This window comes from Macaca thibetana, chromosome 1 (genome assembly GCF_024542745.1).
Source record: "Macaca thibetana thibetana isolate TM-01 chromosome 1, ASM2454274v1, whole genome shotgun sequence".
Taxonomy (NCBI): Eukaryota; Metazoa; Chordata; class Mammalia; order Primates; family Cercopithecidae; genus Macaca; species Macaca thibetana.
This window is the reverse complement of record NC_065578.1, coordinates 121,683,972-121,972,329: the sequence shown is the minus strand read 5'-3', so window position 1 is coordinate 121,972,329 and position 288,358 is coordinate 121,683,972. Positions and strand designations below refer to the sequence as shown.

The 288,358-nt window shown below is 44.8% G+C and overlaps 3 protein-coding genes, 13 non-coding genes and 3 pseudogenes across 16 annotated transcripts; 13 read left to right on the top strand and 6 right to left on the bottom strand.

Moving 5' to 3' along the window:
* The first annotated feature begins 11,680 nt into the window (after nucleotides 1-11,680).
* On the top strand, nucleotides 11,681-11,752 carry TRNAH-GUG (transfer RNA histidin (anticodon GUG)). The gene has a single exon. It is a non-coding gene; the product is annotated as a tRNA-His (tRNA).
* A 3,802-nt stretch (nucleotides 11,753-15,554) lies between these two features.
* On the bottom strand, nucleotides 15,555-20,218 carry LOC126952346 (myomegalin-like). Its single transcript, XM_050786830.1, has 3 exons — nucleotides 20,093-20,218; nucleotides 16,615-17,064; nucleotides 15,555-15,773 (listed from the first exon to the last, which is right to left on the bottom strand). Exons 1-3 carry the CDS (start codon nucleotides 20,216-20,218, stop codon nucleotides 15,573-15,575), a joined length of 777 nt encoding a protein of 258 aa, XP_050642787.1. The 3' UTR covers nucleotides 15,555-15,572.
* A 1,965-nt stretch (nucleotides 20,219-22,183) lies between these two features.
* TRNAE-UUC (transfer RNA glutamic acid (anticodon UUC)) lies at nucleotides 22,184-22,255 on the top strand. The gene has a single exon. It is a non-coding gene; the product is annotated as a tRNA-Glu (tRNA).
* A 23,341-nt stretch (nucleotides 22,256-45,596) lies between these two features.
* Nucleotides 45,597-48,142, bottom strand: LOC126931511 (protein FAM91A1-like; annotated as a pseudogene).
* A 6,364-nt stretch (nucleotides 48,143-54,506) lies between these two features.
* On the bottom strand, nucleotides 54,507-196,737 carry LOC126952281 (neuroblastoma breakpoint family member 6-like protein). Its single transcript, XM_050786727.1, has 10 exons — nucleotides 196,594-196,737; nucleotides 196,168-196,377; nucleotides 193,864-193,938; nucleotides 191,662-191,701; nucleotides 190,996-191,231; nucleotides 58,331-58,382; nucleotides 57,467-57,541; nucleotides 57,307-57,407; nucleotides 55,019-55,126; nucleotides 54,507-54,550 (listed from the first exon to the last, which is right to left on the bottom strand). The coding sequence occupies exons 2-10, from the start codon at nucleotides 196,343-196,345 to the stop codon at nucleotides 54,507-54,509; spliced, it is 909 nt and encodes a 302-aa protein (XP_050642684.1). The 5' UTR covers nucleotides 196,346-196,377; nucleotides 196,594-196,737.
* On the top strand, nucleotides 81,390-81,463 carry TRNAN-GUU (transfer RNA asparagine (anticodon GUU)). Its single transcript has one exon. It is a non-coding gene; the product is annotated as a tRNA-Asn (tRNA).
* LOC126944177 (U1 spliceosomal RNA) lies at nucleotides 87,348-87,511 on the top strand. The gene has a single exon (XR_007721969.1). It is a non-coding gene; the product is annotated as a U1 spliceosomal RNA (small nuclear RNA).
* LOC126944203 (U1 spliceosomal RNA) lies at nucleotides 100,710-100,873 on the top strand. Its single transcript, XR_007721975.1, has one exon. It is a non-coding gene; the product is annotated as a U1 spliceosomal RNA (small nuclear RNA).
* Nucleotides 108,607-108,678, bottom strand: TRNAQ-CUG (transfer RNA glutamine (anticodon CUG)). Its single transcript has one exon. It is a non-coding gene; the product is annotated as a tRNA-Gln (tRNA).
* TRNAE-UUC (transfer RNA glutamic acid (anticodon UUC)) lies at nucleotides 128,530-128,601 on the top strand. Its single transcript has one exon. It is a non-coding gene; the product is annotated as a tRNA-Glu (tRNA).
* On the top strand, nucleotides 134,793-134,864 carry TRNAH-GUG (transfer RNA histidin (anticodon GUG)). The gene has a single exon. It is a non-coding gene; the product is annotated as a tRNA-His (tRNA).
* Nucleotides 196,738-209,328: 12,591 nt separating the features above from the next.
* On the top strand, nucleotides 209,329-209,402 carry TRNAN-GUU (transfer RNA asparagine (anticodon GUU)). Its single transcript has one exon. It is a non-coding gene; the product is annotated as a tRNA-Asn (tRNA).
* Nucleotides 209,403-221,638: 12,236 nt separating this feature from the next.
* Nucleotides 221,639-221,802, bottom strand: LOC126944213 (U1 spliceosomal RNA). The gene has a single exon (XR_007721977.1). It is a non-coding gene; the product is annotated as a U1 spliceosomal RNA (small nuclear RNA).
* A 2,310-nt stretch (nucleotides 221,803-224,112) lies between these two features.
* On the bottom strand, nucleotides 224,113-224,276 carry LOC126944189 (U1 spliceosomal RNA). The gene has a single exon (XR_007721972.1). It is a non-coding gene; the product is annotated as a U1 spliceosomal RNA (small nuclear RNA).
* A 12,697-nt stretch (nucleotides 224,277-236,973) lies between these two features.
* On the top strand, nucleotides 236,974-237,473 carry LOC126932729 (NADH dehydrogenase [ubiquinone] 1 alpha subcomplex subunit 11-like). Its single transcript, XM_050751827.1, has one exon. It carries the CDS (start codon nucleotides 236,988-236,990, stop codon nucleotides 237,330-237,332), a length of 345 nt encoding a protein of 114 aa, XP_050607784.1. The 5' UTR covers nucleotides 236,974-236,987; the 3' UTR covers nucleotides 237,333-237,473.
* Nucleotides 237,474-238,185: 712 nt separating this feature from the next.
* On the top strand, nucleotides 238,186-238,349 carry LOC126944169 (U1 spliceosomal RNA). The gene has a single exon (XR_007721967.1). It is a non-coding gene; the product is annotated as a U1 spliceosomal RNA (small nuclear RNA).
* A 15,087-nt stretch (nucleotides 238,350-253,436) lies between these two features.
* Nucleotides 253,437-254,107, top strand: LOC126952192 (uncharacterized; annotated as a pseudogene).
* A 5,552-nt stretch (nucleotides 254,108-259,659) lies between these two features.
* LOC126944163 (U1 spliceosomal RNA) lies at nucleotides 259,660-259,823 on the top strand. The gene has a single exon (XR_007721966.1). It is a non-coding gene; the product is annotated as a U1 spliceosomal RNA (small nuclear RNA).
* Nucleotides 259,824-284,307: 24,484 nt separating this feature from the next.
* The window catches only part of LOC126952119 (transcriptional coactivator YAP1-like), a 9,696-nt pseudogene continuing 5,645 nt past the window's right edge, over nucleotides 284,308-288,358 (top strand).

Genomic DNA, 288,358 nt, shown 5'->3' with positions numbered 1-288,358 from the left:
ATTGACATTATGTATAAGGAAGCCATGGCAAAATGACAATCCACAAGTGGCAATGGTAGGTACGAGTAGGGAGAGACTCCATAGGTCAAAATTATCCTCACGTTAAATGAAACTCCTACATGTTGCTACAGTAAGGGAACGGAAGCCAATGTTATGCTGGAATATATTAATTGTCATGGGATAAACAGGCAGGACATGATGCTACATTTGTTAATCACGTCTATTGAGAGTATTTGTGAAAGTTAATTTTTGTGTCAATTTGACTGGGCCAGGGAGTGCCCAGATATTTGGTTAGACGTGATTTCTCACTGTGTCTCTGAGGGTGTTTCTGGAACAGATTGACATTTGAATCAGTAAACTGATTGAAGCAGATTGCCCTCCTGAGTGTGAGTGGGCCTCATCCAACCCATGGACGGCTTGAATAGGATGAAGGGTTAAGAAAGAAGTTTTTCTGCTCCACTGTGTTTGAGCTGGGACGTCAGTCTTCTGCCTTAAGCCTTGGACTTGGTCTTGAACTATATTTGACTCTCCTAGGTCTAGAGCTTACTCAGAGTAGAACTTGGGCTTCTCTGCTTCTCTGTGTGTGTGTGTGTGTGTGTGCGTGCGTGTGTGTGTATCCTACTCATTTTCTTTCTCTGGAGAACTAAGACTAATATAGTATTATAGGCCAGTTCCCAGTTTTTGTCTTTATTCTTTTGAAAGGTGTAAAATAAATAAATAAAATAAAACCCTGGAGGGTTCTCAAAGAAGAACAGTAAGGATTACTAGAAGTTTTAAATTTTTAGGAAAAGCACTAAGAACAGCTTTTGTTAAAACTGTCTTCAAGAAAATTATGGGTATTGGGAAAAATATTTTTGCCTTAATGTTTTAAAGCAAAGGCATGATTAGTCAAGGAGAAATATACTTAGGTTTTTAAAGGTAATTGTTATGTTTTAATAATTCACATACAATCTTAGCAACTCAGGAGAAAAAGAGAGGTCCCTTGTACCCTTTACTCAGTTTCCTCCAATGGTAACGTCTTGGTAATATTTCCAAAATGGTAATATTTGCAAATATAGCAGATGTATTGCAAATGCCACAGTACCAGGAAGTTGACATTGATACAAACAAGGTACAGAACATTTCCATCAACACCAGGATTCATCATGTTGCCTTTTTATAGCCGTGACCCTGTCTCTTCAGTGCTGCTCCTCCTTCCCTCCTTAACCCCTGGCAACTTCTAATCTATTCCCCATTCATATAATTTATTCTTTTCAAGAATGTTGCATAAATGGAATCCTACATGTCACCTTTGGGATTACCCTTTGTCCACTCAACAGAATTCTGTGGAGATTCATCCAGGTTATTGTGGGTGTCAATAGCTTGTTGTTTTTAAAAAAATTATTGTGGACTATTCAATGCTATGGATATATACCAGTTTGTTCAGCCATTCTCCTCATGAAACTCGTCTATACATTTTTTTCCCCAGTTTTGGCTATTAAAAACAAGGCTGCTATAAACTTTAAGTACATGGATTTTGTGTGAACATAAGTTTCTATTTCTCTGTGATAAACACAGGGAATGCAATTCCTAGGTGGTATGGTAGTTGCATATATAGTTTTAAAAGTAAAAACTATACAGACATTCTCCAGAGTGGAGAATGTAACCTTTTACATTTCCATCAGCAATGTATGAGTGATCCAGCTTTCTCTGAATCCTTGACAGAACTTGATTTGGTTACGCTTTTCTTTTGGCCATTCTGACAGGTATGTAGCAATGTCTCATTGTGATTTTAATTAGTATATCACTAGTTGCTACTAATGTTCTGATTTCAACATATGAATTTGGGGGCCTAGGCACAATGCATCCCATAACAATGTGCATTCTGGTGTAGTTGGGTGTTCTAAAATTGTCAATTTAAGCCCCGCTGGTTGATCATGCTGTTGGATTCTTCTATATTCCTGTTGATCTTCTATCTGGTTGTTGTATAAATTGTTAAGAAAGGGGGATGTTGAAGCATATAGCTATATTTATGAATTTGTCTAGTTCTCTGTTCAGTATTTTCAGTTGTTGCATAGACATTTATGACTTTTGGGGGAGGAGTTGGTGGATTGGTTGTTTCCTCCTTATATAATGTTCCTCTCTGTCTCTGATTAGTTTCTTTGTTCTGAAATATACAATATCTGGCATTAATGTAGCCAGCCTTGCTTTCCTTTGTCTAAGGTTTGCATGATATATCTTTTTCCATCCTTTTGATTTCAACTTTCCTGTATCATCATATTTGAAGGTAGTCTCTGTGTAGCCAGGATATAGTTGGGTCATGTCCATTAACCTACTCTGCCAATCTGTGTCTTATAATTGGTGTACTTAGGCCATTGATATTTAATATGATGATTGATATGGTAGGCCTTAAGTCTGCCATTATATTTTTTTCTTTTCTGTTTGTTCTCTCTGGTGTCTTCTTCTGGATATGCTTTCTTTTTCTTACCTTCCTGTGGTGACTTGAACATCTTTGAGAATGGTGTTTTACCTTATCTATAGTGTTTTTGAGTATATCTGTTTGCATAGCCCTCTTGGTTTTCCCAGATATTCATATGTCTGTGCATCTATATCTTACCACACAGTATACTGGTGTCATTGTTTTACCAGTTTGAGTGAATGATAGATGAGTTACCTCCCTTGCAGGTCTCTTTACCCTCCCAGTTTATTGTTGTTTCAAACATTTTCTTTATGGAGAGTTAGAACCACATTGAATGATGCTATGATTTTTTTCTGAAGCTGTCAATCATAGTTTAGAAAACTCAAGGAAGAAGGACAGCCTATTTTGCTTACTTTTTGTTTTGTTTTGTTTTGTTTAATTTTCTTTCTGATGTCCCAAGGTTCCTTCTTTAATCATTTCCTTTCTGTCTAGAGAACTCCCTTTAGCCTTTCTTTTAAGGTAGAACTGCTGGTCAGAGATTCCCTTAGCTTTTCTTAATCTGAAACTGTTTTGATCTTCCCCTTAATCCCTGAAAGATGTTTCTGCTGGAGAGAGGAGTCTGGGCTGACTATTGTTTTCTTTCACGGCTTGAAAAGCACTGGGCAACTTCTTTCTGCCTCTATGGTTTCTGATGAGAAATCCATCATCACCAGAATTGTTTTTCCTTTCTAGGTAAAGTGTCACCTTTCTCTGTTGCTTTCAAGATATTTTCTTTGTCTTTCATTTCCTACATTTTATTTTTTCACATGTCTTGCCATAGACTTCTTTCGGTTTTTTATCTTATTTCGGGTTCTCACAGTTTCTTGAACCTGTAGGTTAATGTCTCTTGCCAACTCTGGGAAGCTTTCAGCCATTTACTTCTTTATGTTTTCAGCCTTGTCCTCTTCCTCTTCCCCTTCCAGACATAGATAACAACATGAAAGTGAGACCATTCAAGGTAGTTTCACAGGTCCCTGAGGTTCAGTTCACTTTCTCACCCAGTCTATTTTTCCCTTGTTAAAATTGTGTAATTTCTAATTTTTCATCTGCAGTGGATGGATTTCTTTGCTCTGCACCATCCATTCTGCTGTTGAGCCTATGTGCTGGACTTTTTATTTTGGTTTTTGTATTTTCCACTTCTAAAACTTCCATTTGGGCCGGGCGCGGTGGCTCACGCCTGTAATCCCAGCACTTTGGGAGGCCGAGGCAGGCGGATCACAAGGTCAGGAGATTGAGACCACGGTGAAACCCCGCCTCTACTAAAAATACAAAAAATTAGCCGGGCGCGGTGGCGGGTGCCTGTAGTCCCAGCTACTTGGGAGGCTGAGGCAGGAGAATGGCAGGAACCCGGGAGGCGGAGCTTGCAGTGAGCCGAGATCATGCCACTGCACTCCAGCCAGGGGGAGAGAGCGAGACTCCGTCTCAAAAACAAACAAACAAACAAACAAAAAACCTTCCATTTGTTCCTCCTTTAAGTCTTGTATTTATTTGCTAAGGCTTTCTATTTGTCCATTTGTTTCAAATGTGCTCATAACTATGAAATCATTGTCATCAGGTTTGCTTGCTTTAAAATCTTTGTCAGACAATCCCAACACCTCTCTCATCTTATTGCCAGTGTGTATTTGCTGTCTATTTTCATTCAGAATAAAATTTTCCTGGTTCTTGGTGTGATTAATGATTTTCAATTGAAACTTGGACTTTTGGACATTATGTTATCAGACTCTCGATTTTATCGAAACCTTCCGTTTTAACTACCTTTTTCTGAGTCTGCTTCTGTAGGGGAAGGGGAGTGGCGCCATCTCATTGTAGCCAGGTGTGTGTAGAAATCCAGGTTTCTCACCTGACCTACCTCTGTTGACACCCTGAGTGGGGGGCCCGCGAGGAAAGAGCACGGGGATGAGGCCCCTGAGCTTGGATGAAGGGCAGGCAGCGAGGGTCCTATGGTTCCTGGGAGGACCAGAAAGGTCGGTACCCTTTCAACGCCAAGAGCCCTGACAGCAGGCGCCAGGGCTAAGGCCCCAAGGCGGGGTCCACAGCCCTGGAGGGGTGGCGTCCACACTCCTGCGCGCCCGGGACTCCGACGCTCAAAACCCGCCGCTGCCGCAGCTTCCGGGAGAAGCAGTCGGGCGAATCCCGCATACCAGCGCTTAGTTCTGGAACTGGATACCCCGCGGAAAGAATCCGGATACCGGAGCCCGGTTATAGGTCTCCAGGGTCTTCATTTCGGGAGCAGGCGGGGAACCCTCAGCCCGGCGGTATCGCAATCTGCAGTTTTCTTGCCTGAGGGATCGCAGGTGCTTCCCTTTTGCCAGCAATTTGCTGGAGGCGCGGAAATGTGGAGATGCAGTCGAATTTCATCTGTCATAGGCAGCAATATGCAGTTACTCAAAGCGACGCCCAAGATTTTCGTAGATGTGTCCTCAAGGGGCGGTGCTCGGCTGGTTTACTTAGAGTAGGGACAGCGAGTTCGCCTCGCACATGAAAGGTGGTTTTCAAAATGTCCGTCCCTCCCTCCCTCCCTCCCTCCCTCCCTCCCTTCCTTCCTTTCCTTCCTTCCTTCCTTCCTTCCAGAGGGGAGTGGAGCTGAGGGGTGGGATGGGGGAACTTAGCTGCATCTTTGATCAGAAGAAGCACGGGAGGAGTTCCATTACTACCTGAAACCCCGCTGAGCACTAGGAACCAGGCCCGGTTTGCCCGCTGTGAGTTGGATCCGAGGCGAGGGCGCCGGATCAGGTGGAGGTCATGTTAGCTTTAGATCCAGAAATTTCCAGTCTTCTCATCTATCGCTGAAATCTTTCTGAACATTTCAAGCTGACAGCTACAATGTCTCTGAAACCAAGGAGCTCTTTCCTGTGAAGCCCACTTGGCTTCCTCGCGCCCCGACCTCAGTTGCGGAACCGGTTGAATTGCGTGGCTGAACAAAATAAAACGAACCTAAATCTGCACCTGGAGCTCGAGCCAAAGACCGCTCAATTCAGTTTCATGCTCTACTAATAGAGCTAGTTGGGGGCAAAAGGGGACCCCTACACATGTCTTTATGGGTAGAGCCCCTTGAGCCAGTTCAGAGATCAGGAACCAGAAGGACTCCGCGCATCACCCGCTGAGAGCCAAGCCCGCACTTGGGTGGCAAGGAAACTGAGGCTCAGAAAGACAGCAAGTGCTTGGCTCTGCCTCACACCGTGCTACAGCTAGGCTAGAATGGAACACCGCTCAGTTTCCTTGTGGCCTGGCCTCAATACAGCCCAACGCAGCGGCCAGGCTGTCAGAGGTGGGAGGTATTGAGCAGCTGGGCAGTGACTGCTTGGGGCCCTGCGGGCCTGCAGCCCCCTTGGGTCACAAAGAGCTGCTTTCAGTTGGGCTTTCCTCCTCTTAGAAAGTTAATCCTTACCTTCTCTTGTTTCCTCTGACAAGGAGAGTGTTGTGTCTGTTCTTTTCCCTGGTGGTCTAGTGGCTAGGATTTGGCGCTCTCACCGCTGGGGCCCGGGTTCAATTCCCAGTCAGGGAACATGTTTTGCAACATCCCCAAATTGTGTGTGAAGATTTGATAGAGAAACCCACAGGTGATGATTAAAATGCAGAAATATGTTCCCAGCAGCAATATTTGTAATAATAAATGTTCGTCACTTAGGAAATGTTATATGTTGTAATCCCTCCATACCATAAAAAGATATGCAATTATTTCAAAGATGGATGTAGATAATGATAATAGCCACCATGAGGCCACCGATGATAATGATAGTAATAATGGCTGATGCTCTTGGAGTATTTACTATGCATTTGGGCAGGGGTTCAATGTTTTACTGCCGTGTCTTATTTAAACTTGGAACAACCCATTCGGAAACACATTCCTATTGGGCCCATTTTACAATGCGGAAATGGAGGCATAGAAAACCTGAGTGACTTCAGAGTCACACCGCCACGGAATGAGGCTATCTGCTCGCGTCTACGGCTTCATGGAGAGAAGAGTCCAAGGTTCTCTTGTTCTTCTGCTAGGGATTGTCATCTTCTCAGAGATGTGGAGCCTGAAGAATCAGCTAAGGCAGGTGTGAGGAGGAGGGAGGGAGAGAAAGGAGGTGTGTATTGGGCTTGGGATAAGCAGGTTCTGGAGCTCCAGAACTGAGCTTTTGCCTAAGATGCACCTTTTGTAAATAGCATTTATTTTCCCAACAAACCCTTAAGCCTTCAGGCAGGATTTTCATCATCTAACTTGAAGCAGATGGGCAACAAAGACCGCATATATCTGGACGTGGAAGAATGAAGGTCCAAAAAGAACAGTTACAAGGTTAACTACGTCTCTGTGTGGAACAGGATGAGTCTTTAGTTTTTTTGCCGATGACTGCCCTGATTGCTCCACAAAGAGACATGTGGTGCCTGGAAATCTGAGGACATTTGCCTCAGACACCTGTCTATTATTAAATGCCCCCATCCCCAGGCTGCGTATCCTCACTTCTTTGTGCCATTGCACAGGTTTTAGATGCCTGAGGGCGTGGTGACAAAGAGGGCAGAAGTCGTGTGTTTGGGTACATTTCCGAGTTGACACCAGGTCGTGTGAGTGGAGGCAAGATGCAGGAATGCCGGATCCACGACATTCTCCCCGGCCCACACTGCCTCTTGCGCTTCCCCCTATCAGAAGCGACCCCACTGCACCTGACCACTGTAGCCTACTGGTCTGAAGTCAGCCACTTCCTCATCCTTCACTATGCTTTATTTGTCATGCTCACCGCTTGCATTCCCTGTGCCCAAAAGGAGAAATGCTTGTGGGGAGGACACCAGCCGGTTGTGTTCCCACTGCCCGGTCCCTTCTTGATGCCTCCAGATGTGGGCTCGGTGGGGCAGGACTTGCTCACCATGCAGCTACTCACCTAGAGCAAGGCTTCACACCTCGTGAGCACCCAATGCTCGGTGAATGAAGGCGTTCCAATGCAGGTTTCTGAGCGACATCAAGAATTCTACTGGACTTCCCACTTTTAGTCCTTTGAATAATTCAGGTAATGGGAAGATAGAAAAAGCTTTTCAAACCTGGGTGTTCTTTGTAAGGTTTATTCCAAGTCTAGAGGCACCTTCTGGAATAAGCTCCCCTCTCTGTAAGGGGACACTCCCCCAGCCTGTGGGACTCTGTAGGCAGAGAGGAAGGTAAACCCTGAACATTGAAGAGGAGGAGAAGAAAGTGGGTAATACTGGCGGCAGCCTGGCGTATGAGAGACAGACAGACAGACACAGGCGCACAGACACAGATGGAGAGGTTGGAAAGGCAGGGCCGGGTCAAGGAGGAGTCAGGAAGCAAAAGGACCTATACGTCCAAGAGCCAGATTTAGGGTGTAAATGTCAGAGTTCAGTTTCGCTGAAGAGAGTCAACAAAAGAAACAAGGCAAAGGGAGCCAATAACTCTAAGGATCCAGGTCTGCATAAGAAGCATGGTCAGGTGCAGGATCCTATGGCTCCAGAGATTTGTCTCCAGTGAGATGAGTTTTACAGAAAAACAAAACAAAACAAAACAAACACCACCAAGGAAGGAATAACACAGAGGTAGTTATTAATGTGCTAATTCACCTTTGTCTAGGAGGGAGAACAGTCTGTAGATCGTTTGCATTCAACAAAAGCAGAATGCAATTCATAAAGAAAAGAGAAGAGGAACAAATGTCTAGAAGGAGCCATTCTTTCCTCTCCTATTTGATAAGCCTCTTGACAGGAAGCAGTTCAGGGTCCCTCCAGCCAGTTTTCTCTGGACTCAGTTAGGTAGATCATCAGAGAAAACAATTATTGGAAGACTTTCTAAACATCTTGGAGGTTTAGCTGTGGAACATGTGCCAGAGATTATCTCTGGGCAGTCAGTGTCCACCATGTCTTTCTGCTGCGTCTACTGCTTAGGTAAGTCAGGCGGGCACCACCCCCTCACTGGTACATCAGACTGATGTATGGAAACTTTGCTGTGCTGGCAAGAGCACGAAGGAAAAGGCTCTCTCACTGAGTTGGAAAAATATATTGGAAGATAAATTGGCACACCTCCTGTTGAAGTCAAACTAAGAACACGTAAAGAGATGCCTTCGGCTCCTGGCAATGTTGGAGTAACAGCTTCCCGATTTACTCTCCTGCCTGAAATCTGCCCACTGCTCCTCTCTGCAAACAAACAGGTGCCTGTAATCCCAGCAGTTTGGGAGGCCGAGGTGGGCTGATCCCTTGAGTGCAGGAGTTTCAGACCAGACTGGGCAACATGACGAAACCTCATCTCTACCAAAAAAATTCAAATAATTATCCAGGCATGGTGGTGTGTGCCTGTAGTCCCAGCTACTCAGGAGGTTGCAGTGGGGGGATCGTTTGAGCCTGGGAGGCAGAGGTTGCAGTGAGCCAAGATTACACCACTTAAGTCCAGCTTGGGCTACAGGGTGAGACCCTGTCTCATGAAAGCAAGGAGGGAAGGAAGGAAGGAAGGAAGGGAGGAAGAGAGGGAGGGAGGGAGGGTGGGGGAGGGAGGGAGGGAGGGGCCGGATGCGGTGGCTCATGACTGTAATCCCAGCAATTTGGGAGTCTGAGTCAGGTGGATCACAAAGTCAGGAGATGAAGACGATCCTGGCTAACACCGTGAAACCCCCGTCTCTACTCAAAATACAAAAAATTAGCTGGGTGTGGTAGCACATGCCTGCAGGTCCAGCTACTTGTGAGGCTGAAGCAGGAGAATCACTTGAACCTGGGAGGCGGAGGTTGCAGTGAGCCGATATCACGCCACAACCACAATATTAGAGATGATAAATTTGCTGGATGGGATTAACAGCAGATCAGACGTTGCAGAAGAAATGATCAGGGAACATAGGACCATGAATAATTGGAAATATGCAAAATGAAACTCACAGACAAAAGATAATTTTTTTTAAATGAAATGATTATCAGTGAACTGTAGGGCAGACTTAACAGGTCTAAATTATGAGCCACCCCCCTCCCTCCCTCCCTCCTTCCTTCCTTCCTTCCTTCCATGAGAGACAGGGTCTCACCCTATAGCCCAAGTTGGACTTCAGTGGTGTAATCTTGGCTCACTGCAACCTGAGCCAGGAGTCCCTGAGAAGGAGCAGGGAGGAAAGGAAACATTTATTTTCTTTCTTTGTTATTTTTATTAGGAATGGGGTCTCAGTACATTGCCCAGGCTGGTCTTGAATTTCAGGCCTCACTCAACACTTCCTGACTTGGCCTCCAGAAGGTGTGAGCCACTGTGCCCGGCCAATGTCTGAAGAAACAATAGCTGAAAACTTCTCAATCATAACAAAAATTACAAATCCAGTGACCCAAGGAGCTGAGGAAACCGAAGCACAAGAAACATGAAGAAAACCACTCCCGGATCCATCAAAATAACATTGCTCAAATCCGGCCAGAAGAAAAAGACATTGTACATACACAGGAACAAAGATGAGGATTGCGTCAGTTTCCTTTCTGCTCCTGCCGGCCTCTACCAGAAGCAGCAATGCACGCGAGGAGACAGAGAAGCAACATCTTTAAGGTACTGGGGGCAGGGGAAGTTAGCCTAGAATACTATGCCAGAAAAAATAAATTCTCAAAACTGGAAGTGAAATAAGGACATTTAGAGATGTACAAAAGCTGACCAAATTCACTACCAGCCCGCCCACACTACAAGAAACGTCAAAGGAGTCCTCCAGGCAGAAGGAATCCAATACCAAATGAAAATCCAGATCTACACGAGGAAATGAAGAACACCAGAAATGGGTAACTGTCCTAGGTATTTTTTTTCATTTTGTAAATTTCTTTTGTAAAAATTTGACCATTTAAACAAAAGCACTAACAATGGGCTGTGGGGTTTATAATATGCATAAAAGCAAAGTGCATGTCAGTAGTAGCGTCAAGGCCAGAAGGTGCGGTTTAATATCACTTGAAGGTTGACTGTGATCAGTTAAAAAGGTTTGCTCTAAGTCCTAAGGCAATTACTAAAATAACAAAAGAAAGAGTTATAGCTAATAAGCCAACAGAGGAGAGAGAATGGAATGATATAAAAACCGTGTGAACACTATGATAGAGTAATTGCTCTTCCTATATCTTCACCTCTATCTATAGAAATACTTACACCAGTGGCTGAAAATGCCGGTACAAGAATGACTAGAGCATTATATGTAATAGTAAAATCACAGAACCAATTTAACCTCAAAAGCGTATGGAAAGGGCTAAATGGATGACAGTTATGGAAAGCGTATGGAAAGGGCTAAATGGATGGGGGAGAGGGAGAGAGAGAGAGAGAGAGAGAGAGAGAGAGAGAGAGAGAGAGAGAGAAAGAGAGAAGAGAGCAAGCGAGAGAGAGAGATCCCAGAATCCTAGCGGACCTTGATTTACGTCCTCATGTACGCGAGACACGGAGGAGAGGAGGGTAAAGTTGGTCTCGCTCTGCCTTTCCATGAGAGCACGTGCTGGACAGAAGAAAGTTGCCAGCGGTTTAAGCATTTTTAAAATGCAAGAAATGTTCCATACAACGGGCTCGAACCACCCACCTCCAGACTTGGAAGCAAGTACACTACCCGACTGCGACACAGGAACAGTCAACTGTCGCTCTCGTATCACCACGCAGAGCAAGCGCCCATCCAACGTTAGGTGGAGCCATCGCCTTTTGTAGTACAATTGTGCAGCTCCAAAGCCTCGCAAAACCGGAGAGGCGCATCTTGCCGGCTACGGTTGAAACCTGTGCACCGGGTGATTCTGAAGCTGGAAGGGCAGCGGAATGGCCTTCGCCCCGTCCTGCCCCTTGCAGGCGTCAGACCCGGCATCCCAGCAAACGCCCGGCTCGGCGACTCCCTGGGCCTGAGCCGCGTGGGTCCCAAGGGAAGCAAGCAGAACGCCCCGTGGGCTCTAGTGATGGCTCTTCCCTTTCTTGGCTCCGCCTTCACCTGACTCTCTACACTGCTTGCGCTCCCCTCTCTCACCTCGGCTTCCGTCGGTGGGGCGGGAGAGAGGAAGGGTGAAAAGTAGAAATACGGAGAGGCGGGAGAGAAGCAGAGGAGGTGCGGACGAGAACAGAGAGAGCCCCCGAAAGAGGCTGGTGCAGGGAGGCCCAGGCTGGAGTGAAGGAGATGAGAATTGTTCTCATCACGTATGAGAATTGGGAGGAAGGGAGGGAAAAGCAGAGCTGGCAAGAAAGAAAGAAAAGCGCGAGCCCCCTGTGGCTGTCTGGGGAGAAATCCGCCTAATAATCGAAATCTATTGACCTCAAAATTACTAGAGCAAGTTCAGACATCGCCGGTTGGCCTGTGGCTCGCCGTGATCGTATAGTGGTTAGTACTCTGCGTTGTGGCCGCAGCAACCTCGGTTCGAATCCGAGTCACGGCAGCGTCGTTTGTCCAGGCCGTCAGTTGTACCTTTTTGCTCCCCGGAGCAACCAGGTGCGTCAGGGGAAGGAAAAGAGATCTCACAGCTCACTAACCTGGCGAGGAATCCAAGGGAAGCCCTGGACGTGCTCTGTCCTGTTTCTGAGACTCACACAGCAAATAACCCAGTCAGTCCTGTTGGTGGCTTACACGGAGGCAATGGTGTGCTCAGAACCATTTTTCTGGTCACTAGGGGCAGGTCAGGGGAAGGAGAAGAGACCTCACAGCTCACTAACCTGGGGAGGAGTCCAAGGGAAACCCTGGACATGCACCCTCCTGTCTCTGAGCCTCACAGAGCAAATAACCCAGTCAGCCGTGTTGGTCATGGCTTACACGAAGGCAATGGTGTGATCAGAACCTGTTTTCCAGTCACTGGGGCTGTTACACATGAAACAACAACAAGCTTTTTAATGACTTTAAACTCGAAACTGTTTGTTGTGGCCTACAGTGGCTTGTCTCTGAGCCTGTGGCCAAGTTTGTATGCCAACAGGAAAGTGTGGGGAAAGACAATCTCTTGCAGGGGTCTTTCTACCTCCACTCTGCTGGGTAGAAATGGGCCTTGGGCCTGGAGCACTTCCTTCCCAAGAGACAAGGAGTCCTCACAGCCTGTGCTGGACTCACCTCCTTGTGTGGGAGTATCTTTCCCCAGATCTGACTTAGTGTGTACCCCTTTGTTCCACTTAAACATGTGCATCAACTGGCACCTGGCCAGCTGCTGTATCTGCCCCCCTCTGAGGGCAGGGGGCGAGGCCCTTTCTGCTTCTCAAGAGGCTGTGTGTGCAGGCCAAACGGGGGAACCTGCTGGCCATGGGGGACCAACGCCCACAACTGAAGCGGAGCCCATACCTGCTCTGTCTCCTCTCTGTGTGAATAATGTGTTGTTTTTCCGTCAAGTGCTTGACTGCGTTGCGTTTTCCTTGGCGACTCTGATACAAGAGGCTGTGGCCAGAAGTGTTTAAATTCATTTAAACCTAATATCCACCCTTTGAGATGGGTTCTCTTATCATCCTCATTTAATAGGTAAGGACTAAGGCTCAGAAAGGTTAAGAAGGTTGCATGGGTAGTAAGCATCAGAGCTAGGCAGTCTGATTCCGGTATTACTACTAAACTATACCTTATATACTATTACTTTACTAATATATCCCTAAGACGAAACCCCTGAGACCTGTTATCTGCCAGATACTGGGACATCATCCTATGCCCTCCTGGTTGCCTACCTGTCTTTTCCGCAGACCTATATCTGCCATTTAAATCAGTGTCCTTGTGAATACCCAGACATGTTCTTTCTTCCAACTTCCTCAGCTACCCTACACCAAGCACGAACTTACACATTTTCAATCCAGAAAGTGCCCAGTGTCCTCCTTACCCAGGCCATGAGGCTGATCTCAGCTCCTCAGCCAGCTTCCCTTCTAGTCCATTTATTGGGAGCTGGGCCTCCAGCTAGGATACTCTCTGGATGAGACTCTCCAGGTCCTTTTTGGCTGGAGCCCTGGAAAGTAGAAAATCGCAGTGCCATCAGACAGCCACCCCTCATCCTCATCAGGGACACTGTGAGGTGAAGACCCCTCCAGGGTGCCAACAGCTCTCAGCTTCCGGGGTCTTTCCAGACTAGACAAATAATCACTTGTAACCGAGAGGAGGGACCGGACCTGGCTCTTGAGGTTTTGAGTGACCTTGTTGGCATTCTGCAGCTGGGCCTTCAGATCTTTGATGTCCTTTCGTAGGACCAAGATGTTTTCTGACTTTCCATATACCCAGAACTCTTCCTGCTTCCCTAGCTGGTTCTCCAAGGGCTTCCTCTTGGAGGAACCAGCCAGCGTTGAGCCCCAGCGCACCTGCTCAGAGCACAGCCCCTCCATCAGGACCATCTCCTTGAGGCTGTTGTGCTCCTCACACTCTGAAAAAGGACAAAGATGTCTTCCTGAATAACAGTTGGATGTGCTGTTGTGGTCACTGCCTTTGAGAGGAGGCAGGTTTGGTCATGAGTACAATAATTACTAGGGGAAAAGTTGAAGAAGTACTTTATTCAACCCCAACACTGTACTAGGCATTCAAATACAATATTTCTTATCCTCCTTATACCTGCAAGTTAGGTATCATCACTTTCTATTTTACTGACTGGGGAAACCAAAACTTAAAGAGAGGTGGTAAACTAGCTTGTTCCAGATCACTCAAACTAGCACATGGCAGAACCAGAATTCAAATCCTCCAATGTCCTGTGTTCGTTCCACAAACACTGATGTTTCTTAAGACATTAACATGGCCTTATCTATTTAGGATGGCCACAAGAATGTAGGACAAGCTATTCCTGCATGCTGAAAGTTAAATGCTCTCTAAATTTTCCTATAATTTAAAAGTTTATTGGGTTACAACTGTGTGAAAAATAGGTATAAGAAAATAAGACTTTGAATAAATATATCAGCATGTTAACGTCAGTGTATTAAGGCAGTGGTAGTCAGAATGAAAACTAAACCATGGCATTTTACCAGATGTCAGGCACTGTTCTAAAGCATTTTATAAGAATTTACTCATTTAATTGACATTGGTACCTGATGGGGTAGGTAGTTCCTTTATTACTATTTTAACATATGAAGAAACTGGGACACAGGAAAGTTTACAAATTGGGATTTGAACCAACCAGTCTGGCCCCAGGATCTTTTCTCTTAACTGCCACACTACACTGCCTCAAGAATAAGAGAGATTGTGTTTTTCTTCTCTTCTGGTTTTCAATGTGGTGGGTGGGCCTATAGTTGTAGCCCTTTTATAATGCAAAACAAAATTATTTTTAACTTAGGGTTTGCATGTTTCCAAAACCTCATCTGGTGTCTAAGCAGGCCTTGGTATTTCTATAATAATCAGTTGGATAGAACTTTTTATTATTATTATTATTATTATTATTATTATTATTATCAGCATGCCAAAAACTAATTGTAGAAATTCAAACTTATACTCAGCCTCATTTTGGGTAAGAGTTCTCCTATTAACCTCCTGTCCTCCTCTTCCCCACTACTTGTCAGATGTGGAACTGGCCAACAGCACCCAAATGTGACAGCTGACTCCAAGGAGGGAAAGTGAGCCCCACACCCTGTGCTCTTACTGGGACTGGTGGTTTCCTCCTGTTCAGCCTCATTCTTGCTTCGGCCACAAGTCCCATAGCCCAGGTCCAGGAGGTCCACCTGGACCTGCTTGCTGAACTGCTTCACCAAGGACTCACCTGCTTGGGAAGAGACAGCAGGTGTTACAGAATGTCTGAATTTCCCACATATGCCCTCAGCCTCAATGGCACATACCCTAACCTTTTGGGGCAGGGAGGTCAGATCCACAGTGGGAGAGAAGCTTCTTTCAACTGGTGGGAGAAGAGACCACCAGCTCCAGGAAGCAGAATTTCTTTCCACAGGAGGAGCCTGCATTTGCCATTGATATACTCCCCTTCAGATAACCTAGGTGTTAGTTGGGACCAGATATCCTTAAGTCAGGGATTGTATACTATCATCTCTAGCAGCCCCATTGAAGCTGGCAAGTGCTTTATCCACAGGGGTTCAATAAATGTGGAATGGAGCTGAACTAATTTAGAGTCCCAAGACACCTAGACCTGTACTGTCCAATAAGAGAGTTAGTAGCCACATATGGCCACTTTATACTAAATTAACTAAAATTAAATAAAACCAAATGTTCAAGTTGCACTAGCCACACTTCATGTGCTCAATAACCACGTTATGTCGGTATAGAACACACAGAAGTTATAAGACATACAGGCTACTTACGTTACTAGTAAGTCACAGTTACTTACTAAGTATAACTCTGTATTTCTCCAGCTCATTAGCCTGAGCAAAGACAGTGGCTTCTGATAGCAGCAGCTTCTCCTGGAGATCTTGATAGCGTTGTTTGCATTGTGACAGCTGGGAGCGCAGGTGCTGGGTGGACCCTAGTAGGCTAAACGCTGACTGAGGCCCAGGGTCACGAGGCTGGGACTGGTTATCCAACTGTGAAAGGGTCCAATACAGGGATCAGGACAGTCTGAGGTCACCCCCATGCAGTGATGACCACCGCCCCTTCTGAACCCTTTGGACTTTACTCAAGTCTGTCACAGCACTTCTCATGCCATTTGGCAGTGACTTGCTTTCCAGATGGAGCTCCTGGAGCACTGCGATAACGTTTTCCTCATATCTATATCTATAGCACATAGCACAGCACCCATCAAGTCTCCAGAGGAGCTCTCAGGAAATATTTTCTCAGTGATCCAAAAGAAAAGGGGTGTAACCCTCCACTCATCTCCCCTCGCATTCTGTCCCATTGATTCTCTCAGAATCCCTGTATTCTCCATTTTACTGAATCTTTGGCATGCTTACTTCCCTAAAGAGGATCCCAATAACGCATCTGAGGCCCAGGAACAGACACCTGTGATGGGCTGTGACAAAAAAATGGCAGTGATAAGGAAGGGATGTCATTACATACTACTTGTCTGGGCTGCCTCCTAACTGATGCATCCCTGTGTTACAGCAGTTACCACATCCTGTTAAAATTACCTGTTTGTGTGCCATCTTTCCTTACCATATTAGGTATCTCAAGGGCAGCCATTGGTTATATTGCCCCATGCCAATGCCTAGTGTGTTATCTGAAAAATTAAGTGCTCAAGAAATATTTATATTGTAAAAACCTTTCTAAAGGCTGAATGTAGGCAGAATATTATTACTATTGCCTGTGGTACGCAGAGACCCTTCTCTTGGTACCTCCTGATTCACATGGGAGAATGTTTTAAGGTAAACACTGTCATCTCGAGCACTTCGCCAATTGTTTTTCATTCCATCTAAGCCCCACACTTACTTGGTGGGCATCCACTGTGAAGGTAGCCCCAAGGTCAAGTCTCTGGGGTCTGGGGCAAGTCCTCACATTCACATTCCCCTCCTCTTGGTGTTGGTGCTTCCCAGGAGAACCAACCAGTTCTGTGTTTATTCTGTCCATGGTGCTGGTCAGATGCACAAGGAGCTCTGTAGTAAGTTTACTATTCCCTTCCTTGCTACTCAGCACAAGTTGTTCTTTGAGGAGGTTGATGATATTGTGGGCATTCTTCAGCTTTCCTTGGAGCTTTCTGAACTCAGCCCGAAGGCTACTCTCACTCAGACCCTCCTTGGTTATCACAGTCTCAACCATCACCTCGCCCTTCTCCTTGTCTTCCTTGACCTCCCATCCATCAGACATTGCTTCTTCCTTCTGCTCTTTCAGCTCTGCATTCTCAAGGCAAAGGCTCAGCATGGTGTGAGGCTTTGGCAAAGGCTGCAGGAAACACACATAATTGAAGGCTAGGTCTGGACCTGACAGCAGTTCCTATTAGTACCTCTTACCCACATCTCAGCCCACAATAAACTCAGACATACCCCAGAGCATGAAGCAACCTGAGACCTATAACAGCTCCCTAATTTTATATACAAGAAAGTCAAGGCTCAGGAAGAGTAAGAGACTTGCCCAAACTTCCACAGCTTCTTGGTGGCAGCACCATCACTAGAAACCTTGGACTCAAGGCATGCAGGCTAGTTTTCTTTACTTGTGCCATGCAGCCTCATATGTTCTAATTTTTAGTAGCCTCTGGAATAAAAAAGAGTACTTACCACTGTTAAAAAAATAAGACCTTTTCTGTAACAAATTTATTGTTATAAATTCTGCAGTTCTGTTATTTATCATCAGTCAGTTTCAAACCATTGGGACTTAGGAATACAGAATAAATAAATAACACTAATCAGAACTATTATTACAATGAAAATGTACTTAGATAATTGTTTGCTTTATATCTGGCTCACATGATAGAGATAACCTTCTTGAGAGCAGGACTGTGTCTGTCCTATTCATTCCATATCCCAAGTGCCTACAAAAGTGCCTGCCACATAAATCATTTGTATTTGTTGAAGAAATAAAGTGGACCAAACAGCTAATTTTCACCAAGACATTTCAGATAAATTCTTTCCACAACAACAGACTCATACCAGGGTTGAGTGGAAGGAAACATGGCTGTAACAAGTTTATTCACTTAACTTCTTTGAGCTTCAGTTTCCTTTTACATAAAATAAGGATGATAACACTTATGTAGTGGAGTTAGCAGATGCTTAAATGAAATTGCATATACGGTATGGCTGGCTCAGGGTCTAACAGGGAAGTCATTCAATCCCTGCTGTACTAGCTGCAGACCTGAGAAATACCAACAGCAGAATCCCATAAGGTGCTTGTTAAAAAAGCTGTAGAGCTAAGGCCTATGAATCCACATTTTAAGTTCCATAGGTGATTTTTTTTTTTTTTTTTTTTTTTTTTTTTTTGTAGTTTTAGTAGAGACGGGTTTCACACATCTACTGAGTCAGGATGGTCTCAATCTTCTGACCTTGTGATCTGCTTGCCTCATCCTCCCAAAGTGCTGGGATTACAGGCGTGAGCCACTGCGCCTGGCTGGGAGTCCAGTTTTTGGTCTGCTTATGTTAATGGACACAAGATCTGACAGATGAAAAGTGTGATAATAAAGTGGCAGTAAGCTTGTGGAGTATCCAATAAACTGAAACACTATTTTTTGAATTGAACTGAAATTTTTGTGTTGTGAAAACGAGAGAGTTTATCCAAAGAAAGATCTGGCTTGGCAAATAGGATGGATGGTGGTCCTCACCGGTTAGATGAGGTCATGACCATGGGATCTCCATGATGAGATCAGTGTCATTATAGAAAATGGAATAAAGACCAAAGTGCTCTCTCTCTCTCTCTCTCCACCATGCGAGGACAGAAGGAGAAGGTAGTAGTCTGCAAGCCTAAGTGTGCTAGGCAGGAGTAGAAACAGGTTTTAGTGATCGTTGAAACACCCAGGACAGTGCACTACTCTTTGGGAGATGCTGTGCTTGGGTCTGATCATTGGGTTTTGAGATAGAGGGTGGTACATGATGCTGACAGGGAACTCACTGGTGTGTTGAGTTTTAGCATCTGTGACTCTGAGATGCATATGAGGTCTTTATAAATTTAGAAAGTGAGAGTAGAAAGTACAGGTTTGTATTTTAGAAGGAGATTTGGGAATACATGTAGCTCTGGTTGATACAGATAATATGTTAAGTTTGTTGGCCAGAGCTGATGTGTGTCTTGGGTGTTGGGCAAAGAACAGAGAACAGCCAAAGCTCTTTGAGGTCAAGGTGAAGGGTGATTTCCTTGTTGGACTCAAGTTTATGACTCAGCCTGGACCTAGCTTGGCTTCTCAGCTAGAGAAGAAGCATGATTCCATGTCACACACAGCTCCTGTCTTTGAAAAAGTCATAATGACTCCCAGACCCAACATGTGGGACAAACCCTGGATTTTTCTCTTCAGTTTAATCTCTCCAGGGAAAATTGAGGAAAGAAATCTCTCTACTATTTGAACTTCATCAAAAGACTAATATGTTAATATTTTGACCGTCAATATTTCCTTAATCTAGTCTACTTCTTAAATAGCTAATACATCAAAGCATGTTAACTTAGGAAATTGGAATCTCCCTAATAATATTGACTGCAAGCATTATTAATCTTTTTATATCACATTTCCTTCAAGTGCTTTATACATCTTCAAGCAGACAAATAATAGTATTATAATGATTATACGACCAATCATTACTCTTTTGCCAAAAAAAAAAAAAAAAAGCAACAAAAGACTAACTCAGTATACCAACCTTTGTTTCTTCATTATCTCTACCTTGATTCTGTCCTTTCATTTCCTCTTTCTTCTAATTCTACTTCTGCTTCTTTTTTCCTCCCTGGATTTGAACTTTACTTACCTAAGCTATCAGTTAGGTTACCTTCTCAGACACTAAGGCAGCAGTTTGAGGTTGAGAATTGAAGATTTAGGATTAGAGAAAAGAAACATGAATGAATTTCTGATGTTTTATTATAGGGGTTTGTAATGCAGGTAGAAAGACCTTTTTCAGAGTTAAGAGTTTGATCCGACAAATGAGCTATTTTGATATTTATAACTTTGTCTAGTAAAAGTTTCCTATAAAAACATTTGGTTTGGATGTCTTTGTTAGCTTTTAGTCAACACTTGAAAAAGCCACTTGCAAGTTTCTAAGTCTTTCTGGATACTCTTTTCAGTTATCCTCCGGGCAGTTGGTAGGGAGAGGCATTGGTAGTTCAGTGGTAGACTTCCTGCCTCCCATGTGGGAGACCTGGGTTCATAATCCTGGACAATGCAATAGGTGTTTTTAACTTCACTGTGACTTTTTACCCATCTTCCCAGAAAAATTATACTGCATAACCTAATAGTGCATTTAGGGGCTTGGCCACCACAAGGTAAAATGACGACAACACTCACCAAAGTAGTGGCAAAGACATTCAGGAGACTAACCCAGGACCCATGCAGCTGAGCTGTTGGACTCAACAAACCACTTAGCAAAGTGGCAAGCACGGAGTGTTTCTTGTGAGTCACTGCAGTTTTCATAGTGGTACCTGTTACTTTCATCTATTCTCTGGGCAGATCCCTGCAAACCCAAAGAACCATCAGGTTTCTGATTCGCGTGCTGGACCTTGGCCTTACCGCTGAGCCACTATGGAGAGGATCGAGAAATGAAACTCCAGGAAGGAGAGAAGCTGCAGGCAGGCAGTCACCTCAGAGGTCCAAGAGGCCTCAGTGGCCCAAAGAAAGGTGTGTGGGGAGCAGCGGAGACTGGTCCTTGCACAGAGGTAGCCAGTGGACCCTCGGGGCTCTACCCCAGACACCGTGAACTGAATTTGCTAACATCGTCAGCCACCTTGGCCTCCACGTGTTTTGTGGGCCCATTGATGTTCTGCGAGGGATTCCGTGTGTCTGGCAATGTGTGTCAACACGTGTTTGCCTGAAATTTGGCCGGGCACAGTGGCTCACGCCTGTAATCCCAGCAGTTTGTAAGGCCTAGGCGGAAGGATCACTTGAGTTCAAGAGTTCAAGACCAACCTGGCTAATATGGTGAAATCCCGTCTCTACAAAAAATACAAAAATTAGCTGCATGTGTTGGCATGCACCTGCTATTCCAGCTACTTGGAAGGCTGAGGCAGGAGAATCGCTTGAACCGGGGAGGCAGAGGTTGCAGTGAGCCAAGATCGCGCTACTGCACTCCAGCCTGAGCGACAGAGCGAGACTCCGTCAAAACAAACAAACAAACAAACAAACCAAAAAAACACGGAGCGGAAGAAGGCAGAGGTGCTGATGGGACAACCAGAGCTCCCAGGAGGCTTGCTGTAGAGGCAGTGGCCAGATCCTGAGAAATGAGATTTTTTAAAATTATGTAGCAGAATGGGGAGAGAGAAACGGAGAAGCACATGAAAGAGAGAAAAGCACGATAATTTGCAGACATCAAAGAATAAAGCATAGGAAATAGTATGAGTGTTTTTACATTTAAAAAATATAAGAAGTACAATGGTTGTCAGCAGGCCTTGTGGTCGTGTAGTGGTTAATACTTGTAGTTGTGGTTCCCACAACCTGGGTTCTAATCTGAGTCACAGCAGTGTTTTCTATCCTGTGATTGTGGCTAATAGACCTGTCCTTTCCTTCGCCTTTAATCCTAGCATCCTCCAGAGAGCAGAGTAAACTGCTGGCCTGGAAGGGCGCCAGCTTCTGAAGTTTAGCCCACAGTGCATAAACTAGGGGGTGGCCTGGCCAAAAGGAAAGCTTGGACATGCCCTTTGTCTCACAATTGAGCAGAAAAAATTCTCATAGGTGAAGATGCCGCCTCTTAAGGGTCTTTTGTCTGTAGCTTTCACTGATGAAATAATGCGATTATAGTCTTTTCTAGTAGAGAAAACGGCTGTATCAGTGGAATTTTTTTAAAACACAAAATGAGAATGGGCATTTAATGAGTTTACAATAAAATCTAAACTATTTGTCATGGTCTACACCAGCTTGCCTCCATTCCCCATCAGCTGATTTTTATGAGAACAGTAAATTATTTCTATTATTATGATTTTTGAGATGTAGTCTTGTTCTATCACCCAGGTTTGAGTGCCATGGCTCAATCTCGGCTCTCTGCAACCTCCGTCTCCCAGGTTCAAGCAATGAGAACAGTAAATAAACTACAGTTCACATAAAGTGCACAAATCTTTAGTGCAATTCGTTTAATTTTGATAAATGTAATCACCACCCAGCTCAAGTTATAGAAAATTGCCATCATTTGAGAAAGGCCTGTTAGAGCCCCTTTTCAGGCAATTCCCACCCTGCGTCCTCTTAATCACTATTCTGATGTCTATTCCCATAGGTTACAATCGCCTGTTCTTAAAGTTCAAATGAGTGAATGTACATACCTTTTGTAGAAAGGTCTTGTGAGATGACTCCAGGAGCAAAGAGCGACCCTCACAAGGCCCAAGTCCTCCCAGAGCACAGGGAAAGTCTATCCTCAGACCGAAGAAGGGAGAGAAAGCACATTTTTATGTCTCCCTGGTGGTCTAGTGGCTAGGATTCGGCGCTTTCACCGCCGCGGCCCGGGTTCGATTCCCGGTCAGGGAACTGTTTTGCACTGGCAGCCCTCCCGCAGGAATCTCTTTACTAGGCTGTCAGCCGGCCTGCTCCAAGGGCCAGATGCAGAATAGTCTCCGCAGCGAGGGGCAATCCCGGGCGAAGGGGGGCAGGTCCTGGTGTACCACCTCTCACGTTTATCTCCTTGTCTGTCATCCGCAGAAGCGGCTTTAGGAGAGCGACTGAGCGTCTCGCTCGGGTGTACACAGCCGTGCAGAGGTGCCAGCCCCCGTGGAGCTGCACCCAATAAGCCCATCCTCTTTGCCGTCGCCGTCCCGGAGGCGCCTATCGGGCTGAGCTGCAAATAACTAAGAGAGAGGCCAAACCAAGTCATGGCGTTTGTGCGTGCCCTGGACATGGGCACCGGCCAGTCAGCGCAGCCTCCTCACCTCCCTTAGCAGCTAAAGTGCTCGTTAGGCCGTCGGAAGAGGTGACTGGAGGCGATGCCCGCGAAGTTGGGAGTTGGGTGAGCGGCAGGTGAGGTCCTCGAGGGCGGTCCCGTTTGCTGTTTGAGCGGCAGAGGGAGGCCGCGTTCGCTGAGCCAACGAAGACAGCAGGTGGAGTAGGCACAAATGGAAAACTGTTGCCGGTGCCCTAAGCGGAATGCAGGTGTAAAAATCAGCACTAGGACGTCGAAGCGATGGTACCATAGTCAAATCCCACAGTGTCTACACTCTAACAAGCACTTACGCACGCTCCCCATTTTCCATTCAGTACTCCCAAGAGGGGTTCAGAAGAACCCCGCGTCCACCTTAAGCTCAGGGGAGAGCGGGAGCCAGGGAGGTGAAGTGCACAGACTGGGGCAGAGGCGTCGGGCAGAACCGCGGGGATGAGAGGGCGCGGTGGTTGCGGGGCGGGAGCCGCTGCTGAAAGGCGGCCTGGGTTGTGGTGTGGGGTGACTGTTGGTGGAATCTTTGGCGGAGAGTGGTTTGGAAGAATGGCGAGGGGCGGCAGTGGGGAGGGTGACCCTGAGCGTTCGGCCAGGGCGAGGAGGCTGTGCTGTCCCTGCAGGGCATGCGCTCAATCCCACTTACCTGGCAGGGTAGAGACCGCGGTCACGAAGGGGGTTCTCCCAGAATGAAGGTTCTTCATCGCACTCTGGAGTTGTTGATCCCTGTGATTTCCTCAATGTGGGAAACTGTTTGTACTAGAAGAGGGCTGCGCTCTTTACTTAACATAATGGAGTTCAAGACTGACATCGCCTCACGCCCACCCAAAAACATTTACATGGCTTCCTCACGCCCACCCGAAAACATTTACGTGGCTTCCTTGTCACTTTTTTTTCTGTCCTAAAGTCGCCTTATCCTCACACCCCCTCATTTTTTTCTTCCGTACTCAAGAGTGTCTCTCTCTCTCATTAAAAGCTCCACCAAATATTTGAAGTATCTCAAGCAGAAAGACTCCAATAAATAAATTATTTCATTCGTGGAAGCTACAGACCAGCTAGGTTGAGAGTTGCTTGATATTTTCTGCTAAACGGTGAGACATAGAGAACTTGGAAGATTTCTCTTTGGGCCGTTGTTTGTGTACTATTATTGGGTTTCCTTCTTTTCCCCAGACAGTATGGCGCTGTGGGGCCAGCGGTAAACCCTGCTTTCTGGCTTTCTGGCTGCAGATAAAGGCCGCAGCTGGTGCAGGAATTAAAGCAAACAAAAAGACACGTGGGTTCGCCCCAGTGGGTCCAAGATAGAGTCTGACTGTACCAGGATTCGGATTAGAACAGAGGTTGCTGCAGGCACAAGGCAGGGTACTAACCACTATAGAATCCCAATGCGCCCCACACCTCCTGCCCGTCGTTTTCCTTCCCCACCCCTCTTTTATTTATTTGTGTATTTTTTTGAGAGACAGAATTTTGCTTTGTCGCCCAGGCTGGAGGGCACTGGCGCGATCTCGGCTCACTGCTACCTCCGCCTCTCAGGTTCAAGCGATTCTCCCGCCTCAGCCTCCCGAGTAGCTGGGACTACAAGCGTGCGCACCACTCCCAGCTAACTTTTGTATTTTTAGTAGAGACGGACTTTCACCATGTTGGCCCGGCTGGTCTCAAACTCCTGACTTCAAGTGAGTGATCCGCCCACCTAGGCCTCCCAAAGTGTTGGGATTACAGGCTTGAGCCACCGCGCCCTGTCCCCCGATTTTTTTTTTTTAATGTAAAAACATTTATGCGATTTTTACTTCTTTATTCCTGGGCAGCTACAGGTTCTTGTGATTTTCTCTCACGTCTTCTCCTCTCCATTCTGATACATCTCCCATCTTCTCTGCATCCAGCCGGCGCCCTCTGCACGGGCAGCCTGGGCTGTCCCATTGTCTCGTCCTGGTCTCCCCTGCTTCTCCCTCCTCCTTTTCACGTTTTCCTTTTTGACTCGCCTGCCTCTTTCCAGCTCCCGCCCCACGCACTCCGTCTACTGGAGCCGAGTTGAGTGAGGGGAGAAGCGGAGCAAAGGATTGCCTGAAGGCGGCGCAAAAAACCAGAAAGAGCTACCAGGAGAGCCGTCGGGTCGGTCAGCTTTCCTTGGGCCTTACTAGGCTCAGGTTGGGGTCGCAGATCCAGGCATTTCCAGAGGCCCTGGCTTCTGAAGCAGGAGAGGGTCAACGCAGGGTGAAGGACATTCGACCGCCCTCTGGTTTCAGAGTCACGCAATGCACACGTTTCCAACGTGCAGCAACACGATTAGTCGACTCGGCCTCAGCCTCTCCGGTTTTCCGAAGCTTTGTAGTCTGCACACTTTTCCTGCAGAAAGCGAATGGCAACCCCTAGAGTTTAGTGATTGCTTAATTTATGTTGAGACGAAGACGACCAAGCGAGATTGTCTCTGTGGTGCAATCGGTTAGCGCATTCGACTGTTAACCGGGAAATTGGTGGTTCGAGCTCACCCAGGGATGTGCTTTTAAATGTTGGTAGTTGTGGTTAGGCGCGGTGGCTTCCGTAGATTAATCCCAACACTTTCAGAAGCCTACGTAGGGGAAGCCTCACCTGAGGTCAGAAGTTCAAGACCAGTGAGAATCTCCTCTCATTTAAAAGATGAAAAAAGAAAAAAGTTGCAGGCCTATGACCGTATTTGAAAGTGAGAGACTGTTCCCTTGTGTCTTGTGCATCCCATGAGGACACAAAGCAGAAGGTCCCCCTCCAAACCTCCTGGAAAAAAAGATCCCTCCAGAACAAACTAGGTTGTATGTATGGGAACCTGAAAGTATATGAAGAAAGAAACTTCAAAAATTCTGCCTTGCTTTCCACAAAAATTAACCCATCATAGTCTGCCTTCAAGTGGTGTCGTACCTCTTCACATTACTCCTCTCTGCATTTATGCTATTGTCATGCATTTTACTTTACACGTGTTATAAACCTTACAATCCATCTTTATTACTTTTGTTTAAAGAGTCTGATGTGTTTTCATTTGTTTGTTTTTGTTGTTTTTAAGACTAGTCTCGCTCTATCGGACAGGCTGGAGTGCAGTGGCACAATCTTGGCACACTGCAACCTCTGCTTCCTGGGTTCAAGCAATTCTTCCGACTCAGTCTCCTAAGTAGCAGAGATTACAGGCGTGAGCCACCACACCCGACTAATTTTTGTATTTTTAGTAGAGAGGGGGGTTCACCATATTGGCCAAGCTGGTCTCAAACTCCTGACCTCAAGTGATCCGCCTGCCTCCGCCTCCCGAAGTGCTGGGATTACAGGCATGAACCACCATGCCTGGCTAAAAGTCAGATGTTAAAATTATGTATTTGCCTACGTAGATGTCATTTCTAGTGGTGTTTCTTTTTTTTCTTTTCCATCCTGATTTTCATCCGATGTCAGTTTCATTCTGCCTGGAGGACTCATTTAACTTTTTGTTTTCTTTTATTTCTTTTTTTTTTTTTTTTTTTTTTTGTAGACGGAGTCATGGTAGTGAATCTTTGCAGCTTTTCCCGTAGCCATTTCACATTGACTTTTTCCCCCGCAGTGCTTTTTAGTAGATGTTAGCCAGGATGGTCCACTGCTTTCATGATCCGCCCGTCTTGATTACAGGCTTGAGCCACCGCGCCCGGCCAGTAGTGTAGGCTCATGGTAGTGAATTTTCAGCTTTTGTAGAATTTCACATTGACTTTTTCCCCTCAGTGCTTTTAAGATGTTGTTCCACTGCTTTCTCACTTGAATCCTAGCCACTAGGCCACCAGGGAAGTGCCAGCAAGCGTTTTTCATTCCTGTTGCCTTCCGAAGGTTTCTCCAAAAGGTGAACCTGCCCGCAGTGCTCACGAAGGCTGCCAAATGCACAAGTCAAAACTGATCTAGATGCTCTGAAGTCCGCTGTGCTCCCTGAGGAGTGCGGAGCCACTAGAATCGCAAGCAGCTTCAGACAGGAGCCAATGAGGCCATTAAAACCCTCAACAGAGGCATCTGTGAGTTCACTGTGGTGGCTGCAGACACCACGTTGCTAGAGAACATTCTGCACCTCCCACTGCTGTGTGAAGACGAGAATGTGCTGGGTCTGCCTGGAATGTTTGTGCACTCCAGGCAGGCCCTGGGGCGGGCCTGTGGGGTCTCCAGTCCTGTCATCACCTGTTCTGTCACCATCAAAGAAGGCTGATTCAGTCCATTCAGCACTCCATTGAAAGGCTCCTAGTCTAAACCTGTGGCGTCTAAACCTGTGGCGTCTAAACCTGTGGCCTCTGCTGCACAATCTCTGCTGACTCCTCCCCCTGAGGTTATTTTCAGCTGCTTTCTATTGTTATAAAATATTATAGTACTAAATCTGGTTTCTGGGGTTTTGTACAGTTTTTGTTCTGTTTTACAGGGTTGTTTTCCCACTTCTCCCTGCCCACCCTCTCTCTGCCATCCTTCTCCTCTTATCCTCTCCATTGAAAAATGAAGAAATGTTCAGAACAGAAGAAGTACAGTGGTGGCACCATCAAAGGCAAGAAGGGCCAGGAGACCCTGATGGGAGCAGGGATACAGACCTGGTTCTAGCTTCCAGTCACTAACTTTCGACTGTGTGCAGGGTACAGTGGAAGTAAACACCACCCACTATATACCCCTGTGCCTGGCATACAGAATCATTCATATGTGAAAATGATCGAGGGGTTTCCTTTGCTTCTAGGGGACTATGGATCATATTGGGAGGAAGCATGTCTTCTGTGAGGTTGTTTCATTTATGTCCAAGTGTCATTTACTAATGTCGCCCTGTTGTTTGCTTTTGTAAGATGTTGTATGTTCTTCCTCCACCTGACAATTGTGCCCCTGATGGCGGCCGGGCAGCAGCATACCAAACAGATGTGATGCAGGATTTCAGAGGCGGGTGAGTGAGACATGGGTCAGTGGACTCAGGTCTTGAAAGAGTCCGGAGTGGCAAGGGCAAAGAACATGAACTGGTGCTGGAATGAAGGATTCTGGGAAGATTGTGGAAACCTGGCTGGTAGCTACAGCAGAGATGATGGAATCCAAGGAAACATATTCTCTCTGGTGAACTGAGATTTCTTCAGTAGTCCCAGCTCTGATAGCCCTTACCCCTGTTTCCTGCCACAGTGTGGGTCATGTGTATTCTTTATCACATGAGGGGAGTGCTGATTCATGTGTCATTTATTTTGTGAGCATCCTAATAAATATATTCATATTCCAATTTAATGAAAAAAACTGATCTAGAGATGCCCCATTTCGAGGTGACAGCATGGCTGTGGAGAGATGGCCACAGGAGCCATGGGAGTGGACCAGGTAGCTGGGAGAAGGCAAAAGAGGAGGCATCCAAGCTGGGAAGGGGCTAAGCGCTCAGCCCCTGGGACCACCAACAGCAGGCCTGAGAGACATGCAGGAAACCGGACAGCCTGGATGAAATTTCTTTCAAGTATGGCCCGTGGTCCCTGACAGAACACCATAGGTTTCCCCTAAAACCTTTCGCATCTGCACTGTTTCCATCTTAGTTGGAACTCTTTGTTCTCATCCTTGCAATACACAGAGAAAAAAAAAATCATAGACTTTGTTTGTTTTAAGATAGGGTCTTGCTCTGTCACCCAGGCTGGAGTACATAGCGTGATCATGGCTCACTGCTGCCTCAAACACCCGGGCTCAAGTAATTCTCCCACCTCAGCCTCTGGACTGGCTAGGACCACAGGGGCACCACCACAGAGACAGGGTTTTACCATTTTGCCCAGAATGGCCTCAAACTCCTGAGCTCAAGGGATCAGCCTGCCTAGGCTTCCCAAAGTGCTGGGACTACAGCATAAGCCACCTTGCCCAGCCAACCAGAGTTCTTTTTGATTCCGATATTTTGCTCAGACTCCACATCAAGGTAGGAATTCGTGTTTTCAAGTAGAGATGTTGCTCTACACAATCCTCTCCTTTCTGATCACTGAATTAGAGCAAATGACTGTCCTGAAGAAGGTACCCTTGGGAGAGTGGGTTGGCCTGTCTTTCCACCCTTTCTTGGCTCTGCCCTCACCTTCAAGCCTCTTTCTGGCCTCTGCTCAAGGTCCAGAGACATGCTAAGACCTCTCTGTGTGGCTCCTCTGGAAGAGTCAGGAACCCCACACTTCCTGTTCAGTCCGCAGAGAAGCTTCAAGCCGCACGCTTTTGGGTATGACAGGATCCCACAGGGCACAGATACTCAGTGGCCCACGAAGTGAGTTTGTGGGTCTCCAGATACCTGCAGCCCTTTCTGCTCCTGTAGGGTAAAGGGCAATTGCCCTTTTTTTTCTGTCCAGGAAGGACCCCAAAGTGTTCTGAGTCAGAAAGACAGTGAATCCTCTCTTCCGGGTCAGTGGAGAGGGAGAGAAAGAGATTTCAGAGGGAAGAAAGCAGAAAAAGATGCCACAAAATTGCCTAATCAAAAGTTCCCATGATGCCTGCCTCATCTGGAACTGGGCTCCCAGTCTCTAGTGAGGGAGACACAGTCCAGTCCAGTCTCAGTCTCCAGGCTGAGCCAAAGCAGAACAAAGCTGGACACTGCAGCCTGGCATCCAGCGAACATTCAGTCACTTTCCCCAGCGTGGGAGCATTCGAACTTCGGATGTGAAGGAAACATGGTAACCGCTGCAGTAAGAAAAGCAACTGCTGGAGAAAATGGCACTTTCTTCCCTAAATTTGTTTCTACACTCATGTCTAAAGAACACCTTAGGAACAACATTAACATCTTTCAGCAAAAGGAAATTCTGCCTGTTGACCTTTTGCTGTGAAACAAACTTGAAAACTTCACAGACACTGCCTTTCTCTGAAAACTGCCCTTACCTCTTTGTTACAATTCACTTCAAGACCTGTTGAGCAGGAATATTAAAAAGGCAAATAAAATGTTTCAAGTGTTATGAAAGAATGCAATAAAACTGCCCTTAAAAAAAAAATCTCAGGATGGAGGTGGAGATCCTGTGATCATGAAATCTGAATAGGCTGCTCCTATGTCCTTCACTGGTGATGGCTCTGAAACCCTTGTGTTTTATAAAACTCGTGGCCTGCTCTTCCAACCAATTCAATACAGGCCAAGAAGCACAGTTTGGCCTGGGCTGGATGTTCTATATTTTCAAACAGTCAAATGCCTTGAGACACAGGCTTTCCTACAGTACCTGCTAAAACTTCAACGTGTGAATAAATATAGCTTAAATGGAGTCATATAGACTAAGCGAGAGTGGCAGTGAAGGATGCCTTTTGGAAGATTCAAGGTGTTGAGGCCAAAGGGCTGGAAAGGAAAGAACGTGTGGGTCAGGCCCCTCGGCCTGGGGAAAGGGCAGGCAGGGAGGGTCCTATGGTTCCTGGCAGGACCTGAAGCATAATCTCCTGAGCCAAGAGCCCTGATGGCCAGCACCAGCGAAAAAGCCCCCGAGGCGCAGTCAGCAGCCCTGCAGGGGCGGGTCCACACTCCTGTGTGGCGTGGAGCACTCAGGGCTCCAACACTCAAAACCCACCAGCTCCTGAAGCTTCTGGGAGCCAGAGATTGTCAGCTGGGAAATTTCCCAAACACGGGCACTCAGTTCCTGGAAACCCTGCATGAGATGCGGCATGCCGAAGCCAGATTGGGGGTCCCTAGGGTCTTGGCTTCGGGGCTAGGCACGGAACTATAAATGAAGGTTCAGCCTGTCTGCCTGAGGGATTGTGTTTCCTGGTGTCTTTTTCATTCAAATTTTGAAAAGCAGTTGAATTTTTTATATTGGAAACTCTAGTAGTTAAAAACAGCAAATGGTAACATTTTCAGGAATGTGTCTTGTGCCAGGAGCTGGGAGGGGTTTGTGTAGTGGAGTGATGACATGTTCGCCTCACATGTGAAAGGTCCCCGGTTTGAAATCGGGGGGCAACACCCTTGCTTTCCTGAAGGTTGGAAATACGTAGGTGATTCTAAAGAAATATGAAAGGAATGCCATTGCTAATCAACAAACCTGCTCAAAGCGAACCTCATTCCTTGTCCTGCTAGTCAGAGTGGTGAGGAGGGAAGAGCACATTTGCCACCCGGCAGTCATTTCAGCAAGGGAGGTTGAGGGCGACACAACAATGTGAAGTTTTAGATCAGGAAATCTCACAAAGTTCTCTTTATTCTCTTCCAATGCCGGAATTTCTCCATGGGCTGACAATGTGATTACATCTCTGAAAGCTCAGGAGTTATTTCATGGGGGTCCTGCTTGGCTGCCTTCCATCTCGGAGCACAGATGTGGAACAGGTTGATTTGTGTGAGAAAACCAATCAGAAGCTGCATCTGGATCTCAAGCCAAGGATATGGAGTCAATATTCCATATTCACACCAAATAAGAACAGATAGATAGATAGATAGATAGATAGATAATGTTTTTTCTTTTGTTCTTGTTGTTTTTTGTTGTTGTTGGGTTTTTTTTTTTTTTTTTTTTTTTGAGATGGAATCTCGCTGTTGCCCAAGCTACAGTGCAGTGGCGTCATCTCGACTCACTGCATTCTCCACCTCCCCGGTTGAAGTGATTCTCCTGCCTCAGCCTCCCAAGTAGCTGGGATTACAGGTGTGCACAACACGCTCAGCTAATTTTTGTATTTTTACGAGAGACGGGGGTTTCACCATGTTGATCAGTCTGGTCTTGAACTCCATACCTCCGGTGATCCACCCACTTCAGCCTCACAAACACTGGGATTACAAACGTGAGCCACTGTGCCCCACAAAAGTAATATTTTTAGACTGGGCTCTGCAGCTCACACCTGTAATCACAGCATTTTGGGAGGTGGAGGTGGGCGGATCGTCTGAGGTCAAGAGTTTGACACCACCCTGGATAACATGGTGAAACGCCATCTTTACTAAAACTACAAAAATTAGCCTGGCCTGGTGGCATGTGCCTGTAATCCCAGCTACTCCAGAGGCTGAGGCAGGAGAATCGCTTAAACCCAGGAGGGAGAGGTTGCAGTGAAGAAACGTTCCAGGCAGACCCAGCACATTCTTGTCTTCACACAGCAGTGGGAGGTGCAGAATGTTCTCTAGCAGCGTGGTGTCTGCAGCCACCACAGTGAACTCACAGATGCCTCTGTTGAGGGTTTTGATGGCCTCATTGGCTCCTGTCTGAAGCTGCTTGCGGTTCCAGTGGCTCCGCACTCCTCAGGGAGCACAGCAGACTTCAGAGCCTCTAGATCAGTTTTGACTTGTGCATCTGCCAGGCATCGTGAGCATTGCAGGCAGGTTCACCTTTTGGAGAAACTTTGGAAGGCAAGAGGAATGAAAAATGCTTGCTGGCACTTTCCTGGTGATCTAGTGGCTAGGATTCAGCTTAGCGCCGCAGCCCAGGTTCGATTCCCAGTCAGGGAATATGTGTTTTGTAAGGTCTCCAAAAGCAGGCGGTCTTCCCCCTTCTTACTGGAACTTGCAATGTGCCCCAAGGCCCAGATGCAGAAGAGTCTTTGTAGTCTTGGGTTACAGAAAACTCTGGTGAAGAAGGGGAGTTAATGGCGACCCTCTGCCTGTTTCTCATGCTCCCAACCAAAAACCTTGTTACCTATCATTTCTCCCTTGGGCACCCTAGCACTCCTGTTCTTTTCATATCTCCATTGCTCACACATCAGTACTGACGTCAGAGGTCGACTAAGCAGCTTGCTGAAGGTTATACAGCCATGCGTTGATCCATATCTGGGTGGGGCTCCTGCCTTATTTGCTGAGCTACCATTACTGACAGAATGAGTTCTGCGTCTGGCAATGGCTGCTTGCTGCTTTCAGAGTAACTCTCCCACAGATAACACTATAAATTAGAAACATATATTTTATATATATATATATATTTGAAAGTGCTGGAAGACTGAACAAAAGCAGGCAGACATGTGGAAGAACGGCATGTAGTGAGTTTCCCATTTTGCAAACTTTCGGCAGAGAGCTGTTAACCGAAAAACCACACAATTTGTGAGGTTACAGAGGAGAATTTATTTCTTTTAAAGAGTTACAGCGTGTAAGGTGGTCCTCCTGACAGGCTGGGAAACGCAGGAAGCCCAGAAGCAGGCACTTTGAGGGAGGGAGGGGCAAGACAGGAATTTAAGTTGAATGGGTTGGCCTAACATACATATTCAACAAATTATATGAGGATTCATGAATATTTGTGAAGGGGTTCCTAATGCATGCTTATTGAACAAACATTCAGGTGACATACAACCTTGTTCACCTTGTTATGGATACTTAGCATTTTAATGCATTACAGTTAGGCCCTATACACAAAGGTCTTTTCAGGACACAAAGGCACTCATAGGCAGAGATACTGTAAAACTGACAGAACCAGTCCATGGTTGCTGGTCTTCTCATCAGAAGAAAGTTACTGAAATCAGTCTCTTGTCAGTCAAGGCTGTAGTTATGGCTTGTGGAACAGCGGGGTTCAGTATCTGGTGAGGGGTGAGCAGCAAGTGCTTCAACACTCCCTATTTTCAAGGCCAGTGCTTGTTTAGCTGCTAGAAAAAAAACCTTGTGGCAGTTAGAACATAGTTTATTCTTTGCATGTAGGGGGTGTGTGAGTTAACCCTTGCCTGGCATGGTGTCTTATTTATAATTTGGTGTCTTATTGCCATAAAGAGTCCGTTCTGTCAGCGTTATGATCTCTGTGATAACATTAATATCGGTCAGTTTTGTCTAAACTGCAAAAGGCTGGGAATATAATGAGGCTTGTATGGCCTCCTGTTCCTTCTTGGCCTGGGACTCAGTTTTTAAGGTTTTCCTAGGGTCCCGTTGGCCAACAGGGGCTCCATTTAGTCAGTTGGGGGACTTAGGGTTTTATTTTTAGTTTATAGAACAAACTTTGCTCCACCTTACTTGGGTTAGCTAAATTACAATACAAAACCTAGGTTAAAGGAACAGAGGAGAAAGTTTAGACAACCACAGCAGTTGGAACATCAAGGGGTTAGGTGGAGTCTCAGAAAAGAAACAGCACAGTAGGGTGACTACAGCTAACAACAGTATATTGTACATTTCAAAGGAGCTGAGAAGAGAGAATTTGAAATGTTTCCAACACAGAGAAATGATAAAATGTTTGAGATGATGGATATCCTGAATATCCTGATTTGATCATTACACATTTTAGGCATGTATCAAAATATTGTATGTACTCCCATAAATACGTATAAATTATTTTGTATTAATTAGAATATAAAAAATAGTAATAATAAGCAAAGAGGGCAGGAGAGAACTTTTGGAGGTGGCAAATCTTTTTTTTTTTTTTAGATGGAGTCCCCCTTTGTTGCCCAGCTTGGAGTGCAGTGGTGCAATCTCAGCTCACTGCAACCTCTGTCTCCCAGGTTCAAGTGATTCTCATGTCTCAGTCTCCAGAGTAGTTGAAATTACTGGTGCGTGCCACCGTGCTGACCAATTTTTGCATTTTTGGTAGAGATGGTGTTTCACCATGTTGGGCAGGCTGGTATCAAACTCCTGACCTCAAGTGATCCACCAGCCTTGGCCTCCCAAAGTGCTGGGATTATAGGTGTGAGCGACCGCACCCAGCTGAATAGTTTTATTGTATACATTGTGGTGGTGATTTAATGGGTCTTTAATTATTTTTCAAACTCAGCAAGTTGTGCTTATTACATATGTACAGCTTTTAGTATATCAAGCATACATCAATAAATTGTTTCAAGAAAAAAGTAAAGGGCCAGGCATGGTGGCTCACGCCTGTAATCCCAGCACTCTGGCAGGCCGAAGTGGGCAGATCACAAGGTCATGAGATCAAAACCATCCTGACTAACACAGTGAAACCCAGTCTCTACTAAAAATACAAAAAATTTGCCAGGCGTGGTGGCAGGTGCATGCAGTCCCAGCTACCGGGAAGCTGAGGCAGGAGAATTGCTTGATCCGGGAGGCAGAGGTTGCAGTGAGCCAAGATCGTGCCACTGCACTCCAGCCTGGGTGAGAGAGCAAGACTCCTGTAGAAAGAAAGAAAGAAGGAAGAAAGGAAGGAAGGAAACATTTTTTCCAAAAATGTTTAGTTTGATCAGAATGCAGGATATTGAGCAAGATAACTAGCATATCCACTTCAAAAACTTAGCAACAAGAACAAAGAAATGGAGGGACAGTTCTAGGTAACTAAAGTGCAATTGAGGAACTTTACTTGGAACCTGGGGAAGCAACATTAGTACCACAAGTCAATTCTCTCTCTCTCTCTTAAGTAAATATATACACACATACATATATATATTACACATGTATATAATGTATATAATACACACACACACACACACACACAGTTTATGCAAAGAAGAATTCCTGAATCAGAAAGCTCCAGAACCAGAATAGGTTCAGAGAGGCTCCAGTGCTACCATGTGGTGGAAGATTTACGGATAGAAAAGGGAAAGTGACTTACAGAAAACAGAAGTGAGGTACAAAAATAATCGGATTGGTTACAGCTCTGAGTTTGTCTTATTTGAACCCACTTTGAACAGTTGGCCATCTTTAATTGACTAAAACTCAGTCATTGGCACAAGAGTAGGTTACAGGTTGTTTATACATCCAGTTAGGTTACAGTTCACTACATATGGAGAAACCTTTAAAATATGGATACAGGCATCTTCCTGCTAACGATATGTAACATATTTATGTATATACATATCATTAAATTAAGACACTTATGCATATGTAATGTGCATGTGTGTTATGTAAATACAACATACACACATGCACACACACTATGCATAAATATCTATATACATGCACACATATGTGTATAGATATGACATTTTCTAAACAATTAGAAAATTTTTATCTGGACTATATATTAGAATACTATTGAATTAATGTTAATATCCTTAGGTTTGATAATTGAATTGTATTATAATTATATAGGATAAGATCCTTAATCTCATGAAATAGATGCTGAACTATTTAGGGATGAAGTGGAGTTTTTTTCGTCTGCATTTACTATGAAATATGAATGTGTGTGTAGGTGTGTGTAGACAGAGCAAAAAGGTAAAGGAATGCTAATTGTTGAACTTGGGTGAACAGTGCACAGGTGTTCTTATTTTTTTCCAATTTTTCTGTAGGTTTGAAATCTTTCAAGGTAAATAATTGTGGAGGAAAATGTAAAACATGGGAGACTGTGAAGAGCTGGCTGAGTTCTAGGCTAAACTTTGGCTCTCTGTGAGTCTTTGCGTTGCAGGAGGGAGTGGCAGATCTCAGTACCTCTCACTGCTAGAAGAAAGTGTAGGTTACCAGTCTGGTGTACAAACCTATCTAAAGGATCCCCTCCTGTTACCCAGGATATGGGTGAAATGTCTTCTTAGTCTTTCTTATATGAATCAGCCTTCTAGCCTGGAAGTCTAGTAGTTAAGATTGAGGCTAATTTGTATGTTTCAAAGCTTCTGAAGAAGATGTCCCACTTTTACAATGGATTGCAAAAGACAAGTCAATGTGTATGAAGAGTTTATTTTCAGAAAAGGAAATCCAAAGGAGAGTAAGTTATATGAAACCTAACAGTCCCATTGGGGTAATTGTTTTTACCTGTTGGTCATTCAGAAATCTCAAGGGTGGGAATTTGGCATGTACAGGAAGATTTTTCCAGATCATGAGTAAACAGCAAACTTTCAAGATCATTCTTTGGCAGAGATTCTACTGAGGTAGGAAAGTGGCAGGATTATTTTCCGGTTGTGGCCCTGTTGATCAGAGCAGGATCTCGTCCAAACAGGGTGCAGTGAAGAAGCTGACCAAAACCAGCAGATGGAGACAAAAGCTACCTCTAGTTGCCCTCACTGCTCATTAGCATAAAGACAATCCCACCAGTGCCATGACAGTTTATAAATGCCATGTCAACATGCCATGGCAATGGCCAGGAAGTTACCTTATATGGTTCTGGAAACTACTCATCCCTTTTCCAGAAAGTTCTGAATAACCCACGTCCTAATTAGCATCTAATTAAAAGTGGGTATAAATACAGCTAGCTAGCAACCCACATACTGCCCATGGGTTAGCCCTGCTCCACAAGAAGCAGTACCAGTTTAACAAAAGTTGCTTTCTTTCACCACTTGGTTGCCCTTGAATTCTCACCTGGGCAAAGCCAAGAATTCTCCTGGGCTAAGCCCCAATTTTGGGATTGTCCTGTCTTGCATCATCTGGTGACCACCAAGACAAGACAAGATGGGATGGGACATGACACGATACAGGACAGGACAGAGTCAAGAACTGTTTAAAGCAGGACACTTGGTTGTGAAAAGCCCCTTAGTGTGTTGACCCTGAGATGCCAGAGTCATATTGTTCGGTGGCCCCCAATTTGGCCTTTGGGGTTCACCATTGGCTACCCCCTGGAGCTTCAGCATTTGGTGTGGGGACCCTCATTGGCTGATACTTGGGTACTCTGGGTTTTTGGCATTTTGTTGTGGGTGAGAGTTCCACTGTCACTGTTGGCCTCCCCCTGGATGCTCTGGGGTTTTCGGCATTGACATTCCCTATAGGATTGTGGATTAGAGCCCCTCCCCTGGGGAAGTGTTGATGTCATCTTCTCTGCCCTTAAATTAAAAGATTACAGTTTTCCATAACAGCCAGTTGTGAGCCCCTTCCTATGTGACGTTGCTCAAGCCCATATTGAACTCTTGGTCACAGGGACCAGGGGTTCCTGGACCCCTGACCCAAGTGACAACTACCCATAGTGGCAGACAAGCAGCAGCCACTCAAACATTTTGTCCAAATATTTTTCCTCAGTGTCTGTGACTGCTGGATAGATTCTCTGGCAGCTCAGCAGACAACATTGTTCATGCCTTCCCTTCCTCCCTTTCATGATCGCCTTGTTTCTTTTAATCCCTCTTTCCCCAACCTAAAACGTTTTCTTCACTCTCTGTGGAATTCAGACCCGTCATTTTACTGCCCATTCCTATTTCATAATCTACTTTCATAATGCTTTGCTACCTGTACTTACATCTTCTCTGCAGGAGGTGGGAATTTGAAAGGAAAAGTAACTGGGGTTTTGCTAGATTTAGAAAAACTTCTGGGTGTAGTAGAGATCCTTGTTAGACATGAGGACAACAGCGAGCATCCCAAAGGACTCCCCACTAGCGTGTCTTTAAGGCAATTGGAGCAAATTCAAATCAGATGACTCAAAGAAAAAGAAGCAGATTTTCCTGGGAGAACAAGAAATTTGGCCTGAAACTGGTTCTTTACATTATAATACTATTTTACAATTGGACTTATTCAGTGAAAAGGATGGAAAGTGGGGAGAAGTTCCTTATGTACAGGCTTTTATGGCCCCTACCAGGATTCTGACTTAAGAGTCAACTGCAGGATGTGTCTGGCTCATGTTACTTCCATTCACCAAGAAACTGCAGGGATATCCTCGATGCTCCTTCCTAGCGGCTCCCCCTGGAAGGCCAGTTCTGAGAGAGATGCTGCCAGTTCTCCAGTGTGGGGTTCCACCCCAGTGTCCTCAGGAACCCCTCCCTTTTATTCAGCTAGCTCCAGCCTATATCCCCCACTGCCCAAGGAAGTAAGCCCGACCAGTACCACCAGGAGTGGAGCTCTATATCAGTGCCTGAATAGAATCTGTGTCCATTGCGGGAGGTAGCTAGCAGAGCTAGGGGAACAATCAGAATATGTGTGCCATTTCCTATGTCCGAATTGGCTTTATTCAAGGAGAAATTTGGCTGGTTTTTGAAGGATCCAAGGAAGTTTATAGAGGAGTTTGTTAGGTTGATCGTTTCCTTTGATTTAACTTGGCACAACTTGCAAATATTATTTTCCACTTGTTGTACTATAGAGGAGAAGCGAGGATTCTAGGTACTGGCCTGTGAATATGCAGATAGAGCAGCTGCTCATATCCAGGGCCATGCCATTTATGTAGGGGGGAGATGCAGGTCCACGTAGAGACCCTCAGTGGGATTACCAGAAGGGTTCCCAAGAACTTGAATATAGAAATCACACACTAACTTGTTTAATAGAAAGTATGAAAGGTGTATGATTGAGCCAGTTAATTATGACAAGGATAGAGAAGTAACTCAGTGGATGGATGAAAATCCCATTCTGTTTTAGGGCTGCTTGGTTGAGGCACTCAGGAAATATACTAATGTAGATCCAGACACCTCAGAAGGGCCGGCTGTTCTGGGCATGCATTTTAGTACTCAATCTACCCTTGACATTAGGAGGAAGTTACAAAAGGCAGGAATGGGACCCCAAACTCCATGAGCCAACTCTTAAACATGGCCTTTGGAGTTTACAACAATAGAGACAGGGCAAAGGAAGAGGAGAAAACCAAGAGAAATAGGCAAAAAGTGCAATTGTTAGCAGCTGCTTTCAGCCTCCTACTGCTTTTGAACTGCCCATCTTGAGAAAGTGTTGTAAGAGTGGCTTTGGGATGCCCAGACAAAAGCCAGCTTGCCAGCCCCTGGGCCAGAATCAGTGTACCTTCTGGAAGCAAGAGGGCCACTGGAGGAAAGACTGCCTCAGGCTCTAAAGGGAGTCTGAGTTCCCACGACCCCTAATGGGTAAGAAAACAGAGGACTGACAGGGTCCAGGGTTCCCTGCAGCTTCCACCAGACACCTTACCATCTCTACAGAAGACCGTCAGGTAACTCTTGACATGGCGGGTAAAAATATTGAGTTATTGGATATGGGAGCCACCTTCTCAGTTCTGATCTAGTCCTTGGGGCTGCTGTCTTCGCACTCTTGTACTGTAGTGAGGATCGATGTCTAGCTAAAAGCTAGGAGATTCACCCATTCCTTTAGTCCCACTGTGGGGAACCGTATGTTTTCCCACAGATTTTTGCTTATTCTTGAGTGCCTTATTCCTTTACTAGGAAGAGACTTACTTTCCCAATAACAGGCTGCAGTTCAATTTGGAGCACCTGAAGAGAAGGCCACAGGCTGGGAAGGGACACTTCTCCTAGCTCTAAGTTCATGTCTCAACACAGATAAAGTAAAGACGTTCCTTGCACCACATATTACTCCGTAAGTAGACCCGTCTGCTTGTGACATGGGAGGTCCTGGAAGAACTGTAAGTGTACTCCCAGTCCAGGATATTTTGAAATCCAATGTTAATTATCTATGGGAAAAACAATATCCTTTTAGGTGTGGTGGCTCATGCCTGTAATCTCAGCACTTTGGGAGGCCAAGGTGGGCATATCACTTGAAGCCAGGAGTTTGAGACCAGCCTGGCCAACAAGGCAAAACCCCACCTCTACTAAAAACACAAAAATTAGCTAGGTGTGGTGGCACACATCTGTAATCCCGACTACTCAGAAGGCTGTGGCAGGAGAATTGCTTGAACCTGGAAGGCAGAGGTTGCAGTGAGCCTCGCGTCACTGCACTCCAGCCTGGATGACAGAGCAAGTCTCTGTCTCAAAAAAAAAAAAAAAAATCCTTTTAGACCTTAGGCTCTGAGGGACATCCATTCCCTGATAATGAAGTATGGATTATTATAATCCTGTTATTCCCAATGTTACACCCCCATTTTCCCTGTTAATAAGCCAAATGGGGAATATAGATTTGTTCAGGATCTTAGGGCAGTTAATGAGGCAGTAGTTCCAGTCACCCAATAGTTCCTAATCCTTACCCAATAATAACTCAAGTCCCTGAAGATGCTCATTGGTTCATAGTATTCAATTTAAAAGATGTTTTCTTTTACATACCTTTACACCTAGACACCAAATTCATTACTGCATTTAAATGGACTAATCCAGACACTCATGCTATATCTCAGCTTACCTGGACTGTCCTGTCCCCAAGGTTTTAGGACAGTCCCCATCTGTTTGCAAAGAGGTAAGGGAACTGCAGTTAATGAATGGATCCCTCTTACCATATGTGTATGACCTATTAATTTCCAGCCCTACTCGGGGAGGACTCTGATAAAACTAAAATTCAAGTCTTTAATTTTGAAACAAAACAAGGGTATCAGGTGTCTCCCAAAGACCCAAATTTCTGTCCAAAGGGTCACATATTTGGGACACATGCTCACTCCTGGGACCAGGATGTTGGCCCAGGGATGAAAAGAGATCATCCTGGCACTCCAGGTCCCTCAAATTAAGAATCCTTTTTGAGAACAGCTGGATTCTGCTGGGTTTGGATTCCCAGGTTTGGGCTCATAGCAAAACCACTCTATGAACCTCCAAAAGGGAGTGGTCACAAGCCTTTGAAGTGGAGTGGAACCTGTCAACAGGCATTCTTAGCCTTAAAAGGAAAGCCAGGGACAGCCCCTGCTTCAGGACTCTCAAACTTAGAAAAACATTTCACCCTCTATGTGGATGAATAACAAGTTACAGCTTTAGATGCCCTAACTCAAAGGCTCAGGAATTACCTTGGACCAGTGGCTTATTTCTCTAAACAGCTAGACCAGGTGGCAGCTGGGCAACCAGGAAGCTGGAGATCTGTAGCTACCATCACTCTATTGGTAGAAGAAGCCAGTAAGTTTACCTTGGGACAACAATTAGATGCTATACCAACCCCCGCCTCACACCACCCCATGAAGTACAGTACAGAGGGTCCTAGAGGCCAAAGTACACCATGGCTACCAGGGGGCCAGTTACTTAAATATCAGGCCCTTCTGCTTGACACCCCTGATGTTACCCTTAAAGTATGCTGATTTTTAAACCCTGCTACTCTGTTGCTGGACCTCATGTCCCAAGAAACAGATCCTCAACTCATCGACACCTGTGTGGAAACCATGGAAGAGATCTACTCTAGAAGGCCCAACCTTGAAGACAAGCCCTTGTCTAACCCCAATGTTGAGAGGTTTAGAGATGGAAACAGCTTCATTCATGAAGAAGTAAGATAGGAAGATTAGCCAACAAGAAGTCATTGAGGCCAAGTGTTTACCTTCTCAGACTTCTGCTCAAAAAGCAGAATTAGCTGCTCTAATTAGGGCCTTCCAACTATGAAAAGACTTAAGGCTTGTCGCGGTGGCTCATGCCTATAATCCCAGCACTTTGGCAGGCCGAGATGGGTGGATCACCTGAGGTTGGGAGTTCGAGAACAGCCTGGCCAACATGGCGAAACCCCATCTCTACTAAAAATACAAAAATTATCCAGGTGAGGTGGTGGGTGCCTGTGATCCCAGCTACATGGGAGGCTGGGGCATGAGAATCACTTGAACCTGAGAGGCAGAGTTTGCAGTGAGCCGAGATCATGCCACTGCACTCCAGCCTGGGCGACAGAGCAAGACTCCATTTCAAAAAAAGGGGGAGGAAACAAAAACCTCAAGAATCAAAGTGTTTACTGACTCTAAATATGGGTTCCTGGTGCTTCATGCTCTTGCAGCCATAGGGAAGGAAAGGGGACTATCAAGAGCCAAGGGATCCCCCATACAACTTTACTCAGATCTTGGAACTTTTAGATGCCGTCCAATTCCCAAAGAACAAGTATTCACAGCAGGGGACACCAGAAGGGAGACACTTTTATGATTAGAGGAAAGTCCCTGGTGGAAAGAGCAGCTAAGGCCACAGCTAAGGAAACCCTGGTATTTCAGGCTGCTGCGCTACTACCAGGTACTCCATCCATGTCAGTGGCACCATACTATACCCCTAAGGACATTAAAGGAACTGAGTAAAAGGCTTCCAGTGAGACCTCTCTGGATGGCTGCTAGAAAATAACAAACTCTATTCCTGAGGCTGACAAATGGGACATAATTAAACATTTTCATGATTCCTCACATTTGGGACTGGATTTTCCATTCAAATTAGTTTCCTAAATATTCTTGGGGAAGGGACTGTTCCAAACTATAAAAAGGGTTACCACTCAGGAATCCACCCCATACCCTGATTCCTGCTTAAACCTGTACAACACCAAGGAACATACCATGGTGAAGACTGGCAGACAGATTTAACCCAGATGCCACCTTACAGGGGACGACAATATTTGCTAGTATTTATAGACACTTTCACCAGGTGGATAGAAGCTTTCCCCACAAGGACAGGAAAAGTACTGGAAGTGTCTAAATCCTTACTTAAAGAAATCATCCCAAGATTTGGATTACCAAAAGGTTTGCAAGGTGATAACTGACCTCCCTTCCCAGCTAAGATGACCCAGTGAGGTAATGCCTCAGCCTTAGGCATTACCTATCTTCACTCCTCATGGAGATCTCAATCTTCAGATAACATAGAAAGCCAATCATGACGTTAGCAAAACTCTTTCAGGGGACCTCAGAGGCCTGAGTTTTTCCCCTACTCATAGCCGTTTTGCATATGAGGATGGTTCCAAAGGGAACTTTAAAGCTTAGTCCACTTGAAATGACTTATGGAAGCCCCCGCTTTTTTTTAACTTGATCAACACCACAGTTTATTTGTAAACATGTTGTATGTGTCAATAATCAAACTGACAACACTTTATAGATTTCATTGTATAATATTAACATCCTAACAGAAAACGATCCACTGTACTCATTTACAGTTTGGTATTTTAAAATCCTTGAATACAAATTGTATTGGAAACACTGAACACGAAAAAGAAACATGAATGGCAGAGACAACTGAAAACATCAAGTAAAATTAACCAATATTCCGCTTCCCCCCCAAAAATATAAAATCATCTGATTACATAATTTAAAAAAGTAGTAAGGGAAATCAGATGATCATACTTTGTAATGATATAAAGTTGCGTTTCTTCAAACCCATTTTAGACATGAAATTGTACCATATAAAATTCTATGTCTTTTTTGATATTTGTTCTTTTTTTCCTCTTGGTTTCTAAAAAATGTTTGCCAGTGTTTAAATTACACTAAGGAAGTGGGGAAAGAAAGGAAGGAATGTGGTAAAATGCCAAACGAAATTAACTATTTGGAAAATAATTGGATATAAATTTTTCATGAATCTTCTTTGGCAAATAACAAAAGCTGCATTTTAAATTTACCTTTTTGTTGAAATGGATCAATACTTGTAAGATTTAAGAGATTACATGACTTGATGTATAAGTAAAATGAAGCCAAATTCACAAAGCAAAGCACAAACATCAGCTTTTCACATTTTGCTAAAACCTTTAAAAATGCACTCTCCCTCCTTAAGAGTACAAGAGGTCTTCCGCTTGGAATCAGATGGTTACTCTCGCCTCATTCAACACAAGAAACCAGAAGGGGACCCCATGCTTTTCAGTACTTTCCCTAAAATTCATGATCACTATTAGGTTCTGTTTCTTCATCCTCTATCTCTCAAAAGAAATATAGCAGCAAATCACTCCCATATTTTAAGCTTTAAATTCACCAACAACTGGGCTCACTGCCAACAACTACAAATGTTCAATTCTTTATTAGTGTACATGTCATTACAGTTGGTTTAGATGGTTAATACAGGAATAAATAAAATAACTACAGTTCATTCAAACAAAGGAAATTAAAATGAGATTAAAGAGCCCTGATCAAAAAAAAATTACAACTTTCACTGAAAACTGTAAAAGTTACATACATACATACTTAATGGCACTAGGAATATACAATATCAATTATTAGAAAAATAAGTGAGTGACTCACAGTCATAAGAAATTATTTAATATTAGTATTTTTTCTTTTAGAGACAAACATAACATACACATGGTTTTTACCTTCTATAAGACAAAGTGGAAAACTAACTGTTACTGCATTTACCTGAAACACAGCACTGACTGTGCCACAGATAACATGGTCCAAAATATTCAGCTGTACAGATGTACAATACAGCCATGGTATTGGATGTATGGTTAAGTTTTAGGAAAGGCATATATTTCCAGAAGTACGTTAAATACACTAATATCTATAAATAACAAAAGTTATCAGCAAAAACGCTTAGGTTATAACATTCCCAAACTTTCTACCATTTTAAGTGTTTTAGATATATGTTGTCTGACCAGTTCATTTGGTTACAGTTTTAAGCTAGTAAACCATTACCCTATAAGAGGAGCTAAACTAACCTACAGCACTGCACAAACTTCCCAAGGAAGGTAACTTGAAAAGTCTAAAAAGTGATTCCAATTATTCTAATTAACACTTGAGATGCTAAAAGAATCAATGACTCAAGAAACACTTTGAAGTAATTCCATTTTTCTTTATCATTTTCTAAAAAAGTGTTCACATAAATTTAAGATCCAGATTGCTTAAGAGTAGGTCTTCAAAGTAAGTTTATCACTAAAGCATTCTGATCCAAAGACATAGTCTTAATGCTTCTAATATGTAATTCTAACCTAAAATCACAATCCTTGGTTTGAAAACTTTAAAGCTAAGAAACAAGAAAATAAATCAGGGTGAAAATGTGCAGCAGCTATAGCTATAAGAGTGGAAAAGATATTCTATTTTTTCCGTAAAGACTCTATGAAAATATAAAGCCCAAAGTCAGTGACGACAGAAGTCCACATATAAATGGTGTTTAAAAATAGAAAGTTTTCTAAAGCTTCTCATGAGATGTCAGTGAATAGTCATAATCTGAGTTAAGACCTTATACATCAAGGTTAAGTTATACATACCTATGCTGATTTACATACCTTCTACAATGTCCAACTGACATAGATAATTTAGACACCCATAGGAATTCATAATGTCCTATCATATCATCTCTCAATACTGGATGTTTATAGTTTTATAGTTTTACTAGTTTAAGTACCAAGAAGCCCTTTTAGAGGAAGAGTTCCATCTCTTCCCTTGATCCCCCAAAGTATAGGTAACAAAATATAAAATTAAACAAGATTTATGTTTGATGAACTAACGTATAAAATTATCATTGGAATTTTCATAGTGATTGCTTATAAACATAACAGTCATCATAGAGCCTATAAAGTACATACTTAGTTTTATAAAATAAATGTGGATCGTCTCAAGGTAAAAAATACAGTGCTGGCTGCTAAAAAGACACTTTGTTGCAATAAGATGTGCAATAATGAGCAAAACTTCAGAAAACATGAATATGTTCCCCAAACTTTTAATATTAGTTAAGCAAGAATTGTTCTGCAGCAGCAGGATGCTTTTTAGTGGCTGACACTATAAAGCTAACGTTAAGAAAGAAAAAAGGCAGAAAGTGTGAGCAACAAATGGTGTAATCAAGTTATTGCAAATGGAGATTAGCAATAAGAAGTGAGGAAGGTGACTGTCCACTCCCTTCTGATAAGACACCATCTTTAAATATGAAGTTTTTTGCAGGAAGTGGAACACCCATGTCAGCATATGATGACTGTGAAAGCAAACTTGAAAATCTGGGCTCTGCGTGAATATCCAATGTTGAAGCACCTTCCTGGAAAGAGTGAACAAAGTTAAGGACTGCAGAGAGAGTTTTCTACTGGAATCTAAGAGGTTTTGAAGGCTCTGTTTTCTGCAGAGGCCATGTGTATCAATTTTCCTACAAATTTTCTGGTTTAATTCGGAACTGAACAGTAGAATTCCAAAGCACAGCTTAGGAGGAACCCAATCTGCTTCTGTTGTGGCACCAGAGGTTTGCTTTGTTGCTGAATCTATAGTTGCTTCCTCAATGACCATTTCAAATGACTCTGTCCTCCCATTTACATCTGAGCCAGAAGCCAAATCAGGTTCTCCTCTCTCATCAGAAGCATCACTGAGTTTTCCATTTGCAAGTTGGCTGGAAGCATTCAACATGGCGACATATCCATAGAGATGCTCTGTTCCTTAGTATCTGCAATGCTTTATGTACACCCATAATGACCTGAGTGAACTCTCCTTGTAGTTCTGTTTCATCAAATGGAAATGGAACATGGACTGTTTCCCCTATCCCATGCAGACCATGTCCCTGAATTAAAACTGCAGAATGTGTTAAAGCATCATTCAACATCTTGAGCACATTTGAGGTAGGAACTACTTCAGGATCATGATCCCAAGATGTTATTAGCAATTGATCGTACCTCTGAAATATATCTGGCAGTTTTCGAAGTCTTGTACCTTTGGACAATAAAACGGATGGTGGTCCTTGTCCAGCGATATGATAAATATACAGTTTAAACCAGACAGAGGTGACTTCTGGGATAGCTGGTCCAATATGCTGAGGGGTGCAGCTGCTGACAGGCCAGGTTTCATTGGTGAGGGGAGCCATGGAAACAAGCAGTGTGTAATTTTTGTTTACAACTCTGCTGCAAGTTGCAGGGTCCAGATCAAGAAGGCTTTCACAGCGTAAGAGATCCAGAGGAAAACCATAATTGGATTGGTCTGGCTGTGCAGTTTGCGCAACTAGATTTTTGTTATGATGCAGAAACAGTATTGTGTTTCTCAGAGTAAGTGCATGATCAAAATATCTCTGTGCTTCTCCTTCACCAGTGCTCTGAACTGGTGAAAGATTTCCCATCATTAAGAAGGCGGTAAGAGTGGAGTCAAACAAGAATGCGATGCGCTTCGTGTGTCCTGTAGACAGACTCAGGCTGTTTACACTGGTTGTGTCAGCTGGATCTTCTTGACTATTTGTATCAGTGTCAGTTGCTGATGAAGCTTCTTGTAATAGGACTCCTACCTTCCCCTCCATCCCATGACAAGAGCTTCTTCTGTGGATCTAAGGTACCCTTTAATCTGTTTATGGATGGAACATTTTTCCATGATGAATGAAGTTGATCTAAATTTATTACTTGGCCCTTCTTATGGGCAAAGCCCAATCGGCAATACACTGAAACAGCATTCTTAACCAGGCATAAGTCAATCTCAAGGACATTTGCAAGCTCTGCAGCATTTGTGTGCTCATCTATTGAAACAAGTATCTTATAGAGTAGAGTTTCAAAATGATCACCTTGCACTTGATTCATTACAAAACCTTCAAGAGGTGGAACTGCTGTATAACTGTCATCAGATATTGGTACCTCGAGATAAATACTTTGTTATACAAACTATGTACTACATTGTAATCTAGTGATCCAGAGAGTTGAGGGCCTGAATCGGTGATCTTATCAATAGCACATTTCTCAGGCAAAGTGCGTATCTTGATGTCATCTTCTGTGATATATCCAGCCTGCACCACCCACCACACCTCTATGGTAATTTCCACTGGCTTTATTGGTAGAAGATCACGGGCTGTTTTCTTTCTGAAGAATTGTTTTGATGATCTACACTGATTCATATGATCAATATACAGGTTTCTTCCTATACCAAGAAACCTTAGACAGTCAGCAGCAGTAAAATTGGGCAATGAATCATAAGTTTTCTCACTGTTCATAACATCCTCCGTAATCCCAGTATAATATGAAAATGATGTTATCCTCAAGCCCTTCACCGTAATATCCGATAGATGGTAAGGGTACAGCATGAGATGATCTCAGCTGTTCTTTAGCAGTTCCTCATAGTATCTGCGTTCATCTTTCTTGACATGTTTAACTAAGTTATTTCTGTATCGCAACTGATTGCAGTTACCGTACAGGACAACCTGCTTTTCATATTCTCTCCGTGAATTTCCAACGACGACTGGGATTTTCTTCCTCCTCTGCCACCCTGAACAGCAAGACCAATACTTCCTGTATTTCCTCCTCCTCAGCCTACTTGATGTGAAAACAAGGATGAAGACCTCCATGATGAGCCATCTCCACTTAATGACTGTCTCACGTTGGCCGGCAACTTGTTCCAGGAGTAGTTGTGCCAGATGTGCAACTCCACGTCTATGTTCATGATGCCGCGGCCAGGGCCAGCGGCGGGCGCCACGACCGCGACCCACACTAAGCCTCCCGCCTGCCCGCCCATAGTCTGTCGGCAGAGTGCCGCGGGAGGCCCGGCACCTTACACTGCAGAAGGCAGGGGCTGCCCTATGGCCTGGGCTCCCGACAGTTCAGCGCCCGGCCCGGCCAACCGAGCTCAAGAGCAGCAGCAATGGGAGGCTGGATCGCTTGAGCAGCTTGGAAGACCCTTTTGAATGTTAGACCTTCTGTTTGATGAAGAGACACACAGATTATCAACTTAGGCCAGGTTCAAAAGGCTCTTCAACCGTATGGAAAGGAAACGCAACCTCCTCCCACAAGGAAAAAGATTAACTCTCCCATTCAACTAGGAGACTTAATCTTACTAAAAACTTAGAAAGAAGGATTCCCCAAGAATCAATTACAACCAAAATGGAAAGAGCCCCTATCAGGCATTATTAAGCACCCCTACTGCTGTTAAACTTCAAAGTTAATTTATTTTCATTTTTATTTTGTAGATGAAGGCTTGCTCTGTCGCCCAGGCTGGAGTACAATGGCTCGATCTCGGCTCACTGCAACCTCCACTTTCTGGGTTCAAGCAATGCTCCTGCCTCAGCCTCCTGAGTAGCTGGGATTACAGACACGTGCCACCATGCTGGGCTAATGTGTTGGTTTTGTTTGTTTGTTTGTTTGTTTTTTGTATTTTTCGTAGAGATGAGGTTTCACCATGTTGGCCAGGCTGGTCTCGAACTCCTGACCTTGTGAAATGCCCGCCCCAGCCTCCCAAAGTGCTGGGATTACCGGCATGAGCCACCGTGCCCAGCCTCAGACATTCTTGAGTCCTCACAGATGAAAGATGAACGCAGACTCTATGAGGAACTGCTAAAGTACAGCCGAGATCATCTCATGCTGTACCCCATCATCTATCGGATATTACGGTGAAGGGCTTGAGGATAACACCATTTTCATATTATACTGGGATTATGGAGGACATTATGACCAGTGAGAAAAGTTATGATTCATTGCCCAGTTTTACTGCTGCTGACTGTCTAAGGCTTCTTGGCATAGGAAGAAACCAAGATTATTACTAATCTTTGGTCCTTGCTTGTTTAACCTCCTTGTAAAGTTTGTGTCTTCTAGATTACAATAATTCCATGTAAAGATGATGCTGGCACAAGGCTTTCAACCCATCCCCTCTTCTGACGCAGAAAATAAAGACATCCTGCCTTTGGGCCTTTTAGAACAGGTATCCAGAGAGTTTACTTCTCCACTGCTAGGCAGGGTTTATGCCCATAACATCAGCAGGAAGCAGTTACAGAAGATGAATCTCCACCCTTCTGCAAACCCCTTAAGATTAAGGAGGAGTATAGAATCTCTGATGGGGAAATGAGGTGGGAGACCAGTAGGACTTATTTTCCAGTCACAACCCCATTGAGCAGAGCAGGATCTGGTCAAAACAGGGTGCAGTGAAGAAGCCTCTGGAACCAGCAGATGATGATGAAAGTGACCTCTAGTTGCCCTCACTGCTTATGAGCATAAAGACACTACCACTGGGACATGGCCAGTTTACAAATGTCATGGCAACACACCTTGGCAATGACCTGAAAGTTACTTTATATGGTTCTGGAAACTCCCTGCCCCTTTTCCAGAAAGTTCTGAATAATCTACCTCTTAATTGGCATGTAATTAAAAGTGGGTCTAAATACAACTAACTAGCAGCCCACAGGCACCAACTCTGGGCAGACCGCCTGTGGATTAGCCCTGCTCTGCAAGAAGCAGCACCAGTTCAATAAAAGTTGCTTTCTCTCACCAGCAGCTTGCCCTTGAATTCTTTCCTTGGCAAAGCCACGGAAACTACAGTCTGGGAGAAATTTCCCAGGCTACAAACCAGTTTTGGGGCTCGCCTGCCCTGCGTCACTGTCATTGTTTCCTTGGGTTTCCCAGGAATGTACATGTGTGACACTGCTGCCCTGCTTATAGATCTGTTTTCTTGCAAGGAAACAGGAATATCTTGCCTGCGGCTTCCAGAGTTGGAGATACATGTAGTTTCACTACTGAGTGCTAACATTTACTTTTGGAATCAAGTGATGCATTCAGACTGGTTGCTATCATTTTGTGGTATACATGTAGTGAACACATTCATGATTGAGTTTCCTGCTTTTAGCTGGAGCAAGAAAGTTTTATAATTGTGATTTGTACAAAAAAATCATAGGCAAGAGAATGTGTGTAAAATAAACTTTGTTGTCAGAGGTTTCTAAACACTCATCCTTCAAGGAAAACGGACACACGCTGAAGAGCTGATAAACAGTCTACAGCAGTGTTATTCTAACTTAATCTTGATTCCAAGTCCTTGCCATTTTCCTCCCGCTGCTGTTGACTCCAGTTATATAAAGGTTGGGGAAAAGGGGATTATCTATGAATCTAGGCATCACTGTCTCTTGGGCAGTTATCGCATTTGCAGGCTGAAGGGATGAGATTTCTACAATCAAACTATCCATTTGGAGTACAAATCTGGAGTGGCTGTAAAATTTGGTTCTCAGAGATGGAGCTTTCAGATTTGGACTTTCAGTTGTTCTGTTGTTTCAGTTTCTCTCATCAACTGGGGAACTGTTTGCAACTAAGCTTTGTTAAAAGTAGAGAAGAACTTTTCATAGTTCCAAAATTGGTTGTTACCTGAGACAAACAAAAATGCACACACACACACAACGAAACAATAATCTTTGGTGAGGACTTGCTGATGCCTAACTGAGGCTGGAGTGAGAGCTAAGTGGTGATACAGGCCAGGTGCAAACTGAGTGCAGCTAAGTGGATAATCTCTGGTAGTGATGATAATCTCTGGCCTAGAAGAAGATAGTAATAATAGATTGAAAAGGAAGTCTCCTGAGATGAACTAGCTGGCGTAGGACACAGGACCTCAGCCACTTTATGATTCTAAAAGCCTTGCTCAAAGCCACTGCAGATGAGTTAGCTAGGTCTCTGCCACCTCCTCAGCATCAATTGACTCTCCATAATACTCCAGTGGAGAGAAATAAAGCTCTTTCCCACCTCCAGGAAGGGATTTGCTTAGCCTCAAATGTGCACATTCAGAAATAGCTTGTCATAAGAAAGAGAGGACAGTTTGCAGAGAAATAACCCTCGTAAGTCCACATCCTATTCCTTTTAATTAAGAGAGTGGTGCCAAGGGAAGAGCCCTAGAACATCAAAGCCAACAGGGTGCTCAGATACCACCCAAGTACAGTTCCATCTTTGGCCATAAGGAGACAATGGTGTCAAGAGGCTCAGGCCATATGATCTGTAGGTGAAAAACCTGGGATGAGAATCGAGGCCTCAAACCTTTTCCACGACATCACAGAGTTCAGGAGCAGTTAGAGGGAAGGATTCAATCTGGAGAACACTAACAGCCTCTAGAGATTGTTGGGTCATGGTTGCTGGGACAGAAATAAGGATTCACAGAAAGATGTTTATAGTAAATGTTCTTTTACAGTAAATGTTCTTTTGGGATTTTGCTTGATAAAAAGGCTGAAGAAAAGTGAACAATTTTTTCTTTTTTTCTTTCTTTTTCTTTTTTCATTTCTTTTCTTTCTTTCTTTTGTTTTTTGTTTGTTTGTTTGTTTTTCTTTTTTTAGACAGTTTCGCTCTTGTTGCCCAGGCTGGAGTGCAATGGTGCAATCTTGGCTCACCACAACCTCCACCCCTGGGGTTCAAGCAATTCTCCTGCCTCAGCCTCCCAAGTAGCTGTGATTTACAGGCATGCACCACCAGGCCCAGCCAATTTTTTTTTTTTTTTTTGGATTTTTATTAGAGATGGGGTTCCTCCTTGTTGGTCAGGCTGGTCTCAAATTCCCGAACTCAGGTGATCCTCTCAAAGTGCTGGGATTACAGGCACGAGCCACCACACCTGGCCAAAAGTAAAAATTTTCTAATTGCAGTTCATAACCGCTTATGGGTTGTGAAATCAATATAGTGGACTGCGTACTACTACAGGCTTTATTTAAATACTAGATAGGGTGGATTACACATAGCAAAAGATTTTTTTTTAAATGATTACAAAGAATTGGATATTTCTCACTGCACCTTGTGGTCAGAAAAGTTTGAGAAACTGCTCTACATAGGTAAATTATAGGTTCAATCTATCCATCTACCTCTTTTTCTCTCCTCTTTTTTCCATGCTATGCAAACAAGACCATGGAGAGAGGAAGGCAAATTCTATCAACGGGTAGTGTTAAGCTTTTTCTATGAGGTAGCTGCACATTTGGGACACCTTTTTGCTGGTGACTTGAGATTCTAGTAGATAGATGGTCCTATTCATCTCTAGCCACATGTTAAAATTACTTGGGAGCTTTTTAAGACTACTAGTGGCTTCCATCCACCTGGAAGCATTTAAATCAGAATGTCTATGTGTAGAGTCCAGGCACTTGGGTTAGTTAAAAGCTCACCAGGCTTTATAATATGACAGAATGGTTTAAAGCTACTGAGTAGACCCACCTATTTCCCACCATTGTCTTTGTTTCTCTTTCACCATAGGCTTCTTTCCCACGAGAAAGTAAAGATTTCAGTCTCTCTTTTCACAGTCTCAAGTAAATCACTATCTTTCTCAATTGGACTGCCAAGGCTAAGATTTCTTTCCATTTATCTATCTGGATTTTTACAAAGCTGGCCTCTGGATTCCCTTTTCTCAGAGCTAATTCACCAGAAAGACACCGTTCAAGTCAAGGAACTGGGCTTTCATACACCTGCACCTGTCAATCATGGATAAATACTTTGCAGGCGGGGTTGCTGGGTGCTGTGGGATTGACATAAACTCCCAGGTATTGCCAGCTCTGAGCCTCAAGCAAGTTTGTGACTAAGTGACCCCAGTAGTCTGAGGACAGTCCTAACTTAGAAGGGTCTTTGGAAGCAAAAGCAAACATAGGCATGAGAGGGTAAAAAAAAAAAAAAAATCTCATGTGATCTTGGCTTATACCTAATAGAACTTGTGCAAGAATGCATATTAAGGTGGGTATTGTACACAGCAGAGCTTAGTAAATACCAAGTGTGGAGTTTAAGGGATAGGCTGAAGAGATTTTGCAGGTTTGTAAACATGTTTGCAAGTTTGAACATACTTTTGTTTGCGTTTGTTTTTTCTCCTTAGTGGTAAAAGCTAGGCACAATAAGGTAGCTAGGATATTATGATTTGAATTAATAAATTTGTATTTTGTCAAGGACCAAAATGAATTATGATGATTTCAATTTTTTAGTACTTTATTTTCATCAGTTTGAAAATTAGGACTTTTGGTCCTTTTTTGGCTTATGGCACCTTTTTGGTTTTCACACTTTCTCAAAGACCAGTAACTTAGAATCTAAATTATGATTGCTTATTGTTTCAGTACTCTAGGGGAAAGTTGATTTAATCTTGACAAAATGTATTCAATTAAAATAATTGTTCTCTTAAATTTTTTTTCTTTCTTTCTTTCTTTTTTTTTTTTTTTTTTTTTGAGATGGAAGCTTGCTCTGTCACCCAGGCTAGGGTGCAGTGATGCAATCTTGGCTCACTGCAACCTCCGCCTCCCGGGTTCAAATGATTCTCCTGCCTCAGCCTCCTGAGTAGTCGGGACTACAGGTGCGTGCCACCACACCCAGCTAATTTTTGTATTGTAGTAGAGATGGGGTTTCACCATGTTGTTCTCTTAAATCTTTTCACCTTTTATGTTTGTCCTTCTCTTCTCCGATTTGCAATAATGGAGTGTGGCTTGCACCGAAATACTATATTTCTTAGAGCTACTTATTCCTGGAGCCTGGCAGTCTGGGGGCCTGGAGGGGGTGCATCTAGAAAGCAGCCCTCTCTAACTTAAGAGTAACTGTGAGAATTGTGGGTTATAAGGCTTTGAGCAGTTCTGGCCGCACTGTCCTCTTTTGTTTCTACAGTGGGGTGTGACAAGAGAAGGGACCCATCTGAGAGTGACTTCATATTGTGACCTTTTACCACTTACCTCTGGAAATTTGATTCAGGCAAGCCGGGGGAGTCTCCGGTATTCTTCTCTGAGAACTCTATTTTCATTATACAGCTGGACAACGGAATCTATGATCTGCCTGTAGAGGTTGGAGGTGCATCTTGTTCCAGGAAATAATTACAATTTAGGCAAGTCATACACGTTTGCTTAAGAGAATTCTTTCTGCACATTTCATGTTCTTCCTCTCTATCTTAGCCTAGGGAGAAAACCGTGGGAACTCAAGGCTGGAACTTTAGTGTGATGGGACAGAAGCTTAATCATGATTCTCAACCAATGCCAGCACGTCACATGTATTATCACGTCCAATGGCTGCAATATGAAGGAGGCTTTCCTGAAATAGTTGCTGCTTTGGTATGGGAAGGGACCTGGTTACTGTTCTTCTGGCCCAGCATGATGTTGTGAAATGATGGCCTCTGTGTGAGAGCAATCGAAGAGGAGGGGGTTGGAGAGAACCACCTTGGGGTGGTAGAATGAAGAGTAACCAAGACATAAGGGAAGCTGATGAGGATGGCAGCAGAGGAGACTCTCATTCTGCTACATGAGGTGCTCAGAAACCTGGGTTCTACTGAATGCCAATCACATAAGAAGCAGAGAGACAGCAGGCAGTGTACAGAAGCAGAGAGAAGACAGCAGACAGCCTGGGAATCACAAGAATGATTTTAGAGGTAGACACCTCTAAGATGGAGGCAATTCTTTAAGCCTATTTATTCACCTATAAATAGGAATGATAGTAGCTGCCCTACCTCTCTCGCTGGGACATTTGTAATGAATAAGTGAAGTAAAGTATGTCAAAGTGCTTGAAATCTATAAAACTCTGCCCCAGTCACATGCCTTTAGAACAATACATATTGCCAGAAGCAGATCACTTGGGCCTCTCCTACCATTTTCTTCATCAAAGCTGCTGAGATAACGTTCCAGCTTCTCTCGCAGGCAGTTGTTGATGAAAAGGGTTTCCTTCAGGTGCTGCCGCTGGCTCTGGATCTCATCTTCTGCAGCCGTTCCACCAGGACATGGAATGAGATGGGAAATGAAGAATGCCGATCACTGAAGGGGTAGTCAGGGGCCTCTCATCAAGATCCCTGGCCTTCACCATGCTTTTGCCAACTTCATCTTCTCATCAGGGAACATAAGGCAACTTTCTTTAATAGCTTTTAAGGTTTCAAACAAAGCATGGCCAAGTGCTAAGCAGACTCCACAGGGATGCCTCCCACAGGGAGATATGGGAAGTATAAGGCAGGTTGACAGGAGGTAGGAAAACACTGAAGGTCTCTGAGTAGGGCTTTTCTAGCACTAGGAAAGGTGTGACCACCTCCTTGAGATGACTTATAGGTACTAGGGAACATCTTCCTCTCTACAAAATATCTCTCCTGAATGTCTTTTGTTGTTGTTGTTGTTGTTGTTTGACAGAGTCTCTTTCTGTCACCCAGGCTGGAGTGCAGAGGCACCATCTTGGCTCACTGCAACCTCTGTCTCCCAGGTTCAAAGGTTTCTCATGCCTCAGCCTCCCAAGTGGCTGAGACTACAGGCATGCACCACTATGCTTGGCTATTTTGCATTTTTAGTAGAGACGGGGTTTCAGCATGTCGGCCGGACTGGTCTCAAACTCCTAACCTCAAGTGATCCACCCACCTAGGCCTCCCAAAGTGCGGGGTTTATAGGTGTGAACCACCATGCCCGACCCTGAACATCTTTAACAGATGGCAAAGACCTTCCTCTGCACCTTATTGTGAAATTGTAAAGAGAAATAAGGATACCTTTGTCAGAGGATGGTATGAGTAATAAAAGCCACATACTGGCTTATATACCCATCCCTGACAAAATGACAAGCCTAATGTGGTTTACATTACTATGAAAGCTCAATGAGTGAATTATTATAATCTCTTTCTATTTGTGTAAAAGAGTATATAAAGCACATAGTCCCCTAACAATCCAAACTTTTGCCCCCAAAGTAAAGTCACACATTCAAGTAAGGGAGAGGAGACATAGGTCAAGGTTTTAATCTATACACACAGCAGTGAGGCTACCAACTCAAAGGGCTCTTACATACCTAGAGAAGTTCCAATGGGTAGCGTGGAGTTATTCTGGGAAGAGGGCATGCTGGTGGCATTGCTGTTAGATTCAGCCTTTTCTCCAGCAGATAGCCTCGTTGTTTATTTAGATTGAATTACAACATTGAGACTAAACTAACAGAGATCGTAAAAATACCTTGGTGCTGCACAAAGATTGAGAATCCGGGCTATTCACCAAAGGGTTGCCAAGACCAAAGTCTTTTCTTTATGGAAGTCCCCTGATATTCTAGTAGTCAGATGGAACCTTATGGGAAAGCAAGCACCTGAGGGGAGATGGAGACTGGAGCTTGAAATTATAATTGCACCTCCAAACATATGGGCGAGCCTGCCAACATTCTTGGGATGGCTAGAACAGCTTGGGAAAACTGTTCAGGAACTATAATCATCAAGAATATTTCAGGAAGGCTGGGCACGGTGGCTCACGTCTATAATCCCAGCACTTTGGGAGGCAGGGGTGGCTGAATTGCTTGCGCTCAGGAGTTTGAGGCCAGCCTGGGCCACAAGGCAAGACCCTGTCTCTACCAAAAAGGCAAAAATATAGCCGGGAGTAGTGGCATCATCTGTGGTCTCAGCTACTCAGGAGGCTGAGGTGGGAGGGTCATTTGACCCCAGGTTGTAGGTTGTGGTGAGCGAGATCATGCCACTGCAATCCAGCATGGGTGACAGAACAAGAGACCCTGTCTCAAAATATATATATATATATTTCAGGAAAGATAAGATGTCCCGTTTTAAAGAAGGAGATCTGTTAAACGGATTTGTACATGTGCTGCAGTAGTGGCAGAGAGTCTGCCATAATCTCTTCACTCTCTCCATTCTGGCCTGCTTTGAGTATACCAGCTTGCAGATGCCAGTCCGGGCCAGAGGGACTGAGGTGAGAATAGGAACAGAGCAAATTACCTAACTCATCAGTGACCTGTAATTGAGACTTGATCCCAGAGCTGTGTTCAGCCTAATCACTTTTTTAGTGAATTAGTGGATCTTTAGGGCCTCCCTGCAGAGAATAACATCTCTCAGTTTAGACAGAGGTGTTGAGCATGTAGAATGTAGGAGTTACTGAGATATTGACAGAGCTTTATTTTTCTTATCAAAGGAGCACTCACTGGCTATATCCAGAGAAGAGGAGTCTTCTTGTACATCAAAGAGGAAGGCATTGCTGCTGGGAAGCTGGTGGGAGCCATGGTGGCTGGAATAAGTCAAATACTGTTCATCTAGTGAGTCCTCCAGGACTTCATCCACTGCCTCCTCGTAGACCTTCCTCCTGAGCCTGGTGGAGTAGGCAAGACAAGGGATTCAACCAAGGCAGCCTGGAACCACAGCTTCATAGCTAGTTCTGATCTGAAGCTCATGGAAGAGGCACCAAAACCAAAGGGACCATCATATCAAATAGGAAGTATATAATCTACTTTTGACTGGGAGTATAGTGTGCTGAGAGTTAGTATAGAAGTGAAAACAGCAAGTGATCAGTGCATTGACCTCATAACACACAGATAAGGCAGCAGACTCAACAACTACTCTAAAATACACTCAGGGCACACAGGACACAGAGACCCACACTATTGGCGTCAAAATGCTGTGTTCAAATTTTATTTCATATGATGTGGAGTGGTCCATTGAATACCAGCTCTTGAGACAACATAACATCCCAGGACTTTTGCAGATTTTAGACTCCTAGCTCTAAATACTTGCTATGGTTTCAGTTTATCTTTCAACGTAATTTTCTGGCTACAAAATATCTGCCAAGATAATTCAGGACAATCGTGCAGAAACCAGATAGGCATCTCACTTTGGTTTGTAACCATATAGGTTTTAAAGATACAGAAACCAGGGATCTCTGGTTAGTTTACTTTTCGGTAAGACTGACTAGTTAACTAAGTGTGAGAAATTACTAGGAAATAGGAACCAATACAAGAACTGCAAAGAGAACAGAGAACCATTTTTAAAAGGACACATTGTATAATCAGTCAACAAAAAAGGAACAATCAGCAGTTTCTGCTTTTTTCAGATCTGGGACCTTTAACCTCTTGAGCCCTTGCTTCTGGAATCCTCTAGATTTGAGCCCTTGCTTCTGGAATCCTCTCTAGATTTGGTCAGTCCATTATCAGCCCCTTCATCATTCAGAGTTACCTGGGAGCCAGTAGCTTTTGCCTGTCTTCATTTTTCTTACCATTGTGATTTTCTGCAAAACAAAATAAGAAAGAGCTGGTCAGAAATTAAGCAGGTCTCATTTCACACATTGCACACATGGGGCCTATATGATCAGGGACATAACACTTGACATGTGTGTTCAGAATGCTCTGCGAGAATTTTTGCAGGAGGCCTCAGGTTGTGTCTTTAGAGAAGTGGCCTGGCGGGCTTGCCTGGGCCCACTGGACAGGGTGTTCCTGATGTGGTGAATCAGCACCATGACATCAGCTGCCTGAAGCAGAGCAAAATGTTTAAAATGTTTTTTGTTCCCCAGCTCAAAGAATACTTGCCTGGCTGCCCTTTGGACTTCTCCAGCTATAACATTCCTTCCTACCACAGGCTGGTTGCCAGACCATGACTGTTCCCATTGCTACTCACACACAGAACCTGCTCCAGTCTCTGAGAGGACACATAGCCCTGTCCTACCCCTACTGCAAAACCAGAGGACTGCCCAGGTGCCTTCAAGTCTGTCCCTGTTGTGCTTCCTCAGATGTTCTTGGGAGTAATTCTCTCTTTTTTTTTTTTTCTTCTCAGTTTGTTAGTGAGAATTGAGGGTGATTCTATGAAAAATATTCCAGTGTAAATCAACTTTTCTAACACCAGCTTCTGCTATATTCAGTGCCTAAACTTACCCCAAAAGATTTGGACAGTTTATTGGGACCTGAAAATAAATAAATAACTAAATAACCCTGAAAGAGAAATACACTCATGAACATTAAGATACTACTTCAACCGATCTGTACAGCAGCCGTGGAATTATGATTTGACCCACTTTACAAATGAGGAAACAGAAATTCAAGAAGGATCAATCACTTGCACAAAGTTAGTAAATACAGCGCTGAGGCTAGAGCCTAGGTAATTCTGATTCTTAGCTCAGGGGTCTTCCCATTCTAACAGGCTGCCTTCTGTCATACTGTTCTTTCTGACCACAAAGATTGAACGGAGACTTCAGCTTCTGGCCAAGTTGGAGTAATGGGGACCAGATTTGTCCTCCACCTTAAGCAACTAAGAAACTGGAAAAGGTATTTTAAACTCTAGCTTCAACATTGGATATAGTGCAGTACAGGACAGTGATCCCTGAGAGAGAGAAAATAAAAGAGGTGAGCCCTGTGACTGCTCCAGTTTCCTGCCTGAGATTGTCAAGTGCAAAGCAGGGAGGGAGGACCCAGGCAGAGCCTGGTAGTAAGTTTGAAGAAGTCAGGGTGGGTAGACATCACAGGACAGACTAGAGAATAGATTGCTGCACAGACAGAATGCCTTGGATAGCTGTCTTCAGTCTTCAGCTAAGTACTCATTAGTACATGTATTTGAGGAAATTATGCAAAGCAGGGGAAAGAACTTCCCAAAAGGATTAATCTGTGTAGCTCACACAGAGCTTGCAACACTTGATGTTTCCATCAGCTACAGTGAAAATCCCTTTTAGTAGAGGGAGCATTGGTTAGAACAGGAGTTCCCAACCCCCAGCACTGGTTCTTGGCCTGTTAGGAACGGGGCCGCACAGCAGGAGGTGAGCAGCCAGCCAGAAAGCATTGTGGCCTGAGTTCTACCTCCTGTCAGATCAGCGCTGGCATTAGATTAGCATTGGAGCACAAGCCCTATTGTGAACTGTACGTGCCAGGGATCTAGGCTGCACGCTCCTTATGAGACTCTAACTAGTGCCTGATGATCTGAGGTGGAACAGTTTCCTACTGAAACCACCCAACTCCCAACCTCTACCATCCCACCCCCACCTTGTCTGTGGAAAAATTGTCTTTCATACAACCAGTCCCTGGTGCCAAATCTGTGGGAGATCACTGGCTTAGAACCTTCAAAAGAGTGTTGACCCCCAATGTGAACTGTGGAATTTGTTTGATAATGACATGTCAATGTAAGTTCATCAACTGTAACAAATGTACCATTCTGGAGAGAGATGTTGATAGTCTAGGAGGCTATGCATGTGTGCAGGCAGGGGGTATATGGGAACTTTTTGTACTTCCTGCTCAATTTTGCTGTGAATCTGAAACTATTCTAAAAAATAAGGTCTATTTTCTTAAAAGTCATATTGCCTCCATAGCGGGAAAAAGAATAGCCATTGACCAAAAGCTGCTCTTATCCTGCCTAAAAAAATTTAAAACGCAGCTTGAAAAGATGCAAATTGTTTTTTTTTTTTTTTTTTTTTTTTTTGAGACGGAGTCTCGCTCTGTCGCCCAAGCTGGAGTGCAGTGGCGCGATCCTGGCTCACTGCAAGCTCCGCCTCCTGGGTTCACGCCATTCTCCTGCCTCAGCCTCCCGAGTAGCTGGAACTACAGGCGCCCGCCACCGCGCCCGGCTCATTTTTTGTATTTTTTTAGTAGAGACGGGGTTTCACCATGGTCTCGATCTCCTGACCTTGTGATCCGCCCGCCTCGGCCTCCCAAAGTGCTGGGATTACAGGCGTGAGCCACCGCGCCCGGCCATGCAAATTGTTTTTAAGGAACTTTATTGTATACCAAAACAAAGCTAAAAGAACACAAAATGCAAGAAAATCCAGCACTCAATAAGTTACAATTCGCAATGTCTAACACCAAATCAAATAATGTTAGGAATGCAGAGAGACAGAAAACCATAACCCATGATAAGAAGGGGAAAAAAAAATCAGTCTACTTAAACTGACTTAGAAAGGACACATCAGGTGAGAATTAAAAGACAATAGAAAGGACACAGATGACAGAATCTGTAGACAAGGACATTGAAACAAATATAACTATATTCCTTGTATTAAAGAAGCTAGGCCAGTGTGGCAGCTCATACTTGTGGTACTTTGCGAGGCCAAGGTGGGTGGTTCACCTGAGGTCAGGAGTTCAAGACCAGCCTGGCCAATGTGGTGAAACCCCGTCTCCCTGAAAAATATGAAAATTAGCTGGGTGTGGAGACACATGCCTGTAATCCCTGCTACTCGGGAGGCTGAGGCACCAGAATCACTTGAACCCAGGAGGCGAAGGTTGCAGTGAGTTGAAATCTCACCACTGCACTTCAGCCTGGGCAACAGAGTGAGACTTTATCCCAAAAAATAGAATAAAATAAAATAAAATAAAAAAGCTGGGGGAAAATATGACATGATGAGGAGTTACATAGAAGACCTTAAAAAAGACATAAATTAAATTTACATGAAAAATACAGTCTGAGATGAAAATACACTGGATAGGATTAACAGCAGATTACATGCTGCTAAAGAAAGATTAATCAATTCCAAGACATGGGAATAGAAAGAAACAAAGAGAGGGAAAAAAAAAGATACAACAAAAATGAACAGACCATTAGTCAGCTGTGGTAAAATTTCAAAGCAGCTAATACAAATATAACTGGAGTCTTTGAAGGAGAGGCTAGAGAGAAAGAATAGAATATACATTATATATATTTGATATATGTATGCCAAATATAATATATTGTATATGCCATATATAAGATGTATATATGTCACTATTATTCAAATTTGATGAGAACTATAAACATGCAGATGCAAGAAACTAAATAAAGTAAAACAATATGTAAAAAATAAAACTATACAAGGTCTTATCTTAAACTGCTTCAAACCAATGATAAATAGAAAATCTCAAAAGCAGGGGGTGGAGCAAGATGGCCGAATAGGAACTGCTCCAGTCTCCAGCTCCCAGCGCGAGTGACACAGAAGACAGGTGATTTCTGCATTTTCAACTGAGGTACTGGGTTCATCTCACTAGGGAGTGCCAGACAATCGGTGCTGATCAGCAGTTGCAGCCCGACCAGCCAGAGCTCAAGCAGGGCGAGGCATCGCCTCACCTGGGAAGTGCAAGGGGGAAGGGAATTCCTTTTTCTAGCCAGGGGAACTGAGACACACAACACATGGAAAATCAGGTAACTCCCACCCCAATACTGCACTTTAAGCAAACGGGCACACCAGGAGATCATATCCCACACCTGGCCGGGAGGGTCCCACGCCCACGGAGCCTTCCTCATTGCTAGCACAGCAGTCTGCGATCTAAGGGCAAGGCAGCAGTGAGGCTGGGGGAGGGGCGCCTGCCATTGCTGAGGCTTAAGTAGATAAACAAAGCCCTGGGAAGATCGAACTGGGTGGAGCTCACAGCAGCTCAAGGAGGCCTGCCAGTCTCTGTAGACTCAACCTCTGGGGACAGGGCACAGCTAAACAACAACAACAACAACAACAAAAGCAGCAGAAACCTCTGCAGACGCAAACGACTCTGTCTGACAGCTTTGAAGAGCAATGGATCTCCCAACACGGAGGTTGAGATCTGAGAACGGACAGACTGCCTGCTCAAGTGGGTCCCTGACCCCTGAGTAGCCTAACTGGGAGACATCCTCCACTAGGGGCAGACCGACACCCCACACCTCACACGGTGGAGTACACCCCTGAGAGCAAGCTTCCAAAGCAAGAATCAGACAGGTACACTCGCTGTTCAGCAGTATTCTATCTTCTGCAGCCTCTGCTGCTGACACTCAGGCGAACAGGGTCTGGAGTGGACCTCAAGCAATCTCCAACAGACCTACAGCTGAGGGTCCTGACTGTTAGAAGGAAAACTAACAAACAGGAAGGACACCCACACCAAAACCCCATCAGTACGTCACCATCATCAACGACCAGAGGCAGATAAAACCACAAAGATGGGGAAAAAGCAGGGCAGAAAAGCTGGAAATTCAAAAAATAAGAGCACATCTCCCCCCTCCAAAGGAACACAGCTCATCGCCAGCAATGGATCAAAGCTGGATGGAGAATGACTTTGACGAGATGAGAGAAGAAGGCTTCAGACCATCAAACTTCTCAGAGCTAAAGCAGGAATTACGTACCCAGCGCAAAGAAACTAAAAATCTTGAAAAAAGAGTGGAAGAATTGATAACCAGAATAATTAATGCAGAGAAGGCCATAAACGAACTGACAGAGATGAAAACCATGACACGAGAAATACGTGACAAATGCACAAGCTTCAGTAACCGACTCGATCAACTGGAAGAAAGAGTATCAGTGATTGAGGATCAAATGAATGAAATGAAGTGAGAAGAGAAGTCTAAAGGAAAAAGAAGAAAAAGAAATGAACAAAGCCTGCAAGAAGTATGGGATTATGTAAAAAGACCAAATCTACGTCTGATTGGGGTGCCTGAAAGTGAGGGGGAAAATGGAACCAAGTTGGAAAACATGCTTCAGGATATCATCCAGGAGAACTTCCCCAACCTAGTAGGGAGGGCCAACATTCAAATTCAGGAAATACAGAGAACGCCACAAAGATACTTCTCTAGAAGAGCAACTCCAAGACACATAATTGCCAGATTCACCAAAGTTGAAATGAAGGAAAAAATCTTAAGGGCAGCCAGAGAGAAAGGTCGGGTTACCCACAAAGGGAAGCCCACCAGACTAATAGCAGATCTCTCGGCAGAAACTCTAGAAGCCAGAAGAGAGTGGGGACCAATATTCAACATTCTTAAAGAAAGAATTTTAAACCCAGAATTTCATATCCAGCCAAACTAAGTTTCATAAGTGAAGGAGAAATAAAATCCTTTACAGATAAGCAAATGCTTAGAGATTTTGTCACCACCAGGCTGCCTTACAAGAGACCCTGAAGGAAGCACTAAACACGGAAAGGAACAACCGGTACCAGCCACTGCAAAAACATGCCAAAATGTAAAGACCATCGAGGCTAGGAAGAAACTGCATCAACTAACGAGCAAAATAACCAGTTAATATCATAATGGCAGGATCAAGTTCACACATAACAATATTAACCTTAAATGTAAATGGACTAAATGCTCCAATTAAAAGACACAGACTGGCAAACTGGATAAAAAGTCAAGACCCATCAGTCTGCTGTATTCAGGAGAACCATCTCACATGCAGAGACATACACAAGCTCAAAATAAAGGGATGGAGGAAGATCTACCAAGCAAATGGAGAACAAAAAAAAAGCAGGGGTTGTAATACTAGTCTCTGATAAAACAGACTTTAAACCATCAAAGATCAAAAGAGACAAAGAAGGCCATTACATAATGGTAAAGGGATCAATTCAACAGGAAGAGCTAACTATCCTAAATATATATGCACCCAATACAGGAGCACCCGATTCATAAAGCAAGTCCTTAGAGACTTACAAAGAGACTTAGACTCCCATACAATAATAATGGGAGACTTCAACACCCCACTGTCAACATTAGACAGATCAATGAGACAGAAAGTTAACAAGGATATCTAGGAATTGAACTCATCTCTGCAGCAAGCAGACCTAATAGACATCTACAGAACTCTCCACCCCAAATCAACAGAATATACATTCTTCTCAGCACCACATCACACTTATTCCAAAATTGACCACATAATTGGAAGTAAAGCACTCCTCAGCAAATGTACAAGAACAGAAATTATAACAAACTGTCTCTCAGACCACAGTGCAATCAAACTAGAACTCAGGACTAAGAAACTCAATCAAAACCACTCAACTACATGGAAACTGAATAACCTGCTCCTGAATGACTACTGGGTACATAACGAAATGAAGGCAGAAATAAAGATGTTCTTTGAAACCAATGAGAACAAAGATACAACATACCAGAATCTCTGGGACACATTTAAAGCAGTGTGTAGGGAGAAATTTATGGCACTAAATGCCCACAAGAGAAAGCTGGAAAGATCTAAAATTGACACTCTAACATCACAATTAAAAGAACTAGAGAAGCAAGAGCAAACACATTCAAAAGCTAGCAGAAGGCAAGAAATAACTAAGATCAGAGCAGAACTGAAGGAGATAGAGACACAAAAAACCCTCCAAAAAATCAATGAATCCAGGAGTTGGTTTTTTGAAAAGATCAACAAAATTGATAGACCGCTAGCAAGACTAATAAAGAAGAAAAGAGAGAAGAATCAAATAGACGCAATAAAAAATGATAAAGGGGATATCACCACCGACCCCACAGAAATACAAACTACCATCAGAGAATACTATAAACACCTCTATGCAAATAAACTAAAAAATCTAGAAGAAATGGATAATTTCCTGGACACTTACACTCTCCCAAGACTAAACCAGGAAGAAGTTGAATCCCTGAATAGACCAATAGCAGGCTCTGAAATTGAGGCAATAATTAACAGCCTACCAACCAAAAAAAGTCCAGGACCAGATGGATTCACAGCTGAATTCTACCAGAGGTACAAGGAGGAGCTGGTACCATTCCTTCTGAAACTATTCCAATCAATAGATAAAGAGGGAATCCTCCCTAACTCATTTTATGAGGCCAACATCATCCTGATACCAAAGCCTGACAGAGACACAACAAAAAAAGAGAATTTTAGACCGATATCCCTGATGAACATCGATGCAAAAATCCTCAATAAAATACTGGCAAACCAGATCCAGCAGCACATCAAAAAGCTTATCCACCATGATCAAGTTGGCTTCATCCCTGGGATGCAAGGCTGGTTCAACATTCGCAAATCAATAAACGTAATCCAGAATATAAACAGAACCAAAGACAAAAACCACATGATTATCTCAATAGATGCAGAAAAGGCCTTTGACAAAATTCAACAGCCCTTCATGCTAAAAACTCTCAATAAATTCGGTATTGATGGAATGTATCTCAAAATAATAAGAGCTATTTATGACAAACCCACAGCCAATATCATACTGAATGGGCAAAAACTGGAAACATTCCCTTTGAAAACTGGCACAAGACAGGGATGCCCTCTCTCACCACTCCTATTCAACATAGTGTTGGAAGTTCTGGCTAGGGCAATCAAGCAAGAGAAAGAAATCAAGGGTATTCAGTTAGGAAAAGAAGAAGTCAAATTGTCCCTGTTTGCAGATGACATGATTATATATTTAGAAAACCCCATTGTCTCAGCCCAAAATCTCCTTAAGCTGATAAGCAACTTCAGCAAACTCTCAGGATACAAAATTAATGTGCAAAAATCACAAGCATTCTTATACACCAGTAACAGACAAACAGAGAGCCAAATCATGAATGAACTTCCATTCACAATTGCTTCAAAGAGAATAAAATACCTAGGAATCCAACTTACAAGGGATGTAAAGGACCTCTTCAAGGAGAACTACAAACCACTGCTCAGTGAAATAAAAGAGGACACAAATAAATGGAAGAACATACCATGCTCATGGATAGGAAGAATCAATATCATGAAAATGGTCATACTGCCCAAGGTTATTTATAGATTCAATGCCATCCCCATCAAGCTACCAATGAGTTTCTTCACAGAATTGGAAAAAACTGCTTTAAAGTTCATATGGAACCAAAAAAGAGCCCGCATTGCCAAGACAATCCTAAGTCAAAAGAACAAAGCTGGAGGCATCACGATACCTGACTTCAAACTATACTACAAGGCTACAGTAACCAAAACAGCATGGCACTGGTACCAAAACAGAGATATAGACCAATGGAACAGAACAGAGTCCTCAGAAATAATACCACACATCTACAGCCATCTGATCTTTGATAAACCTGAGAAAAACAAGAAATGGGGAAGGGATTCCCTATTTAATAAATGGTACTGGGAAAATTGGCTAGCCATAAGTAGAAAGCTGAAACTGGATCCTTTCCTTACTCCTTATACGAAAATTAATTCAAGATGGATTAGAGACTTAAATGTTAGACCTAATACCATAAAAACCCTAGAAGAAAACCTAGGTAATACCATTCAGGACATAGGCATGGGCAAGGACTTCATGTCTAAAACACCAAAAGCAACAGCAACAAAGGCCAAAATTGACAAATGGGATCTAATTAAACTAAAAAGCTTCTGCACAGCAAAAGACACTACCATCAGAGTGAACAGGCAACCTACAGAATGGGAGAAAATTTTTGCAATCTACTTATCAGACAAAGGGCTAATATCCAGAACCTACAAAGAACTCAAACAAATTTACAAGAAAAAACAAACAACCCCATCAAAAAGTGGGCAAAGGACATGAACAGACATTTCTCAAAAGAAGACATTCATACAGCCAACAGACACATGAAAAAATGCTCATCATCACTGGCCATCAGAGAAATGCAAATCAAAACCACAATGAGATACCATCTCACACCAGTTAGAATGGCAATCATTAAAAAGTCAGGAAACAACAGGTGCTGGAGAGGATGTGGAGAAATAGGAACACTTTTACACTGTTGGTGGGATTGTAAACTAGTTCAACCATTATTGGTGGGATTGTAAACTAGTTCAACCATTATGGAAAACAGTATGGCGATTCCTCAAGGATCTAGAACTAGAAGTACCATATGACCCAGCCATCCCATTACTGGGTATATACCCAAAGGATTATAAATCATGCTGCCATAAAGACACATGAACACGTATGTTTATTGCGGCACTATTCACAATAGCAAAGACTTGGAATCAACCCAAATGTCCATCAGTGACAGACTGGATTAAGAAAATGTGGCACATATACACCATGGAATACTATGCAGCCATAAAAAAGGATGAGTTTGTGTCCTTTGTAGGGACATGGATGCAGCTGGAAACCATCATTCTCACCAAACTATTGCAAGAACAGAAAAGCAAACACCGCATGTTCTCACTCATAGGTGGGAACTGAACAATGAGATCACTTGGACTCGGGAAGGGGAACATCACACACCGGGGCCTATCATGGGGAGTGGGGAGTGGGGAGGGATTGCATTGGGAGTTATACCTGATGTAAATGACGAGTTGATGGGTGCTGACGAGTTGATGGGTGCAGCACAGCAACATGGCACAAGTATACATATGTAACAAACCTGCACGTTATGCACATGTACCCAGAACTTGAAGTATAATAATAATAATTAAAAAAAGATGAGTTAAAAAAAAAAAAGAAAATCTCAAAAGCAGCCAGAGGAAAAATGACATATTATGTACAGAGGAAGAAAAATAAGAATTATGGCAGACTTCTTGTTGGAAACAAAGTAAGCCAGAAGACAGTGGAATATCACTTTTCAAACACTTTTTAAAAACAAAAACTGTCAACTAGAATCCTACAGCCGGTGAAAATATCTTCCAGAAATGAAAGTGAGTTCTTATACTTATCAAGATGAAATAATCCACTATACTCTATCTCTCTTACTCAGGCCAGGCACAGTGGCTCACATCTGTAATCCCAGCACTTTGGGAGGCTAAAGCAGGTGGATCACTTGAGCAGTTCACGACCAGCCTGGGCAGATAATAAATTCATTGCAATAATAAATTCATTATTATTGCAAATGCATAGAAAACATCAAGGAATCCATATTTCCCCAAGTTCTATCGTTGTCTTAAGGACTGTCATGAAGTCATTTTCTTCTTAATGAAAAATTTAACACTTTTTGATAGTCTTGACATTCTACTTTGGTTCTCCAGTTTTCCACATCATTTATATTATAAGAAAAAAAATCCTGAATATTCTGCTCAGTGTGTGAATAATTGATTTATATGGATTTAGAGGCCAGGTGCAGTGGTTCACACCTGTAATCCCACCACTTTGGGAGACCGAGATGGTTGGATCCCTTGAGCTCAGGAGTTTGAGACCAACCTGGGCAGCAGGGCGAACCCTGTCTCTACAAAAAATTTTTAAAAATTAGCCACGCATAGGGACGGGCGTGGTGGCTCATGCCTGTACTCCCAGCACTTTGGGAGGCCGAGGCAGGCGGATTATGAGGTCAGGAGATCGAGACCATCCTGCATGACACGGTGAAACCTCGTCTTTACTAAAAATCAAAAAAAGTAGCCGAGTGTGGTGGTAGGTGCCTGTAGTCCCAGCTACTTGGGAGGCTGAGGCAGGAGAACGGCGTGAACCCGGGAGGCAGAGCTTGCAGTGAGCAGAGATAGTGCTACTGAACTCTATCCTGGGCAACAGAGCGAGACTCTGTGTCAAAGAAAAAAAAAAAGTTAGCCGGGCATATGTTGCATGTCTGTAGTCCCAGCTATTCAGGAGACTGGTGTGGGAGGATCACTTGGGTCCAGGTGTTTTTTGCTGCAATGAACCAAGATCATGCCACTGCGCTCCATTCTGGATGACAAAGTGAGACCTTGTCTCAAAAAATAAAAGCAAAATAAATAATAAAAGGGTTTTGGTCAATGTCTTAATATACTTCTTGCTGCACACCAATGTTATACTGGCATCTTTTCCCTCACTGGGGAAGCATTTTTTTGTTTGTTTGTTTTTGATTTTAATGGACAGGGTCTAGCTCTGCTGCTCAACCTGGAGTGCAATGGCGTGATCACAGCTCACTGCAACCTCAAACTCCCAGGCTCAAGGGATCCTCCTGCCTCAGCCTCCTGAATAACTGGGACTACAGGCACATGTCACCACCCTCAGCTATTTTGTGTGTGTGTGTGTGTGTATGTGTGTGTATGGGGTCTCACTATGTTGCCCAGGCTGGTCTCAAACTCCTGGGCCCAAGTTATTCTCACACCTTGGCCTCCCAAAGTATTGGAATTACGGGCATAAGCCACCACACTTGGCCCATGTTGGCTTTTCACTTAACTTGAGGACAAGTTTGATATTCATAACTCCTTACCCCACTCTCCTCTTCTATGTGTGGGTTGCTTTGTGTTATAATCTCTATATACATATTTTGTGCTTGACACTTATGATTTTCATTCTAACTTCACAGGCTTCCTTTCCAATTTATCACAATCACTGAAATAATTTATGTATATCTCTTTAAATACATGTAGTGGCCACCTAATTTGGAATGACTTATAAACTGTAACTATATGTTTGAAGCAGTTTTTATGGAACACTAATGATTTGCATTGAGCCAAAGTCATTGGCCTGAGGATATAGTCTCAGACAGATCATGGTAAAAATCAAGGTCATGAGTCTGTGGTGGTTGGTGGTGATCAACAGCATTCCTGTGCAATGGGGTTTAGTGGGATAAAACTGAGGTTTTAAAGACAGGCATAGACAGAAGAGAAGTGATCCCCTGATGTACCTCTTCACTTCCTATGTATCAATTCCTCCCTGGTTTTGTGAGACTGAGATAGGGACACTCTTATGGAATATCTGTCCTTTCCCTTCAGCTGCCTGAATTTCCTGGGCTACTGGCCTACACATGTGTAACTATGGTCACCTCCACATTCATGACAAACAGAAGGAAGCAGGACCAACAAACTGCATACCCTACATGCAAACCTGAAACTATAGTGTGTGATAGTATTAATTTATAAGATATATCAGAAGCTATATGATTTCAATCCTTTGAAATTTATTAAGATTTATGTCAAGGGCTAGCATATGGTCTATTCATTAGAACGTCCCACGTGTACTTGAGAGGAATTATATTCTGTTTTTGTTGAGTGGAGTATTCTATAGATGTCTGGTAGGTTACGTTGTTTAAATCTTTTATTTCTTTATTGGTCTTCTGCGTAGTTGCTCTATCCATTATTGAAAGTTGTGGTATTAAAGTCTCCATCTACTATTGTTAAATTGTCTATTTCTCTCTTCAATACTGTCAGTTTTTGCTTCCTGTGTTTTGAGGTTCTGTTAGATGCATGTGTATTTATAACTGTACTCTCTTCCTGATGGATTAACCCTTTTATCATCACACAATATTCCTCATTGTCTTTGGTAACATTTTTTGCCTTACAATCTCTTGTTTATTTTGTCTGGTATTAGGATACTTGTTACTGAAACACCAGAAGTTTGATTTAAGTCTTGCTGCTCACTGCAGAGAAAGCCAATCACTGAGCCAACTAGTATTGCCAGGGAAGAAGGCTTTCATCAGGTATTGCAACTTAGGAGATGGGAGATCAGTCTCAAATCCATCTTCCTGATCAATGAAAATTCAGGGTTTAGATAGCAGGGAAGAAATGGAACTACATGTAGGAAAACAGGAATTACGGAGAGGTAAGAAAGAGGAATTGGTCAACAGGAAGCATGTGGTCACTTAGGCAATTATGATGGAATAAGGGGTCTGACATCTCATTGTCCAGATGTGGTACTCTGGTAAATTTCAGTTCTTTGATACTATCTGGAAGGCCAGATGGTTGGTTTCCTGAGAAAAGAACTCAGATAATACAAATGTAACTTTCTCAAATTTCAAGACTGAAAGGGTCAATTTCTATGTTTATTCAAAAGAAACCGTAAACATCAGTTCTATGGGACAATTGGGTTGGTTTAAAACTCATTTCAGCTTTCTTATAGTTGCTAATTACATAATTATGTTACACTGGCAAAGGGATTTTGCAGATACAATTAAATTAACCTTAAAATGGTGAGATTATAAAGGTTGACTAATGTAATGACATGGACCTTTAAAGTCTGGGTCTAGAGGTCAGAGGTCTGTGAACTAGGAAGTCAGAGAGATCCAAAACATGTTAGTGATTCAATGAGGAAGAGACCCTTCATTGCTGGCTTTGGAGATGGTGAGAGTCACAAATAAAGTCCTCAGTCCAACAACTTCATAATTAGTGCTAACTGCAAATATGAGCTAACAATATTTTTAAATGCATTTACAATATGTGGTGAACAGATTCACATTGTCTCTGACTACCCTTCTCTTTCGCTTTGTCCCTGCATGCTACTATGTCTGTCTAGATGGGGGGACACAAACACCAGGGCTTTGTGCAGCCTTCTGTCCTCTGCTGGAATGCTATTGCTCACTAGAGTCAGCTAGCACTGCTGAAGGTGGCTGAGTACAGGCAACTGATGGTGTTAGAAGCCATAGGTGCTTGATTAATCTAGGCTCTAACTTTCACCCATCTCAAAGTCCTAAAAGTTCTCCTTATAGCTTCCTATCAGATTTATACAGATTATTACCCACAAACCTTGCTCTTCCTTGGACCCCTAAGGCCAGGACTTCTAATATCTTCATCACTTTTGAGGTATCTAGTAACTCTTCTTTCTGGAGTTTCAGTTACTTCATCACCACTGCCAAGTGAAAAGTTACCAGATGACCAGCCCAAAGCCTCATATGCAAATCAGGGCTAAACACTGGCTGGATGATATTTTGTCTAGATCAGCCATGGGTGTTGTCAAATGTGACAAGAATATTATTTCTAAAAGTTCCACACTACAGAAACACACTAGAACTTACTTCCCAAGTTAAAAGACAACCTGGAGGAGTGGTTGTTACATCTCAGGCCAAGTATTATTCTTTCCAGGATTACAATTTGGCTCCCAAAGTTGCCAAGCTATTGCTTAGACAAATTATTTAACTTCTGTTATACCAAAATTATTCCCAGGTCCCTACAATTTTCACCTGGCTGCCATACCTCTATGAAGACTAGAATTACCTATGAGTAAGAGTCCAAAATAAGCTTTCTAAATCAATTCAGACCTGTCTTACATACTTTTTGGTTTACAATTGATAACCATGAAGGAATTATGAGTGGAAGTGCCCTGACCTTTGACAAATCTCCTATCGGTGCTTGGTACCAGCTTGAGCTATCTTTATTGCTCAAACCAATAGGACAATTTGCTGAGGCCTCAGAGATCCACCCCCTCCAGAGAACACCTGATTTCCCAAAATTTGGTTTATATCTAAGGTGTTTTTTTGTTGTTGTTGTTTGTTTTTTTGTTTTTGTTTTTTGTTTGTTTGTTTTTTGCCATACAACTCATTTTCTGGAGTTTTACTTGCTTCCAACAATGAAGACAAGTTGTTCTGCTTCCATGATGATGGAGAGCAGGCAATTACTTTCTGGAGTTTCAGTTCACTTCTAACAGGAAAGGAGAGTTTGATTTTTTCCTGCTTCTAGGATGGTACAGAGCAGCCTTCAGCCTGGGCCCCATTCCTAGGTAAGTAACTGAATCTGTGTTTTGTCTTGGGAATTCTCCCAAATGACTAAAGTTAAGATTAACAAGCAACTGGTCATAATTTCTTCTTACCATTACAGTGCTCAGCAATCATATAAGTTGTGTGATCATTACTTTTCTTAACTGTTTTTTTTTTGTTTGTCTCTGTTTTTGTTGTTGTTTACTTTTTCCCCATTGGGTTTGACCAGTTCTATCTGACTTGATCAAATCGAAAGGAAAGTTCCAAATTATGGGGAAAAGCCCTCTGAATTGGATAAATCCCTAGAGAAAATAAATAAATAAATAAATAAATAAACAGATAAATAAATTTAAAAAGAGGGAGAGTCGGGTAGGGAGGGGGAAAAGCAGCCATCAAGTAAATAAGTTTTGACTACCTGAGGGGCTTTATTTATATAACAAGGCCACCTTTGCTGGTCAGACCAAACTAAAAGAGCAATGGTTGTCACCTTACACCCAGGCTGCAGTTCAGTAGCTAAGGTTCTGCCCCCTTTTTCACCATGACAACCTGGATTCACTTCCTAAATCAATTTTTTCCAGTTTGATACTTGTGTTACTTTTGAACATTTTTTTCCAGGGAGCTTTCTTAGCAGGATCTTTGTTGGCTTCCTCCCCAACTGTTACAGAACAGCTTGACCGAATTCAAAATCCAGAAGGTCAGAGGGTATCCTGGGAAGATGGTGGAATGAGAAGCACCTGGAATCTAGACAACAACTGCACTGGCAAGATCTGTCTGATGTAAATATTTCAGAACTCTGGAGCCTACTGAAGGCTTGCAACTTCCAGAGGAAGGCCCAGATGGTAAACTGTAGGTAATTTCAGCCAATTTCAGCCCTTAGCACAATAGCAGCTACCCAACACTACCCCCAAAGCAGTCAGCTTGTGTTCCTACGGTAAGCTGCACACATCTTTCAGGATCAGAATTAGCAAAAAGGATGCTGTCTCCAAATATTGGGGGTCTGGGCTGGGTGCAATGGCTCATGCCTGTAATCCTAGCACTTTTGGAGACTGAGGTGGGTGGATTACCTGAGGTCAGGAGTTGAAGACCAGCCTGGCCAACATGGTAAAACTCTGTATCTACTAAAATTAGCCAGGTATGGTAGAAGGCACCTGTAACCCCAGTTACTCAGGAGGCTGGGGCAGAAGAATCACTTGACCCAGGAGGCGGAGGCTGCAGTGACCTGAGATCATGCCATTGTACTCCAGCCTGGGTGACAGAGCAAGACTTCATCTCAAAACACACACACACACGCACACACGCACATATGGGGTCTCTGTTCTCTAATGGCTGATTGCAGCACAGGACAAAGCATCTGGCAGCTACTGTTGTACCTCCCCCCAGTGTAGCAAACTCCTTACCCTAAGCTGAAGCAACTTCCAGAAACTTTAAAGGGGTGGTACCCTTTTTTAACCCTCCCTCAATTTTTCTCTTTTTCCCCTTTTTGCAGTCAGACATTAAAGGATAAAATATTCAAGAGTAGCTGCATATAGCTGCATATACAGGTAAAATTAGGGAATGACCACACACCCAGGGAAAGGTTCAGGCTCAGAAAACATCTGTGAATACCATAATTTTTTCACCTCAGGCTGATCCTTGATACAGAGACAACCTACAATAAAAAAAAATAATAATAATAACAAAAAATAGCAAACCCTGAGGAAGGAGAAGAATCTAAGTTCTAGAGTTAATCACACTAGTAGATTCAAATGTCCAGTTTTCAACAACAATAACAACAACAATAAAAATAAATAAAAGCAAAAAAAAAAAAAAAAAAAAAAAAAAAAAACAGAAACTCTTACTGAAAAATACCTCAGAGTCAAATTCAGCTTAGGCCATGGGGAAAAATGAAGAGAAAAATAATAAATAATGAAAGAGAAAAATAAAAATTCAAAAAGAAACCTGCTGGAACTTCTACTTGACAGACTTTAAAACAGCTGTCTTAAAGGTGCCCAAAGAGCTACAGGAAGATGTAGCAAAAGACAAGAAAATGATGCATGAACAAAAGGAAAATATAAATAAAGGATAGAAAATCAAAAAAGAAAGAAAAAGGAAGTACTGGATCTGAAAAGTAAAATAAGTGAAATAAAAAGTTAACTAGAGGGATTCAAAGTCACATTTAAAGAAAGTTGAGCAGGCAGAAGAAACTGAACCCGAAGATAAGGCAACAGAAATCATCCAGTTTGAGGAACAGAAATAAAGAAACAACTGAAGAAAAGTGAACAGAGCCTAAGTGACCATCAGGTGGACCAACATATGCATTGTGGAATTTCTTTGTTGTTGTTGTTGTTGGGGGCTCAGGGGATGGGGTTTCGCTCTTGCTGCCCAGACTGGAATGCAATGGTGCGATCTCGGCTCACCGCAACCTCTGCCTCCTGGGTTCAATTGATTCTCCCGCCTCCGCCTCCCAAGAAGTTGGGATTGCAGGCATGCACCACCATGCCTGGCTAATTTTGTATTTTTAGTAGAGACAGAGTTTCTCCATGTTGGTCAGGCTGGTCTCAAACTCCTGAACTCAGGTGATGCTCCTGCCTTGGCCTCCCAAAGTGCTGGGATTACAGGCACGAGCCACTGTGCCCGGTCTTGCATTGTGGAATTTCTAAAGAAGGAGAGAAGGGCAAGAGAGAATATTTGAAGAAATAATGGCTGAAAACTTCCCAAATTTGATGAAAGACATGAACACAAACACAGTAGCCTAATAAACTCCAAAGAAGATAAACTTAAAGAGACCTATACCAAAAAACATTATAATCAAACTTTCAAAAGTCAGAGAAAGAGAATCTTTAAATCAGTAAGAGAAAAGGAACAGGTCATATGCAAGAAATGTTTAATAAGATTATCAACAGATTTCTCATCAGAAACTTTGGAAGCTGCAAGGACAGGAAATCAAAAGCTGCCAACGGCCAGGAGTGGTGGCTCACGTCTATAATCCCAATACTTTGGGAAGCCGAGGCAAGAGGATCATTTGAGGTCAGGAGGTCAAGACCAACCTGGACAACATGGTAAAATCTTGTCTCTACTAAAAATACAAAAATTAGCCAGGCATGGTAGTGGGTGACTGTAATCCCAGCTACTTGAGAGACTGAGGTGGGAGAATCACTTGAACCTGGGAGGCGCAGGTTGCAGTGAGCTGAGATCGCGCTAGTGCACTCCAGCCTGGGTGATAGAGTGAGACTCCGTCTTAATAAACAAAAAAACAAACAAAGTTACCCATGAAAGGGAAGAGGATCAATAAATGGGTATTCCAAAAAGTCAAAAGCCACACAAATATCAAGCCAAAATAAACTGGTTCCCTGAATGCAAATTGAACCCAGGCTATGGCAGCAAAAGCACAAAACTTTAAGTACTGAACGGCAAAGTAGTGCAGACTTTATTGTGAATCCCGGAAGGGATCCAGAGCAGGCAGTTTGAGCTTATGAAGAATTTTACTTTGTTTTGGATCAAATTTTGCTCTTTAATTTAGTCAAGAGAATTTTTCCCCTACACAACACAGATAATATTGTCAAGAGAATTTTTAAGGGTAGCTCTATGACACTAGTATGTGCCTTTCTTTAAATTTGATCTTCCTATCAGCTGTTTAAAATCAGAGATCTCTAAATTTTTTTAAATTCAGGTGTCTAATTTAAGGGATCCATCTTCAGTCCAATGGCAACTAGAATATCCAATGGTGTAATTATTCCAATAGCAATTCAACCAAATAGCCTCTTTGTGGAAAGCCCAGGATGTCATTTTCCAGGTTAACTTCCTGGGAAGTTCATACAAGAGGCAATCCCAAAGATTCCCCTCCAAGAAAAAAGTTCAATGCAAGGAGTAGGCCACAGATGGTTAAGGATGATATTTGCCTCCAGATATCATCTGGACACATTTGTGGGGGCTTCCAGTCACAGACCTGTGAGTCTGTGATACCATGTAGACCCTCTTGGGATTGAGCTTTCCTAGGACTAATCAGGCAACAAGAGTTGAGACGACAAAAGCCTCGAAGGGATGGGATTTCTTAAGGCAAACCCCAAGAGCTTGACATAGTCAGAACAAAAAGTGTGCTCGGGTTCCCAACCATTTTCAGACAGGCCACCTAGTATGACCTGAAAATTACCACCTCTTACCAGATAGGTGAAACCAAGAGAAAGTGCTCCCACTTGGTCACAAGTCAAGCTCTCAAAGGAGATAAAATAAGATGAGAAGGAACCTCAACGAATACTCCCCTTTATGACAGAATAACACAAAAAGACAAAGACAAAGGAACAGACAATTTCTGGGAAGAAAGGGATTAAACAATTTGAATTGGTACCACAAAGTACCAAAAAGCACACCAGAGTCACTACACCCAAGACTAGTCACACAAATCCTTTTCTCCCATTAATCAAGATTTTGGAGAGGGAATAGAAACTGATTTTTACTATTCACTTGATCAGATTCCACAAAGAGAAGGAGGCCGGGAGCCTGGCTGGTAAAAAGTTCTTACCCTTATGACAGCTGATCAGATCCTGGGTTCTTCACTGCAGCTTCCAGAAGAGCAGAGCTTTGCTATCCTGCTTACAGCTCCAAAACTGTAAGGGCCAATGGAAACCCTCCCTCTAAACCCTCTGAAGTTTCACTCAAAAATCAAGTCACAAAAGGCAGATTAGTAGGTGAAAAGGCATGAAACGTACTGACATGTACATGGGGAGAGCCACAGAGTGATTACCCTACCCACAATGGGATGCAGAAGCTTATATACCATCTCGAGGTAACAGAATGAATGAGGGCTCAAAGCATGGCCAAAACCAGGCACCATCAGAGTCAGAGGTATATCCATTTATTGTGGACAAGACAGGTTATCGGAGGGAGAGAAGAGGAGGCTTGGCTAGCAAAGTTGGTCTTAATATGTAAATGAAAGCTTACAAGTAGCAGTGCTCAGAGAGAATAAACCCTAAAAGTTTCTTTCAGACCTTTACAGGTGTCAAACTCTCAGTTCATCTTTCCTAGATCTGGGCAAGGAGACTTGGCTGCATCAATGCAGACTCTCTACAGACGCAAATCTCTCCAACAAAAGGCAACTTTGCAGGGCTACTTCTGCAGCTGGCTTTCTGAACAGACATCTCAAAATATGTCAAAGAAATGTATTTTGGGGTAAAATACTTTTAATTCCTTGACGTCTACATCCTGATGCACCTGCCGTTTCAACGCACCATAGTTGGTGGCAACTCCATTCTTCCCTACACTCAAGCCAAAAACACAGACTCTCCTTGAGGCTAGTCTTTTTCTCACAGCACACACACAATTTGTCAGAAAAATTATGTTTCCTATTTGAGTTAATTACAGCCTTTGATCTGCCCAATCTTTCTCTTTCTTGGTCTCTGAATTTTGGCGAAGGAGTCTCCTGATACAGGCGGGATCGAGTCTAATGAGGGGAATGAGGAGGCTCAAAACCGTCAGACTTATTTAAGAGCCTTAATCTCTGGGTCGGGGTTTGGGCCGCCCTTGAACCTTTTCTTTGGGCCTACTCGTCAAAATCAGCCTGGCCAGGCCTGTCTTCAAGGCCCAGGGGCAAAGGCCAGGTCCTCCCGATGGTTCTTGAAGCTTCTCCCGCACCCTCCCCTTTCCTGTGACCTGCAGAGAAGCTTCAGGGGGCATTTATTCAATTTGCTAGGAGCCCAGGAGGCGCAGGTGCGCGTGACTCTGTGGTTCCCACCTCACCCGCCGCCCTCCTTTGTCCTCTCGCTGTCTGAGGCAGGTAGCAAAGTGCCGGGTGAACTTGGGCGCTAAAGACACCCCGCCAGAGAGGGACCGGTAGGAAAGGGCACCGGCCCTTAGTTCCTTCTCAGTAGGGATCCGAAAAAACTCTTGAAGAAATAGAACGGGAGAGTTGGAAGTAGATCAAAGGGAAAAAAGGAAATCCTAGGAGATTTCCTGTCTGAAGGCACCACGAAGAGAAAGTCCGCCTCCTCTGGGCCGGGTCCTCACTTCACTGGTGAACCGAGTTCCAGTCTCCGTTGGAGACCAAATCAGTTGACTTTGGCTTGACTCCTAGTGAAGAAGCCACTCTTTGTCCTCCCTTGTTTAGCTCTTGATCCTGAAGGACTTGATTGTCTCTCTCGGGCTTTCCATGGATCCCAGAGATGCAACTGAGAAGTTTGTATTTAATGCACTTACTTGAAGTAAGAATAGTTTAAAGTATTTTTGCAAATAAAAGGTTTCCTTTTGCACTGAAGACATTCAGATGTGAGGAAAATCACTCGGCTGGGGAAAGCAAATGCTGTTGAGAATGTCTCACAAACACAAATTACACGTCAGCAGGTAGGTTTGACTCTCAGGTTGGGCACATTTTAAGCGCACTGTTGGTGGAATTTAAGATGAATCTAGGACATTCGTGATTAATTTTTTTAGTTTTTTAATAAAATTTAATATTTTAAATTTAAATACACAATCCGAAAATTATATAACCAGCACGAGAAACTGGCTTTATGCCATTTTTACAAACACAGGAAAGAAAGATGATATTATAATGAAAATGCTTCATAAATCGCTACAATTTTTAAGTACCTAGAGAAAATAAGGTAACCTAGAATTCTATGCAAAAATAAAATTTCAAAACTGTGAGTGAAATAAGGATACTGAAAAACATACAAAAGCTAAAAGAATGTTCCAACCCATGCTACAAGAAATCTTAAGAGTCCTCCAGGCAGAAGCAAAAGGATACCAGATAAAAATGTGGGCCTATGCAAAGAAACGAATATTGGAAATGGCATTTAGAAAGCATGTACTACACGTTTTCTTATAATTTAACTTTTAAAAAATATTTGATGCAGTAAATAAAAGTAATAATAACGAATCACAAAGCTTACAATACATAAAGTGGAATTACATAACACTAGGATAAAGGCCAGAAAGGGAGGTATAATGACAATTGAAAGCAGACTGTGAGAAATTAAAGATGTATCCCAGAAACCCTAAAGCAGCCACTGAAATAAGAAAAGGATTATAGCTAATAAAGCAACAAAGGAAAGAAAATGGAATGAAATAAAAGCTGTGTAAACACTATCCTGGAACAACTGCTCTCCAGGCCTCCACCCTATAGAAATATACCAGTGGGCAATGAGAAGTGTACAAGAATGATGACTGTAGCATTATTTGTAATCATAATAGAACCAATGTAATTTTAAAGATATATGAAAAAGGTTTTGTTTATTTATTTAACAGACAATTGAACAAACGATGGAAGCAAGTCCTTTGCCAAAAGGAACACAGAGGGTCATGATGATGCTACTCCTCCAAGGATTTCAGGGTTCCCAGACTCCTAGTTTTCTGTCTAGTTCTGGATGATGTTATTCTTGGGGAGCAATAGGTCCTCGAGTTTGGGGCTCTTTCGGATTCTCTCTCCATTTCCCCATTCTGCTACAATAAATAAACAAATAAAAACAATTCTCACTTCCAGAAGATCCCGCCTGTGCCTCTGCACGAGCCTTTCAGGAGGTCTGGAGGTCTGGTCCGCCGCTCCCCGGCTTCTTTCCAGGCTTTTGCTTTTCCCTTCCCCTGCTCCTGCCCTAAGGCCCCAGGACACCCGACCACCGCCCAGCTGAGCCCCTGCGGCTCCACCGCGCAGAAGATGCACCGGAGGCCCTGCCAGTTGGCCGCCCCGCGGGGTGCCGAGAAATCAACGCTTTGTAAAAAGAAGTTCCCCATGGAAAATATCTCTTGATTTCCACTCTCAGGGTTCTTCAAAGGACTAAAAGCTAAAGGCGACGATGGATTCATTCGGCAAGTCCTAGTCCGGCGCCCTGGTGAGTGCCAGACCCTGCTCCCCGCAAGGGGACCCAGGAGCGACCCTCGCCACCATCCCTTCCCTGGTGGAGCCCCCGTGCGGGACACAGGATCCGAAGATGGCAGCGGCAGCTTCGCAGCGGCCCCGAAAGCGACTGGGCGGGGTGGGCACAGGCTCCCTCACTTGCTGAAGGCGGCACAAAGAACGGGAAGAACCATCCCGGGAGCCCGCCGGGCGTTCAGCTTCCCTTGGGACCCCTGGCGGCTCGGACTGGGTGGCCGACCGGGGAGCTTCTGGGGGCTTCTGAAGCAGGAGAGGGGCAGGGCAGGCGAAGGCCATTCGGCTCTCCGTCTGGCTCCAAAATCTCCTAACGCGCAGGTATTCAATGTGACCAGCGCAACTCATCGCTCTAATCTCTCTGGTTTTCCAAGGCCTTGCTCAGTCGTCCTGCCGGGCCCTGAGAATAAAAGGGACAGAGGAAGTTTAGTGAGTGCGCCCTTCCTATATCGCCTACCAGACTGGGTAGCTCTTGTCTCTGTGGCGCAATCGGTTAGCGCGTTCGGCTGTTAACCGAAAGGTTGGTGGTTCGAGTCCACCCAGGGACGCTTATTGCAACTTTTAAAGCATGCACGCATTGTCAATCACTACATAAATGGGGAAGATTTTATCCTGAAACGGAGTGCTAGGAACCCACTTCTGACGTGATAAAATTCTAATTCAGTCCGTTATACACTTAAACGAGTAATTTACATGCCTCCAGTTTTTCATATTTTAGTAATATGAAAAAGTAGTATCTCCAGGATGTGCCTGGATTTACTGATTGTTCTGTCAATAATGTGACCAGTGGAATCAGTCATCATCATAGTCATCCTCTCCATCATTTTTGAAAACAGTATTTTTCCCCAGTTTGTGCATGATTTATTTAACCCTTTTCAAAATGTTTTTGTTAACCAGGTGTGGTGGCATGTGCCTGTAATCCCAGCTACTCGGGAGGCTGAGGCAGGAGAATCATTTGAACTTGGGAGGTGGAGGCTGCAGTGAGCTGGGATGGTTACACTCCAGCCTGGGCAACAGAGTGTGACTCCATCTCAAAAATAAATAAATAAATAAATAAATAAACAAATAAATAAATAAATAAATGTTTTTGGGATGAGGTTGGTTTCATGGTTTTAGGATTACAAAGAATGCTGCAGTCAACATTCTTGTACACATATCTTTGGTCATTGTGGAAATGTCTACACTGCAGATATTTCTATAGTGTAGAGAACTGGATGAGCCATTGCTACATTATAGTGTTTATATAATGCTTCTAATTTGAGTACATTCTGCAAATGTATCTTTCACTGGAGCAATACCTAATAATATTCCAATATGAATATTTATAAGAGGAAAAATGGGAAGATATGCAATTGCGCTTTGTGCCTCTCCATGGGGCCCATGTTCATAAAATGGTGGCATTAGCTACCTGAGAGTGGAGTTTGTGGCCCTCTGACATCAAAAGCTGAAGCAGAGGACAGAGGACATGAAAACCCTCACTGCACATCCTCTGTAGTCTGGCCAGAATCATTCCTAGGTCGATGGTCTCTTATCAGGAGGGAATGCTGCTTGCTTGCTTTGTCAAAACCACAAAAGGCAGGGAAAGTGTCAGGCTGCTGGTTGATAACAGTAGTGAAGCAAGTCTTTCCAAAGAGTTGGTTTGTTAACCCTTAAGAAAAAAAATTCTAATTCTTACCAGATGGTGCTGTGCAGTTCCATGCTCTTGGTGTCCCAAACAAAGAACTGTGCATGACACACACAAAGCAGCAAAGCAAAGCAAAAGTTTATTAAGCACAGTAACACTCTCAGAGTGGGGAGAGTGGGCTGACCTCTGCGAGATGAGATCAGTATTAGTTTGGTGTACTTTGGGTCTGTTTCTGTATGGTTTTTTTCTTCTCTTCACGAGGATGCGTAATCTTTAGCCAGTGTTTGCCTTTAGACTCATAGGTGGGTTGCTTAGTTACTTTGGCCCTTGTGTGCTTGCACATTGCCTCCATCTCACAATTTTAAGTAAATGCATGATATGCAGTCCATATACCTGAGTTTTAATGAGCTGATTATCATATAGAGTTATGTTAAGGATACTTTTTTTCTCGAATGCACATTCTATCTCTGAGGGGCTGCCCCTTTACTGGTTTGGATCTTGACAGCAATGGGGTCCTTGCTTGCTTTTTTTTTTTTTTTTTTTTTTTTTTTTTTTTTGAGACAGAGGCTCTCTCTGTTGCCCAGTCTGGAGTGTAGTGGCGCAATCTCAGCTCACTGCAACCTCCCCCTCCCGGGTTCAAGCGATGCTCCTATCTCAGCCTCCTGAGTAGCCTGGAGTACAGGAGTGCACCACTACGCACAGCTAACTTTTTGTATTTTTAGTAGAGACAGGGTTTCGACAAGTTGGCAAGACTGATCTCAAACTCTTGACCTCAGGCGATCTGCCTGCCTTGGCCTCCCAAAATACTGGGATTACAGGAGTAAGCCACCGCACCCGGCCTTGCTTGCTTTTTTTTAATCTTACTTTTTGTTTTGGCTGCTCAACTTCTGCCTTTTTTCTTGCTTCTTGCTCTTCTGCCCCATCACCTTGCTTCTGTTTGTGCCTTTACTCATTGTGTCTTTTATCGAACTTCCAATTCCCTCTCCTGTTCTCCTGCCTCATAATGGCAGTTAGTGAGGGAGGGATTTTAAGGGGGCATGTCCGACCTCCTATTATGTCACAGCCAGAAACAGCTTTCAAGGTTTCTCTGCGGTCCTCTCAGCCAAGAAGGGGTCGGTTCAGTTGGTTGTAGGGCCTAGGGCTTATTTTTATTTCTCAATCCTGACAAGGGAAGGCTGGATTAATGCAGATTTTCTGCAGGTATAAATTTCCCCTACAAAAGACAGTTTTGCAGAGTTACTTCTGTTTGCTGGCTCTCTGACAGCCATCTTAAAATATGCCAAAGAAATATATTCTGGGGTAAAACATTTTTATTTTCTCCATCTATCTACAGCTTCATCATGCTGACAGCGTCCAGTCCAAGCATACCTGAAGCCTTTCTTTTTAAAAAGCTTTCCCACCCTTCTGACTGCCTTCAAGTCTCTGCCAAAACACAAGTAATAGTGGCTGATCCCCTGCTATAGCAAGCTCAGAATAAATAGCCTTTGCTTTTTTTCCCATTTGATTGGTCTTCGTTTATTTGCAGAAGCTTCAATGTAGAGTTGACAAGAACTCCATCTTTGACCAAACCTTAGTAGTTTCCTCTGAGCCCTTTTCTCTATTAGTTCTTTGCTTGCCAAGTCCAGTTTTAGAAAAGAGTACTGTTGAGTCTAGTTTAGCAAGAGTCCTCCCAACCACCTTTGATAGCTAATCAAGTTCCTCTTAGTAATTTTCCATCCACTGACTTTCTTACCTTGCCAACTGGCTATAATCTTCGACTCTTCCTGCTGTATTTGAGGTTGAGCTCAGTTCTCTGTTGGTCTCTCTTGCCTACTGTAGTACGTACAATAAGATCTGTCTGATGCTTTTAACAAGTGTCCAGTGTAGTCCCTCAGAAACTACCTTTGCAAAATTGTGACAATAAGAGAAAGCTGACATGGCTGACTCCATCTTGGTTCTAGCCTCACAGGCTGGCTGTCTTTGCTCATTCCTGTGCAATTTCTCCCAAGCACTCTTTGGGAAAACTTGTGTTTTTAGTTTAAATCAGAGATCCCCAACCCCCAGGGTCACAAGACAGGTACTGGTCCATGGCCTGTTAGGAACCCAACCAAACAGCAGGAGGTGAGCTGCAGGCTTTGGAGCATTACCGCCTGAGCTCTGCCTCCTGTCAGATAAACATCTGCATTAGATTCTCATCAGAGCTCGGACCCTATTGGGAACTGCGCATGTGAGGGATCCAGATTGCGCACTCCTTATGAGACTGTAACTAATGCCTGATGAACTGAGGTGGAACAGTTTCATCCAGAAACCATCCCCTTCTATGGAAAAATTGTCTTCCATGATACCAGTCCCTGGTGCCAAAAAGGTTGGGGACAGCCAAAAAGGTTGGTTTAAATGATAACCTTCCCCAAAACTAAATTACCCCTGTAAAACTAATGAAAGGCCACCAAGTTAGAAGGATGAAAGGGGCCTGAATTCTACTAAGATGTATGCCTTGTTAAATAATTATCAGCCGTTATTCCAGAGGTCGCAAGATTTGCAGCTTCCCCAATTACTGCTGTGAAGAACATCACTATTGTAGAACCTAAGATTGGCCTCTTGAGATGTCTTTTCAGGCTTTTGCATGTCTGACTACTGGATGGCACCATTTGGCCCGAAAATCAACCAGTCCCTTAGCCCCCACCCAGAAGCTGACTCAATGCGGGAGGGCCATTTTTCACACTCCTGTGATTTCATCCCCAACAATCAGCACTGCCCAAACCCTAGCCCCCTTCCCACCAAACTATCTTTGAAAAACCCCTTACCTCCAAGCCTTCAGTGAGATCGATTTGAGTAGTAACTCTGTCTCCCACAGGTTGTGGCTGGCCTGTGTCAATGAAACTCTTTACTGCAATGCCATGGTCTCCACGAATTGATTTTGTGTGTACAGTGGGCAGGAAGAACCCATCAGTCAGTTACATCTGCAGGATGGTGCCAGTTCTTTCCACAAAGGCTGGTCAGATACCCAGAAAGTATTTCTCCACTATTACGTGGACCGTGTGTCTCTCTGTCACTATCCAGGGAATGGGGCCTGGCTTTAGTATTTAGTATTCAGTAGTTACTATACTGTCACCTAATCCCTTGTTTTCAATATTTTTCCATAACTTCCAGTGGCCTGACTGGCCACCATGCCACAGAATCTTTACTTTATGAATCTTTACTTGATGGTCTCCAAGGAGAACTCCCCATTCGATATTTTGTGATTTGAGCAATGGAATAGAATGTGATACTGGTAGGCTGGGGGAGGTCCCCAGACAGGTGGGATCTCGACCCCAGCCGTGGTTGTCAGGCTCTTGATACCATCTCAAGAACGAAGTCAAGGATGAGTCCACAAACACTGAAAGAAGAGATTTATTGCAAAGCAAAAAGTACACACTCAAAAAAGGGGAGTTCATGCATACCCGAGAGAGAACAATGGGTTCTGGGGTTTCATCTTGATGGGTTACTTTAACAATGGAGTGGAATATTAATGAAAATTCCTGGGTAAAGGTGGAGATGTCTCGGAACTGTGGTGCCATCCATTTTTACATCAAACATTGGTCTCAGAACTGTCATGGCACTGGTGGGTGTGTGATTTAGTATGTTAATGAGCATATAGTGAGGGCCTAGGTAAAACCTACATTAAATCCAGCACCACATTGGGTCCAGTCAGTCTTACCCAGCTTGGTCCACACTGGTTTTTCAGCGTCTTATGAGCCCATAACCTTAAGTCAGGTAAATCTGCTGCCTAGAATTTGTTATCCTGTGACCACTCGGTATTATTTCTGTCTCAAATCTACTTGGAAATATTCAAATGGTCTTTGACTTGGGCATTCCAACTTTGCTTACTTCACAGTGTTTCTTGCGCCGTAATCCAATATAAGAAAAGATGATCCAGACATTTGTTAAACATCTCAAATAAGATGGATCCCAGGTATTTGTGTCAAATTTGGATTATTTTAGTTTTTGTCTTTGCAGAATATAAAATACTAACATGAAGTAAGCACTAAGGTCTGGAGATGGCTGTGCAAGAGATGACAAAGTCCAACACCACGTTTGAGAGTATCCAATAATCTCTTCTGGGGCAGCTTGTTTTTCTACAATACTGAATTTGGAAAAAAAAAAAAAAAAAAACTACGAGATTCATGAAACTGGACAACTGTCTTTATAACATTACCAGTGATAAAATCAGTAAGGAAGGCTGGTTTGCAGTCATCTGAGCAGCCTCTTTACTTTCATAAATATGGTTTCTCTCTGATATTAAACTGCTTCCAATTTCAAGCGGAATGCTACAACCCAAGGATAAGGATGTGAAGAGAACGGTTTCTTTTGTAATCCTAAACGTTCCAGTCTGCGAATTAAAAGCCATTATTTGAAGAAGCGTTCCCGGGCTCCATCTGGCCACGGAAAGCTTGCTACTCAACACAGGCCAACAACCAGCTTTTTTGGGAGACAACAGATGCGGGGGCAGGAGGGAAAAAAGAGAGGCAGACGTCACTTCCCCCTTGTGGGCTCCGGAGCGGGTTGGTCTGCTGAGTGACAGAAAGGCAGGGACTGGGAAAGGCACTGTCGGTGACATCACAGGGCGACTTCTATGTAGATGAGGCAGCGCAGGGGCTGCTGCTTCCCTACCTGCTGCTTCCCACGAAGGAGTCCCCGTGCTGTGGGAGCGGGTTCGGGACCGCTGGTCGGACCTGAGAGTCCCAGCTGTGTGCCAGGACTAGAAGGGCTCGGGAGTGCACTGGGCAAGTGACCTTGTGTGTAAAGGGTGAGACGTATGAGGCTGTGGCGGGGCGGAGGTGCCTGCGCTCATACTTACCTGGCAGGGGAGATACCATGATCACGAAGGTGGTTTTCCCAGGGCGAGGCTTATCCATTGCACTCCGGATGTGCTGACCCCTGCGATTTCCCCAAATGTGGGAAACTCGACTGCATAATTTGTGGTAGTGGGGGACTGCGTTCGCGCTTTCCCCTGAACTATTTAGTTAAAAGAATAGGTTGTGAACTAAAGTTTGTGTTGTGTGTGGCGTGTAAATGTCATTCTTACCGTGGAAGGTTGGAGAATGGTAAGTAACATATCGATTCTGTCAGAGAAGAAATAAGAAGCGTCAGCCTTTGCAACATAAGGTAACCACCGTGAATGCCGCACAGCTCTTCCCTTTCTATGCGGGGCTGCCTTCTGCAGAGATTGGTCCATAGTCTCCAGTGTCTTGGGTTCTCACGATCTGTAAAAATCTTCGTGTTTTTCCCTAGCCCCCAGTCACCTTTTATACAGCTTCTGCTTCTAACTCAGTAGCTGTGCTGGGGGGAATGCGTTCTCACTTCATAGAACCAGGTACAAACTACGCAGACCGGCGCTGTTCTTTGGGAAGAAAACAGGGCCTTTGGAGCTCTTAGTGTCCCCGCTGGGTTGTATACATAATATGCGTACTTTGTGTAGGGGAACGGCTCTCCCAGCGCCCAGGTCTCACATGTCTTGGCGGAAATGCGCTGCGATCCTCCCTGAAATGTAAGGCAGGAAGTTTTACGAGGAGCCGGGTCCAGTTTCCCTACTATTTCCTGCCGTTTACATATCTAGTCTTTCTTCAGACTTTATTCAAGTGACAGCTGCTTGTTTGATGTCTCGCTTCCACATCCTACATCCATTGCCAGGCAGCTTTCTAGGTAGCACTCCCACCCATCCTTCCCGCCCCCAAGCAGCCCTTTCCCATTTCTGGCGCCAGTGTCCTCCCCCTTCCTTCTTTCTTCAGGCTCTCGCTTATCACCTTCATGGACAGAAAATACTTAGCTCTCTCTCAACCTGCGGTTTACACCTGACATGCGTTAGTACTGTCTGGGTGAAGGGGAAAAGGACAAGATGGAGGAAGGTGAACAGAAAAGACGCACCCCTTACTACTTCCGGGTTCTTCATCATCCAATTTACCCGCGGGCCTGAAAATGCAGCCCCCAGGGAAAAAAGCAGACCAACTGAGCAGGCGCCATGTGACGTCAATTTGAGGAAACGGAAACTTACTACGGAGACGCCCCTGGCACGCCCTTATCCCACCCACTGCCCTCCCATTTCCAAGCCCAGGACATAAAAGTCGCCGCAGGCAGGCGCCAGCGCGAACTTCCCCGGCCCCATTGCTTGTGGACCTCGCCCAAGAGCCCTGACCCGTTGGTCAATAAAGTTATTTCTTTCCTACCACTTGCCTCCAGCGCCTAACTCTTTCCTGACTAAAAGAAATTAAATCAAGTGCCCTGGCAAATTCCTTAATACCCCTTCTCAAATGGCACTGTAAATTCATCTCTTTTTAACTCCCAGAAGTATCTAATTGGTTTGTCCCTGCACTACGTGAATACTAGTATCCACTACAGAAGAAAACCCCAGGCCTAGCGATGGCGGTTCTGGGCATTGTGCCAGCCTCTCCCAGGGTATGTTTTCTGACCTCACTTACTTCTGATCAACTGAGGTCAGGAGTTCGAGACCAGTCTGACCAACATGGCTAAAGTCCCTCTCTACTAAAAATACAAAAAAAAAAAAAAAAAAAAAAAAAAAGCCCGGCGTTGTGGTGTGTGTGAACCCGGGAGGCGGAGGTTGCAGTGAGCCAAGATCGTGCCGTTGCACCCCAGCCTGGGCGACAGAGCGAGACTCTGTCTCAAAAAAAAAAAAAAAAGAAAAGAAAAAGAAAAAGAAAAAATTAATCCATCTGAGACATATTATTGGAGACAGTAGAATCCTGCATCCAACAGGCACTTGGTGCAGATCTGAACCCATTAAGCTATTGGCTCATGTTCCCTATGTTCTATTAAGTATCGTGAGCAGAAATTGAGCTCTTTAGCTTTTACCCACTAAGTATGGCTATACGGCAGGTGTCTCTCTCTCTCTCTCTCATTTTTGCATCATTATTTTTTTGGCATCAGTGTGGGTTTTTGGTTTTGATGTTATGAAGTGAATTTCTGGGGACAATCTCTGTTGGGTCGTGTTGATAAGGATTCAGTCCCTGTCTGGACAGCTAATCTGGTCTGTGAGTCTTTTTTTATTGTCTATTCATTGTCCTGAGAATAATGGTATTTCCTGGTATTTGAGACTGCAGCAATGAGAAGTTGTTCATATCTTGTCTTTCCAATGTTTAGTAAAAATGTTATGGGCCCAATAGTAGTCAATATCGGCAAGAGTGGCATCACTGTTTCAAGAGTGATCTTACTACTCAATGTCCCCCCTCCCACCCAACTTCATTCCATAGGAGTTCTTGGCTTTAACAAATTTACTATATCTAAAAGACATCTCAGTCCAGGGAGAAAACTAAATCTGTAGCATGTAAGGAGAAGTTTTCTGTGATTGGTATATTTAGGTTTCTAACCAGCTGAAAAATTCAAATACATGTCCTTTAAAGGTTAAGTTTAAACCACACTACAGAAAGGAGAGAAAAGATTTATATGATCACATATAAGCAATGGAATCAGCAATATGAGCACTTTTCACATTTATACAAATCAAATGTAATAATCTCCAGAACATTAAGGAAGTTCATCCCTTAATGAAAATGAATGAAAAGAAATTATTCACCCACTGTTCTATGCCCTGGAAAGAGAATGTCCTGCCGGACTCAAAAGGGTATCACAATATCACTCAGATTTTCAGCGATGAAGGCCCTCCAAGGATCTAATGATGTTAATATTTTCAGTTTGTTTCCTTCACTGATAAACATTGTTAATAGATACCATTGCCTCTGTTTTCACCTTAAGTGATGATACTTAGCACAATTTGTTTCTTAAGAATGCCCCTTAGTTTGGTGGAAGGAATTTTCCTTCTTTATAAATATAGGATATTGTCTCATGAAACAAATTGGCATACTCTTTCAGTGAAGTGAATAGACATATTAGGTCTCTAAAATTTTAAAGGAGTCACTGCCCCAATTATCTTAGGAACAATGATAATCACTAATATAAAATTAAAATAAGAAAATTAAGCCAGGTATGGTGGCTCATATCTGCAATCCCAGCACTTTAGGAGGCTGAGGAGGGAGGATCAATTGAGGTTAGGAGTTGGAGACCAGCCTGGGCAACATAGTGAAACCCCTGTCTCTACAAATTTTTAAGTATTAGCTAATATTTTAAAGTTGGCCAGGCATGATAATGCATGACTGTAATCTCAGCTACTAGGGAGACTGAGGCAGGCTGCAGTGAACTATGATTGCACCACTGCCCTCCAGCCTGGGTGACAGAGTAAGACTCTCAACTCAAAAAAAATAAATAAAGAAATAAAGAAAAAGAAAGAAAGAAAGAAAATTAAGAATTTGTTGAAAATTGTTTTACTACAATGCTAGACTGCATGTCTTGTGCCTGTACTCCCAGAAACTCAACAGGCTGGGGCGGAAGCATTGCTTTACGCCAGCAGTTGGAGACCAGCCTGGGCAACAGGGCAAGACCTCGTCTCTAAAATAATACAAGGCAAGCTGAGCCAGGAGGATTGCCTCAGCCCAGAAGTTCCAAGTTGGTCAGCTATGATAGCCCCGCTGCACTTTAGCATGGATAACAGAGCAAGACACTGTGCCTTATTTTTTATTTTATTTTATTTTATTTTTACTACTTAATGCCTATTTATTTATTTATTTATTTATTTATTTATTTTTGAGAGAGAGTCTTGCTCTGTAGCCCAGGCTGGAGTGCAGTGGTGCGATCTCAGCTCACTGCAAGCTCCACCTCCCAGGTTGAAGCTATTTCCCTGCCTCAGCCTCCAGAGTAGCTGGGATTATGGGCGAACGCCAACACGCCCAGCTATTTTTTATAGTTTTAGTAGAGACAGGGTTTCACCATGTTTGCCAGGCTGGGCTCAACCTCCTGACCTCAAGTGATGCACCTGTCTCGGCCTCCTGAAGTGCTGGGATTACAGGTGTGAGCCACCTCGCCCAGCCTACTGATGCTTGAAATGTGAGGTTTCATTAGGGAAAAATTTTCTTGTTGAATTTCTAACATGAAAAAATAATAGATTTAGCTGTAGATTAAATTAATGGTCTTGATAGTTTGGTACAATGAAATAAATGAAATGAAGTTGATAACTGAGAAGAATCTTTGATGCTTTTGAACAATTTAAATAATGCAAATATTTAATATATAAAGACATGAAAAAGTTCATTACGTTATTATTTATTTATTTATTTATTTGAGACACAGTCTCACTCTGTTACCTAGGCTGAAGTGCAGTGGTGCAATCTCAGCTCACTGCAACCTCTGCCTCCTGGGTTCAAGCAATTCTCCTGCCTCAGCCTTCTGAGTAGCTGGGATTACAGGCACACACCACTACACCCGGCTAATTTTTGTATTTTTAGTAGACACAGGGTTTTACACCATGTTGTCTCAAAAAAAAAAAAAAAAAAAAAAACTATAAAAAATTAAAATTATATGTTCAAGTAAATTAAATATATAATAATGAAAAAGGAGGCCTAGCATGACTAACTGCATTTTACTCCTAACCCTTCCTACCCTGTGGTGATATCTTTCAGGCTAACTGCTTTTTCTCATTTCTGCACATAGGCCAAGCTATCTATGGGAGGGATTTAGCTTACAGTTTAACTTTAAAGCACAGATGACAATAATCACTTCCCCAAACTGACTCCTGAGAAGATAAAGAGGTTGTATGCACAAGTAACAGTGTTATGTTGAAGATTTATAAGAGCAGTGTGACCTGACAAAGAACAAAGAATTTTCACCATCCCCTTGGGCTCTCACTGCAGCCCATAAGTCTGTCATTGTCAGACCTCTTCACCTCAACCACCTCCTTCTTCCTCCCTTCCCTAACATACAAGGAGCCTGAAAATTGTATTAATTTAAGATGGTTCTTTAGGATATTAGTTCACCATCTTCAGTTTGGTGGCTCCCTGGATTAAAGTCACCTTCCCTGCCCCTCCCTATACCTTGTCCCTGGACTTACTGGCTGTCATGCAGCAAGCGGTGAGTGCAGTGAGCCGAGATCATACCACTGCACTCCAGTCTGGGTGACATAGTGAGACTCTGTCTAAAAAAAAAAAAAGAGAAGAGAGAGAGAGAGAAATTTCATTTTAGAACCAGACAAATTAAATGGGAGACTTACTTCCAATGAGACCTAGAAATTTCTAAATTTCTAAAATTTCTGTAAGAACAGAGAAAATTGCCTCCATTGAGGAAGTAAGCTGAAGGAGGTAAACTGACACGTTTTCTGAATTGAGAAATATTGAGGAGGCTTTGTCTCTTTCGCCTCCAACTGCTCCTTCTCCTCCTGCCCCTGTGCCTGCATAGTCTTTCTTACCTGAGTCCTCCTGTCCTGCCTTGCCTCTTCTTCCATCACCATCACCCGAGGAAAGTCCCCAGGGCTCTGGCCCCTTCCCTGAAACTTCTGTTCTGACAGCCCCTTTCAAGGTAAAACCCACAGGAAGAGGGGAGCCTACCATTGTGTATACCGCTTCACCAAAATGTGAATTAAGAATATTATAAAAGACTTCCATGGTCTAAATGTAAATACATTTCACTCTTCTGTTTCTAAAGCAGGCTCCAAGATTCTACAGGGTTTGACAGAAAATTTGACTTAACTGTTGAAACCTTTGAGCCCAAATATTCTGACCTTTATCAATTAATTCACATGCTGGTGAAGAAGGCAAGGTCAGTAACTGGTTGCATAAGGCAAATTGGAAGGATTTTCAAAAGAGACTGAAGCAGAACATGAAAGGTTCACATTTTAGCCAAATATCTCCATGTTGCCATTCCCCAGGTCCTTCCTAAAAACATAGATTGGAGGATAATTCAGCAATGTACTAAAAAGCCAGACAAATCTGTCTTTGCTTACCTAAAATGGTTTGAGAGCCAGGTATGGTAGCTCATGCCTGTAATCCCAGCACTTTGGGAGGCCGAGGTGGGTGGATCACTTGAGGTCAGGAGTTCGAGACCAGCCTGCCAACATAGTGAAACCCTGTCTCTACTAAAATACAAAAATTAGCCAGGTGGCTACTCAGGAGGCTGAAGCAAAAGAATCGCTTGAACCCGGGAGGCGGAGGTTGCAGTGAGCTGAGATCCTGCCACTGCAATACAGCCTGGGTGACACAGCAAGACTCCATCTCCAAAAGAAAAAAAAAAAAAAGAAAAAGAAAATTAGTAAGGTAGTAGAAATATAATGCACACGAGAATGATAATCATGAAGACAATCTCTATTCCAGAATAGTAAGGAAACCTATTCCATTAGGGAGCCAACTGAAAACATCAAATCCCAGTTCACACCCCAGGGTGTGGTGTCACCTGCCTGTAGTCCCAGCTACTTGGGAGGATTAGTAAGGAGGTTTGTTTGACTTCGTGAGGCCAAGGCAGAAGTAAACCCTGATCATGCCACCGCACTCCAGCCTGGGCGACAGTGAGACCTTGTCTCAAAAACAAACAAACAAACAACCCCACAAAACCAAACAACAACAACAACAACAAATTGTCACATCACTCTGAAATGACAGTGGCAAACATAACTTTGTTATTGGAAAATTAAAAGAAAAATACTCCCTCTTGCTATCAACCTGCCCTCTTGCTCTAACATGTCTGACCCATGGTTTAAAATGCCCAAAACTTGATGTACTCAAATTATAGTACACTTACCTGTTCTGCACCAGCATTTATCTTTCTCTGGAGGACATCACCATCCATGGTCCTATAATGTCTAACAGCATGGAATGATGAAGGGCAGTGTCTTTTAGGATATTTGGACACACACACACACACACACACACACACCTCTCTGAAGAAATCCAGCATTGGGCGAGTTCCCTCAAACTTTTCACTAGGCATGACCACTGCTCTATTTTAGACAGAGATTCTACGGGGCAAAACCTGAGAATTATCTGCCTGGCTATCAAGAAGATAGCTCCTTTCATTTTTGGGGGAGAACACTTTTGCTTCAAGGGACTGTTTCCTCCCAGGATTACAAATCTTTCTGTAACCTCAGGAAACATTGCTGATGAAAACCAGGCATGGTGGCTCTGGCCTGTAATCCGTAATCCCAGTGACCCAGGAGCTGAGGTGGGAGGATCACCTAAGCCCAGGAGTTCCAGGTTGCAGTGAGCTATGATGGCACCACTGCTCTCCAGCCTGGGCCACAGAGCCAGACACTGTCTCTGAAAGAAAAAGAAAAAGAAAGAAAAACATTGCTGATGAAACTGTGGCCTCTTTTGCGGCTCAATAAAAAGCTATTTATTCACTGGCTAAGGTTGTAGTAGATAATCACATCACTTTAGATGATATATTTAGCCGAGCAGGGAGATGTATGTGTGGTGGCAAATACCTTTTGTTATATATACATAAATATTTCCCATGCCGTAGAACCTTCTCTAGAAGAAATCAGAAAAGAAGCCACTTGGCTACAAGAAATCATTAAAGAAGAAATGGGATTTGAAGTTTTCCCTGATGTTTTCAGTTGGCTGCCTAATGAAATAGGTTCCCCTACTGTTCCAGGATACGGATTCTCTTTGTGATTACCATTCTTGTGTGCATTATATTTCTACTACTCAAATCAATGTTATGTATTTCTCATTGTTTTACTTCTTTTGAGAAACTGAATTCATGGTACCCTAAAGACTAGAGATGATTCAACAAGTGACAGCAACTATCGAATTGGCCGAGATGGTTCTCTCTCTCTCTCTCTCTCTCTCTCTCTCTCTCTCCCTCCCTTCTGTGATGCCACACCAATTCAGCTTTTGGGCACCGTTAAAAATTCCTCAGTAAGAGGGCTCCTTTCCTCCCCTGCCCCCAGTGTGTGGACAGGACTATCTGGGAATGAGCCTTTCTGGCAAGGAGGGACACAACTTTTGATCGACAATGCTTTCAAGAAAATCTTTTTATCTAAAGGGAGAATGAGAAAAGAAGACAATTTTTTTTTTTTTTTTTTTTTGAGACGGAGTCTGGCTCTGTTGCCTAGGCTGAAGTGCAGTGGCACAATCTCGGCTCACTGCAACCTCTGCCTCCCGGGTTCAAGTGATTCTCCTGCCTCAGCCTCCCAAGTAGCTGGGATTATTGGTGCCCACCCCTACACCCGGCTAATTTTTTATATTTTTTGTAGAGACGGGGTTTCACCATGTTAGTTAGGCCTTGAAATCCTGACCTCAGGGGATCCAACCGCCTCAGCCTCCCAAAGTGCTGGGATTACAGGCGTGAGCCACCGCGCCCAGCGAAGAAGAAAACTTTCATGAGAAGTGTGAGCCTTTTCAAATTCTCAGGCCCAGAGAGGCATTACATTGAGACAGCAACCACATTCCGCTTCCTTTTTGTACAATACTGTATTTGAAAAACAAAAAACCAAAACGGCAAGATTCATGAAATTGGACAACTTTCTTTAAAACACTACTACTGGTAAAACCAATAAGGATGGCTGGTTTCCAGTCATCTGAGCAGCCTCTCTAGTTTCATAGATATGATTTCTCCCTGATATTGAAGGGCTTCCAATTTTAAGTGGAATGCTACTTCACAAAGATAACCAGGTTTGAAAGGAACAAAACAGGTTTTCCTTGTAATCCTAAACGTTCCAGTCCGCGAATTAAAAGCCATTTTTTGAAGACGGGTGCACAGGCTTCCAGCTCTCCTCCAGAAGGGTCCACCGCAGGACACAGGTTAAGTAGTCCCTTCTCTGGGAGAGACTAGATGCGGGGTCTCGGCGCACCTCTGCAAAGGACAAGGCGGGAAGGAAAGGAGGGACAGGCAGACGTCACTTCCCTCGCCGGCTCCAGCAGCGGGTTGGTCGGCTGAGTGGCGGAGGGTGGGGCGGAAGAGCAGAAGGGGACTGGGAAAGGCACTGTTGGTGACATCACCGATAGGGCGTTCCTATGTAGATGAGGCAGTTCAGGGTTGCTGCTTCGCCACGGAGGAGTTCCCGTGCTGTAGGAGCAAGTCCAGGAGCTGGCTGGACATGAGAGTCCCAGCTGTGTGTTAGGGCTAGGAGGGCTCGGAATGGTTGGGGATTGGCGGGGGTGGCTCTCGGGGCAAGTGACCGTGTAAAGGGTAAGGCGTATGGAGCTGTGGCGGGCGGAGGTACGTAAAAGCCCTTTGCCCGGCAGGGGAAATGCCATGGTCAGCCAAGTGGTTCATCTTTAAGAGTGAGGCTCATCCATTGCACCCCAGATATGCTGTTCTCTGTTATTTCTCCTAATGTGTAAGCTCAGCTGCGTAACTTGCAGTAATGAAGCAGAAGTTAAGGGGAAAAAATAGGTTTTACCATACTTGACTGACTCCAAGGCCAGCAATAGATAGAGCCCTAGCAGATCCTTGGTAACACCGTCTGAAAAGCCAGAGCCCCAAGGAATGAGTTCCAGAGACGGTCTCTACACAGTCCGCCCCTAGCAAGGATAAGAAGAAATAACAACAAATGCCTTTACTACCTTCTCTTTCCCCCTTACCACTTCTCATTACTCAAGTTGTGTAAGTTCCTGATTTTCCTTCAGTGCAGCTGCAAGGTCACCAGCTATGCTTGCGTTGCAAGACCTGTCACAGTTGAATTAACTGCGTTCTTTCTGCTTCTGTAAGCCCTCTTGCCTGCCCCGCGAATTTCGCGCCATCCCGCGGCGCCATTCAAACTAGCCAACCCCATTGGGAAGAGTGTATAAAAGTCAAGCCCTGTCTTTGTTCCAGGCTCAAACTTTGGATGTTAATCTGCTGGGCCTGAGTGCACTCAAAATCCTCCTGTTCCACCCGTTGGCCTCTCCGGTCTCCTGATTTCCGCAACAATAGTGGGGGGACTGCGTTCGCACTTTCCCCTGGTCTTTCATGGTATGAATGATAGACAACATTTTTATTCTCTTATAGTCGCAGACTCAGTCTCAGTGATTCTATGGTGTGGTCAGCTGTTTTTGTTTTTGTGAGACCTTGTTTTCTTGTTTACTGTCCTGGGACAGATGTCTGTAGTCACTTGTTTCCTCAGGAGGCAAATTTCAGTCTCTGTGGGGGAGGTCTCTCACGTTAGCTGCGGGGGTACTTGGCAGGTGGAGCTCAGGGATCTAGGCTTCCCTGCTTTGTAGACTCCTCAATGGTTCCCAGGGCCTACTGGCTTTCAACACCACTTGAAAACCTCAGGGTTTTTCTGCTATCCCCAGAATCACCTCTTACACAGCCTCAAGCAATCCACCCATCTTGGCCTCCTGAAATTCTGGGATTACAGGTGTGAGCCACCGTGTCTGGTTATAATGCCCTTTCAACTGGACTTTTGAGTATTCTTAAAAATTCCTCAGTGAGGTGGCTCCTTTCCTCCCTGTCCCCTGCCTGAGATAGGACTATCTGGGAATGAGCCTTTCTGGCAAAGAGGGACACCTTGACTGAGCTTTTGATCATCAATGCTTTCAAGAAGAAAGATTTTTTAAAAACATTTTATCTGAGGAATGTGAGCCCTTTCAAATGATCAGGCCCAGAGAGATGTTAAATCGAGACAGCAACCACTTTCTGTTCCTTCCTTTTGAGCTATGTATTCATCTGTTGAAACTGCTTGCTATCACCTCAAGTAGCTATAAATTATCCTAATAATCCCACACCAAACGCTGTACCCCATACCCTATAACTTAACAACGTATAGCCAATCACCAATCAATGTAATTTCTGTAAACCAATGAGAATTCCTGACAGGCACCTTTCTATCAGCCCACTGTCTGTCCCTGCTTTTGACCTTTAAAATCCTGTTTGTGACACAGGCCAAAGGGAGCTCAGATCCAACGTTCTTTGGGTGTGAGTCTTCCAGGCAGCTGTCTTCATGTTGGCTCAAGTAAACTCTAAATTATATTTTGTGCCTCAGCCTCTTTCTTTTAGGTCAACATGTTCAACAACAGTCGAATGAATAAATAAGTTAATGTATATTCATACAAAGTAATACACACAGAAACAACCATATGAATCAGATGAAAACTTCATAGACATAAGACTGAGTGAAAGAAATCAAATCTATGCCTCTGCTTCTGAAACTGCCTTTGCAAAAATTATAACTGGGACAATTTTCATGGTGAAAGAGATCTGACCTGATTCCATCTTATTTCTAACGTCCAAGTTGTCCTTGCTCATTCCTGGGTTCAGACCGAAATAACTTTGGGAGGAACTTAGTTTACGGTTTATCTGTGAAACAAACATGATAATATCCCCCTTCCTGCCTGGGAACTAGACTGCCTTTGCAGGACTAACAAATTAGCCATGAGATTAGAAATTATGGTTTAGGAGTCATGTTAGCCTCTGGCTGCAAGATTCTAAACCTCCCCAAATTGTTCCTGGAGATCACGTCATTATTGGAAAACCTCAGATCAGTGCTTGAGGTATTTTGCTGACCCTGCACTCAGTGGATCAGGTGGCACCAGCTAGACTGATAACCTGGCTCATCTGATCTTGTGGCCCCCACGCGGGAAATAACCCAGCACAAGAGGACAGCTTCAGCTCCCTCTGATTTCATCTCCAACCTGACCAATCACAACTCCCAATTCACTGGCCCCCATCCACCAAATTATCCTTAAAAACTGGTCCCAGAATTCTTGAGGAGACTGATTTGAGTAAAAATAAAAGTCTGGTCTCCCACACAGCCAGCTCTGTTTAAATAAATCTTTATTGCAATTCCCCTGTGTCGAAAAATTGGCTCTGTCTAGGCAGCAGGCAAAGTGAACCTGTTGGGCAGTAACACTCCTGCCGCCAAAACCCACTACACACTGTATGACTCAGTTTATATGAAAGTAAAGGGCAGGAAAAACTTGCCTGATAAATTTGCAGAGACGGGGGTGAAAACCATTAATAAGTCTGTGGAGTATTGTCAGAGTTTGGTATTGTAGTCTACATATTAAAAGTAATCAGTTAAACACTTGAAATAAAATTTCCCCCAAATATGTTTGCCAAATTTGGATGACTTTGTTTCTGTCTTTGCAGAATATAAAGTGTTGACATGAGGTAAGCGCTAAGGTCTAGAGAAGGCAGTGGAAGAGATGACAAAACGACTCCAGCACCATGCCTGAGTCCAGTGTGCTCTGCTGGGGCTGCACATTTTTGTACACTGCTGTATTGTTATGCCCAGACCCTCTGTTCCCCAAAGAAGACCACCAGAGTCCAGAGTCAAAGCCAAGCGGCAAGGATCTTTACCACAAGTTCGAACTTGGTCCCTCCATTACACAGCATACAAGAGGGCCCCGAACAATGCGAGTGTTTGCTTTTTATAGCCTGAAAGTTACAGGGGAACAAAGGAATTCTTTTGGTTCCCGCGCTTTCAGTAAAACTTTGAACGGCTGCCTCCTTATCGGAGACTTTTCCAGGTGGTGTTTGTACTGGGCTCAGGAAGTTTGAGAGATATATGGCAATATGTGGTGGGATGGGAGGATGGGATGTGTTTGTACTGGGCTCAGGAAGTTTGAGAGATATATGGCGATATGTGGTGGGATGGGAGGATGGGATGTGTTTGTATTGGGCTTGTTTGTTTTGAGCCCGGGGCTGAGGAATGTGCCCGGCTCCTCTCAGTATTTGAAAAACCCTACAAGATTCATGAAACTGGACAACCGTCTTTATAACACTCCTAGAGATAAAACAAGTAAGGATGGCTGGTTTGCAGTCATCTGAGCAGCTTCTCTAGTTTCATAGATACGGTTTCTCTCTGATATTGAACGACTTCTAATTTCAAGCAGAAAGCTACATCACAAGGATAACCGTATGTGAAAAGAACCGGCTTTCTGTGTAATCCTAAACTTTCTAGTTTGCGCATTAAAAGCCATTATTTGAAGAAGAGCGCACAGGCTCCAGTTGGCCACCAAAGGGGTCCTTGGCATCACAGGCTAAGAACCTACTTCTTTGGGAGAGACCAGGGGCGGGGAAGGGAGGGGAAGGAGACAGAGGCAGGCGTCATTTCCTCCGCGGGCTCCAGCAGCCGCTTGGTCGGCTGAGTGGCGGAGGGTGGGGCAGAAGAGCAGAGGGGGACCGGGAAAGGCGCTGTCGGTGACATCACGGAGAGGGCGATTCCTATGTAGATGAGGCAGCTCAGGGGCCGCTGCTTCGCCACGAAGGATTTCTCCTGCTTTGGGAACAAGTCCAGGACCTCCGGTTGGACATGAGAGTCCCAGCTGTGTGTCAGGGCTAGGAGAGCTGGGAGTGGCATGGGGGGTGTGAGGGTTGGGGTGCGCGGGGCAAGTGACCGTGTGTGTAAAGGTTGAGGCATATGGAGCTGTGGCAGGGCGGAGACGTATGAACTCATACTTACCTGGCAGGGGAGATACCATGATCACGAAGGTGGTTTTCCCAGGGCGAGGCTTATCCATTGCACTCCGGATGTGCTGACTCCTGCGATTTCCCCAAATGTGGGAAACTCGACTGCATAATTTGTGGTAGTGGGGGACTGCGTTCGCGCTTTCCCCTGAATTTTGTAGTGCTAAAAGCAGGTTGGTTGCAAAGAAGGACGTATTTCTTGTTTTCATTGGCATGTAGGTTACGTGGTGTTGTGTTATTTCTGTATCCGGATGGCAGAAAAACAGGAAGTAATATGTCGCGGCCGTTCCAGTCGACCGCACGGCTTCTTTCTTTCTACTTGAAGCTAATTGTTGCAGAGATTGGTCCATGGTCTCCAGTTTCTTGGGGTCTCACGCTCTGCAAAAATCTTAGTATTTCTCACTAGTTCCCAGTCACCTTTTACACAGCCTCTGCTTCTAACCGCCGTCCCTACAGGAGTTTGTAGGATTTCTGTGCTAGCGGGGAATGTGTTCTCATAACACTCTTACTTTGTGGAGGGGAACAGGTCTGCCGGCCCCCAGGTGTCCTAACTCAATTCATCCCGAGGCTCGCTGGTCAGAACCGCAGTCTCACCTGTCTTGGCAAAATGCGCTGCGATCCTCCCTGAAATATAAGGCGGAAAACTTTATGCGGAGCCGTGTCCGCTGTCTCCTGCCGTTTACGTATCTAGGCTTTTTTCAGACCTCATTTAAGCGACAGCTTCTTGTTTGATGTCTCGCTTCCACATCCAATATCCATTGCCAGGCAACTTTCTAGATAGCATCCCGACCCATCCTTCCCACCTCCAAGCAGCCCTTTCCTATCTCTGGCGCCAGTGTCCTTCCCCGTCCCTCTTTTCTTCAGGCCCTCGCTTATCTCCTTCATGGGCAGAGAATACTTAGCTGTCTCTCAACCTGCGTTTTGCGCTTGACATGCATCAGTACCCTGGCAAATTCGGACGTTTCCTTAATACTCCTTCTCAAATGGCATTGTAAATTCATCTTTTTAACTCCCAGTCCCTGCACTACTTGAGCACGAGAATTGCACTACAGAAGAAAACCGCAGGCCTAGTGAAAAAAACCCAGGCTGGCGGTTCTGGGCATTTTGCCAGCCTCTCCCAGGTTATGTTTTCTGACCCCACCCACTTCTGATCTGTAATGTCCTGGTCAATAGAAACTACCTGGCTCAAACGTAAAAGGCAAGGCGAACCACGGCAGGAAGGCCTATGGCGTCCCCTGGTGGCTACCCTGGGGACGGCACTCGTAGATCCGCGCGTCCCGAGAAGCCTCTGCCATCCCGACCCGGGTGAGGTGCAGAAACCCGCGGCTGCAAAGAAAACCGGCTAGAACGCACAGGACGCCCAGCGAGTGTTCAAGACACTGCGAGTGGAAGCCGTACGTCCTACGGACTGATCTAGTTTGAGGAAGACGAGCCATTTATTTCTAACCCCAGCAGCGGACATTGCCTTGCTCAAATATATATGAACAAAGACTGAAAACAACTTTCATTGCGTTACTGACGAGCAAACGGGTTCTTAGAATGTTTAAGAAATGTCCTTTGTTTCGGGACCGTCATCACTAAGGTATGCTTGGGATTCCTAATTGAGGAGTTTCTGAGCAAAAGCAGCCGACCAATCCAGTGGCTGAGAACTGCTTCGATATTGGCTTCCAGGCACATCAGAAATACCGAGGTTCTGACAAAGACGTGAGCTTCTGTCTGCCTTTGGAAAGGCCTTCTTCCAGTCCTGGCGCTGCCACTTGCCTTCTGTTTGACCTTCGGCCAGCCAGGTCCTTCAATTTGCTAGGCCTCCAGTTGGAAAGTGTTACATGAAAATAATAATAATGTGCTATTAGAGTTATTGCACAGATTACAGAAGACAATCTAATAGTACAGCTAGCATCGTGTGTGGCTTACATTAAAGGTTTGCTGATAGGAAACAATATCCCAGATAAGGTTTTTCCCCCTTAATTATGAAATATAGTAAAGAAAATTGTGTGGACTTCTGCTTCAGGCCTCAACATTTTTCAAAACACATTTGCATGAATTTTGTACTTGTGAAGGTGACATCCTTCTACAAAATAAGCTAAAACTAAAGAATGACAAATGGAATTTACAGAATATATATTCACAAAAAGAACTTGTTCCTAGCAGCTTTGTTTACAATAGTCCCCAAACTGGAAACGGTTCATATGTATCAAGAGGTGAATGGACCTATTGTGATATATTCATCCAATGGAAGATGGGACAAGTCATGGAAACATGAAATAGCATGGGTGAATCTCAAAAACCTCATGCTGAGTGATGAAAAGAGTGCATTCTGTGCGGTGCCATGAAGCTGAATTTCTAGAACAGGTGAAACTAACCTGTATAGTGACAGAAACTACATCATTGATTGCTGGGGACAGGGAGTCGAGGGGACTGACTGCAAAGGGCACAAGAGGACCTTTTGGAGTAATAGACATGTCATCAAATTTGAAATGAATGCATTGTATCATATTCAACCAATGCCTTAATCAATTTGATTGTAAAAAGTAATAAGAAAACCACTACAGGTTGGGCGTGGTGGCTCACGCCTTTATCCTAGCACTCTGGGAGACTGAGGCAGGCAGATCACCTGAGGTCAGGAGTTTGAAGCCAGAGGGGTCAACATGGTGAAACCTCATCTCTACTAAAAATACAAAAAAAAGAAAAAAAAATTAGCTGGGCGTGGTTGTGGGCGCCTGTAATCCCAGCTACTCGGGAGGCTGAGGCAGCAGAATCTCTTGAACCTGGGAGGTGGAAGTTGCAGTGAGCCTAGCTCACACCACTACACTCCAGTCTGGGTGACAGAGTGTGTGATGCCACGCAAAAAAAAAAAAAAAAAAAAAAGATAAAAATAAAAGGCCAGATGCAGTGGCTCATGCCTGTAATCCCAGCACGTTGGGAGGCCTAGCTGGACAGATCACGAGGTCAAGAGATCGAAACCATCCTGGCCAGCATAAGGAAAGCCCATCTCTACTAAAAATACAAAAATTAGCTGGGTGTGGTGGCGAGAACCTGTAGTCGCAGCTACTTGGGAGGCTGAGGCAGGAGAATCGCTTGAACCTGGGAGGCGGAGGTCGCAGTAAGCCGAGATCATGCCACTGCACTTCAGCCTGGGTGACAGAGCAAGACTCCATCTCAAAAAACAAACACACAACAACAAAAACAAAACCACTGCAAATCATAATGCATTCTACTTAATTTCATGTGCGTTTAGCTTTAGAAGATTCTTTTAGAAAAGTGTCTCTTGAAATGTGATTGGGAGTTCAGGAATTCCTTCATTTGTGTTTCTATCTCTTTGTCTTCAGTTAAATTCATGCACTATTAAATGGAATATTTATAAAATGAAAATACGGTCTAAGCTCAATTTTACAAAAACATATATATATATAAAATACATATAACTCCCATATATATATATAGTTTTCTTTATTCTATTTTTTCTTTTGTGGGTGTGTGGGCGGGGGACAGTCTAGCTAAAATACACATTCTTCTCTCTATAGATATACCAGAAGAACATGACTCGATCAGTGTTGCCCTAATGTTAACAAAAGTTATTTTGAACTTAAGGTGATCAGAAATTTTACGTATCTGCACTTTTTCTGTATTGGTGGTATGGTCTATGCTAAGCATGTATAATTTTGTTTTAAAAAAATGAGAGTAACTTTAAAATTGTTTGGAAGACAAATATGTACATGTGAACAGTACTTAATTCCAGGTGATGGGAATATGGATGACTGGTTATCTTTTTCTTTCTGTATCTTCTATATTTTTAAATGGAAAACTCAATGACCTGGAAGTGAAAGAACAGATTAGATTTGGAAGGGGTGTGGGGCAGGTGAGAGGAAAATGTAAAGGGAAGGACAAACCCAGTTCTGGCAGGACCGTGTTTAAATTGAAGGTTTCTGGGGATCAGTTGTTGCCATAAGAAGGAAATGGGGAGGCAGGAAAATCATGAAAATATTTAGGACAGTGTATTGCCTGTCTCATCATTCCTCCTCCTTTTGTGTGTCTTCAAAAGAAATACACAGACTTACATTTCTTTTCAAGCTTGCTTACCATTTGTGTTTCTCTTTTATTAGTGTAACTGGCCTGTAGATTTATCTTGCTGGTTGCCCAGAAAAGCCAATGGAGCTGAGAACAGCAGGCTTTCTACAATAGAGAAAGAATTTAATAAAAGCAGAGGCAGCTGAGGGACCAGGACAGGGGTTTATTATTACTCCAATCTGCCTCCCCCCAAATTCAGAGACTAGGGTTTTGTTGTTGTTTTGTTTTTCGGATAGTCTGGCAGGCAGGGGGCTAGGGAATGGGCAAAGCTGATCGGTTGGTTTGGGGGATGAAATCACAGTGTCAGAGCTTGTTTACTACACTCAGTCAGTCCCTGGGTGAGGGCCACAGGACCAGATGAGCCAGTTTACCGGTCTGGGTGTGCCAGCGAGTCCATCATAAGGCAGGGTCTGAAAAATACCTTGAACACCCTGTCAAATCTTAGGTTTGATACCAATAATGTTACATAAAGGCACAGTTGGGGAGCTTAGGAATCACGTGGCTTCTGGCTACATGGCTCCTGAGCCATAATTTCCAATCTCGTGCCTAATTTGTTAGCTTTGCTAAGGAGGTCTGATCCCCAAGATAGGAAGGGGTTTGTCTGGGGAAGGGGTAATCATCTTTGCTTCAGACTTAGACTTGGAACTAAACTCCTCTTATAGTTAGCCTGGCCTATGCCCCGGAATGGACAAGGGCAGCTCAGAGGTTAGAAGTAAGATGCGGTCAGTTAGGTCAGATTTCTTTCACAGTCGTAGTTTTCCTATGCCAGGTTTTTCTCACTGTCATAATTTTTGCAAGAGTGGTTTTGTTAGGAGCAGTATAAACGCAGTGGTTCTGAGACTGTCCTCTGGAGCCAGGCTGCCTTCACTTCAAATTCCTGCTTTCAAATCCTCCTTTGCTGGCTGAGTGACCCTGGGCAGGTCACTTAATGTCTTTGTGCATCTCAGTTTTCTCATACGGAATATGAAGGTGATGGTGTGACCTCTGCCTGAGGTAAGGACTAAATGAGTAAACATATGCACTCATCAACTGTGTGTGACATGTGGCACTTTGTGTTTCAGGCACAGTTGATGATGTGCATATGTTACTCATGTGCATGTTAGCTCTTGTATTTTGCCTGCAACACTGCACAAAGAGCAGATGTGATGAAAACCGGTTGCACGGAAGTTATAGCCATGATACTTTCCAGTGACCCTGCACCCTCCCAGGGAGACTGCAGTAATCCTCTCACCAGCAGTAACCTCCTGGGCTGGGAGATCCCAGGAAGGCCCCTCAATCTCCAGCAGGTTTGACCCTCAAGGAGCTTCACAGAAGGAGCTAGAGAAGTATTTCTATCTGGGAGGAGCTGGGAGTTTATTAGCTCATCCAAAGGGGAATAATGATTCAAATTCTTGCTTCAAATCTGCCCCAATAAAATTTTTATAGTTTTACAGTGGAAGACATTTGTACATGTAGGGGAGGAAATATGACTCTTCCTCACCCAGCCTAGCTTCACTGCTGAGACCCTTACAGCAAAACACAGACCAACAAGAGAAGAGCATATGTATTTATTGAATGTAAGTTTTACATGACAGGAGTGCCTTCCAAAGGAAACAAAGGCCCATGGAAACAGCTAAACCTCAGGGTTTTTTGTTGTTGTTGTTTGTTTGTTTTTGGTTTGTTTTTTAACAGTAGTTTTATTGAAGAATGGATAGTCATGGAGAAGTATGATAAGACAATAAAAGTATGATCTAACAGTAACAAACTGAGGAAAACGTAGCCAGGCCTCTGTGTTCAGGCTCTTTGTGTCCCTGGGTCTTCACACTCCAGAATGCACCTTTCCTCTGAGTACAGAGAGGGCACCTCTCACATAAGGGTCTTACAATTGACTTCAGGGACGAAGGGCAGGGGGAGGGTGACAGTGACCTTCCTGCTTCTGTTGTTTACTCAAATTTCTTTAGCATAAAATATTCAATACCCTAAGATGTTATATTTTGGAGTAGCATGTCCTGAACCCCATCATGCTCATGCAACAAAACCCAGTCATTGAAGAGCGATGACTACAAAATATTTAAATTCAAAATACAAATGATGGCCAAGAGGGGTGGCTCATGCCTGTAATCCCAGCAGGGAGGTGCAGGGAGGCCCAGGCAGGGGGATCACTTGAGTTCTGGAGTTCCAGACCCGCCTGGCCAAAATGGCGAAACCCCTCTGTACCAAAAATACAAAAATTAGTCCAGCACGTGGTGCAAACCTGTTGTTCCAACTACTTTCAGGGGGTGGGGAACCAGTGGGCTGAGGATCAACGGGAATAATATCATATTTACAAGTTTTTTTTTTTTCCTATAAGGCTAGTCAATGAAGCAGTGGAAATGGAGAAGGAACAAAGAAACCTGTAACTGGTTGTGATCAATTCTTTGTAAACAGGAATGAATTCTTTATGCATTATACTCTGTTATCAAAGTTACATATGCTGCAAAGCTGGAGGTGAACAGCAGTGCCCAGGTCCCTTCCTACACTTATCTCTAGGGATAACAATTTTTAATGTGTGCAACCAACCTGTACATAAATATTGTTACTCTTCGACTGTCCAATTTTCCATCCCAGGCCCTGCAGTCCAGCCTGCAAGGGGAAACAGAGTTTGTGTTTCCTTACCTGCCAGTCCACTCTAAGGAGCCAAGAAGGCGTCATCTCACCCCCCACTCCCGGCTCGTCCTCCAAACTCGTCCTCAAAGACTGCGGTGTTTTTCAGTCCTTCGTAAGCGCTCTCAGCCGCAAAATATGAAAATCAGAGCTATGTTCTTGAGTGCCTGGAGTGACATCTTAGTTCCCAAGACCGACCCATCAGGAACCTCATCCCAAGTGCTCTGAAGAGCAGGAGAGAACATTTTAACTCTGGTAGCGTCCTAAGGCGTCTTCTCCTTGGGGCAGGGTTCTGACGGGACGAGGGGGAGCCCCACTGTCAGGGACTCGCCCCTCAGAGCTGCTCAGGCTCCTCTTCCCCGTGGTGCCGCGGGAGTTCGGCTGGGGCGGAGGAGGATCAGAACCCGCGCTCCCAGGCCGTGTGCTTGAAGAGGCCGCCGTGCGAATTTCTCTTTCCGGCTGAGATCTTGGGACGAAAGAATGAAATTTCCCGGAGTCAGGTCCCACAGCTTAGTGAAACAGCGACTTTTAGGGCCCGCAATGGAGACGTAGGAGCTAGAAATTCGGCATAAAAATCTGAATATGAAGAACAGAGTAAATTAACATTCAGAATCAGATGGACCATGTGAATAAAGCAGTGCTACTCCCAAGTTAGGTCTCCAACCATCGATCCTAAGCTGAGACACAATCTCCAATGACTGAGCTAACCCCATCAAAATTTCTCACGCCACCGTTTACTTACCAAAATGACAATGGGTGCCATTACGAGATTTCCTGGGTGAAAGGAATCTCCGGGTCTAGGATTGAGGGGCGACAGCCTTTTTAGTGAAGGAGACCTCTCACCCCGAGGCCCAGGGTCGCCCTGAGACGGGTGAGCACTTGCTGGGTCGTTGGATCCCTGGCGGGGGTGTCCGGGCCAACGGTTGCTGGGTGCCGGGAGGCTGGCCCTGGAAGGGGACCCTCCAGGCTCGGTGACCCCGACTGGATGATTGGGCGATTTCCCTGTGGTCCGGGTCACTGTGAGAACCCGGTTTCTGGGATCCCGAATGCGGAAGAGGGAGACGAAGAGAGGACAAGGCGCCGGGTACACAGCGAGGCTCAGACAGCGGGAGCAGAAGGGACACGGAAGCCCGCAGCTCGGAGTTTCTGAACGTCAGCAGTAAAACACGGCGTTACGGTCCTAATTAAACAGAAAGGTTCCACCGAGACTCGAACTCGGATCGCTGGATTCAGAGTCCAGAGTGCTCACCATTACACCATGGAACCTCACGGTGCAGAGTGGCCGGAGGTGTCTGAATTCCTAATAAGTAGCAATAGATTCCCCCCCACCCATGTCAAGGCATTTCTATTATGCCACAAGCAACACTCAAGGAGGAGCAGGAAGGAGCCATCCTTCTTGCTTTCTCTCTGCTCTCTCCTTTGATCGACTTCTATCATTTCATTTGCACCTCGGAAAATGAGGCAAAAATCCGCTCTGGGTTTAGAGCCAGAGAAGAGACCCTGAAGCCTTGTTCATAGAGTTTCCTGTGCCGAGGTGAAATTTCTTTCTTCCTTTCTTCGTTTCTTTCTCTTTCTTTCATTCTCTCTCACTTTTCTTCTTTCTTTCTTTCTTTTTCTTTCTTTCTTTCCTTCTTTCTTTCTTTCCTTCCTTCTTTCTTTTCTTTTCTTTCTTTCTTTCTTTCTCTCTCTCTCTCTTTCTTTTTCTTTCTTTCTTTCTCTCTCTCTCTCTCTCCTTTCCCTCCCTCCTTTCCTTTCCTTCTTTCCTTCCTTCCTTGCTTCCTTCCGCTTTCCTTCTCCCTCCCTTCCTCCCTTCTTTCCTTTTTCTTTTTCTTTCTTTCTTTCTTTCTTTTTCTTTTCTGTTCTTTTCTTTTCTTTCTTTCCATTGAGACAGCATCTCCTTCTGTTGTTCAGGCTGGAGTGCAGTGCAGTGGCAGTGGGCCATCTCCCCTCACTGCAACCTCCGTCTGCCGGGTTCAAGTGATTGTAATCCCCAGTAGCTGGGATTACAAGTGTGGGCCACCATGCCTGGTTAAAGGTTGTATATTTAGTAGAGATGAGGTTTTGCCATGTTGGCCAGGCTAGTCTTGAACTCTTGACCTCAAGTGATTTGCCCACCTTGGCCTCCCAAAGTGCTGGGATTACAGGTGTGAGCCACCACACCCAGAAAGGAGATGAAATTTCTGCAAAATTTCTGTTATTTTCTTTTTGCTTTCCCTCTTTTCTGTTTGCCCAAGGAGGCCAGATGGTTGTCAAAACAGGACATGGGACGTCCTGGGCGCCTTGCCTCCTTCCTCCCTGTAGTATATAACAGAAGACAGCAATCAAATGAGATTGGGAAGCAGGGAATCCTTCACTGTCCTGTTCATATACTTCTATGTTTGTTTGTTTGGTTGGTTTTAATAAAATTTTCTCACCAGAAATGGAAATTTTTTGGATTTAAAATAAATGCAGTCAGCCACATTTTACATTTCTATAAAACACTCAAACCAGGCCATACTCACCTGCTATGACTCAAAATCAACCATATACTGTCAAGGTCAGGAGGCAGGGCCCTCACATTTAAGCACAGTGTGTTTTCTCAGAATTGGCCAAGTTGATGCCATTCCAATTTCTCAATATCTCATGACCCATTAATTGTGGTCTTTAAAAGTGTACATGTATTGTTACTGAAAGGCCAAATGTTTGCTCTAGGCCCTGCTGCTCAGCTCACAGAAAGCCAATCATTCAGACGTTGAGTATTGCCAAGGAAGAAGGCTTTAATTGGGTGCTGCAGCTGAGGATATGGGAGATCAGTCTCAAATCAATCTTCCTGATCGACTAAAGTGAGGGGTTTATGTATCAGGGAAGAAACATAACTGTGTGTGGGAAAAGAGGAACTAGGGAAGGGTGAGGAAGCATTCATGATGAGTGAGGGGGCTGACATCTTATTGTCTAGAGGCTGTGATCTGCTGAGGTTCGGGTCTATGATGCTTTTTGAGAGGCCTGAGGGTCCTTTCCTAAGGAAGGAACTCAGATAAAACAATGTAACTTTCAAGCTTCAAGACTTGCAGGGTGCATTTCTACGTCTATCCAAAAACACTGTCTGTGGGACTATTGAAAATAGTGGGACTATTGAAAACTGAATTCTATTCAGTACCCATTTTCTATTTGTCAATTCCTCAATCATGGGGAATCTGGTCGTCCATCTTTCAGGCTGCATCATGTGGAGAAAGGGCATCCTGAGCAACTCCACACCATGGGTGACTGCATGGCCACCAAGGAATCAAACGTTCATCTAATACTGTAGTTTCTCCTGAAACACAATAGTCCTCTCTCCAGTTCCCCATTTCCACTAAAGACAAAACACAGCAGGACCAACCTACCTACAAAAGAAGCTTCAGTCCCATATACTTGGCCTGATTACCCACACAAAGTGCAGCAAGAATGTTCATATAGGCGCTCCTAAAGAGGCTTTGCTGGAACATTTCACAATGCCATTTCAGGTAAAGCCCTGGGAAAATTACCAATTCCTCCACCTGTGTCAGATTATAAAAGAAAACAGAATCATGTTGAACTTACGCAAACAAACATATTGTCATGAGTTAAGAATATTCAGTTTACAAATTCTGGAGAAATTCAGCAGAGAGAGAAAAATATGCCTCAAATTCTGTTTAGAAGACTATTGTACTCAATTGTTGCAGGCTATAAATAGCTCAAAAGAAAAAAAGTTCTCCAGACTCTGAAGAATAAACAACGTTTCAAACAAACAAACAAACAAAGGCCGTAAAAACTTACTTCAGTCCTCTATTAGTTTAATCCATGCAATCAACTCCTGCTCTGCTTCATACTGGGCTAGCAATCTCTATGAACACATCAGCCTTTCTATTAGTGCCTTGGAAATTTTCTCTTTAGTTCAATGGCATGATCTCCAAAGTTATCAGAAGCCTGCATCCAAGAGTCTTTTTCATGGACTTCCCCCAAAAAACAAGGCCTGGACTGTAACTGATTATAAGTCACTTTTTGAGAAGAATCAAAGCAAAACAACAATTGTGGATGACAAAACCTTAAGACAGCCATAGTCATAGACACAGTTGACAAGGGAATTTGGTTGCTTCTGTGGCACACAATATAACATAATAATCATAATTATTACTGACAGCATATCAGAACTCTAGGAATCTCACACAATCCTGGAACACACATTAACAACACATCTGTGTCAACAGAACCCAAAGGAAGTGAAACACCACTTCAGATTTGACAATGCTTCTTGCATAATTCTAGCATAACAAATAAGCCTAAGAAGCCTAATATATCTATCTTGGACTTCAAGAACCTAATATCCAAAAAGTTAATTTGAGGTCCAAAAGGCTTAATATGGAAATTTTACTCTTAGAAAGTTTGCCAAATATCCAAGTTTTGAGAGACTTGATATCACAAAATAGGATCACAGGTCACCTTAAAATAGTCAATCATTTAGCCAAAAGGTAAGCAAAAATTTTATATCTATTATTAATATTACACAAACATTTTGACCAAAAGAGAAAACTAAATTTTACCTTTGTGTGGTATATTAAAATGTTAAAGATAATTTTAATAAAACCTTATACACAAATTTAATTATAATCAGTTTAACCATAAGGTAAGTGTTTCATAAACTTTTCATGACCTTTTATACTTTTCTATGAAAAAGCAGATGAATGCTCTAGAAAATCCTGTTATTCCAATACATGGGCCCAGTTGCTGGCCTTGCATCAGTGTGCTTCTGAGTGTAACATCTAATTTGTAGAAAATCTCTGAATTTAAGAGGCCAGGGTGGGTGGGTTGCTTGAACTCAGGAATTTGAGACTAGCCTGGGCAATATGGTGAAACATTGTGTCTACCAAAAATGTAAAAAAGAAAAAACAAAAGAAATAAAGAAAGAAAAAAGGAAGGAAGGAAGGAAGGAAGAGAAAAGAGAAAACAAAAGAGAAAAGAGAATGACAAGAAAGTCTCTAAACTAAACGAATCCCTTAAACTCTGGCCTTAAAATTCTCATGTGCCCACCTCTTCTGTCTAGAAGAAGAGGGGGCATGAGGTAGAAAAGGGGGCAGGTGGGATTGTTGGGCCTAGAGGGATTAAATGGTTTCAATTTCTGGTTCCGTTTCTCATGAAAGCAGTTCATTTTGATTGTCATCTTCCCCAGGGTCTGAAGATGAGGCATTGATTGGTGTCAATATTCAAGATTTAGCAGGAGTAGGTGTCTTTTTCAGACCCAGGAGTCAAAGCCCTGTAAGCTAATAGCACAAAGATTAGGTAATAGGACATTTGTACTGCAGAAAGTTCTATTTCTCTCTAACATGTCACCAATAAAAACACTGTGATTTGGTGTCCAGTAGTTACTGCCTGCAGCACTTCAAACCACTGTATTAAAGTGGTTAGGATACTCCTTGCATGTAACTAGTTGCCAGCATTCTAATGACAGAACTGTGATTGAAAGCATCAAAAATGTGACAGAACCTATGCCAAACTTTTCAAAGTAAGACAATTAAATTTTCTCTCCATCATTTAACAAAATGTTAAATGCAAATATCACTTTTGGAAATTCCGTATGAGGATAAATAATCTTTTGTTTAAATACTATACAACAAAACAAGAACAAAGTGAGAATAAACAAACAGTCATTTCTTTTCAGCTATTTTATGTATTTATTTATTTTGAGACAGAATTTCCCTGTGTCATCCAGGTTGGGGTACAGTCGCAGGATCTCAGCTGACTGCAACCTTCACTTTCGAGTCCCATTTTCAAGGGATTCTCCTGCCTCAGCCTCCTGAGTAACTGGAATCATTTTGCCAAAAGGTAAGCAAAAATTTTATATCTATTAACATTACACAAACATTTTGACCAAAAGAGAAAACTAAATTTTACCTTTGTGTGGTGCATTAAAATGTTAAAGATAATTTTAATAAAACCTTATCCTCAAATTTAATTATAATCAGTTTTGGAATCAGTTCTGGAATTACAGGTGTGCACCACCACGCCCAGCTGATTTTTGTGTTTTCAATAAAGACAGGGTTTCATCATGTTGGCCAGGCTTCTGGCCTTGAACTCCTGGCCTTCACTGATCTGCCCACCTCGGCCTCTCAAAGTGTTGGTATTATAGGAATGAGCCAGAACACCCAGCCTTCTTTTCAGCTATTTTAAAAGAGCATAATCACATATTTCCAAGACTGGTTTCTAGGTAGAGTACTGATTACTGATTAGGTTGCTTTCACCATTAAAATCTTCAAACCAGTGCAACAATTGTACGTGTTTTGTTTTCAAGTATACATACATGAAGTTCCAACAGTGATACAAGGTTTGGGATCAAAAATCACTAGAAATTCTCACAACCTGTTTTTATTACCACGTCATCCAAGTGAAAGTCACTTAATTTTAATAATGGTAAACATAACTAAAGGAGGTTGAGAGAAATCCAATCAATATAATATCCTTAAGGTCAAGGCCAATTTTTCCTGAACATGGGAAATTTGTACCCACGTCACAGTTTTTCCTCATTAAAGGAAAGGGTCTGCAATCAACTCAAATGACTGATTGAAACAAACTCATATTACTGATTGCACTGAAAGTGTACCAAGTCTCAGGCCATGGATGCCTGAGTCCTAGTGTTCCTGTGACATCCCCTTGGGGTAGTGGAACTCTACCTTTCAATGATGGGGAGTCTTGGGCAAGAGCAAGTCTCCTCCCCTTGTCTAATATAGACAGCTTTTGTGTCTAACTCTACCTCAGCAGTTGGCTTATCACTGGGGCCAATGGTTGGACAGGTTCCTAGCTCCAACATCAGTGGTAGATGCCTTTTGGTTTATGTGAGAGAAGCAACCAGGTTTTGTGCCTGTACTCTGGTGGTGGTCGATCATACGATCATGACTTATATGCCTACGCCACTGTGGCAAGCTCAAGAAATTCTCTTTCCCTGCTACGTATGTCTTATCAGCACTAAGGATGTGGGAGGAAAGACCTAGCAAATGGGCAAAAACATGCTATGTGTCTGGGACTCTCAGAGATTCTAAGCTGTCACAATAGTTCACACTTGGCCTTTAAGAAATGATGAAAACTTCAGTGCTTTTTCTCCAACCAACATTTATGGCTGCTATCTTTTTCTTCTATTATCTGTCAAAGATGAACTGCTTCATGTATTTGTCCTTCTATAGGGGGGTATCTCATGCTTTGGACTTCAGCTGACTCAGGGGCCTTGCAACTTCAGCTCTCTGGTGGGATCAAAACACATATGACTTTGCAGACCATACAGCTTTTTCTTGTCATTAGAGTGGGAACAACTGTCTCTTGCAGCTTTCTACATCTTAAACAACTGTTGATTCACATGGCTGTTTTATAAAATTCTTATCTTTTCCTCTATTTCTGGACTAATTTTCCTTCAGGATACCACACAAATTCTTTTAGTCAATCACTTCTTTTGAGGCTATGAGGTAGACATAGTGAGCACCTTGACGATCCCTGCAAATGAGCCTTTCTTTAGGTGCTCGTGGGAAACCTGGGCCCAGACCAGTACTGAAACACGCAACTCTCACTCACAGCTCTAGCTGAATTTTTGTCATGAGGCTCTTTCTCCTCAATCAGTATACTAGTCTTAGAACAAATTTGAAATTGGGACTATCTTAAAATACACTTCCTGAGTGGTTACTAAGATTTGCTGGAGTTTCTCAGAGTAGTAGGTCTTTTGTATGGAACTCTTATGAGGAAAACAGGGAATAAACAGCCTGAGGAGTGGAAAGGGAAGGCTGTACCAGGAATCCTAGGAAAGCTGAGCCTGGGCTCTCAATGCAGAGAACATTCACCATCTGAGAAGTTCTACTCAGTTGCTATTGTTAGTTTAGAATCTCATCAATGAAAATGGTATAGAAGTTTGTTTTCTTCCTGGTTATATGTGCACCTACATAATATCCTTAATTGTGCCTCTTGGCTCACAAGCCTACAATACTTCCTATCTCCCTGGCCCTTTACAGAAAACGTTTGCTGAACTCTATAGACAACAATGCCCCACGCTTTACAGCAAAAGACACCCAGGAGTCTCTTTTACTAATTTTCATTTGTTGGACATTTTTCCTGGTCACCATAAGTTTCCTTTCTTGACTTGTAATGACTAGTCTCTCGTTGACTGTCATTTGCAATGACACAATATATACCGGGACCTCAAAGCAGAAAAAACGTAGAAGAAAACCTAGGAAATATTCTCAACATCAGCCGTGGCAAAGAATTTATGGCCAAGTCCACAAAAACAATTGTAGTAAAAACAAAAATTCACAAGTAGGACCTAATTCAATGAAAGAACTTCTGCACTGCAAAAGAAACCATCAACGGAGTCAATAAACCAGCTACAGAATGGGAGAAAATATTCACAAACTGTGAATCTGACAAAGGTCTAATGTCCAAAATCTATAAGGAACTTAAAAGAAATCAACAGGAAAAAAAATCCCATTAAAGAGTGGGCAAAAAGACATGAACAGACACTTCTTAAAAGAAGACATACAAGCAGTCAGCAAGCACAGGAATAAATGCTCGTCACCACTAATAATCAGAGAAATGCAAATCAAAGCTACAAGGAGATACCATCTCACATCACTCAGAATAGTCATTATTAAAAAGTCAAAAACCAACAGATGCTGATAAGGCTGTGGAGAGAAAGCTTATAAACCCTTGGAGTGAGTGTACATTAGTTCAGTCACTGTGGAAAGCAGTTTAGAGATTTCTCAAAGAACCTACAACAGAGCTGCTATTCAACCAGTAATCTGATTACTGGTTATATACACAAAGGAATGTAAATCTTTAAAAGAAAAAGACACGTGCACTCCTATGATTATCACCAGGCTATTCACAATAGCGAAGACATGGAATCAAACTAGGTGCCCATCAGTGGTGGATTAAATAAAGAAAATGTGATACATACACAACATGGAATACTACACACCCATAAAAAACAATGAAATTATGTCTTTTGCAATAACATGGATAGAGGAGGAGGCTATAATCTGGAGGAAACTAACACAGAATCAGAAAACGAAATACCGAATGTTCTCACTTAGGAGCAGGACCTAAATATTGAGCTCACAAGGACATAAACATGGGAACCTTAGACACTGTGGACTACCATGAGGTAAGGAAGGAGGGAGAGTGGGTTGAAAAACTGGCTATTGGGTACTATGCAAAGTACCTGGGTCCAATATACCCATGAAACAATCCTATACATGTACACTTGGTACATAATATAAAACTGAAATTTTAACAAGAACAAAATTATATTACACTAAAAAAATTACTGCACAGAAAGTAAAATAATAATGGATTCAATAAAATTAAATATTATAAATAAAGATCTAAAATCAATAATCCAAACTTACACTTTAGGAAACTCAAAGAAAACAAGAGCAAATCAAGTCCAAAGTGAGTGGAAGACAAGAAACAATAAACACTAGGGCAGAAATCAAGGAAATTGAAAACCAGAAATCAATAGAGAAAAAAGTCAACAAAACCTAAAGAGTGTTCTTTGAAAGGACCAATGAAATTGAAAAACCTTTAGCTGGTGAACCAAGAAACAATGAGAAAAGATACACATTACTAATATGAAAAAGAAAACAATGACCCTCACTACTGATTGCGTGGACATTAAAAGGATAGTAGAGGACCATTATGCACAATTCTCTGCTCACAAATTTGATAACTTCGATGAATTGGACCAAGTCCTTGAAAGATAGTTGACCAAAACTCATACAAGGAGAAATAGATAACCTAGATAGGTCTCTATCTATTAATGACATTGAAGCAACAATTAACAGCTTTCCAGAACAAAGCACCAGGTCTAGATGGTTTCACTACCAAACATTTAAGGAAGAGACTATACGAATTCTCTTTAGAAAACAGAAGCCAAGGGAACACCTCTTAACTCCGGTCTAGGAGGCAAGCTTCACCCTAGTAGCAAAACCAGACAAATGGTTTTGAACCAGGACGTTGAACTCGTCTGGACTGCTGACCAGCTCCTGAAACTCAACCCTAGAAGAACTGTAGAAGCGAGAAGAAAACATGGCTTATGGGAACTGTAAAAATTGGTAAACCTCCTGTAGAGACCGAGGCAGCATTGAACTGGTGTGTGTGGAAGGTTGATGTTCACCGATAGCAGAGAGAGAACAAGAGGGAGGAAAGTATTTTCGGTTCTGCTCTTGCGTCTCTTTCCATGGTTCTGGGCCAACTGCGCTTTTACCCCTTCGCGAAAGAGATTTTCAGCGGCTCTTAATCCACCAATGCAGCAGCTGTGATGTGACATCGGGACCCATACAAGCTTCGCTGAGGAAAAGAGTAGATGAAAACAGGGTGAAACTGGATAATCGCGGGGCTTTCCTCTTCAGAGTGTCCTCCCCAGGCCTCCAGAGCTAACGACTGCCATGGCCTCCCCACCACGCTGCTTCAAGAGAAGCATTAAAAAGAAACCCTTGGACAGAAGACTTGCCTGGTGGAGTGTAAAACAAACAGGGGTGATAGAAATGAGTTTTGGGGACATGCTGTTCTCCACTCGGGGCCCATCCTTCATTTTGCCGAGACCACCAAAGACTGGGCCTTCCTTGACAGGAAGGTCCGAGACCCCTCTCCGCAGGTCCCCTCATCTGCACTCGGGTTCCTCCCTACACGCCTCCCCTTTCCCTGGGTTCCAGTTCCCCATCACTGCGTGTGTCCGCCCAACCCCACTGCTTCTCTCCTTTCGGGAATGTCATTTCTTGAGCCGCACTCCGTCGCGAGATGTGCTCCAATGGTCTATCGAAGGTACAGGCAGAGAATCAGTGACCAGCTGACTCTTTGTACTGCAGGGATCCAGCAGCAGAGACGATAAAAGTCGCGCCAGTTTTAGGGCCAAATATGTAGAAACGCAGAGACCAACCAGACTCACTTGCAGCTTCAAAGAGAGTCTCTGCAAAGTCTCTGCTTAGATAAATTCCGCTCTGGGGCCAGCTCACGCCTGTAATCCCAGCACTTTGGGAGGCCAAGACTGGTGGATCATGTGAGGTCAGTAGTTCAACATCAGCCTAGCCAACATGGTGAAACCCCGTTTCTACTGAAAATACGAAAATTAGTAGGAAATGATGGCACGTGCCTCTAATCCCAGCTACTTGGGAGGCTGAGGCGTGAGAATCACTTGAGCTGGGAAGGTGGAGGTTGCAGTGAGCCTGGATGGTGCACTCCAATCTGGGTGACAGACTGAGACTGTCTCTAACAAACAAACAAAAATAAATAAATAAAAGAAAAATAAATTCTGCTACGGAAAGAACCGGAGGACTATACAGTGGTTCCCCCATCAACCCTCCCCTCCTTTTTTTTTTTCCTTTATTAGCACGGCACAGTAAGTAAATGTAAAAACCACAGGGCACAAAGACAGGACACTGCATTTGCCGGAAATGGAATCTAGGACTCCCATGTGGGAGGCGAGAATCCTACCACTGAACTGCCAATGCCTCCTGACCCCGAACTCTGCAGCCTTGGAAACAGTTAAGATACAGACTTGGGGAAAGGAGTCAAGATTTTCACCATGTTCTCTTTGGAAGATGTGACTAACAAAAAAGACACCCAGAGCAAAGGCTCACAGTGGAGATTTGCATTGGGCAACACCACAAGGTTATGGCTTCACATTAAAAGAGTTGACTTGAAAAAGCCCTATTCTGAGTAGACTCTGTGCAACTGGGTAACAAACCTCTGTAGGAAAACATCAGAAATTCACCCAGCTTTTTGTCTCTGGTCCTGTATCCAGTGTGAGCCTGTGGAAAGTTCTTGCCTTGCTTATTGATGTGTTCTCTTTGCCTCCCCATTGCTTGGTGCCTCTCAAGCCTCCCAACCTCGACATAAACATCAGTACTTTCCTCAAAAAAGACAGTCAGAACCCAGGAACTCGAGTTTGAAAAGCTGAACTCTTGGGACTCTGCCTGGGATACTCCAGAAGACCAGGGTGATAATTGAACTTCCCTCCTCCTACACCTCTTTTTGAGTTCCTGGAAAACGCCATGGATCAGATCTTCCTTTTAACTTCTTATGCCTTACAGAGACCTAAACAAGAGGGAAGAAATGGACATTTCATGCCAAGATTTCTTCCCTTCACCTCGCCCTGGTCAGCCACCCAAGGAGGCCAGTTCAGGGGAAAACAGTTCCATTTGACTCTAGGTAGATGCTAGGATATTATTCCTCTAGCTAGCATAAAGTGTTTTTTCGCTGTTTTCTTTTGTCAGATATTCATGTTTTCACTCTCATTCTTTTGTTTATAATGAGCATGGTACAGATTTGCACCACTCTTTTTGTTGTTGTTGTTGTTTGTTTTCTTGTCTTTAAAAAATTTTTTATTTCCAACTTTTACTAAGTTCAGGGGTACATATGCAAGATGTGCAGGTTTGTCTCATAGGTAAACCTGTGCCATGGTGGTTTGCTGCACAGATCATTCCATCACCCAGGTACTAAGCCCAGCATCCATTAGCTACTCTTCCTGATGCTCTCCCTCCTTTCAACCCCCACCCTCCAACAGGCTCCCGTGTGTGTTGTCCTTGCCTCCCAACCCCATGTATCCACGCGTGCTCATTTTCAGCCCACTTATAAGTGAGAACACACAGTGTTTGGTTTTCTGTTTCTGCGTTAGCTTGCTAAAGATAATGTGCACTGCTTGTGACCTGGTGTGGTGGTTCACATCTGTAATCTCAGCACTTTGGGAGGTCCAGGTGGGTGGATCACGAGGTCAGGAGTTCAAGACCAACCTGGCTCATATGAAACCCCGTCTCTACTAAAAATACAAAAATTAACTGGGCATGGTGGCACGTAACCTATAGTCCCAGCTACTTGGGAGGCTGAGGCAGAAGAATCCCTTGAACCTGGGAGGTAGAGGTTGCAGTGAGCCGAGATCGAGCCACTGCACTCCAGCCTGGCAACAGAGCAAGACTCCATCTCAAGATAATAATAACAATAATAATAATAATATGCACTACTTTGAATATTTAACCCTTTTCTGCCATTAAACCATGAGAGCCGGCATTTCCTTTTCTATCCAATCTGAGAGACTTGAATGCATTGTAATGAGCAGTAATTAGTGTTATGTTGGAGATGATGGGCATAGTTAGTCTCATTCCCACCACCTCATTGTATGATTTCTGTGTTTTTGCTTTATTTATAAAAGCTCTTCCTGCCTTTCTTAACTAGACTGTTCTGTTTGGGTAAGTTTTTTGTTTTCCTGTAGTGTTTTTGAAATTCCATATCCTTGAGTAGTCAATATATTCTGTTAGATCTCAGGTGCACAGGAAGAAGGTAATCATGTACCTTAGCTCAGGGCACATTATGGTGGCTGCTCTCAGCAAGGCCCTTACTGTCTTTCCTTCTTTTCTCTGTTCATCCCACTCCCATTCCCCTGTCCACTTCCAGACACACGTTCTGAGAAGTTTAGTATATGCTCTTTTATCCCACACTTTCTGTGCATATTTTAATAAAGGGATATCTTTGGAGAATATACATTTTTCTTTGGGGGTTAGGGGTGTTAAAATAACTTTAAAGTGTGAATTGGTTACTGAAAACCCATTCCATCCTCTTTACTCCATTCTGTGTACTATCTTTTCAACCTTTCTATTCTAATACAAAAGTTTGTGTATAGGCCAGGTGCGATGGCTCATGCCTGTAATCCCAGCACTTTGGTAGGCTGAGGTGGGCAGATCATGAGGTCAGGAGTTCAAGACCAGCCTAGCCAACATGGGGAAACCCTGTCTGTACCAAAAATACAAAAATTAGCCAGGCATGGTGGTGCATTCCTGTAATCCCAAATACTAAGGAGGCTGAGGCAGGAGAATTGCTTGAACCCAGAAGGCGGAGGTTGTAGTGAGTGGAGATCCTGCAATTGCACTCCAGCCTGGGTGACAAAGCGAGACTCTGTCTGAAAAAAAAAAAAAAAAAGAGAGAGAGAGAGAGACAGAGAGAGAGAGAATACAATAGTGCCACCATTCTAAAATACTGTCTGATAGTTTCTAATACAATTAAAAATACACCTACTTCATGACCCAGCCATTACATTACTATGTTTATACTCAACAGAAATGAAGGCACAGGTCCATAAAAAGGCCCATATTAGAATATTTGTAAACACCTTATTCACAATAGCCAAAACTAGAAATATCCCAATTGTCCATCAACTGTAGTATATTCACATGTTGAAATAACACTCATCAATAACACCAAAGAACTGAGATACATGCCATAAAATGGAAGCATCTCATACCATTGTTGCATTAAAAAAAAAAAAAAAAAAAAAAAAAAAAACAGTTAAAATCAGTATGGTCCTTTATGTGATTTCTACAAGAAGCACAAGTAAGTCACGGAGACAGAAGTCACAATGGTGGTTGCCTAAATGGAGATGGGGTGAGGATTGACTGGAAAGGGACTCTAATGACTTCTTGGTTTGTTGAAAATGTCCCATAACTTGACCTAGGTGATGGTTTCTTATGTCAAAATGCACTGGGCTGCACACTTAAGATTGGTGCACTTTGGCCTCTGTAGATTATACTTCAGTCATTTACTGATAGCAAAAATAAATAAATAAATAAAAACAAAATTAAAAATTGGGGTTGGAGAATGTCATTAACTTTAGATTTTATTGTACTCTTTAGGTTTTACTTAAAATACCCAGTTGGAGTGTGAACTTGTCTTCTCTTGTCCATTTCTGATTCGGCCTGAAAAGGCCCCACGGATTTTTGAAATATCTGAGCCAGAAAAATGGGTAAGGCCACATCATGTCAACAGTAGAAGATTCCAGTAAGGCTGACTGAGGGGCGGCACCTCTCCTTTTGGGTGTTGTACTTGCTCAGAGAGGGGGCAAAAATCTTTCAAGATAACCGGACCCTTAGGCGTGCAGGGTAGGGGTTCCTTGTATTTGCGACACTACGGAGAGTTCCAAAGTCACAGGGAAGTTGTGACCTCTCTAGCTGCAGGTCAAGGCGCAGCCTAGGCTCAGGTTGGAGGCGAAAGGGAAAGAAGAGCGCTACACCCTAGAATGGATGTTGCCATGACTCACATTGGAGCCCGGGCTGCTGCGGCCACAGCATAGAGCACTAACCACAATATGATCACGGCAAGCCACAGGAGCTGCTTCCGTTTTGGAGACCTAAGGGTCCGCGTAGATTTCGTTCTTTCTTGGTGTCTCTCCGTTTTTCCTCCCTTTCTTCCCCATTCTGCTACAATAAAACAAACAAACAAACAAACAACAACAACAAAAACACTTCTCATCTTTCCCCTGTGCAGTCCTTACCGCTGCACAAAGCTACTGGGAAGTTTCGTCTCCCTGGTCCAGGCCTCTACTGACTTCTTGCCCTCCTCCTCCCCATTCCCTGTTGGATTCACCCCTTGCTTGCCTCCGGCCTCCTGCCCCAGACACGCACCCAAAACAACACAACTGAGTCCGCGCAGCTCACTGGCTCAGAGTGGCAAGAGAGGCCACTGGAGGCCTAGCCCCTTGCGCGCCCCACAGAATGCCGAGAAACCAATCGGAATAAATGCTTTTTAAAAAGAACTTACTTCCCCTTCGTGACGAGCCTCGGTAACATGTCGAAATTTTGTCTCTACAAAAAATACAAAAATCAGCCGGGCGTGCTGGTGAGCCCCTGTCGTCTCAGCTACTTGGGGGCTCAGGCAAGATCATCAATTGGCCCCGGGAGGTCGAGGCTGCAGTGAGCCTTGTTTGCACCACGGCACTCCAGCCTGGGCGACCAAGTGAGACCCTGTCGCAAACAAACAAACAAACAAAAACTTCCCCATAGAAAAACAGTTCATGATTTACATTCTCAGGACTCTTCAAAGGACTAAAAGCTAAAGGCGACCATGCATTCACTAGACAAGTCCTAGTCGTGAGTCTTGGTGAGTGGCAGACCCTGCTCCCCGCGAGGGGACCACGAAAGACTCTCACCACCATCCCTGCCCTGGTGGAGCCCCGCTAGGGACACAGGATCCGAAGACGGCAGCGGAAGCTCGCAGCGGCCCCGAAAGTGACTGGGCAGGGTGGGCACAGGCTCCCTCACTGGGTGAAGGCGGCGCAAAGAACGGGAAGAGCCATCCTGGGAGCCCACCTGGCGTTCAGCTTCCCTTGGGCCCCCAGGCGGCTCAGGCCCTGGGAGTTTCCGGGGGCTTCTGAAACGGGGGAGGGGCAGGGCAGACGAAGGCCATTCAGCTGTCCTTCCCGCTCCAGAATCTCCAAACCCGCGGGTGTGCAACGTGATCAGCGCGACTCACCGCTCTAATCTCTCCGGTTTTCCGTCCTGCCGGGCAGGCCCTCAGGACAGAAGGGATGGGGAGAGTTTGGTGACTGTGCCCTGCATATAGTGCCAGGCAGAATCAGTAGTAGCGGTCTCTGAGGCACAATCAATTAGCGCGTTTGGCTGTTAACAGAAAGGCTGGTGGTCTGAGCCCAACCAGGGACTCCTGGCTTTGTTGTTGTTGTTTCTGTTGATGCACAATCAACTCCAGCCTAATCCGGAGACACACATGTCCTCTTCCCCACCTTCTTAGGTCTGAGGCTTGGCAAGGGCCATGGTGCCTTGTACCTGTCAAACTCAGGAATCCCAGAGACTTCAGACAGGAACTCACTTCTAGTGTGATAAAAATGTTCTTTGCTCCCATGGAAGACTTGGGGGAGTAAAATGCCTCGAGATTTTCTTGTTTAATAATAGGAGACCTATTACAGTACTATCCTATCCCCAGGATGTGCCTGGGTTTACTGATTGCTCTATCGATAATGTGACCAGTAGAATCGGTAGAATCTGCCTCATGGTGATCCTCACCACTGTTTGTGAAAACAGCGTTTCTTCTGTTTGTGCATGATTTAACCCTTTTCGAGATGTTTTTGAAATGAGGCGGGTTTCATGATTTTCATGCTGCAGTCTCCACTATTCTTGTACAAATATTTTTGGTCACTCCTGCAGATATTTCTTTTTTTTTTTTTTTTTTTTTTTTTTTGAGACGGAGTCTCACGCTGTTGCCCAGGCTGGAGTGCAGTGGCGCGATCTCGGCTCACTGCAAGCTCCGCCTCCCGGGTTCCCGCCATTCTCCTGCCTCAGCCTCCTGAGTAGCTGGGACTACAGGCGCCCGCCACCGCGCCCGGCTAATTTTTTGTATTTTTAGTAGAGACGGGGTTTCACTGTGGTCTCGATCTCCTGACCTTGTGATCCGCCCGCCTCGGCCTCCCAAAGTGCTGGGATTACAGGCTTGAGCCACCGCGCCCGGCCTCCTGCAGATATTTCTATAGTGTAGAGAACAGGATGTGCCAGTTTTACATTACAGCATTTATGTAATGCTTCTAATTTGAGTACATTCTGCAAATTTATCTTCCATGGGAGCAGTAGCAAATCATATTCCAATGTGTTTCCCAATTCTATCAATGTCCCTTCTGTCATTACTTGCCGGCACAACAAACTTTCTACACATCGATGTATGATATTCCACTGAGGGGAGAGGTGTCCTCCTGGCTCAACTGAGGGGGTGAACAACTGAAGGACATGGTGGACATTACACACAGATATTCTGTGGCATAGGATGAGCTGCTAAACTTCTAGGATGTTTTAAAGTCCTCCAACATCTGTAATTGTTTTCTGTGACCAAGTAACGTGGGTCTGGAGAAGATGGGCCACAGTGACCTCTTTGACAGCTTTCTGTCAAGTCGTTTATCCAAGGGGAGCAAAATCACAAAGCTTTTTTTCTTCTCCCCTTTCCTCTTTTCTTCATAAATCTTGGTTTTGCTTTTATTTGACCAAACCAATCTAATGCCTGTTCTCCCTCCTATACAATGGTAAATGAACACGCAAATCGCTATCCCTTTATTTTTCTTCAATAGATTTCTGCAGCGGTTATGTCCATAAAAATTAGCCCATTTGAGATACATCATTGGAGTCAACAGAACCCTGCACCCAACAGGCACCTTGTGCAGACCTGGACCCTTAGGGCTATTGGCTCATGTTCCTTTGGTTCTTCTATCAAATATCATTAGTAGAAACTGAACTCTTTGGCTTTTACCCACTATTATGGCTATAGTACATTTTCTCTCTCTCATCTCTCTCATTTTTATATCATGATTTTTTGCCATCAGTGGCACCAGTGTGGGTTCCTGGTTTTGATGTTATCGAGTGAACTTCTGGGATCGTTTGATGACTATATAGCAGTCAGTATTATATTCTTCTATTGGTGAAGATTTGTGTTGTTCCCAGTTTTTCCTTAGTATAAATATGAGATTAATAAGAACATTTTTGGTAGAAGCCTTGTTGGATGCATTGTTCATTTAATGTGAGTAATCAATACAAGTAAGTGTGCTTCCTTTTCAGGTAGGCTTAACTTAGTGAGAAACTGCCAATTATTAGAAAACGTGTTGTGCCAAATTGCAGTCCAACTAACATCACACAGCAATATCACACACACTCTGTATGAGGAAGTGATAGAGGCCATATCTTTCAAAATCAGTTTTTCTATGTTTCCTTTAATTTTCTTGTGAACCCTTAATGGCATCTTTGAAGGTGGCTGTGGTCACACCAAATGTCACCACCAGCCTATTCAAGTCTTGCCGCAGAGCCATGGAGTGATACGCCAGGGCAGACCAGCCCAGTCTCAGGCTCATAAACACCAAGCAGGAATAGATGCCTATGAAATGAGAAGGGTCAGATGATTCCTCGCTCTCCTGCCATGTTTGTGCCTCTCTTTGCAGGTGCCATGTCGCTAAAATCAATTGCTTGCATTTATTTTGTCAAAGATAAAGTCAGACATTAGTCAAAGCTGTGAAAACAGATTTTATTCTGTAACTACTGACCAAAGCAGAAGGGGCTGAGCTCCATCGCATTTGACGTGTTGCTACAGTAAGGGAACAGGGAACGGAAGCCAATGTTATGCTGGAATATATTAATTGTCATGGGATAAACAGGCAGGACATGATGCTACATTTGTTAATCACTTCTATTGAGAGTATTTGTGAAGGTTAATTTTTGTGCCAATTTGACTGGGCCAGGGAGTGCCCAGATATTTGGTTAGATGTGATTTCTCACCGTGTCTCTGAGGGTGTTTCTGGAGGAGATTGACATTTGAATCAGTAAACTGAGTGAAGCAGATTGCCCTCCCAAGTGTGAGTGGGCCTCATCCAACCCATGGACAGCTTGAACAGTATTAAGGGTTAAGAAAGAAGTTTTTCGGCTCCACTGTCTTTGAGCTGGGACATCAGTCTTCTGCCTTTAGCCTTGGACTTGGTCTATTTTCATTCAGAATAAAATTTTCCTGGTTTTTGGTGTAATGAATGATTTTCAATTGAAACTTGGACTTTTGGATATTATGTTATCAGACTCTTGATTTTATTGAAACCTGTTTTAACTACCTTTTTCTGAGTCTGCTTCTGTAGGGGAAGGGGAGTGGCGCCATGTCATTGTAGCCAGGTGTGTGTAGAAATCCAGGTTTCTCACCTGACCTACCTCTGTTGACACCCTGAGTGGGGGGCCCGCGAGGACTGAGCGCGGGGATGAGGCCCCTTGGCTCGGTTGAACGGTTGGCAGGGAGGGTCCTACGGCTCCTGGGAGGACCAGAAAGGTCGGTACCCTGTCAAAGCCGAGAGCCCTGACGGCCGGCGCCAGGGATGAGGCCCCGAGGCGGGGTCCACACTCCTGCGCGCCCGGGACTCGGAAGATCAAAACCTGCCGGCTGCTGCAGCTTCTGGGACCTGGAGAGGGTCAGCCTGGCGAATCCCGCACACCGGCGCTTAGTTCTGGACTGGATATCCCGTGGAAACAATCGGGATCCCTGAGCCTGGTTATAGGTCTCCAGGGTCTTCATTTCCGGAGCAGGCGGGGAACCCTCAGTCCGGCGCTATCGCAATCTGCAGTCTTCTTGCCTGAGGGATCGCAAGTGCTTCCCTTTTGCCAGTAATTTGCTGGAGGCGCGGAAATGTGGAGATGCAGTCGAATTTCATCTGTCATAGGCAGCAATATGCAGTTGCCCGAAGCGGCGCCCAAGATTTTCGTGGATGTATCCTCAAGGGGCGGTGCTCGGCTCGTTTAGCTAGAGTAGGGTCAGCAGGTTCGCCTCACACAGGAAAGGTGGCTTTCATAATGATTCTTTTCTTTTCTTTTCTTTTCTTTTCTTTTCTTTTCTTTTCTTTTCTTTTCTTTTCTTTTCTTTTCTTTTCTTTCTTTCTTTCTTTTCTTTCTTTCTTTTCTTTCTTTCCTTTCTTTCTTTCTCTTTTTCTTTTCTTTTCTTTTCTTTCGGAGGGGAGGGGAACGGAGGGGTGGGATGGGGGAACTTAGCTGCATCTTTGACCAGAAGCAGCACGGGAGGAGTTCCATTACTACTTGGAACCCTGCCGAGTACTAGGAAGCAGGCCCGGTTTGCCCGCCGTGAGCTGGATCGGAGAGGAGGGCGCCGAATCAGGTGGACGTCATGTTGGCTGTAGATCCAGAAAATTCCAGTCTTCTCATCTATCGCCGAAATCTTCTTTCTGAAGATTTCAAGGTGACAGCTACAATGTCTCTGAAACCAAGGAGGTCTTTCCTGTGAAGCCACTTGGCTTCCTCGCGCCCCGACCTGATGCGGAACCGGTTGAATTGCGTGGCGGAACAAAAGAAAACGAACCTAAATCTGCACCTGGAGCTCGAGCCAAAGACCGCTCAATTCAGTTTCATGCTCTACTAATAGAGCTAGTTGGGGGCAAAAGGGGACCCCTACACATGTCTTTATCGGTAGAGCCCCTTGAGCCAGCTCAGAGATCAGGAACCAGAAGGACTCGGCTCATCACTCACTGAGAGCCAAGTCTGCACTCTGGTGGCAAGGAAACTGAGGCTCAGAAAGAGAGCAAGTGCTTGGCTCTGCCTCACACCGTGCTACAGCTAGGCTAGAATGGAACACCGCTCAGTTTCCTTGTGGCCTGGCCTCAATACAGCCCAAGGCAGCGGCCAGGCTGGCAGAGGTGAAAGGTGTTGAGCAGCTGTGCAGTGGCTGCTTGGAGCCCTGCAGTCCTGCAGCCCGCTTGGGTCACAGACACTTTCAGTTGGGCTCTCCTCCTCTTAGAAAGTTAATCTTTACCTTCTCTTTTTTTCTCTGACATGGAGATCGGGTTGCCTGTCTTCTTCCCTGGTGGTCTAGTGGCTAGGATTCGGCGCTTTCACCGCCGCGGCCCGGGTTCAATTCCCGGTCAGGGAACACGTTTTGCAACATCCCCAAATTGTGTGGGAAGATTTGATAGAGGAATCACACAGGTGATGATTAAAATGCAGAAATATGTTCCTAGCAGCAATATTTGTAACAATAAATGTTCACCACTTAGGAAACGTTGTATGTTGCAATCCCTCCATACCCTAAAAGAATATGCAATTATTTCAAAGATGGATGTAGATAATGATAATAGCCACGATGAGGCCACCGGTGATGATGATAGTAATAATGGCTAATGCTCTTGGAGTGTTTACTATGCATCAGGGCAGGGGTTCAATGTTTTACTGCCGTGTCTTATTTAAACTTGGAACAACCCATTCAGAAACCCATTCCTATTGGGCCCATTTTACAATGCGGAAATGGAGGCACAGAAAACCTGAGTGACTTCAGAGTCACACCGCCACGGAATGAGGCTATCTGCTCGCGTCTACGGCTTCATGGAGAGAAGAGTCCAAGGTTCTCTTGTTCTTCTGCTAGGGATTTTCATCTTCTCAGAGATGTGCAGCCTGAAGAATGAGCTGAGGCAGGTGTGAGGAGGAGGGAGGGAGAGGAAGGAGGTGGGTATTGGGCTTGGGATAGGCAGGTTCTGGAGCTCCAGAACTGAGCTTTTGCCTAAAATGCACCTTTTGTAAACAGCATTTATTTTTCGAACAAATCCTTAAGCCTTCAGGCAGGATTTTCCTCATCTAACTTGAAGCAGATGGGCAACAAAGACCCCATATATCTGGACGTGGAAGAATGAAGGTCCGAAAAGAATAGTTACAAGGTTAACTAGGCCTCTGCATGGAACAGGATGAGTCTTTAGTTTTTTGCCGATGACTGCCCTGATTGCTCCACAAAGAGGTATGTAGCACCTGGAAATCTGAGGACATCTGCCTCAGACACCTATTATTAAATGCCCTCATCCCCAGGGTGCGCACCCTCACTTCTTTTTTTTTTTTTTTTTTTTTTTGAGACGGAGTCTCACTCTGTCGCCCAGGCTGGAGTGCAGTGGTCGGATCTCAGCTCACTGCAAGCTCCGCCTCCCGGGTTCACGCCTTTCTCCTGCCTCAGCCTCACAAGTAGCTGGGACTACAGGCGCCCGCCACCACGCCCGGCTAGTTTTTTGTATTTTTTAGTAGAGACGGGGTTGCACCGTGTTAGCCAGGATGGTCTCGATCCCCTGACCTCGTGATCCACCCGTCTCGGCCTCCCAAAGTGCTGGGATTACAGGCTTGAGCCACCGCGCCCGGCCGCACTCTCACTTCTTTGTGCCAATGCACAGGTTCTAGATGCCTGAGGGCATGATGACACGGAGGCCAGAAGTCGTGTGGTTGGGCACATTTCTGAGTTGACGTCAGGCTGCGAGAGTGGGGGCAAGATGCAGGAATGCCAGATTCTCGACATTCTCCCGGGCCCACACCTCCTTTTGCACTTCCCCTATCAGAAGCGGCCCCACTGCACGTGACCACCATAGCCTCCTGGTCTGAAGTCACCCACTTCCCCATTCTTCGCTACGCTTAATTTGTCATGCTCACCGCTTGCATTCCCTGTGTCCGAATGGGGAAACGCTCGTGAGGAGGACACCAGCCGGTTGTGTTCCCACTGCCCAGTCCCTTCTTGATGCCTCCAGATGTGGGCTCGGTGGGGCAGGACTTGCTCACCATGCAGCTACTCACCTAGAGCAAGGCTTCACACCTCGTGAGCACCCAATGCTCGGTGAATGAAGGCGTTCCAATGCAGGTTTCTGAGAGACATCAAGAATTCTACTGGACTTCCCACTTTTAGTCCTTTGAATAATTCGGGTAATGGGAAGATAGAAAAAGCTTTTCAAACCTGGGTGTTCTTTGTAAGGTTTATTCCAAGTCTAGAGGCACCTTCTGGAATGGGCTCCCCTCTCTGTAAGGGGACACCCCCTCAGCCTGTGGGACTCTGTAGGTAGAGAGGAAGGTAAACCCTGAACATTGAAGAGGAGGAGAAGAAAGTGGGTAATACTAGGGGCAGCCTGGAGTATGAGAGACAGACAGACAGACAGACACAGGCACACAGACACAGATGGACAGGTTGGAACAGCTGGACTGGGTCGAGGAGGAGTCAGGAAGCAAAAGCACCTATATGTCCAAGAGCCAGAATTAGGATGTAGAAGTCAGAGTTCAGTTTTGCTGAAGAGAGTCAACAAAAGAACCAAGGCAAAGGGAGCCAATAACTCCAAGGATCCAGGTCTGCATAAGAAGCATGGTCAGGTGCAGGATCCTATGGCTCCAGAGATTTGTCTCCAGTGAGATGAGTTTTACAGAAAAACAAAACAAAACAAAACAAACACCATCAAGGAAGGAATAACACAGAGGTAGTTATTAATGTGCTAATGCACCCTTGTCTAGGAGGGAGAACAGTCTGTAGATCGTTTGCATTTAACAAAAGCAGAATGCAATTCATAAAGAAAAGAGAAGAGGAACAAATGTCTAGAAGGAGCCATTCTTTCCTCTCCTATTTGATTAGCCTCTTGACAAGAAGCAGTTCAGGGTCCCTCCAGCCAGCTTTCTCTGGATTCAGTTAGGTAAATCACCAGAGAAAACAATTACAATTATTGGAAGACTTTCTAAACATCTTGGAGGTTTAGCTGTGGAATATGTGCCAGAGATTATCTCTGGGCAGTCAGTGTCCACCATGTCTTTCTGCTGCGTCTCCTGCTTAGGTAAGTCAGGCGGGCACCACCCCCTCACTGGTACATCAGACTGATGTATGGAAACTTTGCTGTGCTGGCAAGAGCACGAAGGAAAAGGCTCTCTCACTGAGTTGGAAAAATGTATTGGAAGATAAATTGGCACACCTGTTGGAGTCAAACTAAGAACGTGTAAAGTGATGCTTTTGGCTCCCGGCAAAATCGAGTAACAGATGCCCGAATTACTCTCCTGCATGAAGTCTGCCCACTACTCCTCTCTGCAAACAAACGTGCCTGTAATCCCAGCAGTTTGGGAGGTCTAGATGGGTTGATCTCTTGAGCTCAGGAGTTTCAGACAAGACTGGGCAACATGACGAAACCTCATCTTTACCAAAAAAATTCAAATTATTATCCAGACATGGTGGTGTGTGCCTGTAGTCCCAGCTACTCAGGAGGTTGCAGTGGGAAGATCGTTTGAACCTGGGAGGCAGAGATTGCAGTGAGCCAAGATTACACCACTGAAGTCCAGCTTGGGCTACAGGATGAGACCCTGTCTCATGAAAGAAAGGAAGGAAGGAAGGAAGGAAGGAAGGAAGGAAGGAAGGAAGGAAGGAAGGAAGGACGGAAGGAAGGAAGGAAGGACGGACGGAAGGAAGGAAGGAAGGAGTCAGGTGCGGTGGCTCACGACTGTAATCCCAGCAATTTGGGACCCTGAGTCAGGTGGATCACAAAGTCAGGAGATGAAGACGATCCTGGGTAACACGGTGAAACCCCCGTCTCTACTCAAAATACAAAAAATTAGCCGGGTATCATGGCACATGCCTGTAGTCCTAGGTACTTGGGAGGCTGAAGCAGGAGAATCACTTAAACCTGGGAGGTGGAGGTTGCAGTGAGCTGATATCATGCCAAAACCACGATATCAGAGATGATAAATTCGCTGGATAGGATTAACAGCAGATTAGACATTGCAGAAGAAGTGATCAGGGCACATGGAACCATGAATAATTGAAAATATGCAAAATGAAACTCACAGACAAAAGAGATTTTTTTTTTTAAATGAAATGATTATCAGTGAACTGTAGGGCAGACTTTAGAGGTCTAAATTATGAGTAATGGAAGTCCCTGAGAAGGAGCAGACAGGAAAGGAAACATTTATTTTCTTTCTTTGTTATTTTTATTAGGGATGGGGTCTCAATATGTTGACCAGGCTGGTCTTGAATTTCATTCCTCACTCAACACTTCACGACTTGGTCTCCCAAAGGTGTGAGCCACTGTGCCCGGCCAATGTCTGAAGAAACAATAGCTGAAAACTTCTCAATCATAACAAAAATTACAAATCCAGTGACCCAAGTTGCTGAGGAAACCGAAGCACAAGAAACATGAAGAAAAGCACTCCCGGATCCATCAAAATAACATTGCTCAAATCCGGCCAGAAGAAAAAGACATTGCACATACACAGGAACAAAGATGAGGATTGCGTCAGTTTCCTTTCTGCTCTTGCCGGCCTCTACCAGAAGCAGCAATGCACGCGAGCAGAGAACCAACATCTTTAAGGTACTGAGGGCAGGGGAAGTTAGCCTAGAATACTATGCCAGAAAAAATAAATTCCCAAAACTGGAAGTGAAATAAGGACATTTAGAGATGTACAAAAGCTGACCGAATTCACTACCAGCTGACCCACACTACAAGAAACGTCAAAGCAGTCCTCCAGGCAGAAGGAATCCAATACCAGATGAAAATCCAGATCTACACGAGGAAATGAAGAACACCAGAAATGGGTAACTGTCCTAGGTATTCTTTTATTTTGTAAATTTCTTTTGTAAAAATTTGACCATTTAAACAAAAGCAATAACAATGGATTGTGGGGTTTATAACATGCATAAAAGCAAAGTCCATGTCAGCAATAGCCTCAAGGCCAGCAGGTGAGGTTTAATATCACTTGAAGGTTGACTGTGATCAGTTAAAAAGGTTTGCTCTAAGCCCTAAGGCAATTACTAAAATACAAAAGAAAGAGTTATAGCTAATAAGCCAACAGACGAGAGAGAATGGAATGATATAAAAACCATGTGAACACTATGATAGATCAATTGCTCTTCCTATAGTAATTGCACCTCTATCTATAGAAATACTTACACCAGTGACTGAAAATGCCTGTACAAGAATGACTAGAGCATTATATGTAATAGTAAAATCACAGAACCAATTTAACTTCTAAAGTGTATGGAAAGGGCTAAATGACAGTAAGAGAGAGGGAGAGGGGAGAGAGAGAGAGAGAGAGAGAGAGAGCGCCAGGCGCAGTGGTTCACGCCTGTAATTCCAGCACTTTGGGAGGCAGAGGCGGGCGAATCACGAGGTCAGGAGATGGAGACCACCCTGGCCAACATGGTGAAGCCCGTCTCTACTTAAAATAGAAAAATTAGCTGGGCGTGGTGGCGCGTGCCTATAAGCCCAGCTACTTCCGAGGCTGAGGCAGGAGAATTGCTTGAACAAGAGAGTCAGAGCCGACATCTGGCAACTGCACTCCAGCCTGGAAACAGAGCGAGACTCCGTCGAGAGAGAGAGAGGGGGAGAGAGAGAGAGAGAGAGAGAGAGAGAGATCCCAGAATCCTAGCGGACCTTGATTTACGTCCTCATGTCGTACTCGAGACACAGAGGAGAGGAGGGTAAAGTTGGTCTCGCTCTGCCTTTCCATGAGATCATGTGCTGGATAGAAGAAAGTTGCCAGCGGTTTAAGCATTTTTAAAATGCAGGAAACGTTCCACAGAACAGGCTCGAACCACCCACCTCCAGACTTGGAAGCAAGTGCACCACCCGACTGCGACACAGGAACAGTTGGCTGTCGCTCTGGTATCACCACGCAGAGCAAGCGCCCATCCAATGTCAGGTGGAGCCATCGCCTTTTGTAGAAAATTGTGCAGGCTCCAAAGCCTCGGAAAGCCGGAGAGGCGCATCTTGCCGGCTACGGTTGAAACCCGTACATTGGGTGATTCTGAAACTGGAAGGGCAGCGGAATGGCCTTCGCCCCGTCCTGCCCCTCGCAGGCGTCAGACCCGGCATCCCAGCAAACGCCCGGCTTGGCGACTCCCTGGGCCTGAGCGCGTCGGTCCCAAGGGAAGCAAGCAGAACGCCCCGTGGGCTCTAGTGATGGCTCTTCCCGTTCTTGGCTCCGCGTTCACCTGACTCTCTACGCTGCTTGCGCTCCCCTCTCTCACCTCGGCTTCCCTCGGTGGGGCGGGAGAAAGGAAGGGTGAAAAGTAGAAATACGGAGAGGCGGGAGAGAAGCAGAGGAGGTGCGGACGAGGACAGAGAGACACCCCGAGAGAGGCTGGTGCAGGGAGGCCCAGGTTGGAGTGGAAGAGATGAGAATTGTTCTCATCACGTATGAGGATTGGGAGGAAGGGAGGGAAAAGCAGAGCGGCAAGAAAGAAAAGCGCGAGCCACCTGTGGCTGTCTGGGAAGAAATCTACCTAATAATCAAAATCTATTGACGTCAAAGATACTAGAGCAAAATCAGACATCACCACTTGGCCTGTGGCTCGCCATGATCGTATAGTGGTTAGTACTCTGCGTTGTGGCCGCAGCAACCTCGGTTCGAATCCGAGTCATGGCAGCGTTGTTTGGCCAGGTAGTCAGCTGTACCCTTTTGCTGGAAGCCCTGGACGTGCTCTGTCCTGTTTCTGAGACTCACACAGCAAATAACACACTCAGCCCTGTTGGTGGCTTACAAGGAGGCAATGGTGTGCTCAGAACTGTTTTTCCGGTTACTGGGAGCAGGTCAGGGGAAGGAAAAGAGACCTCACCTGACAGCTTCATCAACCTGGGGAGGAGTCCAAGGGAAACCCTGGACTTGCACCGTCCTGTCTCTGAGCCTCACAGAGCAAATAACCCAATCAGCCTTGTTGGTGGTGGCTTACATGAAGGTAATGGTGTGATCAGAACCTGTTTTCCAGTCACTGGGGCTGTTACACACGAAATGACAAGCTTTTAATGACTTTAAACTCGAAACTGTTTGTTGTGGCCTACAGTGGCTTGTCTCCGAGCCCATGGCCAAGTTTGTATGCCAACAGGAAAGTGTGGGGAAAGACAATCTCGTGCCAGGAGTCTTTCCACCTCCACTCTGCCTGGTGGAAATGGGCCTTGGGCCTGGAGCACTTCCTTCCCAAGAGACAAGGAGTCTTCACAGCCTGTGCTGGACTCACCTCCTTGTGTGGGAGTATCTTTCCTGGATCAGACTTAGTGTGTACCCCTTTGTTCCACTTAAACATGTGCATCAACTGGCACCTGGTCAGCTGTTGTATCTGCTCCCACCCCTCCGCCCCCCGCTGAGGGGAGGGGGCAGGACCCTTTCTTCTGCTTCTCAAGAGGCTGTGTGTGCAGGCCAAATGGAGGGACCTGCTGGCCATGGGGAACCAACGCCCACGACTGAAGCGGAGCCCATACCCCGCTCTGTCTCCTCTCTGTGTGAATAATGCGTTGTTCTTCCGTCAAGTGCTTGATTACATTGTATTTTCCTTGGTGACTCTGATACCAAAAGACTGTGACCAGAAGTGTTCCAACTTCTACTCCTGCTGATAAGAAACACATTCCACTTGCTGGACAAGATGAACGAAGATTCTTCTTGCATGAGTCTTTTTGTGGACACATGCGTTCATTTCCCTTGAGGAATACCAAGTACTGGAATTGTTGGGTCATAGGGTAGGTGTAATGTTTACTTTATTAGAAATGGCCAAATGGTTTCTTCCAGAATGGTTTCTCACCAGCAAGGAGAGTTCCACTGGCTGCACACCCTTGACAGCATGTGGTGTTTACTGTCTTTTAAATACACCCGTTCTGGTGGATGTAAAATGGTACCACGTCGTGGCTTCAGTTTGTGTTTCCTTTAATGAGTAATGCTGTTGAGCAAATTTACTAATGCCTTTCACCATTTAGCAATCCTTCTTTGCAAAGAGAGGCTATCGAAGCAATTTCCCTAATTCAATTGGGTTGGCTTTTTATTACTGATTTCTAAAAAGTACTCTCTACATTCAAGATTTGAGGTTTTTTTTGTTTTGTTTTGTTTTGTTTTTCAGGTAAACATAGTGCAATTATCTTCTCCCAGTCTCTGGCTCACCTTCTCACTTTCTCATGGTGATTCTTGATGAGCAGAGGTTGATAACTTTGGTGAAATTCTACTTTGCTTTATTTTTTCCTGTTGTCTCTTAAGGCAGAAATGTATTCTGCTACATTCTCTTCCAATAACTTTCTGGTTTTGTTTTAATTTCTAAATCTATGGCATATCAAATTCATCTCCTGACCACAGCAAGCTTAGCATCTGCTAATGTCCTGATCACCAGAAAACTTCTTAATATTGTAAATACACTATTTCCTTTGCCCCATTGAATGGCTTGTATTGAAAACCAGTGACCAGTCATGGTGGCTCATGTCTATAATCCCAGCACTGTGAGAGACTGAGGCCAGTGGATCTCTTGAGTCCAGGAGTTGAAGACCAGTCTGGGCAACATGGCAAAACCTCATGAGTACTTAAATGCACCTGTAGTATGAGCTACTTAGGAGGCTGAGGCAGGAGGATCACTTTAGTGTGGGAAGCAGAGCTTGCAGTGAGCTGAGATCTGGCCACTGCACTCCAGCCTGGATGACAGAGTGAGATCCTTTCTCAGAAAACAAAAAGAAATTTAAAAACAAATGAAAAACCTATGAACCTTATAGCTGTGGGTCAGTTTCAGGTCTCCCAAGTCAGTCTGTTGAAGTATTTGTGTCTCCCAATGCCGCTTGCACACTGCCTTGTTTATAACAGCTTAGAGTGAGTCTGAATGTCAGGTTGTGCAAGTCTTCTGGTTTTGTTCTTTTTCACACAGCATAATAAGCTTTGAAATAGGTCATAACTCATGTAACCATCACATAGATCAAGATATGCTGTCACTTCATCCCTTTCATTTCAGTGTGGGATGCAAGTCTTCGCTCATCTATGCTGATTGCCCCCCTTGGGGCCAAGGATCCTTGTTACCAGAAGTCAGGGACCCGAAACAGAAGGACTGGCTGGAGCTGCAGCAGAGCAACATAAGTTGTGAAGATTTTATCTTAATATGGACATTTATCAGTTCTCAAATAATACTTTTATAATTTCTTGTGCCTGTCTTTACTTTCATCTCTTAATCCTGTTATCTTCATAAGCTTAGGATGTGCGTCACCTCAGGACCACTGTGATAACTGTGTTAATTGTACAAATTGATTGTAAGACGTGTGTGTTTGAACACTATGAAATCAATGCATCTTGAAAAAGAACAGAATAATAGTGATTTTTGTGGAACAAGGGAAGACAACCATAAGGTCTGACTGCCTGTGGGATTGGGCAAAAAGAGCCATATTTTCCTTCTTGCAGTGGGCCTATAAACGGACATGCAAGTAGGCAAGTTATCGCTAAATTCTTTTCCTAACAAGGAGTATTAACATTAATACCCTGGGAAAAGGATGCGTCCCTGGGGAGAGGTCTTTGAATGGCCACTCTGGGAATGTCTGTCTTGTGCAGTTGAGATAAGGACTGAGATAAGCCCTGGTCTCCTGCAGAACCCTCAGGCTTACTAGGGTGGGGGAAAACTCAGCCCTGGTAAATTTGTGGTCAGACCGATTCTCTCCTCTGGAACCCTTTTTTCTGTTGTTTAAGATGTTTATCAAGACAATACATGCACCACTGAACATAGACCCCTATCAGTGGTTCTGCTTTTGCCCTTTGCCCTGTGATCTTTGTTGGACCCTTATCAGTGGTTCTGCTTGTGCCCTTTGCCCTGTTCCCTCAGAAGCATGTGAACTTTGTTACACCCTTATCAGTGGTTCTGCTCTTTGCCCTTTGAAGCATGTGATCTTTGTAGCTACTCTCCATTCTTATACCCCCTCCCCTTTTGAAACCCTTGATTAAAAACTTGCTGGTCTGAGACTCAGGCAGGGATCACGGTCCTACCAATATGTGATGTCACTCCTGGTGGCCCAGCTGTAAAATTCCTCTCTTCGTACTGTCTCTCTTTATTTCTCAGTCAGCTGACACTTATGGAAAATAGAAAGAACCTACATTGAAATATTGGGGGTGGGTTCTCCCAATAGATCTTCTCTTCTACCCTCTGGAGAGAATAAATCTTCAGTTGCCTGCAGGGAGGATGAACACACAAAAAGTCCACAACACTCAGCACAGAGTCCAGATTTTAGTGATTGGGTGGGTTGGGAGGAAGCTTATGTTTCAGGCCTTTCAAAATCTTAGAAAAAGTTTTCTTTATTTTGAAGCTTTGGGTCAGTTTTAATTTCTTCTTCTTCTAGAAAGATCACAGGAGACCTAATGTTTGTGTCCCCCCAAAATGCCTTGGTTGAAACCCTGACCTTCCCCCACCCACTCCAGGAAATGTGTTAAAATTAGTACAAGGGGCCTTTGGGAGATAATTTGATACAGAGGGTGGAGTCCTCCTGAGTGGGATTAGTGCCCCTATAAGAGGGACACTAGAGAGCTCTCTCCCCCTCTTTCAGCCACCTGAAGATACAGTGGGAAGATGGCAGTCTACGACCAGGAAGAGGTTCCTCACCCTAATCCTACCATGCTGGCACCTTGATCTTAGACTTCCAAACTCCATAACTGTGAGAAATGTCTGTTGTGGATGAGCCACCTAATTTATGGTACATTGTTATAGAAGCTCCAACTAAGACAGAGGAGTCCCATGGATGGTGTCTAATTTTTGATGCTGGTCATTGCATTCTTTGAGTGGGATATTGCAAATTAGAAAGTGAGGGAGAGCTGACCTTTCCTGCATATGAAAGAAGAGAGTGGAGGGGCAGCGAGACAGAATGGGGAAGAACAAGCTGGAACCAGAAAACTGATTTCAGGGTCTGGCACTTGAATGTCTGATTTGGAGAAAGAGAAGACACGGGTAGGTGTATCCAGAGAAGAAGACCTTCAGTGGAAACAGCAGATGTTTAAAAGCCATTCGATTACGTCTTTCACTTGTTTGTATGTAGTCCTTCTTTTCCCATCTTTGTAAGTCTGGCACAGGTGAACTGGATGTGTTTGTCCAATGTGTTTTTGGAATGCAAGTGTGAATAAACATGACTGTGTTATACTTCAAATATTCATCCCAGAGAATCCTAGAATTCCCTTAGGTTCTGCCAACTGTGCATTGAAAGCACAACCGGCCCATCATGGGGATTAATTTTCATTGCACATTTCTAGGAAGAGGGAGGAGGAGGAGGGGGAATGTGACAGTCTCAGCAACAGTTGCTATACTCTTACTGAAATGGTTTTCCTATGTGCTTCTCAACAGATCGGCCCTTTCTTCAAATAAGAGCAGATGGAACAACAAAAGCTGTTTAGTGGTACCCTAGAAATCCCTTGAAATCCTGGATAGGGAAGCTCCAGTACCACCAACTAGAAAGACTGAGGATTCCTAGTAGCTGGTACTGGCCATTGTCGTTGGCTTTGTCCACTTTGACAAACTGAAGATAGGGACTGGACTCACCACGCCAGCCTCCAGAGGAGGTTATGTCGACTTCATGTTAATTTTAGATCCTGAAACCTCACAGGATTTTTCTTCTCTTCCCTTTGATCTCTCTTCCGCTTACTCAACAGGACAGAACTCGCCGCCTTTCTTTCCCATCAGAAAGGGATCCCTTCTGGACAGGACCAAAGTGAGTAGCTGGTTTCCCCTACCTGTCCTGCCAGGCCTGGGTGTCTGGGGACACCGGAAGGCCCCTCCCTCACCCCGCAGTAGCCATTCCACGGTGGAGATCTCGCCTATAGATCAATGCCCACGCACTTGGCTGACGGGAAATCACGAATTGGCGCCCAATTGGATCTTGGATCTGAGGAAAAAACTCCAGCGTCAGAGGGAACTCTGACTGTTTCTCCACCCGCTGCCGCTTCGCAAAGGCACATCTCTAGGTCAGTGGTCAGATGCCGCCGGGACGCTGCAACTCGCTCCAGGACTCGGGACTCGTGGCCTTGGCGGGCCTCGCTGAGTGCTGGGTGCGTCGCCTGCGGGCTTCTCTTTTGGAGAAAGGAAGGAGGGAAAAGCCTTGTGAGACGACTGCAGGAGCGACCAACGACCCCCACAAATCCCAAGTCCTCCCAGCGCACAGGGAAACAATCACTAATATGGCAAGAAGTTTGAAAAAGTCCCTTCCGTGCGCCCCTGCTTGTCTAGTGGTTAGGATTCAGCTCTTCCACCACCGCACCCGCGGTGCGATTACTGGTCAGGGAATTGTTTTGCACTGACCGCCCACCCGCAGGAATCTTTTTTTACTCCGCTGTCAGCCGGCTTGCTCCAAGGGCCAGAGGCAGAACAGTCTCCGCTGCGAGGTGCAAACCCTGGTGAAGGAGGGCAAGTCCTGGTGGACGGCCTCTCATGACACACCGCTCTTATTTATCTCCGTGTCCGTCATCCGCAGAAGGGGCTTTAGAGAGCGTCTCCCTCGGGTGTACACCGCCGTGCAGGGATGCCTGCCCTGGTGGAGCTGCACCCAAGAAGCCCACCGTCTTTGCCGCCTCCGCCGTCCTGGAGGCGCCGATTGGGCTGAGCTGCAAATAACTAAGAGAGAGGCTAAGCCAAGCTGTGGCGTTTGTGCGTGCCACACATTGTCAGCTGACACAATCGGTCAGCTGAGCCTCCTCACCTCCGTTAGTAGTTGTGCTTCTTAGGCCTTAGGAAGAGGCGACCGGAGATGTCCGCGAGGTTGGGAGGGGCGTGAGCGGCGGGTGAGGTCCTCCAGGACCGCCAGTTTGTTGATTTAGCTGTAGAGGGGAGCGATGTTCCAACAAAGACAGCAGGTGGAGTCGACACAAATGGAAAAGTGTGGCTGGTGCCCTAAGCAGAAGGCAGGTGTAAAAATCACTACGACGTCAAAGCGATGGTACCACGGTCAAATCCCGCAGTGTCTGTCACACTCTACCAAGCAACTGCGCACGCTCCCCCTTTTCCATTCAGTACTCCCAAGAAGGGTTGGGACGAACCCCGTGTTCACTGTAAGCTCAGAGGAGAGCGGGAGCCAGGGAGGTGAAGTGCACAGACTCAGCAGAGGCCGCCCGCAGAACCGCGGGGGTGAGAGGGCCCGGTGGCTGCGAGTCCGAGTCGGGAGCCGCTGCTGAAAGGAGGCCTGGGTTGTCCTGTGGGTGACTGCCGGTGGAATCTTTGGCAGAGAGGGGTTTGGAAGAATGGTGACGGGCAAGCAGAGGGGAAGGTGGTGACTCTGAGCGTCCGGCTAGGGGAGAGGAGGCTGTGCTGTCTCTCTTCTCCCCTTACCTGGTGGGGGACCGACCATAATCAGGAAGGGGGTTCTCCCTGAACAAGGGTAGTCCACTGCACTCCGGCTGCGCTGACCCCTGCGATTTCCCCACACGCCGAGCCCTAGTCTGCGGTGGTGTTCATGCTACCCGGGGGCTGGGTTCACACTCTCTTCTGACATGTCTTGGCTCACCGCCAACGCGGATGTCGCAGCCAGAGACCCTTCGCTGCCCTCCTAGGGATCTGGAGGGCCGTTTTTGTTGTTCTCACTGAAGCTCACGAACAGTCAGATGTGAGCTCTCTGTGTTTTACACCCTGAATTTGGCTATTGGCAAAAAAAAAAAAAAAAAAAAAAAAAAAAAAAAAAAAAAGCCCGACCCAGAGCTTGGGTCTCCTTCAGGCCTGCACACGACTTCCCGACTCCGGCCTCCCAGCGCGGCTCTTGGCTTGCGAGCAGGCAGCCTCCACCCAGTGTGGAACTGCTGCAACCCCAGGCCCCTCAGGCTGGCGGTCAGACACTTGCAGGAAAAGGGACACAAGGCGTCCGCGGTGGGAAAGCATGGGAGACGTGTCTTTCCCACCGGGTAAGAAGGTTTCCCTACAGTCTTTGGAGACAAGATGGAGGGAGACACCCCTTCCAGGAACACGGCGGCTGCTCCTGAGGCCTGGCTCCGCATGGAGGCTCCTGGGTCCCGCGCTCCCTCTCCCTACCGCTGTGGCCAAGAGCTGCTTCACACATCTCAGCCGGCTTCCTCTTCCGCCTCTGTCTCCTCTTCCTCCCCGGTCTTCCTTGGGACAGCAAGGCCCCCAGCCCGTGGGAAAGACCTAGCCTCCTCTCCAGCACTTGGAGAGGGAGTTGGATGCACGTCTCTTAACCCCAGGAGGACAGAGACCCTGAGGCAGGAAGGGACCCTTTCCCTTGCCAGGAGAGGGTAAGGAAGTGAGTCAAGGACATAATTTTCTTCAGCAAACAGTATAAGGGGAAATCTGGGGACGCTAAGAGTTTTTAAAACCTTTGCGCCATCACAGAAATAATGTATGATTTTCCATTCCACAAATCAGCACTCCTACTCCTCCCTCCTTCCCCACCCCCAATCCTGATTCCTGTTTACAAAGAATGCTCAAAAACACAGAATTATGTATAACAGTTCCCAGTTTACTCAGGAAATTCTGAGATTACAAAGAGACTTTACAAATAAACAAGGGAAGAGAAGAACCTTGGTGGGTCCAACATAGTATGACCATGGATTTATACTCAAAATATAGAAAGACAACCTCAGAATAAGGAAACTTTTGGAATTGAATAAGTCAAGTTTATCTTTAGAATGCAGAGAAAAATAACTCTCCAAATGTCGATCTTCTGTTTTAAACTACTGTTGGACTGGGGAGCGGGAGAGCAAGGGAATCCGCCAAAGATTTTTGGATGAGAATTAACCATTCCTTGTCTACCATAGTCACACCCCAATGCCCCTCAGATCAGAATCCTTTGGAAGGAGCATCCAAGCGGTATAAAGCAAAACCAGAAAAAAAGCAAAACTCACCAATTCTGTAGTTTGTTTTCTCTCATTAAAAATACAAATATTAGGCTAACACCTATTGACACACAATACCAGGAACACAGAATCCCTCCCGGAAGACCGATGGACCCACGGAAGGCACTGATGACAAGGTGGTTGACGAGCTTAAGTAACTAAGTGTTTGGGCACACCTCTGCGTGAGACTGTCTGCCCCGCGTCCTTCATCTCTACATGGATATCCCTCCACAGGCTTCCCTTTTCCTTAGTTTGCATAGGAAATTCACCCAGGCCTTTGTCTCTGGTCCCAGATCTGGGGAAAACTTCTGGAAATTTCATTTCCTCACTGATGAGGTAATCTTTTTGCCAACCCCTGACTTGGTGCTTTCCAAACCCTTTCCTCCCAACCTTGAGACAAACCGGCTTTCAAGGACCCAGGAACTGGAGATTTAGGGATGTGTCCAGGTTACTCCGGAAGATCTGTGGGATGATCGAGCTTCTCTTCATCTACACCTCTTTCGAGTCATTTGAAAAAGCCAAGTATCTTGTTTCTAAACTCATGCTTTTAAGAAAACTACAAAAGTGGAAGTGAGTGAAAATTCACTCCAATATTTCTTTTCTTAACCACACTCTCTTTGGCCACTCCAGGAGGCTGTGTCGAGTGGCACAGTCATCCCACGGACCCAGAGCTTTTCTCCTCAGATGTGTCTTTGGAGTATCTAGTAAAGTCTAAGAATCAAAATGACTGTCATCCAAACTTTTGTGCCTTACAGAGATCTATACAAGAGAGAAACTCCAAAATGTCTTCCCTTGGCACACAGTGGAAGGTTTAGGGCAGGCCTTTGCTTCAAGTGCCTGTTGCTTTGTTAGCTCTGTTTTCCAAAGACATCTGTGTAAGCCTATTACAGAACTTTCCCACCTCCACCCTCCCTGTCCCCTCATGCCTGCCTGTAGCACTAGAGATTCTCCTTTAAAAAAAAAACAAAGCAAAACAAACAAACAAACAAAAATGAGAGGTTATACCACATGGAGCATTGCTGGTTCAGTAATAGAATTGTCAACTCCCACGCTGGAGACCGGGGTTCACCTCATAGGGTGAATGCATCTCATGTCTGAATCTCCTCTTGCTCCCTTCTTTCTTTCCTCCCTCCCAAGCTTACATATCTTTGTTACCGGCTGGTGTTGTGAAGTCCCAGGTTCTTGGTGTCTGGAACAAAGAATTGGACGTGACACGCACACACATAGCAAAGCAGCAAGAGACTTATTGAGCACAGTAACAGTCTCAGAGAGGGGAGAATGGGATAACTTCTGCAAAATGAGATCAGCGTCAGTTTGGTGAACTTTGGGCTTTGGGTATTTTATATGGTTTTTTTTGTTTGTTTGTTTTGTTTTGTTTTTCTCCTGTTCCTGGAGCTGCCTAATCTCTACCCAGCATGTGCCTTCTGATTGATAGGTGGGTTGCTTAGTTATTTGGCCCCGGTGTGCTTCCGGGTCACCTCCATCCCATAATTTTAAGTACACCCGTGATATGTGGTCCATATGCATTAGCTTTAATGAGCTGATTATCATATGGGGTCATTTTAAGGCTACTTTTTCTCTCATACCCATGCCTGTCTCTGAGGAGCTGCCCCTTACTGGTTTGCTCTGGATCCTGCCAACCATAAGCTTTTACGCACTACTCCATCTCACTTTTGTTTTTGCTGCTCAACTTCTGCTTATCTTGCTTCTTGCTCAGCCATCTCTTTTTTATTTTATACTTTAGGTTCTAGGGTACATGTGCACAACGTGCAGGTTTGTTGCATATGTATACATGTGCCATGCTGATGTGCTGCACCCATTAACTCGTCATTTACAGTAGGTATATCTCCTAATGCTATCCCTCCCCCCTCCCCCCACCCCACGACAGGCCCCAGTGTGTGATGTTCCCCTTCCTGTGTCCAAGTGTTCTCATTGTTCAATTCCCACCTATGAATGAGAACATGTGGTGTTTGGTTTTTTGTCCTTGCGATAGTTTGCCGAGAATGATGGTTTCCAGCTTCATCCATGTCCCTAACAAAGGACATGAACTCATCCTTTTTTTTTTTTTTTTTTTTTTTTTTTTGAGACGGAGTCTCGCTCTGTCGCCCAGGCTGGAGTGCAGTGGCCGGATCTCAGCTCACTGCAAGCTCCGCCTCCCGGGTTCCCGCCATTCTCCTGCCTCAGCCTCCCGGGTAGCTGGGACTACAGGCGCACGCCACCTCACCCGGCTAGTTTTTTGTCTTTTTTGGTAGAGACGGGGTTTCACCGTGTTAGCCAGGATGGTCTCTCTCCTGACCTCGTGATCCACCCGTCTCGGCCTCCCAAAGTGCTGGGATTACAGGCTTGAGCCACCGCGCCCGGCGAACTCATCCTTTTTTATGACTGCATAGTATTCCATGGTGTATATGCGCCACATTTTCTTAATCCAGTCTATCACTGATGGACATTTGGGTTGGTTCCAAGTCTTTGCTATTGTGAATAGTGCCACAATAAACATATGTGTGCATGTGTCTTTATGGCAGCATGATTTATAATCCTTTGGGTATATACCCAGTAATGGGATGGCTGTGTCAAATGGTATTTCTAGTTCTAGATCCTTGAGGAATTGTCACACTGTCTTCCACATGGTTGAACTAGTTTACAGTCCCACCAACAGTGTAAAAGTGTTCCTATTTCTCCACATCCTCTCCAGCACCTGTTGTTTCCTGACTTTTTAATGATCACCATTCTAACTGCTGTGAGATGGTATCTCATTGTGGTTTTGATTTGCATTTCTCTGGTGGCCAGTCATAATGAGGATTTTTTCTTGTGTCTGTTGGCTGCATAAATGTCTTCTTTTGAGAAGTGTCTGTTTATATCCTTTGCCCACTTTTTGATAGGGTTGTTTGTTTTTTTCTTGTAAGTTTGTTTGAGTTCTTTGTAGTTTCTGGATATTAGCCCTTTGTCAGATGAGAAGATTGCAAAAATTTTCTCCCATTCTGTAGGTTGCCTGTTCACTCTGATGGTAGTTTCTCTTGCTGTGCAGAAGTCCTTTAGTTTAATTAGATCCCATTTGTCAGTTTCGGTTTTTGTTGCCATTGCTTTTGGTGTTTTAGATATGAAGTCCTTGCCCATGCCTATGTCCTGAATGGTATTGCCTAGGTTTTCTTCTAGGCTTACCCACCTCTTTATCCTGCTTCTGCTCCTACTCAGTTCACCCTTTATCCAACTTGCACTTCCCTCTGCTGTTCTCCTGCCTCACCTTGACTCCTCGTTGCTTTGCCTGTTGCACACTGAATTTACTGCAAATAAAACTCTCTCTGAGGAGGATGCCTCTGCGCACTGCACCCTGCATCCTCCATCTTGTACTCCACCTGTGGAGTTCCGCAGTATGAGCAGTAGAGTAGCAGGAGCTGGAGCACAGGTGGTGTTGGGTGAAACTCACACAGTGAAATTTCCCTTATGCAAATGTTCAAGCACTTGTGAGAGGTTAGAATTAGCTCTTTCTTTGGAATGAGCTATTTCAGTGAGATGTTAAAGTGTAAACTCTTTCGCCAAATAAATTGATGTGCTCAGGGTGAGTGAAAGAAAGGGGTAAATCAGGATTAGTGATGCAGGGTCAGCGCTAATAACACCAGCTTCTCTCCTCAGGCCTATTCATTTGAGATACATCGCAGGCACTTAAGCACAGCAATGCTAAGTTGGTGCCAATTATATACATACACACATATAAATATATAAAAAGCATATAATATAAATATTACATATGTAAATATAAATAGTAGCAATAAAATCAACACCAAGCTTGTTTTAAATCATTCACTCAAAATACATTGAAGAGCTACTGTGCAGTGTTGGGACTGCTTAGAAACCTAAGACAAAATTAGGCCGGGCACGGTGGCTCAAGCCTGTAATCCCAGCACTTTGGGAGGCCGAGGTGGGCGGATCACAAGATCAGGAGATCGAGACCATCCTGGCTAACACGGTGAAACCCCGTCTCTACTAAAAAATACAAAAAACTAGCCGGGCGAGGTGGCGGCGCCTGTAGTCCCAGCTACTCGGGAGGCTGAGGCAGGAGAATGGCGTAAACCCGGGAGGCAGAGCTTGCAGTGAGCTGAGATCCGGCCACTGCACTCCAGCCCGGGTGACAGAGCGAGACTCCGGCTCAAAAAAAAAACAAAAAACAAAAACAGAAACCTAAGACAAAATTATTGGGCATGATAGTGTGTGCCTGTAGTCCCAGCTACTCAAAACGCTTAGGCAGGAGGATGGCTTGAATTCAAGAGTCCAAGTGCAGCCTGGGCAACATACTGAGATGCAGTCTTTTCTTTTATTTTCTTTTTTCTGAAATGGAGTCTGACTCTGTGGCCCAGGCTGGAGTGCAGTGGCACAATTTTGGCTTACTGCAACCTCCACCTCCCAGATTCAAGCGATTCTCTTGCCTTGACCTTCCAAGTAACTGGGATTACAGGTGCGTTCCACCATGCCTGGCTAATTTCATATTTTTAGGAGAGATGGGTTTCACCATGTTGGCCAGTCTGGTCTCGAACTCCTGACCTCAAGTGATCCACCCACCTTGGCCTCCAGAAGTGCTGGTATTACAGGCATGAGCCACCATACCTGGCCGAGACTCAGTCTTTAAAATAATGAAATAAAATAAAAACATAAACCTCAAACAAACAAAAAGACAAACTATGATTTCAATCATTGTGAAGCTCTTGATCTAGTAGATGAGATATATATACACACACCAAAAATATCATAATTTCAGAGAAGTGCTGTGGGGTCTAATGTTTAACAACTTCTGGCATTTGACTGATGGTGTTTAAAGCTCTTCCACCATTTGTCAGGGGTATAAATCGAGGCAAGTTATGTGGTATTTACTACATTTTGGCTTCTTCATATGCAAAGGGGTTATGACAATAATACCTACCCCATGAGGACGGTATGAGGACTAAACGAAATCGTGTATGTATAGCCTGGGCCAATACACATTGACATTTAGTACTCAATTAGGTGTTAGCTAGTAGATTTTAAATGTGTGTTTATTCTTATAGTTTTTAAGGTAAAATTTACATTCATTGAAATGTTAACTGTACTTTTTTGACAAATGAATACACTTACATAACTCATATCCCTATCAAGACTGAGACCATTTTTACCAACCAGAAATTTCTCTCATGTGCCTTCCCAGTCAATCCCCTGCCAGCTGGAACCAGTTATGATTTTTTCATCACAGATTAATTTTCCCCTTTCTAGAATTTCAAATAAATGGGAAGGCATGCACTCCTTTGTGTCATTTATCTTCACAGACTTTAAAATAAAAAAGTTACAACTTTAAACCTTTTGGGCATTTAGTAAAAATCTCCTTCCCACCAGTTGCCACCAGTCACCAGTCTTCATTTCTCTCTCTCTCTCTCTCTCTCTCTCTTTTTTCTTGAGACAGGATCTTACTCTATCGTCCAGGCTGGAGTGCAGTGACATAATCATGGCTGACTGCAGCCTCAGTCTTCTGGGCTCAAGCAATCCTCCCACCTCAGCCTCCCAAATAGCTGGGACTACAGGTGCCTGCCACCACGCCTGGCTAATTTTGCTTGTATTTTGTGTAGAGACAAGGTCTCACCAAGTTGCCCAGGCTAGTCTCAAACTCCTGAGCTCAAATGATCTGCGGGCCTTGGCCTCCCAAAGTGCTTGGATTACAGGCATGAGCCCCTGTGCCTGGCTCGGTCTTCCTCTCTTGAAGCAACCAATGTTATCAGTTTTATGTGGACCATCCCATGGCTTATCATTATTAATTCAGGTGTTTATACAAGGCTCTTTGAGAACTCAGTTTAAAAGGTTACCCAAAGCATCCTGTGACAACCCAGTCTAAAATGATATAAAATCAGTTTTAGTATAACTGAAGTTTCTACATTCTGACTCCAAATGTCAGATTGTGACATTTTACCTTTCTCTGACTTTATGCCAAATTTACTTCAACTTCTACCATCTGTCTTTCTCATTTATGAACAAATATATATTTAACAAATGTGGAAATACAAACCATGAGCCAAACAAAACCAAATCCTGGGCTTAGGTAGCTGATAGTAAAAAATTCCCCAGAATAACCACCCGATTGTAGTTTCATGCAGTGTGATGGGAGTAAGGGACCATTGTAGGGAGGTCAGAAGGTGCTTTTCAGAGGTGGAGACTACAGCTGTTCTCATAAGGATAGGGGTTAAAAGAACCTTCCAGGCACAGAGTAAAGCATGAGCAAAAGCCTGTGGAGGCCAGGAAGCTGGTAAATAGGGACTAAAATAGGCCAGTTTGACTGGAGCAGAGAGAACAGAATGGAACTGGTCTGAGTAGTGATAAGAGATGGAGAAGTGGGCAAGGTGCCTGGCCATTCAGGGCTTGGTTAGTTAGGAGGTTTTGTCTAAGAGAATGGGAAGGTGTTGAAGTGGTTTGGGCTGGGAAGTGACAGGGTCACATTATATTTTGAAAAAGCCGCTCTGCCTGTTGTGTTGAGATTAGAGAGGTGATAAAGGGGATATGGGTAAACCACAAGGAGACTAGGTCAGTAGTCCCTCCACCTCCACTCCCCAGGTGAAGGTAACCTAGACTAGGGTGGTGATGGAGGAGATAGAAGAGGACAGATTCAAGGAAAATTTGGAAGGTAAAAACCAGTAGGATTTGCTGATGGATGGAATATAGGAGGGGTGAGGTAGAGTATCAGGGATGTGTCTTAGTTTTCTTATACAAGATGGATTCAGTTGCAATGAAATTGTTAATTGAAATTGACTTTAAATAATGGCATGCCCTAAAGTTATGCAAACATTTGCCTTATATGAAATTTCAAGCTTTCAAAGTTTTTAGCTTCGTGGATAGCGTGGCTTTACTTCCTATTTCTTGGTATTTCCTAATCTTGCTGGAAAAAAAGGTTTCTATTTTTCTCAAAGGCTTTTTTCATGGGAATCCCATGTGCACAATCTGGTCTAAATTTAAATTAGAAAAATAACTACAAGTGCCATTGACACGTTTGTTATTGTTCACCTCTCAGCGGAGCTGGGGGCTGACTTCTGAAACCTGGGCGTCTGCACCGCGTGCCCGGGCCTGGAAGTCAGACTCGGGGGCGGTGAGGCAGCACCAGGCCTGCAGTCCTAGGCGCTGGGTCCCTCCGGGCCCTCCCGAGGGGTGTGTCTCCTGCCTCTTTAACCTGGCATGGGCGGTTCAAGTGGCCAGGGAAATCAGCGATTTGCAGGGTGGAGTGCTGGTGCTTTGAAAGAGAGGCGGAGGGGAGAGAGGGATTTCCTGGTCCCCGCTGCACTCAGTGCATCCTCTGGGTTACTCCTTTTCTTGGCCCGCGTGGCCCCTAACCTGCTCCAACCTTTGTGCGGTAGAGGTGACCGGGTCCTTTTAAGGCGGTGCCTGCACCTTGGGTTCTCGACGCGGCCAAGCGGGACCCTGAGGAGCCAGTGGGCCGCGGGCGAGGGGTTAGGTGGCGGTTGAGGCAGCAGCGGTACTGGGAGGAGTAGGTGAGGGTGGCGAGGCTGCCTGAGCTTCTGAGTGAGCGCGGTGCTTTTGGGAACGCTGGACGGGCAACGTGCTGCGCCAGGAGCTGGGCCGAGGCGCGGCCGCTCGGCTGCCGGGTGCAGTCTTGATGGGAAGTTATGGCAAAGTCCACCCAGCATTTCCGAGGTTCAGGGCGCCGCGCCAGGCTGGGAGGGCGGTGATCCGAGACCCGCAGGTGCACAGCTGGGTCAAGGCAAGGCCGTGGCAAGTTTTGTTGCGTGAGAGGGGGTGGGGGGGCGTGCACTGCTGGGACCTAAGTTCCGTGCGCTCATTATTCGCCTGCCGCTGCCACCCGCAGCCCACCTTTCGTGGGCGCTGGGGAAGAAACTCGCTGGCGGGTGTTCTGTGGCATCCCAGGGGGTGGAGGGACGAGCAGCTTTGGGGGCACGTCCTCGTAAATCCTGTGGAGGACACAGACCCCACACCCCACTCTCAAGGCGGTTCCTTCTGGGAACCTGAGTGGCAAGAGCGCTCACGCCCATGACTTGCAAAGTTGGGGTCTCTATTGGCCTCTGGCATTCTGCTCCTGGTGGTGTCTCTAGGCTGGTGATGGGCAAGCCAGGTGTGCCAGGTCCAGGATGCACGTGAGGAGCGTTTGTAGCCATCACTGAATCACCTCATGACTAGCGGGGCAAGCCTCAAATTAACCGCAGGATTTCCGGTAGGTTGGATTGTGGAGTTGGTGTTTGCACTCCAAAGAGTTGCTGTGATTTCCCTGTGTCTGTCTGTCTGTCTGTCTGTCTTTCTGGCTTCTTAGATCATCTCATTTGGCGTCCTTTCACCGAAGAGTTAACCAAGACGTTTGGCGTGGTTTCCTCGCTTTCCTCCTATCTTTTGCTGCTAGAGCTGCTTTGGAAAAGAAGTCTTTTCTTGCAGTGGTATCTTTTCTTTGGGTTCCAGTGTTGTTCATCCTTTCTTTGCCAAAAGAATGAATCCCAGTGCTGCAGGAAGTTAAAGAAAAGATCTGCTGGTAGTGTTTAATCTTTGTTCTGAGCCGATATGCCTTAGTAGCTTTCTTTTTGTTTTTAAATTTTATTAGTAAAATTTCACTAGTGAACCAGAAGCTCTTTTTCTCCTAGCTTTAAGATTTCTGAGAACTTTGTGTCAAAGAAATCTTTGAAGAGTTACTGAAGTATATAGAAGAAGGTCACAATTTTAAATGTGCAGGTGGTCCGGGCGCAGTAGATCACATCTGTAATCCCAGCACTTTGGGACACCAAGGTGGGCGGATCACTTGAGCCCAGATTTCTAGACCAGCCTGGGCAACGTGGCAAAACCCTATCTCTACTAAAAACACAGAAGTTAGCTGTGTGTGGTGGTGTGTGCCTGTAGTCCCAGCTACCCAGTAGGCTGAGGTGGGAAGACCACCAGAGCCGGGGAGGTTGAGACTGCAGTGAGCCGTGATCATGGCAGTGCACTCCGGCCTGGATGGCAGAGTGAGACCCTGTCTCAAAAAAAAAAAAAAAAAAAAAGTACAGATAATGAATTTTTCCAAGTGAACCACCACAAATCAAGAAATAGAACATTACTAGACTGGGGTATATTTGTAGGAGTGGCATTGTTGGTTTTAGAGGTACATGAATGATAAAACTTTAGTATTACATATTGTTGAACATTTTCGCAAAGTGGTCGTACCATTTAGCAGGGATATTCTGGTTACCCCACATCCTTGCTGATGCCTGTCAGTTAAAAATTTTTTTATTCTAGTTGGGGTGCAGTAATGTATCAGTGTGGTTTCATTTTGCATTTTCCTGGTATTGAGATTGAGTATCTTCTATTTCCATTTATATGTCCTCTTTTATGAAGTGCCTGTTAAATCTTTTTATCCAGTTTTCATTGATATGCTTGTTTTTCTGTTGATTTGTAATACTTTTTTCTGGATATGTGTCCTTTCTAGGATATATATGTATTGTATTTCCCTTTTTTCAATCCGCAGCTTGCGTTTTCACTCTTTTAATGGTGTTTTTCCATGAATGGAGATTCTCTAACTTTTTTTTTCTTTTTGAGACAGGATCTCATTCTGTTGCCCAGGCTGGAGTGCAGTGGCACAATCATAGCTCACTGCAACCTTGACCTCCCAAGGCTCAGGTGATCCTCCTGCCTCAGCCTCCAAGTAGCTGGGACCTACAGGGGAGCATGACCACACTCAGCTCTTTTCTGTACTGTTAGTAGAGATGGGGTTTGGCCATATTGCATAGGCTGATCTCTCAGACATTATTAAGCACCCCCACTGCTGTTAAATTTCAAAGTTAAGTTTTTGTTTTGTTTTGTTTTGTTTTGTTTTTTTGAGATGGAGTCTTGCTCTGTGCCCAGGCTGGAGTGCAATGGCTCCATCTAAGCTCTCTGCAGCCTCCACCTTCTGGGTTCAAGCAATCCTCCTGCCTCAGCCTCCTGAGTAACTGGGATTACAGGCATGTGCCACCATGCCTGTCTAATTTTTTTTTGTATTTTTAGTAAAGACAAGGTTTCACCATGTTGGCCAGGCTGGTCTTGAACTCCTGACCTTGTGATCTGCCTGCCTCGGTCTCCCAAAGTGCTGGGATTACAGGCATGAGCCACCGTGCCCAGTCTCAAGGATTCTTACGAGTCTCACAGATGCCAGAGGAAGATGCCATGACCTACACTTGCAAACTCCCAGAAGACTTAAAGCTATTGTTTTGCAAATGCACAGATAAGTATTAATAACATGATGCTGTGGATGAGCATGAAAGTTTTTCTCTTACTCCTAATTATAATGTTTTCTATCTTACCGCTTTGCCCTGCTGATGGAATTCAATTAAGGAATCTCTACCAGCAGGCACTTGGTTTTTACCCTTCCTAGGACCTTTAACAGATATCTTGTTATTACTAATCTTTAGTCCTTGCTTGTTTAACCTCCTTGCAAAGTTTGTGTCTTCTAGATTACAATAATTCCATGTAAAGATGATGCTGGGACAAGGCTTCCAACCCATCCCCTCTTCTGACCCAGAAAATAAAGGCATCCTGCCTTTGGGCCTTTTAGAACAGGTATTCAGAGAGTTTACTTCTCCAGTGCTAAGCAGGATCTACACCCATAACATCAACAAGAAGCAGTTACAGAAGATGAATCTCTACCCTTTTGCAAGCCCTTTAAGATTAAGGAGGAGTATAGAATCTCTCTGATGGGGAAATGAGGTAGGAGACCAGTAGGACTTATTTTCCAGTCACAACCCCATTGAACAGAGCAGTATCTGGTCAAAACAGGACGCAGTGAAGAACCAGCAGATGATGATGAAAGTGACCTCTAGTTGCCTTCACTGCTTATGAGCATAAAGACACTACCACTGGGACATGGCCAGTTTACAAATGTCATGGCAACACACCTTGGCAATGACCTGGAAGTTACTTTATATGGTTCTGGAAACTCCCTGCCCCTTTTCCAGAAAGTTCTGAATAGCCTACCTCTTAATTGGCATGTAATTAAAAGTGGGTCTAAATACAACTAACTAGCAGCCCACAGGCACCAACTCTGGGCACACTGCCTATGGATTAGCCCTGCTCTGCAAGAAGCAGCACCAGTTCAATAAAAGTTGCTTTCTCTCACCAGCAGCTTGCCCTTGAATTCTTTCCTTGGCAAAGCCAAGGAAACTACAGTCTGGAAGAAATTTCCCAGGCTACGAACCAGTTTTGGGGCTCGCCTGCCCTGCCAATCAGGAATTATCCCTTATCAGCCTGCAGAGACCTGGCCCACAGGGCACTCTCCCAGTGGCCCCTCAGCCAGAACCATGGCCCAGAATCCCCAGCCCCACCCCAGGGACTGCCATCCAGTTTTCCTTCCACTGGTAGAATGGCTCCAACCCAGTCCCCATACACAGATGGATGGCCAGGAGCCCCTGGTGGGCTTGGAAGCAGCAAGGGTGAGTGCCTTAATTTGTCTTCTACTACTTATAACAGAATACCTAAAACTGCAAAATGTATAAAAGAAAGGAATTTATTTCTTACAGTTATGGAGGCTGAGAAGTCCAAGGTCTAGGGGCCACATCTGGTGAAAGTCTTCTTGCTGGTGGGGACTCCATGTAGAGTCCCGAGGTAGCACAGGGCATCGCACGGCAAGGGAGCTGAGGTGCTAGTCCAGATCTCTCTTCCTTTTCTTATAAAGCCACTAGTTCCACTTCCATGATAATCCATTAACCCATTAATCCATGAATGGATTAATCCATTCATGAGAACAGAACCATCATGACCCAATCCCCTCTTAAAGGCCCCACCTCTCAATACTGCCACATTGGGAATTAAATGTCAACATGAGTATGGAGGGGACAACTATACAAACCACAGCAGAGGCTTCCTCTGGGCCCACCCCTTAGACTTCTTTTCCAGCACAGGAAGCCCTTGATCAAACTCCCCTACAGCCCACCTCCATCCTTCCCACATGCCAGATTTGCCTTCTCAGATCCCTACTGTGACCCTGTCCCCTGTCTGCTCAAGAGCCTGCAAGGACTCCCCAAAGAGTGGGGGGTAAAAGCCACATATTAAACCTGGTATTCAAGGTTCTTTAGACCCGCTCCCAAGCTGTCCACTAGCTTGGGGTCTTAGCCCATGTCACCAATGTAGTTGCTCTTGACACCTTTCTCTCTGCCTACAGTCACCTGTCACCTCCCTACTCACCTTAACCTAAGAAAGCCCTTAAGGACAAGCTCAAAATCTATTCACTCTATGGAGCTTCCCATAAACGATGAAGGCCTTCCCATAAGTGTCTGCAGCCCTTAGCCACCTGCCTCTGTGTTCCACTTGCCCGGGCACATCACTTAACTTCTCCATAGCCCACTGCCTGCAGTTGGCCTGTAAGTCCACAGGACAGGGACCTGGTGCCCTTTGCTCCAAGATCCCCAGGCTGGCAACAAGGAGAAGGTACAGAATCATCATCATTATTGTCATGTACTTCTGTGCGAAGAGACCACCAAACAGGCTTTGTGTGAGCAATAAAGCTTTTTAATCACCTGGGTGCAGGCGGGCTGAGTCCGAAAAGAGAGTCAGTGAAGGGAGATAATGGTGGGGCCGTTTTATAGGATTTGGGTAGGTAAAGGAAAATTCCAGTCAAAGGGAGGTTGTTCTCTGGTGGGCAGGAGTGGGAGTCACAAGGTGCTCAGTGGGGGAGCTTTTTGAGCCAGGATGAGCCAGGAAAAGGAATTTCACAAGGTAATGTCATCGCTTAAGGCAAGGACTGGCCATTTTCACTTCTTTTGTGGAGGAATGTCATCAGTTAAGGCGGGGCAGGGCATTTTCACTTCTTGTGTGATTCTTCAGTTACTTCAGGCCATCTGGGCGTATACGTGCAAGTCACAGGGGATGAGTGGCTTGGCTTGGGCTCAGAGGCCTGACATTCTTGCCTTCTTACATTAATAAGAAAAATAAAACAAAATAGTGTTGAAGTGTTGGGGCAGCGAAAATTTTGAGGGGGCAGTATGGAGAGAGAATGGGTGATGTTTCTCAGGACTGCTTCAAGTGGGATTAGGGGCATCGTGGGAACCTAGAGTGGGAGAGATTAAGCTGAAGGAAGATTTTGTGGTAAGGGGTGATATTGTGGGGTTGTTAGAAGAAACATTTGTCGTATAGAATGATTGGTGATGGCCTGGATACGGTTTTGGATGAATTGAGAAACTAAAGGGAAGATACAAGGTACAAATAAAAGAAGGAGAAAAAACAGGTATTAAAGGACTAAGAATTGGGAAGACCTAGGACATCTAATCAGACAGTGCCCAAGGTGGCTCAGCATAGTTCTGCCAGCAAAGATTATTTATTTACTTTAAGAGGGAATTTTGAATGGCAGTTTGGGATAGCACCAGGAGATATGAGCTGTGATGGCTTGGAGAAACAGTGTTAACCAGCAGTGTAAATGTGAGCAGGACATTTATGAGTATTTGAGCATGGTGAATAGGAGTATGACTACACAGAAGACAGCAGGGATGACAAGTTTTTTGGGGTGCAGTCCAAGTTGGTCTGGTATCTGGAATGAGACTGGGACCTAATAAAAAGGAGTGTCCACCCAGGACTCAAATGGGCTGTAACCTGTAGCATTCCGAGGACAGGCCTGAATTCTGAGAAGGGAAAGTGGTAAAAGTATTGTCTAGTCCTTTTTAAGTTGGTGACTGAGCTTGGTGAGGTGTGTTTTTAAAAGACCATTAGTCTGTTCTACCTTTCCTGAAGATTGAGGATGGTAAAGAATATAAAGGTTTCGGCCGGGCGCGGTGGCTCAAGCCTGTAATCCCAGCACTTTGGGAGGCCGAGGCGGGCGGATCACAAGGTCAGGAGATCGAGACCACAGTGAAACCCCGTCTCTACTAAAAATACAAAAAATTAGCCGGGCGCGGTGGCGGGCGCCTGTAGTCCCAGCTACTCAGGAGGCTGAGGCAGGAGAATGGCGGGAACCCGGGAGGCGGAGCTTGCAGTGAGCCGAGATCGCGCCACTGCACTCCAGCCTGGGCAACAGCGTGAGACTCTGTCTCAAAAAAAAAAAAAAAAAAAAAAAAAAAAGAATATAAAGGTTTCACTGAATACCAAGAGCCTGAGAAACTGCTTGGGTGATTTGACTAGTAAAGGCTGGTCTGTTATCAGACTGTATAGAGGTGTGAAGGCAAAACCGCCTTCTCAGACCTTGTGGGAAAGGCCTCTACCTATCCAGTGAAAGTGTCTACCCAGACCAAGAGATATTTTAGTTTTCTGACTCGGGGCATGTGAGTAAAGTCAATTTGCCAGTCCTGGGCAGGGGCAAATCCCTGAACTTGATGTGTAGGGAAGGGAGGGGGCCTGAGAAATTCCTGAGGAGTAGTAGAACAGCAGATGGAACACTGAGACGTGATTTTCTTGAGGATAGATTTCTAGGATGGAATGGAAATGAGAGGTTCTAAGAGATAGGCTAATGGCTTATAACCTAGATGGAAGAGGTTATGAAATGATGACAGAATAGAATGGGCCTATGAGGTTGGAAGGAGATATTTTCCTTGGTCTAAGAACCATTTGCCTTGTGTGGGAAGAGACTGATAGGTGGAAGTTTCAGCGGGGGAGTAGGTGGGAGTGACCAATGTGAAGGAGGAAAACTGCCATGAGGGATAGAAGTCGGAAGGCTAGCTGCTTTTTTAGCCAACCTATATTAAGCATTGTCCTGAGCGATGGGATCTGATGCCTTTTGATGGATGCTTTTTTAGCTACCTTATCAGCATAAGCGTTATCTTGAGCGATGGTTGGGGGAAGAAAATAGATTTTGGAAGTTGTGAGAACTGTAAAGAGTTGAGCATAGTTTGTGATTTTTAGGGCCTCTAAAAGTATTAAAGCAGTGGCAGCTGTTGCACGCAGACATGAGGGCTAGGCTAAAACAGTAAGCTCAGGTTGTTTGAACAGAAAGGCTACAGGATGCGGTCCCAGCTCTTGTGTAAGAATTCTGACCGCACTAACCATTCCTAGGAAGGAAAGGAGTTGTTGTTTTGTAGAAGGGATTGGGGTTTGGGAGATTAGCCGGACACAATCAGCAGGGAGAGCACGTGTGTTTTTATGAGAATTATGCCGAGATAGGTATCAGATGAGGAAGAAATTTGGGCTTGACTGAAGTAATGGGGGCTGCCCGTGAAGTCTTGCGGCAGTAGAGCCTGGGTAATTTGCTGAGCCTGATGGGTGTCAGGGTCAGTCTAAGTGAAAGCGAAGAGAGGCTGGGATGAAAGGCGCAAAGGAATAGTAAAGAGAGTATGTTTGAGATCTAGAACAGAATAATGGGTTGTGGAGGGAGGTATTGAGGATAGGAGAGTATATGGCTTTGGCACCACGGGGTGGATAGGCAAGACAATATGGTTGATAAGGCGCAGATCCTGAACTAACTTGCAAGCCTTGTCTGGTTTCAGGACAGGTAAAATGGGGGAATTGCAAGGAGAGTTTTTAGGTTGTAGGAGCTCATGCTGAGCAGGCAAGTGATAACAGGCTTTAATCCTTTTAAAGCATGCTGTGGGATGGGATATTGGTGTTGAGTGGAGTAAGGGTGATTATGTTTTAATGAGATGGTAAGGGGTCCATGATCAGTCGCCAAGGAGGGAGTAGAGGTATCTTATACTTGTGGGTTAAGGTGGGGGGATATGAGGGGACGTGAAGGAGACTTTGAACTGGGGGAAAAGGCAGCAATGAGGTGTGGCTGTAGCCTAGGAATAGTCAGAGAAGCAGATAGTTTAATTAAAATATCTTGGCCTAATAAGGGAACTGGACAAGTGGGGATAACTAAAAAGGAGTGCATAAAATAACATTGTCCAAGTTGGCACCAGAGTTGGGGAGTTTTAAGAGGTTTAGAAGCCTGGCCGTCAATACCCACAACAGTTGTGGAGGCAAGGGAAACAGGCCCTTGAAAAGAAGGTAATGTGGAGTGGGTAGCCTCCGTATTGATTAAGAAGGGGACGGACTCACCCTCCACTGTAAGAGTTACCCAAAGCATCTGTGATGGTCCAGGAGGCTTCTGAGGCGATGGGGCAGAGTCAGTCTTCAGCCGCTAAGCTGAGATCTGGGAAGGAGTCAGTCAGAGAGCCTTGGGCCAGAGCTCCAGGGCCTCTGGGAGTGGCTGCCGGGTGAGCTGAACAGTCCGATTTCCAGTGGGGTCCTGCACAGATGGGATACAGCTTAGGAGGTAATCCCAGGCTGTGGGCATTCCTTGGCCCAGTGGCCAGATTTCCAGCACTTGTAGCAAGCTCCTGGGGGAAGAGGTTCTGGAGAAACCCTGGCAGCTGCGGTTCGTTGTGTGCTGGAGATGTGGCTAGGGTTTGTCTCACAGTGGAGGCAAGGAATTGCAACTCAGAAATAAGTTACTACTTGGCTGCCTCTACTCTATTATTGTACACCTTGAAGGCGAGGTTCATTAAGTCCTGTTGTGGGGTTTGAGGGCCGGAATTTAATTTTTGGTGCTTTACTTAATGTCAGGAGCAGATTGGGTAATAAAATAAAATGCATATGAAGAATAAGATGGCCTTCTGACCTTTCAGGGTCTAGGGCTGAAAAGCGTCTCAGGGTTGCTGCTAAACAGGCCATGAACTGGGTTAAGCTTTATATATTTGATGAAAAAGAGCCTAAACGCTAACTGATTTGGGAGAGGGCGGATAAAGAAAAAGGAGCATTAACCTTGACTATGCCTTTAGCTCTAGCCACTTTTTAAAGAAGAAATTGCTGGGCAGGTGGGGGAGGGCTAGTCAAGGAACGAAACTGTAAGCCAGACCGGGTGTGAGGAGGGGAGGTGAAAAAAGGATTATAGGGTGGGGAGCAGAAGCTAAGGAAAATTGGGACCTGGCTCGGCTTGGTGAGGAGGGGAGAGGTCAGATGGGTCTGCAGAAAAGGAAGACTGGAAAGACTCAGCGACACTTGGGGTTGGGGCTGAGGGGACAGGCGGGAGGGAAAGAAGGAAGATTTGGGACGAGTTGCATTGGGAGCAGAGACTAAGGAGGGACCGATGTGTAAAAGAATGCCTGGACATCAGGCACCTCAGTCGGTTTGCCTATTTTATGACAAGAATTATTTAGATCTTTTAGGATGGAAAAATCGAAAGTGCCGTTTTCTGGCTATTTGGAACTACTGTCAAGTTTGTAGTGGGGTGAAGCGGCATTGTAGAAGAAAATAAGGCATTTAGGTTTTAGGTCAGGTGTGAGTTGAAGAGGTTTTAAGTTCCTGAGAACACAGGCTAAGGGAGAAGAAGGAGGGATGGAGGGTGGAAGGTTGCCCATAGTGAAGGAGGCAAGCCCAGAGAAAAGAGAGAGTAGAGACACGGAGGAAGGAGTTTGGGAGTTCTTGCCCTCCAGAAAAGCGGGAAAGGGGTTGGGGCATGGAAATAAGGGGTTGGGGCGCAAAGATAAGAGGTCAGGGCGTGGAAATACAGGGTTGGGACGCAAAAATAAGAGATCGGGGCATGGAAATAAGGGGTTGGAGTGCAAAAATGAGGTCGGGGCACGGAAATAAGGGGTGGGGGGTTCTTGCCCCCCAGAAAAGCAGGGAAGGGGTAGAGACTGTTATGCCCAGACCGTTTATTCCCCGAAGAAGACCACCAGAGTCCAGAGTCAAAGCTAAGCAGCAAGGATCTTTATTACAGGTTCGAACCTGGAACTCTCCCTCACTCGTGAAACGAGACGGGCAGGAGAGCTCCCCCACTCAGCTCCGAACAATGTTATATAGTCTAAGAAAAGTGGGCATAGAGTTATTATACAAATCAGATATATGATTGGCTAGTGTTTGAACAAGGCGATTTGGCTAACTATGATTGGTTCCTGCCATTTCTGATATTTTGGTTCAAACTTTGAGGCGGGAGAGCAGGTTTATGGCAGCAAGAGTTTATCTTACTTAAACACGTCTTGTGACCTTGCCTCAGAACTTACAAAACCTCTGGTATGTGCAAAACAAAATCTCTGGTACGTGCAGAAAACCAGGTACTCACAGAACTTACGAAATCTCTGGTATGTGCAAAGATTAGAGAGCAGAACAAGGGTGTAGCGGGTGGGGGGCGGGTACACATCTATCTTTGTGTCCTTTCAAGACAGGGAGAGAAGGGGTTGGGGTTCTTGCTCCTTCCCCAGAAAAGCAGAGAAGGGGTAGAGACAGGGAGAGAAGGGGTCAGGGTTCTCCCCCTCTTTTTAAAAGAATTTTAATAAAGCTGCAATAAGAGCAAACCTGAGAAGGGTGAGGGAACTCTTGGTTCTGAACCTTCCTGTGCCCTCCCTGCTGTGCACTCAGCACTTTCTGGGCGTCACTGCCTCTTCCTGGGCTTTCCTGGACTGGAGACTGAGGCAGGGCAGGGGCGGGGAAGTCTGGGTGGCACCAGCCCAGGGACGAGGAATAGGGGAAGTAGGGGTTCTTCCCAGGACTCAGGGTGGGGTTGCTCCTGACCTCTTCAGAGGAGGTTGAGACTCTGCAGTTGTGTGCCACACCCCCACCCCCTGATGGGCCACCGCATCTTACAACTCAGGACTCTCCCCCCTCACTGCATCCCTGCATCCCTCCCTCTCCCAGCCAGGCCCCACCCTCAGTAGCCTAATGAAGTTCCCAGCTGACATTTCTTATTTTCCTAATGATTAACTTCCAGCACATTAGAACTGAGACAGCTATTCAATTAACTTGCAGGTCTGAGATTACTTGGGACTCATTAAGACTCTGTGATTGACTTGTTAATGTGCGAGAATTCAATTACTTTCCTGGCACTGAACTCCTGGCCAGGGCCTGGGGGAGCAGCCATAGGGCAACAAATACCCCGCCCTGGGAGCCCTAGTCTGAGGGAAGAGACAGTCCAGCCCAGGGGCAAGGGGCTGGGGAGGTCTAGTCTGAGGGAGGAGACACGAGTTGATCCCAGGGGAACCCCAGTTCCTCTGAGGAGGAAGACACAACCCTTGTCTCTGGTGAGCCCCAGACTGCAGGGGAGAAGCTACAGCCTCTCTTTGAGCATCTCAACCGTGAGGGCAGAGATACATTTCTGACCCTCAAGGAGCTTCCTAAGGGGGAAGCCCCAACTCATGTCTTTGGGTGTCCAGGTCTGGGGAGGCACAGCCTCTCTTTGGGCATCCCCCATTCTGAGAGGAACAGCACATCCCTGCCCTGGGATAGCCCCTGTCAGAGGGCAGCCTTGCACGTGTTCTGGGAAGGCTCTGTTGTGGGGAAAGGCAGTCTTGTCATTGGAGGCCCTGGTCTGAATGGAGGTGAAGTCAAGGCTGGAGGAGTCTAGTCTGAGGCAGGACATGTGGTTCCTTCCAGGGGATGCCCTGGTCTGAGAAGGGGCCAGGCAAAGGACCAGTGTCTCCGTAGCACAGACCCAGAAGCCCAAAAAGACCACACAGTCACAGCGCCATCAGGGGTGCGTCTGGGAACCATTCTTCTTTGGGAGGGGCCGAGGGACCCCCCTTCCTCAGAGGACAGAGCAGGCCAACCCAGATTTCTTCTCTCCAGGTCTCAGCTCCCCCATCTGTCTCTGCCTGGGTCTCTGGTTGTCCCACCCCCAACCCATACCAGTAACCTCAAGGGTGGCCAGTAACCAAGCCCACCCACCACTGCAGACCCAGCAATGCCCTGCCAAGCCCAGAACCTGAATTGTGCCATTGGAGAGAAATTAATTGAGGAAATTGATAAGAGAGGAGGGTCCAGGCCACCGAAGTCTGACAAATGAGGCTGGGATGATGGTGCATTTACAGAGCACCTCCTTGACACTGGCCATTTCCCATACATCGTCTGTAATTCTCCCCACTGTAGAGATGTAGGGACTGGAGTTCAGAGAGGTTAAGTAACTAGTCCAAGGACATACAGCAGGAAGGGATGGAACCCGGCTGGAATCCACGAGGCCTCACTCTGAGCTTGTACTCTTAATCATTACCCCTTACTACACCATCCCCAGTCCCCATAAGTCCTGTTGGCTGTGACCACCAGACTCACACCTGCTGCTGCAGTTCCTGTGAATTAAAACTCTTTCCACAAAACTGCCCTAAGAAGATTCACCAGGGAGAAGTGTGGGCCGCCCAGCGAGTGAAGCACCCTCTGGAGCCCAGTGAAGAGGAGACCCCATCAAGAGGCCTGGATCACCATGCCAAGCAGGTCCAACAAGATGGTGGTCGTGCCTGGGCAGAAACTTCGGGCCAATCCTTGGCAGAACTTTATAGCACATTATTCCGCTGATGTGATAACACCAGCAAAGCAGCATATGCCTCCTACAAGCTGTATGGCCTCGGGCAAGTTACTTCACCTCTCTGAGAGTGTTTCCTTACCTGTAAATTGGGAATGGCAATAGTACCTTCCTCATAAGGTTCTTTGCCGGGGTAAACAACATAACGTGTGTAAAGATTTGGAAACCATGCCTGGCAAGTGGAGAACACTCGCTATGTTCACCTTTGGGTGGTCATCGTCATTTGTTAACACCCCAGGGAGAAAAGAGAAATCACCAGGAATCAACAATGGGTCACTTTAAAAGGTTACATCCTGCTAACGTCCACTTGGAATAACGTTTCTGGGACAAGCACCAGAGACATTTCAGAAACACGTTTGGCGCTCTCCTGAGAGAGCAATGTTGATTTCTGTAAAATGCAGGCTGGGTAGAATATTATCATATGTTGGTTGAAGCTGTGCTGTGTGTTGATTAAATGTTTCAGAGGCGGTGTCATTGGAAAGGTTTGTTGCGGATTTGCATGACAAATACATCTGAAGATGAAAAGATGCCAAAAAGCTGGAAGGGCCAACAGAAGAATGTAAAATGACCCCCAAAGTCCAGAACAATGCATTTAGACCAAGAGCATGAAGGGAAACAGCCAAAAGGTAAACAGTCTGCCCTTTGAAAACTGATAGAGAGTTCCAGCCGGCAGCGGTGGGTCACGCCTGTAATCCCAGCACTTCGGGAGGCAGAGGCAGGCAGATCTTGAGTTCAGGAGTCTGAGACCAGCCTGGCTAACATAGTGAAACCCCATCTCTACTAAAAATGCAAAAATTAGCCAGGTGTGGTGCATGCACCTGTAGTCCCAGCTACTCAGGAGGCTGAGACAGAGGAATCGCTTGAAACCGGGAGGCAGAGGTTGTGGTGAGCTGAGATCGCACCACTGTACTCTATCCTGGGCAAAAAGCAAGACTCCATCTCAAAAAAAAGAAGAAAGGAGAGTTCAACTATATGCTCTTTAGCAAACAAGGGGCAACCACAAGTGAGCGCTGGGAAGGGGAGAGAGAGAGAGAGAAAGAAAGAGCCCATGTGTATGTTAAGATAGCCTTTAGGCCGGGCGCAGTGGCTCAAGTCTGTAATCCCAGCACTTTGGGAGGCCGAGGTGGGTGGATCACTCAAGGCCAGGTATTTGAGACCAGCCTGGCCAACAGAGCGAAACTCCATCTCTATTAAAAAATACAAAAAATTAGCTCGGGGTGGGGGTGCATACCTGTGATCCCAGCTATTCAGGAGGCCTCCTATGCAGAAGAATCGCTTGGACCCAGGAGGCAGAGGTTGCAGTGAGCCAAGATAATGCCATTGCAATTCCAGCCTGGGCAACGGAGTGAGACTCCATCTCAAAAAATATTGATAATAGTTTCTTTAAAATCTTTTAAAATAAACTTATAATATCTTAAAAGATCTTAAAATAGTCTTCCATATCTTAAAATATCTCTGGAAATACGCATAAGAAATTAATGACTTTTTAAATCTAAGGGGACGGAAACTAAGGCCAGAGAACAGAGATGTGGGAGGAAATTTTTTCACTGAATAATACCCTTTTACAATTTTTAATTTTGAGCTCTGCAAATGTATTGCCTATTCAAAAATTAAAGAATGTGAATCCTGGTTATCTCTGGTTGCTGCAGTGATGAGTGGTTTTGCTTTCTTCTTCTTCTTTTCCTATATTGTCTGAATTTTTTAAATGACCATGTATTACATTTTTAAATCAAGAAAAATAATAGAATTGTTAATATTTTTCTTTAGAAGTCTGCTTCGCTTGTATAGGCTGGGCTTCAACTCATGTGACAAAAGAAGTAGTGGAGGCCTGCTAGTAAAGGGAAACAGTTGTCCAGGCGTGGTGGCTCACACCTGTAATCCCAGCACTTTGGGAGGCCGAGGCGGGTGGAGCGTGAGGTCAGGAGTTCAAGACAGGCCTGCCCAACATGTTGAAACTCCGTCTCCATTAAACATACAAAAAAAAAAAAAAATTAGCCGAGCAGGGTGGCGCATGCTGAGTCTCAGCTACTTGGGAGGCTGAGGCAGGAGAATTGCTTAAACCCAGGAGGTGGAGGTTGCAGTGAGCCAAGATCACACCACTGCACTCCAGCCTGGGCGACAGAGTGAGACTCTGTCTCAAAAAAAAAAAAAAAAAAAGAAAAAAAAAAGGAGGCAGGGGAAACAGTTTAGAAGTGGGAGCAGGTTTGCTGCTGTGTGGCAGCAGAGGGCAGAAGGAGAAACCGTGGGCAAACTGACTTGAGGCAGCTCAGGGCAGCAGCCAGAAAGGGCATCTTGTGAAGGTCACTCTGGGGAAAATGAGCTCCCCATCACTGGAAGTGTGCACACAAAACCTCGCAAGTGCTTGTTAGAGGGTTATGGAGAGAATTCCTGCTTAGCAAAGGGGTTGGAGAGCCTAGGAGTTCCCGGTTCAGGATCAGCTCCTTCAACACAGATGTGGGGGGTACTTTCTTTTTTCTTTTTCTTTTTTTTTTTTTTTTTAGACTGAATCTTACTCTCACCCAGGCAGGAGTGCAGTGGCGCAATCTCAGCTGACTGCAACCTCCGCCTCCCAGGTTCAAGTGATTCTCCTGCCTCAGCCTCCTGAGTAACGGGGATTACAGGTGCCTGCCACCGTACCCGGATAACTTTTGTAAGTACTTTCTAATCTCATCAGTGCTGAGCAGAAAGCCCACCTCAGGGGCTTGCTGCTTGAGCCTCACTCACAGTCCCTGGCTGCCTGGGCCCACCATTCATGACAGGTGCAGCCTCAGAGCTGCAAGTGCCTGCACGTGTGCCGTGTGGGGACATGGGCATGAGCACGCACTGAGTTGGGTGCATGTGTGTGAGCACAGGTGTGACATGAAACCACAGGGGCAGCCATGTAGTGGGGAACATATGGACACCCAGGTGTGTGCAGTTGTCCATACACAGGCATGTGTTCATTCAACCTGGCCTTGAAACAGAGAAAGACGCTGTGCTGTGCGCACACACACACGCACACGTGTGCACATCCAGAGTGGCCTCCCCTGCTGTGTGTCAGGATGTCATGATGTGTAAAGCACTTCTGCACTACCCTGGCATCGAATACCAATCCTGTGGAGTAGCCAGAATGAGGTGTGTTATCCTGGCGCATCGTAAGTACTCGCTAAACACCGCTACAGTTCTACAGTTGTCACTACCACTTTTATCACAGTTTGCAGATGAGAAAATAGGCAGCAGGGCCTGCTCAGTGCCACAGACATATTAAGTGTGTGGTAGAGATGGAAACCAGATGCAGAGGACCCAGTTCTCAGTCACGTGCTGTTGGCTTATGTTCTGCTCTTTCACATTATTCTACTATTTCAGTATGTAAATAGTATGTACTGTTTCACATTCATACCTCCACGTGCACAGACATCCTCCCGTGGAGGCACCTCACAACTGTCCATCACATACACATCCACGCGTGGATGCCTGTCACATGTACACACACACGGAGGTGTCGTACACATCATAGACCCATACACACAGGTACTCATCACATACACACACATAAGTCCATCACAACACAGACATAGGCAGTGTTCTTGACATACACACACACGTGTCTGTCACACACACACACACACAGAGTCATCCATCACATATACGCACATGTATCCATCATGTATACATGCATGTGTTCATCACATACACAAATACAAATATTCCTCACAAACACACACACAAAAGCATTCATCTCACACACACACACACGCATGCAGACACCTGAATGTAACAATATAATACTAGCTAATATTTTACCCCACAATGAACTGAACACTTTATTTGCATAATCTCATTTCATACTCAAAAACCCTGGAAGTGCCATTCTTGTCTTACAGATGAGGACACTGAGGCACCGAGTGGCTGAGTCCTGTTGCTGTTCAGCAGAAGAGCCAACGTCTGTGCTTTTGACCCCTCTGCTTCCCGCCTCCCTGTGACCACTTTCATTCTGTCTTCCCTTCACTCTGTTGAGGTATGTAATTATTCATCATATGATGGTGTAATATTAAAATGAAATTAGCAGTGACCCAGGCATGGGCAGACACTTTCAAATGTGGCTTCCTCCCCCATTCTCTTCCAAGGAAAGCCAGAGTGGTTTTAAACGATCCAACATTTGCATAATGGCTTCCCTTTGTTCGGACTAAATTGGCCAGAATACACATCTCTGTTCCACCTAGGGGCCTCCAGACCGAGGCTTAATGATGACACCCTTGCTGTAAGCAAGGCTATAGTTGGGGCAAGTGGTCCTGTGCATTTCCCTCTCTCTGTTACCCATAGTCTCAAATTCAGGAATATTCAAGGGCAAGGTCAGCTGCTGGCCTATTTGGAAGATTCAAGGTTGGGCCAAGAGCCTTCAGGACGAAGAGCAAAAGTTATAGCTCCAGACTGTCTCTCCCGCCCAGAAAGTCATATGGAGATGGAGATGAAATTGGTAGAAGGAACCCCATGGAAGTTTTTGTTTCTTTAGGGCTTAGAAATGTTGTGTGAAAACCTTTCTCTGCTAATCATTCTGGAGCCAGGACTTTGCTGACCCCTATCCTGTGGAATACGTTACCTGCCTATAAATGCTCCACAACACTCTCCAGCAGCCACGCAATCTCAGCCTTCAGTTTTGTCATGTCACACACAATGCCAGAAGCCACAGGTGCCAATGGGTCCTGTATCATAACACTCATGAAGCAAATATTTACTGAGCAGCTATTCAGTGCGAGGAAGCAGGGATGTCGCTATGAAGAAGCCAAGGTCCGGGCCCTCATGGGGCATAAGGTCCTTGCAGGCTCTGTACAGTGGGCGCCCCACTGCCCGGGGACAGGTTGTGGCCTCCTTAGGAGACAAGATAGGCTTTGTCCCAGTCCACAGCCCCTCCTGGGGCTTGCTGCCTGAGAGGCAAGACAGATGGCAAGGGCTTCCCTCTGTGTAGGCAGTCTCTGCACACGAACTGAATCCCCGAGCACAGACAGACATGCAGGAAGAGTCCCAGAACGCGTGGCAGAAGGCCCATGATGTGTCTGGCAGAGAACTGAGAGGACTCAGCTTGAGGGAAGAGGAAAAGGGATAGTCTCTCTCTGTGCCTTCTCCATAGCCCTCCCCTGGAAGGCTGTTACTACCTCACTGAGGTCACAGCTAGTGAAGTCAGCAGCTGTGGGACTTGAACTCAGGTCTCCAAAGCTAAGGCTCATGGAAACTTCACTCTGCAACCTCCCTTGCCTGCACACAAGCGTGTGCGCGCACACACACACACACACACACACACACACACACACATTTCAGCCTCTGGCTCTAAGGACAAGTGGACACCCAAACAGATAAAGAGGTGAAACAAAGATACCAAAGTGTGCCCCACACAGCTGGCAGACCCAGAGAGGACCCTGGCACTCACTGCTAGCACCAGAAGACCTGGAAGAGGTGGTGTTTGGCTTCATGGGTGCTGGACACGGGCCAGGCACTGAGCAAGCACTTTCCATGGCATGCCTCACGTGTCTTCACCAAACCCCGGTGCAGGGCCATGATAGCCTGCCCCGCTATGTGGGGAGAATTTAACGAGCCACCCCTGGCCTAATGATTACAATGAGGTGCCACCTGGAAGGGCACACAGCTTAATGAGCAGAAGGCACCTTTGTGATTTTTTTTTTAAAAAGTGTCCTGACAGCCCCTAACCAGAGCCGTAAGCAGTGCCCTGACTTTGTGGAACCTGTTACTACCTCACTGAGATCACAGCTGATGAAGTTAGCAGGTGTGAGATTTGAACCCAGGTGTCCAGAGCTAAGGCTCATGCAGACAGCTCTGCAGCCTCCAAATCTGCAACCAGATATGCATTCATGAGCATGCAACACACGCATAAACCAAGCGGAGGGTGCTCAGGGACTCAGTCCTCATAGGGAGACTCGGCCCTCTCTTGAGGGGTCTCCCAACCTTAGGGGAAACATCCCTGCTGGAGAGAGCCCGGAGAGGAAGGCAGAACTCTGCCCTCTGGAGATCCAGTCTGAGAAGGGAGAATGGCCCTGTCCTGAGAGAGTGCAGTCTAAAGGAGGAGGCATGGCCCTGTCCTGAGAGAGCCCAGTCTGAGGGGGAAGACAGGATCCTGTCCTGAGAGACACCAGCCTGAGGAAGGAGACACGGCCCTGTCCTCAGAGAGCCCAGTATGAGAGGGGAGACCGGACCCTGTCCTGAGAGAGCCCAGTCTGAGGGGGGAGACAGGGCCCTGTCCTGAGAGAGCACAGTCTGAGGGGGGAGACATGGCCCTGTCCTGAGAGAGCACAGTCTGAGGGGGGAGACAGGGCCCTGTCCTCAGAGAGCCCAGTCTGAGGGGGGAGACAGGGCCCTGTCCTGAGAGAGACCAGTCTGAGTGCATATGATGGGGATGGGACAAAGCCCTACTCTGGGCACTCCACCTGAAGACAGCAATGAGACAACGGTGAAGGTATGGAGCCCTGCCAGGTCCCCTCTGTCCTTCATTCCTTACAGGCTGTGGAAACGGGTTCTCCCAAGTCTCCCAGGCTGTGGTCATGATGAGTGTCTTTGGCCCCAGGGTCTCACCAGGGAGAGCCAGGCAGAGAGGCGGGAGCCAGCAGGGTGCTGTCACTCAGCTGCACAGCTCCCCAGGGAACACTTTACAACTTCACCTATTCTGCATCGCCTGCTTGACGGAGCATCCAAAGCAACTCCAGGACTATATTTCATTGTCACATTTATTTGCCAGGGATGTCAGTCAGGCCCCAGAAGCCAGTGGCCCTGCTGCTCCTTGCATTTTGTCACACGTAAACACACATAGGCGCACACTCACTGGCACCCACCTTCAGGTACACTCGAAACACACAGAGGACACCCAGAAACCCAGAGTCATGCACACATCAAGGACATGCAAAGTTGGGGTCTGTGAATCAGGGCCACCACGTCACACAACTCCAGGGGGCACCATTCATATATCACTATTATATATAAGGCCATTTATATGCACATAGCGTGGTTCGGAGTGTCCCTTGTACATGCACACAGACACACACACACACAGAGTAGCACACTCTCAGTCACACACAGATTCCTAGAAAGCCACAGTCCTCAAGCTAAGGGCACCACAACCAGTTCTTCCCAGGCAGGCTGGCGGGAGACCCACCACATTCCCAGCCTCCTGGAGCCTGTAAGATCAGGAGACAGGAGCAGGAGAATATTGGGGAGCTCTCAGAAACCCCTCTCCACACCCCATAAGTTTCTAGAACTGAGAAGGCCCTGCTACCCACCCCCTAACACACACACACACACACACACACACACACACACACACACACACACACACACACGGCAGGAACCTCTCCAGCCTCTGAGGGGAAGTGGAACCATTAGCACTAATTACCACACTTGTTGGGAAAGGGATTTAATTAACTCTCTGCTGGGGCTCGGAGGGGAGCCAGGGACCAAGGCACGCCTGCTGAGGTTGGGCCTCTTCCTCCATCCCTTGGCTTTTCAGGTGTGGGGGAAGAGCCTTGGGAGAGGGGGTGGGAGGGGGTCACAGGTCTGTACATCTGAATATGTCCTGACACCCATCACACACATTCCGATTATGCACGCATGTGCACAGACACACCCGGAAGTAGCCACATACCTGTGACCCCACACTTAAAAACAGATGATGGACTAGGGCGCAGTGGCTCACACCTATAATCCCAGCACTTCAGGAGGCCGAGGCAGGCGAATCACATGAGGTCAGGAGTTCATAAGCAGCCTGGCCAATATGGTGAAATGCCATCTCTACTAAAAATACAAAAATTATCCGGGTGTGGGGATGCACGCCTATAGTCCCAGCTACTCGGGAGGTTGAGGCAGGAGAATCGCTTAAACCCAGGAGGCGGAGGTTGCAGTAAGCCAAGATTGCACCACTGTACTTCAGTCTGGGCAACAGAGTGAGACTCCATTTCAAAAAAAACAGATGATGGATGGATGGATAGATGGACGGACGGATGGATGGATGAACATGAGTGGGCAGGTGGGTGATGAAGGCGTGGATACATGAACCTACAGCCAAGTACATGCAGGACACATGCAGTTGTGTACCACACACAGTCCGGCCCAGGGACATGTGTAAGATGTGCTCACATCCTTCCTATGTGCATATTCTCCCCCTCTCCCTGCCTTCTTCCCTTTCTCTTTCCAGTGAAGGAAAGCTTTAAAGAGTCCCGATTGAGAAGTGAACTCTGGAATTCAACTACTTGGATTTGAATGGTTGAAATTTGAATGGTGAACTTAGACATGTTTCTGAAGCTTTCTGTACGTAAGTTTCTTCAGCTACAAGAAGAAGACGGTACCTAAATACAGGGTTTGTGTGAGGAATAAAAGAGATGAAAAGTCCTTAGAAGACATGAGAAGTACTTGGAAGAGTATCTGGTACATAGTAAAGCCTCGGTACACCCCGGCTATTATTGCTGAAGTCGGTATTTCTCCTACAGGGAACAATCTGGAGATCCCCAAAGTACCCAGAAAATGCTCATATCCCCAGGGAAGGAGGTTGAGACCTCTCTTCTCCTCTCCAGCATCCCCTGCACATGAGCGCGTACACACACACACACACACACACACACACACACACACACACACACGAGACCAGATCCCAGACCGAGCCCCAAAGGCAGGGAGGGAGTTCCCCTGCAGATGCCCTGGAGCCTTCAATCAGGCTGTGTGCAAAGATAGGCTGAGTCAGACCCAGGAATAAGCCAGGGAGAGCCAGCCTCCAGGGCCTCTGCACCCCCAACCCCAAACAATGATACATATTTTCAGTTTTCTCAAAGATTATATATATATGTTTTTCCTCCAGACGTTCATCTTGTGTTTTTTGACCAGGATAAACTGAAAAATAATAGAATCCAGATAGGAAAGAGATACTCACTCGTCCTGTACGAATTGTGGCCCTGGCACCAGCCCTCCCCCGACTAGCTTCACCCCGAGGTAGGGGGAGCTAAGGAGCAATTGGTCACACTGGAATGAGAGGCAGATTAGGGTGCGGGGCAGCTTGCAGCCCCCACTGGCCTTACAGCCTGGTGATATGGGAAGGTCCAGGGTCTGAGCCACAGCTCCAGGGCCTTGTCTCTGTGTGACCTTGGCTGACTCACTCCTCTCTTGGAGACTCACTCTCTCACCTGCAAAATGGGAATAGCAATTTCTCAGTTGTCTGCCCCAACAGGTGGAGATGTAAATGGGCTGCACATGGGAGGGCTTTGTGAGCTGTGACTCCCCGCCCACACGAAGCAGCGTCTATAACTGTGCTGACTCAGGAAACCAACCCCAGCCTGAAGGGCCCTGGCTTCCCCTACCCACACTGGGCTTCCAGGCTGGGTCTAACATATGAGCAGGGCTCTGGGCTTCTGGGTAGGGTCTAACATATGAGCAGGGCTCTGGGCTTTAGGGCTGGGTCTAACACATGGGCTTCCTTATCTCTTCTGCAGTTTACCTTGTCAAGCCTCCCTGACTCCAGCATGTTTCATCCTCAAATTCCACTGGCTGGATTCCATAGCACCAGCACCTTGTCTATCTTAGAAAGACTGCCAAGATGGCCCCTTTTGTTGCGAAAGACCATCCAAGGAAGAAACTACAGACTCTCAATCATCTATTTTAGAGCCCACTCCTTTGGGAAGTCCTTCCTAATGTCTAACTAAAATTCACTTTGCTTCAATGTATTTTCGCTGCAACCTCTGCCTCCTGGGTTCAAGTGATTCTCAAGCCTCAGCCTCCCAAGTAGCTGGGATTACAGGTGCTCACCACCACACCTGGCTAATTTTTGTATTTTTAGTAGAGATGGGGTTTCACCATGTTGGCCAGGCTGATCTCGAACTCCTGGCCTCACATGATACGCCAGCCTCAGCCTCCCAAAGTGCTGGGATTACAGGTGTGAGCCACCACACCCAGCCTTGTTTACTCATTTTGTGGCCCAGTAGGATCCAAGCCTAGTTGACCAAGGACTATCATTTTCTGGCAAACAAAATTTCTCATGCCCCTTTCTCACACCCCGTTCACAGAGGGGAGGCTGCCTAATGAATTTTTAAAGCACTGGAGTCTGCAGTTCAAGTACCCACTCTGCCACTTACTGGCTGTGTGATGTGACCTTGGGCAAGTTACTTTGGGGGCTCCATGGCAGCTCCAGCTCCTTCCCCTCACCCCAGCTCCAGTCTCCCCCACAGGGGTGAGACTTTGTCTCCCAGGAGCAGGAGGGAGGTGATTTGAAGGAGACGAGAAGAACTGCTCACTCTGCCCAGAGTAACTGGTGGTAATCCCGCAGCCGGGCCTATCTCCTCACTCCCAGCTGCGCAGACACTGTGGCCTCATCATCAGTCATTAGCTGGGCTCTCCTGGTGGCTCAATTGTACAACATGATTTTAGTAACTCTGGCAGGAGGGGATTATTTTTCTTTTGTCACTTAACTCCGATTCTGTTGGAGAAAGACGAGACACGAAAAGAGAGAAAGACAGGCTGACAGAGTAAAATGGGGTACTAGGGACAGAGTCAGGGAGGGAGACGCATCTAGATAGCTGAGGAGGAGGAAGAGGGCAGAGCTAGGGAGAAGCAGGGTGAGGAAGAGGCCCGGTGTGAAAAGAGTGGACAGAGAGAGGAGCTGGGCACTCCTTTCCACCCTGTGGTTCCCAGGGTTGCTCTCTCATCCTGGTCCCCGTCCCTGGCACCAACAGCAGAATGGAGCGGTCAGGTTGTGACATCCCCTCCCCCATCACACAGGCACACTCCTCCCTTGGGTTCAGCTTAGGGCCTTGAGTGGCTGGACAAAGAATCCCAGTGTTGGGGTGAGGGAGGCTAGGAGAGTTCCTAATTTGGGACTTTTAGTCTAAGAGCTATAATTCCTCTGGGATGCAGCTATAGCCCAGTGCAGGGGTTGATAACACACAGGGGCATCCGACAGGCGTGGGCGGCACTCCCAGCCCTGCTACATGCTAGCTGAGTGGCTTTGCTGGCCTTTCCTGACCTTGGTGTTCTCATCTGTACAACGGGCACCTACTTCACACAGTTGCTGGTGAATATAGGATCTGATGGGTGTGCCGCGCCTAACACAGTGCAGGTTACAGAGAACAGACACTCTGGGCAGCTGAGAGGCCTCTCAGGACAGCGTGAGCCGGGGCAAGGAGCACGCAGGGTACCTGTATTCAGACTTCTTGAGGCCTGGTTCCGCTAACCCTGAGAGGCATCCCGCCCCACCAGATACCACCAGCAGAGGCAGTAAGGGGGCCACAGAGGGACTTTGGCAAGATTCAGGGGGCCCTCCAGGGCTGCACCCGAGCCTCCCGCCTGGGCAAAGCAAACTTGCAGAGCCCAGGCCCGAGGCCTGCAAAGCTGGGGGCACAGCGCCTCCTGCTGGCCATTAGGAGGAAACTACAAGAGACCTTTGTCTCCCAGTGGCCAGCTAGGATGGGGAGACTGGACCTTCAGGAAGGAACTAGATTGGATCCCTGGGTCCTTCTCCCTGCCTCAGACCCCACCAAAATCTCCTGGACAGGCCCAGGGGAAGGTGGTGTCCAGGCTCATGGGGCAGGTCACAGCTCTCCCAGTCTGCATATTTCCTTCCAAGTCCCTGGATCTGGGCCCAGCCCTGGAAAAGAAACATCTTGCATTCAAGTCTGAAAGACTTTTCTGTGGACAGGGCGCCACTCAATTTCTAACATGGGGGAGCCACAGTCTGGTTTGGGAGAAGAGACTGAAGGCAGCACCTGGGGGTCAGGGGGTTCTGAGGCGTGCAAGCCGGGGAGCACACAAGCAAAGGCCTGCCCGGAGGAAGAGCCTGGACCTGGGGCAGTCGGGGTGCAGCTGGGGACGTTGCAAGGAAGAGGGACCCCATCGCGAGCCACTAACTCAGGAAGACTCATTTCCTCCGAGGGCCAGGCCTGTGGATGGGTTAGCCCCTGCACTATCTGGTGACCTGAAATGACATCCCCTCTCTAGGTCTGTGGCATTGGTGTGATGGGACAAGGTGGAGGCCGAGGTCTGTGTCCTGGGCCCAGGGCTCATAGCCCAATGGTGCCATCTCCGATTTCTGCTTTCTCACATCCAGGAGGAAGCTGTGCTGCTCTCAGACCTGCAGGTAATTCCTCTTTCCCAGGAAAGGCAGGCAAGCCCTGCAGTGGGCTGAGAACCCTGGGCAGGGAAAGACGTAGGTCTCGAGGGGAGTGGCTCTGATGTCCATCAGGGCCGAGGTCTGAGCAGGGGTGGGGAGGGACTGACCAGCGTAGCCACAGGTCAGGCAGCAAAGGCTGGAAGCCTGCAGACCAGTGGAGTGGGGTCCCTGTGCCTGAGGAGCATGGGTCAGGGTATCCTAAGATGCTGGAGAACTTCAGGGACCAGATCGGAGCACACGCATCTGGCCAGCTGAAGCCTTCATCCCCAGGCTCAGGCCAGTGGCAGGCCTTGCCCTTGTCAGACTGGGACCAGAGCTCCAAGGGCTCACCCATACCTTTCCATCTGTGTGGGGCTCCCCTGGGCACCTCCACCTGCCCCTTGACTTCAGGGATCTGGCAGCCCAGAATAGGGCGGGAAGCAGCCTCCATAGCTCCACTTGCCCCTCCCCCAGAGCCTGCTCTCCCTGGAAGCTTCTCTGAACCAGGCATGATGTGTGACATAGGGACTTGCCCTTAGAAGCTCCCAGGGGGTGTGGCTGCCTACATCGCACACGGGTACCTGGGACCATCGTTATTCCCTCCTTCTATTTGACGGAAAATGTATCCCATGTCATGTTCCCCTGGTCGCATCCAATCAGTGTCTGAGTCCTACTGATTCTCCCTCCTTGAAATCTCTCAGATCCATGATTTTCTCTCATCCTATGGCCTGGGCCACCTATAATCACCTCTGTGTCTTGTCCAGTGTCTCCCTCCACACCACTACAGAGGTACCTTCTAACTGCTGTGCCCCTCTCCAGCCACAAAGGACAGCTCCAGGAGCTCCTCTGCCACCTCTCCCAGGCCCACCAGGTCCCTGTGGTCCCCCGAGGGTTTAGGGCATCCTGGAGGATCGCACACTCACGATGGGTAAGGACTGCGTGCCCCGGAGGATCACACACTTGCGGTGTGTAAGGACTGTGTGTCCCAGAGGATCACACGCTCGTGCTGTGTAAGGACTGTGAGCCCAGCAGGGACCTCATCCCCTACCAGGGAGCAGGGCACCCCCAAGACACGGCGGACATGGGGCTGGGTCAGTCCTCTGGTCCTAGGCCTTGGCAGGACACTCTAGCAGCCCACAGGCAATGCCCTGGTATGCACCACAGTCGGGAGATAGCCTGCACTGCCAGTATCCCCAACAGCTTCTCCTCCTGTGTCTCCCCATATCAGTGCCAGACCTGTGTGCCCACAGAACCCCTCCTTGGCCTTTCTGTACTCTAGCGGGAAGCTGGCCCCTGCAGGCTGTGTGTCCCAGGCTCCTGGTCTACGGGCTTCTGACTGGATTTGGCCAATCGGAAAGGCCTTGGTGGGAGATTGGAGGATGGGAAGAAGGGCTGGGGCATCTCCCAGCCTCCCTCCCGCCTCGGGTAGCACCTCTGACAGCCACTGTTTTCCTCCTCACTGCCAGGCCCACCACGAGGCTAACTCAGCCTTTGCGTTCCAGGAACCTGGCCTCCTTTTGTCTCTCCTGCCTGAGAGTGGCCGTGGCTTCCAGCTGTTCATGGCCTCTGGGTTTGCCTCTCTGTCGCCTGGTTGGTCATTCCCTCCGTAGGGCTGCCCCCCACACAACCCTAGTTCTGCTTCTTTCCTCTCACAAAAATGCTCGAAAGAGAATTTAAAGGATCGTTAGAAACCCCCATGACCCCCACTCCTCCCGATATGAGTGTGCACCCGCACACACTCGCTCCCTGAGTGCTGAGGGACAGCTGACCCTTAGAAACAGGAAGGGTCCTGGCTCCTCCGTGGAGGTAAAGGAATAGCTTTCCATTTCTTCCTGCTGATTCTCCACCGCTGCTGCTGCCACCACCACCTGACCAGGACAGGTGAAAGGGCTCCAGAAGAGAAGAAAAATGCTCCCGCCGTGTTAGACTGTCTGCAAGATATCATCTCAGCACCCTGCAGAGAACGTCCACTGCCTCTCCCATAGGCCCTGGGAGGAAACAGCGAAAAAGGGTGGGCGTCCAGGCTGGACACCAGAGTCCCTGTTCTCAGCTGAGTCCCCCAAGACAATCACTGCCATGCAAAACAGAGGACCTCGTCGTGTGGCCACTCTGCCCCGAGGCCACGGGGAGGAGAAGGATCCTTATTGGCTTTTTTGGCTCCCTGATCTGGAGGCCTCTCTTCATTCTCACTGTGAGGACAGACTCCCCTGTCAGCCATGAGTTCTGCTATTTTCCCATCCGCCTAGGTGGGCACTTCCGTTCAAAAGGGTTAAGCTGGCTGGGCGTGGTGGCTCACACCTATAATCCCAGCACTTTGGGAGGCCGTGGCAGGCAGACTACTTGCAGTCAGGAGTTCGAGAACAGCCTGGCCAACATGGTGAAACCCCATCTCTACTAAAAATACAAAAAACAATTGACAAAGCATGGTGGTGTGTGCCTGCTGTGATCCCAGCTACTTGGAAGGCTGAGGGAGGAGAATCGCTTGAACCTGAGAGGCAGAGGCTGTGAGTCAAGATAGTGCCACTGCACTCCAGCCTGCGAGACAGAGCAAGACTGTCTCAAAACAAAAGCAAAAACAAAAAGAAGAAGTGGGATTAAGCCACTGCATGGAGAGTAGGAGGTGCCCAGCCTAACAGGTCACTGCCCCCATATCACAACCCTGACTCTCACTGGCCTGTCCTCACCTTTCGCCTTCCACTCCCTCCAGGGTTGGGGTAACACTTCTCAGGTTCTATCTAGGGGTACCCCCATTGTCCACCATAACGGACCTCATCTACCCTGAGTTACTTAGAGGTACTTTCTCATCCTCTGGGCAGTTGGTCACGTTTCCTGTGGCTCGCCCCAATCTGCCGTGTCCCCCTCCACCAGCCCTTGAACACGAGCAACGTCCCAAGTCTCCCTACCAGGTAAGGGGCAGCTGCTAGTGCTGAGTGGCTTTGTGCTTCCTGGGCAGCCCCAGGTTCTGTAGCAACACTCATAGCCCTTCCAGCAGTGACTGGCATCACCTGGGCTTGTCTTGTTTAGGCTGCAACAAGGGACACTCAAAGCCCAATAGCTCGGTTTCTTAGCTGATCCCAGAGGTTGGTGGCCTGGGTAACCCACCTTCCAGCCAAGTGAAGGGCAGCAGCGGAGTCCTATGGCAGCAGCCCCATGTGGGTGACAGAATAGTGCAGGAGATGACAGCACACACCTTAAAGCGACTGCCTAGGTTCCAGTCCTGGCTCAGCCACTTACTTGCTGTGTAACTCCAAGTATTTCACTTAAACTTACTTGTCATCTATAAAACAGGAGCCAGCCAGGCACACCTGTAATCCCAGCAGTTTGGGAGGCCAAGGCAGGCAGATCACCTGAGGTCAAGCGTTCCAGACCAGCCTGGCCAACATGGTGAAACTCTGTCTCTGCTAAAAATACAAAGAAAATTAACCCGGCTGTGGTGGCAGGCACCTGTAATCCCAGCTACTTAGGAGGCTGAGACAGGAGAATCACTTGAACCTGGGAGTCGGAGTTTGCTATGAACTGAGATTGTGCCATTGAACTCCAGCCTGGGCAACAAGAACGAAACTCCAACTCAAAAAATAAAATAAAATAAAAATAAAAATAAAAACAAACCCAGGAGCCACTGCTAGTTGTTCCACAGACTCTTGAAAAGGTTAAACAAGTTAATACATGGAAAGTGCTTAGTTGGAATGACTTAACACATAGCAAGCAATATACGAACATCATATGAATTTTAAAAACTGTGGCAATGGGTCCCATTGTTTTATTTGTTGAATATGTCTTCTACATGTTTATCAAAATTCCATTAAGCTCCCCCAGTTGACACATGTGCTCTCCTCCCACATAAAACCCACATGTCCTAGCCTCTCTTGCAGCCAAGTCTGGTCATATCACCATGACCCTGGATCTGAGTGTTTTGTTCTTTGGGGTTTTTTTTCGGGGGGTGGGGGATTGGGGGAAAGGGTCTTGCTCTGTCACCTAGGCTGGAGTGCATTGGGGGTGATCATGGCTCACTGCAGCCTCTAATTCCTGGACTCAAGTGATCCTCCTGACTCAGCCTCCCAAATGGCTGGGATTACAGGTGCACCACCCTGCCTGGCTAATTTGGGGGGGGGTTATATTTTATTTTTGTAGATATGGGGTCTCACTATGTTGCCCAGGCTGGTCTTGAACTCCTGGCTTCCAGTGATCCTCCTGCCTCAGCCTCTCAAAGTGCTGGAATTACAGGTATGAACCACTAAGCCCAACCTGGATCTGAGTGTTGTGTGGCAACTTCTGGAACCTAACTACAAAGAAGGCTGGGGCTGGCCTTTTGCACCTCTTCTGCACACTATCCTCCAAGCTGTTTCTGGAGCGGCCATCTGCGACCACAGGAAAGAGTCCGCACCTTGGGGATGAGAACAATAAGCTGGAAGGAGCCTGTGCCAGGGACACCGCAGAGCCCCTCTCCAGCCCTGGGCTGCTCCAAATGGGCGTCTACATGACATAGACAGAAGCTTTCCTTTTGTTTAAGCCCCCAAGCAAATACACTTTCCCAGTAGCCACGAAGATGAAAACAGTGGCCCCAGACTTGGGCGTTCCGGCTGGGAACGCCAGTCGGGAACCCACACGCCATAGGACAACTCTCTCACACCACAGGAGCCACTGCGCGTGGCTTCCAAATCCCAGAAAGACAAACCTGGGCATTGTAGGCAAGCCATCCGCCTCAACCCATGGGCTTTGACTCTCACAGATGAGAAATGTAAGGACTTATCCTCTGTGGCTCACTGCCTCAGTGAGTTTCTCAGGTGGGCCTCTGCCTTTAGAAGTCAGGTTTTGGCTGGGTGTGGTGACTCGTGCCTGTAATCTCAGCACTTTGGGAGGCTGAGGGCAGAAGGATCGCTTCAGCCCAGGAGTTCAAGACCAGCCTGGGCCACATAAGGAGACCCCTATCTCTACCAAAAAAATTTAAAAACAGAAAAGAAAAAAAAATTCCCCATAAGTGTTTGGGGTCCAGGTGGTGTCTGGTTACATAAGCTCTTTAGTGGTGATTTGCGAGACGTTGGTGCACCCATCACCCGAGCAGTATACACTGCATCCTATTTGTAGTCTTTTATGCCTTGCCCCCTCCCACTCTTCCCCCCAGTCCCTAAAGTCCACTGTTATCCGTCTTATGCCTTTAGGTCCTCATCGCTTAGCTCCCACATATCAGTGAGGACATACGATGTTTAGTTTTCCATTCCTTTTTAAAAATTATCCAGGTGTGGTGGCATGTGCCTATGATCCCAGCTAGGGAGGCTGAGGCAGGAGGATCATTTGAGCCCAGGTGGTCAAGGTTGCAGTGAGCCATGATTGTGCCACTGCACTCCAGCCTGGGCAACAGAGCAAGACCTTGTCTTAAATAAATAAATAAATAAATAAATAAATAAAAGAGGAAGTCAGGCTTCTTCCCATTTGTGTTTGACATTCTCTGTCACCTGGGAACAGAAAAACTGAGGCTGAACTTGCTGGAGTTCTGTCCCTCTTTAGATGGTCAAAGTCATCTTGTGGGGCTCATAAGGTCAAAGGATGGTATTTGGGGGCACCTCCATTGTTCCCCCCACCCTTCACACAGTTTCTCATTGTGTGACTTTGTCTGCCCCAGTGCCCACAATGACATGGCAGTGCACCTAGGGAGGGTCCTGAGCCTTCTGGCAGGCCCCTGCCTCTCCCTTTGATCCACACACTCAGAACAGAAGGGAGCGTGAGGGGTCTGGCAGCTCTGAGCAGCTGCTGTCTGACCACTCCTGAAACTCTTGCTTTTTTTTTTTTTTTTTTTTTTTCCTACAGTTTCTCTCTTATTGCCCAGGTTGGAGTGCAAATGGCATGATCTCGGCTCATGGCAATCTCCGCCTCCTGGGTCCAAGCAATTCTCCTGCCTCAGCCTCCTAAGTAGCTGGGATTACAGGTATGCTCTATCACATCCAGCTAATTTTTATATTTTTAGTAGAGACAGGGTTTTACCATGGTGGCCAGGCAGGTCTCGAACTCCTGACCACAGATGATCCACCCACATTGGCCTCCCAAAGTGCAGGGATTACAGGCATCAGCCACCATGCCCAGCCAACTCTCACTCTTTCAAGAGCCCCATTTACCCTGGGGATTCCATGAGTGGCCTGTGAGCTAGTCAAACAGAACAGAGCGGCAGCACCCCCATTTCCAAGCCTACACTGACATGTTTGACAGCCCAGGAGCTTGCTGTACCTAAGAACCCTCGGGTCCAGGACGCCCCTGAAGTGAGTGGAATCATCACTCTTCTGTGTCATGAGACTTCACCCACCATCCTTCTAGTCTTCACTTGAGTGGAATCCACACTCTCTGCGTGTGTCAAGTCCCTGCTGCTTAAGCTCTTTGGCCTCCCTAGAGGACAGCCTGGCAGGACTCGCCAGGCACTCATACCCTAAGGGTATCAGCAGCCACTTGGCGGGATGGCTGGAGGAGTGGATCCCTGTATCCATTACAGGTGCCACAGTTAGGCTGTTAGGGCACCTGAGGATCTCGGGGGCCATCCAAATGACCATGAATGTGCACATCTTGCCACCACCCCTTATCCTGCCCATCAGGGTCCCCTGCATGGAACTATCCTCCTTGCTTCCTTCAAGCTGGGTCTTTGATCACTAGAAGATGGGCAGGGAATGGGGATGGCATTATTCATGCTGTATGATTGCGGGGAATCAACTAACTAGAATCATGTCTGGGCGAGAGCAGAGATGTGGAAACTCTCCACAGGAACTAGCTTGTGGCAGGAGGTACTAGCCACTTTGTGACTTGCAGGGCTTTATGTGAGGTGCGTCAGGCTATTGGCCCCATAAACCTACCCAGGAATCTGTTAAATGGGAAGCCATGAAAAGTGAACTACAAACTCTTACCTGTTGAGGTGGTGATACGGTCTGGCTGTGTCCCCACCAAAATCTCATCTTGAATTGTAGCTCCCATAATTCCCACGTGTTGTGGGAGGGACCCAGTGGGAGATAACTGAATCATGAAGGCGGTTTCTCCCACACTGTTCTCACGGTAGTAAGTCTCACGAGATCTGATAATTTTATAAGGGGAATCCCCTTTCGCTTGGTTCTCATTCTCTCTCTGCCTGCTGCCATGTAAGACGTGTCTTTTGCCTTCCACCATGATTGTGAAGCCTCCCCAGCCAAGTGGAACTGTGAGTCCATTAAATCTCTTTTTCTTTATAAATTACCCAGTCTTGGGTATGTCTTTATCAGCAGTGTGAAAACCAACCAATGCAGGTGGTCCGACTAAAAAGGGTGATCTCATTTCTGGCTGATAGAGGGATAGAGGAAGTTTTGTTATATTAATTCATAGTTGGTCCAGTGGAGACATCACTGCACCAAGACCTCCCTCAGATAAATTATTCCTCTTGACTTCTCTCCTCATACAGAGAGCTGTTTGTGGGAAACGTTGAGGCTATTTTCTTTTTTCCCCTTCAACTCCTAGTCTGTTGCTTGTCTTTTGACTTTGTTTATGGTGTTGTCTTATTGAAGATTTTTATTTTTATGAGGTCAAACCTGAAAGTACTTTCCTTTATGACTTCTGAGTTTGTGCCTTGCTTAGAAAGGCCTTCTCCATCCCAAGAAGACATTTTTCAGGAAGCATCACTCCAGGTCCAGGGGAGGTACCTGAACCCTGTCGAGGGCAGACAGGCTACCAAGACGCTGCAGGGGGCTCCCCCGGGACATTCTGGAGGCTGATGGAACATCTCAGGGGCCTAGATTTAATGACAGTGATTGTAGCAAAATGTGCGTTCTTCTTTTCAAAAATCTTTTTATTATGGAAAATTCCAGACAGCAGGGTAGCAGAGGACTCTGAGCTCCTATGTTATCCCTGCTCTCACAGTTCTCTGGGCAGGTGAAGTCCTCCTTATGTTACACACCCTGCCTCACACTTCCCCTCACAGTCTTTCTGCAATTCTGTGGCTCACACTGGCCTTCCTGCTCAGATCCACGCTGACACCCAGCTCTTTTGCTTCTGCCTTGTGTCCTGCCTTGGAGCACCCAATCTCTGCCCCAGCAAGGACCTCTCTGATGGTTTTGTTCCCCACATGCCACCTGTTGGAAAAATTCTGCCTTTTCAGCACCAGGCTTGGGCCCAAAGGGACTCCTGATCCCATTCTCGATTTCTCAGAGTTGCTCCACCAGCCCCCACCACTCCCACCCCACCAGGCTGCCAGTCAGAGGAGTGTCCCATGCTGGTCTTCCTGGTTTCCCTGGATCCCCATCCACCATCAGACCATGAAGAGCTTGCAGCCTTGGGGAGCCATTGGAAGGTCTGGGGCACGGGAATAGGCCCCTCCACTGGGGCACTGGCGATAGGGTCGGGACTGTTGAAACAGGAGCAGAATGACATAGGCCTGGCCCTCTCTGTCAGCCCTCAACTCGCCCTCCCCAATACCAGCAATCTTTCTAAATTAACCCCTCCCAAATGGGGTTCACAGTCCTCCATCTCAGTGCTCAGCAGGTTCGATGGGCACCTACTCTGGGCCACACACTCAGGGGGCAGGGGCCACACTCCAAACTGCCCCTGAAACAAATCACCTGCCCCATCACCCACAGCTTTGCTGTTCCCTCTGAGCCTGGTGTGGACCACTCCCCTCTGTTCTACTGCCCCACATCCTCTCCCACCTGTACCAGAAGACTTCCTTCAAAAAGCCAGCTTTGCTCAGCTGCCCCTCTCCTCCAAATCCCGAGGGCACCCTGGGATTCAGCCTATGGTGTCTGCTGCTCAGTTCCTCTAGAGACTGCCTGGGTCGCCCAGTGAGACCGCAGATTGCCCTCAAGGGCAGTGGCAGCCTTCTACCTTTTCATGTACCTGTCCCCCGAAGTCCATCCCCTCCACCATTATCCCCACATATCTTGGCCACACCACTGAAAGAGCCGTTGGTGCAGCCATAGCAAAACCAAAAACCAAACCCAAGGCCAGATGAGGAATGACTCTGACTCTCCATTATCCACCCTTCACGAGAAAGAGTGGCCCAGCTAGGAGTTCCAGGAGGGCTGAAGGGCACAGACTGGGAGGGGCAACTCACTCCAAATGCCCATTCCCCACACCCTGTCTAGCAGGAGCCCTGGACTTTCTCTCCACCTCTCCTCCTGCTCCTTCCCCTGCCCCATGAGGTCAGCACCTGTGACCCCTGATTCTTCCCCTTCTGTGCCCAGAAATAGCTCTTGCGTAAGTCACCTGCTCCTCACTAAAGGCGTTCTCTTTGTCTTTAACATCCTTTGCTTCTCTTCGGAATTCTAAGAGCTTATTTTACAGATGTGCTGAGGCCTAGAGGGGGCTGCAACTAGTTACTGGCTCCCTGGTACATTAGCTGAAGGGCTGGGGCTCCACCAGACACTTGCACACAAGCCCTGAGTGAGAGGCAGAGCTAGGATTTGCACACAGGCAGTCTGGCTTCAGCTCTCAATAGTATCCCACATGGCTTCCATTGACAATGCTATTGTCATAATTTTGAAACGTATGTATTCTTTAACTTTTTCCCAAAACGACACGAAATGGCATTACAATAGAAAAGATTAGTTCATTCAATGGATTCTTACTGCTCAAGAGGAAAAATAGCAATCTTAAGGGTTGCCACAGATGCTGTGATTAATCTGGAAATTTGGATTTGAGCTTCCTGGAAGCAACGGCAAAAACTGAAACACTCTTACTATCAGAAAACAGGAAGCAGATCAGTTCCTCCACAGGGACAAATATTTCCAGGAACAAATTCTGAAAGAGGCTTCTCACATGGGGCCTCATGTTGGGACATGGTGTGACATCATAAAATCTTCTAAATCTTCTAAACAATTTGACAACAAGAACAGATGGAGGATTTTCAGTATAAGCAGAGAGTAGGCACTGGGCACTGTGTAGGGCAAGATTGGAGATAACAGGCTCAGGGATCCCAGCATATGGACTGCCTGTTGCCTAGAGCTCAGAAAAGCTAGAATTTTCTCTACATGTTTCAGCTCTTGGCTAGATTTTATCTTTTGAGAATAGACAACTGTAGTTGGTCTTCTAACAGCTTTCAAAGTACTGCCAGGGGTGGGGTGGGGGCTGCAGAACCCCAGGCTATGGAAACTAGAAATGCTCCAAGAAGGGTAGTTCTGTTTGGAAAGGTGAGATGTCATGCACACATTCACTTATCAGATCTCTGTTAAAGGTCCCTTTGTGCCAGATGTTGCACTAGGTGGAGTGGAGACCAGTGAAATAAATAACAAAGGATTCCAGCCAGGCACGGTGGCTCATGGCTGTAATCCCAGCACTTTGGGAGGCCAAGGTGGGTGGATCACCTGAGGTCAGGAGTTCGAGACCAGCCATGGTCAACATGGTGAAACCCTGTCTCTACTAAAAATACAAAAATTAGCAAGGCGTGGTGGCGCATGCCTATATTCCTGGCTACTCAGGAGGATGAGGTAGAAGAATCACTTGAACCCGGGAGGCGGAGGTTGTAGTGAGTCGAGACTGTGCCATTGCACTTCAGCCTAGGTGACAAAAGAGAAACTTCACCTTAAAAAATAAAAATAAAAATATTTTTTAAATAACAGGGTTCCTAACCTCAAATCATTTAATTCTTAACAGGAAAAAACAAAACAAAACATATGTTTTGAGCAGCTACTACGTGTCAGGCATTGAGCTGAGTGCTTTGCATCTAGTATCTCATTTATTATTTATTTATTTATTTATTTATTTATTTATTTATTTATTTTAGACAGAGTGTCACTCTGTTGCCCAGACTGCCGTGCAGTGGTACAATCTCGGCTCACTGCAACCTCCACCTCCTGGGCTCAAGCAATTCTCATGCCTCAGCCTCTTGAGTAGCCGGGATTACAGGTGTGCACCTGTAATTAGCACACCCAGCTAATTTTTGTATTTTTAGTAAGACATGGGGTTTTGCCATGTTGGCCAGGCTGGTCTCGAGCTCCTGAACTCAAGTGATCTGCCCTCCTCAGCGTCTCCAAGTACTGGGATTACAGAAGTCAGCCACCATGCCCAGCCCCATTTAATATTTCTAACAATTCTATATAATAAGCACTATTATTGCTACCCACAATATAGCACCAGGCAGCAAACAAAGCCTCTCTGAAGGATAGCATCCCCAACTTAGGCACTCAAGATTGCCAAAGAATATACAGTTATCTCTTGGTATCCATGGGGAATTGGTTCCAGGACCTCCACAGATACCAAAATCTGTGGATATGCAGTCTCTTATCTTAAGTGACATACTGGGCTGGGCATGGTGGCTCATGCCTGTAATCCTAGCATTTGGGGAGGCCAACGTGAAAGGATGATTGAGTTCAGGGGCTTAAGACTAGACTGGACAACATCGTGAGACCCCTGTCTTTAAAAAGTAATTAAAAGTTAGCTGGATGTGGTGGTGTGCACCTGTGCCCCTGTAGTCCTAGCTACTTGGGAGGCTGAGGTGGGAGGATCACTTGAGCCTGGGAAGTAGAGGTTGCAGTGAGCAACCGGATTGTGCCACTGCACTCCAGCATGGGCGACAGAGTGAGAGTCTGTCTCAAAACAAAACAAAACAAAAAGCCATAGTATTTGCATATAACCTACACACACCCTCTCACATACTTTAAATTATCTCTAGGTTACTTATAATACCTAATACAATGCGTATACATTACTCTGTTCTGATGGATTCAAAATAGTACTTGGCACACAGCAAATTCAAGTTTTGCTTTTTGGGACTTAGTGGAATTTTTTTTCCAAGTATTTTCCATCCTCATTAGGTTAAATCCAAGATGCAGAACCCACAGATACAGAGGACCAACTATATATATAAATCCACAATTTAAAAAAAAATCACCAAACACACAAGAGACAATTGTTAGCAGAAACAACATACAATAGATATAGATCCCTAAGGATAACAGAAATTGTAATTATTAGAATTACAGTAAATGAAATAACTATAACTGAAGCTTTTAAAGAAATAAAAAATGAAATCACAAAAGTGATCAAATCACAAGAGATAATTTTTAAAAATAGATCTGGAAAAGAACAACATAGAACTTTTATAAATGAAATAACTTGTTGAAACATAAAATTCAACAAATGAGTTAAACAGCATATTAGACACAGTTGATGAGACAGAGTGAGGTGGAAGATTAATCTGAAGACATTACACAATTTTCAGCACAGAGACAAGCAAATGGAAAATATGAAAGAGAGGTTAAAAGCAATAGCAGGTAGAATAAAAGTCCCAGAAAGAGGATAGAGGGAGAAAGAGGGAGAGGTAATATTTGAAGAGATAATGGCTGAGAACTTTCCAGAGCTGGTGAAATGCATGACTTCACAGACACTGGAAATGTAATATACATCTAATAATGTAAATAAAAGGAAATTCACAGCTAATCACAGTGTGGTGAAACTGCATAACACCAAAGACAGAGATCTTAAAAGCAGCCACATAGAAAAGACATGCCACTCACAAAGGAAGGATAATTAGATGACAGGACACTTCTCAAAAGCAACAGTGAAAGCTAGAAGACAGGGACGAGCTTCAAAGTTCTGGGAGAAAATAACTGTCAACCTAGAATTGTGAACTTAGCAAAACCATCTTCCAAAGCTGATGGTGAAATGGAAACATCTGGATTTTTTTTCAGAGAAAGAAAAGCAAAAAGCATTTACCAACACCAAATCTTTACTGAAGATTGTGCTACAAGAAAAGAGGGAAATTGGCCGGGCGCGGTGGCTCAAGCCTGTAATCCCAGCACTTTGGGAGGCCGAGACGGGTGGATCACGAGGTCAGGAGATCGAGACCATCCTGGCTAACATGGTGAAACCCCGTCTCTACTAAAAAATAACAAAAAACTAGCCGGGCGATGTGGCAGACGCCTGTAGTCCCAGCTACTCGGGAGGCTGAGGCAGGAGAATGGCGTGAACCCGGGAGGCGGAGCTTGCAGTGAGCTGAGATCCGGCCACTGCACTCCAGCCTGGGCGACAGAGCAAGACTCCGTCTCAAAAAAAAAAAAAAAAAAAAAAAAAAAAAAAAGAGGGAAATTATGCCAGAAGGAAGGACTGGCATGCACAAAAGAATAGTAAACAAATCAATTGATAAACAGATAAATCTACACAAATATTATATAAAATAATGACAACAGGCGGGAACAGTAGGAAATAATTCAAAAACTGCACCAAAAAGAGAGTATGTAAACCTGTAGGGGAAGATCACAGCCAAAGGGTTCAAAAGTCCTCCTATTATTTAGGAGGGTGGTTGAGATACTAATAACCTGAGACTTCTTTAGGTATGCAGGATAGAATTTCAAAAGGAATCAAAAGAATCTATCTATTTCAATAGAAATATAGAAGCAATCTATCTATTTCAAATAGAAATATACAAGTAGGATATATAAATTCCAAATCAATAAAGGAGGTAGAAAAGGATAGAGTAAGAAAATAAACAAACTCAATAAATCCAAAGGAAGGAAGAACAAGTAGCAAGAGAAAGAATAGGGGGAGTGGGAATAGGATAAGAAAGATAACAAAAATAACTCAAGATGTGTCTGTAATCACAATAAACTAAAACTCTACGTGTGCTATTTAAAATACATTGTTAGATTGGATTTTTAAAAATCCAGCTCTGTGCTGCATATGGTATCATATCTAAAACACTAAAACATAGATAGATTGAAAGACCACACAAACACTAATCAGAAGAAAGCTGGAGGCCAAATGCGGTGGCAGAAGCTTGTAATCCAAGCACTTTGGGAGGACGAGGTGGGAGAACTGCTTGAAGCCAAGAGTTTGAGGCCAGCCTGGGCAACATAGCGAGACTCCCATCTCTACAATAAAAAATAATTAGCAGGCATGGTGGTGTGTGTCTATAGTTCCACCTACTCGGAGGCTGAGGTGGAAGGGTTACTTGAGTCAAGGAGTTTGAGGCTGCAGTAAGCCATGATCACACCACTGCACTCCAGCCTGGGTGACAGAATGAGCGAGATCCTGTCTCTAAAAAAAAAAAAAAAAAAAAAAAAAAATTAAGAAATTTTTAAAAAAAGAAAGCTGGGAGAGCTACACTAAAATCAGAATAAAAACAGACTTTAAGATGCAAAGCATCTTAAAAGGGATAGAAAAGTTAGCTTTTTCTGGAAGGCACAGCAATTCTTAATCTACATGTAAAGTAGCCTCAAAAATTAGAAATTAGCAGTGTGGATCCTGACAAGCTAATTCTAAACTAACTTAGGCAAGCAAAGGCACAAGAATAGGCAAAAACTGAGGAGAAAAACAAGGTGGGATAGCATGCCCTATCAGATATCAAGACTTATAAATATAATGTAATTGAGACAGAATGAGATTGACACAGTAGACCAATGGAATAGAATGAAGAGCCTCAAAATGAGTCACAAATATATGGCAACGTAATATATGTCACAGTGGTAGTATTGCAGATACATAATGCATTTTAAAATCTATATCTAGGACAATCTGAATAAGATCTGAAATCTGAATAAAATCTGTAGACTAGCTAATAATATTGTAGCAATAGTGACTTCCATACTGTGGTCATATGTAAGACAATGTCCTTGTTTTTTAGGAAACACGCAATGGAAGAACTTAGAGTGAAGGAAGATCACATACACAACTTACTGTCAAACAGTTCAGAAAAAAACTTTGTGTGTGAACACATGTATACACACACAGAAAGAGATAAAGCAAATTTGATACAATGTTGGTAACATTTCAAGGATTTGGGTGAGGGGTATACAGGAGTTTTCTCCCACTACTTTCTCCCACTAAATTCTTGCAAATTTTATATAAACCTCAGTTATGTCAAAATTAAGCACTTAAAATCATATGTGTATATAGTTATATACACTTATAGGTAAGGTTAAAAATTGCAATTAGAATTTTACAACGGTGTATATACATTATTCATCAATAAAAGTTTACCTTAAGAATTCAATCCAGACCCCGGCCACTGCACTCCAGCCTGGGCGACAGAGCGAGACTCCGTCTCAAAAAAAAAAAAAAAAGAATTATGGTAGGCTTCTTGTTGTTAACAATGTAAGCCAGAAGACAGTGGAATATCACTTTTCAAACACTTTTTAAAAACAAAAACTGTCAACTAGAATCCTACGCCCAGTGAAAATATCTTCCAGAAATGAAGGTGAGTTCTTATGCTCATTAAGATGAAGTAATCCACTATACTCTATCCCTCTTACTGATTGAAACTGAGAACTCTCAGGCCAGGCACAGTGGCTCACACCTGTAATCCCAGCACTTCGGGAGGCCAAAGCAGGTGGATCACTTTAGCTCAGTAGTTCAAGACCAGCCTGGGCAACATGGTAAAACACTGCCTCTACAACAATTACAAAAATTAGCCAGGCGTGGTGGCACACACCTGTAGTCCCAGCTGCTTGGGAGGCTGAGGTGGGAGCTTGAGCCCAGGAGGCACAGATTGCAGTCAGCCAAGATCGTGTCACTGAACTCCAGCTTGGGTAAGAGAGCAAGACTCTGTCTCAAAATAAAAAACAAAACTAAGAACTGTTGAAAGAATATGAAAAGCAATTACCTGAGTGCTCTAAAGAGAAAACAATAGAATACAGATTAAGGACCATAGTCAAAACTAAAATAAAATCTACAATAAAGATAACTTTGCATTTTTTCTCCCCTCTTTGGGGCACTTGGGAGGAGCTAAGGGTCTTCAGAGCCTGTAGCCAAGTTACCTGTAGCCAGTTTTCTGACAAGGATCTCTGTCAGCTGGCTTCCTTGTACCATTTGCTCACAGAATCTCTGTCTCTGGTAGTAGGCAATGCCGGTGTTCCTGAGAAGGCCCTCAAAAGACTTGACTGTGTTCTTCACATGCTGGGTGAAAAGGTAGCAGACACCTCTCCCTTCCTGTATCTTCTGTCGTAAGTGGGTCAGTTCTTTAGCCTGAGCCTGAATTAAGGGATCATGTATCCTAAGGTGGGAAAGAAGAGTAAAATGTAAGAGGGAATGTAGTGAATAATAGGTTATAGAAGTTTCAGAGGAGAGATCTCTTAGAATCCCTGTAAAGAACTCCCAAGTTGAATTCTTTTTCTTCTTCTTCTTATTTTTTTTTTGAGACAGAGTCTCACTCTGTTGCCCAGGCTGGAGTGCTGTGACGTGATCTCAGCTCACTGCAACCTCCACCTCTGCCTCCACCTCCCAGGTTCAAACAATTCTCTTGCCTCAACCTTCCAAGTAGCTGGGACTACAGGTGCCCACCACCATGCCAGCATAATTTATATATTTTTTGTAGAGATGGAGTTTTGTTATGTTGGCCAAGCTCATCTCGAACTCCTGACCTCAAGTGATCCATGCACCTTGGTCTCCCAAAGTGCTGGGATTACAGGCATGAGCCACCGCACCTGGCCCAAGATGAATTCTTGTACAAGTTGTGTGACTTGCCTTTGGCAGAAGGAATGAAGAAACAGCCTTTGGTTTGTCTGTTATTTTACTAACTTTGCTTTAAAAAGATGCCCCTTTGGTTCCCCACTTTAGCCTAAGTACATTTTCATATGATATATATCAAGCATTGCACAGTACTTGGCAAAAAAAAAAAAAAAAAAAAAAAAAAAAAAAAAAAAAAAAGCCAGGTTCAAAAGTGTTGGGCAGGGATCTCTGGTATTAATTGAAAATTAAAAAGAAAAATCAGTGGAAAGGTCAAGAAGGACAGTATTATTTTGCATGACATGAAGATAGGCCATAATCAGTAAGTAGGCTGTTAAACCTAAAGTTCTGGCTGGGCACAGTGGCTCACGCCTGTAATCCCAGCACTTTGGGAGGCCAACGTGGGAGGATCACCTGAGGTCAGTTTTGAGACCAGCCTGGGCAATATGGCGAAACCCCATCTCTACTGAAAATGCAAAAATTAGCTGGCGTGTGCACCTGTACTCTCAGCTCCTTGGGAGGCTGACGTAGGAGGATTGCTTGAACCTGGGAGGTGGAGGTTGCAGTGAGCCAAGATCATGCCACTGTACTCTAGCCTGAACAACAGGGTAAGACTCCATCTCAAAAATAAAATAAAATAAAATAAAGTTCTGAGTAGTAATTTCATTACTCTGTGTGGGATTTCATTGTTTTATAATTATTGTATAAATATATCTCATGGTGATATGGTTTGGCTCTCTGTCCCCACCCAAATCTCATGTTGGATTGTAATCCCCAGTGGTGGGGGAGGGACCTGTTGGATGGTGACTGGATCTTGGGGGCGAATTTCCCCCTTGCTGTTCTCGTGATAGTGAGTGAGTTCTCATGAGGTCTGGTTTTTGAAAGTATAGCACCTCCCTCTTTGCTCTCTCTCTTTCTCCTGTTCTGGCCATGTGAAGACCATGCCTGCTTCCACTTCGACTTCCGCAATGATTGTAAGTTTCCTGAGGCCTGCCCAGAAGCAGAAGCCTGTACAGCCCACAGAACCCTGAGCCGATTAAACCTCTTTTCTTTATAAATCACCCAGTCTCAGATGCGTGTTTATAGCAGTGTGAGAATGGACTAATACACGTGGGTTCCAACGTGGAGTGTGAGCTCTGTGAGTCTAAGGACAGTGCCACCTATGACCCAACTTACAGCACCCGGTAGTATGTACACATACAAGTAGTTATTCAGTTAATGTTTAGAACCATGTAATCCCAGAGCTGGACTGAACATTTACAGTCATCTACTCCATCTCATGCTTGAGTTTTCTCCCTGATATTCTTCTAAGTAGTTATCCTCAGGTCCTCTTTCAAACTCTATTCCTTAGAGTTACTAGAAAGTGTCAGGGGAAGTAAAGACACATACTGGTCCCCCCCCTTCAATCAACTATCTCTGCTTTGGTGAGTTTTACACATTTGAGCTTCTATGATTTCATTTCAACAAAGCATTAAAAGAAGTTTCAAATGCTACAATCTACCTTATGTCTGAAACCCTCTAAGGATAGTCAATGCTGGTTCTGAGCAAATAATAATTCATTTTCTAAACAACAGCTGCTCAATCAGCTATCTATCCCATAGCCCTAGCAGTTAATACTCCACCTAGTATAACACTTTTTTAAAAAAGTTTGGAGGAGAAACATTCTTATCATGAAAGGCACTTTGTAAAGTTTGAAAATAGCTCTTATAGAAAATGCTGACAATCACCACATCTATAAATGGGAACAAATATAATAGTAACAGAAAACAGTTGTTCAGAGTTTTTTATGTGTTAGAGATGGTTCTAACTACTTGCAATTGTGCATTTAATCTTCATAACCCTCTAAGATATATACTGTCAGTATTTCCATTTTATAAATGAGGTAGCCTAGGTTGATGACATGCAGAAAAGTGAAGTAAATTTGACCAAGGACACACAGATAGAAGCCACATTGCTAGTATTCCAACACAGGCAGTTGTCTCCCTTTTACTAATATGCTATTTAATGGAAAACCCTAGACACCTAACTGGACCATAGCCTCATTGTGTCTTAGTCTAGTTCTGTGCCTGCCTCGTACATTTCTGCCCTTCTCCATGCACAAATTTTCTCTTTGTTCTACCAGCCTGGGCTGCCCCACTTCAAACAGTATTTATACACTTCCCACAGAGGTACCTCCTTACCGGAGCCTTGCAGAAACTGAAACTGCAGCTCCTCCTCCAGCACAGATTTTATAAGGTCTTTGCACTCTTCACACTCTGAGAAAAGGCAGACATGCCTGCATCATGGAAGGCTGGACGTGCTACTGTGGTCACTGCCTGCAGGACAGGAGGCAGGGTCTATCTCAAGGATAAAAGCATCCCCAGTACGAGGCTTTACACTGGGATTTCCATATCTTTATTCCTCAGTCTCTCAACTACTCCCCATTTTAGAGATGAGGAAAGAAAAGCCCACAGGCCGATAAAATAACTTGACAAGATGATTCAACTGGAATGAGGCAGTCAGAATTCACATCCCCTGAGGTTTGACTTCAAATCTTTTTTTTTTCTTTTGAGATGGAATCTCACTTTGTTGTCCAGGCTGGATTGCAATGGCACGATCTTGGCTCACTGCAACCTCTGATTCCCGGGTTATTCTCCTGCCTCAGCCTCCCAGGGAGCTGAGATTACAAGTGTGTTCCACCATTTCCAGCTAGTTTTTGCATTTTCAGTAGAGGCAGAGCTTCACCATGTTGGCCAGGCTGCTCTCAAACTCCTGACCTCAAATGATCCACCCACCTTGGCTTCCCAAATTGCTGGGATTACAGTAAGTGTGCCAATGCGCCCGGCCATGACTTCAAATCTTAAGGCCAATTTACCAAGCCTTACAGCCTCTTAAGTAAAACATGAACATGAGGGCATGAAATAATGGCTTCCTGTGTGTTTGGGAGGATACTAAGAACTATAGGACTGATATTTCTCCTGTTTCAAGAGTTTCAATAATCCCAAAATATTTCAAAGATTTAAACATTTATCTGTATACAACTGTGTAAAACTGCATATGGAGGAGAACGATCCAAATGATATATGCCCAAATGCTAATAGGTGGTGTTTTAAAGGGAGAACCAACACGTAGTGTTTGTCATGGTACTGTTGCAGTAGATTTTTAAGAATTATCATCATGTGATCATCACCACTATCCAAAGAGGTAGTTACTACTCTATTACCATTACAGATGAGGAAACTGAGGCACAGTGACAATAAGTTAGATTTGAACCCAGGAAATTTGGCCCTAGGGCATATGCTCTTTAATTACTACACAATAATACCTTTATACTAAGGTCTTAGGTAATATTTTTCTTCTTCTCTAGCTTGAGAAATTTTTTTCCTACAATTATAATGAATGAAGTTTATTTTTTTAAATTAGTTTTTCCACACACCAAAGCTCATCTTATCCCTTCTTTAATAAGTGGGCTTTTGGCTTTACTTTTCTATGACAGTAAGTTAGACAGCAACTTTTAGCCACCTCCCACGCAATGATTTATTTTAAAATAATTGTGGAAATTGGAAAGCAAACTCAATTTCAATGTTAACCAGAATCCTCTTCTAATATCCCTGTTCCTCTCATACCCTTGTTCCCATGTTTCCTTGTCATTACAGCTTCCCCCTTCCCTGACTATTAGTAACAGGTTTGGGGTTTTACAGTGGATTTCCAAATGTGAGAGCTGACTGTGGAGAGGAAAGGGTCAGCCCCTAACCTGGCCTTCTACTGAGAACGGCGGTCTGCTCCACTTGGCCTTGTTCTCATTTTGGCCATATGTCTCATAGCTCTGATCCTGGACGTCCACCTGCAGTTGTTTGCTGTCTGTAAAGCTGATACTCAGAGAGAGACAGAAAGGGTGTTACAAAGTCTCTGATTTTCTGGAAATACCCTCAATCTAACCAGAGCATGAGGAATGGCTTATTTGAACTTATTTGAACTTCTGTGGGAAGAGAATCTTGATCCAGGTATCATAAAGACTTTTCTCCGTGTCTGCTATTGAAGTTCGCATCTCCACATATCTGTGACTCAGTTGAGAATAGGTAGTTTTAAGTTCCTTCAAGGCAGATAAGGTATATACTATTACCTCTTTCACCCCTGGCGCAGTGCTTTGCAAATGGGTGTTCTTTAAAAAGTTTAAATTGAATCCTGAGCTGTTTTAGCCAACAGTGATATTACATGTTTGTAGAAGCTGATACTCATTGCTGAGAAGGGAAAGACAGTTTCATGCCTAAACCAAGGTTTTGGTCTCTATTCCTCACTACACTCACCCTGCAAACTTTACACCTTTGTGCCTCAGTTGTTCTGTCCTTGGCAAATTGAGAGTAAAATGCCCACTTCTACCTTTTTGGGAGGGTAGTTAGGATAAAATTAATTGTGATAGAGAATAAAGTCTGCAGTGTTTCATTTCACAGAGGAAAATGGACAATCATTTATCACTTTGCTGACCATGCCCCTATGAGACCTACTGTATTTCTGCAGGTGATTGGCCAGGGAGTAGGCAGTAGCTTTGGATGTCAGGAATTTCTCTGTGAGGTCTCGGAAGTTCTGTTTGCATTTTTCCAGTTCAGAGCGCAAGTACTGATTGGTTTCTAGGATGCTCATTTCTGCGTTTGGACCAAAACAAGTGGTGGGAGATACGGCCATGCTGAAGCTTGTGGAGGAAGTGGAATCAGAGCCTAGGGAGAATAAACCCAAACAAATAATGCATTAAAAACAAATGCATGGATTATAGTAACGGTTGCACTACTTGGGTAAATTACTAAAAATTATTGAACTGTACAATTATAATGGGTAAATTTTATAGTATGTAAATTACACCTCAATAAAGTTTCTTTACATTAAACAAAGGATTTAAATGAGTTAAAAGAAAGCAGATCTGATTCATAACTTACTTTTGGGATAAACTTTGTCAGCATCTCACAACTCTGAGAATCCTCAGCCACAAAAACAAGGCACAAGGTGCCTGAGCTTAGAGTCTAAGGTACTGTCTGTGGTTCAGGCTCTGATAGGAATGTCAGAGGTAAGACCCAGTGCCAGGTAACAGTCTGGAGTCACAATAACAGAATTAGAAGGTGGGAGTGTCATGGAATGTTAGGATCTCTGCCTTCCAGATGTCTAGGCCATGTGGAAACACAAGGTATCTTCTGAGGGTCACCACCAATGGAGACCACTCTCCCTCAGCAGTCATTCTCAGTACTTGTATACTCTTGTGACAATACCACAGGCCTATCTCTTTCTAAAATTTAACCATATTTTCATTGTTTATTATTGCAAATGCATAGACAACATCAAGGAATACATATTTCCCCAAGTTCTATCGTTGTCTTAAGGACTGTCATGAAGTCATTTTCTTCCTAATGAAAAACTTAACACTTTTAGATAGTCTTGTTGTCCTTCTTTGGTTCTCCAGTTTTCCACATCATTTATATTATAAGAAAAACAATACTGAATATTCGGCTCAGAGTGTGAATAATTGATTTATACGGATTTAGAGGCCAGGTGCAGTGGTTCACACCTGTAATCCCACCACTTTGGGAGACCAAGGTGGTTGGATCACTTGAGCTCAGGAGTTTGAGACCAAACTGCGCAGCATGGTAAAACCCTGCCTCTACAAAAAATCGTTAAAAATTAGCCAGGCATAGTGGCACATGCCTGTAGTCCCAGCTATTCAGGAGACTGAGGTGGGAGGATCACTTGGGTCCAGGAATTTGCTGCTGCAGTGAACAAAGATCACGCCACTGTACTCCATTCTGGATGACAAAGTGAGACCCTGTATCAAAGAATAAAAACAAAATAAGTAATAAAAGGATTCTGGTCAATGTCTTAATATACTTCTTGCTGCAAACCAATTTTATACTGTCATCTTTTCTCCCACTGGGGAAGCATGTTAGTTTCTTTTTTCTGTTTGTTTGTCTGTTTGTTTGTTTGTTTTGAGATGGAGTCCCTCTCTGTCACCCAGGCTGGAGTGCAGGGGCACGATCTCGGCTCATTGCAAGCTCCGCCTCCCAGGTTCACGCCGTTCTCCTGCCTCAGCCTCCCAGGTAGCTGGGACTACAGGCGCCCGCCACCACGCTCAGTTAATTTTTTGTATTTTTAGTAGAAACGGGGTTTCACCATGTTAGCCAGGATGGTCTCGATCTCCTGACCTTGTGATCTGCCCACCTCGGCCTCCCAAAGTGCTGGGATTACAGGCGTGAGCCACCATGCCCGGCCCCCATTTGTTTGTTTTTTATAGACAGGGTCTAGCTCTACTGCTCAACCTGGAGTGTGATGGCGTGATCGCAGCTCACTGCAGCCTCAAACTCCTAGGCTCAAGGGATCCTCCTGCCTCAGCCTCCTGAATAGCTGGGACTACAGGCACATGTCACCACCCTCAGCTATTGTGTGTGTGTGTGTGTGTGTGTGTGTGTGTGTGTGTGTAGACAGGATCTCACTATGTTGCCCAGGCTGGTCTCAAACTCCTGGGCCTAAGTTATTCTCACACCTTGGCCTCCAAAAGTATTGGAATTACAGGTTTAAGCCACCACACCTGGCCCATGTTGGCTTTTCACTTAACTTGAGGACGTTTGATATTCATAACTCCTAGCCCCACTCTCCTCTTCTATGTGTGGGGTGCTTTGTGTTATGATCTCTATATACATATTTTGTGCTTGTCACTTATGATTTTCATTCTAACTCCACAGGTTTTTTTTTTCAATTTGTCGTAATCACTGAAATAATTTATGTATATCTCTTTGAATACATGTAGTGGCCGCCTAATTTGGAATGACTTACAAACTGTTACAATATGTTTGAAGCAGTTTTTATGGAACACTAATGATTTGCATTGAGCCAAAGCCATTGGCCTGAGGATATATTCTCAGACAGAGCATGGTAAAAATCAAGGTCATGAGTCTGTGGTGGTTGGTGGTGATCAACAGCATTCCTGTGCAATGGGGTTTAGTGGGATAAAACTGAGGTTTTAAAGACAGGCATAGATAGACAGAAGAGAAGTGATCCCCTGATGTACCTCTTCACTTCCTATGTATCAATTCCTCCCTGGTTTTGTGAGACTGAGATAGGGAGACTCTTATGGAATATCTGTCCTTTCCCTTCAGCTGCCTGACTTTCCTGGGCTACTGGCCTACACATGTGTAACCATGGTCACCTCCACATTCATGACAAACGGAAGGAAGCAGGACCAACAAACTGCCTACCCTACATGCTAACCTGAAACTATAGTGTGTGATAGTATTAGTTTTGAGATATATCAGAAACTATATGATTTTAGTCCTTTTAAATTTATTAAGATTTATTTTAAGGGCTAGCATATGGTCTATTCTATAGAATGTCCCATGTGTACTTGAGAGGAAGTGTATTCTGTTTTGTTGAGTGGATTATTCTATAGATATCTGGTAGGTTATATTGTTTAAATCTTTTATTTCTTTATTGATCTTCTGCCTAGTTGCTCTATCCATTATTGAAAGTTGTGGTATTAAAGTCTCCATCTACTGTTGTTAAATTGTTTATTTCTCCCTTCTGTTTAGTCAGCTTTTGCTTCCTGTGTTTCCAGCCTCTGTTAGATGCATATGTATTTATAATTGTACTCTCTTCCTGATAGATTAACCCTTGTATCATTACAAAATATCCCTCATTGTCTTTGATAACTTTTTTGTCTTAAAGTCTCTTGTTTATTTTGTCTGGTATAAGGATAGTTGTTACTGAAGCACCAGAGGTTTAAGTCTTGCTGCTCACTGCACAGAAAGCCAATCACTCAGTCTACTAGTATTGCCAGGGCAGAAGGCTTTCATCAGGTACTGCAACTTAGGAAATGGGAGCTCAGTCTCAAATCCATCTTCCCGAACAATGAAAAGTCGGGGTTTAGATAGCAGGGAAGAAATGTAACTACATGCAGAAAAACAGGAATTAGGGAGAGGTAAGAAAGAGGAATTGGTAAACAGGAAGCAGGTGGCCACTTAGGCATTTATGATGGGGTGAGGGGTCTGACATCTTATTGTGCAGATGTGGTACTCTGGTAAATTTCAGTTCTTCGCTGCTATCTGGAAGGCTCATGGTTGGTTTCCTGAGAAAGGAACTCACATAATACAAATGTAACTTTCTCAAATTTCAAGACTTGAGAGGGTCAATTTCTATGTTTATTCAAAAGAAACTGTAAACATCAGTTCCATGGGACAACTGGGTTGGTTTAAAAGTCACTTCAGCTTTCTCATGGTTGCTAATTACATAATTATGTTACATTGTATGTCAAAGGGATTTTGCAGACACAATTAAATTAACCTTAAAATAGGGAGATAAGGCAGATTGACTTATCTAATCACATGTGCCTTTAAAGTCTGGGTCTAGAGGTCAGAGGTCAGCGATCTAGCAAGTCAGAGAGATCCAAAACATGCTAGTGATTCAATGAGGAAGAAACTCTTCATTGCTGACTTTGAAGATGGTGAGTGTCACAAATAAATAAAGTTCTCAGTCCAACAACTTCATAATTAGTGCTACCTGCAAATATGAGCTAACAATACTTTTAAATGCATTTACAATATGTGGTGAACAGATTCACATTGTCTCTGCCTGCTCTTCTCTTTCGCTTTGTCCCTGCATGCTACTATGTCTGTCTAGATGGGGGGACACAAACACCAGGGCTTTGTGCAGCTTTCTCTCTTCTCTTGGAATGCTATGGCTCTCTAGAACCAGATAGCACTGCTGAAGGTGGCTGAGTACAGGCAACTGATGGTGTTAGAAGCCATAGGCCCTTGATTAATCCAGGCTCTAACCTTCACTCACCTCAAAGTCCTAAGAGTCCTCCTTATAGCTTCCTATCAGATTTATACAGATTATTACCCACAAACCTTGCTCTTTCTTGGACCCCTAAGGCCAGGACTTCTAATATCTTCATCACTTTTGAGGTATCTAGTAACTCTTCTTTCTGGAGTTTCAGTTACTTCATCACCACTGCCGAGTGAAAAGTTACCAGATGACCAGCCCAAAGCCTCATATGCAAGTCAGGACTAAACAGTAGCTGGATGGTATTTTGTCTAGATCGGCCATGGGTGTTGTCAAATGTGACAAGAATATTATTTCTAAAAGTTCTACACTACAGAAACACACTAGAACTTACTTCCCATATTAAAAGACAACCTGGAGGAGTGGCTTTTATATCTCAGGCCAAGCATTAATCTTTCCAGGATTACAACTTGGCTCCCAAAGTTGCCAAGCTATTGCTTAGACAAATTATTTAATCTCCGTTATACCAAAATTATTGCCAGGTCCCCACAATTTGTACCTGGCTGCTACACCTCTATGAAGACTAGAATTACCTATCAGTAAGAGTCTAAAATAAGCTTTCTAAATCAATTCAGAGCTGTCTCACATAATTTTTGGTTTACAATTGATAACCATGAAGGAATTCTGAGTGGAGGTGCCCTGACCTTTGACAAATCTCCTATCGGTGCTTGGTACCAACTTGAGCTATCTTTATTGCTCAAACCAATAGGACAATTTGCTGAGGCCTCAGAGATCCACCCCCTCCAGAGAATCCCTGATTTCCCAAAATTTGGTTGAGATCTAAGGTTTATTTTGCTGTACAACTCATTTTCTGGAGTTTTACTTGCTTCCAACAATGAAGACAAGTTGTTCTGCTTCCATGATGATGGACAGCAGGCAATTCCTTTCTGGAGTTTCAGTTCACTTCTAACAGGGAAGGAGAGTTTGATTTTTTCCTGCTTCTAGGATGGTACAGAGCAGTCTTCAGCCTGGGCCCCATTCCTATAAGTAACTGAATCTGTGTTTTGTCTTGGAAATTCTCCTAAATGACTAAAGTTAAGATTAACAACCAACTGGTCATAATTTCTTCTTACCATTACAGTGCTCAGCAATCATACAAATTGTGTGATCATTAATTTTCTTAACTTTTTTTTATTATTTGTTTGTTTCAGTTTTTGTTGTTGTTTACTTCTTTTCCCCATTGGGTTTGACCAGTTCTATCGGACTTGATCAAATCCAAAGGAAAGTTCCAAATGATGGGGACAAGGCCTCTGAATTGGATACATCCCTGTAGAAAAATAAATAAATAAATAAATAAAAATTTAAAAAGAGGGAGAGCAGGGGGAAACAAACAAAAAACAGAAAAAAGAGAAAAAAAAAGAAAAGAAAGGTTTTGACTACCTGAGTGGCCTAATTTATATAACAAGGCCACCTTTGCTAGCCAAACCAAACTAAAAGAACAATGGTTGTCACCTCACACCCAGGCTGCAGTTCAGTAGCTAAGGTTCTGCCCATTTTTTCACCATGACAACCTAGGCTCGGTTCCTAAATCAGTTTCTTTCCAGTTTGATACTTGTGTTACTTTTGAACATTTTTTCCAGGGAGCTTTCTTAGCAGGAGCTTTGTTGGCTTCCTCCCCAACTGTTACAGAACAGCTTGACCGAATTCAAAATCCAGAAGGTCAGAGGGTATCCTGGGAAGATGGTGGAATGAGAAGCATCTGGAATCTAGACAACAACTGCACTGGCAGGATATGTCTGATGTAAATATTTCAGAACTCTGGAGCCTACTGAAGGCTTGCAACTTCCAGAGGAAGGCCCAGATGGTAAACTGTAGATAATTTCAGCCAATTTCAGCCCTTAGCACAATAGCAGTTACCCAACACTACCTCCAAGGCAGTCAGCTTGTGTTCCTACAGTAAGCTGCACACATCTTTCAGGATCCAGAATGGGCAAAAAGGATGCTGTCTCCAAATATTGGGGGTCTGGGCCGAATGCAATGGCTCATGCCTGTAATCCTAGCACTTTGGGAGACCGAGGTGGGTGGATTACCTGAGGTCAGGAGTTGAAGACCAGCCTGGCCAACATGGTAAAATTCCGTCTCTACTAAAATTAGCTAGGTGTGGTGGCAGGCACCTGTAATTCCAGCTACTCAGGAAGCTGCGGCACAAGAATCACTTGACCCAGGAGGCAGAGGCTGCAGTGACCTGAGATCATGCCACTGCCCTCCAGCCTGGGCAACAGAGCAAGACTCCATCTCAACTCACACACACACACACACACACACACACACACACACACACACACACACACACATTGGGGCTCTGTTCTCTAATGGCTGACTGCAGCACAGAGACAAAGAGGCTGGAAGCTACTGTTGTACCTCCCCCCATTGTAGCAAGCTCTTCACCCTAAGCTGAAGCAACTTCCAGGAAGTTTAAAGGGATGGTTCCCTTTTTTCACCCTCCCTCAATTTTCCTCTTTTTCCCCTTTTGGGAGTCAGACGTTAAAGGATAAAATAATCAAGAATAACTGCATATATAGGTAAAATTAGGGAGTGACCACACACCAGGGAAAGGTTCAGGCTCAGAAAACATCTGTGAAGACCACAACTTTATACCTCAGGCTGATCCTTGGCATAGAGACAACCTACAATAATCAAAAAACAAAACAATAACAACAACAAAAAAAAGCAAACCCTGAGGAAGGGGGAGAATCTAATTTCTAGAGTTACACTAGTAGATTCAAATGTCCAGTTTTCAACAACAACAATAAAAATAAATAAAAATTAAAAATGAACCAACAGAAACTTTTACTGAAAAATGCCTGATAGTCAATTTAAGATTAGGTCATGGGGGGAAAAAATGGAAAGAAAACTAATAGATAATTAAAGGAAAAAAAAAAAAATCCTGCCAGAAGTTCTACTTGGCAGACTTTAAAAGAGCTGTCTTAAAGGTGCCCAAAGAACTAAAGGAAGATGTAGTAGAAGACAAGAAAATGATACATGAACAAAATGAAATATAAATAAAGGATAAAAAATCAAAAAAGAAAGAAAAAGAAGTGCTGGATCTGAAAAGTAAAATAAGTGAAACAAAAAATTTACTAGAGAGATTCAAAGTCAAATTTGAAGAAATCTGAACAGGCAGAAGAAACAATCAGTGAACCCGAAGATAAGGCAATGGAAATCATCCAGTTTGAGGAACAGAAATAAAAAAAGATTGAAGAAAAATGAACAAAGCCTAAGTGACCATCAAGTGGACCAACATATGCATTGTGGAATTTCTTTGTTGTTGTTGTCGTTTTTTTGGGGGGGGTTAGGGGATGGAGTTTCGCTCTTGCTGCCAGACTGGAATGCAATAGTGCGATCTCGGCTCACGGCAACCTCTGCCTCCTGGGTTCAAGTGATTCTCCCACCTCAGCCTCCCCAGTAGCTGGGATTGCAGGCATGCACCATCACACCTGGTTAATTTTGTAATTTTAGTAGAGGCAGGGTTTCTCTATGTTGGTCAGGCTGGTCTCAAACTCCTGACCTCAGGTCATCCTCCCGCTTCGACCTCCCAAAATACTGGGATTACAGGCGTGAGCCACCGCACCCAGCCTTGCATTGTGGAATTTCTAAGGAAGAGGGAGAGAAGGGCAAGAGAGAATATTTGAAGAAACAATGGCTGAAAACTTCCCAAATTTGATGAAAGACATGAATAGAAACACAGTAGCCTAACAAACCCCAAGTAAGAAAAACTTAAAGAGACCTACACCAAAACACATTATAATCAAACTTTCAAAAGTCAAAAACAGAGAATCTTTAAATCGGTAAGAGAAAAGCAACTGGTCACATGCAAGAAATCTTTAATAAGATTATCAACAGGTTTCTCATCAGAAACTTTAGAAGCTGGAAGGACAGGAAATTTAAAGCTGCTAACAGCCAGGAGTGGTGGCTCATGTCTATAATCCCAACACTTTGGGAGGCCGAGGCAGGCGAATCACTTGAGGTCAGGAGCTCAAGACCAGCCTGGCCAATATGGCAAAACCCTGTCTCTACTAAAAATATAAAAATTAGCCACGCATGGTGGTGGGTGACTGTAATCCCAGCTACTTGAGAGACTGAGGTGGGAGAATCACTTGAACCCGGGAGGCAGAGGTTGCAGTGAGCCGAGATGGCACCACTGCACTCCAGCCTGGATGATAGAGTGAGACTCTGTCTTAATAAACAAACAAACAAGTGAATAAACAAAAGCTGCCCATGAAAGGGAAAAGGATCAATAAATGGGTATTCCAGAAAGTCAAAAGCTACACAAATATCAAGCCAAAATAAACTGGTTCCCTGACTGGAAATTGAACCCAGGCTATGGCAGTAAAAGCACAGAACTTTAACTACTGAATGGCAAAGTAGTGCAGACTTTATTGTGAATCCTGGAAGGGATCCAGAGCAGGCAGTTTGAGCTTATGAAGAATTTTAACTTTGTTTTGGGTCAAATTTTGCTCTTCAATTTAGTCAAGAGAATTTTTTTCCCTACACAACACAGATAATATTGTCAAGAGAATTTTTAAGGTTAGCCATGACACTAGTATGTGCCTTTCCTTTAATCTGATCTTTCTATCAATTGTTTAAAATAAGAGATCTCTAAAATCTTTTTTTCTTTTTTAATTCAGGTGTCTAATGTAAGGGATCCATCTTCAGTCCACTGGCAACTAGAATATCCAATGGTGTAATTATTCCAATAGCAATTCAACCAAATAGCCTCTTTGTGGAAAGCCCAGGATGTCATTTTCCAGGTTAACTTCCTGGGAAGGTTATAGAAGAGGCAATCCCAAAGATTCCCCTCCAAGAAAAAAGTTCAATGTAAGGAGTAGGCCACAGATGGTTAAGAGTGATGTTTGCCTCCAGTAACCCACAAATTTTGGGGGGCTTCCAGTCACAGACCTGTGAATCTGTGATACCATGTAGGCCCTCTTGAGATTGAGCTTTCCTAGGACTAATCAGGCAACAAGAGTTGAGATGACAAAAGCCTCAAAGGGATGGGATTTCTTAAGACAAACCCCAAGAACTTGACATAGTCAGAACAAAAAGTGTGCTCAGGTTCTCAGCCATTTTCAGACAGGCCACCTACTATGACTTGAAAATTACCACCTCTTACCACATATCGAAAACCAAGAGAAAGTGCTCCCACTTGGTCACAAGTCAAGCTCTCAAGGACATCAAGTAAGATGAGAAAGAACCTCAACCAGTATCCTCTTTTATGACAGAATAACACATAGAGACAAAGACAAAGGAACAGACAATTTCTGGGAAGAAAGGGATTAAACAATATGAATTGGTACCACAAAGTACCAAAAAGCACACCAGAGTCACTACACCCAAGACTAGTCACACAAATCCTTTTCTCCCATTAATCAAGATTTTGGAGAGGGAAAAGAAACAGTGATTTTTCCTGTCCACTTGATCAGATTCCACATAGAGAAGGAGGCTGGGAGCCTGGCTGGTAAAAATTTATTACCCTTATGACAACTGATCAGATCCTGGGTTCTTCACTGCAGCTTCCAGAAGAGCAGAGCTTTGCTATCCTGCTTACAGCTCCAAAACTGTAGAGGTCAACGGAAACCCCCTCTTAACCCTCTGAAGTTTCACTCAAAAATCAAGTCACAAAAGGCAGATTAACTGGAGAAAAGGCATAAAATGTACTGACATGTACATGGGGAGGGCCACAGGGAGATTACCCTACCCTATCCACAATGGGATGCAGAAGCTTATATAACATGTCGAGGTAACAGAATGAATGAGGGCTCAAAGCATGGCCAAAACCAGGTACCATCAGAGTTAGAGGTATATCCATTTATTGTGGGCAAGACAGGTTATGGGAGGGAGAGAAGAGGAGGCTTGGCTAGCAAAGTTGGTCTGAATATGTAAATGAAACCTTACAGGTAGCAGCGCTCAGAGAGAATTAACCCTAAAAGTTTCTTTCAGATCTTTACAGGTGTCAGACTTTCGTTCATCTTTCCTAGATCTGGGCAAGGAAAGACTTGGCTGCATCAGTGCAGACTCCCTACATATGCAAATCTCTCCAACAAAAGGCAACTTTGCAGGGCTACTTCTGCAGCTGGCTCTCTGAACAGACATCTCAAAATATGTCAAAGAAATGTACTTGGGGGTAAAATATTTTTAATTCCTTCACATCTACAGCCTGATGCACCTGCCGTTTCAAAGCACCATTGTTGGTGACAACTCCATTCTTCCCTACACTCAAGCCCAAAAAAACAGATTCTCCTTGAGGCTAGTCTTTTTCTCACAGCACACATACAATTTGTCAGAAAAATTCTGTTTCCTGTTTGGTTAATTACAGACTTTGATCTGCCCAATCTTTCTCTTTCTTGGTCTCTGAATTTTGGCAAAGGAGTCTCCTGATACAGGCGAGATTGATTCTAATGACAAGGCTCAAAACCGTCAGACATTTAAAAGCCTTAATCTCGGGGTCAGGTTTGGGCCGCCCTTGAACCTTTTCTTTGGCCCACCCGTCAAAATCAGCCTGGTCAGGCCTGTCTTCAAGGCCCAGGGTCAGGGCCAGGTCTTCCCGATGCTTCTTGAAGCTTCTCCAGCGGGTTGGCAGCCACCCTCCCCTTCCCTGTGACCTGCAGAGAAGCTTCAGGGGGCATTTATTCAATTTGCTAGGAGGCCATGAGGCGTAGGTGCGAGGTGACTCTGTGGTTCCCACCGCACCCGCCGCCCTCCTTGGTCCTCTCGCTGTCTCCGGCGGGCGGTAACGTTCCGGGTGAGCCTGGGCTTCGAAGACACCCAGCCAGGGAGGGACCGGTAGGGAAGGGCACTGGCCCCTTAGGTCCTTCACAGTAGGGATCCGAAAAAGGTTTGAAGAAATAGAAAAGGAGAGTTGGGAGTAGATAAAAGGGAGAGTTGGGAGTAGATCAAAGGGAAAGAAAGAAATCCTAGGAGATTTCCTATCTGAAGGCACCACGAAGAGAAAGTCCGCTTCGTCTGGGTCAGGTCTTCACGTCGCTGGTGAACCGAGTTCTGGTCTCTATTGGAGACCAAATCAGTTGACTTTGGCTTGACTCCTAGTGAAGAAGCCATGCTTTGTCCTCCCCTGTTTAGCTCTTGATCCTGAAGCACTTGATTTTCTCTCCTGGGAGACAATCAATCTTCGATGGATTCCAGGGGTGCAAGTGAGAAGTTTGTTTTTAATGCACCTACTTGAAGTAAGAATATTTTAAAGTATTTTTGCAAAGAAAAACGTTTCCTTTTGCACTGAAGACATTCAGATGTGAGGAAAATCACTCGGCTGGGGAAAGCAAATGCTGTTGAGAATGTCTCACAAACATAAATTACACATCAGCAGGTAGGTTTGACCCTCAGGTTGGGCACATTTTAAGTGCACTGTTGGCGGAACTTAAGATGAATTAACGACATTCATGATTATTATTTTTAGTTTTTTAGTAAAATTTAATATTTTAAATTTAAATACACATTCTGAAAATTATATAACCAGCACAAGAAACCGGCTTTATGCCATATTTACAAACACAGTAAAGAAAGATGATATTTTAAATGACAATGCTTCACAAATGGCAACATTTTAAAAGTACCTAGACAAAAAAAGTTAACCCAGAATTCTATGCAAAAATAAAATTTCAAAACTGTGAGTGAAATAAGGACATTGAAAAACATACAAAAGCTAAAAGAATTCACCAAACCACGCTACAAGAAATCTTAAGAGTCCTCCAGGCAGAAGCAAAAGGATCCGTGATAAAATTGTGGACCTATACAAAGAAACCAATATTGGAAATGGCATTTAGAAAGCATGTACTACACGTTTTCTTATAATTTAAATCTTTTAAAAAATATTTGACGTAATAAATAAAAGTAATAATAATGAATCCCAAAGCTTATAATGCATAAAAATACATAATACTAGGATAAAGGCCAGAAGGGGAGGTATAATGACAATTGAAAGCAGACTGTGAGAAATTAAAGATGTATCCCAGAAACCCTAAAGCAGCCACTGAAATAAGAAAAGGGTTATAGCTAATAAAGCAAGAAGGAAAGAAAATGGAATGAAATAAAAGCTGTGTAAACACTATGCTGGAACAACTGCTCTCTAGGCCTCCACCCTATAGAAATATACCAGTGGGCAATGAGAAGTGTACAAGAATGATGACTGCAGCATTATTTGTAATCATAAAATAATAGAACCAATGTAATTTTAAAGATATATGAAAAAGGGTTTGTTTATTTATTTATTTAACAGACAATTGAACAAACAAACAATGGAAGCAAGTCCTTTGCCAAAAGGAACACAGAGGGTCATGATGATGCTACTCCTCCAAGGATTTCAGGGTTCCCAGACGCCTAGTGCCAGACCCTGCTCCCCGCAAGGGGACCCACGAGCGACCCTCGCCACCATCCCTGCCCTGGTGGAGCCCCCGTGCGGAACACAGGATCCGAAGATGGCAGCGGAAGCGCCACAGCGGCCTCGAAAGCGACTGGGCAGGGTGGGCACAGGCTCCCTCACCGGATGAAGGCGGCGAAAAGAACGGGAAGAACCATCCCGGGAGCCCACCGGACGTTCAGTTTCATTTGGTACCCGAGGAGGCTCGGGCTGGGTCGCCGACTGGGGAGTTTCTGGGAGCTTCTGAAGAAGGAGAGGGGCAGGGCCGGCGAAGGCCATTCGGCTCTCCGTCTGGCTCCAGAATCTCCTAACACGCAGGTGTCCGACGTGACCACGGCGACTCACCGCTCTAATCTCTCTGGTTTTCCAAGGCCTTGCTCAGTAGTCCTGCCGGGCGGGCCCTGAGAATAGAAGGGAGGGAGGAAATTTAGTGAGTGCGCCCTTCCTCTATTGCCCAGTAGAGTGAGTAGTGCTTGTCTCTGTAGCGCAATCGGTTAGCGCGTTCGGCTGTTAACCGAAAGGTTGGTGGTTCGAGCCCACCCAGGGACGCTTAGTTAGAACTTTTAAAGCATGCACGCATTGTCAATCACTACATAAGTGGGGAAGATTTTATCTTCCCGGAGTACCAAGCCACTAATTTATGACTGACCCATGTCAAGGGCCGGCCCACCTCCCCGACCAGATTTTTTTTTTTTTTTTTTTTGAGACGGAGTCTCGCTCTGTCACCCAACCGCGCCCTGCTAATTTTTTGTGTTTTTAGTAGAGACGGGGTTTCACCGTGGTCTCGATCTCCTGACCTAGCGATCCGCCCGCCTCGGCCTCCCAAAGTGCTGGGATTACAGGCGTGAGCCACCACGCCCGGCTACCCGACCAGATTCTTAACCGGGTATCTCCCGAAATGCCGGGTTTCCACCAGTGTAACTCAGGAATCCTGAAACAGAGAACTAGGAACCCACTTCTGGTGTGATAAAATTCTAATTCAGTCCGTTCTACGCTTAAACGAGTAATTTATGTGTCTCCATTTTTTTCATATTTTAGTAATAGGAGTCCAGTAGTATCTCCAGGATATGCCTGGATTTACTGATTGCTCTATCAATAATGTGACCAGTGGAATCACTCATCATGTTAGTGATCCTCTCCATCATTTTTTGAAAACAGTATTTTTTCCTCCGTTTGTGCATGATTTATTTAACCCTTTTCAAAATGTTTTTGTTAGCCAGGCATGGTGGCATGTGCCTGTAATCCCAGCTACTGGGGAGGCTGAGGCAGGAGAATCATTTGAACCTGGGAGGTGGAGGCTGCAGTGAGTTCAGATCACTACACTCCAGCCTGGGCAACAGAGTGTGACTCCATCTCAAAAAAAAAAAGTATTTGAGATGAGGTTGGTTTCATGGTTTTAAGATTACAAAGAATGCTGCAGTCACTATTCTTGTACACATATCTTTGGTCATTGTGGAAATGTCTACACTGCAGATATTTCTATAGTGTAGAGAACTGGATGCATCATTGATACATTATAGTGTTTATATAACGCTTCTAATTTGAGTACATTCTGCAAATGTCTCTTTCACAGGAGCAATACCTAATAACATTCCAATATGAATATTTATAAGAGGAAACATGTGCAGATGTGCAATTCAGCTTCGTGCCTCTCCATGGTTCGTAAAATGGTGGCATTAGCTATCTGAGAGTGGAGTTTGCAGCCCTCTGACGTCAAAAGCTGAAGCAGAGGACATGAAAACCCTCACTGTACATCCTCTGTAGTCTGGCCAGAATCATTCCTAGGTCGGTGGTCTCTTATCAGGAGGGAATGCTGCTTGCTTGCTTTGTCAAAACCACAAAAGGTAGGGAAAGTATTAGGCTGTTGGTTGATAACAGTAGTGAAGCAAGTCTTTCCAAAGGTAACCCTTAGGAAAAAAAAAATCCTAATTCTTAACCAGATGGTGCCGTGCAGTTCCAGGCTCTTGGTGTCCCAAACAAAGAACTGCACATGGCACACACAAAGCAGCAAAGCAAAGCAAAAGTTTATTAAGCACAGTAACACTCGGAGTGGGGAGAGTGGGCTGACCTCTGGGACATGAGATCAGTATTAGTTTGGTGTACTTTGGGTCTTTTTATGTGTGTTTATTTTTCTTCTCTTCACAAGGATGCCTCATCTTTAGCCAGTGTTTGCCTTTAGATTGATAGGTGGGTGGCTTACTTTGGCCCTTGTGTGCTTGCTTGTTGCCTCCATCCCATAATTTTTAGTACACACATGAGTTTTAATGAGCTGATTATCATATGAATTCATGTTAAGGATACTTTTTTTCTCGAATGCACATGCCTATCTCTGAGGAGCTGCCCCTTTACTGGTTTGGATCTTGCCAGCCATGAGGTCCTTGCTTGCTGTTTTTTGGGGGTTTTTTCTTTTTTCTTGACAGAATCTCTCTCTGTTGCCCAGTCTGCAGTGCAGTAGCACAATCTTGGCTTCCTACAACCTTCTCCTTCTGGGTTAAGTGATTCTCCCACCTCAGTCTCCCAAGTAGTTGGGAGCACATGCTCACACCACCACCCCCGGCTAATTTTTTGTATTTTTAGTAGAGATGGGGTTTTACCATATTGGCCAGGCTGGTCTCACACTCCTGACCTCAGGTGATTCACCCACTTTGGCCTCCCAAAGTCCTGGGATTACAGGCGTGAGCCACCACACCTGACCAAAAAAAGAATTTTTTAAATTATTCTTTTAGGCCAAGTGAGGTGGCTCACGCCTGTAATCCCAGCACTTTGGGTGAGCCGGGTGGGTCAATCACGAGGTCAGGAGTTCGAGACCAGCCTGGCCAACATGGTGAAATCCCATCTCTAGTAAAAATACAAAAATTACCCAGGTGTGGTGGCTGGTGCCTGTAAACCCAGCTACTCGGGATGCTGAGGCAGAAGAATTGCTTGAAACCAGAAGGCGGAGGTTACAGTGAGCAGAGATCGCACCACTGCACTGCAACCTGGGCAAAAGAACAAACCTCCGTCTCAAAAAATAAAATAAAATAATAAAATAAAATATTCTTTTAGCCGGGCAAGGTGGCTCATGCCTGTAATCTCAGCTCTTTGGGAGGCCGAGGCAGGCGAATCATGAGGTCAAGAGATCGAGACCATCCTGGCCAACTTGGTGAAACCCCTTCTCTACTAAAAATACACAAATTAGTCGGCTGTGGTGGCAGGCACCTGTAATCCCAGTTACTCAGAAGGCTGAGGCAGGAGAATCGCTGGAATCCGGGAGGCGGAGGTTGCAGTGAGCCGAGATCACACCACTACACTCCAGCCTGGAGAAAGAAAGAGACTCTGTCTCAAAAAAAAAAAAAAAAAAAAAGAAAAGAAAGAAAAGAAAAAGAAAAATTATTCTTTTAAACTTGTGTCATGGCCAGCACAGTGGCGCACGCCTGTAATCCCAGCACTTTGGGAGGCTGAGGCGGGCGGATCATGAAGTCAGGAGATTGAGATCATCCTGGCTAACATGGTGAAACCCCGTCTCTACTAAAAATACAAAAAATTAGCCAGGCGTGGTGGTGGACACCTGTAGTCCCAGCTACTCAGGAGGCTGAGGCAGGAGAATGGTGAGAACCCGGGAGGCGGAGGTTGCAATGAGCCGAGATGGCGCCATTGCACTCCAGCCTGGGCAACAGAGCGAGACTCCGTCTCAAAAAAAAAGAAACAAAAAGAAAAAGAAAGAGAGAAAGAAAGAGAAAGGAAGGAAGGGAGGAAAGGAGGGAGGGAGGGAGGGAAGGAGGAAGGAGAGAGAGAGAGAGAGAGAGAGAAAGAGAGAAAGAGAAAGAGAGAAAGAAAGAGGAGGAAGCTACTGATAGTCCAGTATGGTACACTGTGATAGACTGAAGAAAATGGTGGTTATAATTTGCAGCTTCTCTCATCAAGAGAGTCTATTTCTCCCCTGTTGAATCTGGGATTGGCTATGTGATTTGCTTTGGGTAAATGTTGGTGCCTTCGCAAACCTGGCAGAAGAGAGGCTTGCACATGGGGGGATTGCCTGCTTTTTGCTTCATTTGAAATCCTGAGACCATGATCTGAAGATCCCCCCCAAGCAAGCCTGCTGGAGAGATCACATGAAGAAAAAGATCCATGCATCCCACTTGTTCCAACCTATCCAGCGATACCCCAGATGTGTGAGTGAGGCCATCCTAGACCATCCAGCCCCAAATGAATCAGCTTGGACCAGAATAATGTCCAAGCCAACTCACAGAATCACTAAAAATAATAAATTATTGTTATTCTAAGTCAATAAGCTTGGAAGGGTTTATTATGCAGCAAAAGTCTATCAAAAGGGTGATGGTAGCTGCAGGAAATAAATATATACCTTTAATTTTATATGCATAAACATCTTTGGGATGATACCTCCAAAATATAAATTCCTATATTGAAAGAGCACACTGAGTACCCAGCATGGCGGATGAAAATAGATCATGAAATTTCAAAATAGTAGGAACAGGTAGAAGATTCTATAAGCTTTTGGGAGGGGAGATGGGAGACCAGTTTAAGGCAAACAACAAAGAATCAGAATGGCATTACACTACAGTGTTGATGTGCTCCAGTCTATAATCATCAGGAACAAACTTGTAGTCAAACCTGAGTATACTGGCTCATTGCAACAGAGGAGACAGCAAACACTATGGGGAAATTGTGGGACAATTCTTCCTTTGGGAATCTTGATATTTTTATCTAGAAAGTGGGAGGAATGATTGCAGGACTAAACACATAATTGGTAAAGAATCAACAGTCTGGACAGGCACAGTGGCTCACGCCTGTAATCCCAGCACTTTGGGAGGTCGAGGTGGTCAGATCACGAGGTCAGGAGATCGAGACCATCCTGTGAATGGTGAAACCCCGTCTCTACTAAAAATACAAAAAATTAGCTGGGCATGGTGGCAGGCGTCTGCAGTCCCAGCTACTCGGGAGGCTGAGGCAGGAGAATGGCGTGAACCCGGGAGGCGGAGCTTGCAGTGAGCCGAGATCGTGCCACTGCACTCTAGCCTGGGCAACAGAGCGAGACTCCGTCTCAAAAAAAAAAAAAAAAAAAAAAAGAATCAACAGTCAATACAAAAGTTAGCCGAGCATGGTTGGGCATGCCTGTAATCCCAGCTACTTGGGAGGCTGAGGGAGGAGAATCGCTTGAACCCAGGAGGTGGAGGTTGCAGTGAGCTGAGATGATGCCCCTGCACTCCAGCCTGGGTGATACAGACTCTGTCTAAAAAAAAAGAAAAGACCAGCCGCAGTGGCTCATGCCTGTAATCCCAACACTTTGGGAGGCTGAGACGGGCGGATCACAAGGTCAGGAGTTCAAGACCAGCCTGACCAATATGGTGAAACTCCTTCTCTACTAAAAATATAAAAATTAGCTGGGTGTGGTGGCATGTGCCTGTAGTCCCAGCTACTCAGGAGGTTGAGGCAGGAGAATCGCTTGAATCCAGGAGGCAGAGGTTGCAGTGAGCCGAGATTGCGCCACTGCACTCCAGCCTGGCCACAGAGCAAGACTCTGTCTCAAAAAAATAAAAAATAAAAAATAAAATAATTAACAGTGACTATTAGTAGCTGGGAAAAGGGGATATTTGATCATATTATGATATTATGGTTTGGACAGTGTTCTGTTTGTGATCAAATATGATTGTGAAATAGTCTTTCTTTCATCTTGGTGAGAGGGTAACTTTGTCTGATATTGGTGTTGTGAAATTTTTAGTTTTAACCAGAGAACATCATGGCCTAGGTGTTTGTCAGACCAGCTCTAGCTGACAACAGAAGAGGGTTACTTTTTTCTTTCTCAGAAACAACTATGGAAAACAGTAAACAGCAAGGGTCCGGTGCGGTGGCTCATGCCTGTAATCCCAGCACTTTGCAAAGCCAAGGGAGGAGGATCACTTGAGGTCAGGAGTTTGAAACTGTAGCAGGAGGAGTCCTAGACAAAATCCCTCAGACACCTGATCGTGGAAGGTAAGAGCTTTGTTCAGGTGAGAGCATCGGCAGACTCACGTCCTAGAAACGGAGCTCCCTGAATAAGTAATTCCTGTCCCTCTTAAGGGGCCGTGTGAGGGGAGTCATGATTGATTGAGCAAGTGAGGGGTACGTGACTGGGGGCTGCATGCACCAGTAATCAGAATGAAACAGAGCAGAAAAGGGAGTTTCATAATGCTTTTTTATACAATGTCTGGAATTTATAGATAGCACAAGTGGTTTATACCACTTTATAGATAAATTTATAGATAAATTTATAGATAGCAATTTATAGATAGCACAAGTAATTTATAGATAGCACAAGTGGTGAGATCAGCACAAGTGGTGAATTTTAACAACCAGGCCCAAAATGTGGCGTCCGGTTATCTGACCGTGATTTTCACTTCTGCCCATTCTTTCAACGTCCACTTTTTCAGCAAACAAGAAATTAAGAATAAGACAATATGAAGAGTGGTCTCCTCTCTCAAAACCAGCTTGGCCAACATGGTGAAACCTCGTCTCTACTAAAAACAAAAAAATTAGCGGGGCGTGGTGGCGGGTGCCTGTAATCCCAGCTACTCGAGGCCAAGGCAGGAGAATCGCTTGAACCCGGGAGGTGGAGGTTGCAGTGAGCCGAGATCCCGCCGCCCCACTCCAGCCTGGGGGACAAAGAGAGGCTCTGTCCAAAAAAAAAAAAAAAAAAAGCAATGCCTTTAAAAATCTGAGAGAAATTATTTCAGCCTATCTCTTTATATCTCTATCTAGTAAAATATCAGTTAAGTGTATGGGTAAAATAGATGTTTTCAGACACGCAGTGTCTCAAGAAGTTTATTTCTAAGGTAACCACTTTATAGGAGGTTTTGGAGGATATGCATCATCAAGAGGAAGGAGTGAGTGAGGAATGAACCGCCTTGAGATCCATGAAGCAGGGGATCTAACAAAAGAGAGAGGTAATGGAAATCCCAAGATGGTGTAGTAAAGACAGATATTATGATAACAGCTCTGAGATAAGCCTGAAGAGCAAGTCATCCAGAATGGAGCAAGTAGAAACATGCTAGGAAAAATTTCTTTCTTTATTTATTTTTGTTTGTTTGTTTGAGAAGGAGTCTCACTCTTTTGCCCAGGCTGGAGTGCAATGGCGCAATCTTGGCTCACTGCAACCTCTGCCTCCCGGGTTCAAGCGATTATCCTGCCTCAGCTTCCCGAGTAGCTGGGATTACAGGTGCCTGCCAGCCTCAGTTTCCCTAGGAGCTGGGAGTACAGGTGCCCGCCACCATGCCCAACTAATTTTTGTATTTTTAGTAAAGATGGAGTTTCACCACGCTGACCAGGCTGATCTCGAGTTCCTGATCTCAGGTGATCCACCTGCCTGGGCCTCCCAAAGTGCTGGGATTACAGGCATGAGCCACCACGCCCAGCCAGGAAAAATTTCTTGAACAAACATACAAGCAAGCAAACCAACAAAAATGATTGTGTGTTTCTATGTGTTGACGGGAGATTTACAGAAATGGGGAGAAATTGGCTAATATTAAGTAATAAATACATGGAAAACTAACCAAATGGAAAAATAAGATTATTATTGCCAAGGTAAATACTGTAAAAAAAACAAAAATCACTATCTAGAAGCTAGGAAGAGGACTCTCACCAAGAGCCAAACTTGCTGGCATCTTGGACATCTTAGCCTCCAGAACTGTGAGAAATAAATGTTTAAGTCACCCAGTAGATGGTATTTTGTTACCGCAGCCTGACATAACTAAGACATCCAAACCTCTGAAAGAATCAAAATAAGACTTTACCTAACTCTAGGTATATCTATTTGAGAATCCATCCTCTATTTCTGTTTTCTTAGCTTTAAAGAAAACTTGAGGGATGCTATGGCAATAGGTGTAGGGACCACTGCAACAGAATCTTGCAGTGCAGGAGAGAGATTGGACTCAACTCCTATTTCTGTTTCTTATGACGTTTTCTTTAGCTACTTGCCTATCCAGTTCACCAGACAGTGTTTCATAGCAAGTACCATGTACCAGCATAGACCAAACAATTCCACAAAAGCAGTAGAATAGCCAATATTATTAAGTTCCAACAATAAAAACCTAAGAATGCAATCTCTCCTCTTGTTGCCACAATAAAATAAAAAGATCTATTATATAAAGTCTCAATTAGATGAACATTTAAAATCTCCCCTTTTCAATTTTTATTTAGCTAAGGACCAACTCTGTGCCAAAGTAAAGGTCCCGCTCTGGAGAGTTAGGTCCGAGTTCTTCAGCAGCTGAAGTCCGGGCTCTCTGTCACAGGAACGGTGGAAACACCCATTGTCAGCACTTTTACAGTGAACCACTTTCCCAGAATTCCCAGGGGTCAGGAGAACAGAGGAGAACAGCGTAGCACCAGCTCCTTACCTGTAAGATTCAGGGCTATGTGTGAGACCAGCAAGCAATAACATTCCCCAAACAAAAGTGAAGAGTTTGTGCTGCTATTAAATGTCAGATATTGTGGCCAAGGAAGGAGCATTCTCTTAGGGTGTGGGACTATGACTAGGCCCAACTTCATTAGAGGTCAATTAACCATCAATTAGAAAAATTGGAAAGGCACAAATACTCTGACCAGGCAAGTCCATTTCTAGAAGTCTGTTTTAAGAAATCCTTGCACAAATGATGAAAGGTATTTGTAAAAGGATGTTCTCTGAGTTATTTTTTATAAGAATAAGCATTAGACACAATTTTGTGTCCATTAACCAAGGGCCATTTAAATATATACTGATTCATCCATACCATAAAAAGATAAGCAGTTGTTTAAAAGGCTGAGGTAAAATATGAAAGTTGTGATGATGATGCCACTGAAAATAATTACAGCAGCTAACGTTTAATGAACATTTATTAGGTGCTTAAATGCTTTATGTGTATTTCTCATCAAATGTGTAAACCAAAAGTAAAATTCTAAGGTCCCCCAGTCATCTGAATGGACCTCTCCTCTAGGTCAAGGGTATTCCAAAGTTAACCTGAAAAACTAGTTCAGGTCATGATGGGAAGGAGAGGTTGGACATGCCTCTGTATACCCTCCTTCCTTTTGGAACTCAGGAAAAGCCAACCAGCATTAACATCAACACAGACCCTAAGTCTGATAAGAAACATTTACAATCTATTTTCTCTGAAGCCTGCTACCTGGAGGCTTCATCTGCATGATAAATCCTTGGTCTCCACAACCTCCCTATCTAACCCAGAAATTCCCTTCTGGAATAATAACTCTTTCAACCAATGACTAATCAGAAAAATTTTAAATCTGCCTATGACTTGGAAGCCCCCCACCCTTTGAGTTGTCCCACCCTTCCAGATTGAAGCAGTGTAAATCTTACATGTATTAATCAATGTATTCTGTCTCCCTAAAATGAATAAAAGCAAGCTGTACCCAACCACCTTAGGCACATGTTGCCAGGACCTCCTGAAGCTGTCACTGGTGTCTCCTTAACCTTGCAAAGTAAATTTTCTAAATTTATTGAGACCTGTCTCACATACTTTTGGATTCACAAATGTTAGATTAATCCATGAGGGAAGCATTATCTATCTATCTATCTATCTATTTATTTATTTATTTATTTATTTATTTATTTATTATTTGAGATGGAGTCTGCTCTGTCTCCAGGCTGGAGTGCAGTGGTGCAATCTTGGCTCACTGCAACCTCTGCCTCCCGGGTTCAAGCGATTCTCCTGCCTCAGCCTCCCGAATAGCTGGGATTACAGGCACCCACCACCACACCCCACTCATTTCTGTATTTTTAATAGAGATGGGGTTTCACCATGTTGGCCAAGCTGGTCTCAAACTCCTAACCTCAGGTGATCTGCCTGCCTTATCCTCCCAAAGTGCTGCGATTACAGGCATGAGTCACCACGCCCAGCCAGGGGAAGCACTGCATTTTTTTTTTCTCTTTTATAAACGAAGAAGTTGAGGTACAGAAAATTCAGTAATGTTTTAAAAGTCACGTCGTGAACGAATCAAGATTTCAACCCAGAAATTGAGGCTTCACCACCAGTGAAGATTGGGGTTTTCTTGAAAGTTTTCAATTATTGGGAGTTTTGGATTTCCAGGAATGTGCAATTGTAAAAACCCAGCTTCAGGAAGTGATGAAATAGGTGCAGTGGATATGGGGTAAGCTCTGAAGCCCCAGGCTCAGGCTCTATTGAAAAATTACTTTTGCTGAAATATTCCAGTTTTTAGGACCTTCCATGGAACTTAAGCCTTTGCGCAGCATATTTTGGCATCTGATTTAAAGCTAGTAGAGGTCCGGAGGATTCCCAGGATTAAAGTCTTTAAACAGAAAGCGTGAATCTTACCTAAGTAAAAGCTGCCTGTCCCTGGGTGGGCTTGAACCATCAACCTTTCAATTAACAGCCAAATGCGCTAACCGATTGCACCACATAAACTCTAATGGGTTGTGTCTTAAACTCATTTGCTGATACCAGAAATGGCTTTTTAACCTCTGGCTGCAGATAATCTCATATGTTTGTGGCCTGTCCAATCCCGCGCACTCCAGAAACCCAGAACGCGGGAGACAATGAAGCCAGGAGTCGAGTCTTTGGGCACGTTTGGACATTCTATCCGGCCAGAGTCAGCTGGGGGACTCCAGCGGCCAAACGGCCTCCTGCTCCTCACCGTCTGCTCCTCACTGCTTCCCCCGCCTGCTCTTCACCGTCTCAAAGGTCGCCGGCCCCTCCACAGGCGACAACTGCAGCCTCTCCGGCGGAAGTCACTCGCTTTCCCATTCTTAGCCCCGCTTCACACCTTGCGCTCACAGTCATTTCCTCCTGGCCTGGGCCAGTGGACGCTCGCGTGGGAAGAACCAGAACCCGTGATGTCCTCACCACGCCGCCATTGGGCCTTCCTAGGTGGAATCCACCACACAGGGACCTGGAGTTTGCACAGGCTGCAGCCCAGAGCCCAGAGCCAGCCTAGCACCTAGTAGGCTAGTAAATGCTCAGTGAAGGAAGGCATTCCACCGCAGCGTTTTAGGAGAACCATGAATTCCCGTGTGAACATTAAGCGTTTGTTTAGTCCTACTAGGAAGTCTGGAATATGGAGACCTGAACTGTTTCTCAAAGGCAGCTGTTCTTGTATTCCGAGAGCTAGTTTAGAATTCAGCAAAGGTCCCTGCTCTGTGGATCCCACCTCTGGAGACCAGAGGATGGTGCGGTGGGGGACACTGCGGGTTATTATCCTTCCCACGCTCACGTCCACCGGCCCAGGCCCAAAGGAAATGGCTGTGAGGGCAAGATGTGAAGATAGTTACAAATACCAGCTAGGGCCAGCGACAGTTGCAGAAATGAGGACTTGTAATAGTTATGAGTATTTCTTCATTATTTTGAGATGAATACAATACTTTTCTTGAGAATTCTCCTCTTCCGTCATCCTAGCTAGGGTATTCATTAATAGTTAACTTTTAGAAATCTCAATATTTAGATTACAGGATAGCACATATGGAATGTGATCTATCTAAAAAAGGAGTGAACATCATTCAAAGACAAATAAAGGACTTCATCCTGTTGGGGAAAGGGTTGGCATATTTTCACTGAATGAGAAAAAGTATGATTTTCTATTGTCTTTATATGAACCTTAAGTATGGTTTTACAAGGAGGAAAAAAGAGGAGGAAGAAGAGAAAGAAGAGGAAGAGGAGGAAAAAAGGAGGAGGAAGGTGTACATTGATGCCACCTTGAGAAGAAGTGAACTGTGGTGGAATTGTAATGTATCAATTTTGCTAAGCTTAAGGCACGTTTCCCAGATTTGCCATCTTTAGATAGCTCTGGGTTAGCCTGGGCCACAGGAGACATTTGGAAGACAGAATTCAAGTGGCTGTTATACGCTTTTGTATACTGGGAAGGGTGTTGTTACAGCTCAGGCATGATCTTCAGCTTCCCTGACTCTTGGACTGGTGGGTGTTTTGCTTCTTGATCTAACATTAAGGTTAGAAATTGCAGGATTCCAGCTGGGTTTTGTTACATCCAATCTGGTTTAAGTTCCCATATTATTAGGAAAGCCTTAGGGAGCTTCAGGAAAACAGTTTTTAAAAAATCAAATTTGGAAAATATCAAATGGAATTATAGGCAATAAGCATAACCCAGTGGAACCATGAATCAAACTCTCTAAAGCAGGGTTGTCTAAATTTTGGCTTCCTTGGGCCACACTGGGAAAAACAAAAACAAAAACAAAAAACAAAAGAACACTAACTGCAATTGAACTGTGCCTGTAAAGCTTGTAAACAAAATGTGTCTGTAAAGCCTGCAAACAGGCCGGGCGCGGTGGCTCAGGCCTGTAATCCCAACATTTGGGAGGCCCAGGCAGGTGGATAACTTGAGGTCAGGAGTTCAAGACCAGCCTGGCCAATATGGTAAAACCCTGTCTCTACTAAAAATTCAAAATATAAGCCGGGCCTAATTTTTTGGTGGCCTGCGCCTGTAATTTTAGTTACTCGGAAGGATAAGTATTCTCTGACTGAGGCAGGAGAATAGCTTGAACGCAGGAGGAAGAGATTGCAGTAAGCCGGGTCCCGCCACGCATTCCGGTGGACTGTTTGCTGTTAAATATTTACAATTGGCTCCCATAGGGAAAAGCAAAGCTTAGTTTTATTTCTATAGAACAAAAAGCTTAGTTCAGACGGATCCACCATATTTGCCCGCGCTGACAGACTGTTGGATTACAAGCGTGAGAAACACTACCGGGTAATATCTTTAGTTTTCGTGTTACAGACGGGAACAAAAATCTGTTTGCTAGCTCATTACCTACGCTTCCACAACAAAGAAAAAAATCTACCCTTAAGACAACAATTCAGGGGAAAGCGCGAACGCAGTCCCCCACTATCACAAATTATGCAGTCGAGTTTCCCACATTTGGGGAAATCGCAGGGGTCAGCACATCCGGAGTGCAATGGATAAGCCTCGCCCTGGGAAAACCACCTTCATGATCATGGTATCTCCGCTGCCAGGTAAGTATGAGCTCAGACACCTCCGCCCCGCCACAGCCTCATACGCCTCACCCTTTACACACACGGTCACTTGCCCCGCGCACTCCCGAGTCCTTCTTGCCCTGACAGACAACTGGGACTCTCAGTTCCGACCAGCGGTCCTGAACCTGCCTCCATGGCACGGGAACACTCCTTCGTGGCGAAGCAGCAGGTGGGGAAGCAGGAGCCCCTGCGCTCCCTTATCTACATAGAAGTCGCCCTCTCCGTGATGTCACCGACAGTGCCTTTCCCAGTCCCCGTCTGCCTTTCTGCCACTCAGCGGACCAACCCGCTGCCGGAGCCCACAAGGGGAAGTGACGTCTGCCTCTCCCTTTTTCCCTCCCGCCCCCGCATCTGTTCTCTTCCAAAGAAGCTGGTCGTTAGCCTGTGTTGAGTAGCAAGCTTTCGGCGGCCAGATGGAGCCTGGGAACCCTACTTCAAATACTGGCTTTTAATTCGCAGACTAGAACGTTTAGGATTACAAAAGAAACCGGTTCTCTTCACATCCTTATCTTTGGAATGTAGCATTCTGCTTGAAATTGGAAGCCGCTTAATATCAGAGAGAAACCATATTTATGAAAGTAGAGGCTGCTCAGATGACTGCAAACCAGCCTTCCTTACTGATTTTATCACTGGTAATGTTATAAAGACAGTTGTCCAGTTTCATGAATCTTGTAGGTTTTTTTTTTTTTTTCAGTATTGTAGCAAAATATGAAATTCACTTCATAACATCAAAACCAAAAACCCACACTGATGGCAAAAAAAAAAAAAAAAAAAAAAAAAAGCAAAAATGAGAGAGAGACCTGTCCTATAGCCATACTTAGTGGGTAAAAGCTAAAGAGTTCAATTTCTGCTCATGATACTTAATAGAACATAGGGAACATGAGCCAATAGCTCAGTGGGTTCAGATCTGCACCAAGTACCTGTTGGATGCAGGATTCTACTGTCTCCAATAATATGTCTCAGATGGACTAATTTTTTATTTTATTTTATTTTATTTTTGAGACAGAGTCTCGCTCTGTCTCCCAGGCTGGGATGTAATGGCGCGATCTCGGCTCATTGCAACCTCCGCCTCGCGGGTTCACACACACCACCACGCCCGGCTTTTTTTTGTTTGTTGTTTTAGTAGAGACGGAGTTTCGCCATGTTGGTCAGGCTGGTCTCGAACTCCTGACCTCAGTTGATCAGAAGTAGGTGAGGTCAGAAAACACCCTGGGAGAGGCTGGCACAATGCCCAGAACCACCATCGCTAGGCCTGGGGTTTTCTTCTGTAGTGGATACTAGTATTCATGTGGTGCAGGGACAAAACCAATTAGATACTTCTGGGAGTTAAAAAGAGATGAATTTACAGTGCCATTTGAGAAGGGGTATTAAGGAATTTGCCAGGGTACTGACGCGTGTCAGGTGCAAACCGCAGGTTGAGAGAGAGCTAAGTATTTTCTGTCCATGAAGGTGATCAGCCAGGGCCTGAAGAAAGAGGGAAGGGGGAGGACGCTGGCGCCAGAAATGGGAAAGGGCTGCTTGGGGGCGGGAAGGATGGGTGGGACGCTATCTAGAAAGTTGCCTGGCAATGGATGTAGGATGTGGAAGCGAGACATCAAACAAGAAGCTGTCACTTGAATAAAGTCTGAAGAAAGATCAGATATGTAAACGGCAGGAAATAGTAGGGAAACTGGACCCGGCTCCTCGTAAAACTTCCTGCCTTACATTTCAGGGAGGATCGCAGCGCATTTCGGCCAAGACATGTGAGACTGCGGTTCTGACCTGCGGGCCTCAATGAATATGCACTAGGGACCTGGGCGCTGGGAGAGCCGTTCCCCTACACAAAGTAAGCGTGTTATATATACAACCTAGCGGGGACACTAAGAGCTCCAAAGGCCCTGTTTTCTTCCCAGAGAACAGCGCCCGTGTGCGTAGTTTGTACCTGGCTCTATGAAGTGAGAACGCATTCCCCCCTAGCACAGAAAGCCTACAAACTACTGTGGGGGCTGCAGTTAGAAGCAGAAGCTGTATAAAAGGTGACTGGGGGCTAGGGAAAAACACGAAGATTTTTACAGACCGTGAGAACCCAAGACACTGGAGACCATGGACCAATCTCTGCAGAAGGCAGCCCCGCATAGAAAGGGAAAAGCTGTGCGGCCTTCACGGTAGTTACCTTACGTTGCAAGGGCTGACACTTCTTATTTCTCTTCTGACAGAGAATCGATGTCATACTCCAGCCTTCCACGGTAAGAACAACATTTACACGCCACACAACACACAAACCTCAGTACACAACCTATTCTTTTGACAACAAATTTCAGGGGAAAGCGCGAACGCAGTCCCCCACTATCACAAATTATGCAGTCGAGTTTCCCACATTTGGGGAAATCGCAGGGGTCAGCACATCCGGAGTGCAATGGATAAGCCTCGCCCTGGGAAAACCACCTTCGTGATCATGGTATCTCCCCTGCCAGGTAAGTATGAGCTCTGGCATCTCCGTCCCGCCACAGCCTCATAGTCTCCTCTTTTAGACGCACGGTCACTTGCCCCGCGCACTCCCGAGTCCTTCTGGCCTTGACAGACAACTAGGACTCTCAGGTCAGACCAGCGGTCCTGAACCCGCTCCCACAGCACGGGAACTCCTTCGTGGCGAAGCAGCAGGTGGGGAAGCAGCAGCCCCTGCGCTGCCTCATCTACATAGAAATTGCCCTCTCGGTGATGTCACCGACAGCGCCTTCCCGTCCCCGTCTGCTCTTCCGCTTCACCCTCCGCCACTCAGCGGACCAACCCGCTGCCGGAGCCGGGGGAGGTGACTTATGCCTCTTCCTTCTTTTTCTCCTGTCCCCGCCCCTCGTCTCCCCAAAGAAGCGGGTGCTTAATCTGTGTCCTGTGGAGGTCCCCTTTGGCGGCCAGCTGGAAGCCCGTGCACCCTTCTTCAAATAATAGCTTTCAATGAGCAGACTAGAACGTTTAGGATTACAAAGGAAACGAATTCCTTTCAAACCTGGTTATCTTTGCGATGTGGCACTGTGTGCATATCTTCGTTAAAACGCATCAAAGGCCACTGCGCTCCACCCTGGGCGACAAGAGGTGACTGAGTATCAAAAAAACAAAAACATTTCCCCCTCGCCCCCAAAGCATTAGACGTCAAGGCTGGCAGCGATGTCTGTTCTCTTGAAAGTTCAACATTAAAATACTTGGAAATTAAACTAAAATAGTAGAAGCAAGAACAAAAATTAAGTTGAAGATAATGTCAAGAATATTTCCCAAGAACCAAAATAAGAATGTAAAAGCAGGAGAGAAAAGTTCGGGAAGGTAAATGTCCAAGGTCCAAACGCGATTAGCATGCATTTCAGAAAGAGGATAGAAAAAATCAGTACAATTCAAAACACTTTCCCTACCAATAGGTTGAAACTACAGTGAATTTAAACTATTGAATAACGATATTGAACTTTCAAGAGAACAGACATTCCCGCCAGCCTTGACGTCTAATGCTTTTGGGAGGAGGGAAGACTGTTTTTGTTTTTTTGAGACACAGTCACCTCTTGTCTCCAGAGTGGAGTGCAGTGGCCTTTAACGCGTTTTAAACAAGATGTGCACACGGTGCCACACCGCAAAGATAACCAGGTTTGAAAGGAATCTGTTTCCTTTGTAATCCTAAACATTCTAGTCTGCTCATTGAAAGCCATTATTTGAAGAAGGGTGCACGGGCTGCCAGTTGGCTGCCAAAGGGGACCTCCACAGGACACAGTATCCGCTTCTTTGCAGGAGACAGGGGGCGGGGACAGGAGGGAAAGAAGTACCCGCTTTGTAGGAGTACACAGAAGTACCCGCTTCTTTGCAGGAGACAAGGGGCGGGGACAAGGGGCGGGGACAGGAGGGAAAGAAGGGAGAGGCATAAGTCACTTCCCCCGACTCCTACAGCGGGTTGGTCCGCTGAGTGCTCCTGTCTTGTAAGCAGTTCCTGTTTCGTATTTTCACTGTCTCTGACACTATTAACTGTACAATTTTTTTCTTCTGTACACAAAAAAAGTTTGTTTCAATAGTGTTATGGGTCGGGCGTGGTGGCTCACGCCTGTAATCCCAGCACTTTGGGAGGCCAAGGTGGGTGGATAACCTGAGGTTAAGAGTTCAAGACCAGCCTGGCCAACATGGTGAAACCCTGTCTCTACTAAAAATACAAAAATTGGGCGGGCATGGTGGTGGGCGCCTGTAATCTCAGCTACTTAGGAGGCTGAGGCAAGAGAATTGCTTGAACGCAGGAGGCGGTGGTTGCAGTGAGCAAAGATGGCGCCACTGCACTACAATCTAGGCTACAGAGTCAGACTCCATCTAAAAAAAAAAAAAAAGTGAAGTATGTATCTTCTACAGTATACTCTTCCAACTTATCAGATTCTATCATTGACATAAGATGCTGCATCGTTACTTGTGTAAGGGGTTTAACACTACTACTATATATAATATATATGTAATATATATTATATATATATAACACTACGGTTTATTAAAACAGCTATCAGTAAACAGATGCCCCTGATGTTCCAACAAAATAACCTACTATTATTAGAAACCAAATAAGCTCCTCCTCCTATGAGGAAGAAAGTAAACAACTTCTGGCTTGGCACGGTGGTTCACGCCTATATTCCCGGCACTTTGGGAGGCTGAAGCGGGTGGATCATTGAGGTTAGGAGTTTAAGACCAGTCTGGCCAACATGATGAAACCTCATCTCTATTAAAAATACAAAAATTACAGCGCGCCTGTAATCCCAGCTACGGGAGGCTGAGGCAGGAGAATCGCTTGAACCTGGGGGCACAGAGGTTGCAGTGAGCCGGTATCACTCCACTGCACTCCAGCCTGGACAACAGAGTGAAACTCTGTCTAAACAAAAAAAAAAAACAAAAAAACGTAAACAACTTCTGGAACAGTTTGAAAAAGCAATTTAAGTGAAAATGAAACCAAAAAGGGTAAAAAGAAAAAAGAGCGAATTGTAGGCCGGGCACAGTGACTCACGCTTGTAATCCCACCACTTTGGGAAGCCGACGCGGAGGAATCACGAGGTCAGGAGATCGAAACTATCCTGGCTAGCACAGAGAAACCCTGTCTCTAGTAGAAATGAAAAAAAAAAAAAAAAAAAAAAAAAAAAAAAAATTAGCCGGGCGTGGTGGTGGCGCCTGTAGTCCCAGCTACTCGGGAGGCTGAGGCAGGAGAATGGCGTGAACCTGGGAGGCGGAGCTTGCAGTGAGCCGAGATTGCGCCACTGCACTCCAGCCTGGGCTACAGAGCAAGACTCCATCTCAAAAAAACCAAAGAAAAAGAAAAAGGAGGGAATTGTAGGAAATAACCTATATGTGATGATCTATTTTCTTTTTTTTTTTTTTTTTTTTTTTTTTTTTTTGAGACGGAGTCTCGCTTTGTCGCCCAGGCTGAAGTGCAGTGGCCGGATCTCAGCTCATTGCAAGCTCCGCCTCCCGGGTTTACGCCATTCTCCTGCCTCAGCCTCCCGAGTAGCTGGGACTACAGGCGCCCACCACCTCGTCCGGCTAGTTTTTTGTATTTTTAGTAGAGACGGGGTTTCACCATATTAGCCAGGATGGTCTCGATCTCCTGACCTCGTGATCAGCCCGTCTCGGCCTCCCAAAGTGCTGGGATTACAGGCTTGAGCCACCGCGCCCGGCCAACTATTTTCAATTCTAAGTGGCTTGGTATAGGTTTAGGCAGGCTACCTGGAAATAAAGAGATAAAGAAGCAGAATGTACTGAGCCACACCTTCACCTTCCTTCTCTCCTTTTCACCCAGCGGCCAGGTGTCTATCGGAGGGACCCCCTCATGTACCCCCTCCCCACTCCACCAAGAAATTTAGTTTAAGCTAGCTTGCAACATAGATAATTGTACCCCTTCTTGTCAGCTAAGTGCAGCCACCAGGGCCATAAGTCAAATGTTTGAAAAGTCCTGAGACATTCATAATGCATTGTGGGCTGCAATAAAATGCAGCAGAAAGACCCTAAAGAATATACTTGAAGAACAATCAGTAGGTGATGTCTGGGAAGATTGTGACCCGCTACTACTCAGGCTATGAGGAACTGGGGAGGGACCTGTGCACTAGGGCATAAATTGCTTGTTGAAACTGTGCTGGATGTGCCTGCATGCCAGACACCCGATCTTGCAAGACCCTCATTAAAAGTCTCACTTTCACTGTTCTCCTGGTCTCTGAGTTCATTGTTTGGGTTTAAGCGGGTGAATTTGTTTCCCACAAACTGGATTGGATTGAAGGATGAAAGTATTGATCCTGGGCGTGTCTGTGAGGGTGTTGCCAAAGGAGATGAACATTTGAGTCAATGGGCTGGGGAAGGCAGACCCACCCTCAATCTGGTGGGCACAATATAATCTGCTGCCGATGAATATAAAGCAGGCAGAAAAACACGAACATGCAAGACTGGCCTATCCTGCCAGCCTACATCTTTCTCCTGCACTGGATGCTTCCTGCCCTGGAACATCAGACTCCAAGTTCTTCAGTTTTGAGATTTGAACTGACTCTCCTGCTCCGTAAGCTTGCAGACAGCATATTGGTCCATATTGTGGGACCTTGTGATTGTGTAAGTTAATACTTGATAAACTCCTTTATATATCTATCCTATTAGTTCTGTCTCTCTAGAGAACCCTGACTAATACAGAGTCACATAAAAATATGAGCCTCAGGCCAGGCACAGTAGGTCATGCCTATAATCCCAGCACTTTGGGAGGCTGAAGTGGGTGGATCATGATCACCTGAGGTTAGACGTTCGAGACAAGCCTGACCAACATGGAGAAACCCTGTCTGTACTAAAAATACAAAACTAGCCGGATGTGGTGGCACATGCCTGTAATTCCAGCTACTTGGGAGACTGAGGCAGGAGAATCGCTTGAACCTGGGAGGCAGATGTTGAGGTGAGCTGAGATCGTGCCACTGCACTCCAGCCTGGGCGACAAAAGCAAAACTCTGTCTAAAAAAAAAAGCAAAAAGAAAAGCCTCAAAGAAGGCCATATGGTTGAAGTTTATATGCAGCACATAAAGGACTAGTGGCTTGGAGTTCTCAGGGGGTGGTGGCCACAGGTTTTGGGAGGTTGAGGGGAGGAAAGACATGGTGAGCAATGACTGTGTTGTGATGCAAATGAAGTCTCTCAAGAAGCAGCCCTCCACCGGATGTGGTGGCTCATGCCTGTAATCCCAGCACTTTGGGAGGCAGAGGTGGGCAGATCATTTGAGGTCAGGAGCTCAAGACCAGCCTGGCCAACATGGCAAAACCCCATCTCTATTAAAAATACAAAAATTAGCCAGGTGTGGTGGTGGGCACCCGTAATTCCAGCTACTCGGGAGGCTGAGTCATGAGAATCGCTTGAACCTGGGAGGCAGAGGTTGCAGTGAGCCAAGATTGCACTACTGCACACTCCAGCCTGGGTGACAGAGTAAGACTCTATTTCACCAAAAAAAAAAAAAAAAAAAAAAAAGTTTCTCTGTCAGACCTTTAGAAGTATGGGACCTTTTGTTCCCTTTTCCTGTGAGTTAATCTTATCTGGATCCAGATAAAGTAGATAAGAAGGTCTCAAAGAAAGCCTATTTGCAGTTGAAGTTTACTTCCTCTACACATGCTAATCTCCCTGACAAAAGGACAGCTTTTCACAGGTATTTCTGTGACTGTTATCTATTGCACTGCCTACATGACTTACCTGGACCCCTATCCAGATATTGTTGCCCATTGCAGTGCCTACGTGACATGGCTGAATTCCTACTCACCTTTAACTCTGCTTATTTTTAGGAAACAGGATGTCTGTGGTCAGAAGTTTCTTCTTGGGACTAAACCAGCTGAAGCTGGTGAAATCCATGACGGAAGCTTACGCAACCTCTGAAAAACATCTAGCTTTATTATAATCCAATTTCCATGCTAAATTGGATTATTATAATCCACTTTCCATCAGCACATGACAGTTGACAATCACTGTGACAATGAACAGAAGAAACCAAGAAAGGACAGAAAAGAGGTGGTTCCATGATTCTAGGAAAAACTCCATCCCTTCCTAAGAAAACCATGAATATTCCTCACCTTGCTCATTCCCTTCATTAAAGATCCTATATATTTGTAACTTCCTGGTTCTCAGTAGCTGAGAAGGTGATTTGCAAACTATACTACTTCTCCAATTCCATGCTATGCTCCTAATCCTCCAGTGCCATTGAATAGAGCCTGTGCTGCTTGACGCTCACTCTTGCTTTCATACATTGGCTTTGCAATACTAAACAGGAAAGAGTCCCTTTTTGGGGTGAGACCCCTTCGTAACCTCTGCAGCCCCTCTAAATAGCCATCTCAAAATACACCAAAGAAGTGTATTTTGGGGTGGCATATTTTGGGTTTCCTGCATGGCTAAGCCAACATAATAGGATTCTTGCTGAACACAGGGTGATCAGACATCAATCACCTAGCGGATGGTGAAGGATGAGGAGCCCTATTAGATATTATGAATGATCAGCTATTGAGGATGGGGAGTTCTGGCTAAATTGACTGAGAAGGATTCTTGCTGAGATTGAACAATGCAGAGAGGAACACAGAAGCTCAGTAGTTGAGGCCTAGTGAGAAGAGGACTCAGAAGGGCCTGATTAGAGTTTGACCAAGGAGATGTCAACCTGAAATAATTGAAAGGTTCAGAATTCAGTGTTAAAGATTTTATTCATTCTGCTTATGGGAACTAATGGTAAATATTAAAAGAGTTTATTCAAATGAAAATTGGGGAATAGCCAATCAGGGCACATGGACTCCAGAGAAATGGGGTCAGTGCTGCAAAGTCAAAAGTCAAGTTCTTGCTGACACAGAAAGAAAAAAAAAATTTAATAGGATCACAACATTTTCTATACAAGGCTGCTTTAAGAGTTCAACAGATTAGTTGCAGAATTTTTTGTTTGTTTGTTTTTTGTTTGTTTGTTTTTTGTTCTGAGATGGAGTCTCATTCTGTTGCTAAGGCTGGAGTGCAGTGGTGTGATCTTGGCTTACTGCAACCTCTGCCTCCTGGTTTCAAGTGATTCTCCTGTTTCAGCCTCCTGAATAGCTGGGATTACAGGTGCCCACCACCATGCCCAGATAATTTTTTGTATTTTTAGTAAAGATGGGATTTCACCATATGAGCCAGGCTGGTCTCAAACTCCTGACCTCTAGTGATCTGCCCGCCTCGGCCTCCCAAAGTGCTAGGATTACAGATGTGAGCCCCACTGTGCCTGACCCTTTTTTCTTTCCATACTGCTTGTTTTCTTCTTTATAGCTGGCTCACATTTCCTTTCCAATTTAAAGGAGTGTGTTTAACATTCCATCTTAAGACAATGCAATAGCCATGAAGTCTTTATGTCAGCAAGGTAAGAAGGAAGTCCATCTATAATGAAAATCAGCAGTGAAGAGGGAAGCAATCTTCCCTGGCACCCTTCAGCAATTTATATAGCATGTTAGAAAACAATGCATGTAAGGAAGAAGGCCAATCTATAATCGGAGAAACAAAGGTTACAACTCCCTAGTTTACAGGTAACTCTCATGTGACTTAGGCTTCATACTCACTTTTTTTTATTTTATTTATTTATTTTTTGAGATGGAGTTTCGCTCTTGTTGTCCGGGCTGGAGTGCAATGGCATGATCTCAGCTCACTGCAACCTCTGCCTCCCTGGTTCAAGTGATTCTCCTGCCTCAGCCTCCTGTGTAGCTGGGATTACAGACATGTGCCACCACACCCGGCTAATTTTGTATTTTTAGTAGAGATGGGGTTTCTCCATGTTGGTCAGGCTGGTCTCAAACTCCTGATCTCAGGTGCTCCACCCGCCTTAGCCTCCCAAAGTGCTGGGATTAGAGGTATGAGCCATGGTGCCTGGCCAATACTCACATTTTTTAAAGGCTCAAAATAATTTGGAGTTCCAACAACTTACATTTTTAATTACTTATTTTCACAGAAAGAATCTTTGTCAGCTGTCACTCACTGATTCCTCCAAAGACCATAGCCCTGTCCAGTGATCCTCCTCAAGGCAATAGGTCTCTCTAGTAACTACTGGTTTCCTTTCCCATTTCAATTTCCACTCCAGTTGACTGAATTGTGAACACCAACTCCCACACTTAAATGTTGAAGCCCTAACCCCCAATGTGATGGTTTATGCAGCCAGGGCCTTTGAGAAGTAATCAGGATTAAATGAGGTTATGAGAGTGGGGTCCTCATGATGAATTTAATTTCAGTATAAGAAGAGACACTAGAAAGCTTGCTCCTCTGCCTTCCCCCTGGTGCACAAAGAAATGGTCGCATGGGCACACAGTGAAACTACAGCCACTTACAGGCCATAGAAAGAGACCTCAGAAAGAAATCCGCTTTGCTAGCACCTTTATCTCGGACTTCCCAACTTCCAGAAGTGTGAGAAATACATTTCCATAGTTTAAGCCACTTGGTGTATGGTATTTTGTTACAGCAACCTGAACAGACTTATACAACAATCCAGTCCTACAGGCAATACAACTTCTCCACTGATTCTAGATTCTGAGCACCTCTCAGTCCTTTGTTGGGTTATTTTGATCCTGTCCATATGTTTATAAATATTCTCTTCATAAAATTCTCTTTAAATCACACATCCGAGTGTGCTCCTTGTTTCCCATCAGAGCCAAGACTGATTTGAGATGATTTTTCAAGGTCAGGTTGATGTCTTAATCCAGTTGTGCTGCTGTAACAAAATACCACAGAGTAACTTATAAACAACAAAAATTTATTGTTCACAGTTATGGAGGATGGGCAGCCCAAGATCAAGTTGCCAGCAGGTTCAGTGTCTAGTAAAGGCCCATTCCTCTGTCACCCAGGCTGAAGTGCAGTGTTGCAAGCTTGGGTCACTGCAACCTTCACTTCCCAGGCTCAAGTAGTCCTCTCACCTCAGCCTCCTGAGTAGCTGGGACCACAGGTGCTCACCGCCATGCCTGGCTAATTTTTTTTTTTTTTTGGTAGAGATAGGGTCTCACCATGTTTCTCAGGCTGGCCTCAAACTCTTGGCCTCAGGCAATCTGCCAGCCTTGTGAGGGAGTGCTGGGATTACAGGCATGAGCCACTGTGCCCACCTCCAAAATTCTACTAATATGTATGCATAATTAAATAGTTACCAGCCATTATTTTCTGATACTTTGGTTAGCAATTGGTTGAAAGAGTTTATCTAAAGACTTGGAATCCACAGAAGGGAGTCTCCTGTTAAGGGGTTGTTCGTATTATGCAGATGAAGCCTCCAGGTAGCAGGCTTCAGAGAGAATTGATTGTAAATGTTTCTTATCAGACTTTAAAAGGTGCCTGGATTAGGGAAAAGACCTGGAAAGGGATTCCCTATAGCATGTAGACTTTCTCACAAGAGACAACTTTGTAGGGACATTTCAAAATATGATAAAAAATATATTTTAGGGTAAAATATTTGTATTTCTTTCAGGGCCTGCTATCTGTCATGTAATGCTACACTAGAGTCAAGCTGGAATTTGGTGTCTTATTGCTACAAAAAGTGTTAAGATCTCTGTTGTAATGCCTGTTGGGCCTGGTCAGATGTGCTGGTCAGTTGTGCCTAAATTCCAAAGGAAGGAGGGTATAACGAGGCATATCTCACCCCTACTTCCCATCATGGTCTGAACTAGTTTTTCAGGTTAACTTTGGAATGCCCTTGGCTGAGAGGAGGCATGCATTCAAATAGTTGAGGGGCTTAGAATTTTATTTGTGGTTTACCCTATAGAAAGTATTTTTCCAATATTACCTGGACAATGGGTCTCCCTGTCAGTATCCAGGGAATGGCATCTGGATCAAGCATTTAGTATTCAGTTGCTACCCTCTCACCTAATCCCTCATTTTCAATATTTTGCCATGTTTTCCAGTGACCTAACTGGCCACCAGGTCACAGACTTTATGGTCTCCAAAGGAGACCCCTCCATTTCATGTTTTGTGATTTGAGCGACAGAATAGAATCTACTTGTAAATGTTCAATGGTGTTTGACTTGAGCTTTCCAATTTTGCTGTACTTCACAGTGTTTTCTGGGTTACATACAAGGAAGATGATCCAGTCATTTGTTAAGTGTCTCAAATAAGACATACCCTAGATTTTTTTTTTTTTTTGGTCTAATTAGGATTATTTGGTCTTTGGAGCATATAAAACACTAATATGAGGTAAGCACTAAGGTTCTGAGATGGCCATGGAAGAGATGACAAAGTCCATCACCATGCTTGAGGGTGCCCAATCATCTCTGCAGGGGCCACATATTTTTGTATTACACCGCATTTGAAACAACAACAACAACAAACACCCTTCAAGATTCATGAAATTGGACAACTGTCTTTGTAACACTTCTAGTGGTAAAACCAGTAAGGATGGCTCGTTTGTACCCATCTGAACAGCCTCTCTGGTTTCATAGATACGGTTTCTCTCTGACATTGAACGGCTTTCAACTTTAAGTGGAATGCTACATTACAAAGACAAATAGGTTTGAAAGCAACCGGTTTTCTTTGTAATCCTAAATGTTCTAGTCTGGCAGGGCCAGCTTCTCTCGACGCGGCTTCTCCCGCCAGGTGGGCAGCCACCTTCCCTTTCCCTGTGACTTGAAGAGAAGCTTCAGGGGGCTTTTATTCAATTTGCGAGGAACCAGCAAAGCGCAGGCAGCTGCGCCGTGACTCTGTGGTTCCCACCGCACCCTCCGCCAGGTTGTGGCTGGCCTGTGTCAATTAAACTCTTTACTGGGAGATAAGATCAGTATTAGTTTGGTGTACTTTGGTTTTTTTTTTTTTTTTTGAGATGGAGCGTTGCTCTGACACCCAGGCTGGAGTGCAGTGGCGCGATCTTGGCTCACTGCATGCTCCGCCTCCCAGGTTCTTGCCATTCTCCTGCCTCAGCCTCCCCAGCAACTGAGACTACAGGCACACGCTGCCACGCCTGGCTAATTTTTTTGTATTTTTAGTACAGACGGGGTTTCACCATGTTAGCCAGGATGGTCTTGATCTCCTGATCTCATGATCCACCCACCTCAGCCTCCCAAAGTCCTGGAATTACAGGTGTGAGTCACTGCGCCCAGGCAAGGATGCCTAATCTCTAGCCAGTGTTTGCCTTTTGATTGATAGGCGAGTTGCTTAGTTACTTTGGCCCTTGTGTGCTTGCATGTTGCCTCCATCCCATAATTTTAAGTACATGCATGATATGCAGTCCATATGCATCAGCTTTAATGAGCTGATTATCATATGAAGTCATGTTAAGGATACTTTTTCTCTCTAATCCACATGCCTATCTCTGAGGAGCTGCCCCTTTACTGGTTTGGATCTTGCTGGCCATGGGGTCCTTGCTTGACTTTTTTTGTTTTGTTTTTTTTAAAGACAGGGTCTCGCTCTGTTGGCCAGTCTGGAGTGCAGTGGCAGGATCTTGGCTCACTGCAACCTCTGCCTCCCAGGTTCCAGCAATTCTCCTGTCTCAGCCTCCTGAGTAGCTGGGAGTACAGGAATGCACAACCATGCCCAGCTAATTTTTTGTGTTTTTAGTAGAGAAGGGGTTTCATCATGTTGGTCAGGCTGGTCTCCAATTCTTGAACTCAGACCATCCACCCACCTTGGCCTCCCAAACTGCTGGGATTACAGGTGTGAGCGGCTGCACCTGCACTTGCTTGTTTTTTTAATCCTACTTTTTGTTTTGGCTGCTCAACTTCTGCTTTTTATCTTGCTTTTTGCTCTCCCGCCCCATCACCTTGCTTCTGTTTCTGCTTTTACTAATTCTGCCTTTTATCCAACTTCCAGTTCCCTCTGCTGTTCTCCTGCCTCATAATGGTGGTTAGTGAGGGAGGAGTTTTAAGTGGGTATGTCTGACCTCCTATCCTGTCACAGCCAGAAACAGCTTTCAAGGGAGTCCGTTCAGTTGGTTGTAGGGCCTAGGGCTTATTTTTATCTCTCAATCCTGACAAGGGAAGGCTGGATTAATGCAGATTCTCTGCAGGTATAAATTTCCCCTACAAAAGACAGTTTTGCAGAGTTACTTGTTTGCTAGCTCTCTGACAGCCATCTTAAAATATGCCAAAGACACATATTCTGGGGTAAAATATTTTGATTTTCTTTATCTACATCTTCACCATGCTGACAGCCTCCAATAAGCATACCTGAAGCCTTTGTTTTTAAAAAGCTTTCCCACCCTTCTGCCTGCCTTCAAGTTTCTGCCAAAACACAAGTAACAGTGGCTGACTCTGTGCTATAGCAAGCTCAGAATAAATAGCCTTTGCGTTTTTCCATTCCATTGGTCTTCGTTTATTTGCAGAAGCTTCAATGTAGAGTTGACAAGGACTCCATCTTTTACCAAACGTTAGACCGTTTCCTCTGAGCCCTTTTCTCTATTAGTTCTTGGCCTGCCAAGTCCAGTTTTAGAAAAGAATACCGTTGAACCTAGTTTAGCAAGAGTCCTCCCAACCACCTTTGGTAGCTAATCAAGTTCCTCTTAGTAATTTTCCATCCACTGACTTTCATCTTGATGGGTTTCTTTAACCAAGGAGTGGAATATTCATGACAATTCCTGGGTAAAGGTGGAGATGTCTTGGAACTGTGGTGCCATCCATTTTTACATCAAATACTGGTCTCAGAACTGTCATGGCACTGGTGGGTGTGCGATTTAGTATGTTAATGAGCATATAATGAGGGCCTAGGTAAAACCTCCATCAAATCAAGCACCACATTGGGTCCAGTCAGTCTTAGACAACTTGGTCCACACCCTGGTTTTTTAGCGTCTTATCAGCCCATAGCCTCAAGTCAGGTAAATCTGCTGCCTAGAATTTGTTATCCTGTGACCACCCTGTATTATTCCTATCTCAAATCTACTTGGAAATATTCAAATGGTCTTTGACTTGGGCATTCCAACTTTGCTTACTTCACAGTGTTTCTTGCGTTATAATCCAATATAAGAAAAGATGATCCAGACAAATGGATCCCAGGTATTTGTGTCAGATTTGGATTATTTTGGTTTTGTCTTTGCAGAATATAAAAAACTAACATGAGGTAAGCACTAAGGTCTGGAGATGGCTGTGCAAGAGATGACAAAGTCCAACACCAGGCTTGAGAGTGTCCAATCATCTCTTCAGGGGCAGAATATTTTTCTACAGTACTGAATTTGGAAAAACAGTAACAACAACATTAAAAAAAAAAAAAAAGGGATCAGGGTTGCAGGCTATGGCTCCGAAGGTTCTTCGTCAGTACTGGGATATCCCCGATGGCACCGATTGCCACCGCAAAGCCTACACCACCACCAGCATTGCCAGCGTCGCTGGCCTGACCGCCGCTGCCTACAGAGTCAGGCTCAATCCTCTGGGCACCTTCCTTGAAGGAGTGGCTAAGGTCGGACAATACACGTTCACTGCAGCTGCTGTCGGGACAGTGTTTGGCCTCACCTCCTGCATCAGCGCCCAGGTCCGCGAGAAGCCCGACGACCCCCTGAACTACTTCCTAGATGGCTGTGCCAGAGGCCTGACTCTGGGGGCACGCACGCACAATTACGGGATCGGCGCTGTCGCCTGAGTGTACTTGGGCATAGTGGCCTCCCTGGTCAAGATGGGCGGGCCGGAGGGCTGGGAGATGTTTGCAAAACCCAAGGTGTGAGCCCTGTGCCAGCCGGGACCTCCAGCCTGCAGAATGCGTCCAGAAATAAATTCTGTGTCTAAAACAAACAAATAAAAAAACTACAAGATTCATGAAACTGGACAACTGTCTTTATGTCTTTATAACATTATCAGTGATAAAACCAGTAAGGCTGGTTTACAGTCATCTGAGCAGCCTCTTTACTTTCATAAGTATGGTTTCTCTCTGACATTGAACCACTTCCAGTTTCAAGCGGAATGCTACATCACAAGGTTACGGATGTGAAGAGAACCGGTTTCTTTTGTAATCCTAAACGTTCTAGTCTGCGAATTAAAAGCCATTATTTGAAGAAGGGTTACAGGCTCCATCTGGCCGCCCAAAGCTTGCCCCGCAACACAGGCTAAGTATCAGCTTCTTTGGGAGAGAACAGATGCGGGGGCGGGAGGAAAAAAGGGAGATGGTAGACGTCACTTCCCCTTGTGGGCTCTGCAGCGGGTTGGTCTGCTGAATGGCAGAAAAGTAGAGGGTGGACTGGGAAGGGCACTGTCAGTGACATCACGGAGAGGGCGACTTCTATGTAGATGAGGCAGCGCAGGGGCTGCTGCTTCCCCACCTGCTGCTTCGCCACGAAGGAGTTCCCGTGCTGTAGGAGCGGGTTCAGGACCGCTGGTCGGACCTGAGAGTCCCAGTTGTCTGTCAAGGCTAGAAGGACTCGGGAGTGCGCGGGGCAAGTGACCGTGTATGTAAAGGGTGAGGCGTATGAGGCTGTGGTGGGGCGGAGGTGTCTGAGCTCATACTTACCTGGCAGGGGAGATACCATGATCACGAAGGTGGTTTTCCCAGGGCGAGGCTTATCCATTGCACTCCGGATGTGCTGACCCCTGCGATTTCCCCAAATGTGGGAAACTCGACTGCATAATTTGTGGTAGTGGGGGACTGCGTTCGCGCTTTCCCCTGACTTTCTAGTTTGAGGAACAGACTATCAGCCAAGGGTTTCTACTGGCTTTTGTGTTGGTCGTTGGTGTTATTATTATACTACTAAAGCCGGGGAATAGAAAGTAACGTGTTGCCTCTCTGGCGAAGGAAAAGGGGGAAGCGTTAGGCTTACCACAACCTAGCTACCGCGAACACGAGTGTTGCACAGCTCCACGTGGGGCTGCGTTGGTCCATGGTTTCCAGTCTCTTGCGTTCTCACGCTGTGTAAAAATCTTCGTGTTTTTCCCTAGCCTCCAGTCTCCTTTTGCACAGCCTCCGCTTCTAACCGCAGCCCCCTCAGGAGTTTGTAGGATTTCTGTGCTAGCGGGGAATGTGTTCTCACCTCATAGAGCCAGGTACAAACTACGCAGACCGGCGCTGTTCTTTGGGAAGAAAGCACGGTCTTTGGGACTCTTAGTGTCCCCGTTTGGTTGTAGACATAACACGCTTACTTTGTGTAAGCGAACGGCTCTCCCGGCGCCCAGGAGCCCTAGCGCATATTCATCGAGGCCCGCAGGTCAGAACCGCAGTCTCACCTTTCTTGACCGAAATGCGCTGCGATCCTCCCTGAAATATAAGGCGGGAAGTTTTATGAGGAGCCGGGTCCAGTTTCCTTACTATTTCTTGCCGTTTACATATCTAATTTTTCTTCAGTCTTTATTTAAACGACAGCTTCTTGTTTGATGTCTCGCTTGCATATTCTACATCCAATATCAGGGAACTTTCAAGGTAGCACCCCTACCCATCCTTCCCACTCCCAAGCAGCCCTTTCCTATTTCTGGCGCCAACGTCCTTCCCCATCCCTCTTTCTTCAGGCCCCCGCTGATCACCTTCATGGACAGAAAATACTTAGCTCTCTCTCAACCTGAGGTTTGCACCTGACACGAGTCAGTACCCTGGCAAATTTCTTTTTTTTTTTTTTTTTTTTTTTTTTTTTTTGAGACGGAGTCTCGCTCTGTCGCCCAGGCTGGAGTGCAGTGGCCGGGTCTCAGCTCACTGCAAGCTCCGCCTCCCGGGTTCACGCCATTCTCCTGCCTCAGCCTCCAGAGTAGCTGGGACTACAGGCGCCCGCCACCTCGCCCGGCTAGTTTTTTGTATTTTTAGTAGAGACGGGGTTTCACCATGTTAGCCAGGATGGTCTCGATCTCCTGACCTTGTGATCCGCCCGTCTCGGCCTCCCAAAGTGCTGGGATTACAGGCTTGAGCCACCGCGCCCGGCCGCAAATTTCTTAATACCCTTTCTCAAATGGCACTGTAAATTCATCTCTTTTTAACTCCCAGAAGTATCTAATTGGTTTTGTCCCTGCACTACATGAATACTAGTATCCACTACAGAAGAAAACCCCAGGCCTAGCGATGGGGGTTCTGGGCATTGTGCCAGCCTCTCCCCAGGGTATGTTTTCTGACCTCACCTACTTCTGATCAACTGAGGTCAGGAGTTCGAGACCAGCTTGACCAACATGGTGAAACTCTGTCTCTACTAAAAATACAAAAAAAAAAAAAAAAAAAAAAAAAAAAAAGTCAGGCTTAGTGATGTGTGTCTGTAATCCCAACTACTCAGGAGGCTGAGGCAGGAGAATCTCTTGAACACAGGAGGCGGAGGTTGCAGTGAGCCAAGATGGTGCCATTGCACCCCAGGCTGGGTGACAGAGTGAGATTCTGTCTCAAAACAAAACAAAACAAAAAAATCTAGCCCATCTGAGACATATTATTGGAGACAGTAGAATCCTGCATCCAACAGGCACTTAGTGCAGATCTGGACCCATTGAGCGATTGGCTCATGTTCCCTCTGTTCTATTAAGTATCAGGAGCAGAAATTGAGCTCTTTGGCTTTTACCCACTAAGTATGGCTATAGGACAGGTCTCCCTCTCTCTCTCTCTCATTATTGCATCGTTATTTTTTGCCATCAGTGTGGGTTTTTGGTTTTGATGTTATGAAGTGAATTTCTGGGGACAATCTCTGATGGGTGTTGTTGACAAGGATCCAGTCCCTGTTTGGTGATACATGACAGTTAATCTGCTCTGTGAGTCTCTTTTATTGTCTAATTATTGTCCTGAGAATAATGGTATTTCCTGATATTTGAGACTACAGCAATGATAAGTTGTTCATATCTTGTCTTTCCAAAGTTTGGTAAAAATTTTATGGGCCCAGTAGTTGTCAATATCTGCAAGAGTGGCATCTCTATTACAAGAGTGATCTTACTACTCAATGTCCCCCCTCCCACCCAACTTCGTTCCATAGGAGCTCTTGGCTTTAACAAATTTGCTATATCTAAAAGACATCTTAGTCCAGGAGGAAAACTAAATCTGTAGCATATAAGGAGAAGTTTTCTTTGATTGGTATATTCAGGTTTCTAACCAGCTGAAAAATTCAAATACATGTCCTTTAAGAATTAAGTTTGAACTACACTACAGAAAGGAGAGAAAAGATTTATATGATCACATATAAGCAATGGAATCAGCAATATGAGCACTTTTCACAACTATACAAATCAAACGTAGTAATCTCCAGAACATTAAGGAAATTCAGCGATTAATGAAAATGAATGAAAAGAAGTTATTCACCCACTGTTCTATGCCCTGGAAAGAGAATGTCCTGCCAGACTCAAAAGGGTATCACAATATCACTCAGATTTTCAGCGATGAAGGCCCTCCAAGGATCTAATGATGTTAATATTTTCAGTTTATTTCCTTCACTGATAAACATTGTTAATAGATACCATTGCCTCTGTTTTCACCTTAAGTGATGTTACTTAGTACAATTCGTTTCTTTAGAATACCCCCTAGTTTGGTGGAAGGAATTTTCCTGCTTTATAAATATAGGATATTTTCTCATGAAACAAATTGGCATACTCTTTCAGTGAAGTGAAGAGACAAATTAGGTCTCTGAAATTTTAAAGGAGTCACTTAGGAACAATAATAATCACTTAGCCTGGATAACAGAGCAAGACCCTGTGCCTTATTTTTTATTTCATTTTTTTTTACTACTTATGCTTATTTATTTATTTACTTTGAGACAGAGTCTTGCTCTGTAGCCCAGGCTGGAGTGCAGTGGTGGGATCTCAGCTCACTGCAAGCTCCGCCTCCCAGGTTGAAGCTATTTCCCTGCCTCAGCCTCCAGAGTAGCTGGGATTATGGGCGAACGGCACCACGCCCAGCTAATTTTTATAGTTTTGGTAGAGATGGGGTTTCACCATGTTTGCTAGGCTGGTCTCAAACTCCTGACCTCAAGTGATGCACCTGTCTCGGCCTCCCAAAGTGCTGGGATTACAGGTGTGAGCCACCTCGCCCAGCCTACTTATGCTTGAAATGTGAGGTTTCATTAGGGAAAAATTTTCTTGTTGAATTTCTAACATGAAAAAATAATAGATTTAGCTGTAGATTAAATGAATGGTCTTGATAGTTTGGTACAATAAAATAAATGAAATGAAGTTGATAGCAGAGAGGAATCTTTGATGCTTTTGAGCAATTTAAATAATGTAAATATTTAATATATAAAGAGATGAAAAGCTTCATTACATTATTTATTTATTATTTTTTATTTTTTGAGATGGAGCCTCACTCTTTCGCCTAGGCTGGAGTGCAGTGGTGCAATCTTGGCTCATTGCAACCTCTGCCTCCTGGGTTCAAGTGATTCTCCTGCCTCAGCCTCCTGAGTAGCTGGGATTACAGGTGCACACCACCACGCCCTGGCTAAGTTTTGTATTTTTAGTAGACACGGGGTTTCACCATGTTGGTCAGGCTGGTCTCGAACTCCTGACCTCGTGATCCACCTGCTATGGCTTCCCAAAGTGCTGGGATTACAGGCGGGAGCCACCACACCCAGCCCATTACATTATTTTTTAAACATCAGTGTGACTCTTTTGACAAATTAGAATGGTTTAATAATCTTGGTTAGGCTGGGCGCGGTGGCGCATGCCTGTAATCCCAGCACTTTGGGAGCCCGAGGTCAGGAGTTCGAGACCAGCCTGGCCAACATAGTGAAGCCCTGTCTCTACTAAAAATACAAAAATTAGCTGGGCATGGTGGCAGGCTCCTGTAATCCCAGCTACTCAGAAGGCTGAGGCAGAAGAATTGCTTGAACCCGGGAGGCAGAGTTTGCAGTGAGCCAAGATCGCACCACTGCACTCCAGTCTGGGCGACAGAATGAGACTATGTCTCAAAAACAAAAACAAAACAAAACAAACCCAGAAATTTGGTTTTAAAACCAGACAAATTAAATGGCAGACTTCCAATGAGACCTAAAAGTTTCTAAATTTCTAACATTTCTGAAAGAACTGAGAAAATTGCCTCCACTGAGGAAGTAAGCTGAAGGAGGTAAACTGACACGTTTTCTGATTCGAGAAATATTGAGGAGGCTTTGTCTCTTTCGCCTCCAACTGTTCCTTCTCCTCCTGCCCCTGCACCTGCATAGTCTTTCTTACCTGAGCCTTCCTGTCCTGCCTTGCCTCTTCTTCCATCACCATCACCTGAGGAAAGTCCCCAGGGCTCTGGTCCCTTCCCTGAAACTTCTGTTCTGACAGCCCCTTTCAAGGTAAAACCCAAACCCACAGGAAGAGGGGAGCCTACCATTGTGTATACCGCTTCACCAAAATGTGAATTAAGAATATTATAAAGGACTTCCCTGATCTAAATTTAAATACATTTCACTGTTTCTAAAGCAGGCTCCAAGATCCTATAGGGTTTGGCAGAAAATTTGACTTAACTGTTGAGTTGGGAGCAAGCCTCCCAAAATCTGGTGATAAACTGGCCCCAAAACTGTCCATAAGCAAAATCTCTGCAGCACTATAACATGTTCTTAATGGCCCTAACGCCCAAGTTGGAGGGTTGTGAGTTTACGGGAATGAGGGCAAGGAACACCTGGCCCACCCAGGGTGGAAAACCACTTAAAGGCAATCTTAGGCCACAAACAATTAGCATGAGTGAACTGTGTCTTAAGGGCATGTTCCTGCTGCAGTTAACTAGCCAAACTATTCATTTAATTCCAGCCATCCCTTCGATTCCCATAAGGGATACTTTTAGTTAATTTAATATCTATAGAAACAATGCTAATGACTGGTGTGCTGTTAATAAATATGTGAGTAAATCTCTGTTCGGGGCTCTCAGCTCTGAAGGCTGTGAGACCCCTGATTCCCCACTTCACACTTCTATATTTCTGCGTGTGTGTCTTTAATTCCTCTAGCGCTGCTGGGTTAGGGTCTCCCCGACCGAGCTGATCTTGGCACTGTTGAAACCTTTGAACCCAAATATTCTAACCTTTATCAATTAATTCACATGCTGGTGAAGAAGGCAAGGCCACTACCTGATTGTAAAAGGCAAACTGGAAGGATTTTCAAAAAGAGACTGAAACAGAACATGAAAGTTTCACATTTTAGCTAAATATCTCCATGTTGCCATTCCCCAGGCCATTCCTAAAAATATAGATTGGAGAATAATTCAGCAATGTACTAAAAAGCCAGACAAATCTGTCTTTGCTTACTTAGAATGGTTTGAGAGCCAGGCATAGTATCTCGTGCCTGTAATCACAGCACTTTGGGAGGCCGAGGCTGGTGGATCATTTGAGGTCAGGAGTTCAACACCAGCCTGCCAACATGGTGAAACCCTGTCTCTACTAAACATACAAAAATTAGCCAGGTGGCTACTCAGGAGGCTGAAGCAAAAGAATCGCTTGAACCCGGGAGGCGGAGGTTGCAGTGAGCTGAGATCTTGCCAGTGCAATACAGCCTGGGCGACAGAGCAAGACTCCATCTCAAAAAGAAAAAAAAAAATTTAGCAGGGTAGTAGAAATATAATGCACATGAGAATGATACTCATGAAGATAATCTGTATTCCAGAATAGCAAAGAAAGCTATTCCGTTAGGGAGCCAACTGAAAACATAAAATCCCAGTTCACACCCCAGGGTATAGTGTCATGCACCTGTAGTCCCAGCTACTCATGAGGATTAGTAAGGAGGTTTGCTTGAATTCGTGAGGTCAAGGCAGAAGTAAACCCTGATTATGTAACTGCATTCCAGCCTGGGCGACAGTGAGACCTTGTCTCAAAAACAAACAAACAAACAAACAAAAAAACCCCACAAAACCAAACAACAACAACAAATTGTCACCTCACTCTGAAATGACAGTGGCAAGTATCACTTTGCTTTGGAAAACTAAAAGAAAAATATTCCCTCTTGCTATCAACCTGCCCTCTTGCTCTAACATGTCTGACTCATGGTTTAAAATGCCAAAAGCTATACTCAAATTATAGTACACTTACCTGCACCAGCATTTATTTTTGTCTGGAGGAGATCACCATCCATGGTCCTATAAATGTCTAACAACATGGAATGATAGAGGGACGTGTCTTTTAGGATATTTGGATATATACATATATATATATCTCTCTGAAGAAACCCAACATTGGGCGAGTTCCCTCAAACTTTTCACGAGGCATGACCATTTCTCTATTTTAGATAGAGATTCTGTGGGGCAAAACCTGAGAATTATCTGCCTGACTATCAAGAAGATAGCTCCTTGCATTTTTGGGGGAAGAACACTTTTGCTTCAAGCATTTCCTCCCAGGATTACAAATCTTTCTGTAGCCACAGGAAACACTGCTGCTGAAAACCAGGCATGTTGGCTCTGGCCTGTAATCCCAGTGACTTGGCGGCTGAGGCGGGAGGATCTCTTAAGCCCAGGAATTCGAGGCTGCAGTGAGCTATGATGGCGCCACTGCACTGTAGCCTGGGCCACAAAGCCAGACACTGTCTCTGAGAGAAAAAGAAAAAGAAAGAAAAACATTGCTGATGAAACTGCGGCCTCTTTTGCAGCTCAACAAAAGCTATTTATTCACTGGCTAAGGTTGTAGTAGATAATCACATCACTTTAGATGATATATGTAGCTGAGCAGGGAGGATGTATGTGTGGTGGCAAATACCTTTTGTTGCATATACATAAATATTTCCCATGCCGTAGAACCTTCTCTAGAAGAAATCAGAAAAGAAATCACTTGGCTACAAGAAATCACTAAAGAAGAAATGGGATTTGATGTTTTCCCTGATGTTTTCAGTTGGCTGCCTAATGAAATAGGTTCCCCTACTGTTCCAGGATACAGATTCTCTTTGTGACTATCATTCCTCTGTGCATTGTATTTCTACTACTCAAATTATTAATGTTTTGTATTTCTCATTGTTTTATTTCTTTTGAGAAAGTAAATTCATTGTACTTTGAAGACTAGAGATGATTCAGCAAGTGACAGCAACTATAGGATTGGCCGAGATCACCCCTTCTCTCTCTCTGTCTCTCTTCCCCCCGCCCCCATTCTGTGATGCCACACCAATTCAGCTTTTGGGCACCGTTAAAAATTCCTTAGTGAGAGGGCTCCTTTCCTCCCCTGCCCCAATGTGGGACAGGACTATCTGGGAATGAGCCTTTCTGGCAAGGAGGGACACAACTTTTGATCGACAAGGCTTTCAAGAAAGACATTTTATCTAAAGGGAGAATGCAGAAAGAAGAGAACTTTTATGAGGAGTGTGAGCCTTTTCAAATTCTCAGGCCCAGAGAGGCATTACATTGAGACAGCAACCACATTCTGCTTCCTTTTTGTACAATAGTGTATTTGAAAAACAATAAAGCAAACCTACAAGACTCATAAAACTGAACAGCTTTCTTTATAACACTACTCTTGGTAAAACCAATAAGGATGACTGGTTTGCAGTCATCTGAGCAGCCTCTATAGTTTCATAGATATAATTTCTCTCTGTTGCTGAAGGGCTTCCAATTTTAAGTGGAATGCTACTTCACAAAGATAACTAGGTTGGAAAGGAACTGATTTTCTTTGTAATCCTAAACGTTCTAGTCTGCAAATTAAAAGCCATTATTTGAAGACGGGCGCACAGGCTTCCAGCTGACCACCAGGGGTGTCCTCTGCAGGACACAGGTTAAGTAGTCGCTTCTTTGGGGGAGACTAGATGCGGGGTCTAGGCACACCTCCCCAAAGGACAAGAGCGGGAGAGAAAGGAGGGACAGGGAGACGTCACTTCCCCTGCCGGTTTCGGCAGTGTGTTGGTGGGCTGAGTGGAGGAGGGTGGGGCGGAAGAGCAGAAGGGGACTGGGAAAGGCACTGTCGGTGACATAACCGGTAGGGTGTTTCTATGTAGATGAGGCAGCGCAGGGGCTGCTGCTCCCCCAGGAAGGATTTCCCATGCTGTAGGAGCAAGTCCAGGACCGCTGGTTGGACGTGAGGGTCCTTGCTGTGTGTTAGGGCTAGGAGGGTTGGGGATTGGATGGTGCAGTGCTTGGGGCAAGTGACTGTGTGTGTAAAGGGTGAGGCATATGGAGCTGTGGCAGGGCAGAGGTTCAGGCACTCACACTTACTTGGCAGGGCAAATGCTTTATGGTCACCAAAGTGGTTCATCCTAAAGCTGAGGCTCATCCGTTGCACTCCTGATATGCTGTTTTCTGTTATTTCCCCTAATGTGGGAAGCTCCGCTGCATAACTTGTAGTAATGACTCAGAAGTTAAAGGCCGGGCGCGGTGGCTCAAGCCTGTGATCCCAGCACTTTGGGAGGCCGAGACGGGCGGATCACAAGGTCAGGAGATCGAGACCATCCTGGCGAACCCGGTGAAACCCCGTCTCTACTAAAAAATACAAAAAACTAGCCGGGCGAGGTGGCGAGCGCCTGCAGTCCCAGCTACTCGGGAGGCTGAGGCAGGAGAATGGAGTGAACCCGGGAGGCGGAGCTTGCAGTGAGCTGAGATCCGGCCACTGCACTCCAGCCTGGGTGACAGAGCGAGACCCCGTCTCAAAAAAAAAAAAAAAAAAAAAAGAAGTTAAAAGGAAGAGACAGGTGTTCTTGCACTTAACAGACTCCAAGGCCAGCAATAGATAGAGCCCTAGCAGATCCTTGATGACACTCTCGGAAAAGCCAGAGCCCTGAGGAATGAGTTCCAGATACTCTCTCAACACAGTCCGCCCCAGCAAGGATAAGAGAAAAAAACAACAAATACCTTTACTACCTTCTCTTTCCCCCTTACCATTTCTCATTATTCCAGTTTCGTTAAGTTCCTGATTTCCCTTCAGTGCAGCTGCAAGGTCGCCAGCTATGCTTAAGTTGCAAGACCTGTCACAGTTTGATTAGCTGCCTTCGTTCTGCTTTTGTAAGCCCTCTTGCCTGCCCTACGAGTTTTGCGCCATCAAATTCCCGCTGTGCCATTCAAACTAGCCAACCCCCTTTCAGAAGAGTGTATAAAAGTCAAGCCTTGTCTTTGATCAGGGCTCAGCCTTTGGATTTTAATCTGCTGGGCCTGAGTGCACGCAATAAAATCCTCGTGTTCCACCCATTGGTCTCTTCGTTCTCCTGATTCCTGCAGCAGTAGTAGGGGACTGTATTCGCAATTTCCTCTGATCCTTCATGGTATGAATAATAGCATTTTTTTTGTTCCTTTGTTTGTTTGTTTGTTTGTTTCGCCTATAGTCGCAGGCTCGGTCTCAGTGATTGTATGGTGTGGTCAGCTGTTTTTGTTTTTGTGAGACCTTGTTTTCTTGTCTACTGTCCTTGGACAGATGTCTGCAGTCACTTGTTTCCTCGGAAGGCAAATTTCAGTCTCTGTGGGGGAGGTCTCTCATATTAGCTGCAGTGGTACTTGTCAGGCAGAGCTCAGGGATCTAGGCTTCCCTGCTTTGTAGATTGCTGAATGGTCCCCAAGGCCTATTGGCTTTTAACACCATTTGAAAACCTTAGTGTTTTTCCCCTGTCCCTAGAGTCGCCTCTTACACAGCCTCTTCTTTATGTTTGTCTTTTTCCCTGAGACCGAGTCTCATTGTATCTGGTGGCATCTTTGTTCAAGCAATCCTCCCGTCTGAGCCTCTGGAGTAGCACAGGCATGAGTCACCACAGCCGGCTAATTTCTGTTCTTGTTTTTGTTGTTGTTGTGGTTGTTTTGTTTTTTTTAAGAGTTGAAGTTTTGCCATGTTGCCCAGGTTGGTCTCCAACTCCTGGACTCAAGTGATCCACCCTGCCTTGGCCTTCTAAACTGCTGGGATTACAGGTGTGATCCATCACACCTGCCAGCCCTGCTTTTCACTATAGCATTCCTGGGAGTTTGTAGGATTTCTGTGCTGGGGGGAACGTGTACTCAGCTCATAGAGCCAAGTAGAAATTGTACTTGGAACTGGTGCCGTTGGGTTGTAGACATAACATGCTTGCTCTTTGTATGGGAAGGGCTTTGCTGGTGTCCTGGTGCCCTTTGCAAGGCATCGAGGCCTGCAGGTCAGAACAGCAGTCTCACCTATGTGTTTGTGTAATACGAAACAATTCTCCCTGGAATATAAGATGAGAGGTCTTGTGAGGTTCCTACAAGTAAGACGACAAATTTCCCTGCAGTTGGTATTGACAAAATTCAAAATTAATAATAACAGCCCAACCTCTTGGATGACAAATCCAATGAGGCAAGCTGCGCTGCTTGCCTCAGCTCCTCCATGCAGGTGCAGCCCTCAATTCCCTCCACACAGGTCATTTCCTCCCTGCTTTCTCCAAAAGAGGGAGACAGTGGTTCTGCAGGACCACAGGGCTCAAGGCCTTCCAGGGCCAAAAATCTCAGAACAAGTTGCCCCGTCCTGCCTGTACCTCACCACTGACCTAGAAATGGCCTTTGCTAGGAGCAAAGTAGGGGGAAATGGTCACTGGAGCTGGGGCCTGGGTACTGGGCCAGGTTGCCCTGCAGGAGGGGAAGTACTCAGGGTTAGAGGGGGCCAAGCACCAAGACCTTAAAAGGTCCAAAAGGACTCAGAGAGATGCAGAAACTGAGACAGGGGTCCTCTTTCAAGGAAAGAGACTTTCGAGGAAGACCCCAGGGCTCTGAACCAAAATCCAGATTTTTCCCCATCTGCAACTTAATTCCACCTTAGTTGGTGCAACTTCATCCTTCCCCTATGCTCAGGACAAAAAACAGTTTTTCTATAGGCTGTTCGTTCTCTGGCCCCATACATCCTATTGGTCAGAAAATTATGTTTCTTCTTCGGTTAACTGCAGACTTTGGTCTGCACAATCTTTTTCTTTCTTGGTCTGGAAACCACCCTATAGTCCCGTATGTAGCATTTTTGGATAAACCTAGAAATGGACCCTTCTGGTCTTAAAGCATGAAACTTAATATTTGTTTTATCTGAGTTCTGTCATCAGGAAATGATCTTCAGGCCTCTCAAAAAAGCTATCAAGGAACTGAAATTCATCCAGACAATGAGATGCTGGGACCCCTCATTGGTCATGGTTGCTTCCTTGCTCCTCTCTAGTTCCTGTTTTCTTACACATTGTTACATTTCTTCCCTGCCATCTAAACCTCTGGTTTTGGTTGGTCAGGGAGATAGATTTGAGACTGAGTTCTCATCTCCCCCACTGCAGCACCCTATTAAAGCTCCTTCCTTGGCAATAATCATCTTGGTGATTGGCTTTTTGTACGGCAAGCAGCAGGAATCCCAGATCTCTGAATTTTGGCAAAGGAGTCTCCTGAAAGAGGGGGTGGATTCTACTGACCAACATCAAAACGATCAGACATCTAAAAGCCTTAATCTCAGGGTCAGACTTTGGGTCACCCTTGAGCCTTTTCCTTGGGTCTACCCATTAAAATCAGCCTAGCCAGGCCTGTCTTCAAGGTCCAGGGGTAGGGTCAGGTCTTCCCGATGCTTCTTGACGCTTCTCTCACCGGGTCGGCAGCCACCCTGTCCTTCGCTGTGACCTGCAGAGAAGCTTCAGGGGATGTTTATTCAATTGGCTAGGAGCCCACGAGGCACAGGTACATGGTGACTCTGTGGTTCCCACTGCACCCGCCACCCTCCTTGGTCCTCTCACTGTCTCTGGCAGGCAATAATGTTCTGGGTGAGCTTGGGCGCTGAAGACACACAGACAGGGAGGGTAAGGAAGGGCACCTGTCCCTTAGGTCCTGCACATTAGGGATTCAAAAAAGGTCTTGAAGAAACAGAAAGGGAGTGTTGGGAGTAGATCAAAGGGAAAGAAAGAAATCCTAGGAGATTTCCCATCTGAAGGCACCATGAAGAGAAAGGCCGCCTCCTCTGGGCCGCGTCCTCCCGTTGCAGGTGAACCGAGTTCCGGTCTCCATTGGAGACCAAAGCAGATAACTTTGCCTGACTCCTAGTGAGGAAGCCACGCTTTGTCCTCCCCTGTTTAGCACTTGATCCTGTAGCACTTGATTGTCTCTCCTGGACTTTCTATGGATTCCAGGGATGCAACTGAGAAGTTTGTTTTTAATGCACTTTTACTTGAAGTAAGAGTATTTTAGGCCCGGTGCGGTGGCTCACGCCTGTAATCCCAACACTTTGGGAGGCCGAGGTGGGACAGATTACTTTTTTTTTTTTTTTTTTTTTTTTTTTTTTTTTTTTTTGAGACGGAGTCTTGCTCTGTCGCCCAGGTCAGAAGTTTGAGACCCGGATCTCAGCTCACTGCAAGCATCCCGGTGAATTCTCCCTCAGTCTCTGGGACTACAAAAGTTTTTTGTATTTTTAAAAACCGTGTTCAGGATGGGACCTCGTGATCCGCCCGCCTGTGCTGGCAGCAGCGCCCGCCAAGGGACAGATTACTTAAGGTCAGAAGTTCTGGCCAACATGGTGAAACTCCGTCTCTAAAAAGTTGCTGAGGCTGTGTTGGCGCAGGCAGTCTGAGCTAATCGAGGCTGAGGAACATGGGAAGTGGAAGTTGCAGTGAGCTGATCTTGAAAAAAAAAAGTATTATAGAATCTTTTGGCAAAGGAAATGAATTCTGACAGGTTTTGCACTTAAGACATTCAGGCGTGAGGAAAACAAGAGAACCACTATGCTAGGGATGCTAGGGAAAGCAAATGCTGTTGAGAATGTCTCACAAACACAAATTACATGTCAGCAGATAGGTTTTACCCTCAGGTTGGGCACATTTTATTTTAAATGCACTGTTGGTGGAACTTAAGATGAATCTAGGACATTCACGATGTATGTGTGTATGTGTATGTGTATATATATATACACACACACATATGACAGACAGACAGATAGGGTCTTGCTACCTTGCCCACACTAGTCTCCAACTCAGGGCCTAAAGCCATCCTCCTGTCTCCCCCTCCCAAAAGTGCTGGGACTTCCAAAGCCTCCCAAAGTGCTAGGACTACAGGCGTGCATCATTTTGTCCAGCCCATTTTAATGTTTTTAATTTAAGTACACATTCCAAAAATTATATAACAAGTACAGGAAGCCCACTTTATGCCAGTTTTACAAAAACAAAGTGGCAACATCCTAAAGTACTGAAAAAACTAAAAGTTTTCCTAGAATTCTATGACAAAATGAACTCTTTCAAGAATGTGACTGAAATAAGGACATTTAAAGACATACAAAAAATGAGAGAATTCGAGCCGGGCGCGGAGGCTCATGCCTGTAATCCCAGCACTTTGGGAGGCTGAGGCAGGCGGATCACGAGGTCAGGAGTTCGAGACCAGCCTGGCCAACCCAGCCAGGCCAATGTGGTGAAACCCTGTCTCTACTAAAGATACAAAAAATTAGCCACGCTTGGTGGGGTGCACCTGTAATCCCAGCTACTCAGGAGGCTGAGGCAGGAGAATCACTTGAACTCGGGAGGTAGAGGTTGCAGTGAGCCGAGATTGAGCTATTGTACTCCAACCTGGGCGACAGGGCGAGACTCCCTCTCAAAAAAAACAAAACAAAACAAAACAAAACGGAAAGAAATAATTCAGCAACCCACACTGCAATAAATGCAAAAGGAGTCCTCCAGGCCTAAGGATAAGGATACCAGACAGAAATCTGGATCTACACAAAGAAATGGAGACTACTGGAAATTGGTATGTACATAGTTAAATATATATGTTATTATTATTTAAATGTTTTAAAATAATTTGACTGATTAAACAAAAGCAATAATAATGGATTCTGGGGTTTATAACATGTGTAAAATCAAATTACATGACAACACTAGCATAATGGCCAGAAGGGGAGGTAGAATGTCACTTGATGGCACCGATGAAGATGTATTCTGGAAACCCTAAAGCCATCACTGAAAAGCAAAAGCAGCGAAAGAAGTCGAGAGCGGTGGACCAGAAGACAGAAAGAATTACAGCTAATAAACCAACAAAGGAAAGAAAATAGAATGATATAAAAACCATGTAATCACTATGCTGGAACAACTGCTCTCCAGGCCTCTACCCTATAAAATACACCAGTGGCCAATGAGAAGTGTACAAGAATGACGACTGCAGCATTATTTGTAATCATAAAATAACAGAGCCAATGTCCTTTCAAAGATATAGGAAAAGGGTTTTATTTATTTAACAAACACACACAATTGTACAAACACGGGAAGCAAGTCCTTTTGCCAAGAGGAACACAGAGGGTCATGATGATGCTACTCCTCCAGGGATTTCAGGGTTCTCAGAAGCCTAGTTTTCTGTCTAGTTCTTCTGGAAGATGTTATTCTTGGGGAGTTATAGGTCCTCGCGTTTGGAGCTCTTTCATGTTCTCTCTGAATTTTCCCCAGTTCCTCCCCATTCTGCTTCAACAACAACAACAACAACAATAACAACAACAACAACAACAAAACAATTCTCACCTCCAGAAGATCCAGCCTGTGCCTCTGCACGAGCCTTTCAGGAGGTCTGGATGTCTGTTCCACCGCTCTCAGCTTCTTTCCCTGCTTTTGCTTTTCCCCTCCCCCGCTCCTACCCTCCTGCCCCACAGCCCGGCCACCGCCCATCTGAGTCCCTGCGGCTTCACCGCAGAAGGTGCACTGGAGGCCCTGCCCGTTGCCCTTCCCGGGGGATGCCTAGAAATCAACGTGAATAAAAGCTTTGAAAAAAGAACTTCCCTATGGAAAAAAATCTTATGATTCCTATTCTTGGGGTTCTTCAAGGGACTAAAAGGTAAAGGCGACGATGGCCCCGGAGGTCGAGGCTGCAATGAACCATGTTTGCACCACTGCACTCCAGACCAAGCGAGACGCTGTCTCAAATAAAAAATAATAAAAATAAATAAAATAAAAAATTAAAAAATTAAAAAAAATCAAAACTTCCCCATGGTAAAATATTTCATGATTTCCATTTTCAGGGCTCTTCAAAGGACTAAAAGCTAAAGGTGACGATGGATTCATTCAAGTCCTAGTCGTGCGCCGTGGTGAGGGCCAGACCCTGCTCCCCGTGAGGGGTCCCACGAGCCACGCTCACCACGATCCCTGCCCCGGTGGAGCCCCCCGTGCGGGACACAGGATCCGAAGATGGCAGCGGAAGTTCCGCAGCGGCCTCCAAAGTGACTGGGCAGGGTGGGCACAGGCTTGCTGACTAAGTGAAGGCGGCACAAAGAATGGGAAGAGCCATCCCGAGAGCCCACAGGGCGTTCAGCGTCTCTTGGGCCCCCAGGCGGCTCAGGTCCGGGTCGCGGAGCTCAGGTCCGGGTCGCGGGCCAGGGCTTTTCCAGGGGCTTCTGAAGCAGGCGAGGGGCAAGGTCGTCCTGGTTCCAGAATTTCCCAACCTGCGGGTCTCCGACGAGACCAACACGATTCACCGCTCTAATCTCTCCAGTTTTCCAAGGCCTTGCACAGTTGTACGTCTGGTGGGCTCTGAGGATGGGAGGGTTGGGGAGTGTATGGGAGGGTTGGGGAGTGTATGGGAGGGTTGGGGAGTGTTTGGTGAGTGCACCCTTCCTATAGCGCCCTGAAGGAGGTAAAACTACGTGTCTCTGTGGCACAATCGGTTAGCGCGTTCTGCTGTTAATCTAAAGGTTGGTAGTTAGAGCCCACTGAGGGACGCCTGCTTCAGGTTGTTTGTTTGTTTGTTTCCTGAGACAGAGTCTTGCTCTGTCACGAGGCTGGAGTGCAGGGGTGTAATCATGGTTCACTGCAGCCTCAACCTTCCCAGGCTCAGGTGATCCTCCCACCTCAGCCTCCTGAGTAGCTGGGACTACTAGCATAGACCTCCATGCCTGGCTAAATTTTGTATTTTTTGTACCGACCGAGTTTCGTCATGTTGCCTAGGGTGCTGTCCAACTCCTGAGCTCAAGTGATCCTCCGGCCTCCGCCTCCCAAAGTGTTGATATTACAGGCATGAGCCACTGTGCCCAGCCTGTAATTGTTTCCTGTGGTGACCAAGTCACATTGGTCTGGAGAAGACAGGTCACAGTGACCTCTTTGATAGCTTTCTATCAAGTTGCTTATCCAAAGGTAGCAAAATCACAATAGTCCCAGTCATTTTTTTCTCTTCCCCTTTCCTCTTTTCTTTATAAATCTTGATTTTACTTTTATTTGATGAAAACAATCTAATGCTAGTTTCCCTTCTATATTAATAGAGAATGAGCATGTAGATAAGTGTCTCTATATTATTCCTCGACTGATTTCTTTCAGGGGCTATGTCCATAAAAATTAATCCATCTGAGACCCATCATTGGAGCCAACAGAATCCTGCACCTAACAGGCCCCTGGTGCAGACCTGGATCGTTAGAGATATTGGCTCTTGTTCCCTCGGTTCTTGCTTTCATGAGCAGAAGTTGAGCTCTTTTGCTTTTATATACTAAGTATGGTCACTGGGCAAGTCCTTCCTCTCTCTATCTCCCTCTCTCTCTTTCTCGCATCATTGTTTTCTGCCATCAGTGGCATCAGTGTGCATTTCTGGTTTTGATGTTATTAAGTGAATTTCTGAGGACAATCTCTATTGGGTGTTGTTTGACAAGGATCCATTCCCTGTTTGGTGATACATGACAGCGGATCTAGTCTGTGAGTCTCTTTTGATTGTCTATTCATTGTCCTGAGGATAATGGTATTTCTTGATATTTGAGACTGCAGCAATGAGAAGTTGCTCATATCTTGTCTTTCCAATGTTTGGTAACAATTTTTTGGGCCCAATAGCTGTCAATACCTGCAAGAGTGGCATCTCTATTACAAGGATGGTCTTACTACTCAATGTTCCCCTCCCACCTAACTTCATTCCATAGGAGTTCTTGGCTTTAACAAATTACTATACTAAAATAAATCTTAGTACAGAAAGAAAACTACGTCTGTGGCATGTAAGGAGCACTTTTCTTTGATTCGTATACTCAGGTTTCTACCAGCTAAAAAACTCTAACCAGCTGAAATACATGTCCTTTAAGGATTAAGTTTAAGTCACACTGCAGAAAGGAGAAAAGAGATTTTCTCTTTATACACTTATAATCACAAATAAGCAATGGAGTCAGCAATATAAGCACTTCTTACAAGTATACAAATCAAATTTTTTTTGCTTAAGACAGAGTTGCGCTCTGTCACCAAGGCTGGAGTGCAGTGACATGATTTTGGCTCACTGCAGCCTTGGTCTCCCAGGTTCAAGTGATTCGTGTGCATCAGCCTCCTGAGTAGCTGGGATTACAGGCATGTGACACCATGCCTGGCTAATTTTTGTATTTTTAGTAGAGATGGGGTTTCACCATGTTGGCCAGGCTGGTCTCGGACTCCTGAACTCAAAAGATCTGCCCACGTTGGCCTCCCAAAGTGCTAGGATTACATGCTTAAGCCACTGCATGTGGCCACAAATCAAATTTAATAATCTCCAGAACATCAAAGAAGCTGAGTTCTTAATGAAAACGGATGAAAAGAAATGATTTACTCACTTTTATATGCTCTGGAAAGAGAACGCCCTGCCAGACTCAAAAGGGTATCACAGAATCACTCAGATTTTCAACAGTGAGTGTTTTCCAAGGATCTAATGATGTTCATTTCTTCAGTTTGTTTCTCTCACTGATAAGCATTGTTAATAGATACCACTGCATCTGTTTTCACCCTAAATGATGTTACTTAACACAGTTATTTGCTTTTGAATGCCCCCTAGATTGGTGGAAAGAAATTTTCTGATTTATAAATATATTTTCTTATGAAACCAATTGGCATACTCTTCCAGTGGAGTGAATAGATAAATTAAGTCTCTAAAACTTTAAAGAGATTACTGCCCCAATTATCTTAAGTAATATATGTAATAATTACGTATATAAAATTAAAATGTGAAAATTAAGCAGGGTGTGGTGGTTCACACTTGTAATCTTAGCACTTCAGGCAGCTGAGCAGAGAAGGATTGAAGCCAGGAGTTCGATACCAGCCTGGGCAACATGGTGAGACCCCTGTCTCTACAAATTTTAAAAAATGAGCTAATTTAAAAAAACTAGCCAGCACAGTGGTTCACGTCTGTAGTCCCAGCTGCTTGGGAGGCTGAGGCAGGAGGATTGCTTGAGCCCAGGAGATCCAGGCTGCAGTGAACTATCATTGCACTCCAGCCTGGGTGACAGAGTAAGACTTCAACTCAAAATAAAATAAAATAAAATAAAATAAAGAATAATTTCTTGACTTTTTTTTTCTTTTTCTTGCACTGCCAGGCTGGTTGACTCACACCTGTAATCCCAGAAAATCAGGAAGCTGAGGTGGGAGGATTGCTTTAGGCAAGGAGTTGGAGACCAGCCTCAGCAACAGGGCAAGATGCCATCTCTAAAAAATTGCTTGAACCTGGGAGGCGGAGGTTGCAGTGAGCCGAGATTGTGCCACTGCACTCCAGCCTGGGCAACAGAGCGAGACTCTGGCAAAAAAAAAAAAAAAAAAAAAAAAGCATAAGTGGGAGCTCCCAAGCAGGAGAGGGGTCTCTGGAAGGATAAAGGGAACAAGTTTCTTCCAGAAATACGCTTATGATATGGGCCCAATGATACAGTGATCCACCCCTTTGGCTTCTATACCCTTTTTTACACTACTTCATAAGCTGACTTACTAGAATTCAGATAAAATGTTAGCAGGGGGAAAGCAACGGTATTGAAAATCATTGCCTATGATTGCAGAAAAGAAAAGGTTTATTCTTGCGGTACTGTTTGTCCAATCACCAATCAATGATATTTCTGTAAACCAATGAGAATTCCTGACAGGCAGCTTTCTATCAGCCCACTGTCTGTCCCCGCCTTTGACTTTTAAAAACCTGCTTGTGGGCCGGGCGTGGTGGCTCACGCCTGTAATCTCAGCACTTTGGGAGGCCGAGGCGGGCGGATCATGAGGTCAGGAGATCGAGACCATCGTGGCTAACACGGTGAAACCCAGTTTATACGAAAAAATACAAAAAAAAAAATTAGCCGGGCGTGGTGGCGGGCGCCTGTAGTCCCAGATACTCGAGAGGCTGAGGCAGGAGAATGGCGAGAACCCGGGAGGCGGAGCTTGCAGTGAGCAGAGTTCGCTCCATTGCACTCCAGCCTGAGCGACAGAGCGAGACTCCGTCTCAAAATAATGATAATAATAATAATAATACAAATAAAAAATAAAAACCTGCTTGTGACAAAGGCCATAGGGAGCTCAGAGCTAAAGTTCCTTGGGTGTGAGTCGTCCAGGCAGCTGTCTTCATGTTGGCTCAAGTACACTCTAAATTATATTTTGTGCTTCAGCCTCCTTCTTTTAGGTCAACATGTTCAACAACAGCAGAATAAATAAATTAATGTGTATTCATACAAAGAAATACACATAGAAACAACCATGTGAATAACATGAAAAATTCATAGACATAAGACTGAGTGACAGAAGTCAAACCTATGCCCCTGCTTCTGAAACCGCCTTTGCAAAAATTACAACTGGGACAATTATCACAGCGAAAGAGATCTGACCTGACGCCATCTTGTTTCTAACGTCCAAGCTGTCCTTGTTCATTCCTGGCCACAGGCCGAAATAACTTTAGGAGGAAATTAGTTTATGGTTTAGCTGTGAAAGAAAGATGACAATATCCGTTTCCCAAAGCAAACCCCCTTCCTGCCTGGGGACTAGACTGCCTTTGCAGGACTAACAAATTAGCCATGAGATTAGAAATTATGGTTTAGGAGTTACATTAGCCTCTGGCTGCAAGATTCTAAACCTCCCCAAATTGTTCCTGGAGATCACGTCATTATTGGAAAACCTAAGATGAGTGCTTGAGATATTTTGCCGACCCTGCACTCAGTGGATCAGGTGACATCAGCTAGACTGATAACATGGCTCATCTGGTCTTGTGGCCCCCACGCAGGAACTGACCCAGCACAAGAGGACAGCTTCAGCTCCCTGGGATTTCATCTCTGACCTGACCAATCAGAACTCCCAACTCACCAGCCCCCATCCACCAAATAAAGAGTGCAGCTCTTTATTGCAATTCCCCTGTGTCAAAAAATTGGCTCTGTCTAAGCAGCAGGCAAGGTGTACCTGTTGGGCAGTAACACTACCCCCAAAACCCACTACACACGGAATGACTCAGTTTATAGGAAAGCAAAGGGCAGGAAAAACTTGCCTGATAGATTTGCAGAAATGGGGGTGGAAACCATTAATAAGTCTGTGGAGTATTGTCAGAGTTTGGTGTTGTAGTCTACATATTAAAAGTAATCAGTTAAACACCTTAAATAAAATTTCCCCCAAATATGTTTGCCGAATTTGGATGACTTTGTTTCTGTCTTTGCAGAATATAAAGTGTTAACATGAGGTAAGCGCTAAGGTCTAGAGAAGGCAGTGGAAGAGATGACAAAACGACTCCAGCACCATGCCTGAGTCCAGTGTGCTCTGCTGGGGCAGCACATTTTTGTACATTGCTGTATTTGAAAAAACCCTACAAGATTCATGAAACTGGACAACCGTCTTTATAACACTCCTAGTGATAAAACAAGTAAGGATGGCTGGTTTGCAGTCATCTGAGCAGCCTCTCTAGTTTTATAGATACGGTTTCTCTCTGATATTGAACGACTTCCAATGTCAAGCGGAATGCTGTATCACAAGGATAAACGTTTGTCAAAAGAACCGGTTTTCTTTGTAATCCTAAACTTTCCAGTTTGCGCATTAAAAGTCATTATTTGAAGAAGAGAGCACAGACTCCAGCTGGCGGCCAAAGGGGTCCTTGGCATCACAGGCTAAGAACCTACTTCTTTGGGAGAGAGCAGGGGCGGGGAAGGGAGGGGAAGGAGATAGAGGCAGGCGTCATTTCCTCAGCCGGCTCCGGCAGCGGGTTGGTCGGCTGAGTGGCAGAGAGTGGGACAGAAGAGCAGACGGGGACCGGGAAAGGCGCTGTCGGTGACATCACAGATAGGGCGATTCCTATGTAGATGAGGCAGCGCAGGGGCTGCTGCTTCGCCACGAAGGATTTCTTGTGCTGTGGGAGCAAGTCCAGGACCGCCGGCTGGACGTCATCGTCCCAGCTGTGTGTCAGGGCTAGGAGGACTCGGGATGGCATGGTGGGGGCGGTGGGGGGGGGTGGCATGCGCGTGGCAAGTGACCGTGCTTGTAAAGGGTGAGGCGTATGGGGCTGTGGCAGGGTGGAGGCCTGTAAATTCATACTTACCTGGCAGGGGAGATACCATGATCACGAAGGTGGTTTTCCCAGGGCGAGGCTTATCCATTGCACTCCGGATGTGCTGACCCCTGCGATTTCCCCAAATGTGGGAAACTCGACTGCATAATTTGTGGTAGTGGGGGACTGCGTTCGCGCTTTCCCCTGATTTTTCTGTATTGTAAAAAGCAGAATATAAGCGAAGGAGTGGTTTTGGCTTTTATTGCTTCACTATGAAGTAATATGTCGCCGTCTTTCTCGCTGGAAAGTTATGAAGCCCTTGTGATCACGTTTACTACAAACTAGCGCGAGAGTTGCATAGCTCTTCCTTTTGTACATAAGGCTGCTAGGCTGAGGGAGGCGAATCACCTGAGGTCAGGAGTTTGAAACCAGCTGGGCCAACATGGCGGGCGCCTGTAATCTCAGCTACTCAGGAGGCTGAGGCAGGAGAATCTGTTGAACCCGGGAGGTGGAGGTTGCAGTGAGCTGAGATCGTGCCACTACACTCCAGCCTGGGTGACAGAGCAAGTGATGCTGCTCTTAAAAAAAAAAAAAAAAAAGAAAGAAAGAAAGAAAAAGAAAAAGGCTGGGCACTGTGACTGAAGTCTGTAATCCCAGCACTTTGGGAGGGCAAGGCAGGCGGATCACAAGGTCAAGGGATGGAGACCATCCTGGCCAACATAGTGAAACCCCATCTCTAGTAAAAATACAAAAATTAGCCCATCTGTAGTCCCAGCCACTTGGGAGGCTGAGGCAGGAGAATCACTTGAACCCGGGAGGTGGAGGTTGCAGTGAGCCGAGATCGAGCCACTGCACTCCAGCCTGGGCAACAGAGTAAAAAAAAAAAAACTCCGTCTCAAAAACAACAAAACAAAACAAAACAAAAAAACCCACTGCAAAGCATAATGCATTCTACTTGATTTAATCTATGTTTAGCTTTAGAGGATTCGTTTAGAAAAGTGTCTCTCTAAATGTGATTGAGAGTTCAGGAATTCCTTCATTTCTGTTTCTGTCTCTTTGTCTTCAGTTAAATTCATGCACTATTAAATGGAATATTTGTAAAATAAAAATAGAGCCTAAGCTCAATTTTACAAAAGCATATACATATATACATGTATATATATAAAATATATAGCTCCCATATATATGTATATATAACATATAGTTCATATATATCTTTATTGTTCTGTTTTTTTCTTTTGTGGGGGCGTGGGGGGGGGACAGTCTAGTTAAAATATGTATTCTCTCTGTAGATATACCAGAAGAATATGACTCGATCAGTGTTGCCCTGATGTTAACAAAAGTTATTTTGAACTTAGGATGATCAGAAATTTTACATATCTGTACTTTTTATGTATTGCTGGTATGGTTTATGCTAAGCATGTATTTTTTTTAAAAAAATGAGAGTAACTTTAAAATGATTTGGAAGAAAAAATATGTACATGTGAACAGTACTTAATTCCAGCTGGTGGGAATATGGATGACTCATTATCTTCTTCTTTCTGTATCTTTTATATTTTTAAATGGAAAAACTCAATGACCTGGAATTGAAAGAAACAATCTGGAAGGGGTGTAGGGCAGGTGAGAGGAAAATGCAAGGAAAGGACAAACCCAGTTCTTGCAGGACCGTGTTTAAGTTGAAGGTTTCTGGGGATCAGTTGTTGGGATAAGAAGGATATGGGGGAGGCAGGAGAATCATGAAAATATTTGGGACAGTGTATTGCCTGTCATATCATTCCTCCTCCTTTTGTGTTTCTTCAAAAGAAATATACAGACTTATATTTCTTTTCAAGCATATGTACCATTTGTGTTTCTCTTTTATTAATGTAACTGGTGAGTTTATCTTGCTGGTTGCCCAGAAAAGCCAATGGAGCTGAGAACAGCAAGCTTTCTGCAATAGAGAAAGAATCTAATAAATACAGAGACAGCTAAGTGACCAGGACAGAGGTTTATTGTTACTCAAATCTGTCTCCCCCCAAAATCAGAGGGTACTTTTTTTTTTTTTTTTTTTTTTTTTGGATAGTTTGGTGGGCAGGGGGCTAGGGAATGGGGAAAGCTGATTGGTTGGGTTGGGGATGAAAATCACAGGGAGTCATAGCTTATCTTCCTGCACTGAGTCAGTCCCTGAGTGGGGGCCACAGGACCAGATGAGCCAGTTTACCAGTCTGGGTGTGCCAGCTAGTCCATCATAAGGCATAAGGCAGGGTCTGAAAAATACCTTGAACACCAATCTTAGGTTTGACAGTAATGATGTTATCTATAGGCACAACTCCCCAGGGAGCTTAGGAATCTTGTGGCTTCTGGCTTCATGGCTCCTGAGCCATAATTTCCAATCTCCTGTCTAATTCGTTAACTTTGCTAAGGAGGTCTGATCCCCAAGAAACGAAGAAAGGAAGAGATTTGTCTTGGGAAGGTGTATCATCTTTGTTTCAGACTCAGACTTGGGACTAAACTCTGGTATTTAGCCTGGCCTATGTCCAGGAATGGACGACGGAAGCTTGGAGGTTAGAAGCAAGATGCAGTGCTCAGGGTCACTTAGCCAGGGAACAAGGATTTGAAAGCAGGAATTTGAAGTGAAAGCAGCCTGGCTCCAGAAGATGTTCTCAGAACCACTGTGTATGTATTTCTCCTAACAAAAGTGCCCTTGCAAAAATTATGACAGTGAGAAAAACCTGACATAGGAATAGTATGATAGTGAAAGAAATCTGCCCAGAGTGACCCTGGGCAGGTAACTTAAAATCTCTGCATCTTAGTTTTCTCATACTGAAGATGAATATGATGGTGTGACCTTGGCCTGTGGTTAAGGACTAAATAAGTAATCATGTGCACTCATTGACTGTGCCTGACATGTGGCCCTTGGCATATCAGGCAGAGTTGATGATGTGCATATGTTACTTATTTGCATGTTAGCTCTTGTATTTTGCCTGCAACACTGCACAAAGAGCAGATGTGGCCAGGTGCAGGGGCTCATGCCTATAATCCCAGCACTTTGGGAGGTCGAGGTGGGCAGAGCACCTGAGGACAGGAATTCAAGACTAGCTTGGCCATCATGGAGAAACTCTGTGTCTACTAAAAATACAAAAAGTAGCCAGGCATGGCAGTGCACCTGTAATCCCCGTTACTCAGTAGGCTGAGGCAGAAGAATCACTTGAACCCGGGAGGCAGAGGTTGCAGTGAGCTGCACTTGTGCCACTGCACTCCAGCCTGGGTGATAGAGTGAGACTCCATCTCCAAAAAACAAACAAAAAGAGCTGATGTGATGAAAATTTGTTGTATTGAAGTTGCAGCAGTGATACTTTCCAGTGGCGGTGCACCCTCCCAGGGAGACTGCAGCAATCCTCTCACCAGCAGTAACCTCCTGGGCTGGGAGGTCCCAGGAAGGCCCCTCAATCTCCAGCAGGTTTGACCCTCTAGGAGCTTCAGGAAATGAGCTAGAGAAGTATTTCTATCTGGGAGGAACTGGGAGTTCATTAGCTCGTCTATTCAGCTCATCCAAAGGGGAACTATGATTCAATTTCTTGCTTCAAACCTGCCCCAATAAAATTTTTATCATTTTACAGTAGAAGACATTTGCACATGTAAGGGAGGAAATATGGCTTTTCCTAACCCAGCCTAGGTTCACTGCTGAGAACCTTACAGCAAAAGACAAACAAGAGAAGAGAGCATATCTAGTTATTTAATGTAAGTTTTACATGACAGAAGAGCCTTGCTAAGGAAATGAAGGCCTGAAGAAATAGCTAAACTTCAAGTTTTTTTTTTATTATTTTATTTTTTTAATGGTAGGTTTGATGAATACTGGATAGCTATAGAGAAGTGTGATATGATGAAAGGAGTATGATCTAATGGTAATAAACTGGGGGAAACGTAGCCAGGCCTGTATGTTCAGACTCTGTGTTGCTGTGTTTTCAGACACAACAATGCACATTTCCTCTGGGTACAGAGTGGGCACCTCTCACATGAGAGCCTTATGATCAGCTTCAGGAAAGAAGGGCATGGGGAGAGTGACAGTGACCTTCCTGATTCTGTTGTTTTCTCAAATTCCTTTAGCATAAAATATTCAATACCCCGAATTGTTATATTTTGGAGTAGTGTGTCCTGAACCCCACCATGTACATGCTATAAAACCCAGAATCTTTGAAGAGTAATACTTACGACTATAAAATACTTAAATTCAAAATACAAATTATGGCTGGGCATGGAGGCCAGCACAAAAATCCCAGCACTTTGGGAGGCCCAGGCAGGCAGATCACTTGAGTCCAGGAGTTCAAGACCAGCCTGGCCAACATGGCAAAACCATTGTCTCTACAAAACATACAATATTAGCTGGACACTGTGTTGTACACCTGTGGTCCCAGCTACTTGAGGAGGGCGGGCTGAGGATCAACTTGAACAATATCATATGTAAAAATAATTTTTTTTTCCTTTAAGTTTAGTCAAGTGAAGCAGTGGGAGTGGAGAAGAAACAAAGAAATCTGTAGCTAGTTGTCCTAATTGGTTGTAAACAGGAATGATTTTTTATGCATTATACATGGTTATCAAAGTTACATATGCTCCAAAGCTGGTGTTGAACAGCAACAACAGCAGTGTCCTGGTCCCCGCTACACTTCTCTCTAGGGATAACAATTTTCTTCCCTTCCCTCCCCCTCCCTCCCGTCCCCCTCCCCCTCCCCTCCCCCCCCCTCCCCCTCCCCTCCCCCCTCCCCCTCCCCCTCCCCTCCCCCTCCCCCCCCCCCCTCCCCCCCCCCCCCTCCCCCCCTCCCCCCCTCCCCCCCCCCTCCCCTCCCCCCCCCCCCCTCCCCTCTCTCTCTCTCTCTCTCTCTCTCTCTCTCTCTCTCTCTCTCTCTTTCTTTTTTTTTTCTTCTTTCTTTTTCTTTTAGACAGAGTCTTGCTCCGTCGCCAGGCTGAAGTGCAGTGGTGCGATTTCAGCTTAAGCTCACTGCAACCTCTGCCTCCCGGGTTCAAGCGATTCCCCTGTCTCAGCCTCCTGAGTAGCTGGGGTTACAGGCATGCGCCAAGATGCCTGGCTAATTTTTGTATTTTAGTAGAAACCGGGTTTCACCATATTGGCCAAGATGATCTCCATCTCCCGACCTCGTGGTCCGCCCGCCTCGGCCTCCCAAAATGCTGGGATTATAGGCATGAGGGATAACAATTTTCAATGCATGCAGCCAACCTCTACATATTGGTACTCTTTGACTGTTAAATTTTCCATCCCAGGCCCTGCAGTCCAGCTTGGAAGGGGAAATGGAATTTGTGTGTTTTCCTTCCTGCCAGTTCACTCCAAGGAGCCAACAAGGCACCTCTCTCCCATCCCCCACCCCCACACCTCCGCACGCCCTCCAAACTGAGCCCTTCAAAGACTGCGGGGTTTTTCAGTCCTTCGTAACCGCTGAAAATTTTCATATTTGCACAATATGAAAATCAGGGCGATGGTCCTGAGCGCCTGGAGGGACATCTTAGCTTGCTCTCAAGACCCACCATGAGCCACATCCACAGTGTTCTGCCAAGCAGAAGAAAAGATTTTTGCATCTGTCACGTCCTAAAGCATCTCTCCTTGGGGCAAGGTCCTGGTTGGGCGAGGGGGAGCCCCTACCGTCCCGCACTTATCCCTTGGAGCTGCTCAGGCACCTCTTACCCGTGGCCCTGCGGGAGTCTGGCCCGGCGACCGAGGATCAGAACCCGCGCTCCCAGCCCCGGCGCTTGAAGAGGCTTCCTCGCCGATTTCTCTTTTCGGCTGAAATCTTTGGGAGGAAAGAATGAGATTTCCCGGAGTCAGGTTCCAAAGCTTAGTGAAACAGCGACTTTTAGGGCCCGCAATAGAGACGTAGGATCTAGAATTTCGGCTTGGAAATCTGAATATGAAGAACAGAATAAATTAACATTAGGAATAGGATGGGCCATCTGAATAAAATAGTGTTATTCCTAAGTTAAGTCTCGAACCATCGACCCTAAACTGAGATACAATCTCCAATGACTGAGCTAACCCCATCAGAATTTCTCATGCCACCGTTTACTTACCAAAAAGACAATAGGTGCCATTACGAGATTTCCCGGGTGAAAGGAATCTTGGGGTCTAGGATTGAGGGGCGGCAGCCTTTTTAGTGGAGGAGACCTCTCACCCCGAGGCCCAGGGTCTCCCTGAGAGGGGGTGGGGACTTGTTCGGTTGCTAGGGTGCTGGCTGCGGGGTCCGGGCCTCCGATTGCAGGCGGCCAGGAGGCTCGCCCAGGACTGGGACCAGGATTGGTGACTCCGATTGGATGTTTCTCTGTGGTCCAGGCCACTGCGAGAAACCAGTTTCTGAGACCCGGACCCCTGAGGAGGGGACGGGAGAGGAGGAGGGACATCGCAGGGGACGCATTGCGAGGCTGGAGCGGGAGGGACGAGGGGACTATCAACAGCAGAACTTGCTTTGCTGTGACCCAAACCTTCCTGTCTCTTCTCTAACCCAGGACTTGGTACAAGGGCAAACGTAAACCACATCCCTTTCACTTTGTCTTTGAGGTGGGAGTTTGCTTCCCAGAGTGGCTTCTGGCCAGAGTAGAAGTCCAGTAAACAACAAGGTCCCACGGATATTTGAACTCGGATTTACTTAATTCAGAGTCCAGAGTGCTCACCATTACCCCATGGAACCAGCTGTTGAAAATATTGTGTTATTGACATTTGGCGAGTGAATTCTCAGCTTCCATAGTCACCAGAATTTCCTCTGCAGGTGGTTTTTTTCTCTTTGTCACACGGGACTTGAGTATCTTTAATCTACAGTAGGAGGAGTCGCCCCAGATTTACCTCTCTCTGCCCTTCTCTTTAGGTTTCTATCTCAGAGAATGAGATTAAGCACCTTTGGGGATTAGGGTCAGGGAAGAACTATATTTAGGTCTCCACTAAAGCCACCAGTTCTGCCTGGGTTGCCAGAGTTTCCTGCCCTGAAATAAACATTCTGCCCAGACCTCCTTCCCGCTGGGGTTTCTTTCTTTTTTTTGCAACTCTCCTTTTCCCTTTATCCATGGAGCACTGATGACCATTTCCGGAACAAGATTTGGGATATGCTGAAATTTCCGCTCTTCTTATTCTGCCTTCTTCTCCTCCTCTTTCTCCACCTCCTCTCATTCTGTTTCCAATCCCCTCTCTCCTGGTCCCTGTCTTCCTCACACTACCCCCACACCCATTTTCCCCAGCTCCCTCCAGCTCTCCACACTTCCTGCCTCCCTCTCCTCTGTTCCTTCTTGGCTACCATTCCTCTTCCTTCTGTAGGCTCCCACCCTACCCACCACCACCCACACGCAGCCTACACTAACAGAAGAATGGACTACCACGATCTGAGAGGAAGTTGAGGAATATGTTCCTAGTCAGGACACTTTGGGGGATCTTTGCTGGGAGAGTGAGTGTGGTGACACCAACCGAGACGATGAAAGTCAGCCAGTACTTGAGGCCTGGGGAGAACCCACAGATCCAAGAGTCACATTCCCTGCCTGGCGCTGTGGCTCACGCCTGTAATCCAAGCATTTTGGGAGGGCGAGGCAGGCGGATCACGAGGTCAGGAGATCTAGACCATCCTGGCTAACACGGTGAAACCCCGTCTCTACTAAAAAAATACAAAAATAATTAGCTGGGCGTGGTGGCAGGTGCCTGTAGTCCCAGCTACTGGGGAGGCTGAGGCAGGAGAATGGCTTGAACCCAGGAGGCAGAACTTGCAGTGAACTGAGTTGAGATCCGGTCACTGCGCTCCAGCCTGGGTGACAGAGCGAGATTGCGTCTCAAAAAAAAAAAAAAAAAAAAAAAAAAAAAAAGTCATCTTCCCATTCCAAAAGGCTACATCTGATTGCCAAAGTCCAAGGAAATTGAAAACAGCAGGAGCCATTGTTTTTGCAAGTCCAGTTCCAAGTGGAAAGATCATGGTGCTTCCTTCCAGCCGCTGCAAGGTCAGCACACAGGAATTTGCATTGCCCAGGACTCAGCCGGTACCCTGGATGCCTGACTGGGGCCTGTCCAGAGAAAAGCTAGGCATGGGGCCCATTTCCACCTAGGCGGAGATTCCTTGGGAAGTAGGCACTCACCAAGAGATTACCCCTTGCTGTCCTCCTGAGGGTGTGTGGAGCCTCAGCGCTGCTACCTCTTGGACTCCACCCTCCGGATGCCACCAGCTCTCGCTGTCCAGGGCTTCCAGTGAAGTCTCCAAGGTTCTGATTTTTGAATCGTCCTGATTTGGTGTGCCAAGAGCTGCCTCCCACAAAGTGAGCAGGTGTGGAGAGCTGCCAGATCCAAAAGATAAAATCACAAGGGATTGCCAGCTAGATAGGGACAGAGTCCCCTCTCTATTATGATTCGGATTCAAAGGGTAGATGTCATGGCCCCTAAACATCACAGCATGACCAGGGCATGCCACCCACGACCTGCAGTGCCCTTGCACCTGGTTAGGTGTAAGTGATTTTACTTAAGCAGACAAGTGTTCTCTTCTGGACTTTTTCCTTCCTTTGTGGCTAGATCTCTCTCTCTCTCTCACTCTCTCTCTCTATTTCCCCATAAGTCCCCGCATTCTCTACCCCACCTTTATTTTCTCTCTCTGTTTCCACCCTGCTGCCCCACTTCCACCTGCTTTCTCCTTTTCAGCTTTCATGGTTCACCCCTTCCCTGCCCATTGGCATCCCCCAAACTAATGCTGCTGCACTGTCCTGGGTGGGGAGATGGATATGGCTGTAGACGGTGCCCTCCAGAGTGTCCAGGATGGGGAAACATGGTGCAGCTGCCAGTATAATGGTTTAAAAGAATGGCCACTTTCAAAAGCCTTTCACATCTCCTGACCTGGGATCTTTTGGGACTAAAACATTATGGACCACAGTGGAATTCTTCATCCTCCAGGACCTTGTGGTGGATGCCTTCTGTCACTGAGCTTTCATGGTGTGGCTATTAAGTGCCAGGTCCTGCTCTTGGACAGTGTCATCATTGTGAGGAAGTCTCAAGTCACCACTCATAGAGTGGGTCTGGAGCTCACCTCTGCAGGCATCAAGAGGTGTCAGAGAGAAAGGGGCATGACCAGTTTGTGTCTTTCCCACGTGGCCACTCACTGGGCTGTGGGGGAGTGGAAGTCAGTGCAAGGAAGAAGCCCAGTGAGAAAGCAAATGCACAACATCAGACCTGGGGCTGAGGCCCCCACCTGCAGTGGGGCAGCCTCTGAAGTAGGCAAGGCGGAGCAGGGAAGGTCGTGGCCTGGTGTAATCTGGAGTCGGGTGCCCCAACTCATTAATGTGACTCTTACCCAAAGGCAAGATTAAATATCTGCGTTCTTCAGAGGAGAATGTGTCTTCAGAGGAGAATGGAGAGGCTGGGGAGCACCTTCTCACCCCATGCTGACTGTATTTGATGTTACAGTATGCTATCTCTGTGCTATAATTCGTTAGCATGTGGCCATTAATGGAAATGATTGATGGTTTAAGCCCATTCCCAGGTATTCTAGTTTTCATCTAAGTTCCCTCCCTTCCTTCCTCCCTCCCTCCTTTCCCTCCTTCACTCTTGGCAATCATTGATCATTTTACTATCTCTGTCTTTTTTACTTTCTCAGAATGTCCTACAGTTGGAATTATATAGTATGTAGGTTTTCAGACTGGCTTCCTTCAAGCGTTATGAATTGAATGTTCCTTTATGTCTTTTCATGTCTTGATAGCTCGTTTCTTTTCATCACTGACTAATATTCCACTGTGTGGATACACCACAATTTGTTTATCCATTCACTTGTTGAGAAGAACATCTTGGTTACTTCCAGTTTTTGACAATAATAAATAAAACTGCTGTAAATACTTGTGTGCAGGTTTTCGGGTGAACACAAGCTTTCCTCTCATTTGGCTAAATAAGTCAAATTGCCATTGCAAGATTATATGGTAAGACTATGTGAAAAAATAAAAAATAAAAAAAACCTCCCAAACTATTTTCCAAAGTGGTTGTACCATTTTGCATTTCCACCAACAATGAATGAGAGTTCCTGAAGCTCTGTTTGTTTGACAGCTTTCAGAATTATCACTTTTTACAGATTTTAGCCACTCTAACAGGTGGGTTCTGTCATCTCATTGTTTTCATATGCGATTTTCTAATGATAAATGACTTTGAGTATCTCTTTCATATACTTATTTGCTATCTGTATATCTTTTTGGTGAGGTGTTCAGATCTTTTTGTCTATTTTTAAATTGGGTTGTTCACTTTCATATTATTGAGTTTGAAGAGTTCTTCATTTATTTTGGACACCAGCCCTTCATCAGATCTGTATTTTGCAAATATTTTCTCTCAGTCTGTGACTTGTTTTTTCATTCTCTTAATAGTGTCTTTCACAGAGCAGAAGGTTTTAACTGTAATGAAGCTCAACTTTTCAATTTTGTTTCTTTCATGGATTGTGCTTTTAAGGCTGTTTCTAATAAACCATCACCAAACCCAAGGTCACCTGGCTTTTCTCCCGTGTTATCCCCTAGGAGTCTGTGGTTTTGAACCTTGCATATAGTTATAAGATCCATTTGTGAAAGTTATAAGATCTGTGTGTATATTTATTTATTTTTTCATGTGGGTGTCCAGGTGTTCTAGCAGCATTTGTTGGAAAGGCCATCCTCGCTCTGTTAAATTGCCTTTGTGCCTTTATCAAAGATCAGTTTATTATATTTATGTAGGTCTATTTCTGGGCTTTGTTTTCTTTTCCATTGATCTATGAGTTTATTTTACCTTTTTTCACCAACTCCACACTGTTTTGGTTACTGTAGCTTTACAATATGTCTTGAAGTTGGCAGAGCCAATCCTCGGGGATTTTTTCTGATCTTCACCATGGGAACCTTGTTGGGTTGTAGTGGTCAGACTTATGAAAGTGTGATATCCCCACATGGCTGGTTCTCAGAGAGTTTTTAGTGCCCAAGCCAGGCCACCCTCAGCTTCTAGTAATCTGTCAATACCATTTAAGTGCTCCTCCCAGGTGCTGGCTCCAGCAGCTTCTGTTCCTGGCAAGCTGTGACTCCCTGTGTTTGCCTGTCTTTCTAGTTTTCAGAATGGCAGTGACCTCAATTCTCTGGACATCTGAGAAGAGTTGTTGGTTTTCAGTTTGTTCAGCTTTTTTCTTGTTGTGAGGACAAATGGTGACTTTCTACCTCTTTATATGTCAGAGTTGAAAACGGAAATTTCATTTAAAAAGTTACTTGTGGCCAGGCGTGGTGGCTCACGCCTGTAATCCCAGCATTTTGGGAGGTTGAGGTGGGTGGATCACAGGGTCAGGAGTTCGAGACCAGCCTGACCAGCATGGTGAAACTCCGTCTCTACTAAAAATACAAAAATTAGCCAAGCTTGGTAGCACGTGCCTGTAATCCCAGCTACTCAGGAGGCCGAGGCAGGAGAATCACTTCAACCCAGGAGGCAGAGGTTGCAGTGAGCCTAGGTCATGGCATTGCACTCCAGCTTGGGTGACAGAGTGAAACTGTCAAAAATAAAAAATAAATAAAAGTTACTTGTAATAAAACTTACTAATTTTAAATCTACGATGAAATCATTTAACGAGGTTTGTTGAATTGTGCAGCTATCAGCAGAGTCACATTTTAGAATATTTTTGTCATTTCCCCAAATTCCCTCAAGCCTCTGCACAGTCATTTCCTAATCTCTGGTGCCCATGACTGGGCCCCAACAAAATAAAATTTGGAAAACCGACATCATTAAATTTCAACTTTTCTTAGATTGGGATTTTTTATAGTGACTAATTGTCTTACTTTTAGCATTTTAGGGACTGTTTTGAGGAACTTAATAATAGTCCTTTTCATTGCTCTTCGTGAATTGTTTCATTTTTACTGATAACTGATAGTTGCTACCAAACCTGGTCTGGCAAGCCTAAATGAAGGAACCAAAAAAAAAAAAAAAAAAAATCTGCTATAAGAAATAGAGATAGATGGTAAATTTGCACATAAGATTATGTGGAGTTAGTATTGTACCATCTTTATTCTTTCAGAAATTTGGTTGGTAACATTAGAGATACTCCTCACGTGCTTAGAATGCCTCTCATTGTCTTCTTCAGGTTACAAGGGCTCCAGAATAGTGACATAAAGGTGAATGCAAGATTTTTGCTGTAGTTCTTTGCTTTTTTTTTTTTTTCCCTCTTACAGTGGTTAGCATCCATGTATCTGAAATAATAAATCAAGAGTAGAGATAGGCATCTGTACTAGTTTTCTGTTGCTGCCTATTAGCACATGCAACAAACTAATGGATCGAAACCACAGAAGTCTGGAACAGAGGCTGGGTTCCATGATAAGGGTTTTAGGAAGCTGAATCCAGGCTATGTAATTATGTGGAGCTCAGGATACTTCTCCAAGTTCACTTCAGGTGTAGGAGGAATTCATTTTGGGGGGGTTGAAAGACTGGGTTTTCTTTTTCTGTGCTGGCTGTCGGACAGGAGACACTCTGACTCCAGAGGCCACCTGCATTCCTTCTCACCTGGCCTCTTCCATTTTCCAACCAATAACAGCTCATGGAGTCCTTCTGAAGCTCCCATTCTTCCTGACGTCACCTTCTCCTGACAGCTAGAGAAACCACTGGCATGTATGCAATGATGTGATAAGATCCAGTTTACACAGGTAACCTCATCATCTTAAAGTCATATAGCTGGCATGTAACAACATAATCACAGGAATGATGTCTCCTCACCTTAACAGGCTTCAGAGACAAGGGTGTGGCATGTTTGGGGACCATTTCAGAAATTCCATCTACCACAGTCAGACACTCACATTCCCCCATCTGCAAAATACATTCACCCTCTCCCCTAAGGTTTCCAAATTTCATGTCATTAAAGCATTAGTTCAAAGTGAAAAATGTTATGTAGACCGCACCAAATCAAAAGTTTAAAATCTTAACTTAATCATCTACACCAAGTGTGAATGAGGCTTCTGAGGGTGTCCATTAAGTACAGATCCCTGACATAATTCCCTTCCCTCGATCAACCTGTGAAACTGAACTGAACAAACAGCTTATCTGCCCTCAATGTGCAATGGTGGGACGGACATAGAAAAACAATTCTAATGATTCTTGTTCACAAACGGGGAAAGTGGAAGTAACAAAGAAGTTACTGATCCAAAACCTTTTTGAAATGGGGCTGAGCAAAGTCCAGCAGGAATTTCTTGGTTAGGATCCACAACCTGGAACTAACCTCTGTTATATGGGCTTTGCCTCTGGGCTCTGCATTTCTTTCTATCTTTATAGAAATCATTTTATTTTCCTTCTTCTCCTACTCCTTTGGTTCTTCCCCTTTCTTCTTATGGCAGCATCCTCCCCTTAATCCTTGGCACATCATCCCCAGCAGAATTAGTCAAATGTTGCCCGTGGCACGATCCTGACCATCTCCATGAGGGCTGTCCTTGGAACCCCTGCTCCCCTGGGACCCTCTTCACTGACCTGACCTCTCTGTCACGATTGCTTCCAGCTGACCTGGCTGGTTTAAGAGAAAACCTAGAATTGTGGAGATGCAGAACCAATCTCTGCCCTCTCTTATCTCCAAGAGAGGAAGAAAATAACAGGTATCGTCATGGAGAAATGACCCACGTGAGGGCTGAGACTCTCCAGCAGTTACAGCAGAGGAAACTCCCTGAAGAATGGTGGAGCTGAGATCCCAGGCCAGGAAAGCAGGCTTGTGCTAAGCATTATTTAATCTTTATGTCCTCCCTGCCCCAATCTACCAGCCAGCGAATGACAACTGACTGAGTATAAATACTAGGACTACAGAACCGTGATAAAGGGTTTGTCAAAGGAAACACCCTTTTACTTTCCCTGTTTTCACAGTGGAAATTGCTATTTTTGATCCAAAGTTTTCGGAAACGCAGCAGTGAGTTCCTGGAGGATGAGTTAGGTGCTTTGGACAGGGAGGCTGAGGCCAAGGCTTGTGTGGTCGATCTGCTGCCACCATGTGGTGACGGAGCCTGGGAGAGTCTTAGTCTTTCTAGAGGTCCCTTCCTGCTGTGTTTTCTCTGAGGAACTGAGATGGTTTTTAACGCTGCCCAGGACCTGCAACTGAGACCTGACTCTGTGTGTCTTCTGCAGGGGCCTGAGCTGAGTCCACACCCTGGAAACCCAGAACTGAGGGAACAGATGAAAGAAAGAAAGTCAGCAGGTTTAGGGGATGAGAACAACCCACAAAGGACAAGCCATTGGTAAATGAAAACCAAAGAAGGGGGGAATAGGACAAATTGGGACAGAAGCCTCAGGGGAAATGGCCAATGCCTGTCATCATCCAAACCCTCAAGGAGCAGCACGAGCTGAGCAGTGGGACTGAGAGAAACTTACTCCACAGGAGTCTCCTGCCCCTGGCCAGGGAGAGCCACAGGGAGGATCAAAGCTGGTTTATAGTGAGGGGCAGCAGCAACTCCAAGAGGGGGAAGATGCGACCATGAGCCTCCGCCCCAGACCCAGGAGCCTCGACCTTGGGGCTGCCGTAGCAGTGGATGCTCTTCAGGTCGGTGCAGGTTAGAGGGAGTAACCATGCTGGGAGAAGGGTTGGAGACATCCATTCTTACATTAAAAAGCTCTGCCCTAAGTTAGGTGCCAGAGTAAGTGTCCCTCGCTAGTATACAAAGCAGTGATACTTATAATATTCTTCTGTACTTACAGTTGAAGAAGGTTTCCAAATGGTATCTCATAAATATTTATTGGGTGTTTACTTTTCTTTACACTGTGTTAAACACTTGGGATTCAGATATTAATGTCACCCTAAAGGAACTCAAGCCCATGAAAGAAAGAACACAAACAACATTTTAAGAAAATATGGAGGCCGGGCGTGGTGGCTCACACCTGTAATCCCAGCATTTTGGGAGGCCGAGGTGGGCAGATCACGTGGTCAGGAGATTGAGACCATCCTGGCTAACACAGTGAAACCCCATCTCTACTAAAAAATACAAAAAATTAGCCTGGCGTGGTGGCGGGCGCCTGTAGTCCCAGCTACTTGGAAGGATGAGGCAGGACAGTGGCATGAACCCAGGAGGCGGAGCTTGCAGTGAGCCGAAATTGTGCCACTGCACTCCATCATGGGCTACAGAGCAAGACTCCATTAAAAAAAAAAAAGAAAGAAAGAAAAGAAAAGAAAAAAGAAAAAGAAAAAAGAAAACATGGAAGTTCCCCCACATTGGGGAGTTGTGGCAACCCAGAGAATGGGAGTTTAGGTGCAGACATTGCTCCTAATGACAGGGGGAGCCACAGGAGGACTTCTTCAGAACAGACTCATTTTCCTCCAATGTCCCACAGAGAGGGATCCTGGGGCATGAATGGTGTAAGGCAAGGGCCAGTCTAAGGAAAGGGATTTGCCACATCCTGGGAGAAATCTCAGCACCCCTGACAGGACATTTGGGACAGGAATGCAGGTGAGAGGAGGTTTGCAATCGGTTTTATTCAATAACTGATGAACACTCTCCTGAGAACTCCCTCAGTGCCAGACCCTGAGCTGGGCACCATGAACACAGAGATCAGTAAGACACGATCTCAGCTGTCACAGAACTCTCAGTCTAGTGACCAGCGATTCCTGAGAAGTGTAGTGATGGTGGGTTCATTGGAAACAGTGGCCCATGCTGCATGGAGATGACCACAGTGGATGACCTGGTCTCTCTTCTGTTTTTTTCAAACAGCTGAATGACCTGTGACCCTGGACTTCAGCCAGATGTCAGCATCTCAAGGTACAACCAACACCTTGGCTCCATGTTGGCTCAAAACAGTTAACACAGCCAAGGTATTCAAGGTATCAGTAGATATTGACTATGTCCTGGCCAGCTGTGAAAAGAAAGTGGTGAGTTTAACAAGTATTCTAAAATTGTCCTTCACGTAGTAATCACAGATGATCTATCTTCTGTCTGCAGAGGTTGCAGTGAGCCGAGATCGTGCCATTGCACTCCAGCCTGGGCAAAAAGAGCGAAACTCTGTCTCAAAAAAAAAAAAATATATATATATATATATATAATATATCCATAATAATATATATATTATATAACATATATTTATAATATAATAATATATATTATATATAATATATAATATATATTTCCATATATAATATATAAATATATATAATATATATTTAATATATATATTAAATATTATATAATATATAATATATAACATATATATGTTATATATATTATATTATATATATGTTATATATATTATATTATATATTATATATAATATATAACATATATATGTTATATATATTATATATATATATTATATATAATATATGTTATATATTATATATATATATATGTTATATATTATATATTATATAATATATGCATATATTATATAGAAATATATTTTGGGGAGACATTAATATCTGAATATTTCTATATAATATAATATATATACATATTTTATATATATATCTATTTTTGAGACAGAGTTTCGCTCTTTTTGCCCAGGCTGGAGGGCAATGGCATGATCTCGGCTCACTGCAACCTCTGCCTCTGGATTAAAGTGATTCTCTTGTCTCAGCCTCCTGAGTAGCTGGGATTACAGGTGTATGCCACCACGCCTGGCTAATTTTCTGTATTTTCAGTAGAGACGGAGTTTCACCGGTTGGCCAGGCTGGTTTTGAACTCCTGACCTCAGGTGATCCACCCACCTCAGCCTCCCAAACTACTGGGATTACAGGCATGAGCCACTGTGCCAGGCCTCTGTCTGGTAATTGAAATGCTTTGCAGACTTCAAGATTCACCTGTGTCCAAAATAAACTCTGTATCAGTCATAGTACTAGCATTTAGAAATTGTGTATTTTATCCTCTAGTTATAGATTAAATAACTAAGGCGGAAAGGAGTAAAGCAGCTTCCATGAATGTAGTGAGAAACTAGGTGGGGTCAGGGACTAGAGTCCTGCCTTAGGATTCCCCAGCAGTTGCCAGTCACAATTTTTATACTCTTAGAAACAACAACAGCAACAACAAAATGACAACCTGTTTTGTTCCTCTGCTTATCCTATCCAATTCTCTACACTATAACATCTCTGCTTATCAAGACAACTTGGATTCTCAATTTGTTAAGCTCAACAAATGCATCTGCTGAGCCCCTGTGGGTAAAGCGTTATGCTAGTTACGGTGGGTGATACAGAGGAAGCCCAGAAGATTCCTTAGTGACAAGAGCTTGAGATTTCTGCTCCCAGCTCAGCATGAGTTGCCTGGAGATGAGAAAATCAGTAGCTGACACCCACAGGTGTATTCTGGTGAAAGGGTCGATAATAATGAATAGTGGTTCTGACAGGCTGGGCTCTTAACCTCCCAGAGATGCTGGTCAAACAGGATCTGGAGGATCCCTGCACATAGTGTCTGACTGCCGACTGTCATAATTGAATGTTACCAAGTCTTGGCCTGGATCCCCTCCCTTTGTTTCATTTCACAGATTACATGTTGACAGTAGGAAAATCAACAGAAAGGCCATGAGGCCAGACATCAAAAGACTTAGTAATGCTGCTGGGTGGGCCATGAATTTTTACAAACACATGAAGGGCCTTCTCAGAAGTGAAGTTTTAGGAAATATAAAATGCATAGCTGGGATACATTATAGTGTACTGATAGAAAAAATATTGTATATAACAGCATCTAATAACTTCCGGAGGAAAAAATATTTTTCACATTCCTCCAATTATGGACTTATATGTCAAAAAAACCAAAAAACAAAAAAACCCTAAGAGAACCATTAACATCCATTGGTTTTGCAGAAACAGGATACCCTTAGTGCACTTAAAGTTGGAAACATGGCTCTGCCTTTAGGGCCATGCAATGAAACAGACTGTGGTAGTTGACATAGGAGGAGCAGAGTGGAGTTTATAACAATGGCTACAAGACAGTGAAGAAAATGCTTTTGGGTTTTTAAGCAGCAGACGAGGTGACTCAGAGGAATGTTAGACAATCGCAGAAAAGCAATTTTAGCAACATTTTCGATTCAGTGGGCACTACATAGTTAGTCCACGCTCCGCATCCATTCTTTCACAGTCCGTCCCTTCATCGACTTGGGCCTACAATGACTTTTCTGAGAGACGAGAGGGATCAACACAACAGCACGCACACACCTGAAATAAAGAATGAATTTCTAATTTTCAGATTTTGGTCCCTGACCTAACCAAAGAAGTGACTACCACAGAGGTTAACTATTAATCACATAAATGATGCTCACAAATATGCAGATCTTATAATGGTAAAACAGTTTAAAAAATAGATGGTAGAACTGTAGTTCAAGGATAGGATGCTAATAGAAGTGACCCATAACATAACATCATCTCCACTTCCAACAAAAATCAGGTAAAATAAGGAAGGAGACTGGCAACCCAATGCACAGAACTATATATAAGATGCATACTATTTATTGGTTGGTTATAAACCAGTGGAAATAAATCTTTTTATATATCGACTCTTGGTTTATGTCACAGAGGCACAGCATGGAACAATAGACAACCAGACTGTAAGGTAAATTCATTTGAATAACTGGACTTTTGTAAACCATTAGACAGACATTGGAGAAACCAAATTTAAAGCTGTTTGTGAGCCATGTTAGCCTATCAAGGTTGAAATTCAGGAGAGATACATAATGACAAATAAATGCTTTTGTGTGTGTGTGTGTGACTCAGTGATCCGATGCATTGGGAATGTGATCTTGTGAATCTCTCAGGTGAGCAAGCCTGACATGATTGGGCATAAAGGTCAGTAACTGAAGAGGTACCAATGTGCTCCATGTGTCAGTTGTGACCTAAGGAACTGAAGGCTTTCACCCTCCCTTGAAGTAATGAAGCTGACACAGCAGGGGGCTGCAAATTCCACTGCAGATCAGGGTCTTGATGCTGACATACTGAAGAGGGGACTCCCACTTGAGTTACAGAGTAGGAACTACTGTTTCCTATGGTTACTGAATATCCCACAAACTAACCTCATCAGCTTGCCACTATTAATTATTGTAAAGCTCTTAGAGGTCTCATTTTCTAACAGATCACATCAGAAATAAGACTAATAAGGATCAGGTACAAACTCATACTTGCTGGACATATCATTGCATATCATCCCAAAGTTTCTGGCACTACATAGTGGTGGAGTAGATTCTTCAATATTACATTTAAAACTAAGGGAGAACGTTGGCTTCTAAATTTTACAACTATAGTATTGCAGCTAAACACAAGTGCAAATGGGCAGCCTTATCAACTGCATGAGTAACCTTAAGGAAAACTTATTGGTGAACATACAGAACATTTCACATGCATTTGTCCACAAAGTACAAACTCTTCCCAACCTCAGAACTTGATATGGGTTAGGACTTTCCTCTCCCTTGGGCTGGTGATAAAGTTCCAACTGAAATGAGAAAGATTCTTTGTACCTGGTAAATACGCAAGTTTCCAAAGATATTGCCACTGGCAGAGCAAACCTGAATCTGAAAAGCATTTGTTTCTAGCAGGATATAAGATCAATATGCAAAAATAAATTGTATTTTATGCAATTGCACAGCAGAATTTAAATGTAAAAGGAATACCATTTACAATAATGTCAAGTGTATAAAATCCATAAATATAAATATGACTGAAAATTAGAGCATATTTCACAGAGAACATAGTGCAGGCCTAATAACTGGAAAGATATTGTTTGTTCATGTGTTGAACAAACAATATTGTTGAGATGTTCATTTCCCCTAATTTGATCTATGAATTCAATGCAATCTGACTCAAAATTTCAGCATGCATCATTGGTAGAAAATGGTCAGCTGATTCTAAAATTAACATGAACTGGCATAACCAAAATGCCTGTATAATGAAGAGCAAAATTGGAGGGCTAGCTCCACCTGATTTAAAGAACAATCATAGAGTTGTAATGGCCACAACAGAATGCTTTGGCATGTGATCAATTAAATGAATCAAAAGAAAATAGAGTCAAATATAAATGAATACATGTATTGAGAACAGATTTTTGAAAATCTTGAAAAAGCAATGTATTTAAAAATGCATAATATTTCAACAAATGATTGAGGATTTTCTTTTTAAGCAATGGATGTGACATATTTGTAACTATATAAAAATAAACAAGTGGAAAAAATTGCATTCATGTGTCATATCATATATAAAAATTAGCTTTTATAAGAGACTGTGAAGGAGATAGGGGAGAAGGAAGAAAATATATTGGTTAATGCATATAAAGTATAGTTAAATAGAAGGAATAAGTTCTAGTATTTGATAGTATATTGGGGAGAATATAATTCAAAATAACTTATTGTATATTTTAAAATAACTAGAAGAGAAGAACTGGAATATTCCAAACATAAAGAAAAGATAAAGTTTTGAGGTGACAGATATCCTACTTACACTGATTTGATCATTACAAATTGTATACATTTATAAAAATATCACGTGTATCCTCAAAACATGTACAACTATAATACATCAATTAAAATAATGAAAAGTACATCTTAGACAAATTAACAATGATTCCAATCTGATCAGTTATCTTTTCTGACCACAATAGTATGAAACTAAAAGTTTACTACACAAGGAAAACTGGAAAATTCAAAAATACATGGAAATTAAACAACATGCCTCTGAACAACTGATTGATCAAAGAACAAATCAAAAGGAAAAGTTGAAAATATTTTGAGGCAAACAAAAGTGAAAACAAACATAACAAAATCTTTGGAAACAGCAAAAACAGCTCTAAGAGTCAAGTTTATAACCATAAATGCATACATTAAAAAAAAAGAAAGACTTCAAATAAACATTACACCTCAAGAAACCAGGAAAAAACCAATAAAATAAATCCAAAGTTCACTGAAGAAAGGAAACAAAATTCAATGCAGAAGTCAATCAACTGAAGAACAGAAATACTACAGAAAAATAAAACTGAGTTGTTGGGTTTTTTTTTTTTTTTTTTTTTCCTTTTCCTTTTTCTTTTGCTTTCTCTTTCTTTTTCTCTTTTTAGGAGAGATAAGGTCTTACTAGTCCTCCCAGGCTGATTGGGAACTACTGGCCTCCAGTGGTGATCCAATGTAGGCCTCTCACATCCAAGCTGTTTTCAAACACTTGGCTAAACTAACTGAGAAAAAAATAGAGAAGACTGAAATAAACAACATCTGAAATGAAAGTGGAGGCATTAAAACAGAAACCTCGCAAGTAAAAAGATCATAAGAAACTATTATTAACAGTTCTATGCCGTCAAACTGGATAACCTAGAGTAAATGGATAAATTCTTAGAAACATACAACCTACCAGGATTGAATCAAGAAGAAACCGAGAGCCTGAATGACCAATAACAAATAAAAGGACTGAAAAACCTCCCAACAAAGAGAAGCCCAGGACCAAATGGCCTCACAGCTGAACTCTTCCAAACATTTAAAAAAGAACCGGGCGTGGTGACTCACTCTTGTAATCCCAGCACGTCCAAGGCCAAGGCGGGCAGATGACCTGAGGTCAGAAGTTTGAGACCACCCTGGCCAACATGGTGAAACCCCATCTCTACTAAAAAATACAAAAATTAACTGGAGGTGGTGGTGCGTCCGTGTAATCCCAGCTACTTGGGAGGCTGAGGCAGGAGAATCGCGTTGCAGTGAGCCGAGATGGCGCCACTGCACTCCAGCCTGGGCGACAGAGCGAGACTCTGTCTCGGGGGGGAAAAAAAAAAAAAAGGAAAGAAAATGAAAACCACTGGAAATCATAATGCATTTAGTCCACTTTCTGAGAGTGTGATTTCCTCTTCCTGTGGAAATGGCGATAATTTTTATGAGGGGTGCTGCCCGGACCCCACTGGAGGAGCGGGTAAGATGAGGACTGTGCTCGGTGTTATCTCCCTACAGAACCACACACGCTGATCGGTGATACCTGTGGCCCCTAAGTGTCCGTGAGGGGACTGGTCCTTCTACAACATTGCTTACGGCTGCGGACACCCACTATATGGCAACAAGATGTATATGTGTGGGTAGGTGGTAAAACCATTATAGGCCACGGAAATTCAAAATGTTCCAGAACCCTAAAAAGTTCACCTCATGTAGTATTTGGTCTATTGCAGGGGGCCCCAAGCCCCTGGGGCTGTGGTCAGCTACCTGTCCTGGGCCTGTTAGGCACCAGGCGGCACAGCAGGATATGAGTGTCCGGCAAGCGAGCATTCCCGCCTGAGCCCCGCCTCCTGTCAGATCAGCGGTGGCATTAGATTCTCATAGAAACACAAACCCTATTGTGAACTGTGCATGCAAGAGATCTAGGTTGTGCTGTCCTTATGAGAATCTAATTAATGCCTGATGAGCTGAGGTGGAACAGTTTCATTCTGAAATGATCCTTCCCTCTTCTCACATCCCCCACCCCGGTCCAACGAAACATTGTCTTCCATGAAACCAGTCCCTGGGACAAAAAATTTGGAGACTGCTGGTCTACAGTGTCCCAAAAGCCTTTTCTATGATTCCTTCCCAAAGCCTGGAGGCTCTTAAGTCCTCCCCTGTTCTTATACTCCTGTGTGTTGAGAAAAACAGCATTTCCTATGCTCTGAAGGCTCTCCAGAACATTCTTTCTAGGCTGCAGGATGGAGATGAATAATAACAATAGAATAATCGGCTTGGCCTTGTTAGCCAATCCAAAGCCCTCTGGGCTGAAGTGGGGGTTTTTCACTCCGGGGACATCCAGCCTGGGTACCTTCCATCTCAGCATCCCCAGGCACAGACAGGAAGTGACATCACCTGTTTACATGATGTCTGTCTTTGTGGCCTGGGCCACTGGGTGGCTTACCTCAGAGGCAGAGATGGCTGCAAGTTCTCTGAGAAGAGAGAACCAGAAAGAAGTCACATGGAGTGGGGATTCAAGGTTAGAAACTCCCCTTAACACCAGCCAGGTTGCCAGTTTTGATGCTTTGGTAGAAAAGGGGCAGTAATACTAAGTCCCCAAATAGTAACAAATGAGCTCAGTACCTGTCCTGGTATGTGAAGAATAAGAAGAGAAAACCTAACCTGAGCCTAGGTTTCCTCCTTGTTATTAAGGATTGGGGGGAGAAAGAGAGCAGAGAATTTGCCTTTTTTACACAATTATTTCATTCCAATTTTCTGATGTCACTCCAAGTAATGCTAAGGGAGAAGTTTATTAGGCAAGTCCTTCAAAAGGCTATTTTCTTCCCATTTTCACTCCTTTCATGTATCATGCTGGGCCAGGAAATGGACAAGTTAGTTGGCCAATGAAATACCATTTTAATATTACAGCATAGATATCTGAAGTATGTGACACCACGCCATAAATTCAGTAATCCTAGCGCTACACTATCTGAGAGGTTACCAACACCTTCCCATTATCTTTAATTTACCTTATGAAATCACATATGGTTATATACATATACACACACACACGTATACGTATACACATGTATACGTGTGTATATATAGTAATATGTATTACTACATAGTTGAATGTAACTCTTCAGGAGTGTTATACAGTGGGCAACACATTGACAGCATAAGCCAACTAAATCAAATGTGAATAATGTAAGATGTGAAACATTATTTTATTATACTTTATTATTAAATTATTAAATTTTTCTGAGACAAAGTTCTATAGGGAAATTGATGATCCAATAAAGAGACTTTCCTCCACTAGTGTCTTTGTCAAAATAGATAAAATGGCCATCAAAAATGAAAATTAAATTATGAAAATTTAAATCAATTTGTTTAATCAAAATAAAAATTAAATTATTAAATTATGAACACAAGCCCTCTCTGGTTTTGAAAAATCTGCTTTGGTTCCAACCAGCCTTAGGTCTTCAGGTGCCCTTGCCTTTATTACTGGTGCCCATTTACTCTGCCCACACTTCCAAAGATGAGTTTTGGGACCCTTCTGTGCACCAGGTGTCCCAAGGGCCTAAAGTCTCAAGCATACCCATGAGACTATCCAAGGAACAGCACCACATTCACAAAATTTAGACCCAGTGAGAACACTGTGAGCAAAAAGTCCAGGCTTACATTTTTATTCAATTTATTAAATTATTTTTCTATTGTGTCCAATCTTACCTGGAAGAAAAGAGTAGATGCCAAAACAGGAGAGAACAGAGAGACTATTGAATTCAAGTTTACTGAAATTCTGGGAAGTTCTTCCAGCTTTGCCATCTCTTGTGGATTTATAGTCTAAGGGAAAATTGACTATAAAGAAATCCTTTGATGATAAATATAGCTTAAAATTATCTCTAAAAGATTGATCATTTCTAGAGTTGGTTTTAAATGCTGTAAAGAAGATGCAGTCTCACACTTTGGGGCATGTAATTGGTGCTTATACGTTGGTGGGCTGTAGACATCGGATTCTTAAATTCACACTACATTTCACCTAGCAGTTCCACTATTTGGAGTTTATCCTAGATAAATAGCTTAAATTTTAGGATCGACATTAACTCCCATTTCTCCAGCAGTCTTGGAATAATTGAGCCACAGCGGTGGTAGATGGCAAACACAGGAAAGAACAATACCACACAGTGAGGCCAAGACCCCGTACCCTGATCTGGAATCAACCTTTTCCCGGCGGTGAAAGCGCCAAACTTTAGCCACTAGACTACCAGGGAACCACAAACCACATGGTTTGTTTTTGTTTGTTTTTTTCCCCTCAATTGTTCCAGCAGAAATTACGCTGACATTGACCTCTAGAAAGCTCCATCTACCCTTCCTGGTGCCACCTGCCAATCCAAGGAAGAGTCCCAAATGACCATCCTCTCCCTGCTTTCTCCAAGTTGCGAGCCCACACGCGACGTGCAGAGCTCTCTCCGTTCAGTCCAGCCAGTGCCGCTCTCGGAAGACCTGGCAAGTCTGCAAGTCCTGGAGCGAGTTGCAGCGTCCCAGCCGCACCTCGCCACCCGCCTGGAGATGCGCCTTTGCTAGGCGGCAGCGCGTGGAGAGACTGTCGCGGGTTGTCGGGGCCGGAGCGCACCAGGTTCCCGGGAGAAGGCGGGAGCTGGGGGGCGCCCGGGGTGAGACCACGACACCGTCAACATCATAAAGGACTCAGACCCCTACATTCCCGACATCATAAACAACTCAGATAGATGCGGAAACCGAGACGGCCTGGATGGAAAACTCTTTCAAGGAAGATCCTAGGGCCCTGAACGGAATTCCGGATATTTTCTCTACGACATACTACACCTGCCTTTTCCCACGTTAGTTAATGGCGACTCCACCCTCCACACGTTCAGGCCAAAAACACGACGCAGCTCTTTCTCTTAAGACCCATATCTGAAACCACGTTTCTTTTTTTTGTTTGATTTTTTCATCTTCCTTTCCTCCCTCCCTTCCTTCTTTCTTTCCTTCCTTTTTTTCCTAAGCAAGCTAACAAAGGATCATGTTTCTTTTTTGGTTAATTGCAGACTTTGATCCACACAATTATTCTCTTTCTTGGTCTTTGAATTTGGGCAAACGACAAGCGAGGCATAGAGATCGCTTCAACTCGCTCCCCGCGGCTCGCCCAGACGTTAGGGTTTGGGGCCGCCGTTTGACTTTGGCCCTGCAGGTCAAAATCAGCCTTTCTGGGCCTGTCTTCTCGGGGGCCAGGGGCAGGGCCTGGTCCTCTCTGCGCGCCCGCAACCCTGCACCCCTTTCCTGTGACCTGTGGCGAAGCTCGGCGGGGGACCGGGTATTCAATTGACCAGGAGTCCGCGAGGCGCAGATGCAGGAGTGCTGGGACGCTCGCGATGAGTTTGCAGTTCCTGCCGGCTCCAGCAACGCCCCGGGTCAGTCCGGGGCGTTGCTCTGTTGCAACTCCGAAGGCGCCAAGGCAGGGAGGGACCGGTAGGCGAAGGGCAGCCGCGCTCTTGCACTCTGTTTCAGTCCTCCAGTCGCTGTTGAATGGAGTTTCCATCTCCAGTCTCAGCCAAAGCAGGCAAGGCGGACAACCTCGCCCTGGCAACTAGTGAGTATGCAGTCCCTTCTCCGCCCCGTTGGGCACTTGAACTTGTGCCTTTGGATTGTTTCTCCCCAAGCTTTCTATGAATTCCAAGAATGCAACTGATAACTCAGTAAAAACTGCCCTTACTTGAAGAAAGAATACTTTAAAATCTTAGCAGAGGAAATGTTCTAGATGGGTTGTAAGTCGAGGACTTTCAAGGGTGGGAGGAACACGAAAATTACTACACCAGGGAACACAAATGCTGTTGAGAATGCCTCTCACACATCAACTACACACCTCTAGCAGGTAGGTTCTACGATTAGGTTGGGCCCATCCTATTTTAAGTGTACTGTTGGTGGAACTTAATCTGAGTCTAGGATGAATATTTTAATTTTAAGTTTTTAATTTAAATACACATCCCAAAAAATATACAGAAAGCATATAAAGCACACTTTATACCATTTTAACAAAAACAGCAAAAGAGATAATATGTGAATGACAGCCTCATAAAATGGTCTTTAAGTACTGGTTGTTTCCACTAAAGTTTTTCTTCCTACAAAGAACAGAAATTGCAAACCAAACATTGTACTTCATGCTACTAAGTAACAGAAAAAAAAATGCTATGGCAAAAACAAAACAAAACAAAAAAAACGAAACAAACAAACAAAAAAAACCCTTGAAAATGAACTTTTTTCTTCAAGGAAAATCTAAATTCATTGCTGAATGTTGCAGACATTTTACCTCTAGATCAACTCTTAAGGTAACTGGAGATTTATTTTCTCCAGAGAGTACAATAGAGGATCTTTGGCCAAGGGGTCAACCATTATTTGTGAGAGCATGTGTCCTCTAGTGAAATGAGAGAGATTAAATGACAGCATGTCTTGATTTTCTTGGTGGCACCACAGGATGTACACATTTCAGGTTTATTGAGCTGTGTGAAAAAGTCAAACCTGGAAGACTTACTATTAAGCTGTTTATTACTATAAACAAAACAGTGTGAACGTGACTAAAAGGACATGCAGAGCTCTCTCTTTTCCCACACTGATATGTGTTATGATATACATATCAATAAATAAAACTGAAGTGAGACACCTAAAACAGATCCTTGTTATATGGCCAATTGATTTTTTTCAAAAAAGGCACTAAAGCAATATCATGGGGAAGAAGTGTCATTTCAACAAATAGTGCTGGACCAACTAGATATCTACTACCGAGGACAAAAATCTCAATCCCCACCTCAAGACATACACAAAAGCTAATTTGAGTTGGATCACAGAACAAACCATATAAACTATAAAGTTTTAGAAGAAAACGCATGAAAATGTCTTTATGCCTTGGCAGAAAGCAATATTTTCTAAATATTAGACCGAGAAATAAGTAAAAGAAAAATGATAAATTAGGCTTATCAATATGAAATATGTCTTTTCATCCAAAGACACCATTAAGTAAGTGAAAAGGCAAGCCATGGACTAGGAGAAAATATTCACAAAACATATTTGACCAAGAACGTGTATCCAGAGTATATAATTAGCTCCTACAATTCAGTATTAGAATGGAAACACCCGTTTCTTTAAAATGGGCAAAAGCTTAAACAGACACGTCGGAGAGGAAAATACACTAGTGGCCAGTCAGTTCATAAAAGAGTGCTCAATATCATTAGTTGTGAGAGAAATAAAACTAAAGATTGAGATACCACTCCACCATTTTAGCATGGCAAAATTATAAAGTCAGAAAACACCAAATCTTGGTGAAGACGTGGAACACCCAGAACTCATACATTTTTAGTGGGAATGTAAAGTGTTATAATCACTTTGGTTTAACAGTCTCCTATAAATTTATACATAAACATCTTTCTTTTCCCTAGCAATTCTTCACCTAGATATTTCTTCAAGAGACTTTGAAACATATGTACACACACAGACACACACACACACACTCACACATACACAAATTATTACAAGAACGTTCATAGCAGCTTAATTCACAATAGCCAAAACTACAAACAACCCAAGTGTCTATTATCAGGACACTGGTAAATAAATTGTGGTATATTCATTCAATGGAATACTATTCAGCAATAAAAAGGAATGAACATCTGATATACTCAACAATGTGAATAAAACTCAGAGACATTATGCAGAAAGAAAGAACTGAACACAACAGTGGTCATACTCCATGAGTCCATCTACAGGAATTCTTAGAAGAAGCAAAACTAATTTAAGATGCAAAACATCAGCACGGTTGCTTTCAAAAATAATGCAGAGGAAAATGACAATGAGGAGGATCATTCTGATTGTTTATTAATTAATCATCAATCATATCCAGACACAACTAACACTGGCAAAATGAAGTAGACTTTTTTTTTTTTTTTTTTTTTTTTTTTTAGGTGAAGTCTTGCTCTTTCACTCAGGCTGGAGTGCAGTGGTGCAATTTTAGCTCACTGCAACCTCCGCCTCCCCGGTTCAAGCAGTTCTCCTGCTCAGCTTCCCGAGTAGCTGGGACTACAGGTGGACACAACCACACTCAGCTCTTTTTTTATTTTTTATTTTTTAAAGAGAGTTTCTCGCTATGTTTCTCAGTTTGATCTTGAATTCCTGGGCTCAAGCAATTCTGCTTTGGCCTCCTAGATTGCTGGGATTACAGGCATGCACCACCATGCCCATACCTGGAGTTGAACTCTTATGGGTCTCTGGGTGTCTTGTGAAGGATGCATGAGTGTTATTTAAAGGGCCCGTTAAGGCTTCTCTTTTCCTTAGGATGTTTGTAGCCAATGCACCGGACAACTGCTGCTCTCCCTGCCCCCTGCCTTCCCTCCATAATCTATCCCTAAACAGAGATGAATTGTTTGGCTTCTCCTCTGAAGGAATGATCCTG

Coding starts and splice junctions, on each gene's coding strand:
- LOC126932729 (XM_050751827.1), top strand. CDS start 236,988: ATGGCTCCGAAGGTTCTTCGTCAGTACTGGGATATCCCCGATGGCACC.
- LOC126952346 (XM_050786830.1), bottom strand. CDS start 20,218: ATGAAAACTGCAGTGACTCACAAGAAACACTCCGTGCTTGCCACTTTG. Junction 17,065..20,092: donor ATGTCTTTGCCACTACTTTG/GTGAGTGTTGTC, acceptor TGTTTCCTGCAG/CCTTTGCCAAAGCCTCACAC. Junction 15,774..16,614: donor TCACAGTGGATGCCCACCAA/GTAAGTGTGGGG, acceptor ACCCTTTCACAG/TTGGATAACCAGTCCCAGCC.
- LOC126952281 (XM_050786727.1), bottom strand. CDS start 196,345: ATGGCCGTATCTCCCACCACTTGTTTTGGTCCAAACGCAGAAATGAGC. Junction 57,542..58,330: donor CAAAAGCTACTGGCTCCCAG/GTAACTCTGAAT, acceptor CATGAGCTTCAG/ATCAGAACTAGCTATGAAGC. Junction 54,551..55,018: donor CAGCTTTGATGAAGAAAATG/GTAGGAGAGGCC, acceptor GCTCTCACACAG/AGGCCATCATTTCACAACAT.